This window comes from Nicotiana sylvestris, chromosome 3 (assembly GCF_000393655.2).
Source record: "Nicotiana sylvestris chromosome 3, ASM39365v2, whole genome shotgun sequence".
In the NCBI taxonomy this organism is placed as follows: domain Eukaryota; kingdom Viridiplantae; phylum Streptophyta; class Magnoliopsida; order Solanales; family Solanaceae; genus Nicotiana; species Nicotiana sylvestris.
Genome location: NC_091059.1, coordinates 191,519,536 through 191,807,893, shown reverse-complemented (window position 1 = coordinate 191,807,893; position 288,358 = coordinate 191,519,536). Strand labels below are relative to the sequence as shown.

The window sequence follows — 288,358 nt, the reverse complement described above, 5'->3', positions numbered from 1 at the left end:
ATGAGACCAAATGGAAAATTCTTAGCTAATTAAGTATGCAGTTGCTTGTGACTTGGAGTGGATTACAAAGTTCTCATATTTTTCGTATGATGACATGATATGTGCGGTGTGTGGTGTAGGGTTGAGATTTGCATGTGCAAGGTCACGATTCGATTTTAAAGGGAAGGACATAAATTCTTAGGCGACATGGACAATTTCAGATGACTAGTTAAATGACATTACTATTTGGTATGGTTTGATGAGAGTATACATTTCAGAATGGGCAATGTATTTTGATTTATGGATACTTCATTGGAATTGTGGCACTCTCCTAGTTGATCGGCTGCTGATATTTAAATTTTGCTATGTGGAACGGAAGAATTTTAGAAGTATTCCTCGCGGGATAATCGTGTATGAGAGATGTGTTAGATATTCGGACGGTAAAGTTGGGATCGGATATGGTGATTCGTGTGCTCTATGAATTTGGAGACTGGGAGTTCTCATGAGTAGATTATTTCATGATTATGGCTATGAAGTTATGGCCGAAACTAACCAGATGATAGTATGTGTTGTGATTCAGTCATTGTGGACTTTCAGAGGGTTATTTATCTATTTGTGGATGACTAGAGTTGATTTGGGGGTCCATTGGTAGGCTCAATTAGGATGTGTATTCTACACCGGGTCGGATTTGTTGACTCCGAACTACTATTGTTGAGGGATGTATCATTCAGTTGTTGTTGAGTTTATTCGTGTTTTGAAATGATCTGTGAATTACTATTTTATGCTACGAGGGGTTGTGATTCATTGGTTATATGTATGTATGGTGTGGTTCTATTGGGGTCCTATAATTTGAGCGAGAAGAGTATTGGGTATTGCTTGGTTGATGGTGTATTGGTTATGCTCTTTCTGATTTTGTGTGGCGTGGTGTCATTTGCGTCTCCGTGGTTATGGTAATACACTTTGGTACATATATCGAATTTCTCATGGTTATTGATTTTTGAGTAGGGTGGCTCGAGGTATATAATATGGATCAACATTTGGATGAGGTCATGCATTGTAGTGGAGTTGTATTGAGGTATGATCCTTTGTGTGAGATTCGTGTGTTTTGGTTCTGTGGTGTGTGATAGGTTCTTAGTATTGTGTTGTGGTGGTACCCATTGAGATTGCGGGACAGTTCTCTTGTTTGAGTCATTTTTCATGTTTGAGCTGGGGTCTCCGGACCTAGAATAAATACTATCGGATTTGATTACAACAGGGTTGGAAGTATAATATCGAAAGTCGGCTTAGAAATTTGCTATAGTTCTTGTCGAAGGAGAGGAAGCTCCATGACTTGTTGATCTGACAAATGGTTATGGGTTTCTGCGTGTTTCTTTCATCATTGGCAATATATGAAGGTGTTAGAACGAGGCTTTGTTTGATAAGAGGTTTATTACCGGCATTGAGTTATTTTGAGCATCCACTGTGATTAGAAATTATCGCTATGAGTATTTGCGTTTTGAGGTATATCATTTGATTACATCTTGGGATTATGGATATGGCTTGATACAGCTTGTTCAGGCTTATGCAATGTGCAGATGCTAGATTCTGATCTTATAGAAAATTTCGGATGTAGAAATTGGATTCTAAGGCTTATGGGCTAGGTTGGATTAAGAAATTTCAGTTATATTGTGTTATCAGTCCTATATAGGATAGGGCGACGTGGGATCACCCTCGACTATGTTCATGGTAAGGTTACACGGTAATTTGATGGCTTTTGGAACAACTCTAGGCATGTTCGAGGACGAACGTATGTTTAAGTGGGGGAAGATGTGACGACCCAACCGGTCATTTTGAGCATTTACACTTTGCTTGGTTGTTTGAGGGCACGAGTAGCTTCGTATGATGTATTATGACTTATGCGAATCATCGGTTTTGGTTTTCAGGTTATTCCTAATTGATTTGGAGGAATGATTCTCAACTAGAAGCTTAAAATTTGAAAGGTTTGACCAAGTTTGACTTTTTGGTATTTGACCTCGTATTAGATTTTTGATGGTTCCGTTAGCTACATTGGGTGATTTTGGACTTAGGAGCGCGCCCGAATCGTGATTTGGAGGTCCGTAGTAGAATTTGGCTAGAAATGGCGAAAGTTGGAATTTTGGAAAGTTTGACCGGGAGTGCACTTTTTGATATCGGAGTCAGATTTTGATTCCGAAAGTTGGAGCAGGTCTGTAATGTCAAATGTAACTTTTGTGCAAAATTTGAGGTCAATCAGAAGTGATTTGATAGGTTTCGGCATTGGTTGTGAAACTTTGAAGTTTCAAATTTATTGATTTCGAATTAAAGTGTGAATAGTCGTTTTGATGTTGTTATGTGTGTTTTGAGGCCTCGAGTAGATCCGTGTTATAATATGTGACTTGTTGGTATGTTATAACAGGGTCCCGAGGGGCTCGGGTGAGTTTCAGATAGGTTTGGTTTGTATTGCGCTCGTTTTTTATATTTCGACGTCGTTTCTTCAAGCATAAATGGTACTACATTAAGAAAATGAGCTCCGAATTCTGTTTTAATCGAAGCATTACATCCATATCATAATTATGGAGTCATAGCAAAAAGAATCATCGAATTTGGACATTGTATGAGAATTTTATGGTCATTTTACTAAGAATTGAGTTGTCATACTTTTCAGATTAATTACAAAATTGTCATTGAGTTCGTATTTAAAATCTGCACTATTTTCAAATACTGAAACCAACATAGCTCCTTCAATATAAGGTCAAATAGAGTGATTTAAGAACTTAACTTGACTAAAATTTTAAAAGGAACCATTTGAGGCATCAAAAGCGAGTTTCAGGATCATTTGGCTCGAGAAGCGAGGCATAATAGCTTGCAGAAAAATATATAAAACAAGAGTTTTTTCATTTGATCATATTTTGAGTTAGGGAGCTTGGAATTGGGCAATTTTCGAGGCGATTTTCACCATATGAAATTAGGGTAAGTATTCTCTACTCGTTTTGGTTATATTTCGTAAATCTATCTTCGTTTCTAGTAATTGGTTTGTGAATTTAAAGACAAAATTAGAGGGGGGGTTGCCTAAAGTTTTATAATGTGAAGTTTTGAGTTTTGAACATCGATTTGGAGTTGGATTTGAATGAAACTAGTATGGTTGGACTCATAATTGAATGGGTAGTCAGATTTTATAAGTTTTGTCGTGTTCTGAGGTGCGAGCTTGGATTGGGGTTTTTGGTCGATTTTGGGCTTTTGGTTAAAGATTCAAACTTTTTCAATTGGGATTGGTTCTTTTAGCATTGTTTGATGTATTTGAGTAATTTTGATTAGTTTCGAGCCGTTTAGAGATCGGAATGCGCGAGATGGCATTTTTTGAGCATCGCTTGACTTGCTCGGTATTGGAATTGGCTTGTTCGAGATAAGTAACTCTTATAAACTTAGTGCTGAGGGTATGAAACCCCAAGTTACGTGTTATGTGATTGGTGTTGAGGTGACGCACATGCTAGGTGACGGGCATGTGGGAGTGCACCCTGTGAATTGTGACTCTGTTGTTTCGATGGCAATGTATAGTGACCTTATCTTGTTGATATCTGTGTTTTCACCATGTGATAAAGTAATTGATCTATTAATAATGCTAGATATCATGTTTAGGCTTTACGCCGATATTGTTGGGAACCATTGTGGTCATTTCTTACTGTCATCTCATTGATTTTTACTAATATTTCGTACTCGATCATATTCATGCATTCATATCATATCTCAGTCTCATTTGTTATTTATTGATACATCATATCATTGTTGTCGGGATAGTTTCATGACATTGTGAGCCTGTGAGTGAGACTAGAGAGATTGATGACTGAGTGAGGCTGAGAGTCTGGTTATGAGTGACAGTTATGGGATCGAGTTGTTCACCGCAGCAGTTATATTGATTTATAATAGCGTTTGGGCTGAAGGAGCCCCTCTGGAGTCTGTACACCCCCTAGTGAGAGCGGATGATACTATTGAGGGCTAGATTTCCCTGGACATGAATTTTTCCGAAGTACTTAATACCTAGAGATGAATTTCTCCACAGGGTTGGATTGCCTTTTTCCTCGGTGCTGGGTGACTTATAGTCAGTGTTATATATGTTCCGTAATGGATTTTCCTAGGTCTGTATGCGCCATATACAATACCGAGTGGTTTAGCATGATGAGTGAAAAGTGTGAGGCAGTGAGATTGAGTACTCTTATTGAGTACATACAGGCATAGAGATGCATTTTTCCTCATGTTGTACGGCATCACATCATTCATGACTTTTTACACACATTGAGATGTGGGCGTAAAGGGGTATTTCACACTTGCCATCTGAAAAGAAAATGAAACATCTTGTCTATTGCGAAAAGGATTTTGGAAAAATTATAATTTTCAAATTATCACATATTTTTCAACGATTTCGGTAAAGGATTTATGTTTTCACTATTATTCTTGAAAAGCGGAACTATTTTAGAAAAATTGTGAAAAAGCTGAGCATTTTGCTTCTGAATTACTTCCTCATTTATATGCTCTATAGTGTTATAAATTGTTGACTGGCTATTGGTGTTGGACCCGACCATGTTCCAGCTCGTCACTACTTTCAACCTAAGGTTAGGTTCGTTACTTACTAGTACATGGGGTCGGTTGTACTGATATTATACTTCTGCGCATTGCGTGCAAATATTGGTTGTTGTTGTTGTCGTGTTCGATGGTTGCTAGATTTGAAGATGTACCTGCGTTCCAGTTGTAGCTGCCTCTTATTCATGGTAGTCATAGTTTTATAAAACTCTGTTTATGTGCTTTTCAAATAGAAGATGTATTTACTTCTTATCAACTTTGTAAATTCTATTCTTAGAAACTCGTGATTTGTACTACTAGTACTTGTGAAAGGTATAAGATTCAGATAATTTCTTTGTTTAATGGTCTTTTTAATATTATTGAAATTGGATAGTTAATAATTGGTTTACCTAGCGGATTGAATTAGATGTCATGACGATTAGTGGATTTTGGGTCGTGATAGAAAGGGAACAAGCCAATTTGCTTCTAGCGAGAAAGAAACAAGTCAGTGGACACAGCCATTTATGCGACACACTGCGCGTCGCACAGTCGTCAATTTCGGCTTCGATTTTGTATCTCATTTCATTAAGGGTGGCTTGGTCCTAAAGACTATTTTTGCACGGTATAAATACTTTCTTCAGACAATTTTAAAGAGGATTCCACCTAATAGAGTTTTGTAGAGCTATGTTTTGAAGATACAAGACTTCATCAATTCTCTCGCCAACAATCAGTGCAAAATGGGAGTTTGTACTGTAAGGTTGTTTTTGATGTTTTTTATGTTCTTAAACCTCTATATGATGACTTTCTCCACCTTTATGGAGTAGTTTACTATAGAGTTTGACGGATAGATATTTGTGGATTAGTTAAATTGTGCGAAAACATTTATGAAACTTTGAATTGTTTGCAACTTTGCTTTACGATTTATTTAATCGAAAGAGAAATATTTTGGTGATTATATTTACATTATTTGGTTTGCTTTAATTTAGTGATTCTTCTAATTAATTGAGAATGTTTTTTAATTGTTGATTAAACCAAGTTAGGAAAAAAAATTGAGAGACGTTTTCCTAAAGACTAGGCCATTAATGTGTTTTCGCATATCTTCACAACAGTTCATACATTAGTTTATTTTGTAAATTTAAAATTTAATCGCCAAAGGAATCTCGGCCTTACGTAAGCTGATTATCGAGTGAATTGTGAGAATCATTAGAATATTATAAGTGAATTCAACTAGAGTGAGATCCCGAATAGCTATCTTACACCTATTCTGTTGCGTCCCTTATTCTCATATTGTTTACAATCTGTCTTAGTTCAACTTTCACTCTCTGTGATCAAGTCTAATTAGTCATACGTTCGCTGCAACTTCCATGAAGCTTTTGTTCAATGGAGTTTGAAACGGGTTAAAATAATTATTTAAATTTAGTTGAGCTTTTTTTCGGGTCGGGTTAGTGTTTGAAGCGGGTTAGTATGCAAAATTGGTAGATATTGGTGGGTCTTTCTAATGTGTTTGATATTTTAATTTTAGTCAATAAGTTGCCATGTGAAATTTAAATAATTATTATTTTTTATTCATCATTGACCTAACGGTCAAATGATATTAGTGAACCAAAAAGGTGAATGGATGAGTATTTTTAAATCTTTCCAATAGTTTAGGGGCATTTTTAACCTTTTTTCGTTGTTTAAATCCAATCCCTGTGGAGACTATAATTTTACTATACTATTTTTTGCTAACGAGCATTAATATTTATATTGTGTTTTGCGCTCGTCATTTGGAGCATTTCTAAGTGAATTTTGAAAATATACACATTTAATTATAAAAAAATAAGTTATTAATTAAAGTGTTTGGAATAACGTTAAATAAGATTTCAAGATAGGAACCTTTAATTTGAAAGAAAATAACTTATTTATTAAAATATTTGGCATAATGCTAAGTAAACTTTCAAAATAATGCTTGAGGCGCTCAACCTTGAGTTGCAAAATCAAGTATCATCATTATTGGATACCTGAATTCAATTTTCTAAAACGGTTTGAGGCGCTCAAGCTTAGGGCTAGGCATATATTGGGTAAGACCGATAACCCGAACCGTTAATTGTTTATTGGGTTATTGATATCAGGTTATTGGGTTAACGATTCGGTAACTGTTTAGAATTTTTCACTAGTGGATTATCGGTTCGAGCCTCGGGTTGCTAATTTTGTTAATGGGTTAACCGATAACCCAATAAGAACTAATAAAATTATGACTTTACCCTTAAGTATATACATATGCTAGGGCTTCAGTTCATTCTCTCCTATTCTTTCTCAGCCACACTCTTCAGCTGCTTCATTTTCATTCTTCATATACCTTACTAGTTACTCCTAGCGTAAGTCTTTCGTCTTATACATTAGGCTTTTAATTTCTATAACAAAATTCATCTTCATATTGGTATTTTTGACTATTAATGATTCTTTATTTTTTTATTTTCGTTTCTTAATTTTGTGTTTCATTCTCAGCCACAATCTTCATCAATTTCAAGTATATTTTGAACATTATTCTTTTGTACAGTACACTGAGCTTTAACAACTCCCGTGAATTACCTTCTCCTTTTTGCTTAACTCTAGATTAAATTATCTTATCGGGTAAACCGATAACCGAATCAATAAAGATCGATAACCGATATCTTATCAGTTCAATTATCGGTTTATCAAATTTGTAAACCGATAACCAATATGCTGAAACCGATAATATTCATAATCGAACCGACCGATGCCCACCCCTACTCAAGCTTGAGTTTGAAATTTGTTCAACCATATCTGGTGAATACATCTTCTCGTTAAATATTAAAAAATAGCGTGAGTAGTGAGATCATATCAAACATTGAATTGCTTCCAAAATATTCCTGGTTGGAAATATTTAAATTAATAAATATTAATTAATTTAAGTTTACGCCTACTTAGTCGAAAATATTCGACCATTTCTTGGTCATACCACACTTTAAATCATCCGACTAATGTAGTCAAAACTTTCCGACTACAATAGTCAAGGGTCTATTTTCAACGTTCAACTTTTTACACTACCCTGAAATTAGGGACGAGCGTTCGGACAATTAAAATTAAATATAAAAATTTTGATTTTCGAATTGAAGAAATGACAATTCAAATAAATCCAATTCAATAAGCTCGAATGGGATCAAAAAATTTTAAGTTCAATTTTGAATTAATCGGTTTGGATAATTTGAATTTTTGATTTTGAGCTTACAAGTTGATATTTTTCTTCTCTTTAAAAAAATAAATATCCAAATGAAGTACTTATGTTAAATTGCTTGAAAAGTTCCTTATTCTCATCGTAATTACCTAAATAAAGTATTAAAGTAATGAAATCATTATCAAGAAAATACAATAGAGATATTAATACCACCGACAAAAAATAGCAATAGTAAAATCATGTCCAAATACAAAATATTCTGAAAGTAACTTAATAATTAATATTGAACTTAATCCAAAAATAAACTTACTATTTCCCCAATCTCTCGGCCCAAATTATTTATACCTGATGGACCATTATATTTGCAAGACTAACATTTGCTAATCATCATTTTCATCATTTAACTTCCATTTCATGCTCGTAAAAATATAAATCAACACCCAAATACTTATAAAACAACAATTACAAAAAAAACAGCACATAATCCAAATAGTAAATGACATCATGGAATCATCGACCAAAAATCTCAAGAATATGGATAAACAAAATAAAATCACTAAACTACTGAAAGGAAAAGCCTACAAAACTAAAAGAAAGCATTTTTCATGAAGCATTAATTAGACTCGCTCAATAAAATTTCTCCTTGAATTTGGACAAGCATACACGAACAAAAGCCCCTAAAAATTCACCTATTCTGTTCCTTTTAGAAAATGAGTAGAAGATAGAGGAGAAAAGTTGACTGCTTTTTCATTTGTCATCCCGTAAAATTGGTAAAAATATGAGAGGGGGAATTGAGAAAGGGTATGGAGACATGTGGGACCCATATTTTCACTTGTGAAATAGGTGGAGGTGTCTCGTACAAGTTTTGTTGGTTGAGTCTCACTCAAAATAAAATTTCTCGAAAAAGAAAGGACCTCAAGAAGCTTGTTTAGCATTGAATAACTAAAAAGGAACTTATAAAGTGTAATTGTCCTTTGGAGAAGAACAAGAATTGAGTAATTACAAACTACAGCTCAATACTACTAAATGTAAAAAAAAGACTCCAAGAAAGAGCACAACATTTTTCCATTACTAATAATGGTAAGAAACAACAACATAGCCGGTGTATTCTCACAAGTGGGGCCTGGGGAAAATAGAGGGTGACCTTAACCTACCTTTAAAAGGTAGAAAGGCTCTTTCCGGAAGACCGGCTTAGGAAGGGGAAAGGGGAGGGGCAATAACAAGCAAACCGATATGACAACCAAAACAAATACTACATAACTAGCAAAAGGTAATGCAATCAAAAAAATCGAAACACTAGACAAGTAGTAACCCATTTCTTACAACGGTGTAAGATCAAAACTACTCTGAGTACAATATCTTCATTGTCTATTATGAAAGAAATCACTTTAGAAGGTTAAGAACATTACCTAGTTGCAGAAAATACCAAACAACAGCAAAAGAATGGCAGTTACCAACAACCATTCAGCAAAGAAGACTCCAACAGCAAAAATGAGGCTCAAGACAACCCAGAAACTGAACTCCAAAATCCCAAAAATTACTCTCAAGTATTCTTTTAATAGCTCAGCTATTATTAATACCAAACCATCATACTACTTTAACAAGTACAAAAATAGAAAATTTAGCATTCCAAACTCCAAAAATTAAACTAATGCTAATACAATTAATCAGAGACAAAATAAAATTCAACGATTAGGCAAACGATGTATTAACAGTGATAAAATAATCAAAACCGATTAACTGAAACAACGGCAAAATCAGATATTAGACCGAATCATGAATTATATCAAAACAAAACTCATTCTCAACTAAAACCTAGAATCAATTAAAAAACAAAATAAAAATCACAGACAAAGAAGCGAGGGCCTAGGTTCAAAACAGTACCAATTGACAGATCAAATAGAGATATACACGCTCACGTAGGTATTATGGGGGTAAAGGCAATCGAATCTTGGCAAATTTCATAAAGAAAAAGAGGCTAGGGTTTCTAACCTTATCAAAATCGTGAAGATGGGGTAAGAATGGAGGGATTTGGGGCTTGGAGTAGAGGAGAATGAGATGAAGAAATGGTGTTGCTTTGGTGGTGGTTGAAGGTGGCCCGCGGCCGGTTGGCGGTGGCAAGGGATGTCACCGTCGTGGTGAGACGTGGCGGCGGTAGAGGGGAAAAACTGAGAGAGGAGAGAGGGGGCTAGGGTTTAAGAGAGTGAAATGAGGCCAAAAATCTGATTTATAGGATATTTTATATGATAAATAAAATTATTTTTGGACCATTAGATCAAAGATAATGGAAGGCTGAGATTTGATCCTGCTGACTTAAACAAAACAACGTAACTTTGTCTTGAAAAAACCTCCTTTTGGCCCCTCCTGCACCCCTCTCAATTGGCCATTGATATTGCATTCTTTGCCACCTCTCTTTTTCAAATTTGGCCCAATTTCTTGCCTGTCCCCTTATATTCGAACCATCCAAATTGTAACCCTATTTAATCTATCAAACTACATAAGTACAAATTAATTATTAATCATCTAGCCAATTAATCAATTGATTTTATTAAATGATCAAATAATTATACACAAAAAACACAAACAAATAAGGAAATATTTTGGTATTTTTATTTAAAAGTGCAAACATTTGGCATTTACAATACATATAAACTATATTTGCAATTCTGATAACTAGTGGGAACTTGCATGGGTATTACACCGGACTATTCATGAAGATCTAAATAATACGGAACATCGGCGGGAATCCATTTGTCACCTCCTATGAAGTGTCTGACCGTGAATTTTGATGCAATCTCTGAATCTCTAGTGACAGAGGCCCACTCCACTCGTCCATCTGTGATTGCGCCTGGTCCTCTATTCTCATACTCAAGATAGAATGGCTGAAGTAACGACTCGGTTATAAATTCAACCCATCCTCTTGGATTTATAAAATGGTCAATGTAACTATGCATGACCACTGTCCTAGAGAAATTACCCCACGGTCGACCTAAATATGTGGTAACATTACCCATTTTCTCCAACTCCTGAGTTGCTTTTAGTGTGCAGTTTTGCAGCACTATTCCCGTTGTTAAGTTAAAAAGTTCTCTATGTTGTGCTGTGATTGTATTATATTGGTTGGGCAGTGGTAGACGTGCTTCAATTAAGGAGTTTTGGAACACGGCTGTTGCATCACCACAGATGAAATCTATGGTGCCAAATATTTCACAATCCCTGTAGAATTGTCGGCCTTCTTTTGTGTATAAGGTGTCTTGAAAGCCGTCGAAACGACACCTATAGAAAGTAAGAAAGTCAGCTTCTGCTCTTAATGCTACTGCTTGTTGGTTCTCTCGTCCAGCATTATTCCTAAATGTGATATCTTGGGCCATGAAGCCCTTCCCATTGACACCTAATTGAAATGAAACAAAGAATAGTCATATAAGTAAAATTCAGATAAAAGATATCCTATTATGATTTGAGTATCGTAACAATTTATCGCTTACCCACAGTAGCAGTGAGACTTGTCTTGATGCCATCGCCGCCATAGCTCTTATTCCCTGATATTATAGTATTGTCCATGCCTTGACCGATTAGGACTATGTTTGTCTTCCATTTATCTACTTGAATATATTCATAATACGTCCCGTGCTTAATTATAATGTTGTATTTATTTACACTGTTATTTGGTGCTGAAATTATGGCATCCGTTATTGTGGTGTAATTCCCGGAGCCATCTTTAGCAACAATTGCCTGAGGTGTTTGCACCCGTTGGCCTTCACCACATAATAGGAGTGGCAAAATGGCTATAACTGCAATAAACCACATAGCTCCAGATGTCATCTTCCTGCACTTGATGAGCCATTACGTATCAGAATACTATTCAAGTCAGAAAAATATTATGGACTAGAACATACAATGAACTCAAGTTTAATTATGGTAATAACCGATTAGAAGATAGGAAACAATATTTAATAAACAAAAGGCTATATAACCTTGATTGCTTTTAAAATTTATCAACAACAACAATATCCCAGTATAATTCCACAAGTGAGGTCTAAGGAGGGTAATATGTACGCAGACCTTACCCCTACCCCGAGGGCTTTTAAAATTTATCACTGATAGAAAATAGAACAGAGCTTCAAATTCTTTCGTGTTGCTTCTATAGAGAAAATTAGCGTATGTAGCCAACTTCAAATGTTAATATTGTAGTAGTGGTGTGCTTAATGGAGATGATTTCAGCCAATTTATAATGGAGTTTGGTTTCCATATTTGATAGTCTGCATATGCATTAGTGGAATTCTACTATAGACTCCTTCAAATGGAATATTTAGATGTTCTTCATATTTTCCAAATGCCTCCATTATCAGCTACAATGTGTATATGTTTTTCGTTCATGTAAGTAATTATAGTATATTTTGCCTCGGAGGTAGTGTTTCTTGTTTTAGATTCTTTTTTGGAGGAAGGGTAATGAGGGAAGGAATGACTCGTAAATGGTAGAAGAAAATAACATAAATTAATACTCTACTAGTTAAATGGTGTTAGTTGAATGGGAACTAAAATTATTTCTTATTTAGTATATGGACTTATTTGGTTACTAATGTTATTATTATTTTCTGTTATAATACGTAGATTACAGAAGAGAGCATGATTTTTCTATATGGAGAAATTGAACATGTTTTTATAGGATTATCTTTATATAAAAATTTGGATAGTCCTTAATGGCAGAGCCATAATTCAACTTATGGGTTTGGAATAATTTAATAGTTTTGGCCTAAACTTTATATATTTGTGTTCAAAATTCAATTAATATATATAAAAGTTTTATTCAGAATCCCAAAATTTTAAAATCTTAGATCCACCTCTACCTAAAATAACATGTGCAGTTGTAGGAATATTTTCGTTCATGGAGCGATTATAGTTTATCTTGTTGATATGTAGCATTTCTTATTTTAGATTCTTTTTTGGAGGGATGAGGAAATTAGGAAAAAGTTAACGACTGTAGAACATTATTAAAATAGAAATTTGGGGAAGTTACTAATGTCTGGTCTATTTCCCAAATGTGTGTCATCTTTTAATTAATATTTATTGTGTTTAATCTTATTTAGTATTATGTTATTAATGTTATTATATTTTTTATTACAATAACACAACTTCTCCTAATAAGAAGAAAAACTTTATACAAGTGATGTATTAAGGTAAACATTAAATTGCAATTGCCCATCAATAAATTGGTTTGTACCCCTTTTTAACCTTCTTTTCGTTAAAAAAAAAAAAGTAATCTTCTCGGTTTCCCCTTATTTGTCTTATTCCTAAAATAATTGTGTAAACGGTTTCCTTAACAACAATAGAAAAAGAAAAGGAAAAAAAATGGATAAACTACCACTTAGCGGTCTACTTTTCTAAACTAGTACTAGTATGGTCTTTTAATCGATTTATTATGATGTTTAGTCTAAATTAGATGTCTTTTATGTTTGTTATATAAGCTTCTCATTACCTTTTGATTGTGACATTTAACTTCTTTAATCTTAAATCAACAGTCAAAATAAATTGGCGTGTTACTTATATTTTGAAAATATAAAAAAACGACCTTCAATTTTAATGAATTGTTTTACATTTCCTTTTGAAAAAAGAAATTAATTGAAAATAAAATAACCAAAAATACCCAATAATAACGTATAGAAATGAATAAACTCCATCTAACTGCCATGATTAAAGATTACCATAGATGGCACTAACAAGGACCAACCAGTTTTTGTCACAATAATATTATTTTAATTTAATTTTACTTCATTTTTCTCTCATTAACCAACCAACTTATCTGCATAAATTATAGATATGGTGTAGAATTTAGATGAATTAAATCTAGATTTTGTATATGATTTGAATCGGAGAACTAAAGAGAGGAGTTGGTTTATATCAAGTGATGCACTAGATAAACAAAAAAAGTGAAAGTTCTGTTTTTTGTTAACAAGCCAAAATTCTGAATTTATCAAATGAATGTTCGCTTTTTCAAGGATTGACTGGAAATTAACCGAGACCTTTGGGCTTCACGATTTTTGCTTGAAAAAATGATATTATACAGCTGCCTTTAAATAATAGCAAAAAATATATTCCTTTTGTATATATATACATTTATGTATGTTATGTACAAAACATCTACAAATCTTATATATTTTTACAGCTATTGAATATAACAGTTTTTTGTCACAGACTAATAGTGATCTTTGCCTTTTTTGCTCGGAGAATTAACCCAAATAGTCATCCACCAAACTACATAAACTTAAAATTGTACGATGGACGTATAATAAATAAATAATTTATATATAACATGTGTAGACCGGCCGTGCTGTATAGGACTGAGTGTTGGTCAGTCAAGAATTCACATATCCAAAAGATGAAAGTAGCAGAAATAAGGACGTTGAGATGAATGTGGGGGCACATTAGGCTGGATAAGATTAGGAATGAAGATATTCGGGAGAGGGTGGGCATGGCTCCGGTGGACGACAAGATGCGGGAAGAGCGACTTAAATAGCTTGGGCACGTGCGGAGGAGAAGCCTAGATGCCCCGGTCAGGAGGTGTGAGCAGTTACTTTGGCAGGTACGAGTAGAGGTAAAGGGTGGAATAAGAAGTATTGGGGCTAGGTGATCAGATAGGATATGGTGCGGCTCCAGATTTCCGAGGACATGACTCTTGATAGGAAGGTGTGGAGGTCGAGCATTAGGGTTGTAGGTTAAAGGGAAGTCGAGCGTTTTTCCTTTTTGACCGGCTATCTGGTAGTGTTTTGTCTAGGACTGCTAGCGATTTATGTTGTGTTTCACATTTTTGCATAGTATCTGTGCTATTACTTTTTCATTTATTTACTATATCTCACGTTGCTGATATTATTTTTTCTGATTTTTGTTGTTACGGATCTATTGTCTCTGAGCCGAGGGTTTTTCGAAAATGGCCTCTCTACCCCTCCAGGTAGGGTTAAGGTTTGTGTACACTATACCTTCCCCAGACCCCACTGATAGTAAGGTTTATATATATATACATACATACATACATACATACAAAGCCAAATACGCCTGGCTATTTATGTAAAGATCCCTTTGTGCTTTCATGGACTGGGCCGAAACTCCAAATATTTGGTTTTCCGCTTTCTGTTTGTCAATTCAAAGTCTCAAACATAGGTATGGTAACTGCAAGCAATGGTAGCTACATGGAGGCAAACTGACAAATTCGGATGAAAGCCACAAATGTTTTAGTGGGCTTAAACATCAAACCAAGTAGGCCCAAATCGAAAGTTGGGGCCCAAAAAGAATCGTGTATTAATACTGTGAGCACGTGATTTTTACTTCACAACAATTACTCCAAAATAAATCAAAAAAAAAGTAAAATAATTTTCCTTTACATGCAATTTTTGAGAATTTTTTGTGGTATTTTATTAATTATTTGCATTTTTGTGCGTACATTTTATTTTTTCTTAATTAATGAAAAATACAAAAAAAATAATAATATATGTGCATGTGCATTTAATAATTATTTTTGCCTTTTTAGAATTAATTAGTCATATAAAAGAAAAATAAAAAAAATACTCTTAGGATTTAATTTTATAATTTGTGGGTTAAAACTTAAATCATAATTTATTTGGCAATAATCGGAAAATCATAAAAAAAAGGCATTTTGTATTTTTTGTGTTTAAATGTAATTTTTGTACTTAACCTAATATTATTTAAGTTAATTTGGCTTTTTATAAGTTAGAATAGGATTTTAGGTTTCTAAATTTCGAAAATTAGTTTGAAAAAGAAAAAAAAAACAAATTAAAAGAAGAGAAGGAAATCGGACTAGGCCCAATAATCATCAGCCCAATTCAAACATCCCTTTACCCGGTCCAATTGGCCCAAGCCTCACAGACGTCCCAAACGACGTCGTTCCATCATGCCCCATCCTGACTGTTGATCTCACTTGATCAACGGTCCAGATCGTCCAACCCTCACCCACATCCATTATCCGACCCTGACCCGTTACTAAACTGGACCGCCCCATCATTTCTTTTAAATCAGAGCCGTTGGATCCCATCACCCAACGGCCCAGATTAAGAGATCAATATTTAATATGCAAAGACCCCCCAAACCCCTTTACCCGTCTCATTTCCAAACACCACCACCCCTTCGTCTCTTTCAAAGACGAACCAAACGACCTCTGAACCCTAAGCGCCGCCCATCCATCCCCTCACCGTAAACCCGACGGCAACCACTCTGAATCCGACCAAAATAACACACCTCAACCGCCAAAGCACCCTCTTTCCAAAACCCTGAACCTTATTCTTCGAATCCTCGTAGAACCCTTCGAATATTGGATCGAAGATGAACCCTAAAAACCCAAAAATGGGCGAGTGGGGGTTATTGTTAACGGATTAGGTCCGTTTGGACTTTATTCTTGTGTTTTGCTAAAACAAAACACACGAATAATGTCCGAGTGGACCAAAATTGCAGAGATGTGGAAAATTCAAGTTTGTTCTTGCTTAGATCGATTTCAGGTACATCTGTTTCCATTTTTCTTGTTTATTTTTAGTCGTTTGATATCGTCTTGTTCTCCTACTACCCTTTCTTTAGATTTCTTTTTCTTCACAGTTTCGCCGGTTCAGCCTGTATAATTAGGTCGATTGTTTGGTTGTTCGTATACGGTTATCGACTATGAATCAATCGTATGTTAGTTAATCCGTTATGAATTGGATACGAATGTTAATCGATAGTTAAAACTTTACTGATTCTGATTTTTAGGTTGTGTTGGAATTTCTGTTTGCATTTTTTTTTTAAGAATTCGATTCGCTTTGCTGATGCTCGACTCATTAGTTAAGTTCACTGTTAATTGATTTTGTTTGGGCTTGTTTAATCCTAATGTGCTTACTGCTGAGTTTTAATGGATAATTGGATAGTTTTGAGTCAAGATCACATTGTGGTTGAAGTTCAGTCCAGAATTTAGGAAGTTGAATTGGTTATAGCTGCAGTTTTAATGTAGATTTCAGAGTTTAATTTGGGATTTGAAAACCTAAAAAGGGTTTAGATTAAGTGGACTGCTAGTTGAGTATGTAGTGAACCATTAAATTAATGAATAATTTAATCAAAAGAGGGAATCTATAGTGCAAATACATCCTGGCTGACATCTTTAAAGGTGGGAAGTCAGATGTAAGATGATTTTTAATAATAAAAGCTGAGAATGCACATGGAATAGGTAGTGAAACCTGTTGTACAGTAGGATATGCATTACTTTTTGAACTTCAGGAGATGTTAAAAAAGAAAACTCATGCCTAGACAACAAAAGGTGGAAAGGACAGATTAGGAACTATACTTTAAGTCTGGGCAGCCTATTTATTTTGAAGGGGGAGGGCTCCTCTTTTCTAAAGGCCTATAAAATCAAACGAGAGGAGACCCCTGGGATCCCAGAACTTCAGCCATAAAAAAATTCCCATTGAAAAGTCTCTCTAACTTTTCTCAAAATTTGAAATCTGCATTTGACATTCAAATATACAAAAAATACAAAAAAAAAACACTAGAAAACAGAAAACCAAAACATTTTTCACTGCTTCATTGCTCATTCTAATCATTTTTTTTTCAAATCCTTTTTTTGGATTGCTTCATTCCTGTTCTAAGCTCTAATTCTAAAGATATTTAGAGGTGTTTAATGGTTTGTTAGAGTGAATTTGAATCTACTTAGCTTGGATTTGGTTGAGTTCTGTTCCAGTGAAGTCCTGAGGCATCTAAGTTCAATTTCGAGGGCTTTGAGTGCATTTTGAATGTGTGTTGGATTGATGTGTGGGAATCTGCTTGATTAGTGAACATTTCTGGGTTTTAAAATCACTTCCTGGATTGCTCTTTGATTTTGTATTGCTGGATTTTGGTTGTTGTTGGCTGCTCATCTTACTGCATCTGCTGACCTCTTCTCCTTCCCTTTGTATCAATTCCACGTACTTGGCTCAACTGTGACTGATGTTTGTGATATCAAGCTTGATATAGCCAATTGAAAAAGAAATTGAAGTGCCAGTTGTTTGCCTGCTTTAGCTTGCATACAGTTTTTATTTATGTTCATGTGAAATTTTAAAATGTGTATATCGACTGGACTATCTAAATTCGTGAACTGTTGAATTCTCTTTTGTGAGTTGGTAACGTTGATTTGATTGAGTTGTATCACTAGTGTAGTATAGTGCAATATAGGATAAATGAATTTGCTTCTCAGTAATTACCAAAAAATAGGTTAAATAGTTTGGTGTTTTAATATACCGTTTTCAGTAATCCAATTTTGAAGTCATGAACCACTTGAGCACCAATTCAGTAACACTAGTTCAAACTTTCCTAAAACATGAAGCCTGCATTTTATGATCGATGTTGTTAAGTTCACACTCCAGTTTGTTTTTCATTTTAGTGACGTCCAAATAACTCATCAGAAGCCACCATGTAAGTAGGGAATTGGAATTCAAATGATTAATATTTTATTAATTGGAATGAGTTGAACATTGTTTACTCTATTTCAAAAACCAGTAGATATAATTGGAATGCTTTGGAACAAGTTTGGGCATTAGTTAACTTTAAATTCTATTTGGTGCAAGCCTGCAGAAATTTTCAGGCTATACAACCTTGTCTTTGTTGGTTTTGGGCTTTAGTAACATAATGAGTGGCCCAGGCTCTAATTTGATTTCAACATCCATTTGGGCCTGGGCCTGATCCTATAAGTGCCCAGTCACTTTCATGAAATATAAATTTGGGCTAGTTAGAACGAATTGCTAAAAATGTTTTATTTGTTACTTATTATGTTGTTAGAATTAACTGAACTGAAATTGAATCATGAAAATTGGGTCTTTTCAAATACATTAATTAATTAGAACTTGTCCGTTACTATTAAAGACAAATAATTAGAAAAAATCATAGTCACTTCAGGATTGGTCTTTAAATAAAAATGATGAGACGAGTCTCGCCAAATAAAAAATGCTAATTGCGGGGCTCTCAATAATTGGTCATAATAAAATACTTAGAATTTGGAATGGCCGTTTAGCGAATTTCACGGCCTTCCCCAAAAATAATAATACGCTAGCCTCTTTAGGTGCGTTCTTAATAATATTACCTCCCTAAACTCGGGTGCACATTTATGTGACCCAAATCCAAATCTCAACGAAGTCAAAATGTGTCAACAACCACGGGTGCATTGATTGCGACGTGGTTCGAGACGCATTTTCACGACGTTGCAATTCTATTAAAAATAATAATAAAAGCGGTTTAAAGTTAATAAAAGCACATAAGTTATAACATGTATTAAAATCATATATTTAGCTATTACAACAATTTAAGCGACCGTGCTAGAACCACGGGATCCGGGAGTGCCTAACAACTTCCCTCGGGTCAACAGAATTCCTTACTTAGAATTTCTGGTTCGCAGACTTCATTTGGAAAGTCGAATATTTTTCTCGAATTGGGATTCAAGATAAACCGGTGACTTGGGACACCAAAAGCCAAATCTATCCCAAGTGGCGACTCTGAAATAAATAAATAATCCCATTTCGAATAATGTCACTTAAATTGGAAAAACTCCCTTGTGCATTATCCTTCGGGGTAGGTGCGCAAAAAGGAGGTGTGACAGCACTGGCGACTCTGCTGGGGATCCAAACCTAGAACTTCGGCTCAGGGTTCAAGAATTCGAGCTTAGAATAACTGTTATAGTTGGCTTGTTTTATCTGATTTTTACATGTTGAGCCTAATGTGCTAAATGCCGCTTTTACCGCTTTGATATTGTTTGGACTGTATATAAATTGCTACGAAACCCTCCTCTCTCTGAGTCTTCTAAATCATCTGGGAAGTGTGCACTTCGTGTGACTTCTTTTCTGTTAGAGTCTTATCCCAATTTTAGAACGAGGTTCGGACAAGTTGCAAAGCCGGTGAAGCTTCTGTATTCCCGGTACGCTGCCCCCTCGGCTCGAGCTGTCCGCTCGGGTAAGCCAGGTCTAGAACAATAAACCCAGGTTTTTAAACCTAGTATAACAAGCCTCATGCCGGATCCCTAGTAGGAACGTTTGTTTGCATCATGTGCATTTGACCTTGGAGACTCAACACAGGGGTTGGGTCTGTCTAGGACAGGTGTACCCAAATGAAAAAGACCATCCTGATGCATCTTACGTGCTACTTGCGCATCTGTTTGTTTCGGCTTGCATGTTGACCGACTTCTAGAACAGAGGAAGAAAATCAAAAAAAAAATCAAAAAAAAAATAATAATAATAATATAGGAGTGAGAAGTAGGTATTTAGAAAATTCTGAAACTCTGCCGAAATTCCAGGAAAAAAAAAAAGAAGTCATCTCCAAATGAGCCAAAGTTTTCAACTGCCATGTTCTGTCAAAACTGGCGAACTACGCTAGTTTGATTCTCACCGGATGTGGGATACGTAGGCAACCCCCATCGGGTTCAACTTCATTTTTGTAAAAGTAGCCCAAAAAGAACAAAAATTTTGTTTTGATTCTAAATAAGAAGGTGATGTCATTCTTGTCTAAAATAGTTGAATGTCCTCAAAAGGGCGTCGGAAGGCCGTTTTTGCAAGAACAGCCACCTTTAGTAGTTTTTTTTAAGGTTTTGGCCGTTTAGCAAACACAGCCTTAAAATCTTCTTCCTTCGAAGTGCTGAAAGGCCGTATTTGCAAAGTCGAATTTTTTATGAAAATTTAAAAAAAATAGTGATAACCTTTTCTTGAGTCAAAATGAGTCATAACCTTTTAAATTAAATCACCCTAATAAATGTGCAGGATGAGCACAGATGAAAACGAACCCTTCGCAGCTCTTGAAGAGATCCCCTTACAGCTCCACATGTGGTGGAATGACCTAGGAAAAGGTAGTCGAGGAACTGTGATAAAGTTTAGGGTGGTCTTGTCGGACTTTTTAACATCTAGCCAAGATTGGACGTGATTGAAGCCTTGATACCTTTTTAGGATCCGACTCGCAATGTGTTTCGCTTTTCTGATTTTGAGCTCACACCCACGCTAGAGGAAATTGCGGGTTACGCCGGCCTTAGCGGAAACCTTAGAAGTCGGTACCCGGTGTCACCGAGACCAGTATCTCCTCACAAGTTTCTGGATATGTTGAGTATTAGCCGGGATATTCAGGATGGGAATTTATCTGGAGGGTTTTGCACTTTCCAGTTCCTGTACCAACGCTATGGTAATCCTCAAGGTTTTGAAGCACCGAATACTGGTCTGACCCATGCCGGAAATAAAGATAAATGGGAGGCAAAGCGGGGTTTGGTTTTTATAGTAGCATTCTTGGGTGTTATAATATGTCCGCGAAAAGACGACAACATAGAATTGGGCCTCGTGGGAATGGTTGATGTCGCAATCAAGAAAGTTAATGGCACATTAGTTCCTCTGATCTTATCTGAGATTTACCGAGCTTTGACCATCTGTCGAGAAGGGGGAAAATTCTTCCAAGGTTGCAACTTACTACTACAATTGTGGATACTGGAACATCTCTGCCACCGTGTCGGGTATATGAACTACGGCATGACCGGTTTGGATTGCATCGAAGAATTTGAAAGTCGAGTGGCGGGGGTTGAATTTCCAGAGGGTACCGAAGCTTGGTTTGCCCACTTGAGTTCTTTAATTTCGGATAAAATTGAGTGGACGTTCGGATGGCTCCCTGCCACCGAAGTCATATACATGTCAGCTAAAGTGTGCTACTTTCTCCTAATGGGCATCTGGAGCATCCAGCCATATACTCCTCACAGGGTTTTGCGCCAACTAGGAAGATTTCAAATCGTCCTCCTTGACGAAGATTTGAGTGTACATGTCGTCGAATTGGGCCCAAAGGTTGTATTTCTAGAAGGAAGAGTTCGCCAAGTTTGGAATGAGTGCAGATTTCTCGAACCCAAGACTATGGTGCGGGATCTAGCTAGAGGTGAGGTGGACCCCAATTATATGGTTTGGTTTGGCAAAAGATTTCAAATTCCTCGAGAGCCCGAGAGACCTGCTAAGAGACCTCATGTCCAACAATTCACTAATGAGTCGCAGGAGCAGTGGGGCTGGTTGGCAAAAGAAGAAAGCTATATGGCTAAGATAAGTAAATTAGAGGGACAAATCAGGGACCTCAAATTTGGCCACAGTATCCAAGCTGCCGCAGATGAAGGGGAAAAGAAAAAGCTAACTCAGGAAAACGAAGCTCTCAAAGCTCAAATCCATAAAATGAGAATAGCTGCTAGAAACCCGGAAAGAAGCTGGGCAGATGAAAGGCTTATAAGCGGTCTGAGAAAGAAAGTACTTGAGTATCAAGATGACCTAGAAAAATCTGAGGCTAGTCTAGCAAAAGTCCGAGCATAATTGGCAGAGAATGCAGAAGGATGGGCAGAGTTTGTGCGACAAATGAAAAGAAAATATGAGGGGACAATCGCCAATTTAAAGAAAAAGCTAATCACCCTTGAAAATGAGGCGGACAAACATGCCCGGAATTTTAAAGCCGATAGGGAACATTGTTATGCTTTGATGGCCCAAATGGACGAAGATATGCAACAATTGCGGAATCAAAATCATCATGACACTCAAGTGTTGGAAGCCCCGAATCAGCAAATCGGGCGTTTACTTCAGGAAAAGGGTATTGTCCGAGTGAAGGTTAGAGCCATTGCCGACTACATCATCATGAAATGCCACGCATGTGAGGATATGACTTAGACCACTTTCTTCGCTGCTGTAATGACATTTGTCCGCCAAATAATGAGTGATTTGGAGCGGCTTCAAGGGGATCTCGCATGTAGGCCCGTGAGACCGAATGATGTCCCACGGGCCCCAGGAGTCGAAGCATTGATGTATTCATGATTTTTCATTTATTGAGTCTGTATTTTGAAAATTATTTTTTAGTCTGTTGGTAGTTTTAAAATTCCAAGAAAATGAGTAGTTTGAAGTCTTTTGTAATAGAAAGTTTAGGAGTTTTATTAATGAAAATTTGAAAATTCCCAAAAAAATTGTTTCTTTATTTTTCGCACTTGTTTTTCTTGAACTACGTAATGATCTGATTCACGCGGCGTCGTGATACGTAGGCAATCCTCATCGGATCCGGTCACGATTTTTGTAAATAACTCAAATAAGAGAGGGATGTGAAAAAGAAAGCCAAAGAAAAACCAAAAGAAAAACGAAAAAAGGGCAAGGAAAGAGAGGAAAGAAAAGAGTGGAAACTGGGAATAAGTGGAGAAGTACAAAAGCAAAAAGTAGAAAGAAAAAGAAAATTGGGAAAATAAGCAGAGCCGGGATGAAACATGCAGCCGTTGCGAAACATGTAGAAACACATTTAACTGTATAGGTGCATCACACCCCAACGTGCGATTTCCTATGTGTTAATTGCTTCAAACTAACTGGTTTGTTGTCTACTATTGTAAAGGTTCTATAGTAAGGTGGTTGATTTTGTGGTAGTCTGGCTTCACATTCATACTTCACAAGGTCAAAAGGAAGCGTTGAAATGTCTTCGGAAATTCCTCTGCCAACAGTTCCTATTCCAGAGGATAGTCCGATCTCGGCCATCCAACTTCTGAGTCAGCAACGGCTAAGGAAAATAGAATTTTGCGTCTCTGCATGATGGAAATGTGGGACGCCTGGGCCAATAGAAAAGAACCACCAAGTGCGATCCCTGGATTCCCTGAGCTTTTTCCCAGGCCAAGTGGGACCTCCAACATCCCCATAAGTTATGCAAATACCCCACTGGGATATCCTACCATTTCAACCCACTTTGCTGGAACACCTTCTGAGTCTCGCCCCTAGGTGTTAGCTTCAAGTGCGGCTTCAAACATACTCACCGCGCCACCTTGTTCAGCTACGGCACAACCTGCTTTACCTAGGCCTAACTTTGATTCATCTTCCTTCACATTTCAAGCACCATCTTTCCCAGTGGAACCTCCTCAGTTTCCTACTTATACTTACCCTCAACCACCCCAAGTTGAGTTCACTGCGGGGCAATAAAAGACCACCAAAACTCCTGAGCAAGAAGAGATTGTGAGGAAGATGAGGAGTATGGAACAGAGTCTCAAAAGCATACAAGGCTTGAGTGGACAGAAAAGTGTATCCTATGCCGACTTATGCATGTTCCCTCATGTGCACCTACCATTGGGATTCAAAACCCAAAATTTGAGAAGTGCGATGGGCATGGTGATCCTATTGCTCATCTCAAGAGATATTGCAATCAGCTACGAGGAGCCGGTGGAAAGGAAGAACTACTTATGGTCTATTTTGGAGAAAGTCTGCTTGGCATCGCATCTGAGTGGTACATGGACCAGGATATATCCCGCTGGTACATATGGGATGATCTTGCTAGAGATTTCGTCAGGTAGTTCCAGTACAACATTGATATTGCTCCAGATAGGAACTCATTGACAAACTTGAAAGAGAAATCCTCAGAAAGCTTCCGAGAGTACACAGTTAAATGGCGTGATCAGGCATCCAGGGTAAAACCTCCGATGGATGAGGTTGAAATGGTCACAGTTTTCCTTCAAGCCCAAGAAGCTGACTACTTCCAAAATATGATGTCCGCAATGGGTAAACTGTTCGCTGAAGCTATCAAGATTGGCGAAATGGTTGTAAATGGGCTGAAAAAGGGTCGAATTCTAAGTCAATCCGCTATCAGAGCTACCTCTCAAGCCATTCAGGGTGGGTCTGGAGGAATAGCAAAGGGAAAGAAAAAAGGAAGAAACATCCATGGCAGTGTCGGGTGCAAGGAGAAACTGTACTCCCAGATCTTTTTTCTCAGAAAGGACCCCGCAGCACTATTACCCTCACCAAGACTTGGACTATACTCCTCAGCCATACTCGGTCATGAATGCTCAGCCTTATGTCCGGCCACAAAAACAAGCCAACAGAAATCAAGCTCCATTTCCTAGAAACCAACCTCCTTACCAAACCCACTACAACCCCCGTCCTCCACAAAATAATTTCCACCCTCATGAACCGCCCAAGAGGCCAAATTTCACACCAATTGGCGAAACCTACTCCAGTCTGTTACCAAAGCTTGTTCAAATGGGTCTACTACAGCCTGTTCCTCAAACTAGGCAAAACCCAGCATCACCCGCTTACAGAGCTGGTACCCGATGTGCCTATCACTCAGGGGCAAAAGTGCACGACACGGATGATTGCTGGACTCTGAAGAGAGCCGTGGAGAACTTGATAGAACAAAGGAAGATAGTGCTGAGAGATGAAGATGTTCCCAATGTGACCAACAACCCACTGCCAGCCCACAACAACGGGCCGATAATTGGAATGATTTGTGAGGATAAGGAATTTGACCCAGCATTGAAGGCCATCATTGCCATTGCTGACGAAGAAAAGAAACCAAAAGCTGCCCCGAAGAAAGATAAAGGGGAGAAAAAGAAAGAAACCACCCCTCCAAAGTCAGAGAAGAAAATTAAAGTTGAGATCGGGGCAACGCCTCCCAAAGATGTTGTTCTCTACGTCCCTCAAGGCCGTAAAGAAAAGCAGATGACATTGAGTCCTCCCAGGAGATTCGAGCTGAACAAAACAACCCAGATGTATGTGCCCAAGGGGGCTTATGTGATGCAGGGGCCAATTAAGCCATCGAGGCTGAATGAGCCCGTGGTTATTGGACACGCGCCACAGAAGCCCATGAAAGATCCCACTGTTGTGCCCTGGAACTACAACAAAACGATGGTGACCTATAAGGGCAAAGAAATCCCAGGAGAAGTTCATGAAAATAACCCTGTTGAAAAGTATTCCAATTTGGAAGAGGTGAACAACTCTACTAGAAAGCGCTTCCCACTTAAGAAGCCCGTGAGTGCCGAAGAAGCGGAGGCTTTCTTTCAAAACATGAAAATGGCAGATTATGAGGTGATTGACCAGCTTCAAAAATTTCCCGAACAAGTCTCCTTGTTGGCTTTGTTGCTGAACTCCGCCGAATATCAGAAGGTATTGATCAAGACCCTTAACGAAGCATATGTGCCTGTTGACACTTCTGTAGAGCAGTTGGAGAGAATGGCAGAAAGATTTTTCGCAATCAACCAGATCACTTTCAGCAAAAATGATTTGCCCTCAGAAGGGGCCGCACATAACAAAGCCCTGCACCTAACAGTCAAATGCAAAGGGCACTACGTGAAAAGGGTTATGTTGGACGGAGGCTCTGGAGTAGACATTTGCCCACTTTCAACTCTACAGCGCATGGAAATCGGGACCGAAATAATCCGACCCAACAATGTCTGCGTACGTGCCTTCGATGGCATCAAAAGGGACACAATTAGAGAGATCGATCTAATTCTGACCATCGGCCCAATAGACTTTGAAGTAACCTTCCAGGTTCTAGACATGGACACATCCTACAACTTTCTTTTGGGGAGGCCATGGATTCATGCAGCGGGGGCTGTACCTTCTACTCTTCATCAGATGGTGAAGTTCGAGCATGAGGATCAAGAGATCATGGTCCACGGAGAAGATGAGCAATCAATTTATCGGGACCCATCAGTCCCATGTCTTGAAGAAAGAGAGGGGAGTGAGCACATAGTTTATCAGGCTTTTAAAATTGTGGTTGTAGACCAGTACAAAGAAGAAAACCCTTGCCCCCAACCCTTCCTTTCTAATGCATCAATCATGGTGGCCAAAGAAATGATCCGACATGGCTTCAAACTGGGGAAGGGACTTGGGAAATCATTGCAAGGGATAGTTGAACTTATCACACTGCCCACCAGTGAAAAGTTCTTCGGGGTAGGCTTCCGACCCACTCCAGCTGATATAAGATGGGCAGATGATAGAAAGAATGATGGTTGGGTCTTGCCTTAGCCGGTTCCACATCTGTACAGAACATTGTCAAGCCAAAATACCAGAAGAAAGAAGAAGACGAGGCCTTTACTGCCGAAGAGATTGAAGAGATCTGTGGGGCATTGAGGAAGATACTATATGAAACCCACATAGTCCAGCCAGGGGAGGGCTCAAGCACCGCTGAGGTGCTGTATATGGGACCCAATGCCAAGCTGCAGAATTGGAAGGCTATGCCATTCCCAATCAGGCGGGACTCCTAGTAGACCTGTCCTGCCACTTTTTCTGCATCGCGAGTTATGTCAGGGTGTAACTCGGATGTTTTTCTTTAGTTTCTTGTCTTTTAATTTCCAATGTAAACCCTGTTATCTTCAAATTCAAAGAAATGAAATCATATTTCATCGTCCATCCTTCTTTATTCTTTCTGATTTTGTTATTTTTTCTCTTTTTTCTTTCAGCTCTAATAATGTAGCTTTAAATGACATGACATGCTTGCGGACTTCATGCCCAGATCCAAACACGCTGTCTAACTGTGAAATAATGAACCAAGAACCGGAATATAATGAAGAAGAGGCTTTTAAGGAAATAAATCGAGAATTGGAATAATTTGAGAATAAACCTAAGCCAAACTTAAATAAAACCGAGCTGGTTAATTTGGGTAGCTCTAAAGAAGTCAAAGAAACCAAGATAAGCATTCATACAGATGAAAGAACCAGGGACGCATTGATCCAACTTTTGTTTGAATTCAAAGATGTGTTTGCTTGGTCATACGATGACATGCCAGGATTAAGTGTCGATTTAGTGGTTCATAAGTTGCCAACCTACCCCGATTATTCCCCTATCCAGCAAAAACAGAGGAACTTCAAAATTGATATCAGTGACAAGATTAAAGAAGAGGTCACAAAACAGTTAAAGGCGGGAGTGATTCGAGTGGTCCGATACACCATATGACTAGCTAATATAGTTCCTGTGCCAAAGAAAGATGGGAAAATCCGGGTGTGCGTTGACTACCGAGATCTCAACAAAGCAAGCCCTAAGGACAATCTCCCTTTGCCAAACATCCACATCCTTGTTGATAACTGCGCCAAACATGAAATACAGTCTTTTGTGGATTGTTACGCAGGATACCACCAGGTGTTGATGGATGAAAAAGATGCAAAAAAGACAGCTTTTACCACACCTTGGGGCACTTACTGTTATAGAGTCATGCCATTTGGTCTGAAAAATGCCGGAGCAACCTACATGAGGGCCATGACTGCCATTTTTCATGATATGATGCACCAAGAGATAGAGGTGTATGTGGACGATGTAATCATCAAATCCAAAACCCAGGACGACCACATTCGGGACTTGAGAAAATTCTTTGAGCGGCTGCGCAAATATGATTTGAAGCTAGACCCAGCCAAATGCGCATTTGGGGTACCATCCGGCAAACTCTTGGGATTCATAGTCAGTCGGAGGGGCATCGAGTTAGATCCAACAAAGATAAAGTCTATTCGGGATTTGCCTCCTCCAAGAACCAAGAAAGATGTTATGAGTTTGTTGGGAAGATTGAATTACATCAGTCGTTTCATTGCTCAGTTGACCTCCACGTGTGAACCCATATTTAAGTTGTTAAAGAAAGATGCAGCAATCAAATGGACAGTTGAATGTCAAGAAGCTTTTGATAAAATCAAGGAATATCTGTCAAATCCGCCAGTCTTGGTCCCACCTGAGCCAGGGAGGCCTCTGTTCTTGTACCTGACCGTCTTGGAAAATTCTTTTGGATGTGTCCTCGGGCAACATGACGTGACCGGAAAGAAGGAGCAGGCCATTTACTATCTGAGCAAGAAGTTTACTAGTTATGAAGCCAAGTACACTTTATTGAAAAGAACTTGTTGTGCTTTGACATGGGTCGCACAGAAGCTTAGGCATTATTTGCAAGCTTACACCACCTACCTCATAACCAGGTTGGATCCTTTAAAGTACATATTTCAGAAACCAATGCCCACTGGGAGATTAGCAAAGTGGCAGATCTTGCTCACGGAGTTTGACATAGTTTATATCACTAGCACGACAATGAAAGCCCAGGCATTAGCGGATCATTTGGCTGAGAACCCGATTGATGATGAGTACCAACCTTTGAGAACTTACTTCCCAGATGAAGAAGTAAATTCAGTTGAGGCAATATCTGAAGACACTCATGCTTGGAAAATGTTCTTTGATGGGGCGGTAAACGCAAAAGGTGTTGGAATTGGGGCAATTTTGATCTCACCCACTGGTCAGCACTATCCAGCCACAGCTCGGCTTCGGTTCTTCTGTACAAACAACACCGCCGGGTATGAAGCTTGCATTATGGGTATAAACATGGCAATCGACCAAAATGTCGAAGAGTTGTTGATCATGGGAGACTCAGATCTGATTATCCGGCAAGCCCAAGGAGAATGGGAAACCCGAGATGTTAAGCTTATCCCTTACAAGAAGCATGTGGAAGACCTCAGCAAGCGATTCAAGTCAATAGAGTTCAGGTACATTCCTCGTTGTCACAACGAATTAGCCGACGCACTTGCTACTTTAGCCTCAATGCTGCCGTATCCAGGCAATGCTCACATAGATCCCTTGGAAATTCAAGTCCGGGAAAGGCATGGTTATTGTAATACAATTGAAGAAGCACCAAATACCCAACCATGGTACCATGACATCAAAAAGTTTCTGAAAACTCAAGAATACCCCGAGCAAGCCAGTGGAGACCAAAAGAGAACCATTAGACGGCATGCGAGTGGTTTCTTTTTGAGTGGGGATGTCTTGTACAAGAGAACTCCGGACCTCAATTTGTTAAGATGTGTTGATGCAGAAGAGGCTGGAAGAATCATGCATGAGGTACAGGCGGGAGTATGCGGGCCCCACATGAATGGGTATGTTTTAGCAAAGAAAATCCTTCGAGCGGGTTATTACTGGATGACCGTGGAAAAGGACTGTTTTAGTTTCGTTCGGAAGTGTCATCAGTGTCAGGTGCACGGTGATTTGATTCATGCACCTCCCACAGAACTGCATCCCATGTCTGCACCTTGGCCATTTGTTGCCTGGGGCATGGACGTCATTGGGCCAATCGAGCCAAAAGCCTCAAATGGACACAGATTCATACTAGTTGCCATTGACTACTTTACAAAATGGGTTGAAGCAATCACTCTCAAGTCTGTCACCAGGAAAGCTATGGTAGATTTCGTGCACTATAATCTTATCTGTCATTTTGCCATTCCTGCAACTATTATCACAGACAATGCTGCAAACTTGAATAGTCATTTGATGGGGGAGATATGTGAGCAATTCAAGATAATGCACCGGAACTCTACTCCTTATCGGCCTAAAGGCAATGGTGCCGTTGAAGCAGCAAACAAAAACATCAAAAAGATTTTGAGAAAGATGATTCAAAGTTCCAGGCAGTGGCATGAAAAGTTGTCGTTTGCATTGTTGGGATATCGCACTACTATGCGCACATCAATTGGAGCCACCCCATATCTTTTGGTTTATGGCACGAAAGCCGTAATACCCGCCTAGGTTGAAATCCCCTCTCTCCGAATCATTGATGAAGCCGAAATTGAAGACAGTGAGTGGGTTAAAACCCGTCTGGAACAATTAACCTTGATTGATGAAAAGCGAATGGTTGTGGTCTGTCATGGGCAGTTGTACCAACAAAGAATGGCTCGTGCCTATAACAAGAAAGTGCCGCCTAGAAGTTTTGAAGTGGGGCAACTCGTTTTAAGGCGTATTCTTCCCCATCACTAGGAAGCAAAAGGAAAATTCGCTCCTATTTGGAAGGGCCCATACGTCATCAGAAAGATATTGCCGAGAGGAGCATTGTATCTGGGCGATATCGAAGGAAATGATCCTGAAGCAGTTGTAAATGCAGATGCAGTCAAAAGGTACTATGTTTAGTCTTTCTATAACAATAACAGTGTCCGATTGGGAGGACAAAAGTTTTTATTCTCGCTACCCAAACACTATCTACCCTTTGCAAACCCATTTGTGCCGGTTACTCTTCTTTGATTGCCCTCTTTGGAACTTGAAAGTGTTATTGAAAAAAAAAGAAATGAAAAAAAGAAGAAGATGTTTTCCTGAACTACGTTCGACTTGATTCCGAAAGGATACGTAGGCAGCCTCTCTATGGGGTTCAGTCACACCAAAATAAAAATCCAAATTTCCTCAAAAGTGAAACTGGGGCAGATGTTGTAATAGTCCTGCGATAATCCCGCTTGAATGGTTCCAAAGTTGTAATTCGATCCAAATCATTTTTACCCAAATCCTTTCAAGTCCTTCCGATCAATCGGTGAGAATGTTCAAGGATCAGAGAATACAGCTACTTGGATCCGATGCAATAAAAATGAGAGAAATAAAATGAGAGAGTCTTATTGGTGAAAACCCATACGGGCACCATAAGGCAACGGTGAGCAGAAAAATTGAAAATGAGAGAGCCTGGTTAGTGAAAACTCGTAAAGAGTAATATCAGGAGACGGTGAGAAGATAAATGAGAGAGGTCGATTGGCGAAAACCCGCAAAGGGCGCCGTCGATCGAAAAGAAGACACCCTCCACCACTGAAAGAGTCCTGGCCAGGTTTCTCGATTTGGAGATGTGGTTCACAATGAGTTGGATAGTTGTGCATATCGGGTATCCAGTCCAAGAAGCATGTCATGTCTATTGAAGTCTGCATGCACCCCAGATAAGTCCTTTTTTCCCCCAAAAGGGACGCTTCTCCTTAAATTCATTTTTTTTCTTGTCCTTTCTTTACTTTTCCTTGAATCTTTTTCGGTCTAACTCTGTTTCGAAACTAATACAAAGAAAAGGTGGCAAGATTGGTTTTACAGGGTTTTGTTTAATAAAAGCCAAGTCCAAAGAAAAGTACCCAGCCTTAGTGGGTGCATCAAGTCGATCCCAACTGGCCATGATAGCCAATGCTCTGAAATCAGAGTTATTGAAAATGAAAAGAAATCCAAAGTCAAAAGCCCCTAGAAGCAGATTAAAATAAAAGGGCCAAAGCCCTATACGGGTGAGCCGTCATAATAAATTTTGAAAAGTTGAGTTCCTCGGTTTTAGGAGAGAGACCAATCTTTAAGAAAAGCCAGCAAGCGACAGAGGTTCTTGCCAAAAGAGTTGGGCCGAGATCAAGTGATCAAAAACAATGAAGGCCACAAAACCGACCACCGTTTCAAACTAACAATTGTTCTTTGTTTGAAAATTGAAACAGGTGCAATCCAAAGCAACAGTGCAAGAAGCAGGTGTAACCAAAATGGAAAAAGAAATGTGCAAGCGCTAGAAATAGCTTAACAATAATAATCAACCCAAAAGGGAAGTCTCCTCGAAATCCTTTCCTGCATTTTTTTTACTAAAAATGAATTGAAAGAAAATAGATAAGAAGAAAATAAAATAAAAAGGTAGTTTAGAAGCCCCAAAATCAATCTTTTACCTTTTTGCCAACATTAAGGCTCCAATCTCTGAGTTGAGATTTTAGACATAGGGCCTTCGTTCCCTAGTCGCATTTTTGCCAACATTAGGGATCCAATCCCTGAGTTGAGCAAGTTTTCTTTAGCTGACATTAGAGCTCCAATACCTGAGTTGAGAGAGTTTTGTTTAGCCGACATTAGGGCTCCAATCCCTGAGTTGAGCGAGTTTTGTTTAGCCGACATTAGGGTTCCAATCCCTGAGTTGAGCGAGTTTTGTTTGAGCAGTTTTTCCTTAGCTAACATTAGGGCTCCAATCCCTGAGTTGAGCAGTTTTCCTAGTCAACGTTAGGTCTCCAATCCCTGATTTGAGCGATTTACCTTGGCCGATATTAGGGCTCCAATCCCTGAGTCGAGCAATTTTCCTTTAGCCAACATTAGGGCTCCAATCCTTGAGTTTAGCACTTTTACCTTAGCCGACATTAGGGCTCCAATCCCTGAGTTGAGTGATTTACCTTAGCCGATATTAGGGCTCCAATCCCTGAGTCGAGCAACTTTCTTTAGCCGACATTAGGGCTCCAATCCCTGAGTCGAGCAATTTTCTTTTAGCCAACATTAGGGCTCAAATCCTTGAGTTGAGCAACTTTCCTTAGCCAACATTAGGGCTCTAATCCTTAAGTTGAGCAGCTTTCCCTTAGCCAACATTAGGGCTCCAATGCCTGAGTTGAGCGTTTTTCCTTTAGCCAACATTAGGGCTCCAATCCCTGAGTTGAGCGACTTTCCTTAGCCAACATTAGGACTCCAATCCCTGAGTTGAGCAACTTTCCTTAGCCAACATTAGGGCTCCAATCCCTGAGTTGAGCAGCTTTCCCTTAGCTAACATTAGGGCTCCAATCCCTGAGTTGAGCGTTCTTCCTTTAGCCAACATTAGGGCTCCAATCCCTGAGTTGAGCGACTTTCCTTAGCCAATATTAGGGCTCCAATCCCTGAGTTGAGCGTTTTTCCTTTAGCCAACATTAGGGCTCCAATACCTGAGTTGAGCGACTTTCCTTAGCCAACATTAGGGCTCCAATTCCTGAGTTGAGCAGTTTACATTAGGGCTCCAATACCTGAGTTGAACGTTTTCATTTTGCGAACATTAGGGTTTCAATCCCTGAGTTGCGCCTTTTAGACTTGGGGTTTCCAATCCCCTCATCGATTCCGCGAATTTTTATTGCAAATAACTCACGAAATTTTCCTAGTAAAACTGGGGCAGAAAAATTTCATTCGGTTGTTTGTTTTGATGCTTGAGCAGGTTTGACCTCGAGGCACAGGGATCGAGATGACCTGCGGAGTGAGTCTCAATCCAGAATAAAGAAAAGAAGAAAAGAACAAAAAAGAAATGAGCTCAAATATTGGAGCAAACAAAGGTGCGAATTGCTCAAAATCTGATTGAAGTCACAAGCTCCGCCAATCCTATCTTACTCAATGTCGCAGAAATAAACAAGCACCTACAACTTGCGAGCATCAAGATTCAGATCGAAGTCTACAGCAAAATCAGCTAAGACTCAAGATCAAGTTTCAAGAGAAATGTAGATACAAATCTTGTAACTCATAGTTGATAGGCATAGCTAGCTTAGCTTCGATTTTCCCTTTTGGTGTAATAAGGAGGACAGCAAGCAGTAGCAGCAGCAGCAACATCGATAACAGTAAAACCACAGCTCCTGGTAGTCCCAGCTACCAAAACTTCCCGAACTACATTGACCTGATTCCTTTTTAGCCAAGGATATGTAGGAAACCTTCGAAGCAGAGGTTCAGTTAAATCTTTCAAAAAATGCTTCACACGGAGTAGTCAAACGGACAAAAATCGCTCGTATCCGCTCACTTTATCTTTGTACGAAAACTCTTCGTGTTTTCGAACAAAGAGGGGCAGCTGTGAGCACGTGATTTTTACTTCACAACAATTACTCCAAAAGAAATAAAAAAAAAGGTAAAATAATTTTCCTTTACATGCAATTTTTGAGAATTTTTTGTGGTATTTTATTAATTATTTGCATTTTTGTGAGTGCATGTTTATTTTTTCTTAATTAATGAAAAATACAAAAAACAATATATGTGCATGTGCATTTAGTAATTAATTTTGCATTTTTAGAATTAATTAGTCATATAAAAGGAAAATACAAAAAAATACCCTTAGGATTTAATTTTATAATTTGTGGGTTAAAACTTAAATCATAATTTATTTGGCAATAATCGGAAAATCATAAAAAATAGGCATTTTGTATTTTTTGTGTTTAACTGTGATTTTTGTACTTAACCTAATATTATTTAAGTTAATTTGGCTTTTTATAAGTTAGAATAGGATTTTAGGTTTTTAAATTTCGAAAATTAGTTTGAAAAAGAAAAAAAAAGAAACAAATTAAAAGAAGAGAAGGAAATCGGACCAGGCCCAATAATCATCAGCCCAATTCAAACATCCCTTTACCCGGTCCAATTGGCCCAAGCTTCACAGACGTCCCAAACGACGTCGTTCCGTCATGCCCCATCCTGACCGTTGATCTCACTTGATCAACGGTCCATATCGTCCAACCCTCACCCACATCCATTATCCGACCCTGACCCGTTACTAAACTGGACCGCCCCATCATTTATTTTAAATCAGAGCTGTTGGATCCCATCACCTAAGGGCCCAGATTAAGAGATCAATTTTTAATATGTCAAAGACCCCTCAAACCCCTTTACCTGTCTCATTTCCAAACACCACCCCCCTTCGTCTCTTTCAGAGACGAACCAAACGACCTCTGAACCCTAAGCGCCGCCCATCCATACCCTCACCGTAAACCCGACGGCAACCACTCCCAATCCGACCAAAATAACACACCTGAACCGCCAAAGCACCCTCTTTCCAAAATCCTGAACCTTATTCTTCGAATCCTTGTAGAACCCTTTGAATATTGGATCGAAGATGAACCCTAAAATCCCCAAAATGGGCGAGTGGGGGTTATTGTGAATGGATTAGGTCCGTTTGGACTTTATTCTTGTGTTTTGCTAAAACAAAACACACGAATAATGTCCGAGTGGACCAAAATTGGAGAGATGTGGAAAATTCAAGTTTGTTCTTGCTTAGATCGATTTCAGGTACTTCTGTTTCCATTTTTCTTGTTTATTTTTAGTCGTTTGATGTCGTCTTATTCTCCTACTACCCTTTCTTTCGATTTCATTTTCTTCACAGTTTCGCTGGTTCAGCCTGTATAATTAGGTCGATTGTTTGGTTGTTCGTATACGGTTATCGACTATGAATCAATCTTATGTTAGTTAATCCGTTATGAATTGGATACGAATGTTAATCGATAGTTAAAACTTTACTGATTCTGATTTTTAGGTTGTGTTGGAATTTTTGTTTGCATTTTTTTTGTTTAAGAATTCGATTCGCTTTGCTGATGCTCGACTCATTAGTTAAGCTCACTGTTAATTGATTTTGTTTGGGCTTGTTTAATCCTAATGTGCTTACTGCTGAGTTTTAATGGATAATTGGATAGTTTTGAGTCAAGATCACATTATGGTTGAAGTTCAGTCCAGAATTTAGGAAGTTGAATTAGTTATAGCTGTAGTTTTAATGTAGATTTCAGAGTTTAATTTGGGATTTGAAAACCTAAAAAGGGTTTAGATTAAGTGGACTTCTAGTTGAGTATGTAGTGAACCATTAAATTAATGAATAATTTAATCAAAAGAGAGAATCTATAGTGCAAATACATCCTGGCTGACATCTTTAAAGGTGGGAAGTCAGATGTAGGATGAGTTTTAATAATAAAAGCTGAGAATGCACATGGAATAGGTAGTGAAACCTGTTGTACAGTAGGATATACATTACTTTTTGAACTTCAGGAGATGTTAAATAAGAAAACCCATGCCTAGACAACAAAAGGTGGAAATGACAGATTAGGAACTATACTTTAAGTCTGGGCAGCATGTTTATTTTGAAGGGGGAGGGCTCCTCTTTTCTAAAGGCCTATAAAATCAAACGAGAGGAGACCCCTGGGATCCCAGAACTTCAACCATAAAAAGATTTCCATTGAAAAGTCTCTCTGACTTTTCTCAAAATTTGAAATCTGCATTTGACATTCAAATATACAAAAAATACAAAAAAAATACTAGAAAACAGAAAACCAAAACATTTTTCACTGCTTCAATGCTCATTCTAATCATTTTTTTTCAAATTCTTTTTTTTGGATTGCTTCATTCCAGTTCTAAGCTCTAATTCTAAAGATATTTAGAGGTGTTTAATGGTTTGTTAGAGTGAATTTGAGTCTACTTAGCTTGGATTTGGTTGAGTTCTGTTCCAGTGAAGTCCTGAGGCATCTAAGTTCAATTTTGAGGGCTTTGAGTGCATTTTGAATGTGTGTTGGATTGATGTGTGGGAATCTGCTTGATTAGTGAACATTTCTGGGTTTTAAAATCACTTCCTGGATTGCTCTTTGATTTTGTATTCCTGAGTTGTATCACTGGTGTAGTATAGTGCAATATAGGATAAATGAATTTGCTTCTCAGTAATTACCAAAAAATAGGTTAAACAGTTTGGTGTTTTAATAGACCGTTTTCAGTAATCCAATTTTGAAGTCATGAACCACTTGAGCACCAATTCAGTAACACTAGTTCAAACTTTCCTAAAACATGAAGCCTGCATTATATGATAGATGTTGTTAAGTTCACACTCCAGTTTGTTTTTCATTTTAGTGACGTCCAAATAACTCATCAGAAGACACCATGTAAGTAGGGAATTGGAATTCAAATGATTAGTATTTTATTAATTGGAATGAGTTGAACATTGTTTACTCTATTTCAAAAATCAGTAGATATAATTGGAATGCTTTGGAACAAGTTTGGGCATTAGTTAACTTTAAATTCTATTTGGTGCAAGCATGCAGAAATTTTCAGGCTATACAACCTTGTCTTTGTTGGTTTTGGGCTTTAGTAACATAATGAGTGGCCCAGGCTCTAATTTGATTTCAACATCCATTTGGGCCTGGGCCTAATCCTATAACTGCCCAGTCACTTTCATGAAATATAAATTTGGGCTGGTTAGAACGAATTGCTAAAAATGTTTTATTTGTTACTTATTATGTTGTTAGAATTAACTGAACTGAAATTGAATCATGAAAATTGGGTCTTTTCAAATACATTAATTAATTAGAACTTGTCCGTTACTATTAAAGACAAATAATTAGAAAAAATCATAGTCACTTCAGGATTGGTCTTTAAATAAAAATGATGAGATGAGCCTCGCCAAATACAAAATGCAAATTGCGGGGCCCTCAATAATTGGTCATAACAAAATACTTAGAATTCGGAATGGTCGTTTAGCGAATTTCACGACCTTCCCCAAAAATAATAATACGCTAGCCTCTTTAGGCGCGTTCTTAATAATATTACCTCCCTAAACTCGGGTGCACATTTATGTGACCCAAATCCAAATCTCAACGGAGTCGAAATGTGTCAACAACCACGGGTGCATTGATTGCGACGTTGTTCGAGACGCGTTTTCACGACGTTGCAATTCTATTAAAAATAATAATAAAAGTGGTTTAAAGTTAATAAAAGCACATAAGTTATAACATGTATTAAAATCAGATATTTAGCCATTACAACAATTTAAGCGACCGTGCTAGAACCACGGGATCCGGGGGTACCTAACACCTTCCCTCGGGTCAACAGAATTCCTTACTTAGAATTTCTAGTTCGCAGACTTCATTTGGAAAGTCGAATATTTTCCTCGAATTGGGATTCAAGATAAACCGGTGACTTGGGACACCAAAAGCCAAATCTATCCCAAGAGGCGACTTTGAAATAAATAAATAATCTCATTTCGAATAATGTCACTTAAATTGGAAAAACTCCTTGTGCATTATCCTTCGGGGTAGGTGCGCAAAAAGGAGGTGTTACAGCACTAATACCTTTTGGTCTAACACGAATGGGATTTTAGAAACATCAAAATTCAGAAAGTGTCGAGTCTTCTAATCAAGTGGTTGAGCCGTTTGGTAACTTAAAATTGAATTTTTTGTAGAGTAACAGTTTGATTAATGGCCTAAATATAGAGCCAATCATATACATGAGCGATCCAGATTTCAAAAGCTACGGGTTTTAGGTTGAGAGAGTTATTCTAAAATGTATATATGTTTAAGTTTCTTAGTATTTATCGCTCTATCGAAAATAAGTTATGTTTATCCTTTGTTTTAGTTTTTTTAATATAACTATCCCTACCGTTATATTTTTGGATCATACTGATTGGCAGGCCTGATCTACTCTAAAATACTTGCATGGCTTCTTTCTTTTGTCGAAAATCTAAAATTTACGTCCCCAAATGTTTATGTATCTGGATTAAAGTATGTTGTATAGTAGTTAAATATCAATGGTTGTCTCTTTGTTAAACAAAAGAAATGAATATTCTTTTTTTCGAATCTGTTTGTTTTTATATTTTTTAAAGTGCCACGCAAATAATTGAGTGTCAATGACCTCATATGGAAAGGAGGTGTACATCTTTTTCGCACCCACCCAATAATACCCTTTTTTCGCAGCCAAGCAAAAAAAAACAATATAGAATGATGTTCCTAACCCCATTTAACTTGTTTGCTTTCTCTTCAATTCATTCTAATTATGTTCGTGTGGACAAAATTTCAATTAGTGAATTGTCACTCTCATCAGTTTTGCCTCTTAGTACAAATATCTAAGGAGAAAAACCGAGCTAGTTTAAAGGACTGCATATGTATTCAACCTACTCGTACCCCTCCAAAAATAATAGAGGACCAACATGCTCTGAATTTGTGTTATGAACTCAAAATGGCAAATTGAATATTGTTTACACATATCCATTGAAGTTAAAACATATGTCTTCACATATACTATTATTACTTAATTACACTTCAGATAAATTAATATGATTTGGTGTTAATGATTTTTTTTATTATGGCTCCAGTGTTCCAACTTGCTTGTTAGATAGTACTAGAATAATAATTTTCTCTTTGAATATTCTGGAAATATATTTTTTACATCTTCATCATTTTGTAGTTATATATTTTTTTTTATTTGAATACTGTATGAAAGTTGAAAAATAGTTGTATAATGTATGAATCGTCATGTGAAATTTATATTTCCTCCGAACACTATTTTGTAAGATTCTGAAAGAGAGCTATGTACATCACATCATCGTCTACGCTGAATTCCCCCGACATAAATGCCTCAAATCTATTTGCAGAGATGGATTCCTCAAACTTGAGTTGGGGTTGAAAAATATCATCTAATGTCGCATTATTAACTTCTTGATTTATGCCATTCACATAGATGCCGCCATTCATCGGCAAACTGTGCATGAATATGTCTTGCAACTCTGAATTATTATAGCCAAAGTTATTATTGGAATTAAAGATCAAAGTTGCCTGAGTTCTCGAAGTCTTGCTCATTAATAGTCTGTTTGGCCAAAGCTTCTTTTTGGCCAAAAGTGCTTCTTTTTTTTTTTGCCAAAAACACTTTTGGCCAAATATCTCAATATTTGGCCAAGCTTTTGGAAGGAAATAAAAGTATTTTTGAGGAAAAGCAGAAGCAGTTTTGGAGAAGCAAAAAAAGTAGCTTCTCTCCAAAAGCACTTTTTTGAGAGGCACTTTTGAGAAAAATACACTTAGAAACAGTTTTTTAAAGCTTGGTCAAACACTAATTGCTCTCAGAAGTGCTTTTCAAACTAATTGGTCAAACACAAATTGTTTTTCACCAAAAGTACTTTTAAGAAAAGCACTTTTGAAAAGAAAAAAAACACTTCTCAAAATAAGCTGATTTTTGCAACTTGGCCAAACGAGCTATAAATCGATCTAACGAAAGCCATTCCGCAAATAATACTTTGGGTAAATTACTCTTTTGAGGCTCTCTTGGAATGTCCACCTATGAAGCAGATTGATCTGAATCAGCCAATGAGTAATTTGTATTTAAGTAACATACAATACAATTGTATTCGTACAAATTTAATACAAATTGATATATCTACAATAATATATATACTAAAAATAAATTTCATACAATTAATTATATAGTATACACTTATTTATAACTTATCTACAACTTTCATACATTATTTTTACCCAGTTAAAATACATCTATAACATCATACAACTTAAATACAATTTTCTTACAAATTTTATACAATATGTTTTTTGTATATTTTGTATCTGATTTGTATATATTTTGTATGTGGTGTGCGTATCTTCCTCTCTAAAATTCTAATCAAAACTTTCTCTTAATATAATTTTGATACATATCAACAACTTTATATAAAAAGATAGTATTGATAACTTAAATACAAATTTTATATGACGATTCATACATTATACAACTATTTTTCAACTTTCATACAATAAATATATATAACTACAAAATAATATAATTTACATACAATTATACTACAATTTTGTATGCCAAAAACCAAGTCTAATCTTCACCAAGCACCCTCAAAATTGAGATATAAACTCCAAATAATATTCCTAATTATTTGCAACAACACTCAATCCAAACAAATAATGATTTTTGAAAACCCAAATTCGAATTCAAAGTTTCAAAGCTTTTTAATGGCTGTCAATGGTGGCAAACACCTTCATAATTTATTGATTGACAATTTCAATTTGAACACCAATTGTGCAACATGAAAGTAAATTGCTAAATTAAAACTCTATAGTAAAACGATTGAAATCCATTGATGAATTCCATTAAAACTATATACAACATGAAAGGATAAAAAATAGAGAACATCCGAGGAAGAAAAATTGGGGAACAAATAGAGAGAGAGCGCAGGAGAGAGGAGAGAGAGAGAGAGCAAGAGGGAGAGAGAATAAGGATGGGAAATAATTGATTCATTATTCAATTCCTAATATAAAGGGATGCTCATTTAATTCCTAAAATATATATAATTGGAAAATTGTATATGCCTATGTAATTAAATTGAAACTTAAGTAGGGAGGGTAATAAAGTTTCAAATAGTGTATAGGAAGGTAAAAATCCCTTTAAAATTCCAAGACTTTTGGGCTTCATGAGTTTTGCTTTGATGGGGCATTTGCATCTATACCCGCTTTTTGGGTCACGTTTTAACTTATACCCACTTTGCAAAAAAAATTACAAAAGCACCCACTTTTCGCGTAACTTCAGGCATACGGGCCTGAAGTAGTAAAGGCAATCATGCAAACTTCAGCATTCTAGTAGACGGGCCTGAAGTAGCAATAATTGCTGAACCAAGTGTTGGCTGAAGTTTTTGTTTGTAATTGCTGAACTTAAACATTCTAGTAGCTGAAGTTTTATTCTCTATTTGTTGAACTTCAGCATGTTTTAGCTGAAGATTTGTTCTATATTTGCTGAACTTCAGCATGTTTTAGCTGAAGCTTTGTTATGTTTGTGATGAACTTCAGGGCTGAAGTTTGTTTTGTATTTGCTGAACTTTAGCATTCTAGGAGCTGAAGTTTTTGTTTATATTTGCTGAACTTCAACATTCTTAGAGCTGAAGTTCTAAAACAACAATGACAAGTTGTCATTAAAATCCAGTTGCTATAATGGAATTATCAGGAAACTTGAAAAGTAACACTCCTATAAAACAAGACCATTAGTAAAAGTAACATCTTCACAGGTGCTTTCATGTTTCAGTAGCAATTAAAATTAGAATTTTCGAACTGGACGGTCCAGAAGCTAATTCCTAGCTGTAAAGAACTAAAATAGCAAAAATAAGTTAGGCTAGAACACATAACAATATCTCAAACTTCAGCATTCAGAAAACGAAGGAGGAGGATAAAGAGGCATGAAGTTATTTAAACAGTGGGTACAAGTTAAAACTTTTAAAAAAAATGGGCATAGGTTAAATGGAGGCGACCAAATAGGGCGGCCCGTGCAATTTTTACTCCTTTGATGGACTGGGCCCAAACTCCAAATATTTGGTTTTCTATTTTCTTTATGTCAAATTCAGAAGAATTAATCAAAATAGTCGCTCATCTAATATCTTTAACTAAAAAATGGCATATATATATATATATATATATATATATATATATATATATATATATATATATATATATATTTATGTGTGTGTGTAAATCAATTTAATCTATACCAATTAGGAAAAATAAACAGTGAATATGACCTACTATTTATGTAACAATCCCGGCAATTTACAGTAGTCAATTCGGAGCTTCGAACAGGGGGATGGAAATGCAATGCTAGCTGGATGGAGGCAAACTGACAAATTAGGATGAAAGCCACAAATATTTCAGTGGGCTTAAACATCAAATCGAGTAGGCCCAAATAAAAAGTCCAGGGCCCATCATAGCTGAAAGTAAAACATGTATATATATATATAATCATAGGCGGATCCAGAATTTTAAGTTTATGGGTTCTATAACAATCTCAAGTTAATCTACATAATAACTGGACCAATGAACTTGGATTCCAAGCTAAATATTCTTATACTTTTAATGATTTTTTAGTACAAATACAGGATTTATGCAAAAGTTGTTGGGTTCACGGGAACCCGTAACCTTTTCTATATCCGCCCTTGTATATATTATATGTATATCTATGCAAAAGTTATTGGGTTCACGGGAACCCGTAACCTTTTCTCTATATCCGCCCTTGTATATATTATATGTATATTGATGCAAAAGTTATTGAATTCACGGGAACCCATAACCTTTTCTCTATATCCGCCCTTATATATATATTATATTTTGTCAGCTATTATTTTTTAAAGCGGCTATACCGTGTAATTTTTCAAAAGTAAGAAAAGAATCGTGTATTAATACCTTTCGGTCCAACAAGAATGTGATTTAAGATTCATCCAAATTAGAAGGTGAAAGAGTGACGACTGTTCTACTCAAGTGGTTGAGCCGTTGGATAACTTTAAATTGAATTTCTTTAGATTATAAATTTGAAGTTGGCCCTGAGTATGGAATCTTTATATCCACCAAACTTCTGTCTGGATCAAAGTCGTAGTTAAATATCAATGATTATCTCCTTGTTAAACAAAAGAAAAAAGAATTCTATTCTCATTTTTGTTGTTTTTTCTTGGGAAAATTTCACAAAAGAATAAATGGGTTCCATACTTTTCAACTTTATAGCCTATATTTTAATTTATAATCAACTAGCCCACAAATAATAGGCAAATACCCAACATTCAACTCCAATAAATTCTCGAAATTACTATTTAATTTTTAAAAAAGATTGCTGAAGCTTTTAAATTAATTTTTGAATCAGTAACTGTGACTTAAATATTAGTTCAACAAACCAAATCCATTTGGGTGGTAAAAATTAAATTTTTAACAAGCTAAAATATGTGGGCTTAAATTTTGAATTTGATTTTGTGAGAAATTTAGAGTGGGTGTTATTTAGACTTCTTAGAAATAGTATAAGGAGGTTGTATATAAAATTTGAAGTCATTTAATGGAGATTTGGACTGGTTTTGAACAAGAATTGTAACTGAAAATCGTGGAAGAAGTTCGTCTATAGATATTTGTATAAAGGTGTGTAAAAGTGTATAAGATGTGTTTACACACTCATATACATTATTATACAAGATTATACAAAATTATACAAAAACTCACTCCGTTTTCTACCTTGCGTTTTTTCTGAACTTTAACTCAAATTTTGCTCAAAACTACTCCAAATCACTTTAAATTTAAATTTTGAACTTCTTTTGATATTTTCAATCAATTGGAACAACACTCAATCCAAACAACTAACAAACCCAAAAAATCCTATTTTCGAAAGTAAAGCTTTGAATGGCCTTCAATGGTGGACTTCTACTGTTGAATTTTCTGACATTGCAAACAGGGGGAGAAGCAGAAAATACACGGCCCCTTCAAGCATATGTAGAAGATGTAAGAAGAAGAGAGAGTGAAAGCAATAGTTGTGAGATTTAACTTCATAGCTTTTAGAAGCAATGGTTATAAGAACACAGATTTTGAATTTATTAATGCTTTCAAATTAGCATTAGATAGGGTAAAATTTAAGAACACAAGTTAGGAAGGGTAAAACTTAAAAACATGGATCATTTTTTATTATGGTGTAAAGCCATATTTATTTTCTTGTAATTCTTTCCTTTTTTTCCTCAAAAGTGCCAAGCAAAAAAGACAATATAGAATGATGTTCGTAACCCCGTTAGATTTGTTAGCTTTCTTTTCAATTCATTCTAATTATATTCGTGTGGACAAACTTTCAACTAAGTGAATTGTCACTCTCACCAATTTTACAACAACGTAAAATTAGAGGACCTTAATCAGCACAAGCATTTGCCCACAAGACGAACCGTAAGCATATATTTAAGGGGGTTTGACACAATTACCCATAAAAATAAAATTATTTACCCTTGTTTATTCATTTATTTTTTTACCCATAAACTATTACATTTTTTATCCATAATAGTTTTTGTAGGAAATTTTTTCTTTATTCTCCAATTTTTTTTTTATTTCTATGCTTTTTTTCTTCTTTTCTTTTTTCCTTTTTTCTTTCTTTTCTCCTTTTCTTTTTTCTCGTTTTCTTCCTATTTTTTTTTATTTTTTCTCTTTTATTCATTTATTTTTGCCCAAATCGTATTATTGTTATTTTTACCATAACTTATTTCACACTCAAATTTGACTTCTTCTTTATTTTTTTTATTTTTTTTTCTTTATTTCTAATTCCACGTGATTGCCATGCAAACCTTGATCTCCTTCCCTATAAATATCAGTACATACTCTACCATTAGCAGTAACACCAACCAGTGATGGAATATAATCTATGGCCACTAAATCTCCATATATACTAGTTAGAATAGAAATGATAATAAAATATTGAAAAATACAATAAAAATATAAGTAGCAAAAAAGACTTCTAGTACCATATGATACCAATATGGTATACATGTATATCAATATGGTATATACCAACAGAGTATATGATTGCTCTAGAATATTGCTACAACTATCTGTGATTATACTACTTTACCAGAACATTAAAGGATACAATAAAAGTATGAGAAAATTACATGCTCGCATTGCAAGCTAAATATTCGCAAAGCAACTTGCTCATTCCATATACTAACATGGTATATAGTTGTATGAGTCGTTCCAACAATTGCCTATAATTATAAAAACTATTACATAATACACATAATCTATATCCATCAGCACAAAAAAATTCCAACACTGCAAATCACGTTTATATAAATAATTTCAGAACAGAATTCACTTCAAAATACAGCCAAAACAACCAAAAAAAGTTCAAACTACCATATGATACTAATATGGCATATAACTATACCAACATGGTATACAGTTTTACTGGTTAATTCCGGCAACTATATGACTATACTACTATTACATAACACACATGCATAAAGAGAAAAATAAAAAAATAATGTACCACATATTAATATATAAAATATTTCAAGATATTGTACTATATTACTATTATTAAAAGAAAATCAATATTGTACTAATAAATGCAGCTAATACAATCAAAAAATGATTCAACTAGCATATGATACCAATATAGTATATAGCTATACTAATAGGGTATATAGTTGGAATGAATTGTATACCAAAATGGTATATTTGTATATTATTTTAGTATACAATACAAATTCGTCTTCTTCTATTGTTCAACTATATTTCAACCCAAACTTCTAAAATCTACTACAAAATCTTCACCAAATTGACTAAAACTTTAGCTACAACCTCCAATCAACTTTTTAAACAAACCCATATAGGATCAGATCAAAATAATTAAAAACTCAAACAAACCAAGTTATGAGTTTCAAGCTTCAAGGTCCTTCAATGGTTGATTTAAATTTTTGTACGAAAAATCTCCAAAAAACAGTTTGGGTGAAGAGAAAGAAGAAGGTATTAGTGAGAAACAAGTGTGAACTGCCATTGATGATGAACCCAGAATACTACAATGAGAGAAGATTAGTAGTTTTTAATCACATATGTGTGCTTTTTACAGAGATGATACGAGATTTGGATTAGAATTTTGATTGCCGGAATTGGGATGGTCGTTTTTGCTTCAAATGAAAAAAGAGCAAAGTGGAGTAAGAGTTGCAGAAGCAGTTGAGCTGGGGGACAAACTGCACATGATTTCAATTATTACTCCATCATGTTATTGGAAAATAACCGGGTAAATAGTTTGGGCAGCATGGATAGGAGTAGTAAATAGTTTGGGCCTGAGCATTAAAGAGTAAATAGTTTGGAATTAATAGGTATAAAGTAAGATTTTCTCTATATTTAATAGTCTGATCAAATCAGCTGCAGGTGGTTTTACCACCATGTAGCAAGACATAAGAAAAACTTTGAAAAAATAGCTAATATTTACTCTCATTTCGGAGTCCATTGCTCAAATGGCCACTCAACTATCCTAAATTATCTCCTAAAGTCATTTTTCTTTCGTTTGTAATAACAAAGTCACTGAACTTGCCTATTGCACTCAGAAGGTCACTCAACTAGATTTTTCAACATTTTAAATTGCCAAATACCTATTTTACCCTCTAGTTTATAAACATTTATCTTCTTTTTATTTTTTTAAAACTTTTTAATATTATAATTTTTTCCTTTTTAATTTACATTATAGACTTATCTATAGAATAAATAAATATTATTTATAAATTAAAAAAAATTTAAAAATATTCAAGCATATATAATGCTGGAATAACAAAATAATGAGCATAGTAAAAAATTAATAATTTGTTAGTAATAATAATTTTAGTATTAACAACAAAAATTCAAAAATTTATTTACACAATTCAGAATGAAAGAAAATAAAGGTTGTCAAGTATATATTCCTTGCACATAATATAAGAATAATTATTTAAATAAGGGTTTTTTTGTAATATACATTATATATTCTGGAAAATTATGCTCAATTACACACACACACACACACACACACACACACACACACATATATATATATATATATATATATATATATATATATATATATATATATTTTTATGTACGACTTAACATTGCATATTTTACCCTATACAAATAGTCTCTCTGCTTTTCGGTGACATAACTTTGTGTCGTCGGAATGTTGGTAGAAACATAATAATATAATTGAGCATAATTTTCAAGAATATATACAACAACGACCCAGTGTAATCCCACAAGTGGGGTCTGGGAAAGGTAATATCTACGCAGACCTTACCCCTACCCCGAGGGGCAGAGAGGCTGTTTCTAGGAGACTCTCGGCTCAAGAAGGCCACAAGAGACGATATATTAGTACCATCAATAGAATCATAATAAAATAACAACAATATAAGAAATACGAAATAGATGGAAAATACGATAATAACCAGCAGATAAAGCCCTACATCAGTAGATGACCACTAGCATCCTAAAACTAACTCCTAACTGGCTAATCTCACCCTGGTGCGCCATAGAAATATTTACAACTTCCCCCTAACCTACAACCATAATGCTCGACCTCCACAATTCCTTGTCAGGGGCCATGTCCTTAGTAATCCTAAGTTGTGTCATGTCCTGCCTGATCACCTCTCCCCAATACTTCTTAGGTCACCTTCTACCTCTCCTCGTGCCCACCACTACACCTCCTCACCGGTGCATCAGTGCTCCTCCTATGAATGTGCCCGAACCATCTGAGTCTTACTTCCCGCATCTTGTCCTCCATGGGGGCCACTCTCACCTTCTCTCGAATATCTTCATTCCTAATCTTATCCATCCTTATATGCACGTACATCTACCTCGGCATCCTTATCTCTACTACTTTCATCTTTTTGGATGTGTAAGTTCTTAACCGGCCAACACTTAGTCCCACACAACATGGTGTGGTGACCCATCACTCGTTTTGAAAGAAAATTCTGTGTTTCAAGGCCTTAAAATCTCTTTTTGTCCCACCTCGATTTGCGTGTGCAATCCGAGCACATTTCCGAAAAGCTTTTATGTGAAAACCAAGTAAAATAAGGAAATTGGCTTTTAAAAATTGAATAAAGTTGACTTTGGTCAACATTCTTGTAAACGGATCCGGACCCGTGATCCGATGGTCTCGTAGGGTCCGTAATAAAATTTGGGACTTGGGTGTATGCCCAAAATCGAATTCTGAGGTCCCAATCCCGAGAAATGAATTTTTGAAAGAAATTGTTTAACTGAAATTATAAGAGTTTTTGGAAATGAAAAGAGGTCTGAAATTAATGGTATCAGGTCCGTATTTTGGTTCCGGAGCCCGGTACATGTCTTATATAATAATTAAGTTTAATATGTGAAGTTTGGTAAGAATCGGAGTTTGTTTAGTATAAATCCGACCTTTATTTGAGAAATTGAAAATTTTGAGGTTCTTGGGTGATTTCACGAATTTGAGGTTTAATTCATAGTTATTGATGTTATTTTGATGATTTGATCACACAAGCAAGTTCGTATGATGTTTGTAGACTTGCGTGCATGCTTGGTTTGGAGCCTCCGAGGGCACGGGTGAGTTTTGGATAGGCCACGGAGTAAAATTGGACTTAAGAAAACTGTTGTTGTGTTGCAGGTCTGAAGGCTTTGCAATTGCGAAGCCTGGCTAGCAAATGTGAGCTCGCATTTGCGAAGAAACATCGCAATTGCGATGATGGGCTGGGACAGGGAGACCTTCGCATTTGCGAGGCTCATGTCGCAAATACGACCTTAGCAGACACCGCAATGCGAACATTTGTTCGCATTTGCGAAGAAAGCAGAGGCAGGCCTTCCTTCGCAATTGCCTAGCTTTGGCCGCAATTGCGAGTTTACATTCGTGAACATGACATCACAAATGCGATATCTGCGCCTGTGTAAAATCAAACTTAGACAAAAATTCTTCATTTTTCAAACTCCCTCAAACCCTAAGCTCTCTTGGGCGATTTTCCAAAGAAAAGTTCTTCTCCAAATCAATTGTAAATCATTTCTAACTCATTTTCTTTAATCTATAACATCTTTTCACATGATTTTAATCCAAAATCACCATGGGGAAATTTGATTTTTGGGGTAGAACTTAAAATTTTCAAATTTTGGGGATATGAACCTCGATTTGAGGTCCTATTTCAAAACAAATTATATATTTGAGTTTGTGGGTGAATGGGTAATCGGGTTTTGGTTTGAACCTCGGGTTGTGGCCATGTGGGCCCGGTGTCGATTTTTGACTTTTTGGGGAAATCATTGGAAAACCTATTTTCATGCATTAGAATTGATTCATTTAGAATTTATTGATATCGTTAAGTAAATTGTGGCTAGATACAAGCGAATTGGTGGTGGAAACAAGAGGTAAAGCGGTAGTTGAGGCTTGAATTGTATTCGTGGCATTGAGGTAAGTGTTTGGTCTAACCTTAGCTTGAGGGATTAGGTGTGGTGGCGAGTATCTATACGTCGGTGTCAAGCATGCCCGTGAGTCTTATACTATGATTGATGTGACTCCATTTCATATTGTTCATGCTTTATATGATGATTTGTATTGTTGAACAAGTCTTGTGGAAGTATTATTGGTAATTGAACACTGTAGAACGTTAGCTCAAGTTGAGAATTGAGTTGGGAAGTAATTGTAGAAAAGAGAAGAGGTTTATGACATTGTCTCCCTTGCCGGAATGTTATTGCTTTCGATATTATCTTCCTTGCCGGGATGTTATTGTTTTTGATATTATCTCCCTTACCGGGATGTTGTTACTCATGATATCGTTTCCCTTGCTGGGATATTGTTGTTATGTTATTGTTCCCTTGCTGGGATTTTATTGTGATATTATTAATTCCCTTGCCCAAATTGCTTTGTGATTGTTGTTTGGGTGAGGAAGAGTGCAAAGCACAAAGGGTGATGTCATGCGTGATTTTGAGAGTATTAATGCAAGATGGGTGATGTCATGCCGATATTGTGAGGTAAAAGCACGAAGGGTGATGTCATGCCACACAATATAAAATGTTGTGCCATGATATAAGTGATAATGCATGAAGGATAATTCTGTGTCATGATTATGTGAGGTAAAAGCATGAAGGGTAATGTCGTGCCGATTATATTGATTCTTATGGTAGGGACGAGAGTAAAAGCACGAAGGGTGATGCCGTGCACTTGTCTTTGATTTTCTTATTCTTGCTTACAGTTGAATTTTTGTGTTCCTTTCACTTCTTTACTGAGATTTTGTTTGTACATGATATTCCCCGCAATATGTTTCCCCTTCTCATATGTAACTGCTAGTTTCTATCATTATTACTTGATGTATATGATATAACTGCACACGTTTATTTGGTAGTCTTGTCCTAGCCTCGTCACTACTTCGCCGAGGTTAGGCTAGGCACTTACCAGCACATGAGGTCAGTTATGTTGATACTACACTCTGCACTGTGTGCAGATCCCGGTGCTGTAGCTTTTGGACCACAGTGAGGTTGCTGCCTTCAGTCCATCCGAAGACCCGAGGTAGTCCTGCAGGCGTCCGCAGGCCTTGGCGTCCCCTTCCTATCTAGTTATTCTTTTGTTCTTTACTATTTCAGAGACAAACATGTATCTATTTTGTTTGGACCCTATTTGTAGTATTTTTAGATAGTCTGTGAGATTGTGACACTAGTTCTGGGTGGTTTAAATTTATGGATTTGTATCGGTATTATGTTAAATTGTTACATCTTATTCTTACGCTTTATTCCATTGTTTATAAAATGTTAACTCACAATTGTTAATGGATTAAAAAGGAAAAGGGTAAAATAATTGAAATAACTAGCTTGCCTAGCTTTCACTAGTAGGCGCCATCACGACTCCCGAGGGTGAGAAATTTGGATCACGACACATGGCAGGCCTAACCACTGCTCTATAAAACTTACCTTTTAGTAACGGTGGCACTTTCTTGTCACACAGGACTCCCGACGCTATCCTCCACTTCATCCACCCTACCCATAAACGGTGTGTGACATCCTCGTCGATCTCCTCGATTCCCTGAATAACCGACCCAAGGTACTTGAAACTACCACTCTTAGGAATGACTTGATAGTCAAGCCTCACGTCCACTCCCGCTTCCATCGGTTCGACCCCAAATTTGCACTTGAGGTATTCCGTCTTCGTCCTACATAACTTGAAACCTTTAGACTCAAGGGCATGTCTCGTGTCTTGTCAATCAAAAATATGTCATCAGCAAATAGCATGCACCATGGCACCTCCCCTTGAATATGATGAGTGAGTGCATCCATCACCAGGGTAAATAGGAATGGGTTGAACGCAGACCCTTGGTGCAGCTCCGTAACAACCGAAAAATGCTCGGAGTCACCTCCTACTGTCCTAACCCGAGTCTTAGATCCATCATACATGTCTTTAATCACCCTAATATAGGCAACCGGAACCCCTCTAGTCTCCAAGCAGCTCCATAGGACCTTCCTAGGAACCCTGTCGTACGCTTTCTCCAAATCAATAAACACCATGTGGAGATCCTTCTTCCTATTCCTGTATTGTTCCACCATCCTCCTAATAAGGTGGATAGATTTTGTGGTAGAACGCCCCGGCATGAACCCTAACTGGTTGTCTAGAATAGACACCGTCCTTCGCACTCTCATTTCTACAATTCTCTCCCAAACTTTCATAGTATGACCCAGTAATCTGATACCCCTATAGTTGTTACAGCTCTGGATATCACCTTTGTTCTTATACAACAGAACCATTGTACTCCACCTCCACTCTTCAGGCATTCTATTAGTCTTGAATATAACATTAAACAACTCAGTAAGTCATTCCAAGCCTGCTCTACCCACACACATTCAAAGTTCAATCGGAATTTCGTCTAGCCCGGTAGCTCTGCCCCTTCTCATCTTATGCATTGTCTTCATGAACTCCTCGACCTTGATGTCCCTATAATAACTTAATTCATGGGGAATGTTGGCATTTCTCAATTCACTTAGTACAATATCCTGATCCCCTTCTTCATTTAGAAGTTTATGAAAGTAGGTCTGCCACCTCCTCTTAATCTGGTCATCCCCCATCAACTTTGCCGTCATCATCTTTTATGCACCTCACTTGATCCAGATCCTGATCCCTCCTTTCTCTCACCTTAGCCAATCAGAATAACTTTTTCTCCCCGCCTTTGTTCCCCAGTTCCTCATACAAACGAGCAAAAACTGCAGTCTTAGCCTCCGTGACTGCCATTTTCGCCTCCTTTCTAGCTACCTTATACCTCTCACTGTTCTCTCTCCTCTCCTTCTCGTTAGTGCTCCCTACTAACCGCAGGTAAGCCGCCTTCTTTGCTTCCACTCTACCTTGGACAACTGCATTAATGTATATTATAAAAATACCTTTAGTTAATAATTATTGTTGTATTACGTGCATAGAATATATATTTTACAATCTTTATTTTCTTTCATTCGGAATTGTGTAAATAAATTTTTTGAATTTTTGTTGTTAATACTAAAAAAATTTTTAAAAAAAGAAGATAAATGTTTATAATTTAGAGGATAAAATAGGTATTTGGAAATCCAAAATTTGAAAAATCTAGTTGAGTGACCTTATGAGTGCAATAGGCATAGATCAGTGACTTTGTTGTTACAAACAAAAGAAAAGTGACTTTAGAAAATAATTTGGGATAATTGAGTGACCATTTGAGTAAAGGGGAATAGGTCGTTTTGCGCATGCAACAACTACAAGAGTTTGCAAAGAAGTATTGAGTTGCGTAATAACATATATGTAGGTCAAGAAATTATTGGATTTGAAATCGAACTCCCCTCCCCCTCCAAAATTAAAAAAAATAGAGACCAAACATGCTCTGAATTTAAGAGTTGTATGTATAGATAAATAAATAGCATGCTCTGAATAATTTATTGCAGTAGTTGTATGGGTCCAAATTTGACCGACCTCAACCTATGATGAGTACGATAAATGACCAAGTACCTTCGAATCGGCGTCCCGAGGGAGACGACCTTAAGGCGAAAGAAGAAACTATACGACCCTTGTAGAAGTGTAAACCCATTAGGGGACATTAAGAATATTCCGTCGAATATTCTTTTTATTTTATTTCTTATAATTCAGAAGGGCTTCTCGCTAGTAAATAAGGGGGGGGGGAAAGGACCTTGTAAAAGGGGGGCGAGATTCGGGAAAACTTATCAATCTTAAATAAAAAGGAAGCTTTGCAACTCTCTTCTCTTCACTTATTATTATTCTAGAGAATTATTATCTTCAGCTATGATTTACCCCTTCATCTTTGATTGATTTGTCCAAAAAGGTTTTAACATCTTTTGAGTCAAACAATTTGGCATCGTCTGTGGGAATTTCTATAGCTAAAACCATAGTTCTCATCTTGGTTCCTGAAAGTGATAGTTACTTTTCTTCAAACTTAGTATAAACCAACAATGGCGGGAAAGGAAGCGAGGCTAAAGGCGGTAGCAGATGTCTCGAATAATCTCCTGAACTCCTTCAACGAAGCCGGCAGAGAAGACAATGATAATGCAACGCCAAGCGCTACATCGGAGGGAGAGATCTTACCTCTTCCATACGGGGATCTAACGATCTTACGCGAAAGAGAAACCTCAACATCCACGGTAGGGGAAGCCCCACCAACAGTCAAAAGGCTACTAGAAGAATGGCTAACGAGTGCTTTGAGCAACATGCTTGAGAAACCCACTCAAGGAGATGTCGAAGACGTGCCACCTACTAAAATCGCAGTTGCCGCCGATGAGCCAAGCGCTACACGAACAGGTAGCCCACACACTATTACTAATGCAGGTAACAATGCACTCATGGCCATCTTAAAAAAATGGAAGAGATGGAAAATGAGAACAAAACACTCCGCGACCAAATGAAGGAGCATCAGAAGAGGGTTGATAAAATACCGGGCGCTCCGAAGCTATTATCAAAACGTGACGTGGGCTGATTCGTCGAACAACCATACAGTGAAGGGGCTGCCCCTCATCCTATTCCAAAAACCTTCAAGATGCCACCATTCTTGAAAATATATGACGGGACTACGGACCCAGAGGATCACCTAATCCATTATGTTTCTGCGGTAAAGGGCAATGATCTGTCAAAAGAACAGGTACCGTTTGTGTTGTTAAAAAAGTTTGGTGAGACTTTGATGGGGGGAGCATTGACATGGTACTCTCAGCTACCAGCGCGATCGATATCGACGTTCGAAGAGATGGCGGATAAATTCGCCACCGCCCATGTAAGAGCAAAGAAGGCTGAGGCTAGGGTCAATGATATCTTCGCCGTCAGGCAAATGACGGGCGAGGGACTTCGGGATTTCCTGGTCCGATTCAACAAAGTAAGGATGAGTCTACCGAACGTGTTAGAAGGGATGGCAGTAGCAGCCTTTCAAAATGGCTTAAACAGGAATGGATCAAGGGCAACCAAAAAAACTGCTCAGCAGACTCATGAAGTACCCCCCACCACCACCACCATATGGGAAGAAATCCACAACGCCTATTGCGCCGAGGTAAGGGCAGACGAGTATGACCTGAACGGGCCGCTTCAGCGATTAACATCAGTCCAAACCGAGACAAGGAGAGATCGACGTAAGGATGGGTGAAGAGATCAACCACCACATTTCAATCGAGAAAGGCATCAGCCCTATATTCGTACATCCAACCCGCCCCCTCCAAGACACGCAGACGTCGTGCCACGACATACGGCACCCCTACAAAATGAAAGAGGTATGCCTCCACCACTATCTACTCATAATTTTTGTGTTTCCCCTTCAGAAATAGTGTACGCACTAGAGAAACTGGGCACGAAGGTGCAGTGGCCGCAAAAGATGAAATCGGATCCAAACACCAGGAGGTCGAATGTCCTGTGTGAATTCCACCAAGAAAGAGGACACAAGATCGGAGATTGCATAGGTCTGCGGCAAGAAGTAGTTAGGATGTTGAACCAGGGGTACCTGAAAGAACTGCTAAGCGATAAGGGAAGGGCCAACTTTGCTCGCGGGCGCGAGCCATCTCAAGGACCTCCAAAGCCACCATCACCAGTGCGTACCATACAAATGATCATTGACGGTGGTGATAATACGGTAATCAATCATGTGAAGTTCACTACCACACACAAACTCAAACGGCAGTCGCTCACGAACAATATGATAACCTCGAAGACAGTATCATCTTCGATAAGTCAGATACTGATGGTTTGTCTTTCCCTTACTATGATGCTTTGGTTATAACTTTGCGCATCACTAACACCGATGTAAAAAGAATCATGGTGGATGACGGAAGCGGCGCGTGTATTGTTCACCCGTGAGTTCTCATGCAAATGAGGCTCGAGGATAAAATAATACCGCATTGCATAACACTAATGGGTTTTAACAATACAGTAGAGCGGACATCCGGAGAAATAGTGCTACCTATCCTAGCAGGATGGGGTCACCCTAGAAACAACATTCTCTGTCATGAATCAAAAGACAGAGAAAAAAGAATGGGAAGTGGCGAATGTGCGTCGACATCACCGATTTGAACAAAGCATGCCCGAAGGACTCTTTCCCGTTACCCCACATCGACTAACTTATTGATGCAACAGCGTGGCACAAAATGCTGAGCTTCTTGGACGTATACTGTCACGCCCCAAAACCAAGGAGCGTAACCGGCGCTCAACCGAGTAAACCCGACTGAGCAAGCCTGCTAGATTTCATTTTACCCAAAGTCATCCTTGAATAAAGAGGAGATATACTCCATTATTCAAACTCTAAAAATAATTAATTAACAACTTCGTTCACAATTTTGAAGATACTACAAGTTTTATACCACATTGCCAAACATCAATATTTTCAATTTAATTCCAATACCCGACACTACCCACAACCTGTCTACGGAGCCTCTAAATACAACTGAAGAGTAATATGGAAATACCGACAATAAGGCCCCGACTATACCTCAAATATAATATACATAATAAACAGATGAAACAGGACCCCAAAACAAAGTGGGGCTTACCAAGTCAGCTAAAAGGATGATGCGACACTAGCTGCAACCAACACTGCCTGCTATAGAAACACCTACATTCATTTAAAGACATAGCGCCCTCGGCAAAAGGGACGTTAGTGCCATTGAATAGCACTAGTATGTATAATTAAACACCATCTAATTAGAAAGAACTATCATGCAAAAATAAGGAAATCACAAGTACAACTCAAAAGCTTTAAACGATCACAACATTATCAATATAAAGAATCATACAATTTTCACATCATGTTTCCATAGCCTTTAGTTTGGAGCATTTCATACTGTTCAACATTGTTCACAATACCATCGCTATCTTGAGCGGAGTCCGATCTCGACCCGATCAGCTAGGTCGCCTCATTTGAGACATATACTTCAATCACAATCTCATTTTCCCTTTCTCCAGAATTCATTCACAATACCACTGCTATCTTGAGCGGAGTCCGATCTCGGCCCGATCGGCTATGCCGCCTTACCAAGGCATTGTTCCCTTCTCATTAATCATTTCATTTCACATATGTCATTTCATCGGCACTTGGGGCCACAACTCTTCACATCATTCTTGGCACTAGGCCGCATTTCATAACTCAATCTCTTTTTTCCCACATTTCACATCATTTTCACATATTTCACATCAATTCAATTTCAACAACAAGCCATTCAATTCAAGATGTCAAGTACACATGAGAGGAATCATGAATCTTGGGCATATACAATATTTCAGAAATCATACACCTCAAATTATTAACAATGGAACTTTAAACACAATGAATTCTCCCAAAAGGAGGGGATACACCAACCCGCAATAAAAATACACCTCAAAGGCATAAGCAAGCAATTACACCAATTGTTCTTGAATTACTCTTTTACAGTCATGACAATATACAATTTCAACATCGAAGTATGTAACAACTCGGATCACATTGGATGTACTCATAAGGCAAGACATTACCTCGAATAGCCACTTATGGCATAAATTGTGTATAAATCCTTTAGGGCACTTTATTATTGAAATCATTTATGGAAAGTGAAGTCAAGGCTCATTTCATAATCTATTTCATATTTTCGCGTGTCATAGGCATCACCAGGTACCATTATAATTCAAGTTCTCGACACATTGGCCATACTCTATTTTCCAAATTCATTTTGATTTATTTCAAACATCTCTACCCAGAGGATTTCATATAGTTTGGTATAACAATCTCAATTTAAACTTGACTTGAAATCTAGGCAATTTAGCATATACTTCACATTCTTCACATATCCCCAATTTACCAAGAATAGCATATTGAACACATTGAGGTACATCTTTCACATATATTCTTGCAACACCCAAATCCTTTGAAATAATGAATACTACATAAATTAAATTTCGGACTTACAACATATGCGGGGACACCATGGGAGCTCAATTTCTAAGTAGAGGAAGTTTTAGCCATACATACCTGAAATTTGCCCCTTAATGATACTACAATGATCCAATACACTTAAGTAACTTCAATCTACAATACAACATTCAACAGGGCCAATATTAGTAATAAATTCCATAACTTAAGCCATTTAGGCATATTATCAAACACCTTGTAGGTATAGGTCTATACACCTCATAACTATAGTATTGGTTCATCCAACTATCACCATTAACCAACAATTCATCCCACCATTATTCTTTAATAATTTATACTCTTGACATCACATGTGTGATCAACCATTCACACCCAACCAACAAAATTCCATCAAATAATCACCTTTAAATCACTACCATGGTCATGTATTTAAATTGGGAATTTATGGCTTCCAATCACCATACCATAAGTTGTAATACTTAATTCATACTCATAATTCCATAATAACTCCATATATGTAAGTCTAAGGGTAAACGTTTACCTCTTGTAGACCAAATCTTGAAAGACAACTTTGGGGTGTTCTTGAGATTTTGAAGAAATCCTATGAAATCTAATCAAAATCATGTTGTAACTAGTGATTGAGAAGTGAAAACACCATGAAAACACACTTAAAAACTCACCTTAGGTGTGCAATTGGATGCCTTGGTCGGATTGGGGATGGAGAAGATGCCCTAGTCTTGAAAAATGACTTAAATCCTCTAATTTCCCGTCCTTAGGTGTATTTAGAGGTCTGCTACTAGCGCGTTAAGGAGGCAGAATACTTCGCAATATGCGCGGGCGCACTAATGGCCACGCTAATGACACATGCCCAGTAAAATGGTCGTAACTTTCTGTATACACCTCCAAATGATGAACAGTTTGATGCATTGGAAACTAGACTCAAAGGGATTTAATGTGATAAGTTGTGCATCACACAACTCCTTATATAACTGCAAATATGATCGTCCAAAGTGAGGTCTTGAGCGCACTCATTTACAACTTTAGTCTATTATGAAATTTTCCAACTTGGCTTAGACTTAGGCCTCTCCTTAGACCCCAAATCACTTATAATATGACTTATACGCTTATTAACATATCCAATTGATATTCATTATATCATGAATCCTCATTTGCACATAAAATAAAATAATTAGCCTACCTTGACACCACAAAATCTTAAATTTCTTGGAAAAAATTTTCGGGGCCTTACACATACTCCGGTTATAACCAAATTCTAATGGCTGAAGAAGATCAAGAAAAGATCACTTTCATCACTCACCGAGGTACATACTGTTATAAGGTGATGTCGTTCGGGCTAAAGAACGCAGGGGCCACGTATCAAAGGCTAGTCACCAAAATGTTCAAAGAACAACTTGGTAAGACAATGGAGGTTTACATCGATGACATGCTAGTGAAGTCGGCAAAGAAATAAAATCACAATGGTCATCTGAGGGAAGCCTTCGAAATACTAAGGTAGTACGGAATGAAACTGAATCCCGAAAAGTGCGCCTTCGGCGTGACTTCTGGAAAGTTCCTCGGTTTCCTAGTGTCACAAAGGGGAATCGAGGTCAACCTGGACCAAATCAAGGCCATTGATGCAATACCGCAAATACTAACTAGCAAAAAGCAGGTGCAGAAATTGATAGGACGAATAGCCGCCCTATCAAGGTTCATTTCACGATCCTCAGATAGATGCCATAAATTCTTCAATGTATTAAGGAAAGATCACGGGTTGCAATGGAATGAGGAATGTATCGACGCCCTGAGAAAGCTGAAAACGCATCTATCCTCGCTACCACTGCTCATCAAAGCAGACCCAGGTGAATGCCTACTTGTGTACTTAGCGGTTTTCGAAGTTACGGTAAAGGCGGTCTTGGTCTTTGAAAATAAAGGTATGCAATCCCTGATTTACTATATCCGCAAAACTTTAATCGGTGCCGAGACGAGGTACCCTCACCTTAAAAAATTAGCTCTAGCACTAGTCATAGCTTCATGGAAGCTTAGACCGTATTTTCAATGTCACCCTATAAAAGTGGTGACAACCTTCCCTCTAAGGGGTATCCTACACAAACCTGAACTATCGGGTAGACTAGCCAAATGGTCCATAGAACTAAGCGAGCATGACATAACGTACCAACCACGAACTGCCATCAAGTCGCAGGTGCTCGCAGACTTCGTCGCCGGTTTCAGCACGGAAATATTGCCCGAGGTGGAACAGGAAGCAATCCGCACTTCTACACATACCGACCTTTGGGCCCTCTACACCGATGGTGCCTCTAATGCCTTGGGATCAAGACTGGGACTCGTCCTTGAGGTCCCTACAGGCGAAGTAATTCGCCAGTCCATACGATGCCCCGAGATGACTAACAACGAGGCCGAGTATGAAGTTGTGATTGCAGGTTTGAAGTTATCCCTCAAATATGGCGCTCGACGACTCATCCTCCACTGTAACTCTCAACTCGTGGTGAATTAGGTCACCAAGACTTTCCAAATCAAGGAGAAGAGGCTACAAAGATACCAGTCAGAAATCTACAAACTACTACCAAATTCGACGAATGTCGCCTCGACCAAATACCCAGGGTGCAAAATATCGAAGCGGACGGCCTCGCTAAACTAGCCGCGGCCACCAGGAATATCAACCAAGAAAAAGTAGTCACCCTCCTTCATTTCACAATAGAGCACGTCGAGGTACATTCTATAAACTTAACTTGGGGCTGGAATAACCGCTTCGTAGCCTATTTGCAGGATGGAACGCTCCCACAAGACAAAAAAGAAGCCAAAAAACTCCGGGTGCAGGCAGTCTGGTACAGCCTAGTAAACGATGATCTCTACAAAATAACGTTCGATGGCCCTCTAGACAAATGTCTCGGGCCACATCAAACAAGGCGAGTACTGGAAGAAGTACACGAAGGGCACTACGGCGCCCACACGGGCAACCGCGCCCTCGTCCGATGCCTCATTCGCGTCGGGTACTACTGGCCCACCACGAAAAAAGAAGCTGCAGACTATGTCAGGAGATGTGAACAATGTCAAAAGTACGCCCCTATGATACATCAAGCATGGGAACTCCTTCATTTCGTCACTTCGCCATGGTCGTTCATAAAGTGGGGAATGGACATAGTCGGCCCCTCCTAGCGGGACGAGGTAAGGTACGCTTACTTTTGGTTTTAACTGACTACTTCTCTAAATGGATGGAAGCAGGTGCATACACTCAGGTACGTGAGTAGGAGGTCATCGCCTTCATATGGAAAAACATTATATGTCATTTTGGCATCCCCAAAGAGATCAGCTGCGATAAAGGACCTCAGTTCATCGGAAAAAGAACGATTGAATTTTTCGAAAAGTGGCACATCAAATGAATACTCTCCACGCCATACCACCCTGCCACCAATGGTCAAGCCGAATCATCCAACAAAGTAATATTGAACATATTGAAAAAGAAGCTTGAGAAAGCTAAAGGGCTATGGCCTGAACTACTACCGGAAGTTTTATTGGCATACCGCACTATACCAAAAACGAGCACAGGAGAAACGCCATACTCACTATTCTATGGGACTGACGCAGTTATATCCGTCGAGGTCCGGGAGCCCGGTTTGAGATACTCCAATGAGAGCGGAACAAGCAACGATGAAAGTAGGCTACAAGATTTGGATGAAGTTAAAGAACGAAGAGATATGGCCCACATAAGAATGGTAGCCCAGAAGCAGTAAGTAGAAAGATACTACAACAAGAGAGCCAAGGTGCGACCACTAAAAGTTGGCGACTACATCCTCAAGGCCAAAACACAAGCATCAAAACACCCTAATGAGGAAAAATTGGGAACAAACTGGGACGGGCCATACAAAATCATAGCAGCATCGAACAAAGGAGCATTCCAGCTAGAAACAATGGAGGGAAAACTACTCCAAAACAACTGGAACGTTGCCCATCTCAAGTATTTCCACTTCTAAAAAAGGCGTCACCTAAGTCACACTTTTTTTTCCTCCCCCGGGTTATGTCCCAATCGGGTTTTCCCGGGGAGGTTTTTAACGAGGCGACAAAGGGGACGACTTAAGGGGCGACATGTTGTTCATTACCCCGACCCGTCGATATGACCCCCGGATCGAAGTAATGAAGGGACTACATATAGATAACCAAATCTCCATTGTATTTACGGAGTCAAATCTCCATTATCTGTATGGAACCAAATCTCCATTGCATTTACGGAATCAAATCTCCATGGTATTTAGAATCAAATCTCCATTGTATGTGCAGAACCAAATTTCCACTAGTCGACATATGACGTTCTCCTACGGGAATACGATCAAATCTCCAAAAACATAAGTTCGACCTCATTCGAACTACGATGGGATTCTACTTTGACGACAGTTCGAAGCAACATCCCAACGACCAAGGCCGTCGACGACAATATAAGTTTGACCTCGTTCGAACTACGATGGGATCCTACTTCGACGACAGTTCGAAGCGACATCCCAATGGCCAAGTCCATCGACGACAATAAAAGTTCGACCTTGTTCGAACTACGACGAGATTCTACTTCGACGACAGTTCAAAGCAACATCCCAACGGCCAAGGCCGTCGACGACAATATAAGTTTGACCTCGTTCGAACTACGACGAGATTCTACCTTGATGATAGAACGAAGCAACATCCCAATAGCCAAGGGCATCAACAATATCATATGTACGATAAATGCAAGAAAAAACAAGACGACAAAAGTAAATTCTACATTACAGCAAAATATCATTTATATTTTCCCTTACAAACAGGCCCAAGTACGACCCGTGCAAAAATCCGTAAACAAAGGCAAATACAAACTAAGACTACACATCATCCACAGCAGGGTAAGCGTCTTCATACCATGAATCTGAGGCAAGGTGATTCGCATCATCAGAGTTGATGCCATCCCCGTTAGGTGTGAGGGGGCCGTACCTGTATGACTCACGAGCTGCACGAGCTTCGGTGTGCACAGCGTGAACCTTTGCCTCAGTAGCCCTTCCCTCAGCATGAAAAGCCCTATACACATCAAGGCGAGCCTCCGCATGGACCCATAACTCATATAAATGATGGGGCACAACCGGATCGGCTGAGACGCGAGATGTAGAAGGCTAAGAATGTCGATGCGCATCCTCCGCCCTCAGTGAGGCCATTTGTCTGATTAGTGCGGTCAGTTCCACCTCCAGTTCTTTGACACGCCCTTCGAGCCCTACCACCCAACGACCAGAGGCTTCCTTCTCCTCAGTCAACTCCGACCTAGAAATGCGGAGGGCATCTTCCAAAGATATCGATTCAGAAATACATGTCGCCAGCTTATCAACGCTAAAGTTCAGCTCGCCCTTAAGCCCCTCAATCTCCGCTACCTTAGCACTCAACCCAGTGGTCAAGTCGGCCACCTTCGCATGTAAGTCAGCATTCTCAGCCGTCACCCCCTGTTCAACTCGAGCTCGTCCTCCTTCGCCTTAAATGAGACCTCCAACTCACTGTTACGGGCGACAACTTTCACGATCTCTTCGTCCCTCTCCCTCAATTCCTCTATCTTGCGCTCCAACTATCCTCCCGCTGCTTGAACCCCTCACGAAACACCTGAAACTTAGGGTCTTGACGCTAAATGTTGGACATTGCCCGATGCTTAGCACAATACTACTGATACTTAGAGAACATCTTCTCATAAAGGTCCATCCTTTTTCTCTCTCAACGCTCTCTCTCAATCTCCAAGATGAGGGTCTGACAAAAGAGGAAGGGCAGAAGTTAGAAACAAAATACAGAACGACGATTACCGCATCAATCCAACGACAAAAAGAGAAGTAAAGGCACCTACCTGCAGGGCCATATCAGCGACCTTCTGAGATAACTCTATGTCGCTCATCGGCCTAAGCATCTTACTTTCAAGAGCGGCACATAGAGGAGCTAGGGACGACGCCACGTGCTCGCTGTTCAGCAGCAAGTTGTAGTTCCCCGGAACGACCACATGACGGTCGGATCCGTCCATCCTAACCTCCACATGGGTATGGTGACCCACAAACTCATCGACATCCTCTGGGTCGATATTTAAACCCGAGCTGCTACCCTCAACACGATGCCCTCCAACGTTAGACAATGCGCCACCCCAACGGAGTGCACTGAACCAGCTCCTGGGCCAACTCTTTCCACTTGAGGAGATCTCCCCGACAAAATGGCATCAGCTATGAATACGGGCACAGGGGTTGTCCGGGACGCCCTGCTGCCATTAGCGTCCATAGCCACACCCTTCCCCAGCTCCAGCCTCCTCCTTTTCCTCGATAGAGGCTCGTCCCTGACAGGTCGATAGAGGCCAGTAGCAACGACTTATCTAAAGGCGAGGACCGGCGCCCTCCGCGTGGAAGCTCCTCGACCTGTCATCACGAAGGGTCGCACCATTAAGCAAGGTCGCATGGCCAACAAAGTAGTAAGTAAGACATTTACCCGAAAAACTTTTAGGGCCATAACATTGCACAAAGGTGGGCCAAGTTCGAGTTTCTGCTGCGTGAGGCAACAAGCAGGCTATCCAATCCTTGATACCCGCAATGGGGAGAGGCGGACGACCCATAGCTGCAAAATGGCAAGTGAATAAACTTTATAGTGAATACAGAAGAGAGGGAAACATAATGAATGACAGTACTTACGAGTCCCGTTCCACCGCTCTGGGAATCTGGCGGAGTTAGAAACGACGTGCTCGATCTTAACAAAGAAGTACTTGTGCCAAAACTTGCAGCTCGCCCGGTCATCCGTTCCAACTACCAGCCCTTTCGTACCATGAAGCCTCAAATACACCAGGGTACCCCTGAGGAAGCCAGGCGTGAACAAGTGCAAAAGGTGGTGGACAGAAATGCTACACTTCGCCAACTCTGCATACTTAGTCAATAGCAGAAGAACCTTGAGCGTGTATGGCGAAAGTTGTGCTGGGCAAACTTGGTAAAATCTACAGAATTCTTCCGCTAAGGGGAAGAGAGGAAGGGTGTAGCCGATCATAAAAGGGTACTCATAGAAAGCACAGTACCCAGGTCTGTGGACGTCTACATAATCCCTCCCCGCTGGAACCATTTCTACATGAGCATGAATGCCATAGTTTATACGAAGGGCATCAATATGGACCTGCTCTGTCTCACAAAAGACGGGGTTTGGGGTAGGAGGTGGATATTTAAGGAAGTCACTCCAGGATAAGGGGTGCCTCGGTAGTAGCTCCTCTACCGTAGGAGGCTGTTACTCTCTTCTACTACCACATCTCCGCTGTCAGAAGGAGGCACCGTTGATGATGGGGTGGCTTCAGGAACCTCTTCGCAAGATCGACGAGACCTTAGCATAATATCGTTTGAAAGAGTATCAACAAAAAAAGAGGAAGGAAGAAGAAGCTTCAGATGGTGAATGAAAGAAGAATAGAAGGATAATAGAGCAAATAAGAAATAACGAAAGAGGTCTTCAAGAGAGGAATGACTAAAGTTTTTCAAAAATCAAATCCTTCACCTATTTATAGGATTGGTAGGCGCCAGAATCGAGGCGACTGGCCTCAAAGCAGCGCACGAATCGAAGCACCAAGCCGTCAGTCCCCGCCTCGAAAACCTGCGTAATGATGACCCACGTAAAGCTGACATCACTTCCCGGAGAAGTGCACCACACGATGTTTTTCTGAACATGATGACCAACTCTCATTGGCCACGTCATAACGTTCCCATAGATCAAATTTCTCCAAAAGAATGCACGAAGTCCGCTCATCGAGGACGCATCCGGTCGCGAACCCGACAAATGGAGGGACTAAATGTATGGGTCCAAATTGGACCGACCTCAACCTATGATGAGTACGACAAACGACTAAGTACCTTCATATCGGCATCCTGAGGGAGACAACCTTAAGGCGAAAGAAGAAACTATACGACCCTTGTAGAAGTGTAAACCCATTAGGGACATTAAGAATATTCCGTCGAATATTCTTTGTATTTTATTTCTTATAATTCAGAAGGGCTTCTCGCTAGTATATAAGGAGGAAAAAGGACCTTGTAACAGGGGGCGAGATTCGGGGAAACTTATCAATCTTAAACAAAAAGGAAGCTTTGCAACTCTCTTCTCTTCTCTTATTATTATTCTAGAGATTATTATCTTCAGCTACAATTTACCCCTTCATCTTTGATTGATTTGTCCAAAAAGGTTTTAACATCTTTTGAGTCAAACAGTAGTCAAACTAGGTAGGCCTAGCAAATTTCTGGGGATTTATCTCGTTCTTATGCAATTGTTGTTCGCGCAGCTATGTAGTTTATTTAAACCTTGTAGTCTTAAATAATTTAGATAGGGAACATGTGATATTCATTTGTAAAAATACACTTTAACTTTAGAGAGAGAAACAATCGGATTTCATTACAAGCACATAAACATCACATTTTCACTAAGATTCGTATTTTTACTTTTCCACTAGATCCGAGAATAACTCAGATATTCAAAGGATTGACCATCACTCATCATTGTCAGAAAGAACACTGATTCAATCCTTTCTCGGGGTGACTCATTCATTCTATTTACTTAAATGTCATTTATTTCTATTCATCAATATTTAATACTATATTATTGCCTTTGATTTCTTGAGTATTGATTGTATGTTGTTGTTACTATCAAAATATACTTACGTAGTATTTATTGCACTTTTGACAACTCCATCTTCAGAATATTATTGTTAGCTAAGCTTAACTCTAATTTATATAAATTTAATTAGTTGAACCAAAATCTATATTTTTTTGATCAAACATGTATAAGAATGTAACACATTCAGACAGAGAGACACTTTAATTATATATATGTACAAACACACAGAACATGTGAAAAGTAGGAAATTTAAAGTCTCAAATGAAGATCCATGATAGTGCCACTTAATTAAAAACTCTGAAAACTCAAAAGCATATTCACCAATATTTCATTATACAGTCAGACATTTCTATGACAACATTTCTACATAACAATCATTTACTATAAAATCATATTTTTCTCGAAATCGATTCTTATGCTATGTTATAGTATATATAACATCAATTCACTATAGCAGTCAAAAAATATCGAAACAAACAAGGTTGTTATAGAGAGGTTTGACTGCAGTGGCAAATTTATCTCTAAAATGAAAAAATTACTACTGTACTAACCTACGTGTACATAGCAATCATAGTAATTGACCTATTTAAAAAACTTAAAAGATTGATCTGGATTAAATATATACCTTGTTATATTTAAAGTAACAAGAGGTGAATTCAAATTTAAATTGAGTGATTCGACTTTTTTACTATTGAACACATTACACTTCCTGAATTATAATAATTTAATGTTAATTGAGATTAAAACGATTGACTTTGAACCCATCATTGGAGTAGCAATAAGTATACATGGGTCTTAGCAAGGTTTTTTTCTTAATAAAAGTGAAAACTAGTGAACACATACATGTTAATAGCCAAGAATCAGTAATTTATAACATGGAATAATTTTGTGGGGTGAAGTAGCAGATGGAAACGTACATTTATCATCATGTGAGCAGTGTGTCTCATTTATATGTGAAAAATGATTAGTAGATAAGAGAGGCAACAACGCAGAAATCTGTACTTTCTAAGTTAGGGCCACCACCACGTGATTTTGATGAGTGACGACAATGATTGCCCATACAATGCATGTGAATTTAATTGGGTGATTGAGATAGTGTTTGTTACAAGTACCTTAATTAAAGTTTCGAGTTTTAGTCCTGAATATTGAAAGAGATTAAAAATCTTAAATGATGTGTATTTATATTAGTTGGGATCTCAAAATAGGTGTCGAACATCAAATAGAAAACAAAAAAATGTATGCTTAGATGTTACCAACTCACTGCTTTGTCTACCAAATTTTGAGCAAAGAACCACACAAAAATCAAGTGCATATTTTAGCCCTTACAATCATCTCTATGTATATTTAGAAAAAAGGGTATAAATAATAAAGTAAAAATTATGCATGACTAACAGTGATAAGTGTATTGGTGAAAAAAAGATATTACACGTGGAATATTAGTAAGCTGACGAAGCACAATGCGTGAAACAACGGTATAGCGCCAAGGGGCGCTTTCAATTAATGGGATTAATAATACAATAGAGGTGCGGGAGAAACACCCACGAGATAATACAGAGAAGAGGACCGGGCCTGACAGCTATCAAAGAAGAGGTATGAATGAAGTGAATGGAGGTTAAAAAGAAGGGAAACTACATGAATCAGAAGTAAATAAGGAATGAGAATCAGAACAGATACAAGGAATCTATAGCTATAACTATGTCAGTTACGGTTATCTATGGTAATGGGCAATCAATACAATTAATGCCCATAATGAATTCAAATTAAGTGCGAAAATTGTTATGGTTGTACGCTCCATATATAAGGAAAAGGAATTTCATTTGTGAGGACAAATTTCGATTACTACCGAAATATATTCTATTATTTTCTGTTTTATCAAAGTTTCCGGCCTTAATTTTAAGAATTGTTAGTCGATTTCATTCCTTGTGTCTCTTTGTCAATTTTCTCTATCGTTTTTATTATTTTCCTAAAAGACTATTATGAAAGTTAAGTAAAACTTGGTTATTAGTAACCTATTTTCTTCTGAATAAAGATTTTGACTGAGAAATCAATAAGGTTACACTTACTTTGGTAGAAACTCCTTCTAATATACAATAGAGTCTAACTATAAATTTTGGTGGAAGTTTACAAATCCAATCTAATGAAAAGTTTCTTAGTTAATTTAATTGAACAAAAAGTATTTACTGTCAATCATACACTAGCTTATAAAAACTTCAAACTAAAGCTATGAGCGTGTTGTTGGTAAATGCATACTAGAAATTTATCTATACTATATCTTGTATTAGTAAAATTAGACTCGGTATGTGGGTCTATTAAATGGCGACACATATCAGTAAAGTTTGAAGAAAAGTGAAGAATGACATGTAAAGATGATATGTGAAATATCCCCGGGACCGAACATACTCATACCGTGCTTGTTAGCCCCAGAATGGATCAACATGAAACAGCCCAGATCATGCGTGGGAGAATATCTCATAATTACAAATGAGGAAGGAATAAATTAATCCCGGATTATGTGAAATTTACCATCATTACACATCAGTTACAAATCAATTATTAATAAATGCAATAAATGATTGTAACGGTCAGAACAAGGCAATCAATTACGAGATTTACTCAACAGGCACAAGATTGACTCAACATGCACGAGATTGACTCATTAATTATGGAATTAACTCATCAATTATGGAATTAGCTCATTAGTTATGGAATTAACTCATTAGTTACGGAATTCGAGCATTTACACAGTTGTTACAAGTCTTCCAAAAGTAATGGATGGATTGAGTAAATGCTCATAATGGACCCATAATTCAAGGAGACTAGTTACTTAGATTTAGCCCTATAAATAGACATATTTTTACCACCATCAGGGGAATCTAATTTTCTTCTCTACAATTCTATACATTGTAATTTATAGCATCTTGCTCCCAAGTTAGCCATAGTTCGGCCCTTCAAGCTCTGTTCGGCTCATTATCCTATCAAGGATCATTCAATAAGAATTCTTTCTTCTCTGCTTTATTTTTATTATATTATCTATCATTGAATTTATTTCTCACTTCTCTATCTCGTTTTATTAATGAAATTTTATATCTTTCGGATTGAATCGGTTGCTTGTGGCCCGTTATATAAAATTATTGCTTTGACCTTGAAAACTATTTTTTAGGTTAAACAGTTTGGTTCTGTTACCGGGAACTCAAGCAAATTTGATATTCATCCAAAGATAGTAACATTTTTTGTTAATATTCACTTGTTTTCAGTTTAAACCTTCATCGTGGCCAAAATTTACCAATCAACACAGTTGAGAACAACCAAGTTGGAGATTGCTTTACCATGCAAAATAAAAAGGGAAGACTAGCCATGATAATGATATGTAAGCAACAAGCAAAGAAAAATGGAGAATGTACATCGATATATTGGTACCGCAACTATCTGTACCAGAACTGATTATAACTGATCTGTACGAAACAGTTCCGGAACAAGAGGTTCAGATACACCAGGTTCGAAAACCAAACCGAGGTGATTTCGGATCCTATTGAAGGAGTCATAAGAATAACGCCGGACCCTCCCGGAACTGAGGAGTAAAATTTACATTCGATATAGTACAAAGCTCCGAACTAAGGACTTTCATTCAATTGAAAGTCAAAAACAGGTCCGGAGATCAAGCGGATGTGATTCTTGGGTGATCCGAATCTAAACGCAAAAATCTAAAAAAACAGGTCCGAGTTAAGAGAAACGAGATTTTCTTCATAGGCTGGAAAAGATCCAGATCTACCCGAACATGTAAGGAATTACCTTGCTAAATTGTGAAGAATGAAGACTAGAAGGAACATGGGTACGAGATTGCTTACAAAGATACCACACCTAACAACTGAAAAAGAAGAGATAGCTGCGGGATAGAATAGACCACGAGGAAGGAAGGTTCATTAATAACCTTGGACAATTATACAAATATTTTTCGAAGCAATCATTGAACCGAAGGCATCAGAAGCCACGAGGTCAAATGCTGAAGAACTAGAAATTATCATTGACTTCCCAAATAGGAATGTTTACGTTGGTCGAGACTCGACACCAAATTTAAAGGTAAGGTGATTAAACCTTTACATGCTAACAAAAATTGCTTTGCTTGCCTCCATGCTAAAATAGCACGTGTACCACCGGAGGAAAAGGTTTATATGCTCAATATTGACCTGCGGTATAATCTTGCCAAGCAAAAGAAGAAACTAGAGTCAAATCATAAAAGATAAAGTTATAGATCTTTGAAAGATCGGTTTTGTCTGAAAAGTCGATTCAAACTTGCTATCTAACAACAACACATCATTACTTTCAAAAGTCTGAGGAGAAAGATGATTGTCGGTACACCAAATTGTCTCAGATGTCTCGGTAAATGCAATTTTAATTCAAAAAGATAAAGGTACACATTCTCCTATCTATTATAAAATGCTCTTAGATACGGAAACTACATATCTACATTTTGATAAGTTGGCATTAATTGTAGTTTCCCTAAATCTAAGGCCTTATTTTCAATGTCATTCAATTCCCGTAGTCACTATATTTTCATTACGCAATATTTTGCATAAACATGAACTGTCAGGAAGGCTAGCTAAATGAGTAGTCGAACTAAGTGAATACGATATTGTTTATCAGCCACGTACGACTATAAAATCACAAATTTAGCAGACTTCATGATTAATCTTAGCTCAAACATATTACCCAAACATGTTATTTCTGGGATAATTCTCGGGATCTGGACCTTCTACACAATTAGGTCCACAAGTACTAAACTTTCCGAGTTAGGGGCAATGCTTAATGCCTATCAGGGAAAGTAGTTAGATAATTCATAAAAGTTATTTTATTACTAACAACAAAGCCGAGTATGAAGCATATGCTACGGCTTAAATTAGCTTGGGGACTCAGAGCAAAAATATTGATTTAATGATTGATCAAATCCAAGAAAACTATGCAGCACAAGAAAATCGAGTCGGATGTGTTAGTATCAGATCTACTGCTGATATCACTGACTTAGAAAGCAACTCCGGGCATTTATTGAGAAATACCATTTCCGGATCAAACAGTCTCGGGATCGAGCCATCTCTTATTTAGGCGATTCCTGATCTATCATCAATTAGAATGAAAATGAGGTAAGCCTGACTAATTTAATTTGGAATTGGCATAATATTCATTTATTACCTGTAGAATGAGACTTTACTCAGAGACAAGCATGCTCTCGATAACTCTGAGTACGTCTCATCCTCTACTGCCTTGTTGAAAGAGAATTATATTTGAGAATATTCAAGACTCCAAAAGCTAAAATATCATATGGGCCAAACAAACAAAATATATGATGCGAGAAATTTATAAAGAAAACAGTGAAAATTACTCCGATTTCGGCAACATTTTGGAACCTCCGTAGTTCCCCTCCAGAGTAACAAATATTTGATAAAAAGAGCTCTGGTACCGTCCCTATGTTGGAACTGGACCATTTGAAAGTCCATCAATATCAAAACTAACTATCCTACTGGGGACTATTAAACTGCAGACTGTCAAATTATGATTCCAGTGTTTGAGTTCTCGTACCTCAAAACTCAAACACTAGGGAGATTACTTATACTTTAAGATTAGTCAATTTGACATGACATTATAAGAAGTGACACAAGCAATTGATTGGTTGGGAGATAGAATTCCTAAGAGTATTCCGACATTAATTACCATCTCAACTCAATTAGTTGTCTTGCTCATATCAAACATAAACACTTCAAAAATGTTGAATGAGTTCTTCAAAAATACATATTCTATACAAAAAGGATCGAGAACTCCATGTCAGAGTCAAGAATCCCACGATAAAAAATGAGAGTTTTACAACTAAGTCAAGATAAAGTATGCAAATATGCCACTAGAATAACGTTCACTTTGAACAAACACGTGAATTATATTCGGTCCAACAACGACCATCCAAGTTAAATATATAGGCCTTTCTTAATGGCTAATTGTATTATGATTCGGATCGATTATCCCGTATATATAACTAAAAATCTCAAATATTATTTTGAACATGTGTCCCTCTCTACTTGGAAGTATGTTCATATACTCCAATTTGGGTTCAAAATCCAATTAGATTAAATGTCTCTTCAGGACAAATCTACTAAGATATATATTTATTTAGGATCAATATTCCCTCAAACTCAATGTCTTACCGGGATCAATATTCCCATAAATTTTAATAGGGTCAATACTCTTGTAAATCCTACCGGGATTAATATTCCCTCAGACTAAAAGTCTACTCGGATCAATCGATCCTATTTTACGCCTGAATGAAAAGGAAACGTCCTCTTTGTAGCATTTAAAGTATATAAAATAGCCCTCTTTTATATACTTTAAATGTTAGACACCCAAAGGTGCAACATTAAGACATCACACATATAACGATGCATCCAAATATATATTTTAAGTCTAAAAGACTAAGTATAAGCACTCAAATAATTTTCTAAAGTGCCAAAAAATATTAGTACTCGGATAAATTCTCTAAAATACTAAACGATGATATTAGACCAGAAAGACACGAGGAATACTGTATTAATCCTGGTCTAGGTTACAACCCTTTTGGTAAACAAAAGGGGGAGGGGGTTAAGCAGTCATCATCTAAATATATACCTCCGAGTCCCATATGTTTTTCCTTTTCAGGAAATGGACCACGTGGAAAGAATAATCAAATGCTCGAGATTTTATACTTCAAAGCTCTAACACTTGGGGACTATATATATGGAAGGCAAAGAAGACTAGAAAAATCAAAATTCAAGTCAAGCCTAAGGTCTACCCAACAAATCGAAAGTTAAGAGCAAAGTCACGAGCCAAAAACACAAGCCTGACTCGAAAACCTTTGAAAACATATTCGTTAATATAAACGAACATTTCAAAAAAGGTTAAAGGCAGAATATTAATTACGGGTAAAAATGCACATCTTTGTACTTACTCAAAAACTGTTGTAACTGAAAACAATTACGGATGAAAAAACATTACCCTTGTATTCATTTGAAAACTGTTATCAATAAAAATAGTTATAGGTAAAAATTCATACCCTTATATTTAAAACTGTTGTAAACAAAAATAGTTATCTCCTTGTACTAATTCAAAAAAAACTGTTGCAAAAGAAAAACAGTTACGAGTGCAATCTTATATAGAATCTGTTAAAAGAAAATACAGTTGCAAAATGATTTATAGACGATACACAAACACATGTGAAATGTTATGAAAGTTAAATGTAAAAACTTTCTTCAAAACATTGTTAAAGAAAAACATGTGAAAATTCATATCTCTCTTTTGTATATTTACACAATTATGAAGTTGAGACGTCTTCTTCATTAAGTGTCGTTCATAAACGACCCTCTTTTATAATTCGTGCTTATTCAAAAAAGTCAAGGAGCATTGAAGCATTTTTAATGCAAAGCTAAAGGGTGAAACAAAAACTCAAACATTAAAATAGGCATAAAATAAACCCGACATATATATATATATATATATATATATATCAAACTTTGCAAACATAAGGCAAAGATTTGTCTTCAAACCCCGAAACAAGAGAGGGGTAAACCAACCGATTATTGACGAAAGGAACATAAGCGACAGAGTTATCATCTGAATATCTAAGTTATGCACTCTTTTTTCCTTCGTCCGATTTTTGTCCCTATTGGATTTTTCTGGCAAGGTTTTTAATGAGGCAGAGGCAAGGATGAAAAGGATAAAATCTTCCACTTTCCGGTCACATCATAGTGAGTAACCGGAAAGTGAGAGGACTATCTATATTAGTAAAAATTAGACTCGTCATGTGGGTCTATTAAATGACGACACGTATCAGTAAAGTTTGAAGAAAAGTGAAGAATGACATGTAAAGATGATATGTGAAACACCTCCGGGATCGAACATACGCATACCGTGCCTGTTAGCCCCGGAATTGATCATCATGAAATAGCCCAGATCAGGTGCGGGAGAATATCTCATAATTACAAATGAGGAAGGAATAAATTAATCTCGGATTATATGGGATTTACCATCATTACACCTTCAGTTACAAATCAATTATTAATAAATGCAATAAATGATTGTAACAGTCAGAACAAGACAATCAATTACGAGATTTACTCAACAGGCACGGGATTGACTCAACAGGCACGGAATTGACTCAACAGGCACGAGATTGACTAATTAATTACGAAATTAACTCATCAGTTATGGAATTAACTCATTAGTTACGGAATTCCAGCATTTACACAGTTGTTACAAGTCTTCCAGAGTAATGGATGGATTGAGTAAATGCTCATAATGGACCCATAATTCAAGGAGACTAGTTACTTTGATTTAGCCCTATAAATAGACATACTTTTACCACCATCAGGGGAATTTAATTTTCTTCTCTACAATTCTATACATTGTAATTTATAGCATCTTCCTCCCAAGTTAGCCATAGTTCGGTCATTCAAGCTCTGTTCAGCTAATTATTCTATCAAGGATCATTCAATAAGAATTCTTTCTTCTCTGCTTTATTTTTATTATATTATCTGTCATTGAATTTATTTCTCACTTCTCTATCTCGTTTTATTAACGAAATTTTATATCTTTCGGAATGAATCGGTTGCTTGTGGCCCGTCATATAAAATTATTGCTTTTACCCTGAAAATTATTTTTTGGGTTAAACATATCTGTCTTCTAAATATTTTGCACCCTATATTCAATAACTTTAACTATAAGAATGTTTGTTTAGCTATCCTTTATCTATCTAATAAATAACTCACTTAATTCATACTTCACTAGTTAGAATAGTAAGGGTGATTTGAAGGGGGAAAAGTAATAATAAATATTTTTTTATTTTTTTAAAACGTCTAAGATTTACTACAGTTCATATTGTTAAAATGATTAATGTCTGAGATAAAATGGAGTATAATATAACATATATTTTTGCACATAGTGCAATAGTGACGGCAAACGAGCGAATCAGGCCGGATATGAGACGAGTCAAAAACGGGTAATACAAAAACGAATAAATTATCTAACCCGACTCATATTTAATATGGATAAAAAACGGGACGGATAATATAGTTATCCATATTATCCATGACTTCTTGAGTATAATCACTTTTAGGAGAATTTCTAGTCTCCCAAATTTGATAAACATTCAATTTGAAGCTTTACAAATGTAAAAGTTAAATCCATTAGTTATCTAGTAGTTATCCATTTTCTAAGTGGATATTATAGGTCTTATCTATATTTGATCCGTTTTAAAAAAAAATTATTATCTAAACCATATTTAAATAAATAATATGAATAAATAACTATTTTCTTTTATTCATTTTGTCACCACTATACTGCAGTAAAAAATAAGAACAAGAAAAGGTAAAAGAGGAGTTGGCAGAGAGTAGTACGTTGGTATCAACGTAGGGAGCGTCATCGTAATTTAAACCCGGTAGCATTGGACCACACACTATGGCCCATGGTTTCAGGGACACAAGAAAGGCCCACCATTGCAGTTGGTAGGCCCAATGCCCCTTGATATTTAGGATTTTTTATTCCATCTTCAATCCCTATGATTTAAATTAAATGTTAATAATCCAGCTAACCTTGATTATATCAACTCTCTATTATTGAAGCTCCAATAATTCCTTTTTGGAGCTCGGATTTAAGTATGGCAGCCTGGTGCGCAAAGCATCTCGCATTTAAGGTTCGAGGAAAGGTCGTACTTTTAGGGTGTGATGTAGACATCTTATCCTAATGAAAGTATTGATAACTGATTTCACGGTTCAAACTCGTAACCTAAGGTCACACGATTTGAGTGGCAGAGGTAATTCACACCCGGGGCCGGCCCTTCCATAAAGCAGGTCAAGCAACTGTTTTAGGCCTCATATTTGCTGGGGCCCCCATTTTTTGTTACACCTAATATGCTATGTATAAGTTTAAAAATGTTATGGGAAGTGAAAATATTTTTTTTTATTTTTTTTTAAAAATATAGAGAAGAAGGATTTGCAACTGCTATGATTTCTGCCAAATAAACTGCACTTCAAATGAATATCGAACCCGAATTTCGTAAGAAACATGTGATATATAGGAAGTAGCATTGGATGAGAATGTTAATAATGAAATCTCAAAATCTTTCGAAGAGTCCTTTAGAGACGGGTTATTCGCACTTCATTTCATGGTCAGAGGCAAATTGAAAGCTAAACAATGAGAATTCTAAAGATTTTCCGGGAGAAAAATAGAGATGACTCCTGCGTTACCTATGGATTATTTTAATACATAGTAGGCAGGGCTATTTTTTCACTTCAAAATAGATTTGAACAATTCGAAGTATATGAAAATATTTTTGATTTTCTATTTAGTGGTAAAAACTAAGATCATTATATGATGGAAAGCTGAAAAAATATTGCCTTAATATTGAATGTTCCTTAATATATAATAATCAATTCGATATTGATGGTTTAGATATAATTTCTGAATAAAAAGTATTAAAGAAAATCGTACAATTAGAAGGTAGCAGTATAATTAATACACTTAATCAAATAAAAGGATTTGATTCTTCTCCAAATGCCGATATTGCTTATGGAATAATGTTGATAACTCTTGTTATCGTTGCTTCAGTAGAAAGAAGTAAAAATCTTGGGAACTCTCGCGTTTTCTTCTTGTTTTAGCGAATTGGTTCATTTTATTTATTAATTTTGGGAAAGATATCTCTATGTTCCTAAATACCACATCAACCCAATCACTACTAATCCTAGGTTATCACGGGATGCTAGGTATTGGAATTCAAAAAGTTCTTTTCAAAATTAAAAATGATAAAATAAGACCAACAATGTTTCAAGAAAGGTTAAATGGATTAGTTAGCTATATTGTCAACTGAGCAATACTTATTAGGAGTTATTGATTAATAGAATTTTTTTAATAGCTTTGTATCTAAGAAAAACTAGAAAATTAGACTTCAAATAAATAAATAAATAAATAAATAAATAAAATTTTAAAAAAAATTAAGGCCCCTGATGAAGTTTGGCTTTAGGTCACAAAATTCATCGGGCCGCCCTTATTCACACCAAAATGAATATAAAAGATCACTTTAGAATATGGTGAGGCGGTGAATATACGTCAACTTTTAATCAAATATTTTGAATTCAAACTTTACTAATTAAAAATTTCTCGAGAACGCTTTATCTCATTAATTGGCATGCCCAATACGAACTACTCTTTCTATTCCAAATTATCTGTCGTGTTTCTCTTTTACACAATCCTTAAGAAACAATAATTTATAAAGGAATATTGACTATTTTACCCTTATTTATGTCTTAAGATATAATTTTTGTTCATTAAATATTTATTCTACTTATGTTTCATTTACATTTTCAAGAACAACTACTATTAAGGGTAAAATAAGAAAAAAATTATAATAAATAATTTAAGATAATTATTTTTAAAAATTATAACAGGTAATTTGAGATGGGGTGAATAATTAGTCAGATTAGTAACTTTTGAATATGCAATGATCTAAAGAAAATATGAGAGGAAATGAGCGTGGAACTATATTAATGTTGCCCTATCCAAGGGAAATGAGGATTCTTGTCCCAATGGGTACAAAATATTTTGTCTCATGATCAGCAGATAAAAACAAAAATTACCCTTTCGAAACGCATGCTAGTTGGCCTATTATTATTAATAAAAGAAATTGATTAACAGTTAAATAAGCTAAATAGCAATTCTATTAAGAAACTTCGTGTCACTAAAATTTTGTCCGATTCGAAAAATCCAGAAATCTTTTGTCTCACTTATATACCTACCGTTTCTAGTTTAGTGACTTTAGTCTTACAAAAACAAAATCGGAACTGCAGAAGAAAAGTTGGCTCCAGAAATTATTAATTTCTAGAACTTGTCGTAAAATAAAAAATAAAAAAATAAAAATGAAGTGAGACAGGATCCGTTAAAAGTGGCGCCCAAAACTGACAACGACGATGTCAGGAGGCGTCAAAGAAAACGCCGTCGAGTCGCCGTCAGGTTACAGTAGCGTATTAATGAGGGTAGCCTTGTGACGTGACAATAAAGATATTAGTCAGTGAAACGGCGAGACGTTAGCTGACAGTTTTGACTCGAAAACGGCGTCATTTTTGCGTTGGGAATTGGAATCGCTACATGTAGCTACTGTGAAGTTGGGATTGACGGAGACGGGATAACGGCGTGTTACGTCTCATTCTGCTCCGTCCCGTCACGTGTCAACTTGTCAGGATTAAGCTTGTATTGACTGTACACAGTGTACAGTACAGTAAAGTTGAGAGCGATAAAACCTTACAAAATAGGTCCGGAAAAAAATACAGCAAGTGTACAAATTAAATTTATTAAAAAATCAAGGAAAAATGCTCAAATTTAACAATATTTAATACTCTCTCCCACCCCTAATAAATACTCCCTCCGATCCAGACAAATTTATCTTGGGCACACCAATTAAGAAAATACTAAATTCTAGACAAAAATATTTAGTGCAATTAAACTAACCTTAATTAAATATTACAGCATAGTTATAGTAGCACTTTCTTTCCTTCTCAAATGTGAGGAATAAATGATTTTTAGGGATACGTACATAATGATAATTTTAAAAAAATAAATTAATTTTTTTTATTATATAAACGGACACTTATTTTGGATCAAAATAAAAAAAAAATTGATCACTTATTGTGGACCGGAAGGAGTAATTTTTTTGTCTTTTGCACATCCATTACTCAAATACTAACTCCTAGAAAATAAATAAGTATTTTGACTAGCTTACCCTTAATTAAAATTTACATATTTGACTAAATTATCCTTAATTAAAATTATACATTGAAATATGTAAATAAGGGCAAATTTGAAAAACTAAAGGCAATTCATCTTGATTAGGTAAAATGACACTTATTTTGAACATTAATAAAAAGGCCAAAATATCACATATTATGGGCCGAAAGGAATACCTTAATGTTATCCTTTATTTTATTTTTCTGAGTTATTTATATATTTGCCGGTAAAATTCTATTTGTATTTGTCTACGACTTTCATGGAGCTATAGTGTTGATGAGATGATAAAATACTTTCAAAAGAATTTGCTTCTTGATCCAATTCACTAGATTTTTCAATTGTGAATTTTTTATCTTTAGGGAAAAAGATAAAGATATTTCGTTTTGAATTAAATGTATAGCGGTAAAAGATGAATTTTTTACTTTATTTCCTTTTCTGATAGGTCAATCGTACCCAAAAATATCCTACATCTACGTTAAACTATGTTTAAAAAAATTCTTCAGTCAAATTATAGAGTGGAGCTCATTAAAATTAAAAGTAAATATGAGATAATTTAATAACATTTAAAAATAAGAATTAAAGAACATAAAAGTAAACGAAGAGAAAAAGACTATCTTGTGGTGCTCCGAATTCGAATCCAGATCCTTGTACTGGACCCGTGCTAATCTGGGAAAAGTAAAAAGATGGGAAGCGTTATTTGAATTTAAACCTGAGGCATGTGGCTTTTGGCAACAATTGGGTACGAGAAGGGGCAACCTCTACTCTACTCGTGTACTCCTGTCCCATAGACATCTTTGTCCCACACTTGTTTTTAGATTTTTTCCTAGTTATTCAAAATTTCAAAGATCCAGATCCTAACAAGATGAATTATTTATTCATTATATTACAAAGAGGTGAGCCAAAATTCATTACACTTTTAAAATTATTGATTCAAAATTAATTTTTTACCTACCTTAATCCACTAATGAAATTTTATAAAGTTTCAAATTAAAAGAAAATATACAGCTCAATATAATCTGATGTAATGCATTTTCTTGCCAGCTGTATTCTTATTGTATCACCTATGATAGATTTTGTATACGATCGAGACCGAGTTCATCTATTGCGTGACAAATCAGAACTGAAGCACGATGGATTGAGGATTGACCCCAGATTCCATCGAACCAAGGTACGAAGTCAAAACATACGTCGTCAAAGATCATCGAGCCCATGACGACTTCCAGAACCGACCCCGACTCCAATTAAGCCCGAGGAAACATTATCGTACCAAATAACGAAAGACCGAAATATCCGCAACCGACCGGAATCTTGGCACCTATCAATGAGAAACTGATTAATTAGCAAATCATGAGATTACTTGCCTTTTATAGGATTGTACCTAAAGCAGGACTCCACTACTATATAAACTAGGCAAAATACCTTAAACCACTCCTAAACTTGGCTCAAATTATTAGTATCCTCCCCGAACTATGTCCGGTCTTAATTACCTCCCTCAACTTGGCCTTTTGAGAGTCATTACTCCCCTAGACACTCATGTGACAAAAAATGTGGGTGCAATCGACTGTCACGCGGATTTTTCTCTTTATGTGGCATTTTTTTGAAAAATAAAATATATTTTTACCTTTTTAAGAATATTACTTTTTTAGATAATTTTTTTCGAATATACTTTATAATAAAACTTGGATAGAACTACATTATTCAGGCTAAATATTTTTATTTTTTGAAAAATAATAAAGTTTTAGTTAAATACTTTTTTGAATTTGACCTGAAAATAAAGATTTATACAATTGAAATAAATAGTAAAGTCATCTAAAAATTATAAAAAAATACATAGTTTGAAATTAATTATTTTGGCTATAACTTTTTATATAGCACTAAATTACGGTGCTCTAATTTTTAATTTTTTTTACAGATTTTACCTAAAAAGGTAAAAATACACAGTTAAAATAAATAGTCATTGCATCAAAAGAAGAAATAAAAAGAGTGTACAATTGTAGTATAATGCAAGTGATTCGTTTATTTCTTCCAATTGTACACCCTTTTTATTTCTTCTTTTGATGCAATAACTATTTATTTCAACTGTGTATTTTTACTTTTTAGGTAAAATCTATAAAAAAATATTTTTAGAGCATCGTAATAGAGCTATATAAACAATTATAGCCAAAATATGTAATTTCAAACTATGTATTTTTTTATAACTTTTTAGATGCCTTGACTATTTGTTTCAATTGTATAAATCTTTATTTTCATGTCAAATTCAAAAAATAGATTAACTAAAACTTTATTATTTTAGTCCAAATAAAAATATTTAGCCTAAATAATGTAGTTCTATCCAAGTTTTATTATAAATTGTATTCGAAAAAAATTATCTAAAAAGTAGTATTCTTAAAAAGGTAAATATATATTTTATTTTAAAAAAAACGCCACATATACAGAAAAATCCGCGTGGCAGGTGAGTGCACCCACATTTTTGCCATATCAGTGTTTAGGGGGATAATGACTCTCAAAAGGCCATGTTGAGGAGGGTAATTAAGACCGGGCATAGTTCAGGGAAGATACTAATATTCTAAGCCAACTATAAAGGGGGTCTGATTCTTTGTAATATACATTGTAACGCGCATCCCAAAAGCATTGTAATACTATTTTTTGCAAGCTATTGTTCTTATGTATGTGATATTATTTGGATCATATTTAGTTCGAGTGTGATCTATTTCTCAAGTCATGCGGTTTGAATTTGTTTATTATTATTTGCTCTACTTATAATTCAATCTATCGCTTTGTGTCAAATTAATCTGCATATCCTTAAAATCACTAATAAATTTAATTTTTATCCGATTTTGAGGGTAAACAGTGTGGCGCCCATCGTGGGCCTGAGGATAATAGTGGTTATTTAATACGTATTGCCATAACACACTATTTTTCACTTGTTCTTTGAAGTGTCTTTGATTTCAGGCTTAAGCTCAAAATGTCAAACTCACAATTAGCATATCTACCTACTGACGATGAGTCCGGTCACCACGGCGAAAATAATAACATAGAGCCCCGTAACGAGGTACTGCCCGTATATCCCGTCAAAATTCCAATTGCGGACCCGTTAGGCGCTAATTGGCATGTGGCTATCAACACAAACCCCCTGACCCCGAGAATAACATCTGTGGTGGAGCCCGATCAACAACATAGAATACTCAAAATAATAAAGGAGACGGGGTCAATCTACGAATGATCTTCAAAATGTTGCAGGATCAACATGGGGCAATAGCTCAGTTACAAAACTAGAGCCACGTACCGTGCAAGATCGAGCCTGACCCGTCTCGAGAGATCACTCGTAGGGAGGAACTGGTCGCGGAAAGGTCGAATAGGAACGAGTCGGGTAATAACCCCGAGATCATAAAAATGCTCGAGGAGCTGACAAAACGAATAGAATCAAGGGAAAAGAAAATTGAAGCAAACAACAAAAAGGTAGAAACCTACAATTCTAGGGTCGACAAGATCCTGAGAGCGCCTCCAATATTGAAAGGCTTGGATTCCAAGAAGTTTGTGCATAAACATTTCCCTCCGAGTGTGGCTCCGAAGCCAATCCCTAAAAAAATTGCATGCCCAAGATTCCTAAGTACAACGGAACGACTGACCCAAACGAGCACGTCACTTCATACATATGCGCCATCAAAGGAAAAGACTTGGAGGATGATGAGATCGATTCTGTCTTACTGAACAAATTCGGAGAAACTTTGTCAATGGGAGCCATGAGATGGTATCAGAACTTACCCCTTAATTCTAATGACTCATTTGCTATGCTTGCAGACTCTTTTGTGAAATCACACGCTAGGGCTATCAAGGTCGAAACCAGAAAATCAGACCTTTTCAAAGTAAGGCAAAAAGACAATGAAATGCTCAGAGAGTTTGTTTCAAAGGGAATGGATGGACTTGCCACCGGTCGCTGATTATTGGGCCATTCAAGCTTTACCCAAGGACTGAATGTTTGAAATTCGGTGGCTTCACAACAACTGAAGCAAAATCTAATAGAATATCCGTCTGTCACTTGGGCAGATGTGCATAACCGATATCAATCGAAGATTAGAGTCGAAGATGATCAAATGGGGGCTCCCTCCTGGTCCGTTTATCCTGATAGACCCATTGACAGAGTCAAGTGAGATATTGATCGTGAACCAAGGTCGAACAGGGATCGGTATCAGCCGTACAATGAGGATCGAAGAAGCAATGGGTCCGGACGAAGTTTCACACGTAATGAAAGAAGAAATGACCGAGGGTAGAGCAATCAAGGACTCATGAGCAAGAATGGTTTCGACAGGCCTATCGTACCGAAAAAAGTACCGAGGTTGTTAGAATATAAGTTTAACATTGATATTGCTGCTATCGTATCGTCTATCAGACGCATCAAAGATACCAAGTGGCCTCGACCTCTATAATCCGACCCAGCCCAAGGGGATCCAAACCAGATGTGCAAATATCATGGCACTCACGGCCACCAAATAGAGGATTGTCGATAGCTGAGAGATGAGGTAGCCCGGTTATTCAACGACAAACATCTTTGAGAATTCCTGAGTGATCGAGCCAAGAATCATTTCTAAAATAGGGACTCCAATAAAAAAAACCGAGCAAGAAGAAACTCAACACGTCATTCACATGATAATCGGAGGGGTCGATATTCCTCAAGGCCCGATGTTAAAGAGCACCAAAGTATCCATCACAAGCGAGAAATGAACCCGAGATTACATACCAGAAGGAACTTTGACTTTCAGCGACAAGGACGCAGAAGGAATCATGCAGCCCCATAATGCACTGGTAATATATGTACTCATGAATAAATCTCGAGTTAAACGTGTATTAATTGTTCAAGGTAGCTCGGCCAACATCATTCGATCGAGGGTCGTAGAAAAACTTGGTCTACGGGACCAAATAGTGCATGCAACCCGAGTGCTAAACAGATTCAACATGGCTTGTGAAATTACCAAAGGAGAAATATGACTACGAGTAAATGCAGTCGGGACCATCTATAAAATCAAGTTTTATGTGATCGAAGGGGACATGAGGTACAATGCCCTATTCGGGAGGCCATGGATCCACAACATGAGGGTAGTGCCCTCGACCCTTCACCAGGTGTTAAAATTCCCAATGTCATGAGGGATTAAAATGATCCTCAGGGAACAACCGACCACAAAAGAAATGTTTGAAGTCGAAGAAGTGATTCCAGTATTAACACTGACGACATCAAAGGAACCAAGTTCGAACATAAAGTAGGAAACTAAATAGCAATTATCGACACCACCCACGACCTAATTGGATAAATAAGGGACAAATGAAGATAATGATTATGGGGTTCCCAGATATTTTATAGTACCCAATGATTCCGATGCTACAAAATCAACGGTCGAAGAGCTTGAGCAAGTCACGTTGATCGAGCATCTACCTGATCGGAAGGTATATTCGGCATGGGGTAAACCTCCTAGCTTAGGAGAAAACTCGTTCAATTTCTCATAGCTAACATAGATTGTTTTGATTGGTCCCATCTCGACATGACAGGGATCCCACCAGAGATAACCACTCACAAGCTGATCCTGGACTCGAAATTCCATTCGGTCAGGCAGAAAAGGAGACCCCAGTTCGAGATCAAACATGCTTTCATCAAGGACGAGGTAACTAAACTTCTTAAAATAAGGTCCATTCGGGAAGTCAAATACTCGGAATGGTTAGCAAATGAGTAGTAGTCCTACGGCCAGCCACGAGATCCCCAGTTTTCCCAATGCCTACTCTGGGTACAACCAAATATGAATGAAATCGGACGATCAGGAAAAGACCTCCTTCATCACATAGTATGGCACATACTGCTATAACGTAATGCCATTCAGATTAAAAACACGTCGGTGCCGCTTACCAATGCCTGGTAAACCGGATGTTCGAAGAACAATAGGGAAATCCATGGAAGTCTACATTGACGATATGTTGGTTAAGTCCCTGCGAGCAGAGACCATTTAAAGCATTTGAAGGAAACCTTCAGTACATTGAAGAAGTACAACATGAAGCTGAATTCGAAAAAAATGTGCTTTTGGAGTCGGATCAGGAAAATTTCTCGGGTTCATGATATCCAATCGAGGAATCGAGATCAACCCCGACAAGATCAAAACTATCGAGGTTATCACGGTAGAGGACACCGTGAAGGCCGTACAAAGGCTAACCAGGCGCATTTCCGCTCTGGGGCGACTTATCTCGAGGTCCTCCGATAAGAGCCACCATTTTTTCCTGTTACTACTAAAGAAAAACAACTTCACGTGGACCCCGGAATGCCAGCAGGCCTTGGAAAAACTTAAGCGATATCTATCGAACCTGTTAGTGCTTCAAACGTTGAGGGCAGACGAAAAACTGTACTTGTACTTGGCAGTATCAGAGATAGCGCTGAGTAGGGGTGGTCGTTCGGTCAGTTCGATTCGGTTTGAAGAAATTCAGTTCGGTTATTCAGTTTTCGGTTTTATAAAAGTAGTAATCGAAACCGAACTGAAATAAGTTTGGTTCAGTTTGGTTTTTCTAATTTCGGTATTATATTGGGCTCCTTCTATATAATAATAGGATCGATGAATTTATTGTTTTTTTCAAAACTTCAAAATTGTTGGAAATATTGTGTTTATAAAAAAAGACTAAACTTTGCACACTATTATGGATCATAAAATTCAAACATAGTGTAAATTACAACTCTGTGTGAAATCCTTCTTGTATCTATCATATATGCTATGGAAGTTATAATAGAGTGAAAGTCTTTAAGATTGGGAAGTTGATGGACTTACTTAATTGGGTCGAGTCTTTGATAGATTGGACCTAATAGTATTAGTTTATTACCTATGGACTTAGCCTATATATAACTTAAAGAACCTATATGCTAATAATTTAGTTTTTTTGGTTAACCGAACTAAATAACTTAATAACCGAAAACCGAACCGAAAAACTAAAATTTTAAAATTTTAAACTAAATCCGACCGAACAAACCGAATAACTGAAACCGAAATAAAAAAATTTTGGTTCAGTCATTTATTCGGTTCTGACCGAAATATGCGCACCCTTAGCGGTGAGTCGAGTCCTAGATCGGGAAGAACAAGATACACAATTTCCAATTTATTACATTAGCAGGACCCTAGGTGAGGCCAAAACTAGATACCCTCACCAAGAAAAATTGGTGCTCGCTTTGCTAAGCGACTTTAGGGAACTGAAACCGTATTTTCAATGCCATCCAATATGTGTTGTGAGAACTTACCCATTGCAAAGTAAAATGCATAAGACTGAAGTCTCGGGACGATTGGCCAAATGGATAGTGGAAATAAGCGGGTACGATAATGAGTATCGACCCTGGATAACCATTAAGTCTCAAATTCTAGCAGATTTCGTAGTCGACTTTACACCGGCCCTAATACCTGAGGTAGAACGTGAGTTATTGGTAAACTCAGGGACGTCCTTGGGAATCTGGACCCTCTTTTTGGATGATGCCTCGAACGTAAAAAAAAAAGGGCCCGGACTTGGCATCGCACTGAAGCCGCCCACATGCAGTGTAGACAATCCATTAGAACTGTGAAATTGACTAACAACGAGGCCGAATATGAGGCCATGATTGCAAGTCTTGAACTGGCCAAAATCTTGGGGGCGGAGGTGATCAAAGCTAAGTGTGACTTCCTCCTCCTGGTGAACCAAGTTAATAGAACGTTCGAAGTTAGAGAAGAACAAGTGCAAAGGTACCTAGATAAGTTGTAGGTAACATTACATCGGTTCAAAGAGTGGACTTTATAACACGTACCTCGAGATCAAAAATAGCGAGCTCGATTCCCTTACGAACTTAGGATCATCAGTCGAAGACGATGAGCTTAACTCGGGGGCAGTCGTATAGTTTATGAGATCGGTAGTAGAAGAAGTCCACTCCGAGATAAACTCCACAAGCTTGACTTAAGATTGGATAAACAAATATGTGGAATATTTAAAGACCGGGAATCTACCCTCGGATCCAAAAGAATCGAGGACCTTGCGCACAAAGGCAGCTCGATTCAGCTTGTCCAAAGATGGAACCTTGTTCAGAATAATGTTCGATAGTCCACTAGCAATATGTCTAATACCGGGAGATACAAAGTACGTTCTGAGGGAAGTCTATGAGGGCACCTGCGAAAATTATTCAGGCACCAATCACTGGTTCGAAAGGTAATCAAAGCCGGCTACTACTGGATCGACATGAAAAAAGACGCGAAGAAGTTCATACAAAAATGTAATGAATGTCAAAGCATGCTCCAATGATCCACCAATTCGGGGAGCTGTTGCATTCGGTCTTATCACTTTGGCCATTCATGAAGTGGGGAATGGACATCGTTGGCCCTCTTCCATGGACACCCGGTAAGGCTCAATTTATATTATTTATGACTGATTATTTTTCTAAGTGAGTTGAAGCACAGATGTACGAGAAGGTCCGGGAGAAGGAAGTCATCAATTTCATTTGGGACCACATCATATGTCGGTTCAGATTCCTATCCGGAATCATATGTGACAACGAGAAACAATTTATCGGCAACAACGTGACCAAGTTTCTCGAGGATCACAATATCAAAAGGATCCTATCAATACCTTATTACCCTAGTGGGAACGACCAAGCCGAATTGACCAACAAAACCTTACTCCAAAACCTCAATAAAAGGTTAACCAATGCCAAAGGAAAATGGAAAGAAATCCTACCCGAAGTCCTATGGGCATATCGTACGACCTCGAAGTCCAGTACCGGGGCCACTCCATTCTTATTGGTTTACGCCACCGAAGCTCTAATACCGGTCAAAGTCAGAGATCCAAGTATCAAATTCTGATATGCAACAAAGGAATCAAATGACGAGGCCATAAATACGAGCTTGGAACTGTTGGATGAAAGGCGTGAAGCCGCCCTTAATCGGTTGGCTACCCAAAAACAACAGATCGAGATATATTACAATAGAAGGGACAACTTCGATACTTCAATGTCGGGGACGTAGTGCTAATAAAGGTCACAATGAACACCCAAAACCCCAGTGAGGGAAAGTTGGGACCAAACTGGGAATGGTCGTATTATATCATCGAAATTACTGGAAAAGAATCCTACATGCTCAGAACAATGAACGGTGAACAACTACTAAGCAATTGGAATGTAACTCACCTAAAACGATACTACTGCTAAGTTACGACCCCATTCATTTTCTTTTATTTATATTTCAAACTAACACTTGCAGGTGACCGACAAGGAGCAAGACAAAGTTTTAGGTCTAAAAGCACGCGTTGCACTCTTTTTCCCTTAAATTAGTTTTGTCCCGAATGGATTTTCCGGCAAGGTTATTAACAAGACAATAGTAGATCGTGCTAACTTAGAATAGAAGGCGGGTTATGAATCGGTGTTAAGAATCGCATCAATAATATCTGAGGCTTTCCTCTGTGATCAACCTCGAACACTAAGGGAATTACCCTCGGATATCGACTTTAGCAAGGAAATTACTTCGTGATGGAAGGGTCTCGATAGGTAGGATTTATTGTAAGGGACAAATAGTCAAACGAACCGTGCCTGCATAGATTGCTCGAGCCCTAGCATAAAGCATGTGCGCATGTATAACTGTTTTACACAAGAATAAAGAGAAGTACCTTCATTGCAATCATTTTGTCTTTTAAAATTTCCTTATTTACATTTCTTAAGGAATTCCCTACTTCTGATCCCCTAAAGGTAACGATCCCAAGGGCCGCTTTAACCTGAGATCGAACAATCAATCTCTCACCCAGGGACTGCCACCCAAAAACAAACTCGAATGGTCCAAGTTATTAGACATCGGGGTATAGGACATATTAGTCAATCCCCGAATTTTAAATGATACGACCATCCCCACTCGGAGACTGTTATCTTAGGCAAGTCGGGATAAATTGGGAAAACAACCCCACTGGGTGACACCCAAACTAAAAGGCTATAGCCATATTAACACGGCTCGAAGACATTCGATGCCTGTAATAAAAACAAGGCCTTAAAAAAAATTCATAAACCAGTTCTAAAGGCTACCCTCGACGAACTATAATCTAAGCTACTTACTTTGGGAGGAATTTTTTGGTAACACCGAACCCCCAAAATATCTTAAAACAATAAAGGCAAAGTTTGTTTGAACCTTTGAACATAACCTGATTATTCTGTGCTAAGGCATTCAAATCTTTGTGAATATAAATAATAAAGCAAAAGGGAAAAAATTGAAAGACGTGAAAGGGAAAGAAAGTCGTATATATTCATAGAGAATTCTTTTTACAAGGGCCAAATAACCCGATGAATTTTTTTACAAAGGCCCAACGGCCTCAACAAGAATGCAAAAAACAAAAAACAAAAACATTCAAAGGCCTAAGTGGCCTGGTCCTCATCGGAGGCAGCATATTCACCTTCGGGATCTTCCCCGCCTTCAGACTCGCTTAAACCCTCAGAGTCATTATCATCCTCGGGATAAGCCAACCTTTTAGAATCAGCTTCGAGCTCTTTGGCGTTCTCAATCTCAGCAGATAGGTCGAAACCCCGAGCATGCATTTCCTAAAGGGCCTCCCTTCGAGATTGCCATTTAGCATGTTCGGTGATATCTTTTGCTCGAATCTGAGCCGCCTCGGCATCAGCCTTATAAATGGCCACATCTCCTTGGCATTGGACTTAATTACTTTGGCCTCCAACTTGGCCATTTCAAGCTCTGTGTCCAGACTTTATCGATCATAGATGGCGAATTCAACTAGGACTGGAGCTCCTCGATCTTCTTGGCCTGCGCCAAAGACTTTTCCTTTATACCTCGGAGCTGGACCTCAGCTGAAGTCAGTTGGGCCCGAGCGGTCTCCTTTTCCGAGTCCAGGCAATTCATGTTCTTTTTCCATTCTTCAGCCTCAGCCTTTACTGCATATACATCTTCACAGAGCTGCCTGATCTTATCGATCTTCTATTAGACCTGCGGGTTGGATTATTAGTCACCATATCTGATTCATCATCACTAACTGCAAAAATGCTTCTTACCTGCTCGACCAGGTCGTCATGCTCTTTCCGAGCCACCTCTAACTCAGCCGTAGGCCCTTAGCCTCCTCTTCTCTTTGCTCACTAAGAAGTTTGTAAGTGTTTTTTTCTTAATGAGCCCTCAGATCTCGGCCTCATACTAGTCCAGCTCTTCCTAATGGCGGAGGAATGTCTCGTTATAGAGTACCGTGGTCTACAAACACAGAGAAAGAAGTTATAATCACCTATAGACTAATCTAAGTATAAAACCATAAATTATTAAGAATATCGAAAGTTACCCGATTTAATACCTGTTGAGCTTCATTGAACAGGCAGGGTGCTTCTACCTCGTTCATCTTAGCCTGATCCTCTTCGGTCATCAAGCACCAAAGGTAACTGGCCACCCCCGCGGTGGCAGAAAGAACCTGGGCATCTTCCGAGATGGATATGACGATTGACCGCTTCCGGTTAGGATTCAAACTCGGGGTTGGGAACCGGTTGACAAGTTTAGGGATTGAGGCAGGTCCACTCGTCCCCGATGATGGACTCTTCTTCGACACTGGTATATCACCCAACCCGGTGACGTCCTCCATAGAGATAGATTATATGCCATCAAATTTCTTTTTAAAGAAGTCTACCACCCCTTGTGGCTCTTTGATTAGTCGTTCTTTCATCACCCGAGCATCAACAGTCATAGACTCAGTAAATAATGGCAAATCGGAGAGGTCTATATCTTAGGATATGCCCTTTGGAGTGCTATCCATTGACTGAGAAGAATCAGCTACGATCTTGTTATCGGCCTCCCTATCCCGAGGAAAAGAGGCCTCACCTCCTTTCGGTTCAGAAGCTTTGGCTAAGCTCCCTCATCGACCTTCCCAAGTCGAGATAATTCAGTTTCAGCTCTCACCGGTTTGGGGGCCCCTTGTACCTCGAGCCCTGATCGCACACGAGCCTCCAACTCGGACAATTCTTCTTCTTCTGACTCATCCCTCAAACGATGGAGTGAGTCTGAAGAGGGCGTCCAAGCACTGGTGCTACCCTTAGGTTTATGCACCGGGCTTCTTTTTGTTCTTTTCTTTTTCGAGCTCGAAGAAATCGGGGCCCTCTTCATTTTCTGATCATCAACCTGCCTCGGAGCAGGGAGCTCGACGGACACATCCTCATCACTGGATAGAGGCCTCATAGCAACATCCCTGCAAAGACCTGTAAAAGAAAATGGAAAGAATAAGAATTTAAAATTACGAGGAAAAAAATCTAATATTCTTAGCTCGAAAAAGGTAACTTACCATGGAAACGGGCCTCCCATCGTCCCTTTGACAGTTTGCGCCACGCACGCTCGGAATATGGTTTTTGTTACACGAGGTCCTCTACCCACTCCTTGAGTTAAGGAACTGTATCCGACATTCAAGCAACGACTACACAACAAACTCCAATAAGAAGAGGGGAGAAAGGAAAAATAATTAACAAAATCTTTAAGGCAAGGTTGTACTTACATTTCATGTTCTATTTCTCGGGAAATGGCATGTCTTCGGCCAGGATTAAATCCTAGGTTTTCACCTGAACGAATCGGCCCAACCATCCTCGGTCCCGATCCTCATATATACTCGAGAATGGGGCCCTACTGGCCCGACAGACAAGTTTTATTGATTCCCCTTGATAGAGTCGGGGACTGTACATGTGCATAAGATTGTCTAGGGTGAAGGGATAACCCTCGATTTTGCTTACAAAGAAGCGGAGGAGAATTAATATCCTCTAGAAAGTAGGGCGGATTTGACCAAGGGCCACCTCGCACCTCTTACAAAAGGCGACAATGACCGGGTCCAAGGGGCCCAATGTGAAGGAATAAGTGTAAACACTTAAAAAAATATCCACGTGGGTAGTAATCGCTTCCTCAGGCGCAGGCACCACCACATGTTTATCAACCCACTTGCAATCCTCCTTGACCTCGGAGAGGAGACTATCGGTGATCAAACATCTATACCTCGAGATCGGCTCGCATCAACCCGGCATCGAGAAAGGTTTTTCAACCTTTAAATCAACACCGATCGAGCACCCGCCAGGAATAAATGCCTCAAGAGGAGGCTCCGCCGTTGGTTCGCCGCCAGCGGGCCGTGATGAAGAAGCGATTTCTTTTTGTGAACTGTCTTAGAAGTCTTCGCCATTGTTTCTTTTGAAAAAAGATGAAGAAGAGGAAGTTGGAAGGTTACACTTAATGGTTTTCAAAAAGCTCAAGAGATCTGGGTACAATAGTTAGAGAGTGAAGAGATTCTTTAAGAACAATAACAATACAAACTATGAAAGTAAAGTTTGAATGAATGAATGAGGAGGTATTTATAGTTTGCAAACGACGGTTCAAAACCTATAATGGCTGACCAACAACTGACGCACATTTAATGCCATTAAAATGTGACTGACGAGATATTTCGTCAGTTTTGTCGTTTATGGCGCAAAGTATTGAGACGAAGGTCGAGGATTCATATCGTTTCTCGTCGTTTACTTTACGAAAATGAGGGTACTATCTGTATACGGTCTAGATCGGGTTCATCTATTGCGTGACAAATCGAAACTGAAGCATGATGGAATAAGGATTGACCCTGGATTCCATCGAACCATGGTACGAAGTCAAAACATACATCGTCAAAGATCATCGAGCCCATGACTACTTCCAGAACCGACCTCGACTCCGATTAAGCTCGAGGAAACATTTGTACCAAGTAATGGAAGGCCAAAATGTCCGCAACCGGTCGGATATAATGGCGGGAATCTCGGCACGTCCCAGTGAGAAACCGATTAATTATCAAATCATGAGACTCCTTGCCTTTTATAGGATTGTACCCAAATTAGGACTAGCCTACTATATAAAGGGGGTCTGATTCTTTGTAATACACATTGTAGCACGCATCTCAAAAGCATTATTGTATGGGTCCAAATTTGAACAACCACGACCGTTGATGAGTACTACAAACAACGAGATCATCATAGCTGACATCCTGCAAGGGACAACCTACAGGCGAACAAGAAACTGTACGACTTTTGCAGCAGTGTACGCCATCTTATCCTCTGTATTTTCCTTGTGTATCTTTTGTTCTAGAGATTATTATACTTAGCTAAGATTTACCACTTCATTTTCTTTGATTGATTTATTCAAAAAGGTTCCGATATCTTTTGAGTCAAACAATTTGGCGCCATCTGTGGGAATTTCTATAGCTGAGATCTTAGTTTCGTCTAGATCCTTGAAAGAAATAATCATCTCTTCTTAGCCTCGCAAAAGCCAACAATTGTAGGAAAGGGAGAAGCAAGTTTAAAGGCAATAGTAGGTGTCACGAACAACCTCCTAAATTCCCTCAATAAAGCCGGTAGGGAAGACAACGAAAATGCAATGCCAAGTACTACACCTGAGGGACAGATCTCACCCCCCGAGGGCGTGGCTGTATCGCACGAGAAGGAAACTCAACATCCGCAGTAGGAGAAGCACCACCGACTGTGAAAAGGCAATTAGAAGAGTGGTTGACAAACACCTCGAGCAACATACTCGACAAACCCGTTCAAAGGGATATCTAAGGCACAATACTCGCAGAAACAACAATTGTCGCCGATGAGCCAGAAACTCCACGAATAGGTAACACTTATACTATCATTGATGCAGCTAACGATGCACTCGCAACCATCATAAAGATAATGGAAAAGATGGAAAATGAGAACAAAACACTCCGCGATCAGATGAAAGAGCATCAGGAAAGGGTTGATAAAATACCGGGTCCTCCGAAGTTGCTACCAAAATGTGACGTGGGACGATTCGTCGAACAGAAATATAGTGAAGAGGCGGATCCCCACTCCATTCTGAAAACCTTCAAAATGCTACCATACTTAAAAATATATTATGTCACTATGGACCCAGAAGATCACTTAATCCATTACGTTACTGCAGTAAAAGGTAGATCTATCGAAAGAACAGGTGTCATCGGTGCTGCTGAAAAAGTTCGATGAAAATCTGACGGGGGGAGCATTGACATGGTATTCCCAACTACCAGCACGATCGATATGAACGTTCGAAGAAATGGAAGATAAGTTCGTCACCGCTCACGCGGGAGCGAAAAAGGTAGAGGCTAGGGTAAATGACATCTTCGCCGTCAGGAAGACGACAAGCGAAGGACTTCAGGATTTCCTAGCCCGATTAAATAGGGTAAGAACGAGCCTCGAAACGTGTCAAAAGGGATGGCGATAACAACTTTCCAAAATGGGTTAAACAGAAACAGGTCAAAAGCAACCAAAAAGCTGCTAAGTAGACTCATGAAGTACCCCCACCACAACGTGGGAAGAAATTCATAATGCCTATTGCGCTGAACTAAGGGAAGATAAGGATGACCTAAACGCCCCAATCCAGAGGCTAACATTGGTTTAAACCGAAAAAAGGAGAGATCACTGCAATGATGGCCGAAGGGACCAACTACCCTATTTCAATCGAGAAAGGTGCCCTATATCCGAACATCCAACCCACCTCCTCCACGGCATGCAGACGCCGTGCCTCGACACACCGCACCACCCCGAAATGAAAGAGGTATGCCTCCATTGTTATTTACTCATAACTTTTGTGTTTCTCCTTTGGAAATAGTGTATGCACTAGAAAAGCTCGGCACAAAGGTGCAGTGGCCGCAAAAGATGAAGTCAGATCCGAGCACCCAGAGATCGAACGTTCTGTGAGAATTCCACCAGGAAAGGGGACACAAGACTGAAGACTGCATAGGTCTACGACAGGTAGTGGTAAGAATGCTAAACCAGGGACACCTGAAAGAACTGTTGAGCGATCGAGGACGGGTTAACTTCGCTCGTGGACGCGATCCTCAAGAACCTCCAAAACCACCGTCACCAGCTCGTACCATAAAAATGATCATTGGCGGCAGTGATGATACAGTAATCAACCACACAAAATTCACCACCACACACAAACTCAAACGGACAGTCGCCTACAAACGGTACGACGACCTCGAAGATAGTATCATCTTCGACAAGTCAGATACCAACGGTTTGTCTTTCCCTCACTATGATACTTTGGTTATAACTTTACACATTGCGGATACCGATGTAAAGAGAATAATGGTGGATGACGGAAGCGGCGCATGTATTATTCACCCACGAGTCCTCATACAGATGAGGCTCGAGGATATAATAGTACCGTAATGCATAACACTAACGAGTTTTAATAATGCAGTGGAACTAACCTCTAGAGAGATAGTGCTACCCGTTCTGGCAGGATGAGTTACCCTGGAAACAACGTTCCACGTCATGAACCAGGAAACAACCTACAATGCCGTCATAGGGCGTCTATGGATACACGCCATGCGAGCCGTCCTATCAAGATTCTATCAAGTAATCAAATTTCCTACCCCATGGGGTATATTCCGCATCCGAGGCTAGCAACGCACAACCCAAGAATGTTACCGAATCGCCCAAGATTGCACACACACCCAACAACTAAAGGGGGCAAGTGCGGGAGCATAGAAATAAACCATATCGGGAACCAAATTCGACATACAAATAGAGGCCATCAAAAACCCGGATGTCAAGGAAGCTTGTAAGGCAACCGTGGAAGACCTCGACCCCGTTCAACTGGACAACACCGATAGCACGAAAAAGGCTTATATCGGACATAACCTCTCAGAACCAGGTAAGTACCATGAGTTCTTAACTAACAATGCCGATTTGTTTGTCTTTTCCCATTCAGATATGCCAGGAATCCCAAGGGACAGTGCCACACACAGGCTAAATGTCGACCCTATTTACCCGATAGTACGACAAATGAGGAGAAAGTTCATTGCCGCCATCAATGAGGCGGTCAGCGAAGAAGTTGATAAGTTACTCGCTAAGGGTTCCATCCGAGAATCAAAATATCCCCAATGGGTCGGTAATGTGGTCATGGTAAAAAAAAAAGAACGGTAAATGGCGGATGTGTGTCGACTTCACCGATCTGGACAAAACATGCCCGAAAGATTCCTTTCTGTTACCACATGTCGACCAGCTCATTGATGCAACGGCGGGACACGAACTACTGAGCTTCTTAGATGCTTATTCTAGTTATAACCAAATTCTAATGGCTGAAGAAGACCGAGAAAAGACCACTTTCATCACTCACCGAGGAATGTACTGCTACAAAGTCATGTCGTTCGGACTCAAGAACGCAGGGGCGACGTATCAAAGGTTAATCACCAAGATGTTTAAAGAACAACTCGGTAAAACCATGGAGGTTTACATAGATGACATGCTAGTGAAGTCAAAAAAGAATGAGGATCACAACTCGGTAACCTCAGGAAAGTTCCTTGGTTTTCTGGTGTCACAAAAGGGTATGGAAGTCAACTCGGATTAGTTCAGAGCCATCGAAGAAATACTGGAGACATTAACCAGCAAGAAGCAGGTGCATAAATTAACAGGACGAATAGCCGCCCTATCGAGGTTTATTTCACGTTCGTCGGACAGATGTCATAAATTCTTCAATGTGCTAAGTAAATACCACGCACTACAGTGGAATTCAGAATGTGTCATGCCTTGAGAAAGTTGAAAGCGTACCTGTCCTCGCCACCACTACTCGTCAAGGCAGACCTGGGTGAATGTCTACTGGTGTACCTAGCAGTCTTGATTCACGAAAACAAAGGTACGCAGTCTTCGATTTACTATATCAACAAAACCTTAATTGATGCCTAAACAAGGTACCCTCACCTTAAGAAACTTGCCCTGGCATTAGTCGTAGCTTCACGAAAGCTTAGACCATATTTTCAACGTCACCCCATAAAAGTGGTGACAACCTTCCCCCTTAGGAGCATCCTACACAAACCTGAACTATCGGGTAGGTTCGCCAAATGTGCCATAGAGCTAAGCGAGCACGATACAACAAACCAACCGCAAACTGCTATTAAGTGGAAGGTGCTCGCCGATTTCGTCGCCGATTTCAGCGCGAAAATATTGCCTGAAGTAGAGCAGGAGGCATTCCGCGCTTCCGTATATTTCGACCTCTAGGTCCTCTACACCGACGGGGCATTTAATGCATCGGGACTGGGACTCGTCCTCGAAGTTCCTACAGGCGAAGTAATTTGCCAGTCCATATGATGCCCCGAGATGACTAACAATGAGGCTGAGTATGAAGCTGTGATTGCAGGATTGAAATTAGCCCTTAAATATGGCGCTCGACGACTCATCCTCCATTGTGATTCTCAACTCGTGGTGAACCAAATAACTGGGACTTTCCAAATCAAAGAACATAGACTACAAATGTACCAATCAGAAATTCACAAACTACTACCAGAATTAGATAAATGCCGCCTCGACAAAATACCCAGGGCGCAGAATATCGAAGCAGATGGTCTTGCCAAGCTAGCGGCAGCCACCAGAAATATCAACAAGGAAAATGTGGTCACTCTTCTCCATTCCGCAATAGACCAGGTCGAGGTATATTCTATAAACCTAACTTGGGACTGGTGCAACCGTATTGTAACATATTTCCAGGATGGAACGCTCCCACAAGATAAGAAAGAAGCTAAAAAGTTTCGAATATAGGCAGCCAGATACAACCTCGTAAACTGTGATCTTTACAAGAGAATGTTTGACGACCCCCTAGCCAAGTGTCTTGGGCCAAATCAAACAAAGTGAGTACTAGAAGAAGTACACGAGGGGCACTGTGGCACCCATACAGGAAACCGTGCCCTCGTCAGATGCCTCATCCGCGCTGGATACTACTGGCCTACCATGAAAAAACAAGTTGTGGATTACGTCAGGAAGTGTGAACAGTGTCAAAAGTACACCCCTATGATACACCAAACATGAGAACTCCTGTATTCCCTCACTTCGCCATGGCCATTCATAAAGTGCGGGATGGATATTGTCGGACCCATCCTGGCAGGGTGAGGTAAAGTACACTTCATTTTGGTTTTAACTAACTATTTTTCTAAATGGGTGGAAGCAGGTGCATACACTCAAAATACGTGAACAAGAAGTTATCGCGTTCATATGGAAAAATATAATATGCCACTTTGGCATCCCCAAAGAAACCAGCTGTGACAACGGACCTCAGTTCGTCAGAAAGAAAACAATCGAGCTTTTCGAAAAATGGCACATCAAGCGAATACTCCCCACACCATATCATCCCGTCGACAATGGCCAAGCCGAATCCTCCAATAAAGTGATACTGAATATATTGAAAAAAAAAGCTCAAGGACGCCAAAGGGATATAGCCTACTACTACCAGAAGTACTATGGGCATACCACACTACGTCAAAAACTAGCACAGACGAGACGCCATATTCAATAGTCTACGGGACTGATGCAGTCATACCCGTCGAAGTCGGAGAATCTAGCTTGAGATACTCCTACGAAAGCGGACCAAACAATGACCAAAGTAGGCTACAAGATCTGGATGAAGTCGAAGAATGAAAGGATATGGCCCACGTAAGAATGGTAGCCCAAAAGCAACAAGTAGAAAGGTACTATAACAACAAGGCAAATGTACGACCGCTCAAGGTCAGAGACTACATCCTCAAAGCTAAAACACAAGAAACAAAAGATCCTAACGAAGGAAAACTGGGAACAAACTGGGACGGACCATACAAAATCACGGTGGCAGCAAACAAAGGGGCATTCCAATTAGAGACAATGGAAGGAAAACAACTCCAAAACAATTAGAATGTCGCCCATCTCAAATACTTCCACTTCTGAAAGGAGGCGCCACCTAAGTCGTACTCTTTTTCCCTCATCCGGGTTTTGTCCCAATCGGGTTTTCTCAGTGAGGTTTTTAATGAGTCAGCATAGGGGATGTCTCGAGGTCCGAAGTATTATTCATTACCCCGCCTGTCGACATGATCTCCAGCCCGAGTAATGAAAGGATCGGATATAGATGATCAAATCTCCATTGTATGCACAAAGTCAACATATATTTCCTACAAGAATATAATCAAATCTCCATTGTATAAACAAAGTTGACATGTGTTTCCTACAAAAATATAACCAAATCTCCATTGTATGTATAAAGTCGACATGTATTTCCTATGGGAATATGATCAAACCTCCAATGTATGAGCAAAAATCCCAATGGCCAAGGCCATCGACGAAAATATGAGTTCAACCTCATTCAAACTATGATGAGATCCTACTTCGACACCAGTTCAAAAGTAACATCCCAATGGCCAAGGCCATTGACAAAAATATTAGTTCGACCTCATTCGACGACGGGATCCTACTTCGATGATAGTTTGAAGGTAACATCCCAATGGCCATGGACATTGACAAAAATATGAGTTCGACCTCATTCGAACTACAACGGGATCCTACTTTAACGACAGTTCGAAGGTAACAACCCAATGGTCAAGGCCATCGACAAAAATATTAGTTCGAACAATGACGAGATCCTACTTCGACACCAGTTCGAAAGTAACATCCCAATGGCCAAGTCCATCGATGAAAATACTATGAAGGGATCCTACTTCGACGACAGTTTGAAGGTAACATCCCAATATCCAGGGCCATCGACGAAAATATGAGTTCGACCTCATTCAAACTACGACGAGATCCTACTTCGACGCTAGTTCGAAAGTAACATCCCAATGGCCAAGGCCATCGACGAAAATATGAGTTCGACCTTATTCGAACTACGACGGGATCCTACTTCGGCGACAATTCAAAGGTAACATCCCAATGTCCAAGGCCATCAACAAAAATATGAGTTTGACCTCATTCGAACTACGACGGGATCCTACTTCGACGACAGTTCAAAGGTAACATCCCAATGGCTAAGGCCACGATGAAAATATGAGTTCGACCTCATTCAAACTATGACAGGATCTTACTTCGACGACAATTCAAAGGTAACATCCCAATAGGCCAAGGCCATCGACGAAAATATAAGTTCGACTTCGCTCGAACTACGACAGGATACCACTTCGACGACAATTCGAAAGTAGTATCCCAAAGGCTAAAGCCACTACCAAAAGAAAAAGGGCTCGACCTCACCCAAAGTAAAATCGACTTAATAGTTTGACAAGTACCCTGGATAACATAGATATTACAAAGATCATCACCAAATCGGCGAAAAAAATTCTACATTACCTCAAAATGTTACTTACACCTATCTTTACAACAGGCTCAAAGATGCCCTACAAAAGTCCCAAAGCAAAAAGTAAGTATAAACAAAAAGTTACACATCATCCTTGGTTGGATACATCTTCATACCAAGAGTCAGAAGTAAGACGATTTGCATCATCAGAGTTGATGTCATCCCCGTTAGGTATAAGAGGGTCGTACCAGCATACCTCACGAGCGGCACAAGCTTTGGCACACACGCCCTTAAGTTCTGCTTTAGATGCCCTCCCTTCAGCCTAAAGAGCCTTGTACACGTCAAGTCGGGCCTCAACATATACCTACAACTCATATAAGCGATGAGGCATGGCCGGATCGCCTGAGGCATGAGGCGTAGAAGGTTGTGAGCGTCGACTCGCATCCTCCCTTCTCAGCGAGGCCACTTGCCCATTCAACACAGATAGCTCCGCCTCCAACTCCTTAACACGCCCCTCAAGCTCCGCTATCTTAAGCTTAAATGCCTCCTTCTCTTCGGTCAGCTCCGACCTACAAGCACGAAGGGTATTCTCCAAGGCCGTTGTTCCAGAAATAGTAGTCGCCAGCCTATCAGCATCGACACTCAGTTTTCCCTTAAGCCTCGCAGTCTCTACCGCCTTCATACCCAATTCAATGGTCAAACTGGACACCTTCGCTTGCAAGTTGGCATTCTTGGCCATCACCCCCCTACTTAACTCAAGCTCACCCTCCTTCACCTTAAGGGAGGCCTCAAGTTCGTTGTTGCGGGCGACATCCTTCATAAGCTTCTCATCTCACTCCCTCATCTCCTCGACCTTGCGCGCCAGTTGGTCCTCCCTCTGTTTGAGTCCCTTGCTCAACAATTGAAAATTAGGGTCCTAATTATAAATGTCGGCCGTTGCACGATGCTTAACGCAATGCTACTGATATTTAGAAGACATCTTCCCATAGATGGATGTCCTCTTTCTTTCCTGGCGCTCGCGCTCGGTCTCCATGATAAGGGTCTAGCACCAAAACAAAGAAGTTAAGACAAAAACACATGTCAAAAATAACAATGCAAGCCCAACAACGAAAAGGAAAATAAAGACACTTACCTGCAAGGCCATGCCGGTGATGTTTTGAGACAACTCCATGTTGCCCATCGCTCTAAGCAGCTCGCTCTTAGGGGCAGCACATAGAGGGGCTAAAATAGATGCCACTTGATCGCAGTTTGACAACAGGTTGTAGTCCCCCAGGACAACTATAAGACGATCAGACCCTTCCACTCTAACCTCCACGTGAGAATGATGACCTACAAACTCGCGAACATCCTCCAGGTCGGCATCTAAACCTGAGCCTTCGCCTTCAACACGTCGACCTCCTCCAACGTTGGAAGACGCGCCACCCTCAGCGGAGCGCACGGAGCCGGCCCCTGGGTAAATCTCTTCCGTTTGAGGAGACCTCCCCGCTACGATGGCGCCGACCATAAATGTGGGTACAGGTGTCGTCTGCGACACCCTACTTCTACCAGCGTCCACGTCCACATCCTTCCCAAGCTCCATTCTGCTTTTTTTTCTAAGTAACGACTCGTCCCCGTTAGAGGATTCGTCCAAGAGGTGAGGGGTCAGTACAGAAGAAGCCTCCTCCCTCACGACCATATCCCCAGAGGGACCTTCCATTTGAATTGATTGAGGAAAGTAAACTACATTCCTGCAGCAGTGACAGCCTGTCGGAATGCAGGGACTGGTGCTCTCCACTTGGAAGCTCCTCGACCTGTCGTCATTAAGAGTCATATCAATAGACAACGATGTATAACCAACAAAGTGATATAGGGGAAAACATTTAATAGATGAAACTCTCGGGTCATAACGTTTTATGAAGGCGGGCCAATCCCGAGTCTCCGCTACATGGGGCAACGGACGGGCTACCCAATCCCTTATACCAGTAATAGGGCGGGGCGCACATCCCATAGCCGCAAACGAGAAACAAACAAACCCTATAATGAATTAAGAGGAAGAGTAAAATTAAAATAAGTGGAGATACTTACGAGTCTCGTTCCACCACTCCGGGAACCTAGCGGGATCAGAAACAATATGTTCGATTTTGATAAAGAAGTACTTATGGAAAGAACTTGCAACTTGCTCGGTCGTCGGTCCCAACCACCAGACCTTTTGTTCCACGGTGCCTCAAATGCACCATAGAACCCCTGTGGAAGCTGGGCGTGAATAGGTGCAAAAGGTGGTAAATAGTAACCTCGCATCCCGCTAACTCTGCATACTTTGTCAATAGCAGGAGTATCTTGAGCGTGTATGGCGAAAGTTGTGCCGGGCAAACTTGATAGAATCTACAGAACTCTTCCGCCAATGGAAGGAGGGGGAAAGAATAACCAATCACGAAAGGGTACTCGTAAAAAGCGCAGTACCCAGGTCTATGGACTTCCACGAAATCCCTTATGGATGGAACCATGTCAATATGAGCGGGTATGCCATACTTTGCACGGAGAGCGTCAATATGAACTTGTTCCATTTCAGAGAGTACGGGGGTAGAAGTATGAGGAAGATCTTCGAGGAAGTCGCTTCGAGATATGGGGTGTCTTGACAGCAACTCCTCCACAGTAGGAAGGTTATCCCCTTTTTCTACCATCATATCCTCACCGCCTGAGGGGGGAGCCATAGACAATGGGAACCCTCAGAAACCCCCTCACGATATAAATGTGATCTTGGCATGTTTTCGATGAAAAAGGTGTTAGAACAACAGAAAAGGTTGTGAGCGAAGAGTGGGAGAAGAAGAAGAAGGTTGTTAGAACAAACTCGGGAGGGATGAGAAATGGTAATCAGAAATGAAATGACCAAGAGTTTTTGAAAAAACAAACCCTACACCTATATATAGGATTGGGTGGAGCCAGAATCAAAGCGGAAGGCCGCAGAGTGGCACCAAAATTGAAGCGACAAGCTGATAACTTAGGATTTTTACGTGTTTATGCCCCTACTTGCTTATGCTTTGAGTATAAATTGATACAAAATAGTCCCAAAATGCTCATAAGTTGTGCTTCATTGTAGGTTTGATCGACAAAGTGACGAAATGTCAAAGATCGGCTCAAAAAGGAGATAAACCTGCTCAAGTATCAAAGACCAAGATAATTGAAGAAGAAAGGGCCTAGTGCGGACCGCGTAACAGTGACTGCAACCGCACTAGGAGGTTCAGAGACATGACATATTCAGGCATAAAGTCACGCGGCCACAGTTGGATTTTCGCGGTCCGTGGTGAAGCTTCGCGGTCGCACTCCTACTTTGTGCGGTCCGCATTCATAAGGTTCAAAGAAGGGCACTTTGATCGCGCGGACCGCGCCAGTTGCCATCGCAGCCGCGATACACTTCCACGCGGTCCGCGTCCCCCAGTTCAAGTTATCAAACAGTTGAAGTCCAAGAGCCAGTGCGGTCGCGGTCCGTTTTGTGCGGTCTGTTTTGTGCGGCCCGCACTAACCCCGCAGGAGTAATTTTGTCCAGTTTTTCCAGCCTAGTATAAATAGAACATTTTACTATTATTAGGTAACAGTTTTATCTGGGAACTGGAGACGAAAGTTGCGCTTGGTGTTGTAGCCATTTTTTGGCATATTTTGCTTCCCATTAACAATAGATTATTGTAGTTTCTTCTTAGTAATTAATTAATATGTTTAGTTCTTCATCCATTTCTTTAGTTTCTTCTTTATTTATGTGTAGTTAAACACATTAGCCAGGGTTGTGGCTCAACCCTAGTGTGAGTAATTGATGGGTGTTGCCATCTAGGGTTAGATTGATATTGGGTGTTTGCTATTTTGATTGATTTTATGTTTTTATACAAGAATTGGTGGTTGCAAACGTTGATTCAAGCTTAGTGGGTTTAACTCTTCTTGAGAAAGAGAGTCTATGACCCCAAAATTGACTCAACAAGAAATTGGGGTGGACCCATCAGAAATGTCCCAATTAATGGGTTAAATCTCGAGAGCGTAATCACCCTACTTGAACCCTAGTTGCTTGGTCTCATTGGCCTATCCAATTGGTCTCGAGAGAGTCAATTGAGAAAAATCACTCTCTCTACCGAGAGGTGTGAGAGTGGGTGCAATTGTGCAATGGTTTCAGCATAATCCCCAAATACGTCAATCTATCCTTAGTAACATCTACCCGTCAATTAGCCACCTAGGGGATGCTACGACCCTAGAGCTCTTCTTCCCATTAATTACAACTTAGTAATATTCTCCTAGCATAATTTAGCTTTAATCCTTAGTTTTATAATAGTGGTTATAAATACAAAAACTCTAGGCTAGACAGAAAATATAACTCCACTACTAGCTCCCTGGGAAATTCGATCCCAGACCTCTATTCGGGTAAAAGCTATTGCGACCCGCTCTTCCTATCATAGTGTAGTGTCGAGTCGGCAGTGATCACAAGCCATCAAGCCCTGTCTCAAAAAGTGCATAATGATGACGCACATAGAGATGATGTCATTTCCCGATAAAATACACTACCTGGTGTCTCGCTGAGCACGCTGACCACCCATTATTGGCCAAGCCGTAACGCCTCGTAGGATCAAATTTCTCCAAAAGAACGCGTGTTACAGTTAGGCCCATTAGAGACATTAGGAATATTCTTTCGAATGTTCCCTATGATTTGTCTTTTACGGCTTAGAAGGGGTTTGTCCCTTATATAGGGAGCGAAAAAGAACCTTGTAAGCTCTCCGGGCATTTTCCTAACTTATAACATCTGCTATAACACTTGCTTACATAAACGATTGATGTCATTATTGTTTAAGGGTTCATCTTGACAAGATAAAGAAATCTTATCCTCTGTATTCTCCTTGTGTATCTTTTGTTCTAGAGATTATTATACTTAGCTAAGATTTACCCCTTTATTTTCTTTGATTGATTTATTCAAAAATGTTATGATATCTTTTGAGTCAAACAATTATAATACTATTTTCTTTTTGCAACCTACTGTTCTTCTGTATGTGACATTATTTGGATCAAATTCAGTTCGAGTGAGATCTATTTCTCAAGGCTATAACTGTTCAAGTCACACGGTTTGAATTTGCTTTATTATTATTTTCTCTACTTATAATTCAATCTATCTCTTTATGTCAACTTAATCTATGTATTCTTAAAACCACTTATAAATTCAATTGTTATCCGATTTTAAGGGTAAACATATTTCTTGCTACTTTTGGCCATTATTGAGGTTGAGGGGTAAACACTCATACATCCTTAATTAGAGATTTCGAATTTGAACTTTGTATGAAGTCGCTTATGAAGTGGCTTCACCACATAATGTTAACTTTTCAGAGTTCGGATTTACTACAATACCAATGTAAGTACCGGAAATAAAGTGAAAAATAAAAATAAATAAAAAAAAAAAGGACAAAAACTCAATCTTAAGCTTTTGGGATAACATGATACTATCATCTTTTCGACGGAACAACCAACCAAAATTAAAAGATTGTTTTTCTTTACTTCATAACAAATTGGTAAAGAGGGCACATCCTGTCGCGAAAAGTAATTTTGTTCTTAAGATCACAAATGTCAATTTTTTCTGTTCTTTTTTATACTCATGCTTAGCAAACATGATAACATAAAATAAAACAGATAGAGTATTTCTTAAAACTAAGCCAAAAAAACAGACAAAAGTCGGCCTTTTTTTAAATCTGAAAGCAAGTAAATAAAACGTTAATCATATGAGTACTTTTAGTTTTTGTTCTCAACAAATCACTTCACATAAGATTGGTGTGGCCTTTTGCTACATCTCATCATTGATGCGATTATTCAAATAAAGTTGATCATCATATATGTATGATCACCAATATATAATATTGTCAATATTGCTGCCAACTTTTTATAAAAATATATATTAATTAAAAAAGCATGAGAACAAAGCTATAAAATGCCAAAATCCGTCTAGCTAGTTTTGTTTGGGTGCGTACATTGTCCAACCAATAATTTGGACAATCATTAAAATTATTTTAAACAAATTCTATAGAAAGATTAAGCATAAAGTATAAAAGTAAGATGTTTTAATATCCATAATTTATCTCTTTCCTTTTTTATATCCCATATTCTTTTCTATCTCTATCTCTTTTCCCTTTTGTTTTAAATCTTGGATTTTTGTATCAAATTCCCTCCTAAATTTAAAATTTGCTTTGAGTCGCTGAAATTGTCTCTATTCACTTTATAATATTTATATAAAAAATTATAAAGTTCACTGTAGCATCATAATTACTGGCAAAAGTTTATGATTCCCAAGAAAAAAGAGACAAAATTTATATTATATGAATGAAAAAGACAAGTTAAATACTGCAATGACACCTTCCATTCTCTTTGTGGGGTCTCGTAGCAAATCTTCAGCTCATTCAAAATACAAATATACAATAAACTTAGTACAGTACTTGTTCACTTTTATTTGTTCCCTATATATTTTACATATTTTTTAAAAAATAATAAGTAAAATGTATAATTTACCATGATACACATATTAATTTATATATATTTTTAATGGATTTGAAAAAATAATTTGAAGTGAATAATTAATATTGTGGATGTAACAGAAAAAATTATCTTTTCTTAATATATGAAAAGTGACAAATAAAAATGAAAATCTAATTTTAGAAACCTGAACAAGTAAAATAAACTGAGGGAGTATAATAAGTACTAGTAGAAACTTTTGGTGAATTTCGTGCCAAAACAGAAAACGAAAATAAATAGAAGGGACAAAGAAGTTTTATTTTGTGTCTCATACACTTTTTTTTGTCTCACAAATTTGTGGACCTTAATCTTACACTTCTGGGTCTACAAAAATTTGGGTCCACAAAACTGTGAGACAAAAAAATTGCCTCATACAACTAAAATACAAAATAAAATTTTCCGAAGGGACAAGTATATTAACTATAGGCTACAAAAAATGTAGCAGTAATTTGGGACATGAATTTTGGAGTGTAGTAGCTTAGCATATCGACACCCTTCAATCCCAAAATCTCAAATTTTCTTTCATTTTTACTTGGGCGCTGCATGATTTCAAAACTCAAATTTTTTTTGGCTCATACGAGGTAATCTTGTAATATAATTATATTCCTTCCGTTCACTTTTATTGGCATGTATATTAAAATTAGATGTTCATTTTTACTTGACACTTTACGCATAAAATTAGATGTTCATGTATATTCATTTTTTTTCCTGTTAAACCCGCAATATTTATTACTCATTTCAAATCATTTTCTCAAATCCAATAAAATATGCATCAATTAATATGAGTATCATGGTAAATTGTGCACTCCATTTATTATTATTTTTTAAGGGGCATAAAAAGTCAAAACATGCCCAGTAAAGGTGAACAGAAGGGTATATGAGAATCAGAAAGTAGAAAAGGTAAAGGCGCAGGGAAATTGATCTCACCTATCGTGTGAAAATTTACACTAATAGTATTAGAGAAAGAGCTTTTACGGTTAAATGGAGTCTTTTTTATAATTCAATTATTTAGAATTTAAAGATTACTTTTCCACTAATTTAAATATACGTCAAGAAAATATATTTTTTGGAAGTTAGAATTGCGTTTGAACATGTATTTTACTTGAAAAAAAATTATAATTTTATGAGTAGAAACTTGATAAATTTGAAAAACTAATCAAAGCCATTTATTGAAACGTGAAAAATGCATCTTGAGAAATTGCCCAAAAGATAGTTACTTTTTTAACCAAAAAATATTTTCAAAATACTTCTGAAAAAAAAGTTATTGGCCAAACAGGAGCTAAACAACGAATAATATATTTTCTATAAACCGATGACAATTATAAACATCTGAATTAAAAGTGAAATCAGCTCAATTATCTTATCAAATGCAAATGTTTGCAATATAGGGGCGTTCGACTACAGAAGACATTCACCTTGTTAGAAAATTGATGGAACAATATAGGGAGAAGAGAGGAACTTCCATATGGTGATCATCGACTTAGAAAAGGCTTATGATAAAGTCCTGAGTGAGATTTTATGGAGATGTTTGGAGGCTAGAGGGGTACCTGTGGCCTACATTAGGATGATTAAAGACATGTATGATAGAGCAAAGACCTGTGTGAGGACAGTGAGAGGGATCTCAGACCATTTTAGATCATGAGGGATTGCATTAGGGGTCGACACTCAACCCTTTTTTGTTTGCCTTGGCGATGGAAGTACTGACTCGCCACATCCAAGGGGAGGTACCGTGGTGCATGTTATTTGCAGATGACATTGTTTTGATTGACGAGACACGAGGTTAGAGATGTGGAGACAGACCCTGGAGTCTAAAGGTTTCAAGCTAAGCAGAACCAAGACGGAATACTTGGAGCGTAAGTTTAGTGATGCTAAACATGGAGTGGGAAGGGAGATAAGACTGGATTTACAAGTCATCCCTAGGAGGGAAGTTTTAAGTACCTTGGATCTATTATACAATGATGAGGAGATTGATGAAGATATCACACATCGTATTGGGTCGGGATGGATGAAATTGAGACTTGCTTCTGGTATTTTGTGTGACAATATCACGATCCGGATTTTCCGCCCTCGGGGAGTTGTGATGGCACCTACTAATGTGGGCTAGACAAGCCGATTGTTTGAACAAATTACCTTTTTTACCCATTTTTATATCCTTTAACAGTTATGAAACAATAACGTGTAGACATCGGAATTTACAATCAGCGGAAGTAAAACATTAAACAATAAAACTACTAAGCGTATCCAATACAACTATTTAAATAAGACTGCCCAGAACTGGAGTCACAGTTTCATAGACTGTCTAAGAATACTATAAACAAGATCTGAATGAAATACAAAGTTTGTCTCTGAATAGATAAAAACAGCAAGAAAAAGGATAAGAGGAGACGCCAAGGCCCGCGGACGTCTGCATGACTACCTCGGATCGCTTGTTGGACGGAAGGCAACAACCTCACTACGGTCCAAACGCTCCGGTACCAGTATCTGCACACAGTGTAGAGTGTAGTATCAACACAACCGACCCCATGTGCTGGTAAGTGCCTAACCTAACCTCGGCGAAATAGTGACGAGGCTAGGACCAGACTACCAAATAAACTTGTGCAGTTAAATCATATACAGCGAAAAATAGAAGCAGATAATTACAATTAAAATTGGGCAGGGGAAACATGCTGCGGGGAGTAACAGGTAACAACAGAACGACAATAGAGGAACATAAGGAATGCCATAAATCAATCACCAACAAAAATAAGGAAATAGAAGAAACATGTACACATATAATACCGTTGCAGGCGTGCAACCCGCTCTCATTTCATATGATACCGTTGCAAGCGTGCAACCCGCTCCCATTTCACATATTACCGTTGCAGGCGTGCAACCCGCGCCCATTTCACATATTACCGTTGCAGGCGCGCAACCCGTTCCCATTTCACATATTACCGTTGCAGGCGCGCAACCCACTCCCATTTCATATATTACCGTTGCAGGCGTGCAACCCGCTCCCATTTCTCTTATCAACACCAATCAAAAGGGTCCCGAAAAGGGAATAATAATATCAAAACAAACATCCCGGCAATGAAATAATAATATGACAATTACATCTCGACAAGAGAACAATAATGATAATAACATCCCGACAAGGGAACAATAATGATAACAACATCCCGGTTGGGGAACAATTATGAAAATCCTCATTTGAAGCTCAATAAACCACAACAGAGTCATAACAATTACAATACAAGACTCACGGCATGCTTGACACCAACGTATAGATACTCGTCACCATACCTATACGTCGTACTCCACAAATAACACGTAGCAAATAAGACCCGACTCCTATCCCTCAAGTTAAGGTTAGACCAAACACTTACCTCGAACTTTTACAGCCAACTCAAACCTCAAACACCGCTTTTTCTTTTGAATTTGGTTCCAAATCGGTTGTATCTAGACATAATCAACTTAATAACATCAATAAACGCTAAACAATACAATTCCAATGCTTAATTATAGATTTCTTATCGTTCTTCCCAAAAAGTCAAAAATTGACACCGGGCCTGCTTGGTCAAAATACGAGGTTCGGACCAAAATCCGATCACCATTCACCCACGAGCCCGAATATGTAATTAGTTCCAAAATCCGACCCTAAAACGAGGTCTAAATCCCAATTATACAAAAAGCTCTAACTCTACCCAAATCCCTAATTTTCTACATTTAAGAACATGATTTAGGCCTAGAAATCTAATGGGTGTTAATGAAAATTGAAGAAAATGAGTCTGAGATTACATACCTATGGATTTGTGGTGAATTTCTCTTTCAAAAATCGCCCAATTTGGAGTTTGGAAGAAGAAGTTATGAAATTTTGGTTTAATCCCAAGTGTTCTGTTACTTTTTGAAAATCACTGGGCAGGACTTTATCGCGTTCGCGATAGGCCTATCGCGTTCGCGATGGGTCAGGCCTAGCTGATCTTCATGTTCGCGTTCGTTGGCTCGCGTTCGCGGAGCTTCAGCTCCTAGAGCCTTCGCGTTCGCGGTCAGATGGTCGCGTTCGCGTAGAACAAATGTGAACCCCTCCGCCAAGGCCATTAGCCTTACGCGTTCGCGAGTGCCTGGACGCGTTCGCGAAAGGTACTCCCCCCATAGCCTCGCGCTCATGTCCCAAGCTCCGCGTTCGCGAAGAGTAAACTGGCACGTGAGAAAATTGCCTTACGCGTTCGCAAGTGGAACCACGCGAACACGAAGAACAAAACCTCTGTGCACTGAGACAACAAAAACCTGCAATTTTTTCCCAAGTTCAAAACCTTCCGAAACTCATCCGGAACTCACCCGAGCCCTCAGGTCTCCAAACCAAACATGCATACTAACTCAAAAATATCATATGAACTTATCCGTGCGATCAAATCGCCAAAATAACCTCTTAAACAACGAATTTAGCATAGAAATCCAAGAAAAATCTCAAAACTTTCAAAGTATCAATTTTCACAACTACGGGTCCGAATCACCTCAAGCGACTTCCGTTTCTTACCAAATTTAACAGACTCATCTTAAATCACATATAAGACCTGTACCGGGCTCCAGAACCAAAATACGGGCATAATACCATCAAGTTTTGAACACGTTTCATTTCCAAAACTCATAAATAATTCCTGAAAATAATTTTCTTTAAAAATTCATTTCTCGGGCTTGGAACCTCTGAATTCGATTCCGGGCATACGCCTAAGTCCCATATTTTCCTATGTTCAGGTCCGTTTACCCAAAATATTGGTCGAAGTCAACTTAAATCCATTTTAAAGTCAAAATTCATCATTTTTCACAGATTTTCACATAATGGCTTTCCAGCTACGCGTCCGGACTGTGCACGCAAATCAAGGTGATGCCGAAAGAGGTTTTTAAGGCCTCGGAATGTAGAATGTATTTCTAAAACAAGTGAAGACCTTTAGAGTCATCACAGACAAGAAGGTACTACCAAAACTTAAAGGTATGTTTTATAGAGCGGTGGTCAGATCGGCTATATTGTATGAGGTTGAGTGTTGGCCAGTCAAGAGCTCCCACATCTAGAAGATGAAGGTAGCAGAAATGAGGATATTGAGATAGATGAACAGGCACACCAGGTTAGATATGATTAGAAATGAAGTTATTCAGGATAAAGTGGGTGTGGCCCCTATTAAGGAGAAGATGCGGGAAGCACGACTTATATGGTTTGGACATGTGAGGAGGAGAAGCACAAATGCCACGGTAAGGAGGTGTGAGAGGTTGACATTGAAGGGCCTTATTAGAGGTAGAAGTATGCCGAAGAAGAGTTGGGGTGAGGTGATTAGGCGTGACATGTCGCAACTATAGCTGATCGATGACATGACCCTTGATAGGAAGGTGTGGAGGTCGAGGATTATGATAGTAGGTTAGGTAGTCTAGATTATTCGTATCGGTAGTATTAGTACGTACTCTCACATTTGGTTGGTATTAAGTTTCTTTGAATACCTGCTTTTTTTTGTTTTGTTATTATTGTAGTATCAAGTGTCTATTGGAAACAATGTCTCTACCTCCACAAGGTAAGAGCAAGGTATGCATACACACTATCATTTCTAGACCCAATTATATGAGAATATGCTAGTTATGTTTGTTGTTGTATGCAAATGTTTGCAATAACTTATTTGCTATATATTCTATAACATATGTTTTTTCTTGGTTGGCTTGCAAAGGAAGGGAATTATATGGAACGAGGATATTTTATTGTACTCCAATTGATTCTGTATTAAAAAAATGTTTCACTTCATTACTTTAACAAAGTAATCATAATTGATTTGACGAACTACAATAAAGTGATTTCAAGCGAACACTTTATGTTTAAAATTTCAAAAACTTAAATAATTAAAAAAATTGCAAGAAGCACACAACAAAAAACGTGACTCTATATCAGTAAATTAAATTTTCATAATGCGTTTACTACTTTCTCTATGCACATCTCTGAAATCAATGCAAGTAAATTAACTTATTAATAAAAATAAAACAATTGTTTATCATAAGTAAAAAGGAAAAAAAGAAAAACTTCGAAAATGTAAGGTCAAAGTCGACATTTTTAGAAAGAAACGAGGGCATTTTCGTGAATAAAAAAATCTCTGAGCACAATTGAATATTTGAATTGATTGTGTTCGACACAGTAAAAAATCTGCAGAAAAACTTTAACATAAAAGAAGAAAGAGCTACCAGAGAGAGAGAGAGAGTAAAGATATTAGCTGTCTTCTTTACCTGATCATTTCTTGGTATCTATATTTCTGTGTAAAAAACAATGTTTCTAAAGCCTAAAAGAGACTGTTAAACAGAATCACTGCTGAAAAAAAACACATTGATATTGGAAAAGCACAGCTCATTCATTCATTAGCAGAAGTTATTGATTTAAGGGTGTGGGTCAACTTTGAAAAATCCCTTTCATTCATTGTCCAGTTTCTCCGATTCAGCTCTTTCAGGTCATTATTATTATTTTCTTGAGTCGAATTTTTGTTACATAGTTTCAGTTTTGGGCAGAATGTTGTGTTTTTTAGCTGTTTTTTGATGTTGAAAACACAGCAAAAAATTTAATGAGTGACAAAGATATATGTATGTATACATTACAGACAGCTAAGACCCATCACATTGTATCTTCAACATCAATATCCTTTGGCCCCAAAATCAATTGATGAACTATCCGTAAAAGTACTGTTCGTTTACTGCTCTCGACTTTTTTGTATTGATATTGGGATTTTGTAGGTTGGGGGAGGTTCATTCTACGATCTGAGTGCTTTTGGGTTTTTGCTTCACTTTTATTATCAGCTACAGGTCACTGAAAACTTCAACTCTTGTGTCATTTCAACGATTTTGGGTCGTCGTCTTTTAGCATTTTGGACATTTGGGATGCTTTTGCATTTTGTGATATTAAGTGGCAGAGGAAAACTGTTACAAGTACTGTTCCTATTCCATTATTAGATTCTGAATTCCACGGTTTTCTTGCGTTGTTGTATTCCATTTTTAAACATAAAGGGGAAAAATAGGGTCAGCGTTTCAATAGTTCTCCTCATCAGGGGAAACAGCTCATTTCTTTCAGCTGAGGCTTTTAGCACAAATTTTTGACTCTTGTGATCTGAAAAAGCAGCATATAAAAGAACACTTTATTTGGTAACCCTTTTGACTGTAGTGTTTGTGGGACAATATCTCTGTCCTTTGCATTGTATTTTTGCAGAAAAATCATGTGTTCAAGTTTTGGTGTTTATACACTTTTGAGTTATTTTTGCTTCTAAATTTGGAAAAAAAGAAGGGTGAATCTTCTTTCTTTTAGCTAAAGTTTCTTGAGAAATTGACAAGGCCTATAGGGTTAAGAAACACTGTGATAGAATAGGGGCTATTTTGGTGTGTATATGCATAAAGGTCACAACTTTTTGGTGGGTCAGTTTAGTACAATAATGAATGCTTATATTGTTTTCTTCTTATTGTTTGTAGCAGACATGAATTCCATGTGGGTTCTAAGATCCGGTATCTTGGTAAAGAGAAATAGTGTCATGTCTCTGTTGATTTGAGTACAAAGTTAAAAAAAGAACCACTATAGTGTTGTGATGAGTAAAGAGATGAAGAAAGGAAAACAGGATATGAGTTGTGATGCTGCTGAGAAAATGATGGTGGCTGTTAAGGCTTCTAAGGAAATACCCAAAACAGCTCTTGTGTGGGCTTTGACTCATGTTGTTCAGCCTGGGGATTGCATTACGCTTCTTGTGGTTGTACCTTCACAAAGCTCTGGTAATTTCTATTTTCTTTGTTCTTTTATGGTGTCCTAAAAATTATCATTCAGTGCAGCTTGCAATTCTCTAGCTGCTTACTTCTGTAATTGCTAGTTGAATTGTTGGTTAGTACTTCTGTTATACGAGAGACTTTTTGGCTTGTTAATTGTTTCTGCTCGCTTATCGTTGACATTATGGTATTCTTGTTTGAGTGAACCTTAAATTTTTTAAGGGTATCACCAATGTATTCTCTTTTCCTGAAAATTTTCATAGATAAGCTTCCACTGGCAATTCTAAGAGTGGGAATTACTTCACGCAATACTAATTATTTCATTGATACTTATTCTGTTTCATGTTTTTGCTTTACTGCTTTCTGATGGGGTTTTTCATTTATTAACTTTGTCCACTTGTTATATTGTTGTTTTCATTTGATGATGTTTTTGTGCTAGCACAAAAAAATGTCTTGTGAAAAGTACCTTTTTGTAAGAGTTTTGCAATATTTTGTAGGTAGGAAGCTATGGGGTTTCCCTAGGTTTGCTGGAGATTGTGCCAGTGGCCACTGGAAGTTGCACTCTGGAAGTAGTTCCGAGCACAAATCCGACATAACAGATTATTGCTCCCAGATGATCCTTCAGCTCCATGATGTTTATGATCCCAACAAGGCAAGGCATACAAATTCTTTATCTCCACTGTTGAGACATCATTACAACATTTGGTACTAAACATTTGGTTCTTCCTGTTTTCCTCCAGATAAATGTCAAGATTAAAATTGTTTCTGGTTCACCACATGGAGCTGTGGCTGCAGAGGCAAAGAAGACTCAAGCTAGTTGGGTCGTTTTGGACAAGTAATGTTTAGCAAGTTTTTAGAGTCTGATGCCTTGTTACAGTGATGTTATATTTTCAAGCTTTATTAAATTTGCTTGCTTATTATTGTCTGAATTTCTCTAGACATCTCAAGCACGAGAAGAAACGCTGTATGGAAGAGTTGCAGTGCAATATTGTAGTCATGAAGCGATCTCAACCAAAAGTTCTCCGCTTAAATTTAGTTGGCTCACCTAAAAAGGAACCTGATGTGATAGGCACGTTATCTTCTGAGCAAACTCAAACATGTGGAAAAGAATCGAACAAAAAGGATTCGTTGGATTCCTCTCGAGGTCCACTAGTAACTCCAACAAGTAGCCCAGAGATGTTCAGTACAACTGAAGCTGGTACTTCATCCGTTTCAAGCTCTGATCCTGGAACTTCACCATTTTTTGTCGCTGAAGTAAATAGGGATATGAAGAAAGCAGATTTGTCGGCTGCTAAGGAAGATCAAGATGTAGATGAATCGAGTTCAGAGAGTGAGAGTGAAAATTTATCTGCGTCATCAAGTTTAAGGTTCCAACCATGGATGGTGGATATGATCACTTCACATTCTGAACTCTCGCAAATCAAAGGGAAGAGCTCGTTGAGAACTCATGACAGGCCACAAGATTCCACAAATAAGGCATTGCTGCGGAAGTTTAGTAAGCTTGATGATGAAGGTGATTTTGGATCCCCGAGTTGCAGATCTGATTTGGAGTACAGTGGTAATGTGAGAGAAGCAGTTTCGCTATCTAGAAGTGCACCTCTTGGCCCTCCTCCCTTGTGCTCAATTTGTCAACACAAGGCGCCTGTATTCGGAAAACCTCCTAGGTGGTTCGCTTACGCTGAACTGGAGCTTGCAACAGGAGGATTTTCTCAAGCCAATTTTTTGGCTGAGGGAGGATACGGATCTGTTCATAGAGGAGTCCTTCCGGATGGTCAGGTTGTTGCTGTTAAGCAACACAAATTGGCAAGTTCTCAAGGGGATCAAGAGTTTTGCTCGGAAGTGGAAGTGCTCAGTTGTGCTCAGCACCGAAATGTTGTAATGTTGATAGGATTCTGTATCGAGGACAGCAGAAGACTGCTCGTATACGAATATATATGCAATGGATCTTTAGATTCTCATCTATATGGTATGTGATACTCACATTTTTTGCTTCTGTCCTTGACAGCTCCGATGAATGTGACAATATTTTCTTTAATCAGTAAATAGACCTCTATCTAGTTTCTAGCTTACTTTCTTGCTTTACTAATTTGTAATTAAACAAGGTGAAGATGTATTTGCATCGCTTCTCAAATTTGATTACCTTGCAAATTTTAATTGACAGCAAAGTTATGTTTTTTAGATGTTCAGAGCATTTCAAAATTGGTAGATTTTTCTTTTTCACTTTCTGAATCTAAGTTGATCTCGTATGAAATAAAGTTGCACTTAATAAAATTTATATGGAAAAAGTTTATGAAGAGGTTTTGGTGATATGTTCCTTCATCTTCAAGGTTGATTCTTTTGTCTATTTAATATTTAAATTACTTTCTGGTTTTCACAGGTCGTACTAGAGATCCTTTGGAATGGTCTGCTCGTCAAAAGATTGCTGTCGGTGCTGCCCGAGGTTTACGTTATCTTCATGAAGAATGCAGAGTGGGCTGCATTGTCCACCGAGATATGAGACCCAACAACATTCTCATAACCCATGACTTCGAACCACTAGTATGGAAATCTCTTTTCTCCTCAAAAGTTTAATGATACACATTACTCATGAGTATACATTTTATGCATTGTCAAGGCACTGATTAGAATACTCATTGGAAAAAAGTTGATACTAATAGAAAAGTATGTGATGAAGTCTCTATTATATTTGATTATACTATTAGTCTCCAAATATCATTGCATACTGGACTATTTCAACTACACATCTCGGTTGAGCACAAATTACATTTTCTTATTCGCTCTTCCTTTTCCAGGTTGGAGACTTTGGTTTAGCTAGGTGGCAACCTGATGGTGACACAGGTGTTGAGACGAGAGTAATTGGAACATTTGGGTAGGCCTCGAAAGTTGTTTGGTTTGTTTTGATGTCATGAATCAATCGGCTAATTTGTGGAATTTAGGTACTTGGCGCCGGAGTATGCTCAAAGTGGCCAGATTACAGAAAAAGCTGATGTTTACTCATTTGGAGTGGTACTGGTGGAGCTTGTTACAGGACGCAAGGCGGTGGATCTTACCAGGCCTAAGGGCCAGCAATGTCTCACAGAATGGGTATATATTTAGTTATCTTAATTGCAGCCATTTTTCTGCTGACATGAGGAAATATGTATTTGGAGATAAAGGAGAGCGTCCTCCCCTTTCATGTGTAGCTGATATTGTAATTAATTTGTGTTAGGCGCGTCCATTATTGGAAGAATGTGCAGTTGATGAGCTAATAGATCCCCGGCTAGAGAACTGCTACTCCGAACATGAAATATACTGCATGTTGCATGCTGCATCTTTGTGCATACGACGGGATCCTCAGGCCAGACCTCGCATGTCTCAGGTAATGGTACAACTTGTGTTTTCATTTTTCACAAACATGAATGCATGCAATGGCAGATATAGCATGCAACCAACAAGTTTAACTTAACAAGCATTTTTGACACAACATATATTTTCATGTGGAAAATCACTAAAATTTCAAAAGAATTGACTTCTGGACCCATAATTTCATATATGAAGCAAGTTAAGTTCCAAGAACCTTAAGGCTGAACTCATCAAGTGAAGTCTTGGATCCAAATCTTGTTGCCCGTTGCATCTTCGTGCTTTGATATTTTGCCATGTATATTGGGGAATTCTCATGTTTCTTTGGATGTTGTGGTGAAGGTACTGCGGATACTTGAAGGCGACCTCATCGTGGAATCTGGTAAACTGTCAGCAACACCTGCTTATGATGTTGGAAGCCAAAGTGGAAGAATTTTGTCAGATTCGCTGCAACAGTACCAAAGGTTCAGTGGTTCCTTGTTAAGTGATGGATTAGAGGGCTTTAGTGCTAAGCTCTCATTTGACAAAAGGAGTCCCTCCAATATTTGGGATAGGGATCCATCCAGGAAAGCATATTAGGACCATCTGTAAATTGCTTTATATTAACACTAAGATACATATGCTGGTTTATCAGGTCTATTAGCCAGGCATTTTTGTCGAAAGCCATGTTTTTTGAAATATCTTGTATAGAAGGTAGGCGTAATAGTTATATGTTTTTATATTTGCTGGCCTGTCTACATATTTTCTATTTTAGGATTTAATGAAAAACTGGTCATTGTACTCAATACCCAAGTTGTTTATTCGTGTAGCTCAAAGAAAAGAGCTCTATTTTCATGGGCAAAAAAGAATCTAGTGTCGCAATCTTTGTTGCCAGCTTGCCTACACATTTATATTGTTTCGTTCCTTCTCCTGTTAATAAGATAACAAAAGAGATACAATTATACTCCGACTCAACCACAATTGAAAACCCAAAAGATGATACTATGTATGCCAAAGTAATGTGATTTGTTTCTTGAAAGAACAATTAATTGGTGAATTTCTTACAAGGAAAATGCACGAAATGTTAAGAATTCTATAGTTCTCTCAACCCCCACAGTCAGGGAAGAAGATTGAATAACCTATGCCCTGTTGTCATTTTGTACTAATCAGAAACCTCAGAATACTGCTAGAAAAACTATACGGTCCTGTTCAATAATCCATAGCTAAAATCTAAAATAACACAAACATATGTCAAGGCAGTTAAGTCTGCAAAAATCTTCGATTCACATTTCTGCCCTCAAAGCCAATACAAAAGGCATGCAACTGCTAGTCCACAAAAGAGTAGTCAGTTAAGTCAGTAACCATTGAAATGCTTGTTTACCATAAGAAGGCATCTAGGGCTTTCTCATTTTGGATCTCGCGTACCTGAATAGGAAAGGAGGAAAATATCAGCAAAAGCACAACAAGAATGTAAACCTCAGAATATACACGCAGAGCATGACCAGGACTGAGAAGATTACTCTATGTGCATGCCACCCCGATCAGAAGATGGTAATGTGCATCCTTGAAGAGCATTCAGCACTTCAGTTGCTTGGTCAATTCCCTAAAAGGTAAAATACATAAATACATAATTGTAGAGGCGAATTCAGAATTCCAAGAAAATGAGTACACTATTACAAAGAGGTGAATCTGAAATTTATATTTGACGGATCCAACCGTTAGGTTCTTACCATAATTCCAATACCATTTAGAATTTATAGGATAAAATTAACTTTTTTCTTGCAATTTTAGTAGTTTTTAACGTATATACTTAATACTACAGACCAAAAATGTTGGAATCATTAAACCATGCTGCATCATCCACTGTTATTAGTTTTAATTATATTAAATTTTGTGATGATAAAGGGAGATCAAGGATTTCAATGTGTTGGATTTTGGGATTTTGAAGGGATAAACCAAATAAAACAAGAAAGAAAAGAAAAAATACTTAATTAAAACACAAGAGGGGACACTAGACATGCTTAGGTTCCTACCAATTAAGATTTGAACCTCTAACTTTACTTGTAAAGGAGCACTCGATAATCATAAAACTCTTTGAGCTTGGGTGCACACATGTTACATTTAAGAAATTTTTAAGAAATATTATACATAGTATAGAGAGAGGAGCATGAGTCCACGTGCCCCATGCTCCAACACATTGATATGCCCTCCATAACTGTTGGGAACATGGTTATGGTAAAAACCCTTTGCGGTTAGTAATGTATGTACAGGGAACTCTGATTTTTTCCCGAATTACTGCAGTAGAGATTTAGAATGATTGAAAATTCCAAATACATGAGCATGTCTCTGAGAAATTCGAAATGCGACAGCTGAAAATAAGCTTCTTATTTAGGTAAATTAGTTTCACTTTTAAGTCTTTGACCTGAGAGAAAATTTACAGTTTTGCTGTAGCCACACTAAGAAGCTGCGAGGAGTACCTGAAAATCAGCAAAAGCAACAGGCATCCCGCCTCTTGCACGCACCTTGAGGGTGTTAAATCCAGGATACCTGACAGGAAAGCAACATATACTGTCAATTATAGGTAGCCTTTAGCAAGTTACTTCAAGAGATGGTACGTATGAGAGAGAAATATGTCTCAAGTATAATATTGCCATTCTGCAGCTAGGTACAGAGAACCAATTTTTTAGCCATATGAACACTGAGTTGTGAAGAAAGAACAGAAAGAGAACACCCTCCATTGCAGGAACTTACTTAGAAATAACTTGCTTAAGTTCATCCTCAGTGCAATTTGGACCAAGATTGGCGATAAACAGAGTGGAACATGGTTGTGCACCATCTGTTGTCTTCTCACTTTGTTCCTATAATGTCCAATCCAAAGACGCTAAAAGTCACATTGGTCCATGCATTAATTGAAGAGCACTTGCTGCATAAATATAGCGAAACTTTTGCTTGGAAGTACAGAATACTGTTTTTTTTTTTTTTTTTTTTTTTTTGCATTATATTTATTCTGATTTTCAAAATTTGAAAGGCACACTTTCAGAGATTTATCTACTCTGCTTGCAATGCATATGTAACAGTCCAACGTACAACACATGCTACAGATAGAGGGTAATATATAGGCTTACACTTTTCGGGGCCAAAGCATGGTCAGACTCTACCACTTTCTCCTCACTGTTTCACAATAGAGAATAAAAAGTCTTCCATGACACATTAAAGCAACAGACCTCAAATAACCATGCCTTCATAAGTAAATTTAGTTTGAGTATCAAGAATTTTTTACCTTTTCTCTTCCGAAGGATCATCATTTGTGCCAGAATCAGGATTGTCAGGCTCGGAAGCATCATCTGATTCAGTATCACCTGAATAAGCAAACAATGGTAACATGTTATGAGTCTCAATTGAGAAATTGGACATATATGCGAAATACAGATGTATTTTGGCATCTTAATGTGTGCACTGGAAGTATATAGCAAAGACCAAGGCTAGTACCTTCATTGCTTGATGTGTCTTTGGCATTTTTGGACTTGGTTCTGTTGTCAATAACTACATAAGGTCCTCTTCCTGAGAATAACCATCTAAATGAGCTAATATAAGCAATAGTCATAAGAAAACAAGAACTAGAAAAGAAATTTCCCATTTTATTGGATATCATGGTATCGGATGCAAAGAGTTTATGGATATCTAATGAATATTAAAAATTGCAATAAATTTATACCTGGAACTTGTACTCTTCTAGAGTTTGATCTCGCCAGTTCAATATGCAAAGTCGATCCTGTTTGAGGATCAAATTCTACACCCTGGAAATGGGAATGGTAAAGGATCAGAAAGATACAAAATGACTAAACTAATAGCAAAGCAAAAGTTGAATGTCCAAATGAGCCTCAAGATAGGTAGCTATTTATTAGGAATCAGCAAAACTAGTTACTGTGGTGATGGCTACATTCATGTAAAAATATTAGAGGAGCCAGATAATTAATCTGTTTTTAAATTTTGAAGTTAGATGAATATGTGATCAGAAAGCAATTTTCATGTCTAATGATTTCCATATTTTTAAAGCAAAGAACACAACCAAATATGTAGATTAGAATGTTTTCAGTTTTTATTTTAATTTGACAGCTTTTGTTCAAGATGAGTATTACGGACAGCATAGAATGACCTCCGGTATTGACTGTCAAAGTTCTACTGCTTGTATGGTTTACAAAACCACCACCACCTCCTCCACTCATCTTCTTATTTGTGTGCTTTTTTTGTGCGTGTGCGTGTGCGTATGTGTATGTGAGAGAGAGAGAGAGAGGTAGCTATTTATTAGGAATCAGCAAAACTAGTTACTGTGGATGATGGCTACATTCATGTAAAAATATTAGAGGAGCCAGAAAATTAATCTGTTTTTAAATTTTGAAGTTAGATGAATATGCGATCAGAAAGCTATCTTCATGTCTAATGATTTCCATATTTTTAAAGCAAAGAAAACAACCAAATATGTAGATTAGAATGTTTTCAGTTTTTATTTTAATTTGACAGCTTTTGTTCAAGATGAGTATTACGGACTAAAAGATAACAAAAATAAGCATAGAATGACCTCCGGTATTGACTGTCAAAGTTCTACTGCTTGTATGGTTTACAAAACCACCACCACCTCCTCCACTCATCTTCTTGTTTGTGTGCTTCTTTTTTTTTGTGTGTGTGAGAGAGAGAGAGTACACGTAGTAACAAACTCAAATTAGAATTAAAAGAAGGTTAGCAGAAAAAAGAAAACTTTTTGCTCTCTTTTGCACTTAATCTACACTGTGCGCATATAGTGTTAGAAATAGAGGAACAACAAAACTACACCAGATTAAATCATCAACGATGAATTGACACGTCCAGATTAGGGCTGGGCATATATCGGGTAAAACCGATAACCCGAACCGTTAAGTTTTTATTGGATTATCGGTATCGGGTTATTGGATTAACGGTTCGATAACGGTTTAGAATTTTTTTACTATTGGGTTATCGGTTCGGGCTTCGATTTGCCAATTTTGTTAATGGGTTAACCGATAACCCAATAACAATTAATAAAATTATGACTTTATCCTTAAGTATATACAAATGCTAGGGCTTCAGTTCATTCTCTCCTATTCTTTCTCAACCCCACTTTTCAGTTGCTTCATCTTCATTCTTCATAGACCTTACTAGTTACTCCTAGCATAAGTCTTTAGTATGCTATATGTGAATTCTTCTCTTTTTTACTTAACTCAGGCGAGTTGTCTTTTCTTTTTTGCTTAACTCTAGATTTAGTTATCTTATCGGGTAAACCGATAACCGATACCCGATATCTTATCGGTTCGGTTATCGGTTTATCAAATTTGTAAACCGATAATCGGTATGCTAAACCGATAATATTCATAACTGAACCGAACCGACCGATGCCCACCCCTAGTCCAGATAATAAGGCCAAAGTCTCGGTGGGAATAGTTGGATAAGTTTAATGTTTCTGAGACCCTTTATCTTTTAAACAGAAAAACAAGAAGAATGGAATAAGAAGATCTTGGAATAAGGTGGTCTTGAAATCAGCTATATGTAATTTTCAAAATCCAAACAGCATGTGGAACATAACTAGACATACTCAGATTAGATATCTCACATTCAGGGAATGCATGGCTGCCATTGCTGATGGATGATCTATAAAAGTAGCAAAAGCAACAACCTGCATAATGGGAGAAGAAGATTAGAAGTAGAATTGTAAATCTAAACGGATTGGCGCCAGTGACGGAGCCAAGAATGCAAAGGGACTCAAATAAATACTAGAACAGCCACATTTGGATTTAAAACCATGACAAACAAATTCCAAACATCCTTTACAATTACCACTACACAAGAACCTTTCCTTATGTCAAGAGAATCAACAATTTATATATAACTAATTCGTTGCTGCCCTATTAGCACAGTATAATTTTATGGCGAAGGGGATTCAGTGAAACCCCTAGCCTCCACTTAGCTCCACCTTTGATTGGCGCATGGATACTACAATAGATGAAAAAAAATCTTGTCTTTCACTCCCAATTCCTTCATTTTCAAACCGGAAGCTTCAGAAGAGAATAAAGTTTAGACATAGATCATGCTGTCTTCAGAATAACTAACAAATAACTATTTACTTTCCCCTTCTAAGAGTCTCTTTTGTATGTGGAAGAAGCTAAAGTGAAAATGACCTTTGCCTATTTCTGTCTGCATTGCGTATCAAATTCTTTGCAGACGAATGATTATTTCTAATAACAAGTACCTATTTTATTTCTAATCAGTACAGTTTCAGGAAGTGAAACCTTAATTATTTCTAATAACAAGTAAAAACCTTTCCGTCTCCAAAATTTAAGTAATAACAAATAACCTGTCAAAAATTCAAAAATTTAATCCTAGACGTTTCTGAACTTCATAAAACTTCACTCGGCGCCATGTGAATAACTGCTTCAGCTGCAATTCCAATTCTACTGTTTTCAGTTTAAAAAAATCAACTTCTTATAAGCAAGTTGTTACCTAGTGTGAATGAACACTAACGCTGAATGCAGACAATCGGACAGGTGATTGAGCTTTCAACTAAGCACAATTACTCACATAGGGGACCAAAAATTCCTTACTCGGAGAACTTAATGGCTTCATAATATCTTAGCATCTAAATTCGGCGGAAAGTTAGGAGAGAGAGAGAGAGAGAGAGGATACCTGATCCCCTCGACCGGTGTACTTAAGCTGACAAGATTCAAAACCAAGACGGCGGCGGAAGAGATTGTGAATTTCACGAGCTTTAACATCGTCGGGAAGTCCGGATACGAACAGTGTTTTTATATCGTTCTGCTCCTTGCTGTACGCATACACTGGTGCTGTTACGTAGTAAGGATCGTACGCCGGAGGGTGAGCCATCTTCACGGCGGCAGCGGCGGGTTTCGGTAGAGAAGATGATTGAAAGGCCTTCGACTGGCAATTGCAATCGTCTATAGTTTTCAGATTCTTCTTTTTTTTTTTTACCACGGTAAAATACGCTTTACTCACCTGCATTTCATAGCAGGTACAACTCCTTCAGCACGGGCACAAGTAAGAAAATGTATAATCGCATGAGTAAGAAATCACTGTTTTGAATTACAACTGCTATTAGTATACATTAATCATGTCAAATATTTAAGTTATCTGGATTGTATTTTAGTAATCTTAAAATTTACACTTTCTCAGTAAATATCGATAATCATTGGATATTAACTACATAAAAAAATTAACCATTTCTCCTATTTTTCTTTTTTAATACCATTCTTGTCGGTGTCATTGAATCGTAAAAATAGTCAGGAAGCAAAATAATAACTCATATTTATGGTAAAACAATCAAATGTTGAGACAATAAATGACTCTTTGGATAAGATTTAACTCTTTTACTACTACTTGAACTCTTATTTAGTGTGTTTATATCTTAGGAGAAATTCAAAAATAGCCAGATTTATAACTGGTCGTTCAAAAATAGCTCAGTTTCAAAAGTAATCGAAATTTAGCCACTTTTCATATAAAGATAAATCTGAGCGAAAACACTATTCAAAATCCGGAAAATACGCCAGTATATTATATTGGAGTTCCAGTATAAGTATGTTTGAACTCCAGCATATTATACTCGAGTTCCAGGATAAGTATGCTGGAACTCCAGCATAATATGATGGAGTTCCAGCATAAGTACACTAGAACTCCAGCATAATATACTGGAGTTCCAGCAAGTATAATTGTCCAGTATAATATACTGGAGTTTGGAGCACCGGTGCTCCAGTCTCCAGTATATTATATTTGAGTCAGCAAAGTATATCGGTCCAGCATAATATGCTGGAGTTCAAACACAGGTGCACCGAACTCCAGTATATTATGCTGGACCGGTCTCTGTTGTAGCAAAATAGTGGCTATTTTTAAACGCTGAATATTTTTGAATGACTAGTCCGAAAACTGGCTATACCGTGCTATTTTTATTAATATCTCTTAAAAAATATTTCTTTCTTAAAATTTCAGTTACTAAAACATTATTTTCAATAATAATTATTTTTATAATAATGTAATTGAAAATATTATTCTTAATTCAAAACTCATTTTAGTTGGTTATCTAAAAATATAATAAATTCTTTAGTTAGTGAATTGTTTTTATTCCATTTTGATATTTGACATTAACCATGTTAAATATCTGAGTTATTTGAATTATATGTAAATAATCTTAACATTTAAACCTTCTAAATAATTATAGATAATCGTCAGATATTAATTAAGAAACATTACATGAAAAAAGACTAACATTTTCTCAATTCTCGTAGTGATAATTTTATTTTTGCATTATTCTCATAGGTGTCATTGGAACCTAAAAATAACCACAAAGTGAAATAATAACTCATATTTATGGCAAAGCACAAAGGTTGACACGATTCTTTGATTACGACGTGACTCTTATACTACGATTTGAACTCTTATTTGGTATGATTTTCTCTTTCAAAAAATATTTCTATTTTGAAATTTCAATTTCTAAAACTTTATATATATTATAATAATGATTATCTTTATAATGCTGCAAGTGAAGATATTATCATTAGTTTAAAATTTACTTTAATCAGCTATCTAAAATTTAAATGATTTTTTGGCCGGATTTATTTTAGTATGACTCCACTTTAGGTTTATCGATATCTCTAGCCCCAGAATTTGAATTTTTAATACCCTATATATACAAAAATTTTGTTCTTTGAATCATTAAATGTTAAATTAGTTGATTATTATTATAAAACATTGCATATATTGTCTTAAAATTGTTAAGTAGTTTATTTTTTAATACCATACTTGGCTTAACCTCAATGCAAACTACTCAAATTGCATTCCAATTCAAATTCGAATATCATATCAGTTTGTTAGTAATAGTGATTTTTAAAAACGATATATAATGTAAATTAAAAAAATATTCTAAGATATCTTTATCTTATAATCTATGTATTTGAGTTGGAAAAAAAATATTTGAAATCGATGAGATTAACTTTCAATTTTTTTATATTCAACAAAGATGAAACAAAAGAAGAAATTTATTGTCATCTTTTATTTCTCGCTTTTAGATCTTTCTGACATTTTTTTTCAATATTTATTTTATTTTATCTTATTTTTTATGTCATTATATTTTTTATTACAAAAAATTAATTTATTTCACTATAAAAGGATGAGTTTTAATAAAATATTGTCTACATATGAACTTTAATTATATTTTTACGATTTGGTTGAGATTGTTTCATTTTTTTTGTTGGCTTTATCTAATCAGCCTAAATAGGTGCTCATCCGACCACTTAAATTAAAAAATTGAATGATATATAATTTATATATAATCCATATATAATATGTGTATAATCGTGTGTTATACTTATAGGTATATATCTATTTATATTAGCTATAAAAAGTAAACAATAAATATGGCCGGATATTATGTAAATATTCTATAAGATTTCAATTTTTTGAGTTTATCCATGATATAACTTCTATTATAAATAATTATAAAACTCTCTACTGATGTTCAAAAATATCTTATCTTTTTATTATCTTTGAAATTAAAAAAGTAAAGAGTTTTTTCGAAATAATTTGTTTACATTTTAAAAAAAAATCACGTCATACCAATTTTTTCTTTATATATACTCTTTGTTACACTTAAAAGTTGTTATAGAAACTATCAATTAGAAACCAATTTCTCTCTTGTTGAGTTTGAAAAAAAAAACTTTCACATAATTTAATGATTCAAAACTATATTCTTCAACGAAAAAAATATTATATCCTTGCAATATTGGCCTGACTACAGCTAAATGAAGGGGCTTCAACTTCTACCCTTCAATTCCTTGAATGTGCTAAATTGAAATTAATGATAGCAATTGTATAGCCAAAATTTTGTTATTTGTTTGATGTCCATTTATGCAAATTGACTATTCAAACAAATATTCTTCAAGAAGAAAAAAGAAATAACTGTTTTTTAATGTTGACTGATTTTGTAATGTTTCTTTCTCCAGCATGTATGTTTACTTTATTATATATGTAAGTAAACTTTTATTTGGTTTTGTAAACTCTTTTTTGTTATTTAGATAAACATAGACGTGTACCCTATATATTAAATTTATTTTAAAAGAATTATTCAAATCTAGCTATTGTTTCAAGAACTATACTTATAGGATTTTAAATGTGAAAGAGTTTTATAGTTATATGGAGTATTTTTTTTTTGCTCGAGGCGAAATAGTATTTAAATAATTAGAAAAAATAACAAAAGTTCCTAACATGATTGCATATGATAACATGATAAAAAAAGATAAAATTTATTTTTAATTTAAATTCGAATTTTAGAACTTTATATATAAATTCAAAATTATCTTTTAATTCAAATATATATATATATTATTTGTTTTTAACTAAAATAGTCAAATATAGAATAAAGTCACCATATACTATTGACATTTATTAGCTTGCCACTTGGCTTAACTATAATGTCAATTATATATGGTAACTTTCTTGCTTTAATATATATATATATATATATATATATATATATATATAGAGAGAGAGAGAGAGAGAGAGATTATCCTCGCTTATTCTGACATGTCCGTGTTGAAATTAGAGTTGTAAATAGTTTGTACATTTCTATATTTATGTAGTACGCTTCTAGAAGGTGGTTAGTTAGTAAGTTAGTTGTTAATTTTCTCTTTCACAAACTCGATTGTGTTAGTTAGGATAAATAGGTGATGCATCTCATTTTCAGTTGAAAGAAGCTAACACAAAATTGCTTCTCATTTCTCTGCCTCTTTCTCTTGCTCAAGCTCACTAATGACGGAACCTAGGGCTAGATTTTAATATGGTATCAGAGCCACGGTTCTTCGCGATTGAGCAACAAGTATTTCATCCAATCAATTTCCTACGCTTTTCCCCTATTTTACCTGCTATTTGATCTCTTCTTCTCTTCATCTTTGATTTCCCCAAATCTGATTTTTTCTGTCAGTCCTCTGTTCAACTGACGCTTGATTCACCTCAAATTACAGCTGGATCTTTACATGCAAACAATTAACAGATCGATTGTAATGATCCGCTGTATGCTCATCCCTCAAACACACCAGGGACGTCACTTGTCCCTCAATTGTTAATTGGAAGTGAAAATTACCTAGAATGGAGACAATCTATGGAGATGTTGCTCCTTGTGAGAAATAAACTTGAATTTGTTGATGAAACTTGCACTACAAAGCAGTATGAGAAGAATGTCTTCCAATTGCGGCAGTGGGATCACTGTAATGCCATAGTGCATTCGTGGATTCAAAGTTCTGTGGCTAAGGAACTCAAGAAAAGGAATTGTGTACTCTTCAAATGCACAGAAGGTTTGGAAGGCATTTAAAGATCATTTTGACTAAGTTAATGCTAGTAAGTATACCATATGAATAGGGAAATCAGTTGCCTAACACAAGGCATTTTTAGTGTATCAGTTTATTTTTCTAACCTCAATGTCCTTTGGGATGAGTTTGAATCAATAATACCTAAGCCATGTGACTGTGAGAAGTCTAAGACATTTGTTGAGTTTCTTCGTCAACAGAAACTTATGAAGTTTTTAATAGGATTAAATGACGTGTATGCTCCTCAAATGAGCCAAATACTAATGATGCAGCCTACACCTTTGCTTGATCAAGCATATTCAATGATAGTTCAGGAAGAAAGTCAAAGGCTAAGTAGTGGATATGGTACACAATGAGGAATTTTGGGAAGTGGATCTATGAATATTGAGAGCAGCTCTTTTGTGTCAGCAAACAACTCAAACGTGAAGTTTAGAAAGAACACAAATCTGTTTTGTGATTATTGTAAGATAAAATGACACACAATTGATACTTGCTATAAGTTAGTAGGGTATCCATCGGGTTTTAAGTTCAACAAAAAAAGAAGAGGTGCTAATGACAACTACACACCTGTGGCACATAATGGAGTATAATGGAAGAAACTAACCACATAGGAACTGATGAAATTGGTATGATAAATGGCATGATCAATGAAACAACTCCAATTTTCACACCTGAGCAGTATCAACAAATACTCAGAATGTTGAGCAAGAAAAAAGGACTAGCAAAAGAAAAAATACCAGCAGATGTGGCCAATATGACAGGTAATTCAATTACTGACCAAGTTAAGTGGATCATTGATACTGGTGCTTCAAATCACATAGTTTCATCCTTAGATCTGTTATAATGTCCTAAGCATGTTCCCTATTCGAAATCTACTTAGTCCATTTACCAAATGGAGAAAGTACCCAGATCACACATACAGGATCATGTGCCCTGTCCAACACTCAAACTCTACATGATGTGCTTTATGTGCCTAAGTTTAATATAATCTATTGTCTGTGTCCATTGTCACACCTCCTTTTTCCGCACCCGGGGGGGTGCAGGGGAGTTTTTTCCAATTAAAGGACAATCGAAACGGGATTTATTTATTTATTTCAGAGTCGCCACTTGGGAGATTTAGGGTGTCCCAAGTCACCAATTTTAATCCCGAATCGAGGAAAATAATGACTCTATATTACAGTCTGCGTACCAGAAATCCGGATAAGGAATTCTGTTAACCCGGGAGAAGGTGTTAGGCATTCCCGAGTTCCGTGGTTCTAGCACGGTCGCTCAACTGTTATATTCGGCTTGATTGTCTGATTTTATACAAATATGAACTTATGTGCAAATTTTATCTTTTAACCGCTTTATTATTATTGTTTTTAAAAGAATTGCAACGTTGTGAAAATGTATCTCGAACCACGTTACAATCAATGTACCCGTGGTCGTCGACACACTTTGACTCCGTTGAGATTTGGATTTGGGTCACATCAATGTGCACCCGAGTTTAAGGAAATTAAATTATTAAAGGCGCGCCTAAAGCGACTAGCGTATTTATTTTGGGTAGGACCGTGGAATTTTACTAAACGGTCCATCCCGAAGTCTAAACAATTTTTAAAGCAAATATTTACTGAGGGCCCCGCAATTTGTATTTTATTTGGCGAGGCTCATCTCATTCTTATTTTTTTTAAAATGAATTTGCAACGTCATGGACACGCATCTCGAACCACGTCACAATCAATGTACCCGTGATTAGAAACACATTTCGACTCCGTTGAGAATTGGATTTGGGTCACATAAATGTGCACCCGAGTTTAAGAAGGTAAGATTTATTAAGGCGCGTCCTAAAGAGTCTAACGTATTGTTATTTTAGGAAGAGGCCGTGAAGGTTCATTAAACGGCCAAATCCAAAGTCTAGTCAATGGTTATGTATTTTATTGAGGGCCCCGGCGGTTTGTGATTTATTTGGCGAGGCTCGTCTCATTTTTATTTTAAAAGGATAAACCTATAGCGACTACATTTTCTATTAAGTTCGTCTCTAAAATAAAAGAAAAATCTCCTAATTATTTACATGCTGAAAAACGCAACTTATTAGTTATTAAGTTACGGCTTATGTGAACGGAAAATGACTTAACTGTTAAAACCCAAAAGACATATCGTAAATAAAAATCTTCCAAAAAATTCTTCCCTACAAGTTACTTTACAAATCACAACGAAACAGAAACGGAAATTAATTTATTCGAATCATCATTCCATACCCAAAATGCATGCCTTAAACAGATTATTTGCCAAAAATATAATTATAATATGAGTGATTTTTCTCGCCTGCACCAACAATTCTTAACACTTGACTATCCTAATAATTAAGAATTAAACCATATTGAATATCCATCACAACAAACTACAAGTAAGATAGCATTTGAATACAGTAACAACACTTATAAGAAAATAACTTTATTCAACTGTCATTCATCAATTTTAGGAGAATAAGATGTCAAGAGAAGGATTAGAAGCGGACCTTACTTTGTCCTCAACGTAACGGACCTCGACGAACAACGACGACCTCAACGGAACCGACGACTCGAACCAAGATTGTCAATGACCTCGACACTCACCTTCTCTCTTTCGACGACCTTGACGGGCTGTGGGTTGTTTGGGTGATGCGACGCAGCAAACGCAGCCACAACTGCTGCTCGAAAGGAGACGATGAAGCTACTATTTTTTCGGGCAACGGCAGTCGAAGGGCAGCGACGACGGGGCTGGTGCGTTGGGGGGTGGTTTGCGACTGGTTTCTGTTTGGTTATGGTGGTTTCACGGTGGTGGGGAAGTTCGGAGGTGGTAACGACGATGGTGGTCGTTCGGAGTAGCTGGGCGTCGTTTGTGATGGTGTTCGCTGGTTGTTTGTTGGACAGTGACGACGAGGGTGGCAGCAGTAGGGTTTGGACATGGTGTTGGGTCGAGCTGGGGGTTTGGTGGTCGACGGACTGGTTTGATTTTCACAGTAGGGTTTTGCTTGTTTTTGTTCTTCTTCTTTTAGGAAGAAGACGGAGGAACAGTGGACAGTGATCGACGACGACGGAGCTGGGGGGGTTGCGGACGGTTTGGGTAGTGTAGATGGAGGTGGGTGGTTGATTTTTTTGCTCGGGTTCTTGGTTTTCTTCTTCGCAGGAAGAAGATGATCTACAGTACGTGGTTTTTAAAAAAAATGGAAGTCCTCCATGCTTTGGCCTTGTCCGTGTATTTGATACACAATGCCCAGAAAAATGAGCCCCACGCGTGGTGGGGTTCAAGGTTTGTGTCCCCCACGCGTGGTGGGGTTCCCCATGTGTCCTGGACTCGGTTTATTATGGGCTAGGTCCGAAAATTAGGCCTAAAACCGGGTAGTTTGAACCCGAATATTATTCTTTTGCCCGGACCCGAGAAATAGGAACACGTTGCTTAACTAGTCCTATGTAAGCAAAATAACTACCAAAAATAAGACTAGTATTTAAACAAAACTATATCTTTTTTAAAAAAAAAAATATTTTTCAAGATTTAAAATAGCTACAAAATATTAATAAAACTATTTTTATTTTATTTTTAATTTTCGTTTTTAATATAAAGATAAAATATAAAGTAACATTTTTGTATTTTTTCAAAGTTAAAATGACTATAAAATATTAATAAAACTATTTTTTTGTAATTTTCGTTTTTTAATTAAGACAAAATATAAAGTAATATTTTTTGTATTTTTCCAAAATTAAAACGACTACAAAACATTAATAGAATTATATTTTTTTGTAATTTTCGAATTTATATAAAGTACCAAAATAAAGTACAATTTTTTGTATTTTTCAAGTTTATGAGAAATACATAAACTAAAATTTATATATATATTTTTGTGATTTTTCTTTTTGCAACGAAATAAAGCAAAATAGTTAAAATGACTATATTAGACCCAATTACATATTTATGCTAAAAAAAATGTGAAAATCCTCGGGGAGGGTCAAAAATCACGTGCTTACAGTGCTTACATCCATATATACCAAGGAGTTGAAGTGCATAGTCTCTTTTTATCCCTCTTCACGACCTCTTCAGTGGAAGGGTGAAGGGGATTGGTAGCCTCAAGGATGGACTCTACATCCTCAATCCTTCAAAGCCTGCTGCACCACTCACTTCCACATGTATGACCACAAACCATATTACCTCCTCAACTATGTTGTGGCATCAAAGACTTGGGCATGCTCCTCATTTAGTTCTTAAGAAAATACCTACAATAAAGACATTGTTGTCTAATTTTAGTTCTAGTAACTGTCATGTTTGTCCATTAGCTAAATAGACAAGGCTTGCTTTTCCTACTAGTATTTCAAGATCAAAATATTCATTTAAACTTGTTCATATGGATGTGTGGGGTCCTTATAGAGTAAATAATTACAATAGTTATAATATTTCTTGACTCTTGTTGATGATTTTTCAAGAATGACTTGGACCTTTCTTTTAAGACTGAAAAGCGATGTCTATGTGATTCTAGCAAATTTTCTTCATTTGGTAGAAAATCAATTTTCTTCTACTGTCAAGATTTTCAGGTCTGATAATGGCTGTGAGTTCTTCAATTCTCTTTGTTCTAATATATTTCAAACCAAATAAATAGTCCATCAAAGTAGTTGTGTCTATACTCTCCAACAAAATGGAATTGTAAAAAGGAAATATAGACACCTACTTGAAGTAGGCAGAGCCTTTAGGTTTCAAGCTGCATTACTTTTAAAACTGTGGGGTGAATGTATTCTAGCAGCTACCTATATCATTAATAGACTACCTAGCACTGTCCTACATGGAAAGACTTATTATGAGTTTTTTCATGGTTGTTCCCTTAAACTGGATCACCTAAGAACAATAGGATGTCTTTGTTATACTACCAGATTTGGCTCTCGTGACAAATTTCAACGAAAATTCATTCTAGATGTTCTTCTAGGTTATGTTTCTACACAGAAGACTATAAACTATATGACCTTGACTCTGGGAAAGCCTTTGTCAATCGAGGTGTTATCTTTATGGAAAATATCTTTCCTATCAAATGTCCAAAAGAGAAATTTCTTTCATCACAACATGATTCCTCAATACCCATGCATGTAGTTATTTTTGATGTCTTTTCTCATTCTTCAACACTTGATCATGTACCAATTTTATCTACAGTAGCACAACATACTTCATTGTCTTTATCTCCAATCACCAACTTTCCAGCTTCACCTTCAGAACCTCACAGTCCTCAATTCACTAACAATTTATTTCCTTATGCAGTGTCAATTCCATCAGATACCTTGCTCTCTTCTTCTCCTATGGACCCTACTACTTCTGCTAAGCCTGGCTCTCCCGCCTCACCTGACTTACCTCCACCTAGGAAGTCAGGGAGAACTAGTAAGCCACCAATTTGGTTGACTGACTATATTCATCCACCCCTACCATCCACTTCTTCTACATCTCATCCTATCCAATATTTTGTTTCCTATACTCACATCTCTCCTCCTTTTAGAACATTCCTTACTTCTTTTCTACTGTTGTTGAACCATCATTTTTTCATCAATCTAGTAAGGATGACAGATGGGTTGAAGCTATGAAACTTGAAATTGAGGCACTAGAACAGAATAACACTTGGTCTGTTGTTGACTAACCTATTGGTAAAATACCCATTGGGTGCAAATAGGTGTATAAAATAAAGTACAATGCAGATGTCACTATAGAAAGATTCAAGGACAGACTGGTTGCTAAAGGCTTTACACAACATAAAGGATTGGATTTTCATGATACATTCTCTCTTGTTGCTAAGTTGACTCAAGCACTAGCCTATATTTTAGATGGATGTTCAGAATGCCTTTTTGAATAAAGATCTTGAAGAGGTAGTTTATATGACTTTGCTTCAAGGATTTAGTAGTCAGGGGGAGCATAAGGTTTGTAGGTTACTTAAATCCCTACCTCAAGCAGGCATCTAGGCTAGAGCTATTCATTCGGATCAGATATCCGAAATTCGAACCAATCCATTCAATTTTGGATTTTTGATTGGATTGGATTGGACTTCGGATTGTGTTTATTAAAATTTTGGATTTCGGATCGGATTCGGATTGGTATATTTTAATCAGATCCGATCTGAAATCCAAAATTATTAGGGCATGTATAAATACTACACTTTAATTTCGGATAGTCAGTATTTCCTTTACATCAACCTCCAAGTGATTACCTTTACAATTGCTAGATTTAACTATATTGGCACCATAATACTCTCATAATTGCATAAATATGATTCTTTTTAATGTATTGCCTCTTTTACAAAGAAAATATACATATTAGTTTAACTTTGAGGCATAATACGATTAGAAATCCGATCCGATCCAAACTTTAAAATCCGATATAATTCAGATCAGATTCGAATTGCATTTTCTAGAATCTGAAATGTGCTAAATCCGATCCGATCCGTGCACAGCCCTAATCTAGGCAATGAATTTGAAGCTGCTCAAGCCTTGTCTTTGTCTAGTTTAAGCAAAGCAAGCATGACTATTCTTTATTTACTAGAAATGTGGATAACAAGTTTGTTTTGATTCTGGTCTATGTAGATGATCTTCTTGTTACAAAAAATGATCTGCAAGAAATTAAACTTGCACATGAATCTCTGCATCAATATTTTAAGATGAAAGAACTTGGAAAAGTTAGATATTTTTAGGTATAGAGTTTGCTAGATCAAAGGAGGGCATCCTTATGACCTAAAGAAAATATACATTAAAGATGATATCTGATGCAGGCTTGGCAGGTTCTAAACCTATAGAGACACCAATGGAGCAGAACTTGAAGCTGACAAGCACTGAGTCTAATACTTGCACAAACACAAGTAAGGGAGATGAGTTGTTGGAAGACAGTGGGAGTTATCACATGCACATAGGGAAGCTTTTGTATCTAAAAATAATAAGGCTTGATATCTCATATGCAGTGAAAACATAAATCAGTTTATGCATGTACCTAAGAAATCCCACTATGAAGAAGCACTTCGTGTAGCAAGGTACATCAAAAAGCAACTAGGGATGAGGCTGTTAATGTCAAGTGACAGCAATGAAGAAATAGAAGCATTCTGTGATTCAGACTAGGCCTCATGTCCTATGTCAAGAAAGTCTGTTACTGGATACTGTATTAAGCTTGGAAGTTCAATTATATCCTAGAAATCCAAGAAGCACCACACTATATATAGAAGCTCAACTGAAGCTGAGTTCAGAAGCATGGCACACACAGTAACTGAACTTGTGTGGTTGAAAGGTCCACTGGAAGAGCTAAATGTGAATTTAAAGTTGCCCATGGAGATGTTCTTTGATAATAAAGCAACATTGTAAATTGCTACAAATCGTATGTATCATGAGAGGACAAAACACATAGAAATAGACTGCCATTTCATCCGAAAAAAATTGAGAAGGGCTGATCAATTATATATTGCCAGTCAAGAACAACCAGCAGATGTGCTAACCAAAGCACTTGGACATCAATAACATGAAACATTAATCTCCAAGTTGGGAATGAAAGACATTTTTTCATTCTCAACTTGAGAGGGAGTGTTGAAATTAGAATTTTAAATAGTTGTACATTTCTGTATTTATGTAGTAAGCTTCTAAAAGGTGGTTAGTTAGGAAGTTAGTTGTTAGTTTTCTCTTTCACAAAGTCGGTTGTGTTAGTTAGGATAAATGGGTGATGTACAACTCATTTTCAGTTTAAGGCAGCTAACAGAAAATTGCTTCTTATTTCTCTGCCTCTTTCTCTCGTCTCTTCTACTCTTTCTTGCTCAAGCTCACCAATGACGGAACCTAGGGTTAGATTTCAACAACAACAATAACAATGGACCTAGTGTATTCCCATAAATAGGGTTTGGGGAGGGTAGTGTGTACACAGACCTTACCCCTACCTTATAAAGGTAGAGAGACTATTTCTGATAGACCCTCAGCTCAAGAACCAGTGGAGATAAGGCTAGGGCTAGATTTCAACATGTCCATTTTTCTCAGCTTGTTCTGATCTGATTAAACCGATGCAGGTGTTAAAGTTACAATAGCAGATTAACAAGTTACTGAGGCTCGTTTGGTTGGAAAGATGTTATCCCAAGATTAGTTGCCCCAAAATTAGTTATTTGACCTTTCTATTGGGATAAAAAATACTACAATCTCAAGATAATTAATCCCGTGATTAATTATACCGCAATTTTCTTCTAACCAAATATGAAAAGAAACTCTTCTTAAATTTAGTCCCGAGATTAATTATTGCTTGTCACTCATACCAAACGAGCCCTAATTACTCTCTTCGTATCAATGTGTGATTGGATATACATTAAAAAAATAAAAAAGTTGACACATATCAATAGTAATTATGATTCATGTCATAACATTCAAATTAGTACATGATCATGATAGTATAGATAAAACATGATTTTTAAAATTAATGAATTTTTAAATACTTTTTCCCGTGATACTATTTTATTATTAGTTCATTTCAAATAAAAAAATATTACGTTACTATATATTTGAAATACGTAATATTTTTAGCAGAATTACTCTTACCTCTTTTGTTGTTTATGAAATATCACCTTCTAGTATTGACTACTAAAGAAATGCTCTGTACGAACACATTTACTCATTGCTTGGAAACATTACAAATTCCCCCAAAACCACCAGACATCTCACCAAAAATACTACCAAACACGCTGCAAAACAGCCCTCCACTCAACTTCAAGGAAAAGTTGCTTGCAAATGAAGAACAAATTGATTTTGATCCTATTGATGATGGACAAATGCAAGATTCAAATACTACAACAGCTATCCAATCACAAGAGAAGTCATCTTCATATGTTGGTGAAATCAAAGCAATTCCCCTCACAGAATAAGAAAAGGAAAGACTTCACTATCCTTGGAAATTCTCATTGATTATTAAACTCTTTGGAAAAAGAATAGTTCACCACTACCTAAAGCAAAAATACAAGAGTTTTGAAAACCTACGGAACAATTTCCTCTAAAAAATCTAGGCTATAACTATTACATTGTAAAGTTCACACAAGAAGAAAACATGCGGAAGGTCCTCCAAAATGGGCCATGGTTTGTTAATGGACATTTTCTATCAATTAAGCATTGGGAGCCAAATTTTGTAGCCGCAGATGCACAACAAATTGTCTCTGCGGTTTGGATACGATTGCCACAACTCCCCACGGAGTTTTATGATGAAGCCTTACTGAGGAAAATTGGGAATTCTATAGGTTCACTGCTGAAAATTGATGCTTGTACAAGTGCCACTCTCAGAGGACGGTATGCTAGGTTGTGAATCCAAGTTCTATTAGAGGAACCAATCACAACACGAATCCTTATTAGCTCACATCTGCAACCAATAATCTACGAAGGAGAGGGCTTCCTATGCAAACTATGTGGAAGTTTAGACCATACTAGATCAAGATGCCCATACCAAGAGATCAAAGGCCATGATCCAGAAAAATCTGCAAAGGATGGGATCAACAACCAATACCATAAATCACGTACAAGAAGAAGAGTGGCAGACGGTGCTCTTTGGCAGGAAAAAGAGGCAAAACAACAGGTTCAAGGCAAAAATAGAGCCATGACTGCTACTCAACAAGAAAATCCTAGTCCAGGTATAAACGTAAAAATTTATGCAGCGGATTCAGGTAAGTACCTCTCCTCCGAAAAACTTTCTTTCAAGGCTAAATATAATGATTCCTACATCACTTCGTCCCAATCAAATACCCAGCAGCCTGGGAAAATGGACACAAACTATCAAGACACTTTGAATAAAAACTCTTTTAATATCTGCATCCCAAGGGGTGTCGTTGATAACAAAAAAATAATGCAACAAAGTTCCATTAAAGAGAAGATCACTCTTTCCAATAAATTTAATCCACTCCACTCACCTGATGAAGAAGGTGAATAGCCAAACCAATTGTTTAACGCAGTCTTTTTGCATTTTCCATCTTCTTCGATACAAATAAAGCAGCTTTCTCAAACAAATTCGACACGTGTCATAAACGTGTGTACACCTACTATACCTAATGAAAAAGAATTACTCTCAAGTCCTTCAAAATCTTCTAATAACCTATTAGGTAGGCCCCAAGTTGCAAAAAAATAACCCAATCAAAACCCTCTAAACTCCTCACCAACAGACCAGGCTATGGCGGATGGATAAATGGCCATGCAAGTTGATACGCTAACCCCTAATAAACACTACTCCATGCAAGAATTAACCAATACATCCTCTAATAAATCTCACGACAGAGATTCTCAATCATCATTCTATTGTCTTTGATGAGGCTCCATTAATACCCTCTCCAACATCTCATATGATAATTCCCCTCTTTCCTCTATTAGCAAGAAATCTAACTCTCTACCACTTCAAACCTCCAATGAATCCAATGGAGAATTTTCCTCCCATGACCCCTCACATAGCTCATCACCAACTAGTGTATGTAGCACATCCTCCCAACCCTGCTCAGCAACTGCAGTCATGGATCGAGCAAGGGTTGTAGGGCCAAGCAGTCTTCTTCACCATGATTATAGAAGGCAAGGAGGTACTGATAGTTCTTCAGAATCCAACCTTCGTGGCGCAAATAATATCAGAAGGCATGAGATTAGACCTAGACAACTATCTAAACCACATGTGGATGGCCAACGTGCTAGATCCCCTAGCCCCAACTCTAGCACCCGTGCTTTATCACAATATGCACCACCATTGGAACCTCCATCCACACTTCAACCCCCCACTCAACATGAATATTACCCCAAACCTCCCATTCTTCTCCCCACTAGAGATGACCATTGGCAATCCACTGATCTTTCCTTGGCAACCCCAGCAAGCCCAGGATCCTCCCCTCAATCAGAACCAAATGGATATCCCACCTCCTTAAGAACAAGAAGAAATAGAGATGGAGGAAGAGATCATGGACATTACACTACCCACAAGCTCGTTAATCGAAATCTCAAACCTCAGAGAAACAACCCTTATGTTGTTCCCGGAGAGAGAGGACAAAAGGTTCATTTACAATTGCCGAACGGCACTCATGAAGTGCTCATTTGATCTGCGACCAGCAGTGAACAGAGCTACCGCGAAATATGCAGTATTGTTAACCCCAACTCTGAGGGGAAGCCAGTTCTCAATGCAGGAGAACCAAGTCTCAATGCATCCCCACAATCAAACGATTCCCATGAATAAGCCTACTAGCTTTATTGTTTGGAACACAAGGGAGGCAAACAATGATACTTTCAGGAGGAATTTTAGGGACCTCATCTGTACTCACACTCCATGCATGGTCGCCCTGTTGGAAACAAAAATGGAAGATCATGAAACCCTCAGAGACGATTTTCACTTTGATGACATGATGGAGGTCCCTGCTCAAGGAAGAGCAGGAAGAATTGTTCTCCTTTGGGTTACCAGCATGGTGATTATCACTCGACTTAGACAGTACACTCAGGAACTACATGCCATGATTCAGGTAAATCCAAATCACCCCTCTTGGTTATTTAATATCATATATGCTAGTACGAAAGCTGTAAATCGTAGAAAACTTTGGAAAATATATTTACTAGTTATAATGGCCCTTGGCTAGTCACCGGGGATTTTAATGATATCCTTAGACAAGAAGAAAAGTTTAGAGGTAGAAGGATCAATAGGTCAGGTTCCACTAGATTTTGGTCTTGCGTTAATTTTTGCAAGTTAATTGATTTGGGTTTTAAAGGAGGTCATTATACTTGGTCTAACCATCGTAGGAATAATAATGGTTTAATTCTTGAAAGATTAGACCGTTGTTTTGCTAATGAAGATTGGCTCGTTAACTATCTAATATATCCATCACTTATATACCTAAAACCTATTCTGACCATAACCCCTTTCTTATTAAAACTAATAATATCATCAGACAACCTCCTAATTCTATTATAAAACCTTTCCATCTAGAAAATTACTGGAGCTCTCATCCTGAATTTGAGAATATTATTAAAGAAAGTTGGCAGCATAAGGATTTTGCTGAGGCAACTAAATTCTTTACCCATAAAGTTACCTCCTGGAATAGAGACACATTTGGAAACATATTTCATAGAAAAAATAAAATATTGGCTAGATTAAATGGTATTCAACGTTCACAAGCTTACACCACTAGTATTTTTCTCCAGTCCCTTGAAAAAATCCTCACCACTGAATACAATAACATTCTTCGAATGAAAGAGGACTTTTAAAAAATTAGGTCTAGAATTTAATTGGTTAAATAATGGTGATGCTAACATTAGGTTCTACCATTTGCCCATTATCAATCGAATAAGAAGGAATAATGTATCTTTTTTTAAGGATGAACATGGTAATTGGATCACTGATCATGGCAGCCTAGTTAATTATACTAGCAATTATATTTTAAAGCAATCTACACTACTAGTCACTTAAGTACTGACTGGAGAAATATTAAAATTACTCCTTCGAGTTTTCATAATATCGACCTCTCCCCTTTGGATAACCTCTTACTAGACAGTGAGGTTACCCAAGCTCTATTCACCTTTAAACTTTTTAAAGCTCCGGGACCAGATGGTCTGCACCCTTTTTTTTTTCAAAAATATTGGAATATAGTTGGGAATTTCATAATAAATCTTTGTAGACATGTCTTTAATACCCAGGAATTACCTGCCTCCATAACTAATACATATCTTTGTCTTATCCCTAAATTCCATAATGCTAATGACCTCAAGAATTACTAACCCATTGACCTTTGCAATACCGTCTATAAGATAATTACAAAAATCATTGCAAATCGCATCAAGTTATACTTGCCTGACCTTATTGACCCTTGCCAAACTAGCTTCCTCAAAGGACGTAGGGCTTGCGATAATGCTATCCTCGTCCAGGAAGTCATGAACCATATTAATAAAACTAGAGGGACTGAGGGCAAGTTTATTATAAAAATATACCTTAAAAAATTATTTGACCATGTTGACTGGTCCTTTGTCAACCGTACTCTTTAGTTTTTTAAATTCCCCCAAAAAATCTCCAAGCTCATTTTAAACTGCATTGCTACGAGCAACATTGCTATCCTCGTCAATGGTACCAAAACCAACTATTTTTCTCCCTCCAGGGTTATTCGTCAAGAAGATCCTATGTCCCTGTATATCTTTATCCTATGCATGGAACTTCTATCCACCTATATTAACCATCAAGTTGATCTCCAATTCTGGGATCCCATCACCCTTAACAAAAATGGACCCCAACTTTCACATCTGTTCTTTGCAAATGATCTTACCCTTATGGCTAAAGCTAACCAGAAATCAATTCAGTCAATCCATAACTATCTGAGCCATTTTTGCACCTTATCTGGGCAAAAAATCAACCCTATCAAATCTAGGGTTATATTTTCAAAGAGTTGCCAAGAAACTCCTCGTGAACTAATTCAAAATCTTTTAAAAATAAAAGCTACCAATATTTTTGGCAAATATCTTGGTTTTTCCATTTTGAATAATAAACCCAGACCCCATGATTTCCAATACATCATAGACAGTATGAAAAGTAAACTCGCTAACTGGAAACTAAACTTCCTAACTCCAGCGGGTCGACTCACTCTCATCAAATCTACTCTCAATACCATTCCAACATATGCCATGCAATACTTCCTTCTTCCTAAAAAAACTTGTCACAATATTGATAAAATCTAGAGAAATTTTCTATTGGGCACTACCCCTCAAAAAAAGAAGATTCACTATATAAACTGGGACACTGTCACTCTACCAAAGGACCAAGGTGGTTTAGGCATTCAAAAGCTCATGATAAAAACATGACTTTTCTAACAAGTCTAGCTTGGAGACTCTTCTCTCAACACAATTCCCTTTGGGCACAAACCCTAATTAAAAAATACTATCCAAAAAGCAACCCATCCTCCCATTCTTTTATTCGGAGAAGTATTTTAAAGGGTGATGTCATATGCTCTAAAGCTATAGCATGGGACCCAGGGTCTGGAACTAATATCGACTTATGGAACTCTAGATGGATTCCACATCCACCACCCCTCCGTTCAATTATTCAAGGTCCCTTGACCCAAAAGTACCAAAGACTTAGTTTATACAATATTTGGGATGGCCTCCAGTGGGATTGGTCAAGAATCTATATAGAAATCCCACAAGAATTTCTCAATCAAACTAAGGCAATCTCTTTGAGTCAGGATAAGGTTGATACCTCCTACTGGTCTTTAAATACAAATGACATTTTTTCCACAAAGTCAGTTAATAATCTACTCCATCCCACGCCTGACTATGAGTATGATTATAACGGATATGGACTCTAAATACATTGCCAAAGATCCAATTCTTTCTATGGCTTTGTTCTCATAATAAACTACCTACAAATAACTACCTACATCATATAGGTGTCAATGTAACCTCTAATTGTATTATTTGCAAGCATCCCTCAGAATCTATCCACCATATTTTTCTTGAGTGCCTTACTACACGAAAATTCTGGTTGGACCTTGGGTTAAATGTCACTGTCCTCCCCCATCACCATATTCACTGGCTTCAATTAATTAAGGACATAAATATTCCCATCCTTAACTACCCTCTACCTTGGGACTTCTTCTTTTCCTTCGCCCTGTGGCGCATTTGGACAAACAGGAACCATAATGTCTTTAATGGAACTAACATGTTTGTTGATATTAAAACTTTGTGTACGAGGGATATGAAATACATGTTCTATATAGGGACTTCCACCACTCCCATTCCTACTAAAAATATCCAAGTCTGGTGGTTCCCTCCACCTCCAGGATCCTTTAAGCTTAACACGGATGGTTCCCACTACGCTAAAGACAAGATTGGTGGTATTGGAGGTGTTATAAGAAATGCAAATGGGGAAGGGGTCATAAGATTCTCCAAAAAGATTTGTGCACTCAACCACACTCATGCCGAGCTAAGTGCTCCTTAGAGCACGAGTTACATCTAGTAATAGCCAACCAACTAACTCTGGTGAAAATTGAGACAGACTCTATCGAGGTAATTGAACTACTAAATCAAAAAATCCCTATCTTTAACAATTTAATTGACTCTTACAGGTTTCAGTTGAAGATGTCGGGGAATACGATTCATCCGGCATAGCTTCCGGGAGGGGAACAAAACATCGCATGCTTTGGCGAATGAAAGGTCTAAGAAGCAATCAAGTGACAATATATATTATAAATTATCCGCCTACGCCTGTATTTTTAACCTTACAATCAGACAAAGAAGGCGTGTTGTCTACTAGAACAATCCCCATATTTATGTCTACTAAGTTTGCTAGTCTTACAAACCTATGTGTACTATCTACTCAAAGCAGCTGTAATGGGACGTCCAATGTCCCTGTAATGACTTAATATATATGAATATTTCCCTATTTTTACCAAAAAAAGAAATACGTAATATTTTCTCTCATTTTATCTCTAATAACGTACTTATATTGCCAAGAAAATTTACATGCTTAGCAAAGTGAAAAATAAGAAAAAACTTCCTCAAGAAAAACATAAAGAAACTTTATCATACTTCTTTTTGAGGTTTTACACTTTTTGAATGTTTAATTTGGATGGGACTCTTTTTTAAGAAGGTATTAGTACTCCCTCCGTCTTATATTATCAGTTGTGTTACTAAAATAGTTATTTCAAATTATTCATCACTTTAGAAGTTCAAGAAAATATTGATTATCTTTTTTTTTTACTCGGAATAATAATTATCATTGAAGTCTATAAACACCTCAATTATGGATAACTTTATTCAAATATCAACAAAAAAAGATTAAATATTAAAACATAAATAAGGGTAAAGTAGTCAAAATTTCATTCGAATTAATTTTTCTTAAGAAACGTGTACAAGAGAATCATGACAAATAATATAATATGAGACAGAACTAGTAATTTATGGCTCCTACCAGTGTTTTTAAAGGCGAGGGCGTGAGGCGGAGCGTTTTACTTAATACGGGGCGATGCGAAAGCCTCGAGACATAGGGCGTAAGCCTCACGGATCTTTAATTTTTTAAATTTATGAATAAATAATATAGCATTATAACACAATAAAATATAAAGAGATGCATTAAAAATTCAAGAAAACTAAAAAGAATTAAAGAAACTTATATAAAATAAAATATTTAGCATGTTTTATAAGTATAAATCATACAATACTGTTAAAGTTACTATGAAATATAAATTAACTCCAACCTCTTAACTTTCAAACAATTAAAAATTATAATTTCTTAAAAAATATTATTAAACTGCATATTTTACCTCTTTAAAAGTAAATACACAATAAGTTTTTCAACAACTATAATTTAAAATATTACTCCTTCATGAGTAAATATAAAATTATTTTTAAACACTAAAATAAAAAAATTATGATAATTTTGAGAGACATATTAAGACATGAAGATCAATATAAATTTTGGTTATCTATTTTTAGAAGAAATATTCAAATGATATTCACCTTCACGATGTTCTCAATTAGTAATTATGCAATAATATATTTCGTTATTTGAATTATTCACAATTTTCATATTTGTATAGATAAAAAGAACTTTAGTCATTCATTTGTTAAAGAATTTTGATAGTTAACAGTGCAAATTAGTGAATTCAACACATGATTTGCATAAGAACTGTTGGGCGAGTCCCGAGCGTTGGGTGTTAGGCGTGTTTAGGGCGCACCGTCGGGTGCTTGGGGGTCTAAGCCTCAAAGAACTAAGCCCCACACATAACTCTCAACGCGTTTTAATAGTGTCCCGCCCGAGGCGAGTCCCAAAAAAGCCTTTTAAAACAGTACTCCTACACGTAATTAATAATGCCCAATTTGGACAAGAAGGATCGCGAAAGTACACGTTTTTGCAATATCCCCAAAATTATTTCTGCCGACACTAATAAATTAAACACAACACGCATTGCATAAGTACAAAAAAAACACTAATAACAACAAGGTAACCACCATTCAATTATGATCAAATTTAACGAGGAATAAACAAAGTTTATGGTGATAAAATACAACAATCAGTCGAAGATATTACCGGAAATAAATAAATTAAAAAACGAAAAACAGAAAAAGAAACTACATTGGCTCACACACTTCAATTGAATTGGGGAAAATAACACAGCAAAACTAAGACGACGGAGGAGCTCTCAAAAACCCAGCATCTTCTTCATCCATGAACAAATCATCAGTCTTCCTTATCGAAGCATGAATCAACACCACAACCACGGCCACCGCTAGCGAAATTAAAATATTCGAAGTCGCATTAGTAAGCAGGAGCATACCGATAGTAAAAACAAAGAGCACAATCAGAACAACACGATCAGAAATCAGACGACCAAAAACCACCAACGGCTCATCACGGAGAAAATACAAAAACAACCAAAGGGCCATCAGAACTAGGAACACGATAAGCGAGATCGCGTGCCAGAGGAGGCTTAAGAAGACAATTCCTAGCGCTACGATGGCGTAGTTCATCTGGAAGTAGGAGATATTTGTTTTAATTCGTGAAATTGCATCGTTGACTCCAGATGGAAGATTTAGGGAGTGGAAATTGAACATCTCCTTCCATGGCCGGCGAGTACCTAATCCTTCCTTTATCCTATCTTTTGCCCTGGAGATGTACTCCACGTTTGCCGGACCTGAAGAGGACGTCGGTATTGTGCCGTAATTCGTCATCTTTTTCGCCGGCGAATTGACTTCTACTGTTTTGAAATGGAAACTAAAAGAGGACGGAGTGAATGAGGGACGTGGTATTTAATGTTGAAATACTTTTATATGGTCCAAACAGAGTCTGAAAATATAAAGTCGACTTTACATAAAGCTAAGCGACACGTGGCAGTTGATAGCTGCCTCCGACGCATCCTTTACACGGAGTTTCTTTCTTTCTTGTTTTTTTAAGAACTAGTCTTAGGCGCGTATACTTTTGCTCAAGTGAGTAAATTATTTTTAAAAATTGCCTAAATATTAATATTAAAAATTGTGTTTGAGTTATAATAAATTGAAAATGTAATTAAAATAAATTGGAATTGAAACTGTTGGTTAGTTAGAGCACGAAATAGGTTGCATTTTCTTTTATAACTTCTAAAAGATGATAAAACTTGTAACTAAAGGGAAGTAAGAAAATTATTTGTAACAATTTATAGTCTAAAGATTAACTAACGTTGAACCAATATTCCATCAAAAATAACTAAATATAAAGACTTAGAATTAAATACTTATATTAAATTAAGAAAGAACCATAATTTCTCATATCCTATAGTTTTGCAAGTAACAAAGATCAACAAAATTAGAAAAAAAAAAATATAATTAGAAAATACTTTTACTCATTTGAACAATATTTTATTTAATATGAATTGTATATCTAACCATAACTCATTCTTTACTGCAGTTGAATAATGTATTTAAATCCGGCTACACTAAATTTTTGGACTCCAAATTTTATCATAAATTATTGTTTTTACTATAGCAATAATTTGAAGTGAGCCAATGGCAATCACTAAAATAGGTGACCTCAAAGTTCAAATTTTTTTTTTATTTCTACTCAAACTTAATGCTACTTCTTTTATTAAAAAAATTAAGAATTGTTAACTGGTAAATTTTTTTACTTTGATGTATTCTAAAATAAGTAATAAACTTGAAATCTATCCTAATTTTACATATTCCGATGAAGGCTTAATATGTTTAAATTTAATTGGGATAACTCAAAGTTCAAGATCTTCTATTTCAATGCAAACCTCAGTACTATATTATTTGTTATTACTATGAGTTTATTCATGTTTTTCGACTGGAGTATATAAAAAAATAGTCTCCACATATAAAGAAATTGTATGGGTCCAAATTTCGACAACCACGACCGTTGATAAGTATGACAAATGACGAGATTCTTATATCTCGATATCCTACAGAGGACGACCTATATGCAAACAAGAGATCGTACGACCTTTGTAACATTATAGGCCCATAAGGGAACATTAGGAATATTCTTTCAAAGACTCCTTGTGATTTGTCTTTTAGGGCTTAAAGGGATTTGTCCCCTATATAAGGGGTGAAAAATAACCTTGTAAGCCCCTGGGCATTTTTCCTAACTTACAATACTTGCTACAACTCTTGCTTACAAGAAATAATCGATGTCATGATTGTTTAAGGGTTTTTCTTGATAATATAAAAAGATCTTACCCTCTGTGTGTATATCTTTTGCTCTAGAGATTATTATACTCAGCTAAGATTTACCCCTTCATTTTCTTTGATTGATTTATTCAAAAAGGTTCTGATATCTTTTGAGTCAAATAATTTGGCGTCGTCTATGGGGATTTCTATAGCTCATATCTTAGTTTCGTCTAGATCCTTGAAAGAAACAATCACCTCTCCTTAGCCTTGCAAAGACCGACAATGGCAGGAAAGGGAGAAACAAGATTAAAGGCAATAGTAGGTGTCACGAACAACCTCCTGAATTCCCTCAATGAAGCCGGTAGGGATGACAACAAAAAGGCAGCACCAAGTGCTATACCTGAGGGGGAGATCTCCCCCCTTCCCCTCCCCCCTCCCCCGCATGAGGGTGTAACTGTCTCGCGCGAGAGCGAAACCTCAACATCCGCAACAGGAGAAGCACCACCGACCGTGAAAAGGCTATTAGAAGAATGGTTGACAAACACCTTGAGCAATATACTCGAGAAACCCGTTCAAAGGGATATCGAAGGCACAATACCCGTAGAAATCGCAATTGTCGCCGATGAGCCAGAAACTCCACGAACAGGTAATACTCATACTGTCATTGATGCAAGCAACGATGCACTTGCAACCATCTTAAAGAAAATAGAAGAGATGGAAAATGAGTCAAACACTTCGCGATCAGATGAAAGAGCATCAGGAAAGGCTTGATAAAATACCAGGCGCTCCAAAGTTGCTACCAAAACGTGATGTGGGCCGATTCGTCGAACAACCATACAGCGAAGGGGCAACTCCCCACTCTATTCCAAAACCTTCAAAATGCCGCCATATTTGAAAATATATGATGGCACCACGAACCCGAAGGATCACTTAATCCATTAAGTTACAGCAGTAAAAAGTAACGATCTATCGAAAGAACAGGTGCCATCAGTGCTGCTGAAAAAGTTCGGCGAAACTCTGACAGGAGGAGCGTTGACATGGTATTCCCAACTACCAGTACGATCGATATCAACGTACGAAGAAATGGCAGATAAGTTCGTCACCGCTCACGCGAGAGCCAAAAAGGTAGAGGCCAGGGTAAATGACATCTTTGTCGTCAGGCAGACGACAGGCGAAGGACTTCGGGATTTCCTAGCCCGATTCAACAGGGTAAGGATGAGCCTACCGAACGTGTCAGAAGGGATGGCAGTAGCATCCTTCCAAAATGGGTTAAACAGAAACGGGTCAAAAGCAACCAAAAAGCTGCTAAGTAGACTCATAAAGTATCCCCCACTACGTGGGAAGAGATCCATAATGCCTATTACGTCGAAGTAAGGGTAGACGAGGATGACCTGAATGACCCAATCCAACGACTAACATCGGTCCAAACCGAAACAAAGAGAGATCGCCGCAACGACGACCGAAGGGACCAATTAACCCATTTCAATCGAGAAAGGCACCAGCCCTATATCCGAACATCCAGCCCACCTCCTCCACGACATGCAGATGCCGCGCCTCGACACACCGCACCACCCCAAAACGAAAGAGGTATGCCTCCACTGTTATCTGCTCATAACTTTTGTGTTTTTCCTTCAGAAAGAGTGTACGCATTGGAAAAACTCGGCATAAAGATGCAGTGGCTGCAAAAGATGAAGTCGGATCCGAGCACCCAGAGATCGAATGTTCTGTGTGAATTCTACTAGGAAAGGGACACAAGACTGAAGACTGCATAGGTCTACGACATGAAGTGGTAAGAATGCTAAACCAGGGACACTTGAAAGAACTGCTGAGCGATCGAGGACGAGTTAATTTCGCTCGTGGACGCGATCAACCTCAGGGACCTCCAAAACCACCATCACCAGCTTGTACCATACAAATGATCATTGGCGGCGGCAACGAAATAGTAATCAACCATGTGAAATTCACCACCAGACACAAATTCAAACGGGCAGTCGCCCACGAACGATATGTCGACCTCGAAGATAGTATCATCTTCGATAAGTCAGATACCAACGGTTTGTCTTTCCCTCACTATGATGCTTTGGTTATAACTTTACACATCGCGGATACTGACGTAAAGAGAATAATGGTGGATGACGGAAGCAACGCGTGTATTATTCACCCACGAATCCTCCTACAGATGAGGCTCGAGGATAAAATAGTACCGCGTTGCATAACACAAACGGGTTTTAATAATATAGTGGAACGAACCTCTGGAGAGATAGTGCTACCCGTTCTGGCAGGAAGAGTCACCCTAGAGACGACATTCCACGTCATAAACCAGGAAATAGCCTACAACGCCATCATAGGGCGTCCATGGATACACGCCATGCGAGCCGCCCCGTCAAGTTTCTATCAAGTAATCAAATTTCCTACCCCATGGGGGATATTCAGCATCCGAGGCGAGCAACACACCACCCAAGAATGCTACCGAATCACCCAAGATTGCACACACACCCAACAACTAAAAGGGGCAAGTGCGGAAGCATAGCAATCAGCCATATCGGGAACCAAACCCGACATACAAATAGAGGCCATCAAAGATTCAGATGTCATAGAAACTTGCAAAGCAACTATAGAAGATCTCGACCCCATTCAACTAGACAACACCGATATCACAAAAAAGCTTATATCAGACACAACCTCTCAGAACCAGGTAAGTACTATGAGTTCTTAACTAATAATGCCGATTTGTTCGCCTTCTCCCATTCAGATATGCCAGGAATCCCAAGGGACATCGCCACACACAAGCTGAATGTCGACCCTCTTTACCTGCCAGTACGGCAAATGAGGAGAAAGTTCAATGCCACCATCAATGAGGCGGTCAACGAAAAATTTGATAAGTTACTCACTAATGGTTCCATCCGAGAATCAAAATATCCCCAATGGTCGCCAACGTGGTCATGGTGAAAAAGAAAAATGGGAAATGGCGGATTTGTGTCGACTTCACCGACCTAAACAAAGCATGCCTGAAAGATTCTTTTCCGTTACCACATATCAACCAGCTCATCGATACAACGGCGGGACACGAACTACTGAGCTTCTTAGATGCTTATTCTGGTTATAACCAAATTCTAATGGCTGAAGAAGACCAAGAAAAGACCACTTTCATCACCCACCGAGAAACGTAGTGCTACAAAGTCATGTCGTTCAGACTCAAGAATGTAGGGGCGACATATCAAAGGTTAGTCACCAAGATGTCCAAAGAACAACTCGGCAAGACCATGGAGGTTTACATCGATGACATGCTAGTGAAGTCAAAAAAGAGAGAAGATCACATTGGTCATTTGAAGGAAGCCTTCGAGATATTGAGGCAATACAGGATGAAACTGGATCCCAAAAAATGCGCCTTCGGCGTAACTTCAGGATAGTTCCTTGGTTTTCTGGTGTCACAAAAGGGTATTGAAGTCAACCCGGATCAGATCAGGGCCATCGAAGGAATATCGGAGACATTAACCAGCAAGAAGTAGGTGCAAAAATTAACAAAATGAATAGCCGCCTTGTTGAGGTTTATATCATGATCGTCGGACAGATGCCACAAATTCTTCAATGTGCTCAGGAAAGACCATTGATTATAGTAGAATTCAGAATGCGTCGATGCCTTGAGAAATCTAAAAGCGTACCTATCCTCGCCACCACTACTCGTCAAGGTAGACCCGGGTGAATGCCTACTGGTGTACCTAGCAGTCTCCGAAGTCGCGGTAAGTGTAGTCTTGATCCGCGAAAACAAAGGTACGCAATCTCTGATTTACTATATCAGCAAAACCTTAATTGATGCCGAAACAAGGTACCCTCACCTTGAGAAACTAGCTTTGGCATTAGTCATAGCTTCACGAAAGCTGAGACCATATTTTCAATGTCACCCCATAAAAGTGGTGACAATCTTCTCCCTCAGGGTCATCCTACACAAACCCGAACTATCGGGTAGATTGGCCAAATTGGCCATAGAATTAAGCGAGCACGACATAACATACCAACCGCGAACTGCTATTAAGTCACAGGTGCCCGCCGATTTCGTCGCTGACTTCAGCGCAGAAATATTGCCTGAAGTAGAGCAGGAGGCGCTCCTCGCTTCCGCACATTTCGACCTTTGGGTTCTTTACACCGACGGCACATCAAATACATCGGGATCGGGACTGGGACTCATCCTCGAAGTCTCTACGGGCGAAGTAATTTTCCAGTCCATACGATGCCCCAAGATGACTAACAACGAGGCCGAGTATGAAGCTGTGATTGCAAGATTGAAATTAGACCTCAAATATGGCGCTTGACGACTCGTCCTCCATTACGATTCTCAACTTGTGGTGAACCAAGTCATTGGGAATTTCCAAATCAAAGAACATTGACTACGAAAGTACCAATAATAAATCCACAAACTGCTGCAAAAATTCGATAAATGCCGCCTCGACCAAATACCTAGGGTGCAAAATATCGAAGCAGATGGTCTCGCCAAGCTAGCGACAGCCACCAAAAACATCAATAAGGAAAAAATGGTCACTCTTCTCCATTCCGCAATAGACCAAGTCGAGGTACATTCTGTAAACCTAACTTGGGACTGGTGCAACCGTCTCGTAACATATTTGCAGGATGGAACACTCCCACAAGATAAGAAAGAAGCCAAAAAGCTTCGAATATAGGCAGCCAAGTATAGCCTCATAAACTATGATCTTTACAAGAGAACGTTCGGCGGCCCCCTGGCCAAGTGTCTTGGGCCAAATCAAACAAGGTGAGTTTTAGAAGAAGTACAAGAGGGGCACTGCGGCACCCACACAGGAAATTATGCCTTCGTCTGATGCCTCATCTCGTCGGATACTACTGGCCTACCATGAAAAACGAAGCTGCAGATTACGTTTGGAAGTGTGAACAATGTCTAAAGTATGCCCCTATGATACACCAAGCAGGGGAACTCCTACATTCCGTCATTTTACAATGTCCATTCATAAAGTGGGGGATGGATATTGTCGGACCCCTCCCGGTTGGACGAGGTAAGGTACACTTCCTTTTGGTTTTAACTGACTATTTTTCTAAATGGGTGGAAGCAGGCGCATACACTTAAATACGTGAGCAAGAGGTCATCGCGTTCATATGGAAAAATATAATATGCGACTTCGTTATACCCAGAGAAATCAGCTATGACAACGGACCTCAGTTCGTCGGAAAGAAAATGATCGAGTTTTTCGAAAAATGGCACATCAACGAATACTTTCCACACCATACCATCCCGCTGGTAATGGCAAAGCCGAATCCTCCAATAAAGTAATACTGAATATATTGAAAAAGAAGCTCAAGAACGCCAAAGGGCTATGGCCTGAACTACTACCAGAAGTACTATGGTCATACCGCACTAGGCCAAAAACTAGCATATGCGAGACGCCATATTCACTAGTCTACGGGACTGACGCGGTTATACCCGTCGAGGTCGGAGAGCCTAGCTTGAGATACTCCAATGAAAGCGGACCAAACAATGACGAAAGTAGGATACAAGATCTAGATGAAGTCGAAGAACGAAGAGATATGGCCCACATAAGAATGGTAGCCCAAAAGCAACAAATAGAAAGGTACTACAACAAGAAAGCCAAAGTAAAACCGCTCAAGGTCGGAGATTACGTCCTCAAAGCTAAAACATAAGCAGCGAAAGACCCTAATGAGGGAAAACTGGGAACAAACTGGGACGGACCATACAAAATCACGACAACAACAAACAAAGGAGCATTCCAGTTAGAGACAATGGAAGGAGAAATACTCCAAAATAATTAAAATGTTGCCCATCTCAAATACTTCCACTTCTGAAAGGAGGGGCCACCTAAATCATACTCTTTTTCCCTCATCCGGGTTTTGTCCCAATCGGGTTTTCTCGGTGAGGGTTTTAATGAGGCGACAAGGGGGACGTCTCGAGGTCCGAAGTATTGTTCATTACCCCGCCCGTCGATGTGATCTCCAGTCCGAGTAATGAAGGGACTGGATATAGATCAAATCTCCATTTTATATACAAAGTTGACATGCATTTTCTACAAGAATATAATCAAATCTCCATTATATGTACAAAGTCGACATGTGTTCCCTACAAGAATATAATCAAATCTCCATTGTATGTATAAAGTCGACATGTATTTCCTATGGGAATATGATCGAACCTACAATGTGAGCGAACATCCCATGGCCAAGGCCATCGACGAAAATACGAGTTCGACCTCGTTCGAACTACGACGACAGTTCGAAGCAACATCCCAATGGCCAAGGCCATCAACGAAAATACGAGTTCGACCTCGTTCGAACTACAGCGGGATCCTACTTCGACGACAGTTCGAAGCAACATCCCAATGGCCAAAGCCATCGACGAAAATATGAGTTCGACCTCGTTCGAACTATGACAGGATCCTACTTCGATGATAGTTCGAAGCAACATCCCAATGGCCAAGGCCATCGACGAAAATATGAGTCCGACTTCACTCAAACTACGATGGGATCCCACTACAACGATCGTCCAAAAGTAGCATCCCAAAGGCTAAAGCCACTGTCAAAAGAAAAAGGGATCGACCTCACACAAAAGAAAAATCGGCTTAACAGTTCGACAGGTACCCTAGATACCATAGATATTTCAAAAAGCATCACCGAATCGACAAAACAAATTCTACATTATATCAAAATGTCACTTACACCTATCTTTACAACGGGCTCAAGCATGCCCCTTACAGAAGTCCAAAAGCAAAAAGTAAGTACAAATAAAAGGTTACACGTCATCCCAGGTCGGGTACGCATCTTCGTACTAAAGGTCGGAAGCAAGACGGTTTGCATCATCAGAGTTGATATCATCCCCATCAGGTGTAAGAGGGCCGTACCCGCATGCCTCACGAGCAGTACGAGCTTCGGCATGCACGACCTGGAGTTTTGCTTTAGTTGCCCTCCCTTCAGCATGAAGAGCCTTGTACACGTCAAGCCGGGCCTCAGCATGGACCCATAAGTCATATAAGCGACGAGGCACGAGACGTAGAAGCTTGTGAGCGTCGACTTGCATCCTCCGCTCTCAGCGAGGCCATTTGTCCATTCAACATAGATAGCTTTGCCTCCAACTTCTGAACACGCCCCTCAAGCCCTGGGACCCCAAGCTTAGAAACCTCCCTTTCCCCGGTCAGCTCCGATCAACAAACATGGAGGGTATTCTCTAAGGCCACCGTTCCAAAAATAGTTGCCGCCAACTTATCAGCACCGATGCTCAGTTCGCCCTTAAGCCCCTCAATATCCACTGCCTTCGTACACCATTCAGTGGTTAAATTGGCCACCTTTGCTTGTAAGTCGGCATTCTCGGCCATCAACCACTACTTAAATCAAGCTCATCCTCCTTCACCTTAAGGGAGGCCTCAAGTTCACTATTACGGGCGACAACCTTCATAAGCTCCTCATCTCGCTCCCTCAGATCCTCGACCTTGCACACCAGTTAGTCCTCCCTCTGTTTGAGTCCTTCGCGGAACAATTGAAAATCAGGGCCTGATTATAAATGTCGTCCATCGCACGATGCTTAACGCGATACTGTTGATATTTGGAAGACATCTTCCCGTAGATGGCCATACTCTTTCTTTCTCGGTGCTCGCACTCGATCTCTATGATAAGGGTCTAGCACAAAAAAGAAAGAAGTTAAAAACAAAAACACAGGTCGACAATCATAACGTAAGCCCAACAACGAAAAAGAAAAGGAAGGCACCTACCCGCAAGGCCGTGCCGGTGACGTTCCGAGATAACTCCATGTCGCTCATCGCCCTAAGCACCTCGCTCTCAAGGGTAGCACATAGAGGGTCTAAAACAGACTCCACTTGATCACAGCTTGACAACAAGTTGTAGTCCCCCGTGATAACTATGTGACGATCAGATCCTTCCACTATGATCTCCACGTGAGTATGGAGACCTATGAACTCGCGAACGTCCTCCGGGTCGACATCCAAACCTGAGCCTTCACCCTCGACTTGCCGGCCTCCTCCAACGTTGGATGACGCGCCACTCTCAGCGGAGACGGCCCCTGGGTAAACTCCTTTCATTTGGGGAGATCTCCCCACTAAAATGACGTCGGCCATAAATGTGGGTATAGGTGCCGTCTGCGACGCCCTACTTCTACCAGCGTCCACGACCACATCCTTCCAAGCTCCGTTCTCCTCCTTTTTCTCGACAAGGACTCATCCCCATTAGAGGATTCGTCCAAGAGGTGCGGGGTCGGTACTGAAGAAGCCTCCTCCATCACGACTATGTCCCGAGAGAGACCTTCCATTTGAATCGATTGAGGACAACCCCCTCGAACAGACTCATTCAAAGTAAACTGCATTCCTGCAGCAGCGACAACCTGTCAGAATGCAGGGAATGGGGCCCTCCGCCTAGAAACTCCTCGACCTGACATCACAAAGAGTCGTATCAATAGTTAGCAGTGTTTAACCAACGAAGTGATGTGGGGGAAAATACTTACCAGATGAAACTTTCGGGCCATAACGTTTCACGAAGGCGGGCCAATCTCGAGTCTCCGCTGCATGGGGCAATAGACGAGCTACCCAATCCCTTATGCCAGCAATAGGGCGGGATGGATGCCCCATAGCTGTAAACAAGAAACAAACAAATTCTATAAGGAGTGAAGAGGAGAAGAAAGAATAAAACAAGTGGCGACACTTATGATTCTCATTCCACCGCTCTGGGAACCTAGCAGGATTGGAGACAACATGTTCGGTTCTGACAAAGAAGTACTTATGCCAGAACTTGCGACTTGCTCGGTCGTCAGTCCCAACTACCAGCCCCTTTGTTCCATGATGTCTCAAATGCACCATAGTGTGAAAGCTAGGCGAGAACAGGTGTAAGAGGTGATGGACAGTAACGTCACATTCCGCCAACTCCGCATACTTTGTCAACAGGAGAAGTACCTTAAGCGTGTATGGTGAGAGTTGCGCAGGGCAAACCTGATAAAATCTGTAGAATTCCTCCGCCAACAAAGGGAGGGGGAAAGAATAACTGATCATGAAAGGGTACTCATAAAAAGCGCAGTACCCAGATTTGTGGACTTCCACGAAGTCCCTTCCTACCGGAATCATATCAACATGGGCATGGATACTATACTTTGTACGAAGAGCATCTATATGAGCTTGGTCCGTTTCGAAGAACACTAGGGTAGGAGTAGCGGGAGGATCTTTGAGGAAGTCACTCCGAGATGTGGGGTGTCTCGGCAACAATTCCTCCACGGTGGGGAAGCTGCCCCCTCTTCCACCACTGTGTCCTCACTGCCGGAGGGGAACGCCACGGACAACGGGTTAGCCTTAGAAACCCCTTCGTGAGATCGATGTGTTCTAGGCATCGTTTTGACAGGAAAGATGTTAGAGCAGCAGAGAAAGTTGTAGATGAAGAATGAAAGAAGAAGGAACAGAAAATCGTAAGAACGAAGGAAGGGAAGGTGAGAAAGGACAACCGGAAGTGAAATGGCCAAGAGTTTTTGAAAAAACAAACCCTCCACTTATTTATAGGATTGGGTGGCGCCAGAATCAAAGCGAAAGGCTGCAACGGAGCACCGAAATCGAAGCAACAAGACATCAGCCCCAGTCTCGAAAACACGCATAATGATGACGCACGTGGAAATGACGTCATTTCCCGGTAAAATACACTACCTGGTGTCTTGCCATGCTGACCGCCCATTGTTGGCCAAGCCGTAGCGTCTCGAAGGATCAAATTTCTCTACAAGAACGCGTGGTGTCCGTTTATCGAGGACGCACCAAGTTGCAACCTCGACAAGCGGAGGGACTAACTGTATGAGTCCAAATTTGGACAACCACGACCGTTGATAAGTATGACAAACAACAAGATCCTCGTAGCTCGACATCCTGCAGAGGACGACCTACAGACAAATAAGAGACCGTACGACCTTTGCAGCAGTGTAGGCCCATAAGGGGACATTAGGAATATTCTTTCAAAGACTCCCTGTGATTTGTCTTTTAGGGCTTAAAGGGATTTCTCCCCTATATAAGGGGCGGAAAAGAACCTTGTAAGCCCTTGGGCATTTTTCCTAACTTACAATACTTGCTACAACTCTTGCTTACAAGAAACAATCGATGTTATGATTGTATAAGGGTTTTTCTTGATAATATAAAAAGATCGTATCCTCTGTGTCCTCCTGATATATCTTTTGCTCTAGAGATTATTATACTCAGCTAAGATTTACCCCTTCATTTTCTTTGATTGATTTATTCAAAAAGGTTCTGATGTATTTTGAGTCAAACGGAAATAATTTTTTAATAGTAATTAAGATGGTCAAAATTCCATAACAATAAAAGTAATAATTTTGTAGTTAAATTCAAAATTGTTTTTAATAAATGTTTAGTTCATTAAAATTTTAAAATAATTGCAATATCTGACCCAACTACTACTTATAACCAAACATCGAAAATGAAATACTTGTAATACTGAAAGAAATTAAGACAATAATGTGTGATGGAAAAAATTAAGATAAACAATGTATAATGAGCGACATTAAAGTATTTTTTAAATGTTTTTCTTGTTTTAAATGTGAAGTGGTTATTTGAATTCAAAATATGAAGCAAAAAATAAATATCAGAATTCAAAATATTTTTTACAAATATAATTTCATCCTTTTATTATTTATTAACGGCTTAACTTGTTTAACACATCTCTTTTTTCTTTTCGTTTTCTTGCCATCTCGTCTTTTCTTTCATTTATCTGTTCTGATTTCTTCTTATTTCTCTTTCAAAGGAAAAATCAATTTGCCTTATGTCCGACTTTATAGTAAAAATTTCAAATATTAATTCCGTATATTAAGAAAAAAATTATATTTATTATACATGATTCAACTAAGGAAAACTTTTACATAAATATAATCTTACTCTAATTTAATTCCTAAATTTTAGGACTTCTTACCTCGTTCAAATAAGTAAATATTTAATAATCAAAATTTTAGTCGATTTTAAAGTACTAAATATTAGGGTTATCATTAAATGACTATTTTGTCTAGTGCGAACTCTATTTTTTAAGGATAAAAAAAGCGAACGACATTTCGTTAAGGGCCTTCGTACTTTTAATATAGTATATAGATTAATCCAAATGACAGCCCACTCAATTGCTTAACTAAAAAAAGCTGATGGAGATATAATATATGCATAGTTTATGTATTAAATATGTATAATTAATATATAAATTATGTATATAGCTAAAAAAAAAAATAATGAACATGAACGACTATTTGTGTAAATATCCTTTTTTTTTTCCTTTCACAAATTTCATTTGACAAACTCTTTTTAACAGGATATAGTTGAAATTTCAACTATGTCACATCCAATCATACCTTTAATTTTATTTTTCGCATGGTTCAACTGGTTGCTAATATGAACAAGTAACATTTTAGTTTAAATTGTGATTTTTTTAACTAGTATTAGTACATATTTGGCGACCACCTATGTTGATTACGCCAACTACTTTCTTTGTTTATCGAAATTAGTCTAATCAAAAGGTTAACATTTTAACACAACAAAAAGGGGAGTGCTTTTTAAATTAACTTTATAGATGGCGTAAGAGCAAAAACAATTCAATCTTTGACCAAGTAAGAACTCCGTTTGAACTAATATGATGATTGGATAAGTGGTTTTCATTAGTGAAATTCATGAAAGGATTTAAGAGAGACAGCAGAAGCGCAAGGTCAATCCATTCATTTGTAATGGAACTAATATGTTACTGAGCTGCCACATTTTTTCCTATGTCATTAGTATTGGTTACTGTTATTGCTCTTATATTTATTTTTTGTTTTACGATAATGATATTATTTTATTTTTCTGGCTTCTATTGCTATCACTGATTTATTGTCTATTGTTTTTTTTTCTTCTTCTTGAGCCAATGGTCTTTCGGAAACAGCTTCTTTATTTTTCGGATAGGAATAAAGTCAGCCTACACTCTACCCTCCTCAGACCCCACTTATAGAATTTTTACTCGGTTGTTGTTGTTGTTGGTCGACTATATACGTAAAGACCCATTAAAATTCAAAACAAGCCAAAAAAAAAAAAAAGAGTTTCATCATATATTGAGTGGGCTTATAATCCTTTATTTGATTATTTTTTCACATAAATAAACGTGAACTCTTCTTAATCCATCCCACCTGTAAAAAAGAGAGAGGTGAGAGATGCATGTGACGAAGTGGTCAGAGTATGTCCCGAGAGGGACACTCGTAAAACATACCTCCATATATAGCAAAGGGTCTCTTGGCAACGCCCCAAGAATTGGTTGATTAGAAGATAAAAATTGAAGTAGTGGGAGAAGGTGAGGGAGATAAGATAAAGACTACATTAAACGTCGTGGGGACGGCGATGATGTAGAGACGGCAAGCCAACAACGAAGCTGGCCATTCGCACCACGTGGTTTGTCTCGGTCTACACGGGAAAAAGCTCTTTTTTATTTGCTTTTCTCCTTTGTCCTTTTTTTCCTTTTTATAATTTTGTAGTATGATCTATAAGTTAAGGATTCGAGTTGTCTAAGTAGTTGTATACGGGTAAAACCGAGGCTAATGGATATCCGATTTTCAGGTAAGGCAAACGAAGCGAAGACATGACTGCAAGGAATCAGAATCGAAAGCAGGAGCCTCTCGTATCAAGGCCCGACCAAAACACCGCCCTCAGAGCTATCGAGACCACACCCCCCGGGTCCGGTTCGAGTTCCAAGACCTCGGAGAGCATTACCAAACTATCGCGCACGATTAACGAAGGGTCGCGATATCCGTATCCAACCGGATATCACGGCGTGAATCTCGGCTCGTATCAACGGTGGATAAGTGATTAGCGAAAAGGAAGATTTTACCTTTCTTAGAATTGTACTTAGGGTAAAACTCTCTTACTATATAAAGGGAAAGCTGATTATTCATTAGAGACACTGTAACATGCATATTAAGGCAGTATACATTTGTTTCCTCTGCTTCTAAAGATTATTCTAAGTTCTTAGGTTTGTTCATAGCCCTTCATAAGTGTTTGATTCCGAGTCGAAGGCAGGCTAATTGTTTGGATCACAACCGAGCTTGAACTCGGTCCTACAACTGGTTTGGCCATTTATTCCATCTTTAATTTGCTCATCTAACACTATTAATCACTTGTATTGAATTAGTCCACATATTCTTAAAATCACGTATAAATTCAATTGTTATCCATTTTTAAGGGTAAACAATAGTCATTAATATTTATTAAGATAAGTTATTTACATAACACCCCTAAACTTGCGATCCTTTTTTCAGATCATGTATGAATGCGAGATACTATGTGTACTGAGGTGAAAGGAAAAAGAAGAAAATTATGTATTTATGAAAATAGGTGTTGTTTAAATAAACTAGTTTAAGAGGAAGTTCCGAGAAATATCTGCAAACGTGGGTGGTAGATTGAGTAAAAGCATGTTGGGATCCTACATTAGCCAAGTTGATACTATCAATAGCTAAAATTGAAGTGCATAAGAGCACATTCAGGAATCCCATGTGACTCTCTACCTTTTCACCATGAGTCCTTGCTTCATCTACTTAATTTTCTTTTGTTTTTTAAGCATTCAGTATGGAAATTTATTGGTTAGATTCGAATTTGCACCAAGTAAACATACAAAGATAATAAAATGTTCTCTATCACGAGGTTTTTTTTCCGATCCTAGGTATCAAATAGAAAATCTTTTTGTATCAAAAAAAATAATAGAAAATCTTTAATTAAGAGTAGAAGACATTCTATTTGTTCTACTGCACTCATTAAATACAGGAGCGGAGGGAAAATATTAACTACCGATTTGGCCGAATCTAATAATTTAGTTACTGGCTCCTAGAATATCCTATATCAACAAAAGTGGGGATATATAACGCACAACATGTGGAAGGTTTGGATCTCTATACGTACTAGTTCGACAAGATTCGTTTCTCAATTCGCATTACCCCTTCGTATAATTAAAATAATTATTGTTTGAGTCAAAAGATATTGAAACCTTTTTGAATAAATCAATCAAAGATGAAGGGGTAAATCCTAGTTAAAGATAATTAACTCTAGATCCAAAATGAATAATATAAATAGAAAAACATAACCGAGTATAAATATTGACCGTGATTATGGCCAGATTTAATAGCATAAAGAAAGATACATTAACATTAAGTGGCAATAAAATGTAAATAAAGGAAAAAATTCACCCAATCTTTAGTGAGACGGATCTTCTTTCATTTAATAAAGACGAATGATAGACAAACATGAGAACCTTAGGACCCTTTTTGGATCCGATGAAGGTATGGGATCACAGATCCTCCAGAGAGGTGTGTTTACATATTTTCTAGAGAGAGGGAGAGGGGGGAGAGCCCCCTTTTTGGGAAGTCCTCTCTTCCTATTTATAAGGGGTATTCATAGAAAATTCTAAAAAAGTACAATTAGAGGGAATATTCAGTAGAATATTCCCTTTGAGGATTCCAAAGCAAACTAGCTATTTCATCCTGTCCGACATCGGCCTTATTGATGACTATCCGACCTCGGCCTATTCGACTTCGGCCTTATTGATGATGGTTCGACCTCGGCCTTATGTCTCCGCGTGTCGAATTTCTGTGATCTAATTTTGACCCAAACAATTAGTCCCCCCGCTTATTGAGGTCGTCTCTTGGTCGAGCTCGGTGAGCGGACTTCAGTAATCGTAGTTCGAGAAATTCGTATGGGGAGGTCGACTAGTGTAGATCGCGGCTGAGGGTACCAATCTTTAGGTCAAAGTGGTATCCCCGCGGGCTGAACTTTAGCAGAGTTCGATCAGGGCTAATGACTTGAGTGATGAGTCGATCGAGAAGACGGTAGAGTTGGGGAAGGCCGTCGAGGCCGGGATGGCGGCATCGGAGGAGGTCATTCGCGTCCTCAGATCTGGACGGTTGAGTAGGCCGAATATGAATTTGGACGAGGTCGCCGAATGGCAAGGTCGTCGAATGTGAATTCGGACGAGGCCGAAGGTTGATTCGGACGAGGCCGAATGTTTCTTTTTGGCGATGGCCCTTGGCCGTAGCGATGTTATTTCGAGCTGGTCGAAATGTTAACCCGTCGTGGTTCGAACGAGGTCGAAGGTTGATTCGGTCAAGGCCGAATGTTGATTCGGACGAGGCCGAAGGTTGATTCAGACGAGGCCGAAGGTTGATTCGGACGAGGCCGAAGGTTGATTCAGACGAGGCCAAATGTTTCTTTTTGGCGATGACACTTGGCCATAGGGGTGTTATTTCGAGTTGGTCGAAATGTTAACCCGTCGTGGTTCGAACGAGGTCGAAGGTTGATTCGGTCGAGGCCGAATGTTTCTTTTTGGCGATGGCCCTTGGCCGTAGGGGTCGACCTCTTCTTTTTTGGCGATGGCCCTTGGCCGTAGGGGTCGACCTCTTCTTTTTTGGCGATGGCCCTTAGTCGTACGGGGTCGACCTCTTCTTCTTTTTTGAGAGTTTCGGGTGTCCTCTAGGGGATTCTCAGTTTCGCTTAGCTTCTGCGTTTTCTGGGTGAGTCCCAGTTTGCTTTTGTGTGTTTCCTGGGTGAGTCCCAGTTTACTTAATTTTACTTGCATTGAGTGCGTTTCCTGTTCGCGCATCTGGGAGAATGCTCTTGCTTCTATCCCACTTAGAAAAATAGTTAGTTAAATCAATTAAAATCGTTCATTACTGCGATTTGATCTAGTGCAAAGAAATACTAGGAGGGCAAGCGCAATTAGCAGGAAGCGGTGACGCTGAAGTAGAGTCGAACAACTCCCAAATTCATCATCTCCTGAATGTTTTCCTTTTAATGATGATGAAGTTGAAAATGCAGTTTGCATCCGTGACCTCATATGAGGTGAAGATATATTAACTTCAAGAACCATAGCTTATATATTGAATCTTTCGCAACCGGATACAATTCCCAATAGAACTCAGTAAGGTAACCAGACAACATAATAAACAAAATGATAAACTAGCAAGCAGTAATTGGACTAAGATTATCCAATCTAATACACCTGGACTTGAGTTGTGTCCAAAGTACTGAACAACTTTGAGCTAGTGTGGTCCCTTATGAGACTAGCACAGAGAACTACACGATCCAGCTAAGCATGGTCTACTTCTGCCTGCAACCCATACTGGTCCTTGAAATAGGTGGAATCTTCCCTTTTAGAATATAAAAACCCGACTCCAGGAGGACTCAAACTTGAGATCCAAATTGTGGCAGGCATTAAGAAACTACTACGTAAGTCAAGTTTGCATATCAGGATAGATTTTACATATGGATATGTTCCGGCGGGTGTTTCAATAACTAGATGAAATTTTACTTCAGTTTAATAGTAAACGTGCAGTTATACCCATGAACCCTGCAGTTGAACCAAAAAGCATAAACTATTCCCTAGTCGTGTCATTTTTTGGCAGATATTTTCTTACCTAGGGGATTAATAAGTAACATTTGCATGGAAAGGTTCTTTCAGAGAGTAACATTAATAAGTAATATTTAGCAATCAAAAGCTTTGGTAAATGTATGTGCCGTAGAAGCTACACTAGAACTTGCTAGAATCGAATTCTAAATCTAGAGGAAACTAAAATTTTAACTAGAAAATCCTCACAGACGGCGTCAAATTATTTGACTCAAAAGATATTGAAACCTTTTTGAACAAATCAATCAAAGATGAAGGGGTAAATCCTAGTTAAAGATAATTAACTCTAGATCCGAAATGAATAATATGAATAGAAAAACATAACTGAGTATAAATATTGGCCGTGATTATGACCAGATTTAATAGCATAAAGAAAGATGCATAAGTAACATTAATTGCAATAAAATGTAAATAAAGGAAAAGATTCACCCAATCTTCAGTGAGACAGATCTTCTTTCATTTAATAAAGACGAATGATAGACTAACATGAGAACCTTAGGACCCTTTTTGGATCTGATGAAGGTATGGTATCACAGATCCTCCAGAGAGGTGTATTTACATATTTTCTAGAGAGAGGGAGAGAGGCCCCCTTTTGGGGAAGTCCTCTCTTCCTATTTATAAGGGATGTCCATAGAAAATCCTTAAAAAGTACAATTAGAGGGAATATTCAGTAGAATATTCCCTTTGAGGATTCCAAAGCAAACTAGCTATTTCATCGTTGTCCAACCTCGGCCTTATTGATGATTATCCGACCTCGGCCTGTCCAACTTCGACCTTATTGATGATTGTCCGACCTCGGCCTTATGTCTCCGTGTGCCGAATTTCTCTGATCTAGTTTTGACCCATACAATTATCAATTTTAGTTTTCGGTTTTCTCTCTTTGCTTTGGTAATCAAGGAGCAATTACATCAGGTCCAGCCTTATAAGAATTCCATATAATCAAAATAATTATCGGATGTGTTGATTTTTCATGTTTTTTTGGAAATTTCCAAGGAAACCTATAGTTGCTATCATTCGGGTGCGCACTGGGTAATTTTTCAATGTGCAATAGCTTGCAAACCATACAGGAGATGTAAACTGCACTAGGCAAGTCAGATGTGACGAGCTCTGACTAAGGAGCAGAGGCGGATCTAGGATTTTTATAAGATGGGTGCACCACTAAATAAAGGAGAAAAACAAAAGTATTATGTGAGAATTGATCCCTGTTCCTTTAGGTAAATAATTTAGCATTCAAATAAGTACACCATTTAGCCTCTTTGGAGCATGGGTGCCAGCAGATAATATTAAATCAATTCTAAAAAATATGTATATAAAATACCTAGTTTGGCGGAAAGATCATGTGTTCACGTGCCCGATATATAAGCCTATAAGTCCGCCCCTGTTAGGATGGATAAAATCTCAATAAATACTTATTCATATTTGATGTTTATATAAATACTTGATGTAATTATTTACCATATGATCCCTTCATCTTATATCAGAAATTTCTAGTTTGAGCTCATGTTTTCCCTTGAGTAGATCATATACCATGCATGTTTCTCTGGTAAATCATATGCGGGGTGGATTAGGATTAGTCATATGAGCGTGACGTGAATCTAAATTAATCATATGAGTATGACGTGAATCTAAATTAATCAGATCAGCATGTTTTGAACAAAAGTTTATAACAATTCTGCCGTTAGCACACAGTATCATTCTCATTTTTTCTTTCTTTTTAAAATTTTTTCTCTAATACTTTTAAGCTACAATTGGCAAAAGCAAGACTAAGCCCACGTATTAGTCCCTTATTTTATGGAGTATCTATACTAGGAACTTTCCGTGGGTTAGAGGTTTTTGGAAGAAGAATATGCAACCATTGATTATGTTTATATCTCGATTGCGTAAAGAATTTTACTTCATTAATGCATATAACATGAATTCATAGAACAACAAAGGCGAATTCAAGATTTAATATTTATGGGTTTTTGTAATAATCTTGAGTAAATTTTCAATAGTAATTAAGTTCACATTCAAATATTTATAGCTATTTAGTAAATTTTTCAAACATATTTACACTATTTGGACAAAAACTACTGAGTTCACGTGAACTCATAGGTCACAAGGTGGATTTGCCTCTGCTGAGGAGGCTGCTGATTGATTTTCCATGTTGCCTAAGGGTCGTTTAGTTATGAGGATTAGAAAGATAATCTCGATATAAAGTTCAAGATTATTTTATCTCGTTTAGATGAACTCTTCGATAAAATTAATACCAAAATTTTCTTAAAATACAACTCGTCTGGTGTTATTTTATAGTGGATTCTAATAGCGGGATAAACAATCTATGTTTGCCTTTTCATCTTTCTTAGTTACTTTAAAATAAGGGTAAAATTGTAAACATAATTTTATCCAATTACTTAAAACCAAACACATGCTTTTGTTATACATCATATATCCCATTTTCGATGCAATGAACCAAAAATTCGAAAAAAATGCACTTAATAATATAAGATTTCTTATTGTGTAATTGCACAAATACAAAGAGAGATCGCAGAGAGAATAGATATGCTATGAGAATCAAAGAAAGCCCATAGATGCAGTTTACTTATTAGAAGATTATGTAATTAGCTCGTCAGGGGCCTGAGAAGCCAAATTGGTTTCTTATGTGCTTGTGTATTGTTTTGTTTTTGTTAATGGTAATTTTTCACCGTCATTACCAAAAAAAATCTAAGATCTTAATCCTGGTATGACAATTGTTGAGTTATACCACCAAAGGATGTGGTGCAGTGGATGCTCCTCCCTTTACCAGAAGTCTTGGGTTCGAATCTGAGTATGGAAAAATCCTTGGTAGAGAGCGCTACACCTCCGAATGGAATCCTATCCGGCGTGAATCCGAATATAGTCGGGTTCCAATGCGGATACCAAACACCGAATGAGAAACCAAAAAAAGACAATCGTTGAATTATAATCCGGCATAACTTTGTCTAAGTACCAAAAGGCGCCAACCCATAGCCTGCCTGGGGGGAAATGGAAAACTAAATAATTGGCAGTTACAGATTTTAATTATTACCACTACTATTTTTTCTGCAAAATATGTGTCTGAGGTGGAAAAAAAAATTCTCTAGATTCAAGAGTTAGGTACTTTGGTTGCCTCCAAGTTTCCAACAATAGAATAAAGAAAGTTAGGCAAAGATCCGTTGGTGTTAAGGGATCAGCCTCTAGTTAATTACTTAATTATTATGACATTTAGCAGTACCTAACTTTTTTTTCCTCTTTCTCTAGAAATGAAGGAATACTAAGCTAGCGTTTGGTCATAGATTTTTAAATTTATTTTAAAATTTTGATTTGGGTGAAGTTCGATTTGAAGATGAAAATCTGTTTAGACATAATTTTTCAAAACATATTTCACTTTTTTTTTTTGAAAAACAAAACATAAAATGAGATTTATACTCACAAGTTTTAAAACTATTAAAAATACCCAACAACTCTAAAGAAAATTCATACAAAACAAGCAAAATAAATCCGAAGAAAACTAATACAAAATAAGCGAAATAAATCTGAAGAAAATTTATACAAACATCAGCAGATTCTAGCAAATTGCCTTCAAATTTTGTCTTTGCGGTGGATTGCCACAGATTGGCACAACAACTTTGGCTAAGGTTTTCTTCTATTTATAGAGAAGGGCAAAGCCACATGAGTTTAATGAGGGACAAGTGGCCAGTGAATATGGATTAGTTGGGTTATAATAACAGAAAGTGGTTTGGGGTAATTTTTGAAATTTTTTTAAAAACCATATGGTAATATTTTGGGCCAAAAAGAACTCTTGAGCTGATTTTGGGATCTGAAAATTTGTCAAAATATAAATAAAATCTATAAACAAATAGGTATTTGTCAAAACATTTGGAAAAAATTTGACAAAATCTATGACCAAACGGGCTAATAATTCGTTTAGATCCTTTAAAACAGAATGATAGATACCTTTAAACTAAGAATATGTTGTTTGTTCGAAAAAAGTAAGCAAAATAGACAATATGGAGTGCATTAATCCAACGTGCCAAACATTAGACGCGCAAAAAATTAGTATCTTATTCAATGAATTTTAAAAAATAATTAACGAAAAGAAAGAAAGAATTCGTCTACCAAATATATGCCAATCTGTTGAGACAAGGTGGTGTACTTCAACCATAATACTTACCATTTTCTCTGACTACATTTATCCAAGTTTATTGAAGATATAATTAATTGTACCCTCTTTAATATTTTATGCTTATAAATGAGATGGTCACCAACTTGTTATAGTATGGAGCAAATAGAGTTTTTGAGTTCAAGTATCAATGCCACCTATTACCAAAAAGACCAAGTCTCCGTGTGAGGGAACGTATTGAAGATATAATTACAACAACAACAACAATAACTCAGTGAAATCCTACAAGTGAGATCTGAGAAGGGTAGTGATCAGTATGCAGACCTTACCCCTACCCCCGATGGAGTAGAGAGGCTGTTTCCAAAAGACCACCGACTCAAAAAGACGAAAAGAACAAATACATCAGTACCATCAACAGAAAACATAAAAAACAGCGACATAAGAACCAGAAAATAGATGAAAATCAATAACAATAACAAGTAAATAAGGCCGTATACTATGGAAAACGGAAGTATAGTGTGAACACAATATTAATCACTAGCCTCACATCTGGTACGAAATAGAAAATTGTTCAACTACCTCCTAACCCTAACCTACAACTCTAATGCTCGACATATTGAAGATATAATTACCGAGTAAATAAAAGTATGTTTCGATTAAGAGTTTAAGTTTTCATATGAAACGGTCACACAATTCAATAAAATTTTCCAATATTTACTTTGAGCAACCTAAGCTAGTGCCACATAACACCAAAACTAGCAAATGTGGGATAGGGAAAACTTGAGCTTAAAGTAGAAACTAGAAGTGAAATTGAAGGTTGCCTTTAAGGCTTAAAATTTACATGTTTTTAAGTTTTGTCCACTTCCAACTGCTCATTTTGCATTCCAAGTTTCCTCACATATCTTCATTTACAAAACATACATAGCTAGCTGTCTTTGGATTAAAATAACAAACTTACCTAACTTTATATATCAGCATACTAATGTGTGTACTCTTTCACAAACCAAAGAAAATTCTGTGTGTTCTCTGATCTTTCCCTCTCAAAATATAATCAACCAAATATCATCAATCCTGTGAAGAACTGCAAAAATGGAGGGCAAATATAAGTGTTTTCATGGAACACTTGAAGTCTCTATTTTCCGTGCCACATCTCATAAGTCATCTATTCCTCTCAAGGTAAGTGATTCATTGCAAGCACATGTTCTTTTTTGATAACTGAGAAATTTCCGAGAGTCAGTTAGTGTACACTACGAAATTTAGTGGATAAAGAGCTCGTCCTTGTATCCTTTTCACTTAAATACTAGGCTTTTATCTGTGATATGATTCGAACGCATGATGTGCGCCTCAGAAGCGAATCCAAAATTTAAGCTCCATGGGTTCAACTTTTAAGGTTATTAGTATTGAACTCATAGGCATATCCAAGTTGAGGGATATGGGTTCACATGAATCCATACTACTCTCCCTAAATCATGTATAACAATGTTATATTTCTTCAAAATTGACAGTTCAAATCACACTCTGAACGGTCTTGTTTTCGGCATATATGTGTGTGTGTGAGAGAGAGAGAAAATTACTAAACTTTCAAAAAGAATATTACTTTGAACCTTTAATTTTAAAAGTGTAGTGGGTCATAATAAAGAGACTAAAGTTAAACCAGTCAAATATAAATTCTAGATCCGCCTCTTCACAATAGTGCACCCATCCTCTTGAAATCCTGAATCCAGCCTCTAATTGAACCCATAGTGTTTTTAAAGTTTTGGGTTCATATTGATTATTTGTTATAATTTTAGTGAATTTTTACACATAAATTTATACTTTGTGATGAAAATACTGGGCTCAGATGAACCCCGACAACAATATGCTACATCCACCTTTGGTGTGCCTAATCATGCATCAAGCGCTATGCTCTTACCGTTAGATCAAAGCCCTTGGGGCTACAATAACAATCAGTTTTTAAGGCCTAAAATCCTTTTTTTTTTTGCAGTGTATTTCAGCAAATGGAAAACCTGCATATGTGACAATCAAGATTGATAACAAAACAGTAGCAAAAACAACACAAGAACGTGATCGTGTTTGGAACCAAACCTTTCAAATCCTCTGTGCTCATTCTCCCAATACAACCATTACCATTACCCTAAAGACAAAGTGCACCACCTTAGGAAAATTCACAGTTCATTCTCATAAGCTCTTAAATGAAGCAAGTTTAGTTGAGGGATTCTTCCCACTTTCAACTGAAAACAAGAAGCCAAAGAAGAAACTGAAATTGCAATTCATTTTGTGGTTTAAACCAGCAGAATATGAACCAAGTTGGGGAAGAATATTAGAGAATGGTACATTCACAGGATTCAAAAATTCAACATTTCCTCAAAGATCAAACTGTAGTGTGACTCTTTATCAAGATGCACATCACCAACATACATTTCAACCACCATTTCAACATTCCAAGAGACCCAAAAACTTGTGGGAGGATATATACAGAGCCATTGAGGGTGCAAAGCATTTGATTTATATTGCAGGCTGGTCTTTCAATCCTAATTTGGCCCTGGTAAGGGGGAAAAACTACCATCATTTCTATTTTTGTTGCACAATTTTATGTGTACGTTGCTGAATTGTATGACCATCTGATCCAAAAACTTAAGCTATTACAGATAACATACTTTACAATAACTTACCCAGTGTTATCCCACACCATGGGGTCTGGGCAGGGTAGTGTGTATGCAGACCTTACCTCTACCTTGTGAAGATAGAGAGATTGTTTTTAATAGATCTTCGGCTCAGGAAAGCATAAGCAGCACATTAATGAAAAGATAGACAAGGAGGCACAGCACCAAAAAGCTATGTAAAAGACAGATAACGTACTTTATTAACTTAATTATGTTTTCAACACACCCTTCACATACGTGTCTGATTCTTTTTCATGAACAAAGCAGATGGAAATTATTTTTGATAATGGTGGAAGTGAGACCGAATCAAGACCTCTGCTTGCTCTGATACCATGTTGAATTATGTGATCGTCTCATTTAAAGTATAAATTATTAGAAGAATATACTTTTATTTACTTAATTATCTTTTTTTCGTTTGTGTTGTACAATTTTTTATGCATACGCTTAGCAAAATGATGGCTTCCCTTTTCAGGTCCGTGATCCCAGTACAGAAATTATGCATGCAAAAGGAGTAAAGCTAGGCGAATTACTGAAGCGCAAAGCAGAGGAAGGTGTGGCTGTGAGGATCATGCTTTGGGACGACGAAACATCCTTACCAATAATCAAGAACAAAGGAGTAATGAGAACACACGACGAAGATTCTTTAGCCTATTTCAGAGACACAAAAGTAGTATGCAAATTAGTTCCCAGATTACACCATAAACTGCCTTCATTCTTTGCACATCATCAAAAAGTAATAACAGTAGATTCAAGAAGTCATCTATCTTCAACTAGTCGAGAAATCACTAGCTTTATCGGTGGTTTAGACCTTTGTGATGGTCGCTACGATACAGAAGAACACTCCTTGTTTAAAACTCTCAACACAGAATCACATTGCTACGATTTCTATCAAACGAGTCTATCTGGTGCAAGCCTACACAAAGGAGGGCCGAGAGAACCATGGCACGATGCTCACGCTCGTGTCACAGGACAAGCAGCTATGGATATACTCAACAATTTTGAACAAAGATGGAATAAGCAAATTGGCCCTTCTTTGCTCATTCCTATAAGATCCATTCCAGAACTAAGCAATCAGCCAAACATGGCTTCTACTGATCGCGATTGGAACGTTCAAGTCTTTCGTTCAATTGATCATGTCTCAGCATGCCCTTTGCCTATGAACATGCCAATTGAAAGAAGCATACATGAAGCTTATGTAGAAGCGATTAGACGAGCTGACAGATTTATTTACATAGAAAATCAGTATTTCATCGGTGCATGTCACCTTTGGGAGCAAGATCAACATTGTGGCTGTAGAAATTTAATTCCAATAGAGATTGCACTAAAAGTTGCAAACAAAATCAAAGCTAAAGAGCGATTCGCTGTGTACATTGTGATACCAATGTGGCCTGAAGGATTGCCAGAAAGTGATTCAGTTCAAGATATATTGCATTGGACTAGAGAAACAATGAAGATGATGTATAAATTTATAGGTGAAGCTATTAAAGAAAGTGGTGAGCCAGGACATCCTAGAGATTACTTGAATTTCTTCTGCCTTGCAAACAGAGAAGAAGAGTTCAAGGGAGAGTTTGTTCCTCCTTATTCTCCACATCCTGAATCACAATATTGGAAAGCTCAAAAGAAAAGAAGATTCATGGTTTATGTCCACTCTAAGCTCATGATAGGTATGAAAATCTCCCTCCGCTCGAGTTAATTTCACATCTGGTTTATAGTCACTGTACTTTATCTACTATAACAGTAAAGTTACACAACTATTTTTTGCCATATTAAAGTAACTTAACTTTACTCACTATAATATTAAAGTCATTAAAATTACATGCTATAATAGTAAAATCGCAAAGTTACTTTGTCACATTAAAGTAACTGAATTTTACCAAGTATAACGACAAATCCTATACATCAAGATCAAGGTAACTTTACTGTTACATTTGGTGAAGTTGTGTGACATTATTGTTTTTGGTGAGTTAAAATTCAGTAACTATACGTGATGTTAACTCTCATCTGCTCGTGTTGCTTATCGTCTAGACTAATAAAGCTTAGATGTTTACAACTCTTTCTCTAAATTTTCAGTGGATGACACCTACTTATTAATTGGTTCTGCTAACATAAATCAAAGATCCATGGATGGGCAACGAGACACAGAGATTGCAATAGGATGCTATCAGTCGAAAAGTGAAGAAGGCGACATAGATCAAAGGGACGTTCATGCATATCGTATGTCATTGTGGTATGAGCATACAGCAAAAGCAGAACAAGTGTTTCAAGAGCCTCAAAGCTTAGAATGCGTGCAAAAAATCCGTTCTATCGGAGACCAATTGTGGAAGATTTACGATCAAGATGAAGTAGAAGATATGAAGGGTGTTCATTTGGTCACATACCCTGTGAATGTGACTGCAGAAGGTCATGTTGTGGATATTATGGAGAGAAATGGTCACTTCCCTGATACAGAAGCACTAATAAAAGGGAGGAGATCGAAAGTTTTAGCACCTACAATTACTACATAGTCGGAATATAACATGAGTTGGAAGCTTGGACCCTTTGGCTAATGATTTGTACATGCTGAATAGTTGTAGCGGATTTCATTATATGTTAATTTGATCATAAAATTACAAAGAGAAGAAACAATCAGTTTCTTGTGACTACAGACAATATCAGTGTCATAAAAGAGAAGAAAAACAACAGCAATAGTCTTGGACTCATTCACTTGCTTCATTTGAAAATCTCCCTGTTTCCATCCATTTGCTTTTCACTTCAATCATTTATCTATTGAAACCCTTTTTTTTTGGGTGGGGTGTGTGTGTACATGTGTGCCAAAGATAGTTACAAAACCCAAATGCCTTGCAGCATTAGCAGTTGTGACTTGTGAGTAGTCAAAAACACATCTTGAACGCTATAGCCTCAAAGGTTCTTGCCGTTTCTCTAGACTTCAAATTGAATAAAAACTTCTTTCTTGTAAAACACATAAGTTAAAAATTTGTTAATTCATCTTCATTGATATTGATCTCAACCATCTGCATGGAACGCGATCATATCTGTAGTTTAATCTAATTATCCATTTTCCTATTATATTCTGTACGCTTGATTTTGCCATGAAAGTAGCAAATATTAACCATTACAAACTAATATGTAAAAACATTTTTTACCATATCGTCATAAGAAATAGATTACAGCAATGGCAAAAAATCAATGCTTTGTACAAAGGACTATGCACAGCTTTCTAACACATTGTAGAAGGAAGGTTGTGACACAGCCAATAGCAGTCTGCAGTAAGGTTCTAGAATTAAATATAGTACAAGCAAATTTGTTTATTTATACCTTGCAGTTGATTTAAACTGCCTTGCCTTTTAGGATGCAGAAATTTCAAGGAAGCACAGACTTCCCATCATCAGTTCCTTTCAGGGAACTCTCTTTTGCATGAGCTGGATTATAATTTGCAATAGCATCCTTTAATTTCTGGAGCTGCATGAATTTTCCATGAGTAAGTTGTTTCAAAGGAAAACTGATTGAAAAGTGAAAACATGAGTAGTAGAAGAGGATATGCTTAGACTGTTAGGCAATCTTCTCACCCAGAAATAAGCAAATAAAAGTTTAGGACAACACATTATCAGTAATGAAATTTCATTTACCAAAGATATCCATGTAATGGAGTTTCAACTACAGCGATGAGATAAACAATTGGGCAGTGCAAACATTTGGACAGTGTCGAGTCAGTACATTCATGTGTAGGTTCATCAGAAACAAACTATTCCCCAAGTATACCGAACAGGAAACACAACCATTATCATTGAATACCCAAAATCTACAAATCTTAATAGCCTTGGTACTAAAAGGCCTAAAGTTAGATGGAAAGATACAGGAAGTAGTTGCTTATGGAGAGATGTGGGGGTTTGCTTTTTGTCAAGAGTAGTTATCCAACCAATATCATAATTGTGGGTCCCTAAAAGATTTAAATATTAGTAGCCCTTCAAGTGACCCAAAGATATATTGGTGGTTTCAGTAATTCTTTTCCTGGTTTACATAGAAAGACATATCAACAATTTCTTCTCAATGCTTCAGAAATATAAAACATTCACTTCTTTTCCACCATGTTACCATCTCAACTGAGCATGATTCCAAGAGTTGATGAGTAAAAGGTAGCCCAAAATACAACAACAACAACCCAGTGTAATCCCACAAGTGGGGTCTGGGGAGGGTAATATGTACGCAGACCTTACCTCTATCCCGAGGGGCAGAGAGGCTGTTTCCAGGAGACCCTCGGCTCAAGAAGGCAACAAGAGACACTATATTAGTACTATCAATAGACTCATAATAAAATAACATACAATACCATAAAATCCATAACATAACATAAATACCATAAAATAACAAAATAACAGCAATATAAGAGATATAGGAAATATGTGAAAGATGTAAGGTATACTAATAAACAGCAGATAAAGCCCATCATCAGTAGCTGATCAATAGCATCCTAAGACTAATTCCTAACTGGCTAGTCTCACTCTAGTGTGCTGTAAAAAGAAATCACAATTTCCCCTAACCTACAACCTTAATGCTCGATCTCCATAATTCCCTGTTTAGGGTCATGTCCTCAGTAACCCTAAGTCGCGTCATATCCTGCCTGATCACTTCTCCCCAATACTTCTTAGGTCTCCCTCTACCTCTCCTCGTACTCACCACAGCCAGTCGCTCACACCTTCTCACCGGCGCATCAGTGTTCCTCCTCTGAATGTGCCCGAACCATCTGAGTCTTGCTTCCCGCATCTTGTCCTCCATGGGGGCCACACCCACCTTCTCTCGAATATCTTCATTTCTAATCTTATCCTTCCTTGTATGCCCGCACATCCACCTCAACATCCTCATCTCTGCAACTTTCATCCTCTGGATGTGTGAGATCTTCACCGGCCAACACTCGGTCCCATACAACATAGCAGGCCTAACCACTGCCCTATAAAATTTACCTTTCAGTAACAGTGGCACTTTCTTGTCACACAGGACTCCCGTCGCTAACCTCCATTTCATCCACCCCACCCCTATACGGTGTGTGACATCCTCGTCGATCTCCCCGGACCCCTGAATAAACGACCCCAGGTACTTGAAACTACCCCTCTTAGGGATGACTTGAGAATCAAGCCTCACTTCCACTCCCGCTTCCGTCGGCTCTGCCCCAAATTTGCACTCAAGGTATTCCGTCTTCGTCCTGCTCAACCTGAAACCTTTGGACTCAAGGGTATGTCTCCAAACCTCTAACCTCTCGCTGACGCCGCGTCGTGTCTCGTCGATTAGGACTATGTCATCAGCAAATAGCATGCACCATGGCACCTCCCCTTGAATATGATGCGTTATAGCATCCATCACCAGGGCAAATAGGAAAGGGCTGAACGCAGACCCTTGGTGCAACCCCGTAATAACCGGAAAATAATCGGAATCGCCTCCTGCTGTCCTAACCCGAGTCTTAGCTCCATCATACATGTCCTTAATCGCCCTAATGTAGGCAACCGGGACCCCTTTAGCCTCTAAGCATCTCCATAAGACCTCCCTAGGAACCCTGTCGTACGCTTTCTCTAGATCGATAAACACCATGTGGAGATCCTTCTTCTTATCCCTGTATTGTTCCACCATCCTCCTAATAAGGTGGATAGCTTCTGTGGTAGATCGCCCCGGCATGAACCCGAACTGGTTGTCTGAAATAGACACCGTCCTTCGCACTCTCATTTCTACCACTCTCTCCCAGACTTTCATGGTATGACTTAGTAATTTAATACCCCTATAATTGTTACAGATCTGGATATCACCTTTGTTCTTATACAACGGGACCATTGTACTCCACCTCCACTCTTCGGGCATCCTATTAGTCTTGAATATAACATTAAGCAACTTAGTAAGTCATTCCAAGCCTGCTCTACCCACACACCTCCAAAGCTCAACCGGAATTTCATCTGGTCTGGTAGCTCTGCCCCTTCTCATCTTACGCATTGCCTCCATGACCTCATCGACCTCAATGTTCCTACAACCACTTAGTTCATGGGGGTTGTCGGCATTCCTCAATTCACCTAGTACAATATCCTGATCCCCTTCCTCATTTAGAAGTTTATGAAAGTAGGTCTGTCATCTCCTCTTAATCTGGTCATCCCCCAACAAAACTTTGCCGTCATCATCTTTTATGCACCTCACTTGGTCCAGATCCCGAGTCGTCCTCTCTCACCTTAGCGAGTCGGAGTAACTTCTTCTCCCCGCCTTTGTTCCCTAGTTCCTCATACAAACGAGCAAAAGCTGCGGTCTTAGCCTCCGTCACTGCCATCTTTGCCTCCTTCTTGGCTACCTTATATCTCGCAATGTTCGCTCTCTTCTCCTCCTCGCCAATGCTCCCCACTAACCGCAGGTAAGCCACCTTCTTCGCTTCCACTTTACCTTGTACAACTGCATTCCACCACCAGTCTCCTTTGTGGCCACCGGTGCGGCCTGAAGATACCCCTAACACCTCTCTCGCCGCCTTCCTTATATAGTCCGCCGTCGTCGACCACATAGTGTTTGCGTCCCCACTACTTCTCCAAGCTCCCATTGCCGACAACCTTCCTTCCAACTCCTGGGCTTTAACCTTAGTCAAGGCGCCCACCTAATCCTCGGGCGGCCTCGTACTGACCTCTGCTTCCTTCTTATCATAATACTAATGTCCATCACCAAAAGCCTATGTTGCGTTGCAAGGGTCTCACCTGGGATAACTTTGCAATCCTCGCACAACCTTCTGTCGCATCTCCTGAGGAGGAGATAGTCAATTTGAGTCTTCGCCACCGAATAAATATTTGTTGTGTCCTTTCGGTACATTCTTTTCCCCTGCCTTGTACAAAGATTTTGTTTCCAAATTTGATAGGTATTGTAAGTAATTTATTGATGTAAACCAACAAAAAGGTAATGCCGGTGAAATGTACATCCAGAAGAATAAGAACATTACAGCATGTGTAAAGAACTAAGGAAGTCAATCATGGTGTCCAAGTTATATCCCTTTAGTCACTTACTCTCTTTTTCTTTGAGGCTACAGGAGAGAATGGAGTGTAAGAAGTATCTTAATGCAATTAGACACTGATGGAAAATAAAAATAAAATCACACCGATATGCACTTGATGTTCCTACCTTTGCGAGAGAGCAAGAAAAGGAATCCAACAGGCCGTCAACTCCTCTATAGAAGTGGAAATATGGGAGGACTTTTACATTTAAGCTTTTGCACAAGGACTTGTTCTCATCAAAGTTCACCTTAAGGAAAAGGATTTCTGGGTGTTTTTCGGCAATCATGCAGACCTGGCCATTGAAAAGCAAAAAACAATCCAATTTTAATAAACACTAATTTTAATAAACGTATATATGAGTCATATATCAAGTTTGTTCAACATCAGGGGCGAAGCCACCTTTTGCTAAGGATAGTCAATCACCCTTCGTCAAAATATTACAAAAAATTACACTATGTATATAAGCAAAATATTAGATTTTAAATGTACATAGCATATATTGAACATCCTTTGACAGGAATTTTTTTTACTTCTTTCAAGTCTGAACATCTTTTGAGAATTTTCTGCCTTAGCCACTGTCAACATCTATACAACATGGTATTCTCTTAAAACACTGAAAATACATCTGAAACAGAAAAAGATCTAATGTTTTCTACATTGGTCTCACTAATTTGGGAACATTCTCCTACTTATTTTATTCCATATGCTCCAAACAATACAAAACAGCACAAGAAATATAAGGTACTTGTGCACATAATATAAATTTTAAAAAAGAAACTCCTAGGGATTAAAAAGGCCTCCAAATTGGATGGAACTATAAGATTTGAGAATGTCAATGAAGTGTAACGCCTCTTTTGCATGAAATTCAATCTAACTGAATTTCTGTTTGCGTAAAAAGCAATGGTTCATTACTCAGGGAAATCTGAAATACTCACCTTGGGGAACAATGCGCGACAAGAAGCACACCATGTGCCATAAAAGTCAACAATGACTAATCTATCTCCAGCTTGACTTAAGGCATCTAAAAATTCTTGAGTTGAATGGATGTCAACCATATTTGAGGCATTCTTTTCCCACCATTTTGGTTGATCAGTTTCAGCAGCAGTTGCACGTACCTGATGTCCAGAAAAAGAACAATGTTACTTGACATTGCAAGTAGAAATCAGCAATCATTCATATAAGGAAAAAGGGTAGTTAAGGGAACAGATAGACAGACCTGGTCTAAATTGGTATGAACTAAAATTGGAAACCAGTCTTTAGTAAAGTTCAAAACTTTGTCTCTCTTTAAACGAATAAGCTAAAGTTTATCTGTATTATAACTCAGTCTGTAGCATCGTCGTTTCAATAGTCTAGGTAATTCGAAGTTAATTAACTGTGGGCATAGGCGGATCGAAAATTTAAACTTGATGGCTTCAATCTTTAAAATTCTGAACAATAAACTCATTATACTTCTAAATCATGGGTTCAAAATCTAATATTTGTTGAAATTTTGCCAATTTTCACATAAATTACCGAGAAAATTACTATATGAAAGAAAGACATCCAGAAATTACCTTGAAAAGAAGCAAACGTTTGTTGGGGGCATAATCAGAAGGAATTCCAACATGGGAAGAGTGAACCCTTGTTTTCCATGAGTTCAATTTAAAGGGCAGTGAATTTGAAGGAAGAGAAAAGAGGGGAAAGGGACAAACTTTAAGTGAAAATACAGAGTAGCCTTGCATACTCCGTCTCTTTATTTACATCACAAGTAAAACAACATATACTACAGAATTAGAACTGGAATTGAAAGAGGCAGCAAAAGTAGTTGAAATTTGGATTTATGCGACCCTCGTTATCCTTGTTGCTTTCATCCCGGGGAGCTTGTTCACCCAACAATCGCCACTAATTTGCCCAACTGCTTTTGCTCCACCAACTCGATTGCAGGAAGGGCAGCCACCTAACTGGTTAAATTAAAATTTACTGGCGAAAATATAAATATGCATAATTTATGTATTATAAATACATAATTATTATGTATAATTTATGTATATATGATTAGAAAAGTAAACCATAAATGTGATCCGTTATTTGTGTAAATAAATACTTGGTTTCAATTTTTAATCTATTTTTATTATTGCTTAGGAGGAGAGAGTCCAATAGAAGTGTCCTTAACGTTTGGTAATAAATACTTTGACTACAAGATTATATACAAAAGTACTTTTTTCCTTTATCATAACTTTGGACCAATTTATGCGCAACTCAATTGTTCTATTAATATATGCTACTAATGTTCGGATCATCTTACTGTCTCCCACCAACACAAGTACCGGGATGCTCGTATTAAGGCTTAAACAAAAGAAAGAAATCATCTTATGTTTTTTTGCTTCCATTGAGATGGGAACTTGAGACTTCACGGTAAATATTTGTTATTGTCCCAAAAGATGAGTATTCTACCTTTCGTTGAGCATCAAAAGAATGTTGAATAAACACAAAGGCGCATAATTTGGTGGCAAAATATGCAGAGAACTCAAATTACATCGGAATAGTGGAAGTTATGTTTTATAGCCTATTTGTTCATTTTTCATTTTTGGGATGCACTTAGATATCAACGGAGAGGAGCAATGTGTTAAAGTGCTAGATCCCCAAGAACTGCTCGAAAGAGACTGACTTTACTGGTTATACTTGCAATTGAAAAGATAACTGAGAATATTTCAAAGTAACTTTTAAATACTTGATTTGGCCATAGAATGAACTATTGTGCTTTAACCATTAATAAGAGGTAGAGAATAAGTCGGTCTCTCCTACCTATAACAAAAGATGCGACTTCTATTGTTTGCCTTGAACACAATATTCTCCCAATCTTCTAGGTCTAGCTTTTGATTTTGTGCTGTTATGACTTGACAGCGGGAATGACACTCTTATGATGAACTTCATTAAAAAGTTCATATAAGCTTTCTCTAATATTAGAATGGCAAACTCAATCCATGTCCAAACTAACGAAAAAATAATGATGATAAGACAACAAGCAATCAAGTAGAAGATAACAAAAATACGTGGAAACTAGTCGCTGCGAGCATGCACAGATAATCGTGTTTAAGCATTGTATAATGCATGTTAATCAGTGACAATCAGGTCATGCAACTACCTCAAGGATGTTGACCCTTACATACTAACCTCATATTTCAATATCAAGTACGTCCCATGTAGGTCCTTTTTTTTTACTAGCCCATCCAGTCCAGATGCGTACTGTAAAAGGCCAACCATATTAGCCTTAGTATTCTGTGATTTTGCTACCCTGTCCTATCCCTTAGAAAACACACTTGAAGACTAAAAAGTGTGTACTGACTATTGTCAAATCGATCAAGCTGCTTTTTGGGTCTCTCTCTCTCTCTCTCTTTTTGTGAATCCCACTTTTGCGTGTGTTTCTTTATGCTGCTGCTCATAGATAAAACCTCTGGGAGCATAAGATGTTAAAACCGGGTTCCCATCCTGCTAAATAACAGCACGGCAACTACTATCCATTTGAACTTTGTTATGCGACTTACGGGTTGTTGACTTTCTTGATGATTGAATGGAATCAAGCCCTGGGTGATAAGGAACTTGAAAAACATGCACATGGGTGATACGGAACTTGAAACAGGCATGGGCAGAAATATGTCCCCCTCCCCATACCCCAATGGTGAATGTCGGAAGTCAACTTCCTGGATCACACGTGTGTGGGCTGATTCACGGTCAAGCTCCTCCCATTATAACACCCTTGAATTTGTGCCCAAAGTGGATGTTAATTGGATTCCTTTCAAACTTCCCATTCAATACCACTCAGAAATATCCCAATTCAAACTGACTTGGAACAGATCATCATGAGTTCCCCTAGATACCTCTTACCATTATCCGACAGCCCAGTCAAGGATCCCCAAATTAGGAGCCAAGCAAACTGAACGACTAAGTCAGAAAACATCCAACTATACTGTGTCCAGCTCCCACAGCCCAGAGGTCATGGCCCAACTTTGTACCCCAAAAAACCTCCAATAGCATAAAGGCAACAAGATAAGGAAAAAGCAGATCATTGAACCAAGCTGCCCAGCTTTCTCATCTGCAAAAAGAAAAGAACAAACTATGATGTGAGCACTATTTGCAAGGAAAAAGAAAAGAAGAAAATAACTTTAGTCATAAATGCTTTTGATAAACAAGACTCTCAAGGAGACAATTGTGCAAATTCAAGCAGCATTCTGAGTTCTAATACCATGACATAAAAGAATATGAAAAGGTAAATGAGTAAATTTACCAGTCACGTGATAGATCCATATAGTATGTTGATTCCTTCTTCCTATTAATTTTTCTTTTAGGGCAAGTCTATGGGACCTATAAGCTTTGTGGAATAATTATAGTTCATAAGGATTGAAAAGAAAAACGGAATCAATGAGCAATCCAAGTGTTGAGCAGTTGCTGACCAGAAAAAAAATGTACTCCTTGCTCCATGGCAAACCCAAAATATTCTAGCACCGCCAGCACCTGGGTCATTTATCTCAAATGCCAAAAGCTTCTTCCTTGATCTTAATTTTCATAAAGCTTTACGCCGGAACTAAAATCCAACCGCCTTCAGTGATTGGACAATGAAATCTCAGCATCTTATCAAATTTACTCACCTTCTTCAATTACAGAGTGATTCCCTTTAAATAACTGGCACTAACTAACTAATAGGTAAACCCACTCAAGCACACAAAACCAAGTAGTAAATAATTTAGCAGTCCACCTAAATACAAGATTGCTGTGCTGAAAATAGCTGTAGTTGAACTGCAGACCATTGACCCCATTTCATAGAGATGAGATATGCTTCAACTACTAAGTAAAGAATGCAACATGAAACCGGCGTAGAACAACACTGCGTTATCCATTAATAAGGTGCACACACTGTCAGCAAGGTAGTAACCTACTTGCTTCTTCAACCCAAAAATTCAATTTGTATCTCCTTTTATGTCTGAACTGCAAAGTGAAATACCATACTATAACTAACATTGGTTTCCCATTTGTGACCCAAACACTGCTAACAAACGATAGAATGAGCACCCAAGAGTGTCTCCTAGTGGCCAATGAAACAGGTGCAAACCTTGGAGATCAAGGTTAGACAAAATACTAGGTGATTTCTTCTCATCTGGCTACACTTTGGTAGGCATAGTTACCTAACACCTCTGCCAATGCTAGCAGGAATGGTGAAATAGTCAAGAAGCATGCAAGCTAGGCCCAAACACCACCATTATTTTAATAAAAGAAACGACTGCAAAACAGAACCTCAAAGCAAACTCCTCCCAACAATGCATTCAACATCAAGTAAATGGAAGCAAAAATTCCTTCTTTGTTTCAATTCACTGATAAAATAAGTCTCTATGAAGAACTAAACCCACCCACCACAATATCAACATATAACAGGTAAAAAATGGAAAAGAAAGTCGATATAAAAAGAATGATGATGATGATAATAATCCTAGACTATATGTTAGTGAAACTGACATCAAATCCTAGACTATAAGGAAAACTGAACCTAAATATTAAGCCGGTGTCCGCAAGAATTAGTCCCCCAAAAAGAAGGCATTTTACAAGCATAAAGAAGAAAGAGAGGGAGCGATCTACATCTAAATATTCCTGAACAGAAACGCAAAGAGACAGAAAGAAGATATAGAAGCACATCCAAGTAAAACCTCTGGTAGAAATATTGTATAATTCAGGGGCCATCGAAACAGAATACTTGCCTATGGCCTTTTGTTTGGCAGTCATCGATTGCCAATGTAGCTTCCACTGTCTTCACTCCAGATCTGAACATACATAAGCAACTCGTATTCCAATTGCTGCAGCCAGGATGACTTACCTCTTGAACAGTATAGAACAGCTACATGTTAAGTGAACGGTTCAAGAAGGATTACCCAAAAGTTGCTGCATTTTCGAATTTGAATGAGTAAAATCAGATCAGGGAGGTATTTCAAGCTCTCTAAACTCCAAGACCATCCCAGCTTCACCGCTCTGCCTTTTGTCTCCCCATCTTGTAACCATGGTCTCATTCCAAAGAATCTACAAGACCATGCCAATCTATTTTGGGCTGTAGTAGCTGCCTCCAATGGAACTGATAACTTGCTGGACCAACGCACAGTGTTTCACTGAGTGACACTATACTTCTTATTCCCTAAGGCACAATCCTTTCTCTCCAGTACCCCATAATGATTTGAGTTCATCATTAACCACCAACTTCATGTTTGTACTCAAATAAAACAGGGATAGGATAGTTACAGACTCTTCAGATCATCACTATGTTTACAGCATGCCACTGCAGAGCAGACTGTCATTCATCAAGTGCAATACTTATGATAGGCATACTCACTGCTGCTGATTTTCTTCATAAACAACTAAACAAGAAAATCCGCTCAACAAAAGCATTCATAAATATAATGCCCATACAGCATTCTCCCATAAGTACTGGTGGACATCATTCATATTTACTCTTCACTATCATTCATTTCCACTCTACATCATCATTCATTTTCCACTCTTTACTACAGTTATCCTGGCCAATATCCTATATACTTGCTTGAATAATACACCCAGGGAATAGAAACACAGTGCAAAAATCCTTCAGGGAAGTCTACCATAATAGTGGTTCCTATTGTGATGAGGGTTATTGCACTGCATCAATTTCTTCTGTCAGAATTAAGTACTGAATATATATCTCAAAGGGAGGTCCAACTAATACAATCAAGAGAACATGGGTTTGTAATGTCCTCAAAGCAGCTACCTCACGGTTAAGCTTCAAATCCCAAAATACTTTTTTCTAGTAAGCCAAAACATTGGCAACTTCATATTCTCATACAGTACACCATCTATTATGATAACAACGTGGTCAACCATACTCCCAAATTCATCAGCTAGTCCCTTGCAAAATGCTTTCTCAAGTGATACAATCTTAAAAGTTTCACCAGAATTATTAAGAGAATCAAATGCTCACAAAGAGCAAAATGGACAAGGAATATGTACACAAAGAACTGGAATGCTGCTACTTTTAAACTGTAAAGTTATAACATTAGACATTAATTAAAAATATCCATCTCCATCAGCTATGGGAGAGCCTTAATTACCCTATACAGTTCAAGATAACAAGCAGCACACAGTACTTTAGTACCCGAATATAATAACATCCACATCAGAGACTAGAAAATTATAAGCACAAACATAAGAATAAAAAAGAGGCCCTTCTTCCTACTGGATAGCAAGCGAACAGGAGAGAACACCTCAACGACGATTCATCTGAGGTTTCTCAAGTCCTCCCCATGAAGCTGAAGTAGCACCGTACAAAGGACCCGTGTCCGCAGCACCCTGAGAATAATGGATGAATGTCAATCCACCAAGTCGACACTACCTATGCTGTTTGCTATGACCACTAAAATAAAATTTCCAATCATGTGACTGGAAATATTCATACCATATGAACCCCATATCCCTCGCCATGAGGAGCAGGAAAAGTTGCATCATGTCTGCCATATTTCATCCCATATGATCCACCTTTAGCAAACAGATAATAAATCGTTAACATAAGTAACCAAAAGAACAAAGAACCGTCACATTTCTTGAACTCCATCAACCACACTAGAAGGCCAATATATGCTCTAACAATTATCAAGAGTAAACTAAGTTCTAATTCTACTGATCAAACAGTGGAGGCTTATAAAAAGATATAACTTGTAATCATTCTTCTCACTACCCTTTAGCTAAAGAAGTTTGAGGATGGATTTTAAACTACTTTTCCTTAAAGAACCTATATAAGGAATGCATGTTTCCATCATGGCAGGCACATTACTTTTTTTCTAAGTATCGTGCAGGCACATATTGTTCGACTATACTGTTGTGTTTCGTGCACTATTTGGTCATTACCTAGTTGCATTTCCGAGGACAATAGCAGTAAAAAATGAAATTGACCATCTCTATATAAGTCTTTCTATCTCTAGAAGTGGGCGCTTTTCTTGTGGTGGTGAGGGATGCCAGCCGGTTGGTAGGTAGGTCTGCCTCTAACACTGCAACAAGTGGAACCAAAAGAGACCCTTCACTGCAACTCCAGAATGAGTCCCTATATCATGAGCTACAAGCACTACCAAAGAAATGTATTCATCATAAACTCCCAAATCTAAAGGTCATTTAGCCTCAAAGGGCAAAACCTGCAAACTACTTGAGAAAATAATAATCCAGAAAAGAATGCTTTTACTTGGAATCACTATTCACTACTCCAAGCCTTGCCATCCTACCATTATAACTGGGTTATAACAGAACCCTACTTGCTTTCAAGCTCAAGGAAAACCAAAAAAAAAAGAAGACTAAAGAGGCTCATCTATAAACAGCAAATAAAGGGCCCCCAGATCCTAAGATTGCCACATTGGGCAACTAACTAAATAAATATGGAGGCTAACCTGGGACAGCAGATTGGGTAGAGGAAAAAACGGAGAAATTTAACTAATACCAATCAAGCATAGATAAGATTTCTAACAGAGCTATCTAAGAAACTACTAGAAACATAATAAGAGCCATTACAAAGAAAAGTGCAAGAACATATTCGCATAATGACAACTGTATAATGCTACGTACATTTGCTGCTAATTCGAAACACAAGGCCCTCAGTGAATTGCTTGAAATATTTTGGATGATAATGGTCCTTGATAGTTTGCTTCATCTAATCTCAGCTTTTATTTTCTCTCTTTGGGATAAGCTCAGTTTGTTGTAGTTGTATATACAGCTACATAATAAAACATAGTTTCCTATATCATACGTAGAATGATGCATGCAGGCAGGTGGGCCTATAGACACACTGTTTTAAAGCAGTATGTAAAGTCAAACAGATGCCACATTGGTTCGAAGAAATCTAATCCAGCTGTAAGAAGGTAGTTGTTCAAGAGAAACTAGGCTGTGCGGCTGTGCCTCGCTGTAGAGCCAGACTGCACAGAAGTTGGGGCTCAAGGTAGGCAATCTCATCTAATAAATTTTAAAAGTACGTGTAGGAGAAAGATAACTAGCTTTTATCCGGTAAGTGAATAATAAGACTGCTCAAATATAAGAGTTAGCTTGGTCCCCAATTACCCAGAAGACCAAAACGTTTAGCACTTATCAAGGTTTTTAACACCTTCTTTAGGGACACTGGTAAAAATGAATCTTGTCAGACTCTGCCATTTTACCATTAGTTAAAATCCCAAGACTCGAGCATCAACCATTTCTGAACTTCTCTTCTACTACATACCAATACAGGAAAAAGGGGAGTAAAAGGAAAAAGCCATTTCTACAGTTGGAATGAGTCAAATCTGCTCGGGAAAGCATTGGAGAAGCAATTAAAACAGTAGCTCCACCACTAGAATAGAAAACATGTAAACTGCCCCCCCCCTCCCACCCCATGCTTTATAAAATTAAGTGTAAACTACTAAGAGCGTACCTGCAGCCCATGCTCTACCATCAGAATTAAAAAGTTCAGCACGTAGCTTCTCAACTTCGCGTGCCATTGAAACTAAATTTGTCTCCATTGCCTGTCTCTGATCCATGAGTTCAATTTTAGCCTTCTTTTCATAGTCAGTAGCAGACCTATAAGTCACGATCAAATTAATAAAAGGGTTTCAACACCTGATGGCCACCAAGCAGGTGTTTGAAGTAACAGCATTCCGTGTTAATCATATCTCCAGACACAGAAAGAAACAAAGTAAGAGCAGATACCTTGCGCGTAAAAGTTCCTGATGCAGACCATCAATCTCAGCCCTTAAAAGGGGAATCTGTTGGCTATCAGCTTGTAGCTTGGCGAGGTCTTTGGTGAGGGTCTGCACCTGGCCAGAGAGATCCTGCTTAATAGTATTAAGCCTCTGAACTTCAGTATGGAGTTGTTTAGCCTCATTTTTCAGAGGTTCAGTAGCTCTAAGATCACCTTCCAGCTTCAAACCCCTTTCGATCAGTTCCCTAGAGCGCATTTCATGCTCCGCCTGAATATCTCCTATTGCAAGATTCATGCGATGAAGTTCCTCTTTTGCAGCACCCAATTCACGTTGAAGAGCAATTCGATCTTCAACCAGTCTCCGGTTTTCACCCAAAAGTCTGCGTATTTCAACATGTTGTATTTCAAGTTCTTCCTCTAACAAAGCAGGATGAGGCATGGGCCGAGGCATAGGACCCCGAGTAATATGTCCTTCTGCGGGATAGCCCCGGCGGTTATCAAATGCTTCCCGAGGAATGCGATTCCTTCCTGCCATCTCACAGAGTGCTGTAAAAGAGTGAGTACAGCAAAAAGAATTAGACCACAACAATAAGAAACAAACAGCTCAAAAACAAGTAATGATATGGCAATTCAACCAAGTCTTAAGCAATGTGGGGTGAAAACAAGCTACGGCCGCAAGGCACAATATTCTCATCAGTAACACACAAATAATAGTTTATTTAGTTGGCAGAGTCAGATAGTGCACAACACAACTAACACTAGACAACAAATCGTTGGCTGCTTCTATGTGAGCAAATTCTTAACAAGCATCCTTAGTTATCCAACAGAAATTAAAGATCTAAGACAAAATCACTCAAATCTTATTGTGATTCTTTTCTTTAGAGGTGTGTCATCAGGAACGTTACAGATCTAGACAATACAGGAAGACAAAAAAAGGCGGCATTCATGTGTAGGAGGGTTAATAAATAGTCGGCTAATGTAAGTAGTAATAAATGGGGAGCTAAAAGCAACTAGCAAACTGAAATGCAGCAGTAAGCTGTCTAGCTGCAGTTAGCAACTATGCTCGTATAGATAAAAGATCCCAAATATTCCTTTCCATTAATAAGGGAATCAGTTTGCACAAGAAACAAACAAGTCAGGCATTTAATTTTGGAAAGCATATAAAAATAACATTAATTAATTGCAGAATAAAAATGCCTCGAAATAACAGAATTAGTTAGATAACATACTGTCAATTAGCCTGTAAACAACGTGCTTTAAACTATATAAAGTGCATATACACTGGTAATACATATAATCTAGCATGAACATTCACAAAAAATAAACTTTACACTGAATAAAAGAGAAAAAAAAACAAAAAACTACTCACGAATCCCATAATACTACATCAATCACGATTCATCCGTTAATTCTCAGTATATATAACAACAAAAAATTCAAAATAAATAAATAAATAAAGATCAAGACTCCTCGTTGATAGTCCAAATCAACGTTATAAAAAGGACAAAAGTATAACATGAAAACCCTAAAATTTGCATTCATAATAATCTGAATAGATTCCTGAAGTGAACAGTGCCAAAATTTAAAAGATTTCCAAATCAAATGGAATAATTACAGCTGGGGTTCAATTTTAGAGCTTACAAAAATAAAAAAGATGTTTTCGTCCAAACCGGTATAGAGGTGTCTCTGTCTCCGCCGCTCGAGAATTGTATGCGCAGCCTTGCAAAGTCGCAGAAAATAGTTTTAGGGCCTTTTTGGCGATGCCTAAGAACTAAAGTTGAAGGGAAATAAAAAAGTAAATTACCTTGTCCTATCCCGCAAAAATAAGGAAAGAACAATTTATTTATGAGAAAGTTAAATTAAATAATTTTAATTATTGGGCCTATTGACGGAAAGGAGAGTGTGATTTAAGAATGACCATCGTCTTGAACATTTGACAAAAACCTCATGTTTAATAACTTTTAGGTAAATTTTCATAAAGCATTTAGTGGTAATTAGCTATTTAAAGATATCATTTGTTATATTACGGATTGTAGATACGTTTTCTGTTTTTATAAGATGTATTAGATGTATTTAAGTTATTGTATTCATGAATACAATAACAAAAATAGACGTGAATCAGGAAAGTCCAGCTAATCAGTTGTTGTATTCGACTGTATTTATGACGTGAAATTTGGGATTACAGCTGGACAGATTATTGCATTAGACTGTATTCACGACGTGAAACATGGGATTACACTATTTTTAAACGGAAAGTGAATCAATTAACATAATAGACTCCTAATATAACTCAACAAACTCAATTATAACACACAAGTTTTGTATTTCCTTGTATAAAAAAGATTCTCAACCGAAAATACCCCAAAAACATAGCAATCTTCAGAGAATTATATAATACATCTGAATTCATAAATTATATTAATTAAAATATATATATGAGTACATTCATGGCATATAGTGAAACAGTGAATACAATGAAATACATAGAATACAGCGGGATGCATTGAAATACAATGAAAAAAAAGACAGTGACTACAATGAAATACCTACAATGAAATACATGGAATACAGCGAGAAACATTGAATTACAATGAAAAAAAAGACAATGAATACAATGAAATACATGAAAATACTGCGTGATATGATGAAAATACGTTGAAATATATTAACAGAAAATCAAGTTGCTCAGCCCCAAATTCCGTCATCTTTGTTCAAGAACAAACCCTAATTTTCGGCGAGTCCGCCGTCAAGCATAAACCCTGAATCTCACTGTCCCACGCATCCTGTACAGTAAAAAATTGATAGTTTCGCTTGCCTCGAAAGTGGTGAACAGCAATCCAACTGTCGTGATCAGCCCTTAGCTTCCCGACAACCATGTTTGGATTCACCAAATTATTGCCATAATAAAACTCTGCTTCTTTAAGCTTCTTGCGGCAGCAGACACCTAAATTATTCTAGGCATGGGTCTTCCTGAAGTGGTCGATGTTGCCCGCAATTATGCCGTCATGGTCAGAATTCAGAGGTGATGTTGTATTTTATAGAATCGGAGAAATCTTCGGTATAGGTATACCAGGCAAATTTTCAGGGAATGGGGAAAGAGAATGATATGTATCAAAGTAGAGAGAGAAAGAAAATAGCATAACTGAATAGCGTATTTAGTGGCTTAGGGGTAAGAGGTAACCAAAATTAGATATTTTGCTATAAACATTAAAAGGTATCTATAGAATATAATTTTTTAAAATGGTATTTATTTAAAATAAATAAGGTATTAACATTTGCTATATTAGGTAAAAATTCCTAACTTTTATCCCATAGGTTCATGCAGTTCATTTTCAAGGTTATTGATTGTAATTTCTTGAGAAAGAGAAGTCAACATGTAAATTTGTTTATATGTAAATACTAACATAATTTTCTTCCAATAACATGAAAGTATTGATATTTGTGTGATATTTGAAATTATAAAAAATGTATTTGTTACTAATCAAACTTCATGAAAGGTATGTTAAAGGATGCGAGAAAATGGAGAATTATACGAGCAAGTTGCATGTAACTTGCCTTACTAGATTTGGAGGCATTTGCACAAATGGCCTCTTCGTGTCACTATGTAAATTCTTTCCTTCGGAGCGGTCAAAATTTGTCTGCCAACAGAAAAAAATCATTCAATTATGTTTAAAGACGATATTTAACCAAGTTGATTAACGGTCACAAAATTTAAAGAATGCCTTAAAGAAGATCATACAGCGCAAACAATCCGGAAATTTCTTAAAGAATTAACCCAATAGCCGCCCACCCAACCAATTCTCCAAGACCCATGTACCACCAACTCGGTCATCGTTAAAGCCTTTAGCTTTTTAGCGTATTTCGGTTGTGATGTCTCAAAAGTGTTACTCCCTTCGGTTTACAATAAGTGACCAATTTGCTTTTTTATTTTGGTTTAAAATAAGTGTCCAGTTATATAATCAAGAAAAAATTCAATTTATTTTTACAAAATAACCCCTATGTACATATCCCTAAAAAGTTTTCTTCTCACATTAAATGTTTAATTAGGGGTAGTTTAGTCATAGTAGGTATTTTTGCATAGAATTTAGTATTTTGTTAATGGGCGTGCTAAAAGCAAATCGGTCACATATTATGAACGGGAGGGAGTATAACTTATTCTACTCTTTTGGTATATACACAGTGCAGATAGTACTTTCCTTTAATGATTGCTTCATTAGTACCCAACAAGGAAAACAAAAATGCCAATATCAAATAAGTTGTGACAATGGTGAGAGAGATTCCTATGTGCAAACTTGTAGTCACCACTGACTTCCCAGAAAATTGCATCATAAAAAAATGCAAACACCTCGTTCGTGTTCGCTCAGAAAAATATACTAGGAGCTATCTTTAAGGAAGTAGAACTTCCCATAAGATCTATATTCTTACCTATATCACAAACATAAAAAGCTTTTCAGAAATCAGCAACATTTGATGGAAGTTCGTCGATGACCACATTGTAGAACCTTTGAATTTCAGATAACATTTTTTCCTCATCTGCTGTTACAAAGTTGATAGCATATCCTTTACTTTCAAATTCTCCACTTCTTCCAATACGACGGAGATAATTCTCTAGTTGAGTTGGAAGATCATAATTTATCACAATACACACCTGTTGCACATCAATAACACGAGCTGACAAATCAGTTGTGATAAGTATACTAGAGGAACCAGAGCAAAATTCACGCATGATTATGTCTCGAGTTTTCTGGTCCATTTTTCCATGAGTGGCTGAGACTGTGTGACCACGGCTTCGCATTTTATCTGTTAGCCAATTGACCTTTAGGCGGGTGTTAACAAAAATAACACTTTTGGTGATGTTTAGTCTCTCGTAAAGATCATATATTGCATCAAGCTTTCGTTCTTCCCTTACAACATTGACATAAAATTGTTTGATACCCTCAAGAGTCAGTTCATCAAATTTGACTAACACTTTCACTGGCTTATTCATGAACTTCCTCGTGATTTCAAGGGCGTCAGCTGGCATAGTTGCATAAAATGCTACTACGTGAACTTTGGCAGGTAAAAGCTGCAAAATGTCATAAATCTGCCAATAAAGATACATGGAAGACAAAATCAAAACTATGAATCTGCAAAGTGCTGGTAAAATGAAATGGAGGGGAAAGATTGAGTCAGTATATAGTATATACCACTCCATGAGAAGTAGCAAGAAAATGCACTAAACTCGTTTCTGCAAAGTTTTAGCAACTAATTGAATAGAAAGGATAACCAAACCCTGTGCCACTAACATTATGCATACCATTGAAATCTCTATTTCTAATCCCAAGAATGATTAAGGAAGGAGGAAAAGCACATGCTGACATCGTTTAATTTCACATCTTCTACACTGGTTATTTCAAGAGAATTAACAAAAGAGATACTCCGAAATTGGGAAATACCCAGCCACCCTCGGACCTAAACAGAAAGCATATGTCATCAAAGTGTAAAATACTATTGCAGAAGATGAACTACCTGGTCTTTAAATCCCCTTGAAAGCATTTCATCAGCTTCATCTAGCACAAACATTCTAATGTGATCAAGAAGCAGAGATTGGTTTTTCCTCCGCAACATGTCAAATACACACCCAGGTGTACCAACAACGAGATGAACTCCAGCTGATAGGATATGCTTATCCTCCTGGATGCTATTACCACCTACACAAGCATGGACCTTTACCCCAAGGGGGTCGCCAAGTGCTCGCATGACATTCTCAATCTGTTGTGCACGTTCACGAGTAGGTGCCAAAAACAAGGCTTGGCATTGAACTAAGCCACAGTCAAGCTGTTGTAAAATTTCAGAACAAAATGCAGCTATCTTCGCTGAGGCAGATAGAACCTGCTGAATTACATCAAGTCCCCCGCAAGATGGAACTATACCACTTTGCTGGATTGTGGATGGTTTCTCAAGACCTTCAATAGAAGCATCAAAGATTGCACTCAGCAAAATGGATTAGGAGGCGCGAAGCGGAAATTGTCAAGAGGTGAAGTCCGTGAAGAACTTAAGAGTTTTAGTATCATTTTGAGGAATAGAAAATCCAAAATTGTTAAAAGACTTAACACTTATACAAATAGATAATCCAAACAGAACCTAAACAATGAGACAAACAAAAAGGATTTCGATTGAATTTTTTTGAAAATATACCTTCTTTATTTGTCTGAATCTGATCCATCAGTTCAACTTTAGCCTTATTTTCATACTCAGCAGCAAACCTAAAAGTCATAAGACAAACTTAATATTACCTCCTGATAGCCACATTGTATGTTAATAATACTTCCAGAGGCAGCAGGACACAATAATAGCATATACCTAGCACACAAAAGCTCCTGACGCAGTCCATCAATCTCAACCCTTAAAGAAGGAATCTGTTTGTTTTCACCTTGCATCCTGACGAGGTCCTTCGTGAGTGTCTCTACCTGACTAGAGAGATCCTGCTTAATGGTACAAAGCTTTGTAACTTGCGAACGGAGGTTTTTAACCTCAATTTTCAGTGGTTCTAGAGCTCGGAGATCTGCTTCCAGCTTCAAACGCCTTTCAGTAAGTTCCCTACAGTGGATTTCATGCTGAACTCGAATATCAGATATCATAAGATTCATGCGATGAAGTTCCTCCCTAGCAGCACCTAATTCACGTTGCAAAGCAATTCGATCTTCAGCCAGTCTCCGATTTTCAACATGTTGCATTTCAAGTTCTTTTTCTAACAAGGCAGGATGACGCATGGGTGGAGGCATAGGACCCATGGGAATATGTTGTGCAGGGTAACCCTGATGATTATGAAATCCTGCCATCTCACGTGTGCTGTAAAAGTGTAATTGCAACAAAAGAATTAGACCACACAATCAGAAAAATTCAGCTCAATAGTAGATGAATGATACAGCAGTTCAATTAAGTTTTCAACAAATGTCCTATAATAATCTTCAGAATGTTCTGTGGGGGAATAAGTTCGCACAACAAAGTTGCAGTGGTTATGCCATTATCAATAATAATAGAGTTATCAATGTTATGGCTGGCCCTTCGGAACCAAGGAAGCTTAACGAACCCAGTAAATCGCATAATTCTTGATGGTGAAAAGAGAAGCCACAAAAAAAAAAAGGAGGATCTGCCATTGACTTATAGTTCAAGTTCCTATTGGAAGGAGGGGGAGGAAAGTCCAGGAAACTGAATTCTATAGAAAGACAAGAAGGTAATAAGAGCAAGTCGATCACTATATAATGGTCTTCCAAGAATATATTTATGGGGCAACTAATGCATCAACTTTCGAAGAAACTAATTAAAAGACGAGCCCATTGAGAAAATACATAAGTTAAGTATACAGTATTACATCACCAGCTGGGCAGACAAACACTTTAAAAAAACTTATCTTATTCAAAAGTAAAACAAAAAAACCAAGGCCATGAAATAATGGAAGCTAATACGGAGTGGACTTGAGAAATCCAGAAAAATTAAGGTGAACCTGTCATTTCCCTCAGGCTAACAATCTCAATCTATAGCTGAATTGGAAAATTAACCATCATATGTATACTTCTTGATGCTGATCAACATACGATAACCAATTAGTGTTGCAAAAGCACAATTTCTCATAAAATTTTATTAAAATTGGCAGTTTCAGATAGTGCACAAGAAAAGTAACAACTACAGACTAACCGTTGGCCGCTTAGTTGTTAGCTAATTCATAACAAGCACCCTTAGCTTTCTTAAACAGATGGAAGATATAAGACGAATTCAGTCTTGCTTCTTAACAATTTTCTTTTGCTGCAATTTTGTTTTGAGCTATGCTCTTCTGTTACACATGCAATGGATTTTCCGACTTCATACAGCAAACCAAAGAAACAAACATCAAGATCAAAATTACTCCTTTTCTTTCTCAGCCAAGGATGTAGCCTAATGGTCAATCAATTGGATTGAGAACCATGAGGTATCAAGTTCAAATCTCAGCGGACGCAAAAACACTAGGTAATTCTTACTGTGATCGTGATTTTTTCTATTTGTCTAAGCCTTGACGGATAGAGTTACGCAATAAGTGTAAAATTAGTTGAGGTGTGTGCAAGCTGGTGGGGACAATAGGATAATAAAAAATATTTTCTTTTTTTCAACAGCATGTAGAAAAATTAAAATATAAAAACAACCCTAGATTCCACATTCTTATTTTTTTGGGTTAATAGAGGAGATAACTCGACTAAGAAAACTGTCAAAATCAAAAGGAATGAAATAGTGCTGAGATAGGATTTTATACCTTGAGAAGATAGGGAAATTGAACAGCGGCAGCGTCGGACGCCGGTGGAAAGGTGCCTCTCTCCGCCTCCGGGAGAATGGTTTAGGAAGTGATTTTAAATCCGTTACACTCGAGCCCCGTCCCGCCGAAACAAAATGATATTAGACCAGAAACAATGATAGTAGCTCAAAGGGAGAAAATTTGTCATCTTTTATAGGAATTGATTTCTTATTTTTTTTTTAGGAATAAAATCTAATCTATTTATTATCTTTATCAAGTATTTCTCTCGGCAGGGAGGATTTTACCCTTGGACTTACGCGGTGTGAATCCGATTACACAGGTAAGCATATTTGACCATTTAGATATCGGATGATTACAAAAATAAAGTAGGGGTAAGATATACGTACGCACTATTCTTCTTAGACCTCACAATGTAGGATAATATTGGGTATATTATTGTTGTTGTATGATTACAAAAATAAAGTATTATGTAAGAGTTACGAATTTAAATTTATATGAAGATGTCTGAAATTTTTATTTTTATTTAATTTGTAACAATCGGGATATTTTTACCTTTTTTCTTTTTGTAATGCAACTACATAATAAAAGAAGTCAGCTTCTTCCATTAATATTTTTTATATTTTATTTCAAAAACTCGTCGTGTGATAATTCTCGAAATTAATTTCTATATAACATATGCATAAACCTATCAACTTCTCCTCAAAAACTAACTATATAACGGGAAAAAAGTTGATTTGAAATTTTGAATATTTAGTAGATAACTAATGGGAGAAGTGCTATGATTATTATATCTCAATATTTTCTTTAATACTATATTCAATAATTAAAGGTCGATTTTGCTTTTAATATTAATGGAATGACTAAATTCCTTAGGCAGCCATTCAAACAACTCATTCTTCAAAAGGGTATTTTATACAATTGAAACAGCTAATTCCTTTTAGATTATGGCACCTATGGAATGTGCGTAACAAAAATTGTTTTGAAAATGCAACTCTACAGCCTTCAACCAACGCAACTATCCAGTTAACCGACGAACATCTTTTCCTAACTAACATTTGCAACCATAAAAGTCTTGAAATAGCTATGTATGTAAAATGGAATCCCCTGGACGGGAATTATCATCCTAAATAGAGATGGGGCTTTTAGCCCCCACAACCACAAGCTGGCTTTGGGGGTTTTCAGAAACCACAAAAGGTGATTGGGTAATGGGTTATGCGGGTCACCATCAGACCAATGTCATAGAAATCAAACTTGGCACTACTACGTGGTTTGCAAATAGCAGTGGCACATCAACTAGCTCCATTGCAAATTCAGATGGACGCCCAACATGTAATCACTATATTACAAACACAAATAATATAACACTCATCTTTGCTAAATGATTATAGATTCCTGATCCGGCAATTGGGTACTGTTTAACCAAAAATCTGAGTCTTTGGTCAAAGCTAAAAAGAAATTCGGGTTACTGATAATCAGGAGACGAAAATAAAATACTTTGGAGAATGATGGTAAAGCAGCAAATAGTTTTGTATTTCAGTAAGTTCCCAATAGTACTCTGTGTCTTTACAAATGATGATACTTCTTTCTTTTATAGGTAATTCTAGGTAAAGGAATGAAGCCTCAGCTTTAATGATATAATTATGAGTAATAAATGATATTGAATAAGCCGTTATACAATCATTCCTATTAAATACCAATTTTCTAACGTATCAGGTATTTAATAATGAATTTGGACTCTTTTCTGTCATCAGATCTTTGTCTTTAATGCCTTCTAATTCGTTGGCTGTAAATGACTTGAATTGGTACGAGACTCGTATCTGCACTTCGTCTCGTGCCTATTTAAATTCCTCTTCCCGTGGCTGTCTCCATCCGTGCCTCTTAGTCAATTGTTGCGCTTTGACCATTTAACCAAACCATGTGTCATGCCACGTCATCTTTAATATAAACTCAGTTTTTTCCCAATACAGATAGTCCCCCCACTTTTCATTTATTTATCAATTAAATAATTGGGAAGCAGATCTTCATAAAAAAAGGAATTTTCGCCACAATTAATGCTTATGACAGTATTAACGCCTCAGTAGTCTTTTCCATTTAATGTTCTGCCCATGTGTCATTTTCTGATTGATTCTGCTATTTACACCCCTTTTCAAGACTTCTTCATTCTCACTATTCACGAAGTGATAGTTGCCTTTATTATAGGCTTTCCATCATTACACTTCTAAGTTTGACGGTTCCCATTATATACATAACTTTTTCTTCCTTTGTCTTCTTCACAAATCTTCAGCAAACATTTTCTTCTTTATTTCTACTTTCTTTCGACTTATCTTTCCTAACAATGTCATCTTCAAACCCTAACCGTAAAAAAGTTCTGATTCTAGACCAATTCCCCAACGCCCCTGTTAGACACAGAAGAGGCGGAGGAGGTAGGCTTCAAACAGAGTTAGAATCTACTCGAGACGGCTCCTCTGGTTCTTCTTCAAGGAGTTCTATCCCAAAGGCCCCTCTTCTAGAAGTAGAGAAATTCTTGATTCTTCTCAAGAACCCTTAGTTGATGAGATAGTTCCCAGCGATTTGTCTTTTGAAAGTGACAAAACGTCTCTTCAAAAGCAAATTGCAAATTTGGAAAAAGCCGATACTTATCCTACAATAGTAACCGAGCTTACAATCCCCACCATAAGAAGAGATTGTAACTGGAAGGATAGTCTTCGTTTATACTTACCCCTTCACTTTAGGTTTTAATCCTCTGATTGACCCAATTATTCTTGATTTTTGCCGTTTCTTTACAATTTTTTTGGCCCAAATCGGTCCCCTAGTGTGGAGAACAGTGGCTTGTTTGAGATACTTATCTTCCAAAGCCAATGTCAATTTCACCTTCTCTCACCTCATTCATTTATACCACCCTAACTTAATACGCCATGGGGTTTTTACCTTAACAGCAAGGAGCAAAAAAGTTCTGGTAAATCCTGAAGATGACAAAGATCGTGGATGGTACATCCGTTACGTTGATGTTCGTACGGTGGGCTTGATTGGCGAAACAAATATTCTCTTCCCTGAGAAGTGAAATTTTGCACGTAGGTTTCTTTTTACTTACCGTACCTACTCTTGAGAATTTCAAAAGAAATTTGTTTTTAACCTCGTCTCTTCTTGGTTTTTTGTAGCAACCATGGGAGATGTGGAACCTATTCCCAACTTTCGTGGTTGGGTAGACTCACTTTTGAAGATTGCTTCTAGGGAGCAAAGAACTTGAAAATCGATTTCTTCCTTACATGGCTGGAAGGTGAAAACACATGGTATGCCCCTTTTTTATATGTTTTTTTTACATGTTAAGCATTTTTTCCTTAATTTTGATCATGTATATCCTTCCTTTAATCAGGATTTGGCGTTAGAGGAATGACGGCTGAAGTAGCTATGGCCATTCGCATGTCTGTTAATGTTGCTCTTGATTTGGATAAGGCTCGAGCCTTGCTGCCAAAAAGGAAAGCTATAAAAGAAAGTTCTGAAGAAAAGGAGGGTATCTCCCTAATTACCAGGCCAAGGGTCAGGAGGCGAATAATCATTGATGATGAAATTGAAGACACTCCTGCTCGAACCTCAACCACCGAACCTGTTTTGATTCATTCTGACGAGGACACCGAACCAAGAGATAATAATGAGTCAATTCAGCATCTTTTTTATAGTGGTTTCGAGAGTGGCGAGCTTGGCCCTGTTTTTGATGAAGCTCCTCTTTCCTTATTCGTTCCTATTTCCTCCATTCCACTGTCAACCGTAAGTATTTCTTTACCAGTTTTGACGACTTCCGTTCTTTTGCCAGTTTCTACCGCTCCTATGTCTGTTCCCTTGGTAGTTTCTACTGCACCTGCTTCTATTCTTGCGTTGATTTCTACATCTTCTCCTTCCATTCCTGTTTCTGCATCTTCTCCTTCCATTCCTTCCATTGCTCTTCTTCCCTCTGTTCATCGTACAGAGACGGATTCTAGCAGTGGAAGTATGACTATGAGAAGTGTTACTCTTGAAGTTCCTGCCAACCATAGCCTCTTGAGAAAGACTGGTAGAGTCGATGTTTGGCTCGAGCCCCTAATTGGAGATATTGAGAAGAAGAAGATGGAGAGCCATAGCTGCTTGACTTTGATGAATGACATAGTTCATTCTACTTTGAAGGTATTTTTCCTCTTCTTACCAACAAGTTTTTTTTTATCTTCAATCCCTCATTTCTATGAGTTGTCTCTGTAGGCTAACCTCATTGGTACGGAATTAATGGGAAGAATTTCCCTCATGAAAAGAAAAGCCCGTGAGTCTGAAAAAACTGTCCACGAGGCCGAAGAAATAACCAGGGGAGCCCAGCTTGAAGCAGTCAATTGGAAAGAACAGTTTGAGAATGCTCAAGGGACCATAGATGCAAGAAAATAAAAACCTCCTGGAGCAGCAAAACCGTGGTTTGACTTCTGAACTGGCAACTGCCAAGGCTTCTTCAAGCCAATTTAAAAGAGACAAAGAGCTTTTGGAATGCTCTTTGTCACAACAATTATCAAAGGCTAGTGAAGAAGTTAGGGAGCTTAAGGCACTTTTGGCTAAGAAAGAAGAGTATGCATGAGAGTTAATGCAAAGCTTGACTCAAACTCAAGCTGACTTACAGTCCTCCTCTGACGAGATTCATGCTTTGAAGAGTTCTCACGCCTCTCTTGAAGCTTCCCTTGATTCCCATTTAGCTGAGCACCAAATCTTGAAAAACGATCTTGCTATATGGGAAAAGGAATATGGACTTCTGGAGGAGAACTTCAACATAGAGGTGAGTTGGGCTTTCCTAAAATCTCGCCGTGATGCTTTGACGGAAGCTGCTCAAGAAGGCTTTGACTTGTAGTCTGAACTGGCCAAAGTCGTAGATATCATCGAGAAAAGTCAACAATCTACTGATACTCCTTCTCCTGTACTTGAAGCTCCTGGAACGGAAGAGCTTTTAAATGAAGAAGTGGCTACTGCAGCAATTGGGGTTGCAATTCCTGCTCCCGAGGGTGAAACTTCTGATGTTCCAGACCCTTCAGTGACTAGCTGAAAATGAAATTGTTGTAAGGGATCTTTTGATGAAGTCCCCAATTATCATAATGGGGCATTTTTAAAAAACAAATATTTTGCTGACTAAGTTCATACTTGGTCCTTTATATTAAGAAGTTTTTGTTGGTACTTCTGTATATTTTATTCTTGCCCATTTATCTAGGACTTATAGAATAGCTTAGCATTTTTATCCTTTTAAAATGCTTTATGATTCTTCTCATGGATTATCAACATGAGGCTTATAAAAGATGGCCCTTTATTTTATCGACACTTAATGAAGAAGACGTCTCAACTTCATAATGGTGTTATAATACGATGAAAGAAATAGGAATACACACGTTTTGTATGAAACAACTTTGGCAGGTTTTTATTCATAAACTTTAACAAGTGTTTGACTATTACATGTATTACAATACATCAACAACTTTCTCGTAACTGTTTTTCTTGTAACAGATTTGTACATAACATAGAATAAACAAGGTTTTTCTTCATAACCTGTTTCAGTACATAGTCATGACCATATCTTTATATATTAAGAAGGGTTTGAGAGATGACTCTGTTATTCTCATGAATGCTGAAGACTTCGTAACTTTTTACTCAACACTTGTCTCTTTGTGGCCGACTTTTATTTGATATTCGTATCTGCATTTCTACACGTATCTGTGTACAATATTGTAGTCCCTCAAGTGTTTGAGCGGTGAAATATGAAGCCTCGAGCACCTGTTTATTTCTTTTACTTTGGCCTTTTTCCTGAAACAGAAAGATATACGGGACTCGAAGGTGCGATTATAGATGAAGACTGCCTAACTCGTGTGTATTTCCATCAGATTAATTGTAACACTGGTCTAGGAATTTAAGAATACTCCATTTTGCCTTGCAGGTTGTGACTCATCATTTGGCACGAGTTATGGTATTTTGCCTAGCATCTAAAATCGTTAGTAAAATATTAATAATCCAAAAGAGAAATTTTAACATGGTGATACATGACCGTAGGTACTTTCTCAAAAGTAATATCTTTTTAAGTGGACGACATTCCAATGTGAGGGTAAAACTTTGCCGTCCATTGTCTCCAACTAGTATGCTCCTTTTCCCGCAATGTCACGGACTTTGTACGGTCCTTCCCATGTTGGACTTAGCTTTCCTGAGTTAGCAGCCTTTGCAGATTGGAACACCTTTTTAAGCACGAAGTCCCCAATTTTGAAAAATCTGAGGCGTGCTTTCCTATTGTAATATCGTTCAATTACTTGCTTTTGTGCTGCCATCCTTATCAATGCAGCTTCTTCCTTCAAGTAAATCAAAGTTGACCCGCATCTCTTCATCATTAGATTCCTCCGTTGTCTGATCGTATCGTGTGCTTGGCTCACCTATTTCAACTGGAATTAAGGCTTCCGCACCATAAACCATTGAAAATGGTGTTTCTCCAATGCTTGTTTTGGTCGTTGTACGATAAGCCCATAATACTCCAGGTAACACCTCAGGCCAATTACCTTTTGAATCCTGTAACCTCTTCTTCAAGTTGTTGATAATGACTTTGTTAGTAGATTCTGCTTGTCCATTACCTACTGGATGGTATGACGTAGACGTTATCCTTTTGATCTGCCAACTTCGAAGAATTCTGTGATTTGAGCTCCAATGAATTGTGGTCCATTGTCACATACGATCTCCTTTGGTGCTCCAAAGCGGCATATTATATTTCGCCATATGAAGTCTTTAACTTCCTTCTCTCGTACCTGTTTAAATGCCCCTGCTTCTACCCATTTAGTGAAATAATCTGTAAGTACAAGTAGAAACTTCACCTAACCTTTTGCTTGTGGAAGTGGACCTACAATATCCATTCCCCATTTCATAAAGGGCCACGAGGCTATAACAGGATGTAGTAACTCAGCTGGTCTGTGCATATTGTTGTTGTACCTTTGACATTTATCACATTTGGACACGAAACTGGTTGTTTCTTCTTCCATCTTAGGCCAATAATATCATGTGCAAATTAATGTTCTTACCAGTGACCGTCCCCCTGCGTGAATCCCACAATGTCCTTCGTGCACTTCTCTCATCACATATTCTATTTGAGAGGGTCCGAGACACCTTGCTAGTGGTCCACCGAACATCTTTCGATAAAGATTTCCTTTGATATAAACAATATCGAGCAGCTTTTTTGCGAAGCGCGAGAGCCTTTCCTTTGTCATTAGGCACGGTACCGTGCTGTAAAAAGGCAACAATTTCATTTCTCCAATCCCATGTTAAATGATTTAAATTTACCTCGTTTTTATCAGATTCGAGAACGGAATGAAATAAATGTATGACTGAAGCATTTGTATCGTTTGCTACGTCCGCTGCAGATGCGAGATTTGCTAAAGCATCCGCCTCTACATTCTCATCTCTTGGGATCTGCACTACTTTCCACGTTTGGAATTGGTTTATTAACTCTCGTACCTTTGTGAGGTACTCTTGCATTCGCGTCTCTCTGGCTGTATAAGTCCCCAGCATTTGATTGACCACGAGTTGAGAATCACTCTTGATTATAATCTGTGTTATGCCGAGTTCTCGCGCTAATTCTAAAAACCTGCAATTACAGCCTCATACTCTGCTTCATTGTTAGTTATAGAATGACATTTTATAGCCTGTCTTATAGTCTCACCCGCAGGTGGTACAAGGACTATTCCTAGGCATGCCCCTTTTACATTAGATGAACCATCAGTGAATAAAACCCAAGTCCCCAGGTTTGCACCATTAAAAACTAGTAAATCTTTTTCTGCTTCTAAATGCATCCCCTGACTAAAATCAGCCACGAAATCAGCTAGTACTTGAGATTTTATAGCGGTCCTGGGTTGATAAGCAACTTCATATTCACTTAGTTTTATAGCCCATTTTGCTAATCTTCCTGAAAGTTCGTGTTTATGCAAAATATTTCGAAGCGGAAAAGCAGTAACTACATTAATGGGATGACATTGAAAATAAGGTCTTAATTTTCTAGATGCCATGATCAAAGCTAATGCTAATTTTTCTAGCTGTGGGTATCGTGTCTCAGCTTCCAATAAGGACCTACTTACATAATAAATAGGAGATTGTTTACCTTGGTCCTCGCGAACTAAAACAGCACTCACCGCGACTTCAGATACGGCCAGATAGATGAGAAGTTTTTCCCCCACCTTTGGTTTTGCCAACAACGGTGGTTTTGACAAATAAGCTTTCAAATTTCTAAGGGCTTGTTGACAATCTTCATTCCATTCAAAATGATCTTGCTTTTTGAGTGCAGAGAAAAACTTAAAACACCTTTCTGAGGATTTGGAAATAAATCTCCCCAAAGCTGCAATTCTTCCCGTTAATCTTTGTACTTCCTTTTTATTAGTAAGGATATCAGGGATTTCTTCTATTGCTTTGATCTGAGAAGGATTCACTTCAATACCACGGTTAGAAACAAGAAAACCCAAAAACTTACCTGATGCAACTCCAAATGCACATTTTTCTGGGTTGAGTTTCATATTAAATTTTCGCAAAATTTCAAAAGTAATAGATAGATGAGAAATATGATCATGAGATTGCTGGGTTTTGACGAGCATATCGTCTATATATACCTCCATTGTTTTCCCTAAATGTTCTTGGAACATTTTGGTGACCAACCTTTGATAGGTTGCCCCAGCATTTTTGAGACCAAAGGGCATTACTTTATAACAGTAAGTCCCCCTGTCTGTGATGAAAGAAGTTTTTTCTTCATCACCAGGATCCATTTTAATTTGATTATATCCCGAGTATGCATCTAAAAAACTTAAAAGTTCATGACCTGCGGTTGCATCAATTAGTTGGTCTATATGCGGTAAGGGAAAGGAATCTTTTGGACAGGCTTTATTTAAATCGGTATAATCCACACAAACACGCCACTTACCATTTTTCTTGGGTACGACCACCGTGTTAGCTAACCAATTAGGATACTTTACCTCACGGATCGATCCGATTTTTAATAATTTTTGGACCTCATCCTGAATCACCTGGTTCTTGAAAGCACCTTGCTTTCTTTTCTTTTGCTTTATTGGTGTGAAAGAAGGGTCCTCATTGAGTTTGTGAGTCATCACATCCGGTGGTATCCCTGTCATATCAGCGTGGGACCAAGCAAAGCAGTCTAAGTTAGCTTTTAAAAATTCGATTATCATACCTCGCATGTTTAAGCTTAAATTGGCCCCGACATAAACCTTCCGTTCAGGCCATTGTTCAAATAATATCACTGCCTCAAGCTCTTCAATTGTCGTTTTGATGCTTTCATTTTCTTCAGGTTCCTGAATTGTGTCAGGCCTTGAGTCCAAATCTGTCTTTTCTTGTTCAGCTGAAGTTTGATCTTTTTTACCTTCAACTGTTTCCTGTAATTGCTATTTTTCTTTATTTACGGTGTCGTACTTGTTACAACGTTGACACTTTTAGCCATATGCTGATCCCCACGAATTTGGCAAATTCCCCATGGTGATGAGAATTTAATAACCTGATGTAGAGTTGATGGGATAGCATCCATATCGTGTATTCATGGTCTTCCCATGATCATATTGTAGGCCATTTCAATATCAACTACCTGAAATTTAGTTTCTTTAACAACACCCGTCACAAAAGTTGTTAGAATTACCTCTCCTTTTGTTACTACACTTGAATTGTCGAAGCCTGACAAGGTGTGCGCCTTGGGTATCATTTTGTCTTCAGCTTGCATTTCCCGTAGTACCCTTAGTAATATAATATTTACAGAACTCCCTAGATCAATCAAAACTCGTTTTACATTAGTATCATGTACAAGTAAAGATATTACCAGTGCGTCATTATGTGGAGTTGTCACTCCTTCGGTATCTGCGTCATTGAACGAAATACTTTCATTTTTTAGGACCAGCCGCACCCGTTTCCCATGTGTAATTGGTACCTTAGAAACCTTGTTGGAGGCTATGTAGGTTATGCCGTGAATATCTTCTCCCTCGCTTATGACATTCACTGTCCTCTTGGGTGAAGGAGGTTGTGGTGGCTCTTGCTTGTTTTTCATATAAGCTTGTTTTCCTTTTTCGCTAAATAACTCAGTGAGGTACCCTTGCTTCAATAGATGATCCACTTCACTCTGCAAGAATCTACATTCTGAAGTTTTGTGCTCGTGATCATTGTGGAATTCGCACCAATGATCTGGATTGCGTCTATTTGGATTTGACCGCATCTCTTTTAGCCATCGTACCTTATCTCTCATGCTTCTTAAAACAGTTACGAGCTCGGAGGTAGAGACATTAAAATTATATTCGCCGAATCGTGCCTTTAAACTTCTGTCATCATTTCGTGATTCTTGTCTGTTCCGATCATTCCTGAACTTTGAAGAAGAACCAGAGTCCCTGTTCCTCGATTTTTGATCATATTGCTGGCTATCTTGTTTCGACCGTGGGTCTTTTCCTGCAGGTCCCATATATGGATCGTACCTGTTTTTACCTGATCTTTTTTCGGTTTCTGATCTTCGGGGACCACCCCTTTCTTCATGATGAAACTTAGGTACGGTATCTTCTTCAATTCGCAGCTTCGTACTATACCTATTGTAAACATCATTCCAAGTGGTTGCAGGAAATTCTCAAAGACTTTCTTTGAGTTGTCTCGTGGCTTCAGAACTTTTGCCATTTAAATTACTTGCAAAGGCTATTGCATCCCAATTGCCAGGCACACGAGGTAGAGTCATTCTTTCATGCTGGAATCTATCAACAAAATTTCTAAGCAACTCCGAATCCCCTTGTTTGATTTTGAAAATATCTTCCATTCTTTTCTCAACCTTTTGTGCTCCCGAATGTGCTTTAATAAAAGAATCTGCAAGCTCAGCAAAAGAATTAATAGAATTTTCAGATAAAAGAGAATACCAGGTTAATGCACCCTTGGTGAGTGTTTCTCCAAATTTCTTGACCAGTACTGATTCAATTTCTTGTTTGGTCAAGTCGTTGCCTTTCACGCCTGTTGTAAATGCAGTCACGTGGTCACGTGGGTCTGTAGTACCATCATATTTCGGGATGTCAGGCATTTTGAACTTTTTCGGAATCGGAAGGGGAGCAACACTTGGCTTCCATGGTTGTTGTGAGTATTTGTCCATGTCTACTCCTTTTATTACAGGCGGAACTCCAGGGATTTGCTCAATACGCTCATTTTGTTCCTTAATCTGTTTCTGCAAGGTTAGTACTAAATTTTGCAAATATGAATTATTTGAATTACCTGGTCCCCCTTCCTGTGGTTCACTGGGGGTTGCTCCGTTTCCAGAATTATCAAGACCAGAACGGGGATTCTCCAATGTATTATTATTAGGAGTTGGTGTGGGTGGTGCAGCAGGCAATCGACTAACAAGTGCCTGAAGAGCTTTGCCGACCTGTGCATCAATTAGCTTTTGTAAAGCTTCAGTTGTAACTCCTTCAAAGTGTTCAGATTGTTCTTGTTGATCAGCACGGGATTCAGTAACATGAGTGCCTTCACGAGATTGACGTGGTGAATCTGGAGGGGAGGGAACCACGTCATTTTGATTTTGATGTATTTGATTCTCATGGTTTCCCAATGTGTTATTACTATTATTGTCGGTGTTGTTGTTTGACATGGTGACGACAATGGACAAGATATAGCTTAAAAGAAAAGATTATCAGATTCCCGGTAACAGAACCAATTTGTTTAACCAAAAATCTGAGTCTTTGGTCAAAGCTAAAAAGAAATTCGGGTTACTGATAATCAGGAGACGAAAATAAAATACTTTGGAGAATGATGGTAAAGCAACAAATAGTTTTGTATTTCAATAAGTTCCCAATAGTATTCCGTGTCCTTACAAATGATGATACTTCTTCCTTTTATAGGTAATTCTAGGTAAAGGAATGAAGCCTCAGCTTTAATGATATAATTATGAGTAATAAATGATATTAAATAAGCCGTTATACAATCATTCCTATTAAATACCAATTTTCTAACGTATCAGGTATTTAATAATGAATTTGGACTCCTTTCTGTCATCAGATCTTTGTCTTTAATGCCTTCTAATCTGTTGTCTGTAAATGACTTGAATTGGTACGAGACTCGTATCTGCACTTCGTCTCGTGCCTATTTAAATTCCTCTTCCCGTGGCTGTCTTCATCCGTGCCTCTTAGTCAATTATTGTGCTTTGACCATTTAACCAAACCACATGTCATGCCACGTCATCTTTAATATAAACTCAGTTTTTCCCAATACAGGTAGTCCAAAAGTAAGTAAGTCACGTTTATAGGGAGCAGAATATAGTAGCATGTCGCCTAGCACACTTTGGAATGGAGCTATCAGGCAGCAACATCACTTTTTTGGCAGACCCTCCTCTTTTCATCATCAACCACCTCCAGAAAGATCAGCAAGGCAATATATCCACTAGAAGGCCTAGCATGACAAATACTGGCGTTCATACACAGATGAACAATTTTTGTCTAACTGTTGGACGGCCCATCTTCAAGCAATGCATCTAGTAGCAGTAGAATTACTATAACTGATGTACCAATGCACCACAGTGCAGTTTCTTTTCTTCCTAGTACTTTTTGTAATGTTGCCCAAGAGCAGCCGCTTCCTGTAACACCTTTTTGATTATAATATAAAGTAGTTGTTTAAAGCCAAAATGAAAAAAGAGAACTACTAGTGCATTTTATTAGTATCATTCATAGCGCAACAGATAATATAGAGCCCAGTGAAGTATGTTTCAGTTATGAAATTATCGTGCAAAATATTCAACGTTACAAAACTATTTTATCCCCATTAATTAAAAGATGGAACAAATAAAAATTATTAAAAAATTCAAACATAAAAATTGATAATACGGACAAACGTGAAAATAAAAATGAACCGTACTTGATTCAGTTTCACAATCTCTCGTAATATTTTTACTTTATCCCGTTTATTTGTTTCCCTTGTTCCATCATAATAAAAGGGACTATTTGATTTTTTTCCTCCTCATAATGAAATTTAAATGGGTTGGACTTTGGAGCATATTGTACATGGTAATTTTATGAAAGCAACACAAGAAGATCTCACATGAAAACGGTGCGTTGATATATTTTTGGGGGATTTGCATCTATACTCGCTTTTTGGGTCACGTTTTAACTTGTGTTCGCTTTGCAAAAATAATTGCAAGCGTACCCACTTTTTCACGTAACTTCAGCATACGGGGCTGAAGTAGCAAAGGCAATCCAAAATTTCAGCATTCTAGTAGACGGGCCTGAAGTAGCAAAGACAGTGCTGAAGCTTTTTTGTCCTGGATTCATTAGTTTTGTCATAAAGCTTTTTCAAAAACTTCAGCAGAAGATGCTGACGTTATTTAGTTCATTTGTAAAAATTTCAGCACTAAATAAGCTGAAGTTTTTTTTTTTTTTGTCCTGGATAAGTTTTTTCAAAAACTTCAGCAGAAGATGTTGACGTTATTTAGTTCATTTGTAAAAACTTCAGCACTATATAAGCTGAAGTTTTTTTTTGTTCTGGATAAGTGTTCTTTTTGTAAGCAAGATGTCTTCTTCCAGCAGTTACTCCAACCCTCCATGCGCCGCCTGCAAACTCTTGAGAAGAAAATGCTTGCCAAGTTGCATTTTTGCTCCTTATTTCCCTCCAGAGGAAAGTTCACAACCGTACACAAAGTATTTGGTGCTAGTAACGTAAGTAAGCTCTTGAATGAAATCCAACCACATCAGAGAGAAGATGCCTATGGCTGTGTTGGAGCAATTTCAGTTTTTCAAAAGCAAGTTATTCGCCTCCAAAAATAACTCGATGCCACAAATGCTAACTTAATGCGATACGCCAGTTATTGAATCAGGAGGAGGAACAGGTACACTAATTGGTTAAACATATGGAATGATGGTAGTATTAAATAGTTAATCATAATGTCTTTCAGTTGTTAATAGAAAAAGAAGAAGAAAACGAAGGAGGAGAAGGAGGAGGAGAAATGGACTGAAGTTGTTTAAAAATTGGGTACAAGTTAAAACTTTTTTAAAAAAATGGGTATAGGTTAAATGGGGGCGACAAAATAGGGCGCGTCGTGCAATTTTTATATTTTTTTAGTATTATCACTTGTAGCTCGCGTCATAAACTATTTATTTCGGTAGCCGAAAAAATGTATAAAATTTATATATTTTTTATATACACACACACACACACACATTTTTCAGCTATTATTTTGAGAGCGGTTATACAATGTCATTTTTCCTTTATTTATTTTTTTGTGTAGACATGGCGTGGGATAGTTACTTTTTAACATGGTATTTAGTTTTTATCCATTATTTTTAATGTTGAGCAAAAATAGACACTGCTCTATTAAAATTAATACGAAAAGACATTTTTACCCTTTCTTCATGAGTGCTTTGTAAATATTAAGGACATGGTATCCTTAATTTCATTGCACACATGAAGTTAAGGACGTCATGTCCTTAACATTTACACTACACATATGAAGTTAAGAACATCATGTCCTAAAGTTTAACAACGGAAGCTTCAAATATAGGACACTTTGTCCTTAATATTTACATAGTATTTATGAAGTTAAGGACATCATGTCGTTAATATTTACAAAACACTCATAAAGTTAAGGACAATATATCCTTAACATTTACACTGCACACATGAAGTTAAGGATATCATGTCCTTAACATTTACGCTGCACATATGAAATTAAGGACATGGGGTCCTAAAGTTTAACAGTAGAAGGTGCAAATACAAGTTAAGGACATTATGTCCTTAACATTTATATATATTGCACATGAAGTTAAGGATGTCATGTCCTTAATATTTATACTATATATATGAAGTTAAGGACATGATGTCCTAAAGTTTAACAACAGAACGTGTAAATATAGGACACTTTGTCCTTAATATTTACATAGTATTTATGAAGTTAAGGACATCATGTCGTTAATATTTACAAAACACTCATAAAGTTAAGGACAATATATCCTTAACATTTACACTGCACACATGAAGTTAAGGATATCATGTCCTTAACATTTACGCTGCACATATGAAATTAAGGACATGGGGTCCTAAAGTTTAACAGTAGAAGGTGCAAATACAAGTTAAGGACATTATGTCCTTAACATTTATATATATTGCACATGAAGTTAAGGATGTCATGTCCTTAATATTTATACTATATATATGAAGTTAAGGACATGATGTCCTAAAGTTTAACAACAGAACGTGTAAATATAGGACACTTTGTCCTTAATATTTACATAGTATTTATGAAGTTAAGGACATCATGTCGTTAATATTTACAAAACACTCATAAAGTTAAGGACAATATATCCTTAACATTTACACTGCACACATGAAGTTAAGGATATCATGTCCTTAACATTTACGCTGCACATATGAAATTAAGGACATGGGGTCCTAAAGTTTAACAGTAGAAGGTGCAAATACAAGTTAAGGACATTATGTCCTTAACATTTATATATATTGCACATGAAGTTAAGGATGTCATGTCCTTAATATTTATACTATATATATGAAGTTAAGGACATGATGTCCTAAAGTTTAACAACAGAACGTGTAAATATAGGACACTTTGTCCTTAATATTTACACAACATTCATAAAGTTAAGGACATAATGTCCTTAAAATTTACACAGTACCCATGTTTAGCATAAGGGTATTTTCGTCTGGACGGGTAAATTTTATTAAGCACTAGCTAAAGAAAAAATACATTTTAAACGATAGCTACGAAGTAAAGACATTTTTAATCTTATAATTTTATTAAGATTATAAGTAGTAATCATTAATTGAAACCAGATGTACAGGTAAAACTCACTCTAAAGCTGCCAAATTAAAGTCATTAAAATGATGCCATTACAGCTCATTGATGGGAAGCGATAGCTGCTTATGGGTCCAAATAACATTAAAAAAAATTAGTTTATATTCATTAATTGATTGGCCTTTTTTATTCACCAATTCCTTTTTTATATATAGCATTTGTACAGATTACAGACAAGAGGTGGAATATGAGAATACTGGAAAACAAGTAAAATCAGTGAAAATGTCTAATAATTGGGTCTTAGAAAAAGTATAAATCTAAATACTGGAGTATATATAGTATATGTTGTGCAAAAATTCATAATAAAGGACAAATTAAATGTCCCTCCACACGTGTGTTGGAAAACCAGCTGCTTTTTCTCTAGTATAATAATTGGTTGTACTTGCAAATCTTCTAATGTTTTCTTTACTAATTGAGTGTCTGCTCTCTCCTTTTTATCCAAACTGGCATTCCCCTCTTCATTCTTACTGTTGGAAAGTTGATAATGGAATCCTCCTCAGCCACCCACCTGCAATTATGATGTAATTTTTCATGCATGCTAATGTTGTCAAATTTGTCCCAAGCCCAAATAATCCGCCCAAGGTTGGGCGAGTTATTGACTCGCATATTTATTGAACTTAGTTCATCTTGACCCAACACATCTCAACCTATTTAAAGTTGGGTTGATTTTTAGCCCAAATTGATCCATGAGTAACTCTGTTAAAATATCTTTAAAATATTTTTTTGTTTGATACGTTATATATGGCCAAGAAAAGGAAAAAAATTTCTTATTTAGTAATTATATAATTCATAAGAAAATAACACATATTGAGCAAAACTTGATAAGAGTTGAGCGGGTTGGACTATGACCCAAATTTTAGACAATCTTGACTCAACTCATCTTAGCCCAAGTAATTTTTGGGTGGGTCATTTGACCAACCCAATTATTACCTCAACCTATTTTGATCCACACAAAATTGGTCCAACCCACCCACTTGACACCTCTATACAATATAATTAACAAAAATTTAACTTTTATTGTTAGTGGTTGTACAGTTCATAATTTCTCATATGAATATTGTGTCGAATAGAAAACTTGTGATTGGTAGTAAAATATCGATTTGAGACCTATCTCAATCTTTATAGAGTTTTCGAGATATTTTCTTATGAAGTTTTGTTATCTCTACCATCTATAACCGCTTCCGGTTCGATGGGCACCTGGCAAATATAAATCTACAGAAATTAACTTATCCACTTCCTGAACATTACTATAAAAATTGTTATTGAACATCCCGCAATAGTTTGGAATGAATAAAAAACAACTAGATCTCAGTGACAAACAAGCTAAATCAGCATATATTACTTTGGAGAGTTTAGGGTTGTGGTCAATTGGTATAATTAATTAAAATAAATCTACAGTAAAACGTACCTGAATTGAGTAGTAAAGTGGTGAAGGAAGATAGAAGCTTCAAGCCTCGCAAGGTCAAGCCCAGGGCACAACCTTTGTCCACCTCCAAATGGGGTGAAGTTACAGTTGTTCGTTTCCTTATTCTGTAATCATCATAAATATGTTTAAGATCCAGTCACTATCGCCATCTTTTATATTATCAATGTATATAAATTAAATCAAAGAAATAATTTTTCCATATTCTTTTTCAAACAAACTAATAAGGAAAATATGTCATCTTAATTAAGACAGAGGGAGTAATTTCTTTGTGCTTACTTGCCAGCGCCAAGGATTGAACTGGAATGGGAAATCATAGAGATTATTATCAAGATGGACTGATCTAAAATATGCCAAAGCACACCATCCTTTAGGAATTAAATATCCTTTTATTTCCACATCTTTCACTGCTTTCCTCATTACCCCTATTATTATGTTTCCCATTCTTAATGTCTCTGATATCACCTATAAAAAAAACCAATTATTCATCAGTTTCTTTATTATGACAAAATTATGTTTATTACGCCGAAAAGTTGGAATATTATCAATAACTTACGTTTCGTGTAAATGGTAAGGATAAATAATCGCTCCATACTAGTGTTTCTCCTTGCTTTTCTTTCAGCCTCTTTAATGTCAGGTTCTCCTCCTGTAAACCACCATGAAATTACAAAAAACTATAGTAATATAATTGAATGGAAATATAATCGCAATTGATCAAAAGAACTACAATCAAGTACGAGTCATTCTCATTAATCATTGTTAGCAATAAAAAAATGCGAAAAAAGAAAAAGGTGTTGATAAGTCAGTTTTTTGTCGTGTGATATATAATTTAACTAATATACACACAATTGGTGTATTTTAATCTGTTGCAACAGCATGCTAATTGCAATTATATGAACGGTGACATATAGTTATCTTTTAGATGACATAATTTATAAAGCAAAAAGAGGATAGCTCGTTGTACTAAGTTCCCATTTTGTGCAGGGTCTGGGGAAAGGTTGGATCACAAGCAGGGGCAGAGCCAGAGTTTTCGTCAAGGGGTGTCAAAATATAAATAATTAGATACATCGAAAAGCCAAAGGGAGTAAATGTATAGTAAATATACATAAAATTTAAAAAATTATCTAGCAATATAGTGTAATTTTCCAGCGAATGGGTGTCGCTTGACACCCCTTCGTTCAATGTGGGGGTCTATTGTACGCAACCTTACCCCTGCATTTTCTACAGGAGGTTGTTTTTACAGCTCGCATCAATGAGTTTCTGATTACATGACATCAACTTTACCAGTTATGCCAAGACTCCCCTTCAAATTACATAATTTTATAAAAACTAGATATTGTCGGTTAAGTTTGATACATATTAGTAACCTGAAAAATATAGTGATAACCTGATATAATGGATTAAATCGTACTAATAATGTAAAAAATCTTTGCTAAGAAAGTACTACATACCGTCAATTGTTGTAGGGCAGCAGGGCAATCTGAAAGGTATTTAATGGCAAGAGTTATAAGCACAGGAACTGAATCTTCTCCAGGTATCATCAAATCAATCATATTATCCGATATTAAATCATCTGTTAGTTCTTCACTTGTATCATTTAGCAAAACATCAGCCACATCTTCACTTACTGTTGAAACACTACTCCTGTCCCTCTTTTCTTGGATTATTCTTTGGATCAATTTCACCATTCTCTTTTTCGCCTGAAAAATAATAATTAGCAATTCAAGATTAATCCGTTGTACCATGAAAAAAATAAAATTTCGTTAATAATTTTTTCGTTTTGTCAAATATCGTTGTATTACGGGTGACAATTTGAGTCCAAATCCATTTAGTCCGTCTACCCCGCTCAAGATTGTTGAACTCAATCTATCTTGACCAAACGCGTCTTAGCTCATCTAAAATTAGGCTGATTCTAGCATAAATTGATCTATGAGTAATTTTGCTTAACAACAGCAACAACAACAACCCATTACCCCTATCCTGGGGTAGAGAGGCTGTTTCCAAATAGACCCCCAACATCCTTCCCTCCAAGAACTTCCCACCTTGCTCTTGGGGAGACTCGAACTCACAACCTCTTGGTTGGAAATGGAGGTTGATTACCATCAGAGCAACTCCTCTTGTCGTAACTTTGCTTAAATATCTTTAAAATAATTTTTTTTTTGATATGTTACATACGAGATACGACCACAACAAAATAAAAAAAAAGTCTTATTTGAATTAAGCAATTTATAAGAAAATAACATATGCTATTAATTAAAGCTTAATAAGAGTTGGGTGGGTTGGACTATAGTTAAATTTTAGCCCATCTTTACCCAGCTCATCCCAGTCAAGTAACTTTTGGACTGATCACCCGTCAATTTACTAACTCAGCTCATTTTGACCCGCCCAAAATAAACCCAAACATCCACCTGACAACCTACATAAATTAGCACAACTTGCCTGTAAAGAGCGGTGAAGTCTGCTTCCAGGAATATTTATTGGCAAAGACATAAGACCAGCAATGAATTCCTGAAATTGACTCTTTAAAAACTCTAATTGGTCACCTTGATCTATTCCAATCAATGCTTTGACTAACACTTGGAAAGCAATCTGAACGTACCAAAAACAAAAGGTTAAAGAAAAAACAAATCAAAGTTGAAATTAGACACATTATTATAACATAAAAATTCTTCAAACATAATTATTACAAATGACTTCACTTTAATTAACAAAATAATTCATCCAAAGTTAGCATAAACCCACGATTAAGGTCATAATCATTATTGTTCACTGTAGGAAAAGCATTGGACAACGAAGTGGTCGGACTATAATCGCCCTTTTACACACCTATAACATCACTTTTACCCTTCTTCACTTAGAAATGTCTAAAAAAAAACTACACGTAAAAAATTTAATTTGAAAATAAGACAAAGTAACTGTTATAACAGGTTAAAATGGTTAAATCTCTGCAAAACTAAGAAAAATATCGATAAGAAAAAAAAACAATTAAATAGGGAATAAGTAGGTATCAAGAATTCTTTTTTATTATTAGTGTAAGAATGTTTTACACGATATCCTTTGGTGACATGATGAATAGTATAAAAACTTATACATACTTACGGTGTATTTAAATTAAACTCATAAATAATTGGAAACTAACATTTTTAGCTTGGTCTTGGATGTAGACGGGGCAATTTTCATGCCATTTATTCATAGATTGTTGAACATACTTTTGCATGTCATGAGTAATCCGAGCTTTAACGTGAGGAGACTTGAAAAAAGCTCCAATGAGGCCATGGATTCTCCTTTGCAAACTTCCATTAATGAGCAAGATGGAGGATTTTCCCATGAGTTCAGTTAGAGATTTTGGATAGAAAGGCACAAAAGTCTTTGCATCACTTTGAAGAATACTTCTATTAACTTCTGCATCAGTTGAAACTATCGTCGGACTTCCAAATATATGTGACTTGAACACTTTTCCATACCTTCAAAATTTTCCAAAGCCAAAAATACGTAAATAACATTCAATTACATAGTAATTAATAGACTGGTCATAATGACCCAATACAGAAGATTTTAGTGTGTTTGGTACGACGGAAAATATTTTTGATGTTTGGTGGCCAGAAAATATATATTCTCCAATAAAACTTTCCTCGCTTTTTGGCAGAAGACTACTTGACACATATCCCAACTCTTAACTTCGTATTACCCTGACACTTAGACATTATTATCAATCTTTAATAATACGTAAAAAAAAAAAAATCATCGAAACACTAACCAATTTGCTAATATTAATATCAATATTTAGTAAAACGTTTTCCCAGAAATGGTTTCCACTTTCCAACTAAAAACTACACAAATGAGTTATTTTCTAAAATTATTTTTTGAAAAATGACTTTTGTCGTATCAATCACACTGAACAACATATGATTTAAATAAAACTTACATGCGACGACGCTTGTCCATAAAGCTTTCAGGGCAGTCAGAGCAGGCACAAGAAATGAACTCTAGGGTTTCTCCGATGAAAGGCCATCCAAGATTTCCCAAAGGAAGTTGAATTATGCTTGATCTTCTGTATAATATTGATGATGATGGTTTCACTCTACGGCTGATGATGAATTTCCTATGAAAAATAATGATTAATGCTGATATTAAGAAGAGGATTGGTACTGTTGCTAACAAACTCCAAAGGGTAATACTATCCATCTGAGAATTTTTTTTCCTTATGTTTGCTAGATCTTGGCTAATGATTTTGACAATGGTTTTGTAGATGTGTATTATTTATGAGTTGTGTTTGCACGTTGCACACGCTTTTGTGTATTTTTTGTTGTTTGGAGTAGGGTAATTGGTGGGGAGGGAAAAGCAGAAAGAGGGTTTTTTTTTTAGAATCTTATAATATTCCTAATAATTGGAAGTGTGTACTTGAGTTAAGAAGCTTTAGTTGGATGAGTCATGATTCATTAGTAGTTAATTGCATATAATATGGCCTCTAAAATCATATTCTCTCCAAATTAGCTAATATAGTATGAAATTAGCTTCATGCTAATTATCTTCTTGCTTGTCTGCTAGCTAATTAATTGGAGTACTTCATTTCCCCCACTCTTTCTGTTTTTTATCCTATTTTGCAATTTTACTGTGTAGACGAATCCAATAGTATGAATTGATCCCTCGGTGAAAAGCTCCTTGATTAAGTTGTTTTGTCTTTGTTGAGATTTGTATAATTATATTTTTATATATAATGTTAGTTAGTTGTGTAGTTAGTAGTGTTAGTTAATGGGTTAGCTCACCATTAGTTGTAATATGGAACTACACGTGTATACATTGAAATCAAAGTGAGCTTTCACTTTCCTAAATTCTGTTTCTCTCTCATGATATCTCACTCTCAGAACTCTTTAGAAGAACTCCACTGAAGCTCGATCTACTCATCATTATTCATAGTTTTAACATGCTATCAGAGCAAGGAAGCTCGTGCTCGACTAGGAGTCATCGTCTCTCTTAGTTTTCATCTACTAGTTTCTTTCTTTTGGATTTTATCTCAAGTTTGACCGTCAGTTTTCCTAGTCCATTCAAATTATAAAATTAAGAGTTGATTCTTCACATTCCACCTGAAATCGTGTGTGACGCAACAAATTTATCTCCTTATGTTGTACTAGATCAGGAAGATGCATCTATTGGTGATACCAGTGTCCAAGGGTATTCAAAACCGAACAAAAATCGAAAATCGGACCGTAAAAGTGGCTTAATAGCTTATTGGTATCGGGTTATCGAATTGACAAGTGGTGAACGTAATGAAATTTATTATTAACGGCTTATCAGTTTGGGGCGGATTATTCAATTTTCTTATGGGATAAACCGTTAACCCGTTAAAAAATTTTATATTTATATATTTTATCCATATGTATATTAATTTTCAGTATAATCATCATCAAAATGTATGCATTAATTGGAAGCTTTAGAAAGCCAAGAAGTATGCAATACTTTACCTTGGATACAGTAAGAGCGGAGTTTCATTGTTTTTTTAAGATGTCTAGACAAATACTACCATTACTGTTGATGTTTGGATGGAATACTTTGGTTTTGAAAGCAACCTACAAAATGAACAAGCCAAAATAAAGTAATGTAGAAAATCCAATCACTCGAACCAGGTGCCTTGAGACAACTAAAGAATGACGAAATGCGCAAGTAAACTGCTTTTTGTTGGTATTTACTAGTAACACGAAAGACTAAAATAGGCCTATGTAATACATATTTAAATAGACCGATAAACCGCCCGATAATAGCTAAACCGATAATGATTCGCCTGATATCTTATTGGGTGGCTAGCAGATTAATATATTTAAAATCTGATAACCGATAAGCCGAATAGTTAAGAGTAAATAACTGTCCGATCCGCCCGATAAGCGGCCCTACCAGTGTCTTTGTCGCGACGAGCACCGAAATTAATAGATCCAAGCGATCCCCTCTATCTACATCTGTCAGACAACCTTGGAGCGATGCTCTCCTCAGTTTCTTTCAGCGGAACTAGGTATAGATCTTGGAGGCATAGTGTTATGCGAGGTTTGCCTGTAAAAAATAAATTAGGGTTTATAAATGGGGAGTGCAAATCACCAGATCCTCAGTCTCAAAGGTTTTGTCAGTGGGAACTATGCGACGATATGGTGACGTTTTGGATCCTAAATTCACTCTCCAAAGACATTACGGACAATGCGGAGTATGCTAATAATGTTGTCGAACTATGGAGAGAATTGGAGGATCGTATGAGCAAACTAATGGTGCTAGGATATACCAAATCTAGAAGGAAATTAACCATCTGTCCCAGGGCGTGCTGGATATTACAAGTTATTACACTAAGTTGAAAAAGATCTGGGAAGAGATAAATACCTAAGTAAGAAAACTCATTGTAGTTGTACTTGTACCTGTGGTGCTACGGAGAACATGCATAAGGCGGAGCAGGACAGGAGATTGATACAGTAACTCATGGGACTTAATGAAGTATACACTGTCATTCATGGAAGTATTCTTATGATGAATCCGCTGCCAACTCTTGCACAAGCCTTTTTACTGCTTATTCAAGATGAGAAGCAGAGAAAGATCAAACCACATAACCAAATGTCCCTTGAGTCTACTTTCCTAAATGTTAACACATCAAAACCTGGTACCTACAAAACAAGTTACTCTGCCAATAATAATTCCACTGAAGGCAATAGGCCCCGACCATTATGTGACTACTGTAAAAGACCGGGGCATACCAAGGACAAGTGCTATAGAGTGCACGGGTACCCTCAGAGCTTTGGCCATTCACACACTCAAAGTTCAAGTCCAGGACAGAACATGAATCAAGCTACAAAGTTTAACAAGGGAAGGAGAATAGTAGCCAGTGTGCAAGGGGCCCCATATGATGCAATGCCGACTAGAAAGGATGGGTCAGAAGATGCATATAAGGTTGAGCAGGTCAATCTCTCTAAGGAGCAATATGGATGCAACACTTTTAGATTGGGACATAAGGAAAGAGTTCCAACTTTGCAAACCCTGTCAATGGTGATGTGAACTTCGCATGTATAAATAGTCTGCACCTTTTCTATTAATTTTGGTAAATTGTCTTGTAAATGATTCAAAAATAAGGCTGACTCTTGGATATTAGATTCAGGAGCCTCTAATCACATGACCTTTAATATATTTGTACTAACTAATATTGTAACCCTTTCATATCCCTTATTAGCAGTCCTTCCAAATGGATATAAGGTTAAAGTAACACAAATTGGAAGTGTGCATTGGTTACCAAGATCATTTTGCACAAAGTCATGTATATACCATCCTTCAAATATAATCTCATATCAGTTTATTCCTTAACCAGTTCAACTCATCATAGCATTGTTGCCTTTACTGACAATATTTGTTTTCTGCAGGCCCCTTCAATGAAGAGGCTTCTGGAAATTAGTAAAGCAAGTGATGACTTATATCTTCTGTGCCCAAAGTGTTTGAGGAACAACTATCCAAGCTCAATAGTAAATAATTCAATTACTAGTTCTACTTTTTCCACCTGCTGCACATACAATTCACACTGTTTTCATCACTATACTATAAATAGTTCACTGTCTAGGGATAATTTTACATCTCATTCAATTGTAAATACATGTTTCCCAAATAATAAAGTGCAATCCCCCATTGTGAATATCATGAGTTCTTCTATCTCCCCAAGTAATGATATGAATGTGTTGTGGCATAACAGACTAGGTCATGTGCCTTTTGCCAAGATGAAGGGAATATCTAATATCTCAGCATCATTTTCACAAAAATAGCCTTTTATCTGTTCTGTCTGCCCAATAGCAGGACATGAGAGATTGCCATTCCCAGAAAAATCCACCAATTCCACCAAAATCATTGAATTATTTCATGTTGATCTCTGGGGTCCCTACCATGTGCAAACCCATGATAATTTCAGACATTTCATTACAATGGTTGATGATTATAGTAGGTCCACCTGGATTCACCTACTAACCAGCAAAAGTAATGCCACGTGTGTCATTGAAAGTTTTGTATCAATGATTGAAAACCAATTCAACACCACCATTAAATTTATAAGGTTAGATAGTGGTCTAGAGTTTAACAATACAGAGGCAAGTCAGTTCTTTCTTTTTAAAGGGATCCTCTACCAAAAGATATGTCCCTATACACCACAACAAAATGGCATAGTGGAGAGAAAGCATAGGTACTTGTTAGAAATTGCCATAGCCCTCTTACTTCAGTTAAAACTACCTCTCAGATATTGGGGTGAATGCATCATATGTGCAACCTATATAATAAACAGACTGTCATCTTCTCATCTCAAGGGCAAGTCACCCTATGAACTCTTGTACAACAGAAAACCTACCTACTCTCATATGAGGAGCTTTGGTTGTTTGTACTACCCCACAGTACCCAAGGTCCATAAAGATAAATTTGAACCTAGAGTCACACCTCATATCTTTATTGGATATCCTTACGGGGTAAAGGGGTATAAAGTGCGTGGCCACTAAGAAAACACATGTATCTAGAGATGTAGTGTTTAATAAAAATGTCTTCCCTTTCACGATACTACTTCCTTCCCTTCTGTTCTCAAGTCTATTCCTTTTTATTGATCATGTGTCAAGTGACAATAAACAAACTCAAACTAATGAGCAAAATGATAAAGGGGTTCCAGATGTTACACATCCAGATCTGATATCTGATCCATCTCCCTCACCACACTCTCCTAACACTGTAGATTTACCTATTCCAGACATTTCACCAAATAATTCACCAATAAGCTCTATAAGAAATACATCACCTGAGCATATTTTGCAACCAAGATAATCTCATAAACACATAAAGTTCTCACATACATGAAGGACTATGTACACAAATTACCTCAACTGAAACCAAATATTAGTGAACATAATACCACTAGTACCAATGATCAAACTACCCATTTTCTCTTAATGCCTTATTTTTTCTCTACCACTATATACGTGCTGAGAATCTAAGCCAGGACAACCAGTACCTTGTGAGAGGTGCTTGCAGTGATAAAGAGCCTATTTTATATCAAGAAGCAGTTGTGAATTCTGCCTGGAAAGCAGCCATGATACAAGAATTTGAAGCATTGCATGCCAATAACATCTGGGAGCCAATACCACTACCAGTTGGGAAACAAACACTAGGGTGTAAGTGGGTGCATAAAGTGAAACATAAGGTAGATGGTAGCATAAGAGAGGTTCAAGACTAGTTTGGTTGTGAAAAGTTATACCCAACATGCTAGAATTGATTACATAGAAACATTCAGCCATGTGGTAAAAATCACAACAATGAGGGCCCTAATAGTTGTTGCAGTCAAGAAAGACTGGGGCATATTCCAATTAAATGTAAATGCCTTTCTTCACGGGGATCTCTATGAAGATGTATATATGAAAGTGCCACAAGGCTTAGTAGTAGACAGTGGAAATCTGGTATGCAAACTTAAGAAGTCCTTATATGGTCTCAAGCAAGCAATTAGACAGTGGTATGCCAAGTTGAGTGAAGCACTATGTTGCAAAGGCTACACTCATTCCATATATGATTACTCACTTTTCTACAAGAAGACAACTGAATCAACAATATATGCGGCAGTATATGTAGATGATATGGTCCTGACAGGAATAAACAAAAAGGAGATAGATGAGCTGAAGGCATTTCTACATAACAGCTTCAAAATCAAATACCTGGAAAACTACACTACTTTCTAAAGGAGTACAACTGTACGGATTACAGTAGCCTTCCCTCTCCACTTGATCCAACAGTGAAGTTGAAAGCTAAAGAGGGCACTACTTTGATTGATCCAACCTATTACAGGAAACTAATTGGGAAACTGAACTTCCTTACCAACACAAGGATGTACATAGCTTATAGTGTACAACACCTTAGCCAATTCATGCAAGATCCCAGAGAACCCCACTTGAAAGCAGCTTTTCACTTACTCAGGTACTTGAAGTGTGATCCCACCACGGGGAACTTCATGTCACATGAGCCAAACAGTAAAATCAAAGTTTATTGTAACTCTTACTAGGCTGGTTGCCCAAACTCAAGGAAGTCCGTCAGTGGATACATAATTCTATTAGGGAATAGTCCTGTGGTTGGAAATCCAAGAAGCAGGAGACTATTTTTGTATCATCAACGAAGGCAGAATACAGAGCACTCAGAAAAGTAGTAGGAGAGTTGGTATGGTTATGCCGATTACTTGAAGAAGTTACTGTGCCTTTTGCTAAACCTGTAGAAGTTTTTTGTGCTAGCCAATCAGCTCTACACATAGCTAGAAACCCTGTGTTTCATGAGAGGACTAAGCACATAGAGGTGGGCTGTCATTTTGTAAGAAGCAAGCTGCATGAAGGGTTGATTTCACTCCACCATATTGCAACAAGCAATCGGCTAGCTAATGTTCACACCAAGACCTTAACAGGAGTAAAGCATACAACAATATTGGGCAAGTTGGCAGTGTGTACAACACCTTCAACTTGGGTGGGAGGGGGTTATTGAGACTTGTATAATTATATTTTCGTATGTAATGTTAGTTAGTTGTGTAGGTAGTGTTTGTTAGTGGGCCAACTCAGCATTAGTTGTAATGTGGAACTACACGTATATATATTTTGTACTATACTTAGAAATCAAAGTGAGCTTTCACTTTCCTAAATTTTGTTTCCGCTCATAACCTCTCACTCTCAAAATTCTCTAGAAGAACTCCATTGAAGCTCCAGACCGAGCTTCAAGCTCATCATCATTCATATTTTTAACAATCATTCATCTAAATCGAGAAGAGCTATATCTTACATACAGATTAATGCATTTGTCGATACGTATCGGATACGTGTGTCTGCAAAAGATCCGATACAAACACCCCAAGCTTCTTTTTTTTGGTTAAATTTTTAGTATTTTTTTACTGGATCAACTCGAATTATGTATACATATATTACACCCGTTCGACACAAGTACGTTAGGGCAAATAAAAGGATTCACGTAGAACGTGTGATCTAGAGATACCCATGCTTTGGCCAACAACCGTAGATAATAGAGTGGACAATTATTGGGTACTACTACTATTTTTGTTTGGCTCTATAGCTTATAGGCCATAGCTATTTACTAGAATTCTCCGAAAGTGAGAAGGATTAATTAATTAATCTCTAGGTAAATCATTGACATCTATTCTTGATTCTGTGTGGATCTCTTTGGACTCTGTACTTACTGAGAATTGTGTGATATAAATCCAGTGATTACTCACCAACGTCCACTAATCATTAAAAGAGTCTAGGCATATGATTGTATGGGAAGGAAAGAAGGGTAGGATAGATCCTACTACGCCACAATTATACACTAATTAATTTCTTTTTTTAATTATTATACACTAATTAAAATGTTAAAAGTAGTGGCCAGTACTAATCTGCTAGCCGCTTGTGTGTGGAATGGGTCAAACAATACAGTTGCATCATGCATGGTCAAGAAGGAAACCTCATATACCACCCCCATAAGGCCAACTACTCCCTTTCTCTTTAATCAAACAATTTATAAAATACCCACAAGAAGGAATGAAGAAAAAGAATATCTTATTAAATGGTCCAAAACATGTAATAAAGCTAAATCAAATTCTTGGTAGGTACAAAGAGAAGTTTATTAAGGTATATATACTCTAATAAGTATTTTCTCCGGTCCACTTTAATTGATTTTGGCCTTTTGTGTGGCTTACAATATATATTTGATTTTTTCAGATATCAAGAAGGAGTTAACTTTTTTTTTCCAAAGTTACCCTTGGAGTAAAGAGTCTAGGGGCTAGGAGTATATGTTATGTTTCCAATGAATAAATTAAGGTTAGCATGGTCAATTATATTAATGTTAAAAGGTGGATTCCTTAGGGTAAAAACAACCAATAAATCAATTAAAGTGGACCGAAGGGAGTAGTATTTTAGTAACAAAAAATAATATAAGTCCCTACGCTCATGATGATATAGGAGGCACAATATTTTGGATGAAGCGTCCCCTCTTCAGCCGAGCACAATTGTGCTTGCATGTGAGTTTATTTTTCTAATTAGAAACCTAATTACACTTTCGCTTTCATAATCATCATATTCATACCCCACAAACCATGGCCAAACTTCTCTTCTAATCTCATTCTCCGCCAATCCTTTCTTGATTTATACGTTTCTGATTAGTAAGTAATTAAGCTATCCTAGAATATATTGATTAATCAATAAGGCTTGAGATTTGAGCGTTCAAACCTCATAAAAGGAAAGGTGTAGGACTACCTAATCTTCTTTCCTTTTTTCTTCTTTTAGTACTTTATTGTAATACTCATACTCATATATATATTTAGAGCCCGTTTGGACATATAAAAAATTTAATATTTTTTAAAATCAGTGTTTGACTATAAAGTTTTCAATTTTCACATGAAGATAATTTTGGAATTCTTTGAAAATTTAAAAAACTTCAAAAAACTGTTTTTCAAAATTTTCACTCAGATCACTTACAAAATTCAAAACAACCCAAAATTATATTCATGTCCAAACACAATTCTAATTTTCAAATAACATTTTCACTTTAAAAAAATTCACTTTTTTTTTGGAATTTTACAATTCTTATGTCCAAACGCCAGTTAGTTATATATATATATATATATATATGCATGTGATTTTCTGCATATCCCTTTGACTGTTACGAAGCAAGTAGGAGTATTTGATATGTTTATGACCCACATCGACTTTGGCTTTGAATATTTAACATTAAGTTCCATGCCCCAACATTAATTCCTTCTTTGCATGATTGTTCAAATTGCCTAACTGATTTTTGTTAATAATCATAGTGTAAGCGTGTGCTTCATCCTATTGTCATCATTCCATTAACTTCTTTAGATACGTTTCTTTTAATAATTGTTAATATATAAATCAAATCTTAGCTTGAAAATGCTGGAGAATATTTCTTCTGTACTAGAGTATCTCGTTGATGCAACTATACTATTATTGGATCTTTTCTCGTGATTAATTAATAGAATTCTTGACGGCAGTTATTGATTCGATATGCATATTGTGGGATCTCTATAGGGAATGGACAAGTGGTGTTGCATTCCTCGCCCAAACCACGCACATACATCTTTTTTTATTTATGGCTTTAGCAAAACAAATTTGATCTGAAATTAATATAATAGTTATCGCTTTCAAAAAGAAAATAAAAAATTTGCAAGTTCACTTTTAATGCTCCAATAAGGCACATAGTTATTAGTTACTAATTACTCATCGAAGGAAGATACAAGAATTATTTAGTCAAATATATATATATATATATATATATATATATATAATTAAGGTCTTCAAATGATTTCTTATCTCTCTACCTTCTTGTTTGTTCTTTTAGTTATTATGGGATTCTTTTTACTCCATTTCTTTGAGCATTCTTTTTTTCTTTCCCTCTTTTTAACCTTCATCGATCCTTAACAGATCAGTAACTCCGAGTTCCAAAGGGGATCGTAATTAGTGTTTTCAATTACCTCTTATGTGGGAACTCCCAAATTAGTGAAGGCAGCTTAGTGAATTTCACTTGTCGAAACCTTTGTTGTTCTGGGTTCCTTCCTTAGCTATTTATTAATTAGTGCAATACTGCAATCCTTGAGATAGTCAGATAGTATAACGTGAATCTATATAGTGGAAGGCTGAAATATTGATACGGAATCCATTTCATCTAAGTTTTTTTCACACTTCTTAGGATATAAAGTTAATAAATAAATATATTAAAAAAAGTAGACAAGCTTTACCTATGAAGGGAGCAGGAAGCTTCAAATCCCAATTTTAGATATCGTGGAATTATTTGTAGTAGTACGTCTAAACGACTAACAAATTCAACACAGACATGGAAATCGGGACCCTCTTACTCGTGGCTCAAGAAATTGACTAAGAATATTTTAATGCACTCAAGATCATTTGTGTAAACTCAAATTCCCTTTTGCAGTTGTTAGGATTTTGTCCCTTGGAGTTGATTTGCTTGAAGTTGCAAGTCTAACAGTCTTCTGACTCAATGCGCCACCTTTAATAGGAGGCAATATTCTGCTTTTGTCCATGTTCACATTTTTAATGGAAAGCTGATTCTCTACTAGAGTAATACATCAGTCTTCCAATTTGGGTAAAGATAGAATAAAGACAACAAAAACTATATGATGTCTTCTAGCTAGTGAAAATTCATAGTTAAAGCCTGCAAAATTTACAAGGTTTCTTGTGAAAAACCAAAGACTTGGAGATAGAGATCGGACATCGATTCGTTGTTCGATTCATTACGTCAGCACCTTCTCGCATTTGGAAAAACAAAAAGATGAAAAAGTCCAACCTGAAGATTAAGTTTTTCATCCACGCCCAGGAGTACTGAAAGTTCGCAGGAGTCAGAAACTACAAAACTGGAATGGACTTGGCTCGAATAAAGTGTTTGAGAATGGCTTTCTCCTCATCAATGCGCCTTTTCTCCTCGTGATCTTTTGGCTTAACTCTTCTCTTTTCTTCCAACATCCACTTAAATAGTTCACGCTGTTGATTCTCAGGTATTGGCTCACGTACAATCACAGGCAGCACAGGAGGTGGAGTGGCGACTTCTTTAGTGACTTCCTTTTCTTTTTCACCAACTGCCATAGCAGCTGTTGTTGAAGCGGCGCTAGGAACATATGGCATTTCTCCTTCCTCGGTTCCCACATCTTTCTTCTTTGTCCTCATGAAAAGGTAAGCTACACAAATTGCAAAAATAGATGAAGCGCCACGAAGGTAAAAGTAAGTGGTAGAGTTCTAAAATAGAGAACCGGAAAGACCTGCTGCATACAGCTGTAGAGGTACCACAAGGTTGTGAGCATGGAAAGAGAGGGAAGAAACATTACAGATATCAGGGTAACATGGAAATAAGAGACAGAAAAAGAAACAATGAACATTAAATTGTTGAAACAAATAACCAGGAACATCAATTTTCGTTTCTTCTTTCTGGTGATAATTAGAATTTAGAGCACCAAGACCATTTCGCACAGCCAAATTAGTCAAATTTTCATCACAAACAAATATACAATTCTATATTGGAATTAAATATCTCATCTTACCGTCACTATATACTAAAGATACATAGTGCAAGAACACAAAGGACTTCCACTTGCAGCCAACCAAATTAGAAGTGGAAATCAAGAATGTGCTTTAACAAGTTTGATGGAATCAATCCATACTACTTGCTTCTTAATTATAACTGTCCATGCTGAAACTAGTTTAAAAAAGATACAGATCAATTTAAATCTATGACTATGTTGCTTAAAGCACAGTTGTACAAGTGGACCATTTAGTATGTCTATGGTTCCTTCTATAATGATGTACCTCTTTTGAGGATTTCCATCACTGCTAATTTAAGCTTTTCATAAGTTCTTATCACAATTCTGAAACAATCCCCTACTTTGACCAAAGTAATCTGCACTAGATTTGGATTGTCCAACAACTTATATTCAATCCTCATGAATCAGATGGATTAACCATCTAAATTTTAATCAGCTGGGTTAAACTATTTAAGATATTAGTGTTTGGATCAAGATCGTCAAACCTCATAGACCCTGCAAAGTTAAATCAGCACTGTAACAGAATAAAAATGATCCTCCACCACAGGTAACCACTTCTCCATAATGATGGCAAGAACATAGTTGCATGAACTGTTCAGTAGTTTTCTCGTCTATGGGAAGCACACAATTAAGAGGGATTACATTCCAGAGAAGAGACAAAATACAAAAGCTTACAGGAGAATTGCCATGTAATTTTCACTGTTTCTGCAGTTTCTCGGACCGTATAGTGTTCGGTCATTCTTGGGTAGTATTTCAGTATTCTGTGCAGAAGGACAAAGTTGAAGGCTTTCAAACTAAGGGGTCGTTTGGTATGCAGGAATAAGGTGGGATAAGGTAGAATTAAGTGTGAGATTAAATTTATACTGCGTTTAGTTGACAATATAAAATTATAATTTATACTTGTAACCAGCGAAGGGGAGCCTTGGCGTAACTGGTAAAGTTGTTGACATGTGACCAGGAGGTCACGGGTTCGAGCCGTGGAAACTGCCAATTGCAGAAATGCAGGGTAAGACTGCGCACAATAGACCTTTGTGGTCTAGCCCTTCTCCGGACCCCGCGCATACTGGGAGCTTAGTGCACCGGGTTGTCCTTTATAGCGTCAACCAAACACATTATAAATTTAATCTCATACTTAATCTTGGATATTCCACTTTATCCCATTAAACTTGGGATTATTTTATCCCACCTCCCATGTGGGATAAATTAGTCCAGGGATTATAAACCCAGGACTTAATCCCGGGATAATTTAGTACGCGTACCAAACGACCCCTGAAGGTGGTCGCATTATTGGTCGTAGATATCAGTCGGCTCAGATTTGAACTTCTTTGGTTTAGGCCTCTAAATGAATCACACCATTCAAAATTCAGAGCAACTAATATATGGTGGCATGACAAGAAATTGTTTATACCACCAAGGAGCGAGGTGGGATGGCCGGGATCCCTCCACTCTTAACGAAAGGTCTCAGATTCGAGCCTTGAGGAGGGAGAACTTCTTGATGGAGAGCATTTATCCCCTTAGTAGGCCTACTTGGCACGAAGCTGGATTAGTTGGGCTAGTGAGTTCCGGATATGGGATCGTTAAACAATAATAAGAAAAAAAATTGTATATTGTTTGCACTATGTGGAGTCAGGAATATTGTGATTATTAAGCTGAGTAAATTACAACAATCATAAAACTGCCAAATGCGAAAAGAGGAAATCTTGTCTGCTGACGTATAACAAGAACCAAAATGAAGACAAAGCAAACCAATTTAGAACAATAGAGCAAGAAGGGCAAAAAGAAAGACAGGAAAACAGCCAGTGACTTCAAGGACAAAAGGAGGATTCTCCCATTTCTAAATCATTTTCCCCAAATCTGCAAAACCCCTGTAATCTTGGCATAGTTAGTCTAGGCCTATTGCAGCATAACCTGCATCATTTCACTAGGCATCCTCGTCTAAGCTTCTTACCTCCTATGTCTATCATGACTTTTCGTCAATGCAAATAAAGCTGCAGTAAATTTCTAACCTCTTAAGCATCTCTGGATATGACTGTACGAGATATAAGCTACTCAGATTGAATTACAAAAAGTTAACAGCTAAAGACAGGAATTTGGCTACTAACATAATAAAAAGCTTGAATCTTTCTTTAAGAAAGCAAACACCTGATTGTGTTTTTTACTATGGATTTTTAATTTCAGAACAATATCAGAATAGTGCACTTAAAAGTAAATTAAAACATACAAAGCAGATCCATAAAAGTGCAATCAGAAATGCCCTAGTCTAAAGTCAAAGACTTCGGAACTTTTTATTGAAATTAAGGAGCATTGGGCAGAAGAGATGCAGTAGTGGTAAAAAGTAAAGAGTAAAAGTGGAACCTCCGATAGAGAAATTGACAGCCAATAGCATAGGCCAGAGGTACTTATAACGACGGACAAAAGATTCCTTAGGCGGCTGAGGTGGTGGAGCCGCACTGCGTGCAGATGCTGATGACGCCATCGACGACGACGAAGACGGCGGCGGCGGTGGAGAAGATGCCTGTTGTTGCTGATGCTGCTTCAGCTGCGCTGTAAATCGGAATATAAAATGGATATTAATAATTGAAATGTCGCTCTCCGAAAGATCATTATTGGGATATTTTTCTCCGCTGGAAATATATTATAGTGATTACCTTTTTTAGGTTTATTGACGTATAATTTTGGAGACACACCCATTATTTGCTACAGCTCCCTTTCTTTCTACCTTTTCCTCTTTACTCAGGTGGAATTGGCTATCGACCATGACATTGTTTAAACGCTTCACTCTTCACTCGTCGGCGTCGGCGTTTCTTCTCCCTTGTTGAGGCAAATTACCGCAGTCACACAAGACGTTGTCGTTTTAACCAAAATAATTGATTAAATTATGCCCCCTCCCCCCCCCCAAACCTTCTCATTTCCCTCAACGTCCTCGCCGTCACCTAATCCTCTCATCTCTCAAATGCTCTCAAACCTAACCCTAATCAGACCTCGTCATCACTCATTTATGGCCATCTATGGTGGCTTCTCACCACCCCTCAGGCCTCTAATGACTTCTCTTGTACTGGTATCATCATCTCCAGGGTCCTCAAGGGACCAGGGTCAGTCTGCTTGTATCTATGGCCCATTCTTGCCTAGTTTCGGGTTGTTCCGGTGTGATTTTGAGTAAGAGCTTCCTATATCTATGGGTTTCTAAGCTTGCTCCTTTACCTCTGTGTTGTTCTTCTCGAAACCCGAAATTCTTCTTTCTATACTTCTTAGATATGTACAGATCTGAGATGTTTAGACCTATTTCATATGATTTCTTTTTTACGAATCACCTTCTGATTTTTACAATGATCCTCTGATTTTCGAATAAACTAGGGTTTCCCAAAAATTTCTTTTCCAATAATGCTTGATAGTTTTAAGTGTTTAATCTTTTGTTTCTCATATGTTTTAATCGATTTCATAAGGTTTGCTCTAACCTTAACTCGTTTATACTAAAAGCGCTAATTTTTCGACATTTTTGTTTGGTTTCTGAGTTACTTGTGTACTGGCTTTGCTCTTGCTTGGTTCCTGTGATTTTTCTTTAGCCATTTAGATGTCTCGTGATTTCTTATCCTAATATGCCTCTGCTGAGTTTCTTGGTTCAACTTTTCTACTGATTTTATATGTCTATGTTCTTTCTGGCTATTCATAGTAAACCTATTTTTCTCCTTAAATCAGTGTTGATTTGAACTCTTGATTTATCAATCTGTTTCCTAACTATTCCTTTCTTGCCTTATTTGAAATTGTCCGCGATACTTGCTGACTCCTTGCATGATTCCTTTCCTTAATTAAAACGTTGACTCTCTATTCTGAAATTCTTTGTTTTAGTTGGAACTCCTTTCCTTAATAAGATCTATGATTCCTACTTCTTTACTTGGTCTGATTGAACTTGTTGCTTTGTTTAGTCTTTGTCATTATTGTTGGTTGATTTTTCCTTAATTAAGGGAGGAAATCATGTTGAATCTTTGTGTAATTGACTCTAAAATTCCTTGATTATTGATTGTTGATTGCTTTACCTTATTTGCTCTGCTCTTGATTACTATATAAACTCCCTCTTAGTTTAACTTCTAGATATGAACAATAGTTCAAAAACTATCCCTTTACACTCTAAAAGGCTATCTCTTTGCTCTCTTTGCTACTTGTAATCCCTGTTATTGTAGCCGGCTGCAAAGCAAGGCTGGGAATTGCACAATACCCTGCTCATATCTTGTGTTTTCTTTCTTTAACTAGGTATGCTTCTAGTTAATTTCAAGAATCAAAACCTATGTATTTATTTACTGTCTTAGTTCATATGGCCTAAGTCCATTCTTGCTTCTATTTATTGCTTACCCAACATGCCAAATACTGTCTATTCAAATATGTGATTAACATGTTTCTACTTTACTTGCTTGTCTGCTATCTTGATTAACATGTCTACATATATAGCTAGCCTGTTTGGCTGACTATTGTTTCTTTAGCATGCCTAAACTCTGCTTTTTGTGTAACTAGCATGCCTACACTTGTTAACACTTGCCTAGCATGTCCATTTAAGTCCTTGTTTGTTTTGCCTTACTCCTGCAAAGTTACTCTCTCCAGAGTGGCTTCAACATGTTTATGCTGTGATCCTTTGCTGCATGACCTGCTTTTATCTAATCTACTAGTTCCATAGAACTCCTCAAACTCTACGTATCCTGTTATTTGTGTGTTCCATTAAGGTGTACTCTCTATATTCCCAACCCCTCTTCCCTCGTGTGAAAGCTTTTTGCCAAAGTGCTTCATAAAGCTTGTTTGTTTTATGACTTGTGTTCTAATTGCAAATGGTTTCTTACACTTTTCTCAAATTGTTTTATCACTAATGGTTTTTCGGAAGTTCTTTTCAGTCCTAAAACCTTTCTTTTAAACCCTTTCAAACCATTATGCACTTTCACTTACTCTTATAATACTAGGTCATGCCCCTCCGGTATGTGTACTGCTTAAAGACCCTTGAGATCTCTTTGAACTCTGACATATCAGGGCTGGCACTTCCACACTGCACATAAATTAGTTATTACTTGGGAAAGGTCTAGGTATGAGCACTGCCCAGGATCCTTGAGGTCCTTAAAGAACTCTGACACACCTAGACATGAAATTGGCTATGGAACTTTGGGCATTTGAGACTACTGGAGGCTTGGAAATCATTTGGGCCTACTTCAGGTTCCCTATAGATTAATTTCTGTTCTACTTATGTAATCATTGGTCTGTAATAACTATTGTAAACAAAAGTGGTGTGATTAGTGAAAAAGGGAGGGTAGTTATATATTGTGGGCAAAATTGGGTAGATACCATGCTATAAGGTCCATGTTGATTCAAATGTGTTTGTTAGATGACATACCTATAGGATATGATTTGGTTTAAAATAAGTTCTGTTTGCTTTACTTCCACGCAATTAGAAGCCATGCCTATAGGATCTAAATCAGCATCTAATAACTAGATGTCATGCCTATAGGAGTTAAAATCAACTCTATTAGATATTATGCCTATAGGAGTTAAAATCGGCTCTAATAGAAATCATGCCTATATGAGTTAAAATCGGCTTTAATAGAAATCATGCCTATAGGGGTTTCACTTTGGTCAAATGAATTTTGCTTGCTTCACATTATGTTTAATTAGAAATCATGCCTATATGACTTAAAACTAGTTTAGTTAGAAAATCAGTTTAATTTATGTTTGTTTATTCTGAATTGGTTTAATCAACTAATATGTCCACTTCTTTAATAAGTTTCAATGCTACCTAAATAATATTGCTAGAAAGTATGCCTATAGGATCCAAACTACCGTCTAAAAATGTTTGATGTTTAGTTACATCCCTAATCGGTAATAGATATCATGCTCATATGACATCACCATTATACGCCTAGGCAAGCCTATAGGACGCTTAAAACCCTGCAACGATAAAACTGCGTCTTGTTATTTGAGACTGCTAACATTCAACAGGTTTAAAAGAATCAGTAGGCAAGTAGGATTTAGTTCTTTGATACTTTGGTCCTAATTCAATACTGTATGCTCTCTGCTCACCTAGATATCATGTTCTAAAGTTTTCTCTTAAATACCTGAAACTATTGTTTGAGATGTGCACTTACTTGTTATGTTTGTGGAGGTAAATGTGAGCCTTTAATTGTTCCCTCTTTAAGTGTAGTCCTAATTATTTTGATTGACGCTTAGACTTTTTTCCTTTAAATACCTTAGGATGGTCTAGAACTACCTAAATTAGAGGTCCTAAATACCTCCAGGGCCACAAGGAAGGGACGGGTAGTGCACGCATAAGATATCTTTCAAGGTTGCTAGAACGCTTTAGGCTATGACTAGGGGAAGGGATTGGGTAGTAAGGAATATGACGACCACGTGCTAATATTACGTGTAACCCCTCGTTGAGGAGTGTTTACCGGACATTGTGTGGGTATGATCCTATAGGCTAACCAATCTAGGACCCCTCTTTCCCGACTCCCATTGTTTAAATAAATATACTTTTCTTTATATGTGCAACTTGTTTGAACCCTTTCCCTTGTTCCATTACTTGAATCATACATGTGCTTAAAATGTCAAAAACATGCCTTTACTTTCAAGTACGTGTTAAAACTATTTATTTTTTAAAATGACTAATTCATATAGTTTATGTTCGACCGGGACTCACCGTTGTGGACCACGAGGGCTGCCTAACACCTTCTCCTCAAGGTTATTTCGAGCCCTTACCCTAGATCTCTGGTAATGCAAAGTAGTCCATTAGTTAATTGCTCTAAGATGCCCTAACGTACCATAATCCGTTAGGTGGCGACTCTTCAAATACCCAATTTCCTAAAATAAACGAGTTGTTTCTCCCCTAAATGTCGAAACCCGGACTTCCCCGTCAAAAAGGAAAAAAAGGGCGCGACAAGTTATACTTAAAAATAATTTTTTAAAGTTAAAGTTGTGTTTGGACATGAATTTTATTTGAACAAAGTTGAAGTTTTGTGAGTGGAAGAAAAAAATTACCCAGAAACTACCCTAAACCAGTTTTTGGGAACTTAAATTTTTTTCCCCCAAAACGTTATCATATTTCATAAACAAACGATGTTTTCAATTTTTTATATTTTTTTGTTGAAAAAATGAAGCCAAAATCTATGGCCAAACGAGAGCTTAATAAAATGTTTAAAGCATATTCTTACATAACTAGTAGCGTCTATATAGATCTTTTATTCAACTATGCCATATATTTTGCTTAGTTTGTATGGCTTTTAAAAGTTGTTAAGCTTCTGGATAAACTTTATCGGTATAATTTTAGGTGTACCTCTCATATTTTAACATCTCAATTTACCATCATTTCACACTTATGAACCAGTGCATATTAAGGCCAATATAGAATATGATCAAATAATATTAAGAGACCTTCTCTCTTTTTATCCTCGTTATGTGTTACTTGTACATTTGAGAAATATGATTATTTTTAATCTTATATAACTGCACGTCTATCTTAGCATTCACATTTATGCGACTTGTTTTCTAGATGTGTCAGACTTTAATGGACCAGTATTTACTTTCATCTTGTCCTCCACCTTTGTTATCCGAATTGCAATTTAATCAAGTTGGTTGATCTTTGCTTGAATTATGTTTGACCAAAAGATGCCAAAACCTTTTTGATTAAAACAACTAATGATAACGATGAGGTCAATATTAGTCAAGCACAATAAAATCTAGATCAAAATTGAATTGAAAATTAATGAATAGAATAAAATAAGGGCGAACAATCTCCATTCATCTTTGTCATTTTTTCTTTCATGAAGTAAAGGAGGTGATCAATTTTACATCATTTTTGTAAGAAAATAGAAGGAGGGAATAGAGAGAGAAAAACAAAAAAGCCTCCCTTTTCTTTGGGGATTCATCCCCTATATATAGCTCTGAGACCGTGGCTACCTTCTTTGATCGGTATTGTCACACCTCCTTTTTCCGCCCCCGCGAAGGGTGAAGGAGTTTTTTTCCAATTAAAGGACAATCGAAACTGTCCAATTGTACAATTTCATGCTTAATTATTACTTAATTGTGTGTTAATTGTTATTGGGAGTTAATTTGTGCTTTTATAAATTAATTTAGTTTTATATGATAGTTTAAGGATTTTTAGAATTTAGTTTTAGAAAAATAAAAGAAGAAAAGAGAGCAAAAAATAAAGAAAAATCGAATTTGGCCTCTTCTTCAATATTGAACCACAAGCCCAAATATACCCAACCTTCCCATATGACCCGATCCATTCCAAACCGGGTCGACCCAGTCCAGTACCAACAACCCAACTCCTCCTCTTCATTTTTCATTTTTTTAATTTTTTACCAAAAACAAAACAAAACAAAACCGGTGTCCCAAGTCACCAATTTTAATCCCGAATCGAGGAAAAGAATGACTCTGTATTACAGTCTGCGAACCAGAAATCCGGATAAGGAATTTTGTTAACCCGGGAGAAGGTATTAGGCATTCCCGAGTTCCGTGGTTCTAGCACGGTCGCTCAACTATTATATTTGGCTTATTTATCTGATTTTTTAAATAATTAAGAACTTATATGCAAATTTAGCTTTTAAATCGCTTTTATCATTATTCCTCTTATTATTTTATACAAGAATTGCAACGTCGTGAAAACGCATCTCGAACCACGTCACAACCAGTGTACACGTGATTTGTTGACGCATTTTGACTCTGCCAAGATTGGGATTTGGGTTACATAAATGCACACCCATGTTTAAGAAAATACCCTTATTAAATATGCGCCAAAATACTACGCGTTGTTATACTATTAGGTAGGACTGTGAAATTTACTAAATTGCCCATCCCGGAATCTAAGTATTTTTTTAAAAAAAATAAATAAGATTGGAGGACCCTGCAAATTTTGTATTGTTTATATTTATTTATTTTTAGCGAAATCCTCCCTTATTTTATGAATATCTTAAAATGACTACATTTCTTTTTATTAAACTTGTCTATAAATACAAAAATCAATTTTTTACATACTTAAAATAACGTATTAAATACTAGTTTAAGACAAATATTTAACGAAATGAAATATCACTAAAAATGTAATTATAAAAACAATATGGAATTGTCAAATAATATTTTAAAAGAAACTAATTATCCCATCTAGATTAAATTCACATTGTTAGATGACTTGAGCTATTATTATTTACAATTACGGAGAATTAGAAACAATCTTGATTACTAATGCGTATTTCTAAAATTTAATTAATTTAACCAAAAGCGCAAATTAACTCCCAATAACAATTAACACACAATTAAGTAATAATTAAGCATGAAATTGTACAATTGGACATTAAATGCTAAAAATGCAAAAGATGCCTATTTTTGTAATTTTCAATTTTTGTAAAACAAACTTAATTACTAACAATTGTAGAATTAAATCCTACATGCAAAATGTGACATATTTTTGTATTTTTAATAATTTAACAAATAAACATGCACATACAAATATACAAATAATTACACAAAAATACCACAAAAATTCAAAAAATTGCACACCAAAATAAAAATCATTTTATTTTGAATTTTTTGGGAGTAATTCTTTCATAGGGCAAAAATCACGTGCTTACAGGTATGCCTTCACACTGTGACCTTTTTGTCGTTACTTAAATATTGTCTTTTGACTTGCTGTATATTGTAGGTACTTAGACCGAAGTAGGTCGTGATGGTCCTCGCTACCCCGCCCCTTAGGCGGGGTTCCAGTTAGGTCGGCTACTGTGGTCATATTTTGACCTATAAAGTTAGTCCCTCTGTCCGTCGGGGTCATCTATTGGTGGGACCGACGGGTGGATTATGATTTTGAACATTTAAGAGAAATCTGACTGTTCATGCCTCAGACGTAGTCTTTAAATCGAGGCAATGAGATGACGCTATAATAGTGCCTTTAGATCGTCGCGACCGTTCGAAATCAAAGCATTTGTTCGATTTGAAACGTCGTTCGTGACTACTGTCATTATGACATACATTTCTTGATGATTAAACCATTTCGTGCCCTTATCAGTTTAGATTGGCGACTCTTGGATTTCCCGGGGAATTTATGTCCCTATAAATAGAGGAAAGACACCATTCGATTGACACACTTTCTTGCCTTTTTTGAGAAAACATTGTAGATCTTCCTCTTTTCATATACTTTTAGATTTCGGATCTTCTTTGGTTAGCTGGAACTTTTAACCCCCATCTCTTCTTTTTCTTAAGCCCTTTGTTCAATTAAATCGATACAAATGGCTGGCAGTTCTTCCCGCACTGATAATCCTGCCGCAATTTCGAGGTCGGAAAATGATATTCCTGCTCTTAGAGGAGTGGAAGTGATAGAAGATGAGGGGATTCCGACGGCGGCCAAAATATTGCCTCGACCTGGAAAGCCGTAGAACAATTTCCACAGTCCCGCCGGAGAAGAGCCGGAACCTGCTCCCTCTTTTATGATTGAGGCGGGGATTGCGGAGCTGAGGGCAAAATGGGGGATCCCTCACCATGCTGAAAATGCTGCCGGCGATGGGAGACGATATCATACATTTCGATCGCCCGGGTTATTGTGCGTTCTACGCCTATCCCTTTATCGTCGGGTATACGCTTCCTCTTCCCCTCTTAATAGTAGATTTCTACCGTTTCTATAAGGTGTGTCTAACTCAACTTTCGCCGTACTTGTATATATTGTTCCTTAAACTGCTCAAGTTTGCAGAGCTTGCTGGTCGGGAGGTCACATTGAGGCACATGCTCAATATCTTTTCGCCTCAACTCATCCGAGGCACGATGATCCACATGCGCCATCGAGGGACGAAGAGTCTGGTGGTAAGGATGGACAACAGGGACAACCGTCATTTTATGAAAACTGTTTTTATGTGTGGACTAAGCACCTTGTGGTGAACCCTGCAAGATTCCCTGAGAGATGGAACTTCGCCCGTAAGTTTTTGTGTCTTTAGTCGGAATGATAGTCGACCGCTTTCCTTTGGGCGGCTATTTAATTATTTTTGCTTTTGCAGCCCCAAGATTACCTTCTGCGCCTGTTGATGATATCCGCGAATGGGTGAACGCCATTCTTCCTCATACGGTGGGAGTTCGCGAATGGTCGTCCTTCTACGAGAAATACGGGTCTAAGTCCCTTACTAGTAAGTAACTTTACCGCCGTCACTGTTTTCTATTTTGCAATTTGGCTTTGTTGTTTATATAACATCTATCGTTAGCAGGGAGAGTGCGAAGAGCGATGGCTCCTCCACTTGCATTTCGTCAGCCAACGTCCTCTGCTCGGCCCGTATGGAGACCTGCTGCCCTACCTCCGGCAAGGGCTGATCAAGTTGATCTGTGGCCGTAGCCGTGTGGATGAAAGTTGTTCCTCAATTTGGGGCTCCAACTTCTACTGTCTACCCAACGGGGTAGTCTTTTCGTGCTGAGGATGTCAAAGGACCGTCAAAGAGACGATGGGTGGAGTCTGAAATGGCTCCGTCAACCGTGATATTTTTAGAAGATGATGTACCCTTAATGGAGTCAGGGACGGGCAACGATACTAGCCTTTCTGTATAGGTGGATCTGGTCGTTGTGATCAACCCGCCGATAGAGATCCCGGCCGTTATAAGTGACCAACAGACTACTACGACAGGGAGTCAGAGTCCCGAGGCCGCTGTAGTTACTTTGGGCGGGCATTCATCTTCTATATCAGGTCGTGCTTCTTCTTCGGCCGCAAAGGGGGGGAAAGGCGTCGTGGTCAATGACTACGAATCTGAGTCTGATCTCGATCTTGATGAGGTCAGGATATTTGAAGAGGGCCTTACTTGTTCGGTGGTATATGTGGGAGGCCCATCCCGTATACTTGAAATCTCGTCGGATATCAACCTCCTATGGGATACGAAAGACCTGATACCGCAGTTTGACCTCATGTGTTTCGCCGCCGAGAGCCAGGCTCTCCGGGACGTTCGTGATATTGATTTGATGCATGAAGTGGCTGCTATGGGCTTGAGGGTAAGTTTTTTCTTTCTTTTATGTTCTTTTCATCTTTGGCGACCTTGGCCTTAATCAATCTTTTTTGTTTTTCAGACGTATATGGTGGAGATTGAGAGTGCTCATAGGGCCGATGACATCAGGGTCGAGGCGATGAGTGCGGATTGGGTGGGAAAGTTAGTTGAACCGGAGAGAAAGGTTACCGGATTGGAGAACATTGAGAGTGCTTGGGCGTCGGCTTCAGCGAGGGCGACTGCTTTAGAGGACACTATCCGTGTCCTTCAATCCGAGCAGGAATCTGAGAGGGTAACGATGACGCTTAGGGAGGCGAGACTCGAAGAGCGTATTAGTGACATCGATCGGGAAACATCGACTTTAGGGGACTGGGTCACTACTCGTGAGACCGAGAAGGCACAATTATTGGCCCAAGTCGAATCTACCTCCGCCGCTGTGCCCCATCATCTGCACGAGCTATGGGTACATGCCGAAGCCCAGCGGGACATATACAAGAGTTTGTGGGAAGCGAGCAATATTTTTGAGGCTGCATATGAAGGAGCTCGGGCCAAGGCACGAGAGGCTCGTGTTAATTGCAGATATGATCCTACAACGCTCGGGGCCGACAAGGATGCTGATGCTGAAGAGATACTTCTTGGAGACGGTGGTGATGAGGACGACGGTGATGACGCCGAGTAAAAAAATTATTTATCTTTGTGTTTTTTTCTTTGGACTTGCCCTACATTTAGCCGTATGTAATTTGTGAATATTTGCGCAACTGCTTTAGATAAAGAGAAGCTTTCATCGGTGTATGTCTTTGCACTCCCCTTCCTTTTTCTTTGCATAATTTTGGCGTGAAATTTCGGATTTCAGTATGGTCTATTCCTGATTTTTAAGGAATTTAATCTCTGTCAGACTAAGTAGGACTTCGTCGTGTGAGTCTGAATGGAGTCGTTGAACTGCCTATTTGGGCAAGGTCAACAAGTGACTTATTGCTTTGAGCAGATTCGCTCTTGATTTAAAATAAGATTTTATAACATATTCGTTATTTCGGACGAAGCTTGTCATGACTTGGGTCGTCCGGGTTGGTCCAAACTACCGTTGGTTCGGGCGAAGTCATTTTTCTTTCGGTGATGGCCATTGGCCTTAAAGGTGTTATTTCGAACTTTCGTCGAAATATTAACCCGTCGTTAGTCCCAATTTTTTGGAGAGTCGGCTATCCTCTGGGGAGTCCCAGTTTGCTTGATCTTGTTTACATCGGAGAGTGTAATGTCGGAGAGTATAAAACGTTACTATTTACGTTTCGTGCACATATTGGAGGTTCCTTGTCCAATCTTTTCACTTTCTGGTCTTGAGATGTCATTGGTGGGCGGGATAATGAATTATACTTTGAACTTGGGGATGTCCCTCTCATCGACTCGGTCCCTAAGTCCTCGGGAAAACCCTATTGGGACAACTCCTAGGTGAGGGGGAGAGAGTACGGCTTAAGGGGCGTCATTTTCTAGAAGTTGGATTGTCTGGTGGGCGATATTTCAGTTGTTTTGTAGTAATTTCCCATTCTCCATTTGAGATGTTTCTTTGCTCGCTCGCCTGCGCGGCGCTTGTGTTCCTATTTGAGCAAACAACAGAAGGTGAGCCAAAATGATATTTTTCTTACCCCGATCTGATGAGTCGGTGAATGGGGGTGGATCTATAGCGTTGCTCGTTTTGCCTGGCATTTCAACGGTTGATGGGGTGGTGGTTCTAAATTCGGTGGCCGTATCCAGCTTTCTTTCCCCTTCTTTTTTGTGCTCTTTCTGTGCGTGGGTTGGGTTTGCCTTAGCTGGTTCATGGACCGCCCGGTGTACGGGGGAGGATGTTGGCTGTAACTTCTACTTGCATACAACATCATGATCTAGATTAGCACGTGAGGTTTACTTACCGCTCTTTTTGGTGGGTGATTATGTTTACGATTTTTAATCTGGAAGAGACTAGGAAGTTTCACTAAGAGTCCCCACAGACGGTGCCAAATTGTTTGACCAAAAGATGTCAAAACCTTTTTGATTAAAACAACTAATGATAATGATGAGATCAATTTTAGTCAAGCACAATAAAATCTAGATAAAAAATGAATCGGAAATTAATGAATAGAATAAAATAAGGGCGAACAATCTCCATTCATCTTTGTCATTTCTTCTTTCATAAAGTAAAAAAGGTAATCAATTTTACATCCTTTTTGGAAGAAAATAGAAGGAGGGAATAGAGAGAGAAAAACGAAAAAACCCCCCTTTTCTTTGGGAATTCATCCCCTATATATAGCTCTGAGACCGCGACTACCTTCTCCGATCGGTATGCCTTCACGCTGTGGCCTTTTTGTCATTACTTAATATTGCCTTTTGACTTAATGTATACTATAAGTACTTAGACCGAAGTAGGTCATAATGGTCCTCGCTATCCCGCCCCTTAGGCGGGGTTCTAGCTGGGTCGGCTACTGTGATCAGATTTTTACGTATACAAACCACACATTTAACATTTAGCAATTCAAGTGTCATTAACTATTGAATATAGATACTTCAAATCTCAATTATGTATAAAGATTAAATTGTACTACCAAAACGTATAGTCTGGTGATATCAACAAAAGTTTCAAGAAAATAAATGTGGAGTTTATATTCATTTTTACTTTCCCTTTCTTTTCGTTTTTCATCCCCTAATGTAATTGGAAAAGTAAGAGCATACTGTAATCTTAATGAAGTTAAGGGAAATGTTTTACAATTGCAAGAAGTATCGGGGGTAGTTTAGAATTCACACTCTAAAAAGCACTCCGTGATTAAAAGGGGTCAAAATACCGCGGAATACAATTATCCGTTGCCAAACTTCTCCCGGAGAGTAGCTGAAGTATTAAAATCCAATGGCGATTCTTCTTCCTCTTCTCTCCATATCCCCAAAGGTAATGGCTTCCTCCGTCGACACAAGCCAAAGACTTCCTTATACCCCCCACCGTACTCCTCCCAAGAAACCCCTAACCTCTGATTCAACTCTATCATTTTCCCCTTCCACCACCCGGTCCAATATTTCGGTTTCGGACCTTCTTAAACGTGAAATTCCTAAACCAACCCAAGGTACTAATTTCTTTTTTTCCTTTTGTGCATTTTTTGATATTTTACTGTATAATTGTAATTTTTCTATATTGATTTTGTTTATGTTATTCTTTTATATGTAAATAGTGAAAGAGGATGAAACCTATATGGGGTACGACATATGGTTACCAAGTGCACCCAAAGTTGAGAAGCCTCGGTCCGTGTTTAATGCAGCCTCGCTTGCTTACATTGGAGATTGCATCTTTGAGGTTTGGATTCACTCTCTTACTTGTTGATTATATTCTCTCTCTCTCTTTGGATATGTATACAGTTTCTTGGATTATTAGCTTTAAGTGATCCTCATCAATAAAATTCTTGATGACTTTTTGCAGTGATATAGGATAGAGAATTAAGTTCGAGTCATGCTATTAGGTGAGAGGGTAGCTGCTATATATATGTCACTCATGAGAGAAGTTCAAAAATGTTTTACAAGATGAGAAACAACATCCAAGATGGGCAAACTTAGGTTGAACCTTAGCCTCCTATATTTGGCATTAGCTAAAACACCTCTCCCAACTAAATCTAAACAAACAAAAAACTACCCCTCAAACAGAAGCAAATTGAGGTTGGTTATATGAATCTTAACTGACAATGTTGTTTCGCTTAAGCTTATCTCAGACCAATAACATACAAAATCTCCCAACTGACTCTAATTCTTCTTTAATCTTTCACTATGAATATTATACATTTTCCCCTTTTTGAGTGATACAGTAGAAGATTTAGAAGGGTGTTGAAGTTTAGGATTGTCCAACTCCAAATTACAGGAAATGCTAGAAACTCTCTTCTTTGTCTGCATTAGAGCTCTGGAACACCCCAGTGAAGAGTCCTAAGCTTGACACATGCTAGTAGGCTCTGCCAAATCAGAGGCAGGGATTGAACTTACTGTTTTGGTGAATATAAACAAAAAGTCTAAGCCTTTATTTTTTGTAGTTGAAACAAGTACTTTTTTGCAAAGCCCAATTCCAAAATATACTGTCTCACAATCCTAGTCTGCTTTCCAGAAAATGTCCTCGCTTGCCTATCTAAAAAGAAATAAAAGAGAAATACTTGCTTCCTCAGAGAGAATTTTTCAGTTTGCTTCTTTAATACTATATCTAAGGATAATATTCAGAAGGCAAGATGTCAAGCAAAACACTCTGCTCGAAACTGGCAATCTTCTCAAACTAAATTCTAATATCTTAATTAATTAACAAATCAATTTCCGAACTAACACTTTATTTATCAGCTGTCAATGCCATACTGGATACTTTTAAAACTAGAAGCTACAATATCAAACAATTTGGGATGCAACTTTTGAATGGTATATCTAATCTTGTTGCACCTTATGACTGTGCAGCTATATGCAAGAAGGCATTTTTTGTTCCCACCATTGAGCATCGAAGAGTACAATGATAGAGTCATGGCAATAGTACGTTGCGAGGCACAAGTATGACTCTCTCACAAGTCTTAAGGCTTTATGAAGATTCATTCTGGATTATTGATGTTTGCTTCCCATGATTTCTTCTGATGTCTCCTTCTGTTTTAAGAGTACTTATTTGATTCTCCAATAGGAGACAAATATGGATTAGGAACATCTTGATAATCCCTTTTTATCCCCTTTATGGATTTATAAGGGGATCAAGACTCTTGGAGTTTGGCTTCCCTTCCCTCACCAAAACTAAAGGCAATGGAGATGACTGTACTGCATAATGATAGAAATCTTCTACTACTAATTCATGCTTTGAGATGTTGAAAAGAAAGATACTAGAGATGATTTTGCTGCACAATATGTGAAATAGTTTGTAATTTTCTTGCATGACAACTGGGTATACATGCTTGGAGAGGTTAAGAATTCACTCTTTCAGATGCACACTTGTTTTAAGATAACCCCTTTTAACTCAATTAGCTTGGTTTTTTATTTGATAAACTTTTCCTTTTGATTGGTATTTGAGAAGGTGTTAAATATAGAAGTATTCAAGAATATCATACTTCTGCTTGGAGAGGTTAAGAATTCACTCTTTCAGATGCACACTTGTTTTAAGATAACCCCTTTTAACTCAATTAGCTTGGTTTTTTATTTGATAAACTTTTCCTTTTGATTGGTATTTGAGAAGGTGTTAAATATAGAAGTATTCAAGAATATCATACTCCCCCCCCCCCCCAAAAAAAAATAAAATAAAAATAAAAATAAAAAAAGGAAAAAGAAAAAAATCCCTTTGAACCACTTCCTAGGGCATAGGCCTTTAAGGCCTTGCTGTTGTGTGATGAGTATTGGTTGAATATGTATGGTACTTTTCTTTTTAATGTCACCTTCTTCATAAGATGGAACTGTTGATGATTTCATTGCAGGATGCTATGTTGCAGAAACTCATAAATGACAATATTTTGTCAGAAGAAGAAAGGTAGATATTGCATTTAAACTAGTTTCTTTCCTTTTGGATGTTCATATGAGAATTTACATGTCAATGAATCCTCATCTTGGAAATTTGTGGAATTCTCAAATCTTTGTTGTGCTAACAGATTTATAATATAGCAAATAGAGCAACTTTCTTCTTCGTCAAACAAACCAAGTTAGCCTTTTCATACATTTAGTAGACATAATTTACAATTATCCATGAAATTAATGGCTTAATTCGTTATAGATTCCTATTTATTTATACTCGAGACATCTTCCTGCATTACCACACCCTTTTAAAATGCCTCTTGTAGAATGTATTTGATGGCCTATGTTAGTTTACAGTTACAGTTATGTGTAATCCCACATTGGAATGGGAGCAATATGTACTTTGTAGACTATAGCTATAAATAGGACCTCTTGTGTTATATTGAGTAACCAATATCAATAATATATTTTCTCTCGTACTTTCTCACATGGTATCAGAGCAATCGTGAGAGATTTATCGTTGTGCCTAAATTCCAGCCACTCCGGGAAGAGAAATCAGTCAACCAGAAGTCTTTTTCCGGCAAACACAGGTCTGTCGCAGTAAAATAAATCACTTTTCGTCAGTGTTGTGCAGAAACCAACACCACCACGAAGTAGATCAGACTTTGGAGACTAGCCCATAAAAATATGTCCATCAGAAGACCCATCACGCGCTCCCATGCGTCGCCGGAAGAAATTTTTCTAGCGAAATTCTGACATCACGCACCGGAGCGTGGGGCCCTTTCCGGTCACTTTTTGAAAAAAATTCTTTGGGACAGATTGTTCGCAAGGGAATTCCGAGCTTACCCATCTATGTTACACCAAATTCCGACCACTTTTATATTTTTCCGGCATGAACAACGTGAACAGTGATTTTAGAAGGGTTTCTGATTTTTCCCGCGTGGAAATTATAATGTCATTTGTATCAAAAGCCTTTGACTGACAATCCGTTGGATCCAATCCATTGAATCCAATCCAAATGGTTTCTTTATCAGATTATTTTGAGTTCGTTCATTACAAACAGGCATCTTCAGAGATAGCTTCCGTTGTTCAAACAGGTAGTAGCGTGACTTGTGTCTCCCAATCTTCAACCTCCGAGTCTTGGGTCATTGATTCAGGTGCATCAGATCATATTTTTGGTAACGAATCTCTTTTCACTACTGTTTCGTATTCTCAATCTCTTCTAAGAGTCACAATGGCTAATGGGTCTCAAACTATGGCAACTGCAATAGGTCAAGCGAGCCCACTTCCTTTCTTACCTTTAGATTCAGTCCTTTATGTTCCCAATAGTCCTTTTAATCTCATAACTGTTAGTCGCTTAGCCAAATCACTTAAATACGCTGTTTTATTTCTTGATGACCATCTTTTTATATAGGAACGCAGTACGGGGAAGATCATTGGTACCGGACGTGAATCAAACGGACTTTATTACCTTATTTTTGCTAAATCACATGGACTCACTTCTTATCTTCCTTCAACAACTTGTCCTGTTACTGATTCACCAGATTTATTACATAAACGGTTGGGACATCCCAGTTTATCAAAACTTTAGAAAATGGTACCTGGTTTATCTCACTTGTCAGCTATAGGGTGTGAGTTCTGTCAGCTCGGTAAGCATACTCGCTCCCATTTCCGTTGGCGCCTTGATAATCGAGCAAAGTCACCTTTTACTTTAGTCCATTCAGATATTTAAGGTCCTAGTTGGGTCAGTTCTACCTTGGGATTCCACTACTTTGCCAGTTTCATTGATGATTATTCCAGGTGCACTTGGATATTTTTGATAAAAAATTGATCTGAGTTGTTTTCCATTTTTCAGACCTTCCACGCTGAAATTCAAAATCAATTTGGGGATTCTATTCGCATATTAGTGATAATGCCCAAGATTATTTGTCTTCCCCATTTCAACAGTTTATGAAATCTCATGGGATTATTCATCAAATATGTTGTCCGTACATATCTCAACAAAATACGGTAGCTGAAAGAAAGAATAGACATCTTATTGAAACTGCTCGTTCCCTACTCATACAATCTCATGCTCCGTTGCATTTTGGGGGGGGATGAAGTTCTTACATCTTGCTATCTTATTAATCGTATGCCATCTTCAGCTATCCAGAATCAAGTTCCATTCTCTGTCATGTTTCCTCACTTACCTTTGTTCTCTCTTCCACCCCGTATCTTTGGAAGAACTTGTTTTGTCCATAACCTTATTCCAGGAACGGATAAATTAGCCCCTCGTGCTCTTAAGTGCGTTTTTGTGGGTTACTCGAGAACACAAAATGGGTATCGATGCTATTCTCCTAACCTCCAGCGGTACCTTATGTCCGCTGATGTTGCCTTCTTTGAAGCTAAATCATTCTTCAGAGGTCCAGGTAATCACTTAGATATTTCTGAAGTATTATCAGTTTCATCTTTTGGAGATTCAGTCACTATCTCCCATTCATCTTCCTCTACATCTCCATCTCCACCACCTACAGCTCCAGTTGTAGCTCCACCACCTATTGCTCCAGTTCTTCCACATAATCCAGTTCAACCTTCTGCATCTTCACCACTCTTGACTTATCATCGTCGTCCACGTCCAGCATCAGGCCCGAGTGATTCACGTCCTGCATCAGATTCTGCACCTACTACGGACTTGTCTCCTCTTAGTCAACCAATTGCGCTCCGCAAAGGTGTACGATCCACACAATCCTAATCCCCACTATGTCGGTTTAAGTTATCATCGTCTGTCGTCACTTCATTATGCTTTTATATCTTCTTTGTCCACTGTTTCTATCCCTAAGTCTACAGGTGAGGAACTATCTCATCTAGGATAACGACATGCTATGATTGACGAGATGTCTGCTTTACATCCGAGTGGCACTTGGAAGCTTGTTCCTCTTTCTGCAGGTAAGTTTACTATTGGTTGTTGTTGGGTTTATGCAGTCAAAGTTGTCTCGGATGGCCAGCTTGATTGGCTTAAGGCTCGTCTTGTTGCAAAAGGATATACTCAAATTTTTGGGCTTGATTATAGTGATACTTCTCTCCTGTGGCTAAAGTAGCATCTGTTCATCTCTTTTTGTCCATGGCTGCTGTACGTCATTGGCCTCTTTATCAGTTAACATTAAAAATGCTTTTCTCATCTTGAGGAAAAAGTTTATATGGAGCAACAACCTGGTTTTGTTGCTCAGGGGGAGTTTAGTGGTTGTGTATGCAGATTGCGCAGGTCACTATATGGTTTGTAACAGTCCCCTCGAGCTTGGTTTGGTAAGTTCAACACAATTATTCAGGAGTTCGGCATGACTCGTAGTGAAGGCTGATCACTCTGTGTTTTATCGGCATTCTGCTCCTAATCTGTGTATTTATCTGGTGGTTTATGCTGATGATATTGTTATTACTGACAATAATCAGAATGGTATTACTAATCTGAAGCATCTTTTTAGCACTTCCAGACTAAGGATCTGGGAATATTGAAGTATTTTCTAGGTATTGAGGTCGCTCAGTCTAGCTCAGGTATTGTTATCTTTTTTAGCACTTCCAGACTAAGGATCTGGGAATATTGAAGTATTTTCTAGGTATTGAGGTCGCTCAGTCTAACTCAGGTATTGTTATTTCACAGCGGAAGTATGCCTTAGACATTCTTGAGGAGACTGGAATGATGGGTTGCAGACCTATTGATAGTCCTATGGATCCGAATGCTAAGCTTCTGCCTGGACAGGGGAGCCTCTTAGAGATCCTACGAGATATAGGAGGTTGGTTGGAAAATTGAATTAACTCACAGTGACTAGACCTGACATTTCTTTTCCGGTGAGTGTTGTAAGTCAGTTTATAGATTCTTCTTGTGATAGTCACTGAGATGCATTTGTTCGCATTCTTCGGTATATAAAGTCAGCTCCAGACAAAGGATTATTATTTGAGGATCAAGGCCACGAGCAGATTGTTGGGTACACAGATGCTGATTGGGCAGGATCACCTTCTGATAGACGTTCTACGTCTGGATATTGTGTTCTAGTAGGAGGTAATTTGGTCTCTTGGAAGAGCAAGAACATAATGTAGTTGCTCGATTTAGCGCCAAAGCCGAATATCGGGCCATGGCTATGGCAACGTGTGAGTTAGTTTGGGTCAAGCAGTTGCTCAAGGAGTTAAAGTTAGGAGAAATCAGCAAGATGGAACTGGTGTGTGATAACCAAGCTGCTTTTCATATTGCGTCATGAGCGGGCTAAGCACATTGAGATCGACTATCACTTTGTCAGAGAAAAAAATACTTTCAGGAGATATTGTTACAAATTTGTAAAGTCGAATGATCAACTAGCATATATTTTCACTAAATCTCTTATTGGTTCTCGTTATGCATCGGCTTGAGGGGGAGTGTTAGTTTACAATTACAATTATGTGTAGTCCCACATTGGAATGGGAGTAATATGTACTTTGTAGACTATAGCTATAAATGGACCTCTTGTATTATATTGAGTAACCAATATCAATAATATATTTTCTCCCGTTCTTTCTCACAGCCTACAACTATTTGAAAAATAACTTTGTGCCCAAAACTTCTTTTATGCAATGGACAAAAATGAAGGACAATTGTTATTCCGCTCTAATACCACGTTGTTGGGAAAATAATAATCCCAGTCAGGAATAATATCCACGATAAATAGCAATAACACAAGAGAGTAACAACGACACCAAATCTTTTAACGGCGTAAAATACAATACTCGAGCGGAACAATATTACCACTATAATATTACAACTTAGTAGTGTCAAGAGACTACTACAACTTCAAAAGAAATAACACTTTTTATTTTAAACACCTCATTACAATATTACTCACACTCACTATTTATATCACATACTACAATGTGTGAATTACTCTCTCTAACTTCTATTGCTTCTCTCTTATTTTGGTGTGTTTGAAATGAGGAACGCGAGCCTTTATTTATAGCAGGAAGAACTGATTGCTTAACCAATCAAAATTGATTGGTATCGGATAACTACAACCAATTTGACAATTTGCATATCTTGCAAATTCTTACACCGCCTAGCCACAAATCCAACCAATCAACATTTTTTTTGCATATAATGTCAACAAAGTTAGACACCTCCCATCTCATTCTTCTTTTCTTTTTGTTTTCTTTAATATGAGCCTCACAAATCTCTCCCTTAATTTTGATTTTTCATTTTTATTCCAAGTCTTGATCTCAATCTCTGAAAATCCTAAAACTTATGAGGCTTTGTAAAGATATCTGCAGCCTGATCGTGAGACTTCACATATTTGAGCTTGACTTCCTTCTTGGCAATGCACTATAATGAAGTGATACCTTATATCTATATGCTTGCTTCGATCATGATACACCGAATTCTTGGCGAGTGCCTGTGCGGATTTGTTATCAATACAAATCTCTTTAGCTTCAATTTGTGGCAAATTGAGCTCTTTCAATAATCTTCTCAGCCAGATAGCATGACACGTACAAGATGTTGCTGCAATATATTCAGCTTCACAAGTTGAGAGGGTAACAATTGATTGTTTCTTTGAATTCCAAGAAATAACAGAATCACCCAAGAAAAACACAACCAGTTGTGCTTTTTCTATCATCAATATCCCCGCATAATCACTATCACAAAATCTCATAAGGTTGAAATCACTAGAAGAAGAATAAAATAGCCCAAAGTCAATCGTACCTTTTAAGTAACGAAGAATTCTTCTATTAACTTTCAAATGAGTGGAGGTAGGAGCTTTCATGAAGTGGCTTACTACTCCAACCGTAAAGAGTATATCTGGCATGATACAAGTTAAGTACCTCAAACTTCCCACAAGACTTTTGAAAAATGAGGGATCCACTTTTTCTCCTTCATAAAACTTGGACAATTTTGTCTCACTCTCCATCGGTGTGTTCACAGGATTGCAATCGAGCATGTTGAACTTTTTCAATCTCTCTTTTGTATAGCTTTCTTGAGAGATAAAAATTCTATCTTTCATCTACTTCACTTTCTAGGCCCAGGTAGTATAGCATGAGTCCCATGTCTGTCATCTCGAACTCATGGGACATATCTTTCTTAAAAGATTCAAACAAACTTGGGTTATTATCCGTAAAAATAAGATCATCAACATAAAGACAAACAAGAAATATATCTCCATTAGTATGAACTTTAGATAAAGAGCAAATTCTTGGAGACAACGAGTAAACCCATTGTCTTGAAAATACTTGTCGATGCAACTATTCCATGCCCGTGGAGCTTGCTTCAATCCATATAAAGCTTTCTTCAACCGCTACACTTTATCTTCATTTTTTTTAACCACAAAGCCCAATGGTTGTTCAACATAGACTTCTTCTTCAAGATAGCCATTCAAGAAGGCTAACTTGAAGTCTAGTTGATGGATCTTCCACTTCATTTGCACCGCCAAAGAGATCAACAAACGAGTCGTCTTCATGCGGGCAACAGGTGCATAGACTTCTTCATAGTCAATGCCTTGCCTTTGCTTGTAGCCTTTAGCCACAAGTCGTGCCTTGTATCTTTCCACATTTCCATCAACATTCTTCTTTGTCTTGTATACCCATTTCACTCCAATTGCTCGATCACCCTGGGGAAGAGTTGTTAACTCCCAAATGTTGTTCTTCTCTATTGACTTGATCTCCTCCTCCATGGCTTGTCTCCACCTTTTGTCAGTAATAGCTTCATCAAAGTTCATTGTTTCACTGTCAGCAAAAAAACAATATAAAAAATTAAAATTAGTAACTTCTTCTGTGTCCTCATTGAGCGCTTGAATACTCTTTGTCCTTTGCGGCGGTTCATTTGAACTTTCTTGAGAAGTGGGAGATTTAACATTCAGAGGTCGTGGTCGTGGACAAAGAGGAGGAAGAGGGCGTGACTACTACCAAGAAAATAATGGCCAAAGGTATGACAAATAAAAAATTTGAGGGTTATAATTGTGATAAATTTGGCCATTACTCTTGGGAATGTTGTAGTAATCTTGAAGAAAAAGCTAACCTTGTTGACGACAAGAAAGAAGAAGTTGAGTCAACGTTGTTGATGGCACTCAAGGAAGAGGATAAGGATGATTGCAGCTCGTGGTATTTGAACAATGGAGCAAGCAATCATATGTGTGGATGCAAAGAGAAGTCTATCTTGAAGATCCATCAACTAGACGTCTATGTTGATCCATCAAATAGACGTCAAGTCAGCCTTCTTGAATGGCTATCTTGAAAAAGAAGTCTATGTTGAACAACCATTGGGCTTTGTGGTTAAAAACCATGAAGATAAAGTATTGTGGTTTTTGAAAGCTTTATTTGGATTGAAGCAAGCTCCACGGGCATGGAATAGTTGCATCGACAAGTATTTTCAAGACAATGAGTTTACTCGTCTCTCCATGAATATGCTCTTTATCCTAAAGTTCATACTAATGGAAATATATTTCTTGTTTGTTTTTATGTTGATCATCTTATTTTTACGGGTAATAACCCAAGTTTGTTTGAATCTTTTAAGAAAGATATGTCCCATGAGTTCGATATGACAGACGTAGGGCTCATGTCATACTACCTGGGCCTAGAAGTGAAGCAAATGGAGGATGTAATTTTTATCTCTCAAGAAAGCTATACAAAAGAGATATTGAAGAAGTAACATGCTCGATTGCAACCCCGTGAACACACCGATGGAGAGTGGGACAAAATTGTCCAAGTTTTATGAAGGAGAAAAAGTGGATCCCACATTTTCAAAAGTCTTGTGGGAAGTTCGAGGTGCTTGACTTGTATCAGGCCAGAGATACTCTTTGCGGTTGGAGTAGTAAGCCGCTTCATGGAAACTCCTACCTCCACTCATTTGAAAGTCACTAGAAAAATTCTTCGTTACCTAAAAGGTACGTTTGACTTTGGGCTATTTTATTCTTCTTCTAGTGATTTTAACCTTGTGGGATTTTGTGATAATGATTATGCGGGATATATTGATGATAGAAAAAACACAACTGGTTGTGTCTTTCTTGGGTGATTCTATTATTTCTTGGAGTTCAAAGAAACAATCAATTGTTACCCTCTCGACTTGTGAAGCTGAATATATTGCAGCAACATCTTGTACGTGTCATGCTATCTGACTGAGAAGATTATTGAAAGAGCTCAATTTGCCACAAATTGAAGCTACAGAGATTTGTATTGATAACAAATCCGCACATGCACTCGCCAAGATTCCGATGTATCATGATCGAAGCAAGCATATAGATACAAAGTATCACTTCATCAGAGAGAGCATTGCCAAGAAGGAAGTCAAGCTCAAATATGTGAAGTCTCATGATCAGGCTGCAGATATCTTTATAAAGCCTCTTAAGTTTGAGGATTTTTCAGAGATTGAGATCAAACTTTGGAATGAAAAAGAAAAATTAAAATTAAGGGAGAGATTTGTGGGGCTCTTATTGAAGAAAACAAAAAGAAAAATGGGATGGGAGGTGCCTAATTTTGTTGACATATGCAAAAAAATGTTGATTGGTTGGATTTGTGGCTGGGCGGTGGATGAATTTGCAAGATATGCAAATTGTCAAATTGGTTGAAATTATGAGATACCAATCAATTTTTGATTGGTTAAGCTATCGGCTCTTCCTGCTATGTATAGAGGCCCTCGTTCCTCATTTCAAACACACCAACAAAGAGAGAAAGAAAGAGTGATGCATCGCAGATAGGGTATAAAAAAATAGTTTGTGAGAAAAATAGAGAGTGGGCGATATTGTAGTGAGGTGAGAATATCAAAAGAGTGTTATTTCTTTTTGAGTGTTGTAGTGGTCTTTGGAGTAGTTTACTCGAACCTATAAAGTGTAAAATTCCTTGCTATAGTGATATCAGTTGCTCCTCCCGGGCCGTAATTTTTCACTTATTCAAAAGGATTTTACACGTAAAATTTTGGGTGTCGTCACTCTTTTATTCTTGTTAATTACCATATCTCAATGCTACGTTATTATTCCGCTTTTATTATCGTGAATATTATTTCTATGGGGGTTTATTCAAAAAATGGATGCAGAACAAAATGGATGTTGATCCATCCCCATAAATGAAACAAAGAATTGGAAAAGAAAAGTGTCAAATATGGTAGGCACTTGTGGAATTTGCAAATCTGTAGGAAGGAAAAATGTCAAATATAGTCGGCTTCAGAGAGTGAAGCTTCGACTATAAAAGAAGAGCTTCGGCTCTTATTTCTACACACCAACAAAGAGAAAGCAAGAGTGAGATTTCACAGACAGGGTATAAGAGTGTGAGAAAAATAGAGAGTGAGCGATATTGTAATGAGGTAGGAATATCAAAAGAGGGTTATTTCTTTTGAGTGTTGTAGTGGTCTTTGGAGTATTTTACTCGGACCTACAAAGTATAAAATTTCTTGCTATAGTGATATCAGTTGCTCGTTTCAAGGCCGTGGTTTTTTCCCCTTATAAAAAAGGATTTTCCACGTAACAATCTTGGTGTTGTTTTCACTCTTTTATTCTTGTTAATTATCGTATCTCAGTGCTACGTTATTATTCTGCTTTTATTATTGTGAATATTATTTCTGTAGGGGGTTTATTCCCAAACACTAGTATCAGAGCACAAGTTCTGCTCGTTCACAGAAATACTATTTACTATTGGTAGTACTATACTCGGTGAAAAACAAAGATGTCCGGAATAAAGTACGAGGTAACAAAATTCAACGGAGATAGCGGTTTCTCAACATGGCAAAGAACGATGACGAATCTGCTCATCCAACAAGGATTACACAAGGTACTAGATGTTGATGCCAAAAAGCCTGATACCATGAAAGTTGAGGATTGAGCTGACTTGTATGAAAGGGCTGCGAGTGCAATCAGGTTGCACTTATTAGATGATGTGGTAAATAACATCATTGATGAAAGCACCGCATGTGGCATTTGGACAATGTTGGAAAGCTTATACATGTCCAAAACGCAGACAAATAAACTGTACCTGAAGAAGCATCTATATGCCCTACACATGGGTGAAGGTACAAATTTTTTGTCACATTTAAATGTATTTAACGGACTAATCACATAGCTCGCCAATCTCGGAGTGAAAATCGAGGAAGAAGATAAAGCCATCTTGTTATTGAACTCGTTGCCATCTTCGTATGATAATTTGGCAACAACCATCCTGCACGGTAAGACTACTATTGAGTTGAAAGGTGTCACATCGGCTCTTCTACTCAATGAGAAGGTGAGAAAGTAGCATGAAAATCAAGGACATGCTCTCATCACAGAAGGCGGAGGCAGGAGTAGGAGTTTGAGCACTATGGTAGATCCGGAACTTGTGGGAAGTATAAGAACCCATCCAAATCAAGAGCAAGAAATTGCTACAATTGTGATCAACTGGGTCACTTCAAAAGAGATTGCCCAAATCCAAGGAAGGGCAAATGTGAAAGCAGTGGCCAGAAGAATGACGACAACACAACCGCCATGGTGCAAAACAATGATAATGTTGCCCTCTTTATAAATGAGGAAGAGGAATACATGCACTTATCAGGCCTAGAGTCGGAATGGGTGGTTGATACAATAGCGTCTTACCATGCCACACTGGTAAAAGATCTTTTTTGCAGATATGTAGCAGGTGATTTCAGCACTATAAAAATGGGTAACACAAGTTACTCAAAGATTGCGGGGATTGGTGACATTTATATCAAGACAAATGTCGGATGTACATTGGTTCTAAAGGACGTGCGACATGTACCTGATTTGCGGATGAACTTGATCTCGGGAATTACTTTAGACCGAGATGGATACGAGAACTATTTTGCAAATCAAAAGTGGAGACTAACTAAGGGATCATTGGTGATTGCAAAGGGAGTTGCTTGTGGCACATTGTACTGGACAAATGCAGAAATATGCCAAGGTGAATTGAACGCGGACAAGATGAGATTTCTACAAATTTGTGGCACAAAATGATGGGTAATATGGGCGAGAAGGGATTGCATATTCTTGCCAGGAAATCACTCATTTCTTATGCCAAAAGTACAACGTTAAAACCTTGTGACTACTGTTTATTTGGTAAGCAGCATAGAGTCTCATTTCAGACATCGTATGAAAGAAAATTGAATATACTTGATTTGGTATATTCTAATGTTTGTGGTTCAATGGAAATTGAAATCGATGGGCGGTAACAAATAATTTGTTACTTTTATTGATGATGCTTCACGAAAATTATGGGTTTATATTTTGAAAACCAAAGATCAGGTGTTTCAAGTTTTCTATAAGTTTCATGCTCCGGTGGAAAGGGAGACGGGTCGAAAGCTAAAGCATCTCCGAAGTGACAATGAAGGCAGTACACTTCAAGGGAATTTGAAGAGTACTATTCAAGTCATGGGATCAGACATGGAAAGAGAGTTCCTGGAACCCCATAGTACAATGGCGTAGCCGAGAGGATGAACTGCCCTATTGTTCAGAAGGTGAGAAGCAGAATGGCTAAACTGCCTAAGTCATTCTGGGGTGAAGCAGTTCATACAACCGATTACCTAATCAATAGGAGTCCATCAGTTCCATTGGAGTTTGACATTCCAGAGAGAGTTTGGACCAACAAGGAGGTGTCCTACTAGCATCTGAAGGTGTTCGGTTGCAGAGCTTTTGCACATGTACCAAAGGAGCAAAGAACAAAGCTGGATGATAAATTTGTTCCCTCCATATTCATCGGATATGAAGTTGAAGAGTTCAGGTACAGATTGTGGGATCCTGTAAAGAAGAAGATCATCAGAAGCAGAGATGTAGTCTTCCAAGAAAGTGAAGTTGGAACGGCTGATGATATGTTAGAGAAGGCCAAGAATGATGTAATTAAACCTTGTTACTATTCCTTCTACTTTTAACAATCCCACAAGTGTAGAAAGTAGGACCGACGAGGTTGCTGAGCGGGGGGCAACCTGATGAGGTTATTGAGCAGGAGGAGCAACTTGATGATGGTGTCGAGCAAGTGGATCACCCCACTCAGTGAGAAGAACAACCTCAACCTCTGAGGAGATCAGAAAGGCCAAAGGTAGAGTCATGCAGGTACCCTTCCACAAAGTATGTCCTCATTAGTGGTGAGGGGGAGCCAGCAAGTTTTGAGGAGGTGCTGTCCCATACAGAAAAGAACCAGTGGATGAAAGCCATGCAAGAAGAGATGGAATCTCTATAGTAAAATGGCACGTACAAGCTCGTTGAACTTCCAAAGGGTAAAAGACCACTCAAATGTAAGTGGGTCTTTAAACTCAAGAAAGATGGAAATGGAAAGTTGGTCAGATACAAAACTCGATTGGTGGTTAAGGCTTCGAATAGAAGAAAGGTATTGATTTTGACGAAATTTTCTCACATGTTGTCAAAATGACTTCTATTCGAACAATTTTGAGCTTAACAACTAAATTAGATCTTGAAATGGAGCAGTTGGATGTGAAAACTGCATTTCTTCATGGAGATTTGGAAGAGGGAATTTATATGGAGCAGCCAGAAGGATTTGAAGTAGCTGGAAAGAAACACATGGTGTGCAAATTGAATAAGAGTCTTTATGGATTGAAGCAGACACCAAGGCAGTGGTACAAGAAGTCTGACTCATTCATGAAAAGTCAAACTTACACAAAGACATATTCTGGTCCTTGTGTATACTTCAAAAAATTTTCTGACAACAACTTTATTATTTTGTTGTTGTACGTGGATGGCATGTTAATTGTAGGAAAAGACAAGGGGCTGATTGCAAAGTTGAAGGGAGATTTGTCCAAGTCATTTGATATGAAGGACTTGGCCCAGCACAACAAATTCTGGGTATGAAGATAGTTCGAGAGCGAACAAGCAGAAAGTTGTGGTTGTCTCAGGAGAAGTACATTGAACATGTACTGGAACGCTTTAACATGAAGAATGCTAAGCTAGTCAACACGCCTCTTGCTAGTCATCTGAAGTTAAACAAGAAGATGTGCCCTGCAACAATGGAGGAAAAGGAAAGCATGACCAAAGTTCCTTATTCCTCTGCCATCGGAAGTTTGATGTATTCAATGGTATGCACTAGACCTGATATTGCTTACGCAGTTGGTGTTAGCAGGTTTCTTGAAAATCCTGGAAAAGAACACTAGGAAGCAGTCAAGTGGATACTCAGGTACCTGAGAGGACGGGAGATTGTTTATCAGTCTCGGTGTGGATACACATAGAGTCTTCACACTATTGAAGAAATTTAAAACGAGATTCTCTTCACTAGGTACGTCTTAGATCCGTTCTTTGACATGTAAATTAGTTTTAAACACGAAAAGTTCTGCCTAGGATTGTTATTATCTTCCGCTGCATGTTAAGAACATCTATATGCAATCCTACAGTGGTACAGTTTTGTTTGTTGTAGTTGGATCACTTAGGCTGAAAGGTGCTGGTTCTTCTAATAAAATCCAACTCAGGAGGAGAGTAATTGTATTAATGAAAAATAAGTTTGTGCCAAAAATATGATAAACACGGGTTACACGAGCGATTTGTTTGTTGAAGTCGGATCGGTTAGGGTGAGAAGTGTTGGTTCTTCTAGTAAAATCCAACTCAGGAGGAGAGTAATTATATTAATGTTCCACGGTCATAACTCAGTTGTTGCTTGACAAATCGAACAATGCAAAAAAATAATAATAATAAAGAATCTTATATTGGTAAAACAAGATATATTTTATTTCGCAATTTTACTGTTTAATTCTATTCTCAACTGAGTTCAGAGTTCCTTTTTTTCTTTTCCGACTCAACTAATGGATTGCTTAGGCTGAACCTTGGTGTTTATAAAATTTGGGATTAAATTGAGGTGTCTCCGCCCTTTAAGGGGTCATTTGATTCAAAACCAGATAGATAATCCTATCTTTTATATGGGATAGATAATTCCATGATTTTGGTATATATATTTTATTCTGGTTTTAGCTAATATTTGCAACCAACACTTGACAAATTTAATCCAAATTTTATACTGGGATAACCCCATTAATCCTTGTAACGAAATGGCCCCTAAATATATTGTTTAATTTATCCCCATTAAGCTACAAAAGAACTATTACTTGTTAAGCAAAGGAAAAAACCTCATGTTTATCATGTGATTTTGACCATGTGTATGTGTTTCCATGTTGTAGGGGTGTGCTTCGTTGGGGGAAAAATATTGTTTCAGGTAAAACTCGGACGAAAAAGCGTGCTGGTGTAGCTGTTTACAACCGAGCGTCTTCACTTGAAACACTTGTCAGTTTTTCAACCCTATTATTAAGAATAGCGAATTAACTGCTTTATCTATGTTTTCATCTGCCAATATGTGCTGTTCATTAATGGTTGTCAATCAAATCTTTTCCTTTTTTGGTAGTTTAGAAGCTAATGAAATTCTTTATGGAGTGCATATGATTTTTTTCACTTACAAATTAATTTTTTCTAGTATTCTCTCTTGTAGGTTGGTTATCTTTACCTTACAAATGTGCAAAGGCTTGACGTAATCATGCTGAAGTTGGGCTTCTGTATAGGTGACTCTAACCTGCCAATTGTGGAGAGAATAGAGGGTAAGCTGTTTCTTTGACTCTAAATTAGTCCTGGAAATTGAGACTCACTTTTCAATCACCCCCTCATACGACTCATATTTAAGCGGGTTGGTTGAATGATATTTGAAAATGGGTTGAGCCCATATTTAATCGGTGACAAATCGGGTTTGATGGGTTTATTGTAATAATATGGGTTCCCCATCCTGGGTTGGTGAGTTTGGTTGGGTTTTGCTCAGTCCTCGCATTTTCTTAGGGACAGTCGCCTTACTCCATCAGACCAGTGGAATGGAAAGGTCTGCTTCATTCTCTTCTCTACCTTGGTTAGTAATATGGGTATAGGGACATGACATATTTTTGCTGTTGATGACGACTGTCTTATATTCATGCGGATGTGATAGCTAACAACATGAAGAGTATTATTTACAAACAGAAAATGACAGGGAATACTTGAAGTTTGGAAGAACATTTTCATTCTACTGACGAGTCACTTCTTGCTACACTAATGGCATAACCCGCTAGTATGAAGTTTAAGACTACTTGAGACCATGGGAATGAAGGTGAATGACTCTTTTTTGGTTAAGTTCATTCTGAATTCTCCTCCTCCTCCTGTACATTTCTAAATTAACTATAATGCTATTAAGGACATGTAAAATGTTAATGAATTGTCCAGTATATTTACTCAAGACGATCTAAGGGTTGGTAAATACCTAAAATGAAGGTCAACAAGTTTAAGAAGAAGAAATCAATTTCACAGGCTAAGATGAAAAATAAGGCATAAAAGTTTCATTTTTGTGATAAAGAATACTATTAGAAAGATTGCATGAAACTTAACGCTTGGTTTGAAGAGAAAGGTATGTATAATGCTTTTATGTTTCACAAAACAAATTTAGTTAAAGTTCCTAATAATACTTGACAGCTTGATTCTGGTGCAATTATTCACGTGTCCAATGTCCACTACGGTGCAAGGATTCATTATGATCCCAAGCAATACCCCAAATGGGAAATTCTTGTTTATGTAAAATTATATGAAGCTTCCAACGGAAGGAATATGGATTTACCATTTGATCTTAGACATTGGACATCACATTGATTTATTATGCTCTCTCTGTGTTCCTTCAATTTCTAGGATATTGGTTTTCTTTTTAAAGATTTGGTATTTTGGAGTTTAGTTTAATTTTGGACATAAATGTTTTCGCATATATAAGAATGAATGTTGTTCTTTTATGTCTCTGATGTTTCTATTGATGGTTTATATAAATTGAAACTTCATAATGTATTTTTCAAACCTCATCATAATATTGGAATTAAAGTAGTTTACTAGACGGAAATTCTGCATACGTGTGGCATAGACTTTTGGGTCATATATCCGAATAAAGGTTGGAATGATCAATTATGGAAGAGATTCTTTTAAATTTAGGTTGTAACGATCTTGATATATGTTTTGATTGCATCAAGAGAAAGCAAACCAAAAATAATGAAGCAGGTGCAGCAAGAAGTAGCTAGCTTCTTCAAACTATACACATTGATATGTGCTTTGATGTTTCTATCTTTTGGTGGAAAAAATATTTTATCACCTTTTTTTGTTTATTTTCTACGTATGGATATTCCTATTTGTTGGGAAAAAAATCTCAAGCAAACGAGGAATTACTCATCGTGCTCCTAACCATGTCCATAAGTGTCCGGTTAAAGGCATCCCTGGCACAATATAGTGTGCACATATGACATGTCCTTCAAGAGACTTTGCAAGCAGACCTAGACATTGCTCTGATACATTATGAGTTTCGTAATATTCAGCATCTCTGTCTAACCTAATGAGTTTCTAGTTGCTTTTTATCCTCATTTACTTACACCTTGTGAGCGTCCGTTATTCGAGATTTTTCTTCAACAAATAAGCATATATCCATAACGTGAAAAATCATCAATAAAGGTGATAGAAAAATTCCCCACCAAAAGATAAAACATTAAAGTGTCGGCATATATCGATGGGTATAGTTTCAAGAAGTTGGCAACTGTTTGTAGTCCCTCTCTCATGATGTTTGGTTTGATCTTCATTAATACAATCCAAACATATATTAAGATCGCTAGAACTTATATTTGGAAGAATTTCATTCTTTACTAATCATTTTAACATTCCTTTGGGTATATGACCTAAACGTCTGGTCCTTTGGTCCCATAAGTAAACGGACTCGGACACATGATTTGATGGTCCTGGAGGGTCCGTGGAAAAATATGGGACTTGGGCATATGCCCGGAATCAAATTCCGAGGTCCCGAGCCTCAGAACTTTCATCCCCCAATCCAACATTACAATGAACAGGAAGAAGAGATTCAGAAAACACATTTTAATATAAATTATCAATAAGAATACCAAAGCTATAAAGAATAAGGTACACCAACAATAACAAACCCAGTAAAATCCCACACGTGGGGTATGGGGAGGGTAATGTGTACGCATACCTTACCCCTACCTTATGAAGGAAGAGATGTTGTTTCCGATAGACCCTCGACTCAAGAACAATGAAAAGGACATAATAAACAAGCAATAATAATGGCACGAAAATAAGATAACAAAAACAAATAGCACAACATGTAATAGCAAATATCTAGGAATACGAAGCTATAAGAAGTGCAGAAACTACCGGCAATAATGCCACATCGTCTAACAACAAGGAAGTTGGAATAGGAGAATACAAGACTAGTACTAATACTACTAGTACGACTAGAAGAGACTCTCGATTGCCTGTCAACCCGCAATTCTAATTCTCGACTTCGACACCTTCTTATCGAGGGTCACGTCCTCGATAAGCTGAAGCAGTGTCATGTCCTGCCTAATCACCTCCCCAGTACTTCGTAGGCCTCCCTCTACCTTTCCTTTGACCTGCCATGATCAACTTCTTACATCTCCTCATCGGGGCATCAGTGTCTTTCATTTTCACATGCCCGAACCATCTCAACCTCGATTCCCGCAACTTGTCTTCCACAGGAGTCACACCCACCTTGTCCTTAATAACTTCATTCCTAATCCACTCTTTCGTGGTATGCCCACTCATCTATCGCAACATCCTCATCTCTGCTACTTTCATCTTCTGGACATGAGATTTCTTGACTGACCAACACTCGGCTCCATACAACATAGGTTGTAGTCGGCCTAACTAGTAACTACCACTTTGTAGAACTTGACCTTAAGTCCTGGTGGCACATTTCTACCACACAAAACACCATACACAAGCCTCCATTTCATCTACCCCGCTCCAATACGATGCGTAACATCCTCGTCAATCTTCCCGTTCCACTGAATAACAGGACCAAGATATTTGAAACTATCTCTCTTGGGAATGACTTCTGTATCAAGCTTCACCTCCGCTTCTGTTTCCTGCGTCCCCACACTGAACTTGCACTCCAAGTATTCGGTTTTTGTCCTAGTCAACTTGAAACCTTTAGACTCCAGGGTCTGCCTCCACAGCTCTAGCCGATCGTGTAACCTCGCAACGCGTCTCATCGATTAGCACTATGTCATCTGTAAATAACATACACCACGACATCTCCCCTGAATGTGGCACGTCAGCACGTTCATCACCAGAGCAAATAAAAATGGGCTAAGAGCCGAACCCTGATGTAATCCCATCATCACAGGAAAATAATGCGAGTCTCCTCCCACAGTCCTCACCCAAGTTTTCGCTCTATCGTAAATATCCTTAATCACTCTAATGTACGCTACCAGAACACCACTAACCTCCAGACATCTCTATAGAACCTCCCTTGGGACTTTATCGTAAGCTTTTTCAAATCCATGGCCAACTTAAAACTAAACCAGGAAGCATCAAGTCGTTGTGAGAGAAACCAAAGTTATAAAAACTGAGCGAATATAAAGAGTTTGTAATAGATCAACATAATATCTAGTATCTAAGATTAAGTAGTAAGTTCCTTGTGTTTTCAATTGGAACCTTTATGCGATTTCCTCAAAAAAAAGAAATCATCATTTGGGTTTGTGATTTGGATCATAATGAATCCTTACAACATAGTAGACATGAGTAGTTGTACTAAAGTCAAGCCACCAAGTACTATTAGAAACTTCAGCTAAGTTCGATTCAGATACATAAAAGCAATAAATGTACCTTTTTTATGGTTCATGCAATCTTTCTGTTTTTTTTATGAAGTACTCCCTCCGTTTCATATTATATGAGGTAGTTTGACTTGGCACGGAGTTTAAGAAAAAAGAAGAAGACTTTTAAAATTTGTGGTCTTAAAAACTAAGGGGTAAAAAGTTTGTGGGGCCATGACATTTTTGAGGCTATAAAAGTTTCTCATTAAGGGTAAATGAGTAAAATGAAAGAGTTTAAAGTTGAATTATTTCCAAATTTAGAAATGTGTCATTTGTTTTGGAACAGACTAAAAAGGAAAGTACCTCATTTAATATGAAACGGAGGGAGTAAGATGTTATATTATCAAAAGTATCAAGAAGATGCATAGTTACAAAAGTTGAGGTGCATAATTAAAAGAAAACTAGTCCCTTTACAGAATGTCAATCTAAGACAAGGGAGCTAACAAAGTCCAAAAGATGATCGGAACTAATTACAGTAGCTATCCTAGTCCAACAAAAAAGATTGAGGAGGCATCTAGCTTTGAGAGAGTGATTTGGAGTTGAGATCCCATCAAAGCATCTACTATTCCTCTCATTCCACAAACACCAAAAAATAACTGCTGGGTTCATCAACCAGATCTTCTTAATGGTCTTATCAACTCTCCATAGACTCTAGCTCAGGTGTGTTTGTTTTATGGTTTGCGGCATAACCCATTTGAGGCCAAAAATACAGTAAAACATGTTCCAAAGTTCAGCGGCCACCAGGTAATGCAAAAACAGATGGCTAACTGTTTTCATATTTTCCCTGCACATATAACATCTATTGACTAGCTAAAAGCCTCTCCTGTTGAGATTGTCTTGTGTCAAGCAAGCTTCATGGAGAGCAATCCAGCTTTCCGGTCAAAGTAAATTACTTTAATAGGCAGCTTAATTTTCCATATTAATTTCCATGGCTATGCATCGATAATTTGGTTTTGAGAACATAACTGCATGTAACATTCTTTCATTGAGAAAGTGCCCTTACTCCCCCAACAAATGATGTCGTATACTTGCATTCATGTTGAACCTTTCCACTCTGGCAAGTAACTCTATGAAGTTGTCCACTTCCCAATCTTGCACTACTTTTCTGAGATGAACATTCTAATTATTGCCACTTTCTGTTTTGAGCTATGAAGGAGTCTTTATCCAATGCAATCTGGAACAGATTAGGGTATTCATCCATAAGTGTAATATTGTTGAGCCATTTGTCTTTCTAGAATCTAATATGTGCTCCATTGCCTTTGAAGTAGGATTCTTGGAAAAATTCATTCCCCAATTTCCTGATGTACTTCCAAGGGCCCACTGCATAAGGTGCATTAGAGATTTTGGTGCTCCAGTTGTCTCTTTTCCCATGCTTTGCAATAATCACCTCCTTCCAGAGACTTGATTCCCCTGTGTCATATCTCCAAAGCCATTTCATTAGTAAACACTTGTTGTGGACCTCTAGATCTCTGATACCCAATCCTCCCCGGTGCTTTGGTTGTGTGACTTTATCCCACTTAATAAGATGAAACCTGTGAGTGTTGCTATTCCCTTCCCATAGAAAGTCCCTCCTGATTTTATCTAATTGCTTTAACACCTTTTTAGGGATAGGAAACAGTGACATGTAATAAGTTGGAATGTTGTCAAGTACACTATTGATAAGAGTTAGTCTTCCTCCCATGGAAAGGTATTGCAATTGCCATGTTGCTAACCCTTTTTCAAACTTTCAATAATCCCATTCCATATCTCCCAACTTTTGAATTTGGCACCCAATGGAAGGCCCAAGTATGTGGTGGGCAAGGACCCAATACTGCAACCCATGCTACCTGCTAGTTCCTCAATGTTAGATACATGGTTGACAGGATAAATGATACTTTTCAGCACATTGACATGTAGCCCAGAAAGTGCTTCAAATAGGAGGAAAGCCAGGTTTAGGTACATAAGTCGTGACTTTTCAGCCTCACAAAACATTAGAGTATCATCAGCATACAACAGCTGAAAAACAGAGACAGAATCCATTATAGTTCTCTAACATTTTCAAGCATTTTGCTTAAACCTTCCATGGCAAGTATAAACAGAAATGGGGAGAGTGGGTCTCCCTGCCTAATCCGTTTCTAAGGTGAGAAGAAGCCAACAAGTTCTCTGGTGACCAACACTGAATATTTGACTGTTGTGATGCTGAATCTAATCCACCTCATCCATTTGTCTCCAAATCCCATTTTCCTTAGAATATAAATTAGATATGACCAATTCAGCTTGTTAAAAGCTTTTTCAATATCAAGTTTGCATATAATGCCAGACTCCCAGATTTAAGCCTCCAATCTAGAGCCTCATTGGCTATAAGTGAAGCATCAGTCATCTGTTGTGCTTAATGAAAGCATTTTGATGACTGGAGACTAATTTGCCAATAACTTCTGCAATCTTTCTGCTAGTAGCTTGACCACAACCTTATAGACACTGCCAATCAGACTTATTGGTTCTGTAGTCTCTAAGTTCAATAGCCCCTTTCTTTTTGGGAATCAAGGCAATAAAAGAGGCACTACATGATCTCACCATATAGCATTGCTGATGAGAGTGATTGAGTGCCCCCATCACTTTTGGCTTGATAAACTCCCATATTTTTTGAAAGAAAGCCATAGTGAAACCATCTGGACCTGGAGCCTTATATGAGGAACAAGAATTAATGGTTTGCACTTCTTCGTCGTTGTGAGAAGAGTTGAGAATTCGCCAAACAGTTAGGGCCAAATCCTGAAGAAAGCTAAAAAAGAATTAATGAGGAACAAGAATTAATGGTTTCATGCACTTCTTCTTCATTGTGAGAAGAGTTGAGAATCCGCCGAACAGTTAGGGCCAAATCCCGAAGAAAGCTAAACAAGAAATTGATTCATCTTCTGTAATATCTATCAATCCCGCAATTCCAATCAACTGATTCATTGAGTAACTCTCGAGTAAACTATTAAACTAATAAGTGGAATATTTTCATCAGGGATTGGAACGACCTATGTTGTAACAGAGGAGAGAAGGTGAACGCTAACATGGCTGGCTACATACAAGTATAGCCAAATCAAGATGAGATGGGACGGCCGTTCAGAGGCCGCAGGACTACCATAGGAAAGCTCGCCCCCGCTAGCTAACATAGAAAGAGATTCCCGAATCAAAGGCTTTCTCTAACATCTCCCTATCCTCTTCTGCAAGTCTAGCTACTTCATCAAAATTGGCAGTAGTTCTCCACACTTCATTTTCTGTATACAGATTATGGTAGTAGTTCATGATCTCTTTAATCTGTGCTTTGTCTTCTGTTATTTCATCATTCACTTGAGCTTGTCAATATTGTTGAATCTTTTGTGTGAATTGGCTATGGAATGGAAATACTTGGTGTTCCTGTCCCCCTATTTCAACCATTGACATCTTGACTTTTGTCTCCATGATGTTTTTTCAGCTTTGGCCAGTTCCTCCAGCTCCACTTGCAAACTCAAAATCTTCTACTTTTCTGCCTGCATTGGAATTATGCCTTCTGTAGCCTGTTCTAATGCTGCAAGTTCCTGTAGAGCTCTGCTTATTCTTACTTCCAAGTTCCAGCTTGCCATTAACTTCCTTATTCCAGTTGGAGATGTCTTTTTTCAAGTTTCTCAACTTCTGAATGGGAATAAAATCAGCGCTGCCACCTATAGTGTAATTCTGCCACCATCCTTTGACCATATCAATGAACCCTTCTTGTTGCAACCACATTTTCTCAAACTTGAAGTAGGAGTGAGTTGCAACCCATTCTCCACATTCCAACAATAATGGTTTATGATCAGAAATAGGTCTAGGCAACGCCAGCTGCTTAATTGCTTTAAAGCTTTCATCCCACCTATAGAAATAAGGAATCTGTCAATCCTAGATGTGTGTAGTGTTTTCCTCCCTTGACCATGTATGCTTTGCTCCATGAAGAGGCAAATCAATCAGCAGATCCATAATCGTTTCATGCAATCTTTCTGTTAATGCTCTTCTATACAGAAAATAACACTTGTCTGCCTTACATTCGTCCTTAGCATCCTATAAAACTTTAAATACTTTAGCAGGTACTTTCTCTTCTTAAATTTAATAGCCTTCACTTTAGATCTTTTACCAACTCTTTGACCCATAAGCCTAATTGAATGATTTTCTTACTTAAATGTTGACTCCTCTTGAGTAAGCATACTGAACTAGTCATCGGCAGATGCTTTGGCACTTTAGCGGATACACCATTAACTACCCTTGATTCCTCATGTTTCCGACCCGATACCAATGAGAGCAAGAGGGAGAGTGGGGGACACTGAGGACAATTGCTGAGGTACCAAAATTTTGTTCTCCACTTATGAAAAAGGAAGATGAGATTAAGAAAGAAGAAAATGAGGTTATTGAGAGAAGATTCCAAGCTGGAGAAGGAGAGTGAAGGCGTCGCCTGCCGGAGGAAGGCAAATTTTTCCATCTCTAGCTTGGCCTAAATGCTTAATTAGAGGTCTGCCAGGAAAGGAGACCAATTAGAGCAAGAGGGACATTGGAGGACAATGGGTGATTTACCGAAATTTGGTACTCAACCGATGAAAAAGGAAGATAAGTGTTAGAAGGAGAAGAAAATGGGGTAATTGAAAGAAGATCCCATGCTAGACGAGGAGAGGGAAGAAGTAGCCTACTCAAGAGAGGGTAAATGTTGGTTTCTACTGTGAGGTTGGTTCCTGCTGTACTTTGCGGCTATTTGAAATATGTACATAAGTTTGTATGACATGTGAGGATGAACTATTAAAAGGCAAAAAAGGCTCACGAGTCTGATGAGCCGGGTAGCTTTTAGGTCACTTAGCTTGTTCTACTATCGAGCTGGCTCAAAGTCAAGCTGCTACAAGCTTGCGGGAGAGAAAACCAAGCAGACCCCAGTTTTGCTTGAATCTAGTTTGTGGTTTACTTACGCCCTTGATGATATTACATACCAGGGTCATGATTCTTAATTCTGAGATATTCCAGAGTTGCTGAAAGTGGCAGATTCTACACCTAAAACAAGGAGGCTTTGAGTGATCTAAGCAATTTATGGCATGTTTGACCAAGCTTCTTTTGGCCAAAAGCGTTTTTCACCCCCTAAAATTATGGTGTTTAGCCAAGCTTTTAGAAGGAAAAAAACTGTCTTAAAGTAGAAGCAGAAGCAGTTTTTGAGAAGCAAAAAAAAAAAAAAATAGCTTCTCACCAAAAGCACTTTTAAAAAAAATACACTTAGAAACACTTTTTAAAAGCTTGGCCAAACACTTGCTGCTCAAAAGTATTTTTCAAATTAATTAGCCAAGCACAAACTGTTTTTCACTAAAAGTACTTTTTTGAAAAGCACTTTTGAGAAAAATACTTTTCAAAATAAGTTGATTTTAGAAGTTTGGCCAAATAGACTATTAGTCCAATGGCTTGAATATTTTCAAATTGTTGAAAAATGCAAGAAGTGAGTCACGATTTTGTCCATGTCATCTTTTTCCCCTTCACATGAAGAAGAAATTTGTCAAATATTCTCCTTTGACTTTTACATTTTGTTCGTCACAGAACACAAAGCTGTCTACCTAAGTTGTGCATACGCGAACTTTTAAGCTTTGTTCCGATGGAAGATGGTCCCCACCACCACTTTCTTTTTATGACATTGAGGATGTGACAAGTTATGGGGCATGAGATGACTCATATATTTAACTTACATGTGGCCCAATTTTAAGGGGCATATGATATGTCTCTTTTCGTGAAGGAAGTTCATCACAAAATTGAAAGACTAATTTATGTGTCTACTTATCCAAAAGAACTACTCCATCCGTCCCAATTTATGTGACACTCTTTCATTTTTAGTCAGTCACAAAAAGAGTAACACATTTCTATATTTAGTAACAATTCAGCTTTAGATTTTTTTTTTTACCCTTGATGAGATGATTTCAAACCATACAAATTTCTATGGTTTGAAACAACCTCTCTACCTTCACAAGGTAAGGGTAAGGTCTGCTATTTTCCCAGACCTCACTTGTGGGATTACGCTGGAGTTCTTTTAGACTGCTAGCTTTAAAAGTCTTTATTTATTTCTTAAACTTTATGCCCAGTCAAACACCTTTACATAAATTGAGATAAAGAGAGTGTATTTATCTGCTCATGTGGAGCACTAGATTCTGCCAACGACTCATATTTTCAACTTATATGTGGTTCAATTTCAAGGGGCATATGATATGTCTTTTTCCTTGAAGTAAGTTCATAACAGAATTGAAAGACTAGTTTATCCAAAAGACTATTTATCTGTTCATGTGGAGCACTACATTCTGCCTTTTCATGTGCTTTGCTGGTTGCTCTGTTATCCTCTCTTTCTATCTCCTGATTGTTGCAACAACTAAACTTTTGGAATTGGATAGATGGTGGAACTTTCTCTTGCCATTGGTGAGTGCAGGCTGTTGTCTTACCATTTTCTATACCATAAAGAAAAGACATAAGAGTACATCAAAGCTTATATAGGAAATATTGGAACACATTATTAATCTGTTGTATGGGCAGGAGAACTGGTTCTCCGCCATTTCTCTTTTCGGTAACATCTGTGCTCCGTGCCCGGAACTCTGTTCAGTATTGCTTTTCCCCTACCTTTAATATGTGAGTGTGGGGCGTAATCTTGTTTATTCTTAATTTAATACTTTCAAGTTTGGCAATTATTGCATGTAATAGGTACAACAAGGTGATGTTGGTGGAAGAAATGAAGTAGTGCAATCCAATATAAAAAGGACAGACATGTCCAATGGCATGCTGAAACAAATGAGATCTCAAAAACAACATTGTTCAGAAGGCTGTTATTACCTCTTCACTGCTTTCTCATTGAAATATCTCAAGAGCTTGGATGTGTGTGAGCTTATCGTATTTCAAATCTTAGATAGAAAGAAAGAGGCCGTGTTGTTCTGAATGGAGAAATATTCATACTACAGCAGAGCTATGATTTCCTCCTTAATACTTCTGGAAAATATATACATAGCTGAATGGATCGAGGAATGTGTTTGATTTGCTCATTCGCTGTTCTTAACATGAGGGTAAATTGTTCATGAACACGTTTGTAAGTAGCTATGTTTTGGTACAGGTCATTTTCATGTATACGTGTTAAAGTATTCAATTGAATTTTTGGAGGAGTTCGAGGTTTAATAGTTCTTTTAACTCTCTGCATTTCTCCATGCCCCCTTTTTTATTAATCGTTTATCACTCCTTGAGCTTCCCTTTCTTGATAAGCAGTAAAAGTGGAAGGAGATATGAACACCTTTATTGTCATTTCTGGAAGATTTATAAATTGTATTTTCCATTTGTTGTTTTTTGGGGTTATGTTCCTGACAGACAGGGAGAACTGCAGGAGAAATGAGAGGGTGATGCAATACAGTTGTGGCTGCTCAGGTTCTTTGCTTGACAACAAAGGGAGTACTTGGTTTGCATACCAAAAACCTACTTATATAGGTTTTGTAAAGTTTTTGCCTAAAAATTGCCTTCAGCAGTTTGACATTAGCAAAATCAATGGCTTCCTGATGCCTCCTTTTGATCTCTATTCTCCATTCGCTAATCATGAAATGAAGTTGCAATGCATGTAATGGAACTTTTGATGCCAGCAAATTGAATTCAATTTACTGTCTACGCTTTCTTGATCACAATCACGGGATATTGAGCACTATTTCTGTGCAAGTTGATGCACTGGATCTTTGCTGCATTTTTTTCTCGTACATTATTCAAATCTTCATATTGCACAAGTGTAACTGAATTTTAAAGCTGAACATTCTAAGGTTGGAACTCAGTCCACAATTTGAATTGGGGTAATGATGAATTCCATTGAACATTGATCTTTTTATAGGTTCTGTATTAGTTAAGTTCAAAAGTTAAAAAAGTTAGAGATAGGATAGTGGATAATCAACTATTCTGGAGACAAGAAAAGAACGAGAGTGTAAACAAAAGGAAATGAGTACATAAGTAGAATAGTGTAAACAAACGGCAATAACCAACAAGTTGGCACAAAAGACTTAGTGGGCGTTTGGACATAAGAATTGTGAAATTCTGGAAAAAAAAAAGTGATATTCTTTTTCAAGTGAAAATGGTATTTGAAAATTAAAGTTGTGTTTGGACATGAATACAATTTGGAGCTGTTTTTGAATTTTTGAAGAGTGATGAAGTAAAAATTTTGAAAAATAGCTTTTTGGAGTTTTTCAAATTTTCAAAAAATTCCGAAATTCATCTTCGGATGATTTGAAATTTTCATAGCCAAACACTGATTTTGAAAAAAGTGAATTTTTTGAAGAAAAAAAAAGTAAAAATATTTTTATTGCCAAACGGGTCCTTAGCGTTATCCATTTTCTTGTTAGTGGGTCGTTAGAAGGAAATTTTAGGAATAAATGCGACAAACGCCAAAATCTGGAAATCTGGGTACAACATGCTCTAAATTTTACATTTTAGAGCATCTTTTCACAACTTATCTTATTCAAAAGGTACTCTAGATTTTATATTTTATTCTTGATAACATGCATGCTCTTATAGTTATAATAATATTATGATGTATTTAAGATCATATATTTTTAAAATTTTGTGCCGAGGCACATAAAATGAAATGGAGAAAGTAGTAGATGATGTTTTCTTTTCTTTTTAAGAGAAAGGAAAAATTGGATTGCATGAAAGGGAGATGGCAAACTTGAGGATGGGGATGGACGTTGAAATATTTGTCAAAAAGCATCCCTTTGTACGCAATTTAGAGATGTTTGTCCAATTTAATATCCACATAGAAGTTAGAAGAATAAGGCAAAAAGAACCCCACATTTCCCATCAACAGAATTTATGATATGACCAGTATTCGACTTCTGCAAATATGGATTAAATGGACCCATTTGATTATGGAACCTGGATTTGGATAACATTTCTAAAACCTTTCCTTGTGTATGTGGCAAGCCAATCCTTAATACTAGGATAACACTTGCGAGGACTACATTTTCTTTGGTTTGGAATTCAGATATTTAGGACCTGTTTGTCCATAGAAGTTTTATTTTTCGGATTTTTTTTTTCAAAACGTGTTTGTCCATGAAATTTTGTAAGTTTTAAAAGATTCGAAAATGAGTTTTCAAACCAAAAAGTGATTTTGACCACTTTTTTATAATTTTCGAATTTTTTCCCCCCACTCACAAAACTGCAAAATTTTTTTAATGAAATGCATGTCCAAACATAATTTTAAATATATTTTTAAGGAAAAAAAGACACTGTATAGCCGAAAAATGTATAAAATTTGTATATTTTTTGTCTATATATATACATTCTGTATGTTATATACAAAAAAATATATAAGTTTTATATACTTTTTCGGCTACCAAATGTAAATAGTTTCTGGCGCGGGTTAAAAATGATAATACCCTATTTTTTAACTTAACTCCAATTACTATTTTTTTTTCTTCAAAAAATTACTATTTTCATGTCCAAACGACCTACTTATTTTCCTTTTCTGCCCTCAAATTTTTCTTTAAGCACAAAGGGGAGCGTATAACTTTAATATCAATACGCGAATATATATTATCTTACATAATATTCGATTGAAATGGGTTTAAATAGAGCAACATGCATCGTGAGAATTCGTATAGCTAACTGCAACTTATTTGGTGAAAAAAAGGACATAATTGTTGTATTATATGTGTGTATATAATTTTACTGGAGAGGAAAGAAAAAAGATAGGAACTAAATTGGTTTCGTCCATATTCAAAATACTGAATCAAATTTATTTTGCAGTCTAAATGGATGAGAAGTCCAACAAGGCAAAATCCGATGGCTTTTCAGTTATGACTAGGATGATAAGCTTTATCCATTCCATAATTTCCAATATTAAGTTAGAATAATTGATGATTCTTCAAGTGGATCATCGAAGAAAGCAGTCAAGGTTTGTCAATAATTAAATTTAATACGATGACATAAGTCTTACATGGCTGCTATCAATAGTAAAATTGGAAACTCATTTTTGTTATGTTTTAAATATGCATTCTAAGGTTTGTCAATAATTAAATTCGTTTTGTTTCGATTCAAGCAAGTTTTAAGGTGTCGCTGAGTTTCTCAACAAAGATTTAGTTCCAAGTTTAATAATTTCCGGTAAAAATACAATCTTAGTTTATATGTGACAAGCAGTGGCGGAACCGGGATTTGGAACTTATGAGTTCAGTATTCTAATTATTTTAAGTTACTGAGTTCTTAATTAATAATTTTTTAAAATAAATACAAGGTCTGGACAAAAGTTATTGCGTTCAGCCGAACCCGTATCCGAAGGTCTAGCTCCGCCCCTAGTGACAACGATTAAGTTTGTATTTTATTTTTGGACATTAATTAAACTTTTTAGTTTTAAGATTCAGTTATCCGAGCTTGGGATCGACAATGTTGTGTGGAGTTGAGGCTTTACATGGCCGATACGAACCTGCTTCAGATTGAAGTCGATTGATTTATTGTGGGATATTAAACTGTTTCCAGTAGGACAATAAACAAAAAGATCCAATGGTTGGGAAATAAAAGTGGAAGCAATGGTCCAAAAATGCAGATTGGTTGGCTTTCTTGAGTCTCAACAGACGTATAGGTAAAAATAGAGCGGACTGGCTAGTTTTCAGACTGTTAATTGAAAAATAGTTTGTATTTGTTAAATTATTGAAAAATAGTTATTGTTTTGTTGAAATACGGAAAACTCCAGCATAATATACTGGATTATAGAGTTCCTGTATATAAACTTCCAGCACACTATGAAATTCCAGCATATTATGTTGGAAGCTCATACATAAAAAGTTCGAACTCCAGCATATTATGCTGGAATATTTCTGAATTTTTAAGAATGTTTTTTGTTCAGATTTTATCTTTACATGAAAAATGACTACATTTCGATTATTTTTGAAACTATGACTATTTTCAATTATCAGTTATAAATATAACTATTTTTTCCCCCGATAATATCTCATAAGTCTGATTGAAGCCCATTGTTCCACACCTCAACCTTTCACCCTTTTTGGTTTTTGCTAATTTGGCACTTCACTACCCACAAGTTTCAAACAAAATGGAAACATTAAGAGTTTGAGCAATCTTTTTCAATTTTATGGTCCCCTTATAAGCTGGCGAACCTTTACCATAGACCCAATATTTGCCTAGAACATGTCTTTGGTCCCATTTTAACCAGCCATTTCCTCCTTCATCCGCTAGTTTTTGCCTGCTGGAAAAAGAAAACATTGAATTCGGTCAATTATTTGTGTAAAGATCTCTTTACGTTAATTAATTCCATATAATTTATCCTCGATTGTAATTAGGAGAGTGCAAGTTAGAATTTCTATGCTATATTTTGAGTTATTGTGGGTAAAAAGCACGAGTTTTTCTGATCAATGTCATAGTTATACCATGATTTAGTGCGATGGATGAGATCCTTTTACCTTTAACTAGAGGCCCCATATTCGAGCCGTAAGAATGGAGAATCTTTTGATAGGGAGCACTTCCTAATTTAATGGGTCCTAAGAGACGCGAATCCAAATTAGTCAAATCAATAAGTTTTCAAGCATCGAATATGTCTTGATTTAATCTTGGATTCATGAGTAGTTAGAGTAGTTAGATCTTGCAATATATTGCCATGGAAACTAGGGTAAGAGATTAATTAATCAAAATATTTCTTTGCTTTAATATGAAGCTTCTGTTTTTATATTATTAGGCATCATTGTGCATCTTAGGATGCGTCAAATATAATATGGTCAGTTGCTTATCCTAAACAGTCAATATTCGGCAATACTTGTTGTTGATAATGTGATAGGTCGAAGTCAATTAGGATCATAATCATAATTCTACACCAGATTTGAAAGTAGTTAATATGTCATTAACCTTTTAGATGCTACTATAAAAAAAAAATTAGAGCATCACAATACATTAGATCAATAATTACACTTCGCATCAATCCATTAAGGATTTCAGATAATAAAAATCAAAACCTCCTTTGTGATCTTATTATTTTGAGGGTCACTTTCTTAGTGAAAGCTGCATTCATTTCTCAGTCAACAATTTCGGTATATCACTAGCAGTAGTAAGTTTACCACCTAAACACCCCACACCCCGGAGACGGAGCTAGGATTTAAGTACAACGGGTGCACCTAGTAAAAAGAGGAAAAAAGAAAAAGAAAAAGTGCGACATTTCTGTTGTTGGGTCTCAATCTTGGGTGAGCCGAGGGAAAGAAGCTTAATTAATGACTCTATTCGCAATTACAAATGTTCTTTTAATTTATGACTCTTTTTCGCAAGAGACCTGTAAGCACGTGATTTTTGCCCTATATGAGAATTACTCCCAAAAAATTCAAAAATAAAATGATTTTTTCTTTGGTGTATAATTTTGTGATATTTTGTGATATTTTGAAGAATTATTTGTATTTGTCTGTGCGTGTTTATTCGCTAAATTAATAAAAAATACAAAAATATGTCGCATTTTGCATGTAGTATTTAATTCTACAATTGTTAGTAATTAAAATTGTTTTACAAAAATTAAAAATTACAAAAATAGGCATCGTTTGCATTTTTAGCATTTAATGTCCAAATATACAATTTTATGCTTAATTAATACTTAATTGTGCGTTAATTGTTATTGGGAGTTAATTTGCGCTTTTATAACTTAATTTAGTTCTTAATAATAGTTTAAGTATTTTTATAATTTAGTTTTAGAAAAAATAAAAGAAGAAAAGAGAGCGAAAATATAAAGAAAGTCGGAATTAGGCCTCTTCTTCAATTTCAAGACATAGGCCCAAAAAATGGCCCAATCTTCCCTACGACCCAGTCCATTGCGAACTGGGTCGACCCAGTCCATAACCCAACTCCCCCTCTTCATTTTCATTTTTCATTTTTTACAAAACAAAACAAAAGAAAAAACCAAAAACCCTAAAAAACCTAAGAAACACATCCGCCCCTCCCCTCCCTTTGCTTCATCTTCTCCAACCTCCAACCCCCAACCTCAAGCAGCCATGGCTGTTCCTCCCCACACCACACACACAACCACGTCGACAACACACACTCACACACAACCACGACGACGTAGCACACACACAATCCGCGGCTTCACCAACATGAACGACCATCCATGTTCGATTCCTCCATTGTCGTTTCTGTTGCATCGTCTGCTTCTTCTGCTGCTGCTGCACGTCGAGCAGTTGGTTCGAAGCCACTCCGTCGCCACTGTTTTGTCGTCAACCAAGAAGACCACGTTGCTGCTTCTTCGTCGCAGCTGCTGCCCGTGTCCGCCATTGACGCAACCATTTCTGCTGCTCGACGTGCGCTGCTGCCTCTTCGCCATGACCAGCACTGCTGTTCACGTTTTTGTTACTGTGTTGCTGCTATTCCATCGCTGCTGCCTTCCTTCTCGCGTCTAGCCATGGCTTCTACTGTTCACTCAGCTGTGGCTGCATCGTCACTTCATATTCTTCGCGAAAACCCTCCCAAACGCACCCCAACTGCTGCTGCTCACGTTTCCGCCATGGACGAGCAAGCTTTGATGCTGCCATGGCCAGCTGCGGACTGCTGCTCCTTCCTCTCCATCTTCTTCGTTTATTCGTCGTTGTTTCGAATCGGTTAGTTGGTTTATGTTTTCAAATTTCGTCCATATTTTTTTTGTTGTTCGTTGTTTTTCGGATTCAAAATCGATAAATGATTCAATGTTTGTTTTGTTTATCGTTTGAATTAATTTTTAGTTCATGTTCATGTGTTATTTGTTAAATTAATTTTCAGATTTTTAAATAGAAGTTTAATTAGTTGTTTTCATATTCATTTCATGTTTGTATTATTGTTTAAATGAATATTTGTTAGTTTGATGTTTGTTAGATTCAAATTGAAATTTAATTAACTATTTCTTCAATTTGTTTCATGTGTTTATGTATTGTTAGAAATTGTTAATATTGTTAAGTTCAAGTTTAAGTTCATAATTGTTTCTTCGTCGATCTTGTTATTTGTTTAAAGAATTTAGTTGTATTAAAGGAATATATTGTTTTAATCGTTTAATCCGTCATGTTTGTTGTCTTAAAATAGATTCATTCATGTTCATACTTTGTTTGAAGGATCTTGAATCCGAATTTTTGGATAGTTTGATTTCTTGTTTACCATTTATGATTATTGCTTGAATTGTTCTCATAATCTTGTTTAAAGTTTAATATAAGAATTGTTTGTTGTAGTGTTGTTAGAGTTGATTTTAAGTTCAATATGATTGAATTTAGAAATCTTCATACTTTGTTTGTTGTTGTTGTTGAATCCGAAAATAGGATTGTTTGTTGCTAAAATATTGTTCAATCAAATTTTAGTTGTTCTTTGTTGTTTAATTCGTGTTTATGTGATTTGTTGTTGAAATATTGTTAAAATCGTGTTCATGTGATATTGTTGTTATGATGTTCATCCATGTTCATATTGTTGTTTGAACATTGTTAGAAATTGATCATATTGTCTATATTTTGGTTAAGTTTGATTAATTGATGTGTTATGGCTGATGGTTAGTTTGGTAAATTTGTAATACGTTCAGGGGTAGTTTGGTAATTTCAGTAAGGTCGGAAGGGGTAGTTTAGGAATTGTACATTTTGAAATTGTTTATTTGAAGCATGGGGGACAAAATGAAATGGGGTGGGTTGTGATATGATTATTTAATATAAAGGGGGGACAAGATTTAAATTAAAGGGGAATCTTGCATTATTTTAAATAAAGCATGGGGGACAAAATATAATGGGGTGGTGTGATATGTTTATTTAATGTAATGGGGATGAGTGGAAAGATAATGGGTTGGGTAGAGAAAAAGTATTGATTTAATTGATTAAAAGGTTTATGAGATGTGTTATATATGTGAAGTCTTGAAGAAAAAAGAAGAAGGACAGGAGGAGAAATACACGGACAAAAAAAAAAAACGGGAGAGAGAAACAAATCTGAAAATAAGAGAGAGAAAAGGGCTGAACATTTAAGAGATAGAAAATTCCGAAAAATATTTAAGTTTTCAAATAAAAAAAAACTAAAAAAAAATTCTGTTTTCTTTTGTTGTTTGAAATCAGAATTGATTGTTGTTTCATAAAAGCTGAAGCTTTTGTTTTTTTTGGATTACTACTCCACCGGTCTGTTACTGGGTTGTTATTGTTGCTGGGCTATTGTTGCTGTGTTGTACTGATTTTACTGCTGTTGCTGATTCTCATATTCATTTTCTTTTGCTTCCAATATCAGGTACACAACTGAAAAGCTGTTTATTGTAATCCGAAATATGAAGCGTGAATACATATGAAGAATGAAAATTTGAAGTTTTAATTTCGTTTTTTATTTATTTGTTCCTTTTGTTGACTGTATTTAAGCTATTTCATGAATTACTAAATAATAACTGGAATAAGAAAATAATATCATAAGTTATTCTGTAATAAATCAGTTCGGCAAAATAGGTTAATTCACTAGTTATGAAGGCTTCAAGATTATAGGTTGATCATGAACAAGTAGCTAAATTTAGCTAAGACACGAATTTAAATTAAACATCGTAAATTAGGCATTAAGGCATGACTTGAGCTTAAGCAAGATTAAGAGAACGTTTAAGTCTAATAAACTTTCTAATAAGCTTTAGTAATTATGGTTAAATCTAGTTTCAAATGATTGTGAATAATTAATCTCAATAAATTTTTTTTAAAAAAATAACAATGCTGAGTTTTAATCTAGCTATATTTGTTTATTTTGAATATTAGTTGTTGAATTTTTATTTTATTTATAATTTCGAAATTAAGAGTGAAATTCCTTTTTCATCAATATTTGTATTAATTAAGCAATTAGCATGTCATGTCTTCTTAAAATAATAAAAGCTAGTAATAAATTAGGATTTTCTTTCTTTATTTTAGAGACTCTTTTTATAGAAAAATGTAGTCGTTTTAAGATTTGTCCAAATAAATGAGATGAGCCTCGCTTAATGAAATGTATAGATTGCGGGGCCCTCAATAAATGTACATTTAATCGCTTAGAATTAGGAAGGAGCCGTTTTAGCAAATTTCATGGCCCTACCCAAAATAATGATACGCTAGACTCTTTAGGCGCGATTTAATTAATTTTACCTTCTTAAACTCGGATGCGCATTTCATGCGAACCAAATCTAAATCCTAAAACATTGAATAAAAATGTGTTCCGGATTGCGGGTGCATTTCATGTGACGTAATCCAAAGACATGTTTTAAACGATGTTCACAATTTTTTTAAAAATAATAATAATAATAATAATAATAATAATAAAGTGGTAAAGAGTTAAAATTGGCACATCGGTTCATAATTGTATTAAAATCAGATAAATAAGCCAAATATGACAATTGAGCGACCGTGCTAGAACCACGGAACTCGGGAATGCCTAACACCTTCTCCCGGGTTAACAGAATTCCTTATCCGGATTTCTGGTTCGCGGACTGTAATATGGAGTCATTCTTTTCCTCGATTCGGGATTAAACTGGTGACTTGGGACACCCTAAATCTCCCAAGTGGCGACTCTGAAATAAATAAACAAATCCCGTTTCGACTGTCCTTTAATTGAAAAAAACTCCTCCTTGTACCCTCGCGGGGGCGGAAAAAGGAGGTGTGACAGCTCTGGCGACTCTGCTGGGGACTTAACCCAGAACCAGTGGTTCAGGGTTAGAAATTCGAGCTCATATAAATTGTTATATTTGGTTTTATCTGATTTTTACATGATTAAGCCTAATGTGCTAAATGTTGCTTTTACCGCTTTGATATTACGTGAACTGTGTATAAACTGTGCCGAAACCCATCTCCTCTCTCAGTCTTCTAAATCATGAAGAAGGGTGTACTTCGTACGACTTCTTTTCTGTATAGTGTCAAATCCCAATTTAGAACGAGGTTCGGACAAGTTGCTAAGCCGGTGAAGCTTCTGTATTCCCGGTACGCTACCCCCCTCGGCTCGAGCTGTCCGCTCGGGTAAGCCAGGTCTAAAACAAACACCCAGGTTCTGAACCTAGTATAACAAAGCCACATGCCGGATCCCTAGTAGGAACGTTTGTTTGCATCACGTGCATCTGACTTTGGAGGCTCAACAAAGGGGTTGAGTCTGTCTAGGACAGGTGCACCAAAAATGAAAATGACCATCTTGATGCATCTTACTTGTTACTACTTGCGCATTAATTTGATTCGGACTTGTGTGTTGACTGACTTGTAAATATCAAGAATAATATTTTGAAATTGAAAAAAAAAGAAATAGCGGTTAGGGAATTGATTGTTTATTTTGAAAAGAAAATAAATGCCCAAATACTGTCAAAACTCTGCCGAAATTTTGAGAAAATGAAAAAAAATGTCTTATTAGTTTGTTTTATTAAAAGCTAAGAAAAGAAAAAAAAGAGTCGTTGTTCTGTTTTGTTTTTCAAAAAAAAATAAAATAGAAAAAATATATAGTTTGTCTTGCCATGAAAATGAAAATGAAAAAGAATCTTATTTTTAAAATGGTTTTATTTATTATTTATTTGATTATGAAAATGCAAAAAAAAAAAAAAAAAAATAAAAAAAGTCTTTCATTATTTGTCGCAAATATATATATAAATCTGAAAAGTTTTTTTTTATTTCCAAAATATATATATCTTTATTTGTTGCAAAGAATATTTGTCTTGCCAAGAAAATTCAAAGTAAAATTCCAAAAAAGATATGTCTTGCAAAAATAATATAAATATCTTTATTTTCCATTGTTGATAAAACAAAAAAATAAAAATGTTTTTTTAAAAAAAAAATCCGAAAATATTTTGATACTTCTTTCAAAATTGAAAAGAAAATTCAAAATTCAAAAAATATTTTTTAGAAGCATTTCTTTTATCAAAAGTAAAATTCCAAAAATATTTTTTTTTCTTTAGAATAAGAAAAAAAAACAAATGGAAATTCAAAAAAAAAAAAAAAAAAACTTCCTTTTACTTTTGAAATTCTCAAAGTTCAAATCAAAAGAAAAAGAATTTTTACAAGTCTTTCTTTCAAAAAGAAATCAATCAAAAAAAAAATATATATATATACTTCCTTTCTTCTTTTGAAGCAGTTCTTTCACAGTTCCAATTAAAAAAAAAATATATTAGTTCATTTACTTATTCGCGAGGCCCGAACTACGCGGGTTTGATTCTCACCGGATGTGAGATACGTAGGCAACCCTCATCGGGTCCAACCCCCTTTTTTGCTAAAATAGTCAAAAACCAAAAAAATAAATAAAAAACGTGTCAAAATTTTTTATTTTGTCATAAATAAGTCTAGTGGTGTCCAACCTTCCCTTTTGCTAAAATAGCCAAAAAAAAAAAAAACATGTCAAAATTTTAATTTTGTCATAGAGAAGTCGGGTGACGCTGTTTTATGAAGACATAGCCGAATGTTCCCGAAAGGGACGCCGGGAGGCTGACTTTGCATAAACAACCACCTTTGGGTCATTTTTAAGATTTTGACCAGTTGACCCACACAGCCTTAAAAATCTTCGTCCCCGAGGCGTTGAAAGGCCGTGTTTGCAATATTGACTTTTCTAATTCGAAAAATGATAAAAAGAGTCATAAATAAGTCGGGTGATGCTGTTTTGTCAAAAATAGCCGAATGTTCCCGAGAGGGACGCCGGAAGGCTGACTTTGCATAAACAGCCACTTTTTTTGGGTCCTGTTTAGGATTTTGGTCTAAGTTGACCCACACAGCCCTATAAATCTTCGTCCCCGAGGCGCTGAAGGGCCGTGTTTGCAACATCAGGTTTTTAGTATAATTTGAAAAGAAAAAAAAGAGTCAGCGGTCAGGTGAATACCGTTTGGATTTTTTTTTAGTCAAAATAACCCGAGCCAACTTCGGCCGCGTCTTGAACCGTTCTTGCCGAAATAACCTTAGAGTATCTGTCAGTTGTCGAAAGGTTATTTTCGTAAAAGAATGGACAAGTGTGTAAAGTGTCATAAAATAATCCTCCCCGGCCTCAAATTCATGTGAAAGTTGGAAGGGGCCACATTTGCAAAAATAACCGTTTGGTTGCATTTGTCAAACGGGGAAAGAAATTGGCCATTTGTAAATCTTTTAATTAGAATATGTGGGTTGTTTGATTTTCCAGCTTGTAGGTCATCTTCAAACCTTTGAAACTCAGTTTGTTTTAACATGAAAATTGAAAAAAAAATGTTTAGCATTGTTTATCTTTTATTGGGTCCGAACTACGCTCGGTCTGATTCATGCGGGGTCATGATACGTAGGCAATCTCCATAAGATTCGACCACCACCAAAATAAAAAAAATATAATAATAAATAAATAAAAGAGAGTGTGGAAGATTTTCAGGGGGGCACAATTGTCTAACTGCTTAGGTACATTGTATCTCTGATACATGATTGTCTGTCCAATGCCCTAACACTAACGTGATGGCTTCCCTTTGATGTGTCCATATATAGAAAGTGGTTGGTTGTGGTAACTCCTCCCTGCAAAGCAAAATCAAAGGACAATGGCTCAGAACCGCAGAACCGAGTGGATCGGTACTGATGACCGACAACAATTGGTCGAACAGAACAACAGGTTGGTAGAAGAAGTGAAAATGCTGAGACAGCATGTGGCAGACATGTATCAGGCATGGATAACGGGAAAAGCACCACCCCCTACACCGCCAAGCCTCTTGAACTCGGTCATTTCCCAAGCACCCAACACCATAATGGAAGATTCTCCATACTCTCCATCCCAACCCATTTATGGCAGCTTTCCCAGCTATCCGAGTAGCTCCATCACTCTTCAATGTTTCTCCGCTCCCCAACACCACTTCTTTCCCCGTGACCTCAAAAGCCATACCTCACTTCCCAGGTACCCGACTCCACGAAATGCTTACCCACCCATACAAGCCTACCAAAAGCCATCTGGATCAGGTTTCCGGCCCTGTCAACATGCAAGAATGAAGAGGTTGCTGAAACGAGAAAAGGCTCTCACCCCTATCGGGGTATCTTATGCCAGTCTGTTTGAAAGGCTAAGGCATGCTGGCTCGATTGAACCACTCCCCGCATGTACTCCAAATCCACTTGCAAGGAGCTTTGATCCGGCAGCGCGATGCGCCTACCACTCCAATGTCATAGGGCACAACATTGAGAGCTGTCATAGTTGGAGAAGGGAAGTAGAGAAAATGATCCGAGAAGGGCGGGTTGTGATTAATAACAGTGACATGGAGCACTCGAACCCCCTCGAGAACTTGCCGACGGAGGTTGATGAGATTGAAGCTGGTAATGGTCTCGGCAGTATTGATGCAAAGCTCAGTGGCTAAAATGCCAATTTTGATAAAGTGGGAGGACGTTTCGTTCCTTGGTCAGCAAGAGAGAAGCTTGTGGTGGCTCATTTTGTTGTCATTTCTGTTGTTCGGATTATTAGGGTTATAAGTCGGATGTTGTCTTGTCCAGTTTGTTTTAGGATTTTGTTCTGGATTGTTTTGTTTGTTTTGTTATTTAAACCATTTCACCGGTAGTCTAATACAAAATCCGGTCTTTTATTATTTCCAGTCATCTTTTTGTTTAGTCCTTTTATCATTTTTGTTCAATGCCGATTCTAGGGACATGACATGCGCACCCAGTTTGGGCCTAGTCTTAAAAGTTAATCATAAAACCCTGAGAAGGTGATCAAAGCATTTAAAGGAAATAAGAATGGTTTGAGATTATTTGGAGCCCGAGTCATGTGGAACTGGGGCAAACACAAAGAAAACCGTTAAATAAAGATTCGCCTAAATTGGCATGAGGGTCGTTCATAATAAAAGAGAATGAGAGTGTCGCCCAACGGTGCTTTAGAAGTGACAAATGAACAAACATATGTTTAACATAATTGTCAAGCCCAGCACCGTCGGAAGAGACTATAAATCTATTGTTTGTTGTGTTGTTTGCATTTGGCATGTTTTGAAGACTGGAATGACGAAGGCATTTTGTTCTACTACCTAAACACTTTATCCTTCGTTACCCCTTTTTGAGCCTTACTTATTTTTCTTTCATACCCCTCGTTCGGAATCAGTAAAAACGACTAGAAAACGCGAGCATGGCATGAAAACATGAAAAAAAAAAAAAAAAAACAACAAAACGAAAAAAAAAGAAAAGAAAAGAAAAATGGTAACAAAAAAAAATGTCAAATGAAAAAAGAGGAATTGGGAACTACGTTTGACCTGATTCCTCAAAGAGGATACGTAGGCGCTTCACGGCTCGGTCATAGTTTTGAAAATATATAAATCAATCAAGTAAAATATCCCCAAGCAAGAAACTGGGGCAAAAGTTGCGTTTGTGGTAAATAAATCTAGTTCCGAAAGTTGTAACTAATAACCCAGAATTAATGCTTTTTTGAGCCTTTAATACCTTTTTTTTCTAGCCCTATCCAAAACCCACATTACGGTCCAAAGAAAGACCTTCTGACCAGTCTTCAAAAGATGCCAAGTCAGACAAATGAGAGTCTTACCGGCGAACATAACATTCTGTTCCACAGCAGAAAGGACTCTAATCTCCAGCAGAGAGAGTCATACCGGCAACACTCCAAATCCCCAGCTGGAAAGTGATACAAATGAGAGAGTCATATCGGTGAAAACCTTCACAGGCACCATAAGGCGATGAAAGCTGAGAGAAGAACAAAAAATGAGAGAGACTTGATAGTGAAAACCCTTTGGGCACTACAAGTCGAATAAGATTAAGAATCCAATGGGGAATCGCCAATTGAAGATCTTGAAAAATGATTGACGGTAGAGGATAGGCCACATACGCATGTCATGGCCATTAGAGTCGGTATCTGCGTTTGATAGGTTTTTATTTATAGTTTCTTTTGTAAAAGAGTCATCATTTCCTTTGTCTTTTATTTTGTTTCTTTTATCTTTCTCCTTTCATAGAAAAACTCCCCAATAGAGTCTGTCTGGTCATAACAAGTGTGAATTGACTTCAAAATATGTCATCAGCTTCCCAATTATACAAAATGAGATCTGACTAGTGCATCCAAATGGTGTAGTCAGCGAGGAACAAGCGCGAGGCCAGTGTCAAGAAAATATCCCCAGCAAAAGGGAATTGACAAAAGGATTGACGAGTGTCAAAAGGGATATCCTTGCCAAAACCAAAGTTATAAACCTCAAGGCCAAAGCCAGTGGGCAAATCAAGGAGAGCAATGAGCATGATTTGGGAAATTCATACTAGGACTAAAAGGTCGGGGAAATGTCAGCTTCCGAGTTATGTCACAAAAGAAGACGGATATCCCCAGCAGGAAGGGATTATCCCCAGCACATAATATCATCCCCAACAAGCTGTGGAACGCAGAGCAAGGAAGGAGAAAGGGAAAAGCCATCCCAGTAGGGGTATCACAACCAACCACCATGTTTTAAACTAACAAATTTTGTTTGATTTGAAACAGGTAAAGGAAATGGCATTGATGCCAGAAATGCATGCCGCAAGGGATATTATCAAACTGGGGCAGAAAATTTTCCTTCCGCTTAGAAAATTTTCTGGAAGTCAGGTACCCATGCGGGAAAGAATAAAGATAACGCCAGTCTCAAGGGAAGTGGTCTTAGAACCAGTGTTGCCCCCAACATAATAAGTTCTATGGAGGAAGTTGTTCCCCAGCAAAGGGATGAAACTTGAGCTCAGTGAAGCACTAGTTCTGAAAGAATCAGAATCCCCCAACAGTGTTATCCTCGACAGCGTTATCCCCAGCTGATAACATTTTACCCCCCAACAGGTAAGTAAATAATTCCCCAACAGTGTTATCCCCAGCAAGTATTCGAGGTAAGACATTTTCAAGTCTTAAGGATATTTTGGGTTCATCCGCCCTCAAATAGGATATTTTGGGTTCATCCGCCCTCGAATAGGATATTGTGGGTTCATCCGCCCTCGAATAGGATATTTTGGGTTCATCCGCCCTCGAATAGGATATTGTGGGTTCATCCGCCCTCGAATAGGATATTGTGGGTTCATCCGCCCTCGAATAGGATATTTTGGGTTCATCCGCCCTCGAATAGGATATTTTGGGTTCATCCGCCCTCGAACAGGATATTTTGGGTTCATCCGCCCTCGAATAGGATATTTTGGGTTCATCCGCCCTCGAATAGGATATTTTGGGTTCATCCGCCCTCGAATAGGATATTTTGGGTTCATCCGCCCTCGAATAGGATATTTTGGGTTCATCCGCCCTCGAATAGGATATTTTGGGTGCATCCGCCCTCGAATAGGATTTTATTTTCAAAGTTGTTGTTGAAGCCAGGCGCCCACCTGAATAACGAAAGGAATACTTTTCTTGTTTGTCCATTGCATATTTTAGGTGCCCACCTGTATAACAAGGGAATACATTCCACGCCTTTGCCAATAGGAGACGCATTTCCTCCTAAGTTTAGTTTTACCCACAGGAGACGCATATCCTCCTAAGTTTAGTTTTACCCATAGGAGACGCATTTCCTCCTAAATTTACTTTTACCCATAGGAGACGCATTTCCTCCTAAATTTACTTTTACCCACAGGAGACGCATTTCCTCCTAAGTTTAGTTTTACCCACAGGAGACGCATTTCCTCCTAAGTTTAGTTTACCCATAGGAGACGCATTTCCTCCTAAGTTTAGTTTACCCATAGGAGACATATTTCCTCCTAAATTTACTTTTACCCATAGGAGACGCATTTCCTCCTAAGTTTAGTTTACCCATAGGAGACGCATTTCCTCCTAAGTTAGCATTGAAGTTGGGAGTCCGCCCATATAATAGAGGCAGTAAAATGCGGGAATACATTTCAGTTCTAGGTCGCCCACCAGTAAAATGCGGGAATACATTTCAGTTCTAGGTCGCCCACCAGTAAAATGCGGGAATACTTTCTGTTCTAGGTCGCCCACCAGTAAAATGCGGGAATACATTTCAGTTCTAGGTCGCCCACCAGTAAAATGCGGGAATACATTTCAGTTCTAGGTCGCCCACCAGTAGAATGCGGGAATACTTTTAAGTTCTAGGTCGCCCACCAGTATAATGCGGGAATACATTTCAGTTCTAGGTCGCCCACCAGTAAAATGCGGGAATACATTTCAGTTCTAGGTCGCCCACCAGTAAAATGCGGGAATACTTTCTGTTCTAGGTCGCCCACCAGTAAAATGCGGGAATACATTTCAGTTCTAGGTCGCCCACCAGTAAAATGCGGGAATATTTTCTGTTCTAGGTCGCCCACCAGTAAAATGCGGGAATACATTTCAGTTCTAGGTCGCCCACCAGTAAAATGCGGGAATACATTTCAGTTCTAGGTCGCCCACCAGTAGAATGCGGGAATACATTTCAGTTCTAGGTCGCCCACCAGTAAAATGCGGGAATACATTTCAGTTCTAGGTCGCCCACCAGTAAAATGCGGGAATACATTTCAGTTCTAGGTCGCCCACCAGTAAAATGCGGG

General features: G+C 37.5%; 14 protein-coding genes and 1 long non-coding RNA gene across 30 annotated transcripts; 7 read left to right on the top strand and 8 right to left on the bottom strand.

The window, feature by feature from the left end:
- Positions 1–10,375: 10,375 nt before the first annotated feature.
- Positions 10,376–11,877, bottom strand: LOC104223079 (pectinesterase/pectinesterase inhibitor PPE8B-like). Of its 2 annotated transcripts, none has more exons than XM_009774428.2 (3): positions 11,768–11,877; positions 11,191–11,531; positions 10,376–11,096 (listed from the first exon to the last, which is right to left on the bottom strand). In XM_009774428.2, the coding sequence occupies exons 2-3, from the start codon at positions 11,525–11,527 to the stop codon at positions 10,414–10,416; spliced, it is 1,020 nt and encodes a 339-aa protein (XP_009772730.1). In that variant the 5' UTR covers positions 11,528–11,531; positions 11,768–11,877; the 3' UTR covers positions 10,376–10,413. The 2 variants fall into 2 exon arrangements, with proteins under 2 accessions (XP_009772730.1, XP_009772732.1); XM_009774430.2 differs by having other exon boundaries at positions 11,773–11,877.
- Positions 11,878–24,690: 12,813 nt separating this feature from the next.
- LOC138888516 (uncharacterized) lies at positions 24,691–26,457 on the top strand. Its single transcript, XM_070170389.1, has one exon. The coding sequence runs from the start codon at positions 24,691–24,693 to the stop codon at positions 26,455–26,457; it is 1,767 nt and encodes a 588-aa protein (XP_070026490.1).
- An 85,727-nt stretch (positions 26,458–112,184) lies between these two features.
- On the top strand, positions 112,185–117,884 carry LOC104216697 (inactive protein kinase SELMODRAFT_444075). 5 transcript variants are annotated; one of them, XM_009766811.2, is made up of 10 exons: positions 112,185–112,469; positions 113,479–113,769; positions 114,258–114,412; positions 114,501–114,595; positions 114,699–115,726; positions 116,138–116,298; positions 116,553–116,629; positions 116,697–116,844; positions 116,969–117,118; positions 117,442–117,884. In XM_009766811.2, exons 2-10 carry the CDS (start codon positions 113,589–113,591, stop codon positions 117,676–117,678), a joined length of 2,232 nt encoding a protein of 743 aa, XP_009765113.1. In that variant the 5' UTR covers positions 112,185–112,469; positions 113,479–113,588; the 3' UTR covers positions 117,679–117,884. The 5 variants fall into 5 exon arrangements, with proteins under 5 accessions (XP_009765113.1, XP_009765115.1, XP_009765114.1 ...); XM_009766813.2 differs by having other exon boundaries at positions 113,476–113,769; XM_009766812.2 differs by lacking the exon at positions 112,185–112,469 and adding an exon at positions 112,573–112,818.
- Positions 117,885–118,085: 201 nt separating this feature from the next.
- On the bottom strand, positions 118,086–124,099 carry LOC104216699 (polyadenylate-binding protein 2). Of its 2 annotated transcripts, none has more exons than XM_009766816.2 (10): positions 123,772–124,099; positions 122,702–122,764; positions 120,794–120,875; positions 120,568–120,639; positions 120,359–120,437; positions 120,204–120,249; positions 119,830–119,936; positions 119,556–119,625; positions 118,581–118,681; positions 118,086–118,503 (listed from the first exon to the last, which is right to left on the bottom strand). In XM_009766816.2, the coding sequence occupies exons 1-9, from the start codon at positions 123,967–123,969 to the stop codon at positions 118,595–118,597; spliced, it is 804 nt and encodes a 267-aa protein (XP_009765118.2). In that variant the 5' UTR covers positions 123,970–124,099; the 3' UTR covers positions 118,086–118,503; positions 118,581–118,594. The 2 variants fall into 2 exon arrangements, with proteins under 2 accessions (XP_009765118.2, XP_009765117.2); XM_009766815.2 differs by having other exon boundaries at positions 118,599–118,681; positions 123,772–124,096.
- Positions 124,100–128,248: 4,149 nt separating this feature from the next.
- On the top strand, positions 128,249–128,809 carry LOC138888515 (uncharacterized). The gene is made up of 2 exons (XM_070170388.1): positions 128,249–128,441; positions 128,547–128,809. The coding sequence occupies exons 1-2, from the start codon at positions 128,249–128,251 to the stop codon at positions 128,807–128,809; spliced, it is 456 nt and encodes a 151-aa protein (XP_070026489.1).
- A 16,557-nt stretch (positions 128,810–145,366) lies between these two features.
- LOC104211277 (PRA1 family protein F2-like) lies at positions 145,367–146,189 on the bottom strand. The gene has a single exon (XM_009760312.2). The coding sequence runs from the start codon at positions 146,102–146,104 to the stop codon at positions 145,556–145,558; it is 549 nt and encodes a 182-aa protein (XP_009758614.1). The 5' UTR covers positions 146,105–146,189; the 3' UTR covers positions 145,367–145,555.
- Positions 146,190–152,758: 6,569 nt separating this feature from the next.
- LOC138888514 (uncharacterized) lies at positions 152,759–153,202 on the top strand. The gene has a single exon (XM_070170387.1). It carries the CDS (start codon positions 152,759–152,761, stop codon positions 153,200–153,202), a length of 444 nt encoding a protein of 147 aa, XP_070026488.1.
- Positions 153,203–168,957: 15,755 nt separating this feature from the next.
- On the top strand, positions 168,958–173,692 carry LOC104211278 (phospholipase D alpha 4). Its single transcript, XM_009760313.2, has 4 exons — positions 168,958–169,247; positions 170,056–170,616; positions 171,207–172,398; positions 172,805–173,692. The coding sequence occupies exons 1-4, from the start codon at positions 169,161–169,163 to the stop codon at positions 173,236–173,238; spliced, it is 2,274 nt and encodes a 757-aa protein (XP_009758615.1). The 5' UTR covers positions 168,958–169,160; the 3' UTR covers positions 173,239–173,692.
- Positions 173,693–173,859: 167 nt separating this feature from the next.
- LOC104211279 (thioredoxin-like 2-1, chloroplastic) lies at positions 173,860–179,689 on the bottom strand. 2 transcript variants are annotated; one of them, XM_009760315.2, is made up of 4 exons: positions 179,289–179,689; positions 178,671–178,850; positions 177,863–178,027; positions 173,860–174,187 (listed from the first exon to the last, which is right to left on the bottom strand). In XM_009760315.2, the coding sequence occupies exons 1-4, from the start codon at positions 179,454–179,456 to the stop codon at positions 174,095–174,097; spliced, it is 606 nt and encodes a 201-aa protein (XP_009758617.1). In that variant the 5' UTR covers positions 179,457–179,689; the 3' UTR covers positions 173,860–174,094. The 2 variants fall into 2 exon arrangements, with proteins under 2 accessions (XP_009758617.1, XP_009758616.1); XM_009760314.2 differs by having other exon boundaries at positions 173,860–174,193; positions 179,289–179,685.
- A 1,019-nt stretch (positions 179,690–180,708) lies between these two features.
- Positions 180,709–189,255, bottom strand: LOC104211280 (protein FLX-like 3). Of its 3 annotated transcripts, XM_009760317.2 has the most exons (6): positions 189,077–189,241; positions 187,444–187,981; positions 187,169–187,314; positions 185,180–185,259; positions 184,989–185,073; positions 180,709–181,807 (listed from the first exon to the last, which is right to left on the bottom strand). In XM_009760317.2, exons 2-5 carry the CDS (start codon positions 187,968–187,970, stop codon positions 184,990–184,992), a joined length of 837 nt encoding a protein of 278 aa, XP_009758619.1. In that variant the 5' UTR covers positions 187,971–187,981; positions 189,077–189,241; the 3' UTR covers positions 180,709–181,807; position 184,989. The 3 variants fall into 3 exon arrangements, with proteins under 3 accessions (XP_009758619.1, XP_009758621.1, XP_009758620.1); XM_009760318.2 differs by lacking the exon at positions 180,709–181,807 and having other exon boundaries at positions 184,730–185,073; positions 189,106–189,255; XM_009760319.2 differs by lacking the exons at positions 184,989–185,073; positions 185,180–185,259.
- A 2,372-nt stretch (positions 189,256–191,627) lies between these two features.
- Positions 191,628–195,914, bottom strand: LOC104211281 (eukaryotic initiation factor 4A-10-like). Of its 2 annotated transcripts, none has more exons than XM_009760321.2 (5): positions 195,702–195,914; positions 193,778–194,266; positions 193,613–193,680; positions 192,944–193,380; positions 191,628–192,500 (listed from the first exon to the last, which is right to left on the bottom strand). In XM_009760321.2, exons 2-5 carry the CDS (start codon positions 194,254–194,256, stop codon positions 191,886–191,888), a joined length of 1,599 nt encoding a protein of 532 aa, XP_009758623.1. In that variant the 5' UTR covers positions 194,257–194,266; positions 195,702–195,914; the 3' UTR covers positions 191,628–191,885. The 2 variants fall into 2 exon arrangements, with proteins under 2 accessions (XP_009758623.1, XP_009758622.1); XM_009760320.2 differs by having other exon boundaries at positions 191,628–192,518; positions 195,702–195,913.
- Positions 195,915–211,713: 15,799 nt separating this feature from the next.
- On the bottom strand, positions 211,714–217,269 carry LOC104213362 (3-epi-6-deoxocathasterone 23-monooxygenase CYP90D1). Its single transcript, XM_009762862.2, has 8 exons — positions 216,879–217,269; positions 216,093–216,417; positions 215,393–215,542; positions 214,405–214,653; positions 213,510–213,599; positions 213,233–213,418; positions 212,939–213,060; positions 211,714–212,038 (listed from the first exon to the last, which is right to left on the bottom strand). Exons 1-8 carry the CDS (start codon positions 217,136–217,138, stop codon positions 211,939–211,941), a joined length of 1,482 nt encoding a protein of 493 aa, XP_009761164.1. The 5' UTR covers positions 217,139–217,269; the 3' UTR covers positions 211,714–211,938.
- Positions 217,270–226,934: 9,665 nt separating this feature from the next.
- LOC104213361 (uncharacterized) lies at positions 226,935–230,957 on the bottom strand. The gene is made up of 3 exons (XM_009762861.2): positions 230,675–230,957; positions 230,382–230,570; positions 226,935–227,666 (listed from the first exon to the last, which is right to left on the bottom strand). Exons 1-3 carry the CDS (start codon positions 230,715–230,717, stop codon positions 227,338–227,340), a joined length of 561 nt encoding a protein of 186 aa, XP_009761163.1. The 5' UTR covers positions 230,718–230,957; the 3' UTR covers positions 226,935–227,337.
- Positions 230,958–242,803: 11,846 nt separating this feature from the next.
- On the top strand, positions 242,804–271,172 carry LOC104213360 (uncharacterized). 6 transcript variants are annotated; one of them, XM_070171310.1, is made up of 9 exons: positions 242,821–243,078; positions 243,184–243,305; positions 244,433–244,522; positions 245,425–245,477; positions 259,533–259,635; positions 259,838–259,943; positions 260,363–260,479; positions 267,010–270,428; positions 270,708–271,172. In XM_070171310.1, the coding sequence occupies exons 1-7, from the start codon at positions 242,868–242,870 to the stop codon at positions 260,371–260,373; spliced, it is 696 nt and encodes a 231-aa protein (XP_070027411.1). In that variant the 5' UTR covers positions 242,821–242,867; the 3' UTR covers positions 260,374–260,479; positions 267,010–270,428; positions 270,708–271,172. The 6 variants fall into 6 exon arrangements, with proteins under 6 accessions (XP_009761162.1, XP_070027411.1, XP_070027408.1 ...); XM_070171307.1 differs by having other exon boundaries at positions 260,353–260,479; XM_070171309.1 differs by lacking the exon at positions 260,363–260,479.
- LOC138888773 (uncharacterized) lies at positions 245,770–250,369 on the top strand. The gene is made up of 3 exons (XR_011406296.1): positions 245,770–248,986; positions 249,093–249,280; positions 249,362–250,369. It is a non-coding gene; the product is annotated as an uncharacterized lncRNA (long non-coding RNA).
- Positions 271,173–288,358: the final 17,186 nt, after the last annotated feature.

Excerpts from the sequence above, each read along its gene's own strand:
- LOC104213361 (XM_009762861.2), bottom strand. The coding sequence starts at position 230,717 with ATGGGTGTGTCTCCAAAATTATACGTCAATAAACCTAAAAAAG. Across the intron at positions 230,571-230,674 it reads CGTCAATAAACCTAAAAAAG|CGCAGCTGAAGCAGCATCAG; the intron begins GTAATCACTATA and ends TCCGATTTACAG. Across the intron at positions 227,667-230,381 it reads TGTCAATTTCTCTATCGGAG|CTTACCTTTTCATGAGGACA; the intron begins GTTCCACTTTTA and ends CAATTTGTGTAG.
- LOC104211278 (XM_009760313.2), top strand. The coding sequence starts at position 169,161 with ATGGAGGGCAAATATAAGTGTTTTCATGGAACACTTGAAGTCTCTATT. Across the intron at positions 169,248-170,055 it reads AGTCATCTATTCCTCTCAAG|TGTATTTCAGCAAATGGAAA; the intron begins GTAAGTGATTCA and ends TTTTTTTTGCAG. Across the intron at positions 172,399-172,804 it reads CCACTCTAAGCTCATGATAG|TGGATGACACCTACTTATTA; the intron begins GTATGAAAATCT and ends CTAAATTTTCAG.
- LOC104223079 (XM_009774428.2), bottom strand. The coding sequence starts at position 11,527 with ATGACATCTGGAGCTATGTGGTTTATTGCAGTTATAGCCATTTTGCCA. Across the intron at positions 11,097-11,190 it reads AAGTCTCACTGCTACTGTGG|GTGTCAATGGGAAGGGCTTC; the intron begins GTAAGCGATAAA and ends CATTTCAATTAG.
- LOC104213362 (XM_009762862.2), bottom strand. The coding sequence starts at position 217,138 with ATGGATAGTATTACCCTTTGGAGTTTGTTAGCAACAGTACCAATCCTC. Across the intron at positions 213,600-214,404 it reads CTGCCCTACAACAATTGACG|GAGGAGAACCTGACATTAAA; the intron begins GTATGTAGTACT and ends GGTGGTTTACAG. Across the intron at positions 213,061-213,232 it reads TCAATCCTTGGCGCTGGCAA|AATAAGGAAACGAACAACTG; the intron begins GTAAGCACAAAG and ends TGATGATTACAG.
- LOC104211277 (XM_009760312.2), bottom strand. The coding sequence starts at position 146,104 with ATGACGAATTACGGCACAATACCGACGTCCTCTTCAGGTCCGGCAAAC.
- LOC138888514 (XM_070170387.1), top strand. The coding sequence starts at position 152,759 with ATGGCACATCAACGAATACTTTCCACACCATACCATCCCGCTGGTAAT.
- LOC104211280 (XM_009760318.2), bottom strand. The coding sequence starts at position 187,970 with ATGGCAGGAAGGAATCGCATTCCTCGGGAAGCATTTGATAACCGCCGG. Across the intron at positions 187,315-187,443 it reads CAGGAACTTTTACGCGCAAG|GTCTGCTACTGACTATGAAA; the intron begins GTATCTGCTCTT and ends CGTGACTTATAG. Across the intron at positions 185,260-187,168 it reads TGGTAGAGCATGGGCTGCAG|GTGGATCATATGGGATGAAA; the intron begins GTACGCTCTTAG and ends TGTTTGCTAAAG.
- LOC138888516 (XM_070170389.1), top strand. The coding sequence starts at position 24,691 with ATGGGTCTACTACAGCCTGTTCCTCAAACTAGGCAAAACCCAGCATCA.
- LOC104211281 (XM_009760320.2), bottom strand. The coding sequence starts at position 194,256 with ATGGCAGGATTTCATAATCATCAGGGTTACCCTGCACAACATATTCCC. Across the intron at positions 193,381-193,612 it reads GATTCAGACAAATAAAGAAG|GTCTTGAGAAACCATCCACA; the intron begins GTATATTTTCAA and ends CTTCTATTGAAG. Across the intron at positions 192,519-192,943 it reads CAAGGGGATTTAAAGACCAG|ATTTATGACATTTTGCAGCT; the intron begins GTAGTTCATCTT and ends CTTTATTGGCAG.
- LOC104213360 (XM_070171308.1), top strand. The coding sequence starts at position 242,868 with ATGGCGATTCTTCTTCCTCTTCTCTCCATATCCCCAAAGGTAATGGCT. Across the intron at positions 245,478-259,532 it reads ATTTTGTCAGAAGAAGAAAG|GGGTGTGCTTCGTTGGGGGA; the intron begins GTAGATATTGCA and ends TCCATGTTGTAG. Across the intron at positions 259,944-260,352 it reads AATTGTGGAGAGAATAGAGG|AAAATGACAGGGAATACTTG; the intron begins GTAAGCTGTTTC and ends ATTTACAAACAG.
- LOC104211279 (XM_009760314.2), bottom strand. The coding sequence starts at position 179,456 with ATGCAAGGCTACTCTGTATTTTCACTTAAAGTTTGTCCCTTTCCCCTC. Across the intron at positions 178,028-178,670 it reads GTCGCGCATTGTTCCCCAAG|GTCTGCATGATTGCCGAAAA; the intron begins GTGAGTATTTCA and ends TTCAATGGCCAG. Across the intron at positions 174,194-177,862 it reads TTTCTTGCTCTCTCGCAAAG|CTCCAGAAATTAAAGGATGC; the intron begins GTAGGAACATCA and ends AAATTCATGCAG.
- LOC104216697 (XM_009766811.2), top strand. The coding sequence starts at position 113,589 with ATGAGTAAAGAGATGAAGAAAGGAAAACAGGATATGAGTTGTGATGCT. Across the intron at positions 116,299-116,552 it reads CCCATGACTTCGAACCACTA|GTTGGAGACTTTGGTTTAGC; the intron begins GTATGGAAATCT and ends TTCCTTTTCCAG. Across the intron at positions 116,630-116,696 it reads AGAGTAATTGGAACATTTGG|GTACTTGGCGCCGGAGTATG; the intron begins GTAGGCCTCGAA and ends TGTGGAATTTAG.
- LOC104216699 (XM_009766815.2), bottom strand. The coding sequence starts at position 123,969 with ATGGCTCACCCTCCGGCGTACGATCCTTACTACGTAACAGCACCAGTG. Across the intron at positions 122,765-123,771 it reads ACACCGGTCGAGGGGATCAG|GTTGTTGCTTTTGCTACTTT; the intron begins GTATCCTCTCTC and ends CCCATTATGCAG. Across the intron at positions 120,876-122,701 it reads CAGCCATGCATTCCCTGAAT|GGTGTAGAATTTGATCCTCA; the intron begins GTGAGATATCTA and ends TCCCATTTCCAG.
- LOC138888515 (XM_070170388.1), top strand. The coding sequence starts at position 128,249 with ATGGAGATGTTGCTCCTTGTGAGAAATAAACTTGAATTTGTTGATGAA. Across the intron at positions 128,442-128,546 it reads ACTCTTCAAATGCACAGAAG|TTTATTTTTCTAACCTCAAT; the intron begins GTTTGGAAGGCA and ends TTAGTGTATCAG.